The following is a 288358-nucleotide window of genomic DNA, read 5'->3' as shown; positions in this document are numbered from 1 at the left end:
TAAGCCACTACATACACATCTCTCATTACAAGGGTGGGTGAATGGATCCCAACAGCTGGATTTTTTGCAGTCGGATTCTGTTCCCCCCATGTTTCTTACACAGTGAGGTTCTAATATTAACAAACCCAATCCTGGCTAGTTGTCGCAGATAGCCTCGTGGTTAGCATGTTGATATATAGTATTGTTGCATTTTGGGTGACCTGAGTTCAAGTCCCTGCATGTGAACTTTTCCTGATCCTGTCTTCTCTCTCTTTCCGTCTTTGCTTCCTGCCCTGTACTATTCTATCATTAAAAAAAAGGCAAAAAAAGCTGGATTGTTTGCCATCGGATTCCATTCACACCTGGTTTCTTACACAATGAGGTTCTAACATTTACAAAACCAACACCTTCTAGTTGATGCCGATAGCCTTGTGGTTAGCACGTTGACATGTAATACTGTTATACTTCAGGTGACCTGAGTTTGAATCCAGGCTTGTGAACTTTCCCTGATCCCGTACCCCTTTCCCTCTTTGCTTCCTGTCCTATACTATTCTATCATAATAAAAAATTAATCTTTAATCTGATGCTGGTTAATATCAGAGCTTCATGGAATTATCATTTTCAAGACCTGAGCCCCTTTGTTTAAATAGCAAATGCATTTGCGCTCATTTGTGCGCCCCTGGGCGTACTGGTCTGAAAATGAGGTGTGTTCGGGCGCATTGTTGGCGCGTTGCTATTTTGAGGCACCTGAAATAGACCGCGCCAGTGACCAACAAAAACCTGGTCTAAAGTCAATGGTGCAATATTTTTTTTGTTATTTAAAGAGCGCGTTAGTAATATGCGCCCATAGGCGGGTCTTTAACCTCGTACTCGAGCAGATCCGTTTCCTCGCTAGAGAAGCGTTCAGTTTTTCCGCATGCAAATTCAGCCATGTAAATAGCAAATCTGCCATGGCGCGAGCACAACTAGCTTTTAAAGTGAATGGGAGATGAGACTCTGAGTGGTTTATTGCATGTTACGCCCAAAACACACCCATTACTCATTAAGAGAATAGGGACCACAACTTTTAGAAAATGCGTTGGGCGCGCCTACCATTTTACCCGTCGTTAAACTAGCAAAAGTGGATTCAGACAAGTCCTAACTGCACTTGCGCTTTAGACCATGCGCTTAGATCGATAAAATAGGGCCTTTTGTATTAATGCAGTGGTAGCAATGTACTAAATTCAAATTTTAAACAGCTTGAACAGTTCAAGTAAGTCTTTGCCAAACCTTAAAAAAATATCTAATTTTATTAAAATATCTGAAATTGTACAATCTGACTTACTGCAAAGGTGGCATCCTATCACAGTACCATGCTTGAATTCACTGAGCTCTTCAGAACGACCCATTTTTTTCACAAATGTTTGTAAACCACAGCGTAAATGGCTGCCCACTGTTCCGGGTGTGTATCACCGTTTGCAGTGTGTGTGTGTGTGTTCACTACTCACTATTCTTCTCCTAATGTGTGTGCACTAACTTGGATGGGTTAAACGCTGAGGACAAATTCCATGTATGGGTTACCCCGTCACTTTTACTAATTAATGTGCCCTCATAATCTATAATCAAAATAACTTCCCCTCCCTCTTGCAGCAGCATTTCCTCTATTTTCAGATTACGTGTTTGCAGGCGTGAGGGCGGGACAACCTGTCACTCACATGACATCATGCAATAGCAAACCACAACCATCCAAAGATCCAATCAATTCCCAGTGCACAAAATCAAGTGCCACCCTACATTTGTTCTTGTTTGAAAAGCCATTTCACTCAGATATACATCACAAAAGGAAAGTAAAGATCATGAAACTTCAGTTTCATGCTGACTTTAAATCACTGACAGCACAACTGTTGCAATATTGCTTATAAATAACAATAAAAAAAACAAGAAGTCAGCTAAGTTGAGTAACTTGCATTTTATGCACAATATTGCTGGTTACTCTGACTAATTATTTTATTAATTATTTATTTTTTGCCACCAAAGAAAATAATTTCAAAGGAACTCAAAGCAGAATGAACTGTCACAGAGCAACAGTGCAGTGGTGTTTCCTTCCTGAATAAATCAGTGTTTTGAACTAATCGATTGAGTGAATGATTAAAATGAATCACTCATAAAGACAGTCACTTTCAACTGACAGAAAGAATCAAGTCTACACCACTAAAATACAGAAACTATTAGTATGTCTTGAACATTCAAACATGGAGAAGCGGAGTGATACAAACAGTGAAAAGTTCCAGGGCTGCTGTTGGACTGTATATTAGTGCTCTTAGTTATAGAACGTCGCTGCTTTGTTTCACCCAGTAACGTGCTCTATGGACCGATTCCCTTACCTGCCTTATTATATTGGCAGCTACAAGAGATTAAATCTTTAACTTAAAACAGATACATTAAAAGTATAGACAGTTGGAAAAGGGATAAAGAATGTAAAAAGTACAGAGAGATGGTGGAATGAAGGGATGGATGGAGGAATGGAGATATGCACACAGCTTGTCATAGCTCCAGGCACTGTGGCTTTGTGATGTGGGTTGAGCAATAACATTACTCATTTCACATTCCAAATTCTTACCCTGTGCCATCGTCCACCTCTCTCTCTATAACCCCTTCTCTCTCACTCACTCACTCACTTGCTCACTCCAATTGTTTTTTAAGACAATACTTTTTTATTACATTGCTCCCTATCTTTTCAAATGAAAACACTCCTCTGAACTTCTGCAATTCTCTTTTTTTATTTCCTTTGATATTTCGTATGATGATGTTGTAGGGTGCATAGCTAAGGTAGCAAATTCATAGAAATGTGTTCTTGCTCAAGGCAAAGGAGCTAAGCATCATTGTGTGTTCCAATAGGTAACGCATAAACCAGTAATCAATGTAAAACTATGTAAGCCATTATGGATAAAGGACATTTGCTAAGCAACAGAAAATTATATTTATGAAATATTTTACCCATACATGACCTACTTGGATAGTTCACCCAAAAATGACAATTCTGTCATCCTTTACTCACCTTTTACTCACCCTCATCCAAAACCTGTATGACTTTCTTTAGCCTGTATGAACACAACATTTTAAGATTTTGTCCGTACAATGAAAGTTATTGTTGTTTGTTTTGACTTTCATTGTAACATTTCTCAAAATATATATTTTTGTGTTCCAAAATCACAAAACAAGAATGCTCCTAAATAGAAATAGTTGATCATGTACAAATCACTGTCCCAGGCTGAACCTGCAGGGTTTCATCTTGTCATGAGCCTGAAAATGAGATTTAATTTACTTCCAATTTATCAAAGAGCCAACTGGTATTTTTATGCTAAGTGTGTCTGTTTTCTGTCCAAACTGAAGATGGCAGATAAAGTGTCCTGTCCCCAGAGGGTAACAGACCTACCTGCTTGACCTCCCTGACCAAACACACCTCACACACACATTCTGATTAAATTAAAACACGATGGAATATTGAATATTTGAATATACAGCAACACAAAGACAAACACACTTGCATATGCAAATGAAAAGAAAAATGATAAGGATAAAAAAGAATAGACACATCAAAGCCAGTCATTGAGGAACACACACACACTCTCCCCCGTCGCAGCCTCTCTCTAGGGGATGTGTGCGTGAGAAGAAGGCTGTGGATGCTAGGCTTTGGGGAAATGAAGGCTTTAGGATTCATTATTAAACTAGTGCTGTATCACCCCCTCACAGACCCCCTGCGGTTCACCAGCAGCATATTCATCTGCAGTTTGCTTGCTTCTGTGTGAAACCAATGTCAAACAGTAACTTATTCACATTAGCCATCTCTCTGCTGCACATTTTTCACTTATTCATCCATATGCTCACTCACTCACTCTTTATCCCTCCCTTCTGTCTGAACTTTACCTTTCTCTCCTTGACATGCCCCAAGGGATAGAAATTCCTTTGTTGAAGCATGCGTGCATCTGTGTGTGTGTGTGTGTGTGTGCTTAAATGTAGGCAACGAGGCTTAAGTTAACTGTTTTTAGACTTTGGTTTAGTACCAAATCAGCTTTTATTCACAAAACCGCCACATGACGTGGCTGTTGTCTTGTAAACATGAATTCTCTGGCCTGCTTCACCTCCAACCTTTTTCATTGTGTCTTTAATAAAGGTAAGTACTGATAAACAGTCATTAGATGAGGTCTGGGTTGAGGATCTGGGCAGACAGTGAAAGCACAGATCTGTTTGATGGAGCACAACTATTATTCTCATTACGTCTTAACAGAGAATGAGAGAGTCTTATTAGGGCTATTACCTCTACACACATCAAACACAGCAATACACGCATGCTTTAATGTTCAGACAATAAAGTGCTATGTATGTGTGCATTAGTTCTATGATGAGTCAGCTTATGGATATCACCAGACCCAGACGGTATCTGGAGACATTTTAGCCAGAATATTTAGCTATATTTAATATTTAATAAATGAACATTAAAGAGGCAGGTAAGGTGTTGAACTTCATGAATGATGGTCATTCCATCTCTGTGGAAATATTCACTGTATAGTCAAACTACTCTTTTGAAGAGTTATCTGCTCTATAACCTACAAAAAAGTAAACTGTATTGAAGATACTTAAGGGGGAGATATGCTTTTATAATTAATAAATAAAACTATCAAATAATTTAATAATTTTGGTCTCAATAAAAACAATGAAGGCTTACAATCAATAAACAATTTCAATTAGTCTGTCAGTACCGAAATTTATACTGAATACAACAAAACACCATAATTCACAAAACTGAGTTGAAAACATACATAGGACAGGGACTAGAAATGGTAAATCTTTTGTGCACGCTACATATCAGAGTAAGGACCCTTTAGAATGAACCGATTTACTAGAATAAATGTGGATTTTCCAATGCTTTATGAGAGTAAGGACCATTGATCATAAACCAATTCACTAGAATGAATTGGACTTCCCAAAATAAAAGGACAATTTAGCATGAACCAAGAATGAGTCAGACTTCCCAGGCTACATATGAGAGCAGACCATTATGAACTGATTCACTAGATTGAATTGCATGCCTAATACTGCATATGAGAGTTAAGGACCATTAAAGGTCTTTTTTAGTCTTTTTCCCCTATTGTGATGTATATCTGAGTGAAATGGCTTTTCAAACAAGAAAAAATGTAGGGCAGGACTTTATTTGTCTATCGGAAATTGATTGGATGGTTGGGTGGGTGGTTTGCTATTGCTGTGATCTCATGTGAGAGACATCAGATATGGTAAATGGAAGCTCAAGCATGTTTGCTTGACGTGTGAAAAACCAATGAGGTTTATTCTCGTGTGTTACGCAGCACGTTTGAGCTTCCACAATCAAGCATGTACTGTTTAACTTCTGTTTGCGAATAAAAGCCCAAATTCAATCTGTTCATATAAAGCGATCGAATATCTGGAGTAATTTGGACTAAACCTTTAATCATATGAATTTGTTTTGTGAGATCTCTTTATGAACTTTTTGAAGCGTCAAAGTGGTAGTTGTGTAGTTGTAAATAGAGGGACAGAAATCTCTCAGATTTAATTTAAGATATCTTCATTTGTCATTTCAAAGATGAACGAAAGCCTTACGGGTTTGGAGCGACAAGAGTGTGAGTGATTGGTGACAATTTTTTTAAATTTTAACTATGAGAGGGATAGAGGACCGTTGAGGTGAGCCAGTTTGATTATTCTTTCAGCTCAGACATTAAACACAGCGATGGTTTCATAAAGTAGTTTATTACTGGAAATAGCTACACTATTATGAAAGCAAATAAACTACGAAGTCAAGACTCTCACTTGGCTCATGCCAGATTCCCCGTGTCCATTATTTAGGTTTTTGTGTGGGTGTGCATGTAGCGTGGTAAATCATCATGTGCAAACTCAACTATTTGTATATGTTTTGGGTGAGTGAAATGAGTATGAGGCTCTGGTTGAGAGTAGTGACAGGAAAATACTGCAGGTCAGGATCCATCAGCTCCATGATTAGCTGTGATTTAACTAGAGAGCAGGTGCTTGCGTGCAGAGCTCTGGACAGGTGTGCGACCACAAACACAGAAAGAGAAAGAGAGAAAGCAAGAGACAGAAAGGTAATCTGTGTTTTAAATTTTAAGTTGAAGAGATAAATCTGTTGACAAATGTCATACACCATTTTTACAAATGTATTATTTTATTTGAATATGATAAATTTGTTCTTAAATAAGTAAATAGGTCACAATATAAAAAAAGGAGTAAATGCATCTGTATTTCAGGCTAATGCTTTTAAAAGAAGCATTGTCTTAAATATCTAGTAAGAAAAAAAAAACATCTTAGTATTTAATTTCCCCCATAGACCAGGTGAGGTAGTAGAAAAAATCCCTGGCGTGAAATCACAAAGTGAAACAGTACACTGTTAAAGCTATGACAACACAAACAAACACATAGACTCCAGGTTGACAGAGGTTTCATTATGGATGTCTATGCTATAAATGTTGTCATTTCAGCAATTGCAGCAGAGAAACACAGGCATAAGACACTTGCATGCACATACACTCAGAAGGGAACATTCTCATGTTGTGAGACACAATCTCATTTGGATTTTCACGGCCACCGTTGGGGTTTCAGGTATTTGCATATGCTGACTCAGTGTGAAAACTCTCTTTCTTTAGTCTCTTTCATAGAAAATGGATCGATTACTGGTCAAAACTTTCATACAATATGCATATGAATTTCAAGTAGTCAGTGAAACCCTTTTACAGCAAATGTTTTACACATTACAAACGCTTCAGCCGAATGGCATGTCACTGAATGCTTGGACTTTCTTGCACTTGATTGATGTGGCCAATTTTACTGCAGTTTTCTCCCTTCCCAGAAAAACCATGCACACATGCACACACACACACACACACACACACACACACATACATACAAGTAGGCACGTACAAGCTGACATTCTCATACTTTCAATTCAGATTTCTGTTGTTAAGTGAAGAAAAGCATGTGATGTTTTAACCGAAAATATTTTTGAGTAATACTTTGCATCTGAAGGTTAAAATGTGCCTTTGTGCAGTGCACCAATACAACTGAGTTTTAAAATTTTCACTCTTGTTTGGTCTCCTTCACAATATAATTTGCAATTTGTGTGAAAACGTTTTTTTTTTTTTTTTGTATCTAAAAAAAAGGTTGTTGTTGCTTACAAGGAATTAAAAAAATCTCTGTAACAAATGGCTCTCTATTGGGAATCCAGCCAACTTTAGACTCAGGCACATCCTGGAGAAAAAGCACTGTTATTTTCTCTGATTGGTAATGGGCTAATACGGGACTGGAATGGACTTTATCAAAGGCTTCACACACATGAAAGGGCTTGCAGACTTTATAGGGCAGAGAGCTTTGCTTACTAGGGAAGGAGATGTTTTCCTTTGTTCTGGATGGGACATACTCACTATCATTGCCCTTGATGGGATAGCAAAGACTACACACTCAGAAGCCCAGATGTTTGCACATACTGTTTGCAGCTGTAGGGAGAGGTTATGTTTGGGTCATGCTGTAATGACACACATTGTTATGGTCGATCCCTAATGCTTGTGTTTTACACATACTTCTGCATAGAAAAGCAGGATATCATGCAGCAATGTGTAAAAATTAAACTAAAAAAGTGTAATTGCATGAATGCAATGTAATAAGTGTACTTGAAATTGGTACAGCAGTCTAATTGCAATAAATACATTCCTATCTATACCAGATACAGCCATTTAATGGCCATTCAAGATTTAAAACAACATTTCTGATTATATAACTTGCTCTAACATTCATTAAAAGTCTATGAAAGCAGACTGTGTCCAAGTAAATTTCCAGTTTATCAACATAACCCCACCCATTTGTAATATATTTGTGAAGCATGACAACACAACTACCATAACAGACACATAGTACTTTCTTCCTCACAAATAAAAGACTACAATAATATTCACAAATAAATGCATTCATAAGTGCTTCATACTTTCAGTATATTTTGAAGCCATATGTGGACTCTCAGAGCAATAGAGAGATATACAGTATAGGCAGGTAGAGAGACAAGCAGTCAGAATTCTAAGTGAGCAGACCGCCATCTCACTTATTAGTTTGAGTATAACTAAATGTCGCAGATCACTAGTCCATTGACAGAAGCGTGTGTGCAACACAGACTGTTCAAAAGGCAGCCTTCCCGGAGAGGTTGGTTTAGCACTGCAGAAGAAAAGAGTTGACTGGTTCAATTCAAACCTCCACTTCTTGCGAGATGCTGGGAAACACATGGAATGTCCTATTTTGTAGAAGAACTGTTGTAGGACAGAGGTGAGCAGCTGCTTGTATACTCTTGTTCAGGTGCTGATTGGTCAGATTAAATGAAAATGTTCATCCCGAACTTTAGTTAGGAACTCCACGTGGGAGCCCAGACGCTCGTCCATTTAGCCATCTCATCTAAGCCATTCTGAATCAGGTAAGACTGGCACATCATCCTTAAAATTTCCCCTTAGCACAACCTGGATCACAACATCCAAACCCTTCCAAATCTCTCATTAGTTGACTAGTAGATGCATCCTCAACCTTCCTCACTTTCCGCTTCTTCCTCTCAGTCTCCTTCTTGCATGGTCTGTCAATGTTTCTTGCAGGTGTAGACCTCCTCCTCTCTGAGGCAGGTTTGACACTCGACGTGACAGCACCAGCGGACCTGGCAGTGGCAGGAGAGGGTGGTGAGGTGGAGGGCCGTGTTGTAGCCTCGTCCACAGCACAGGCTGCTGCAGCTGGTGTCCTTGGAGCACGGTCTGCCAGCCGTCCCAGGCGAGTAGCGTGATGGCCTGCAGAAGCTGGGCGACTCCTCCAGAAACACCAGCTCAGTGGGCCGCGGACGGGGAACCGTGTTGCTGTGGCGACGAGGGCTCGCCAGCTCCGTCTCCCCCGTGGCGGAGTTAGTGACGCTGTGCACTCGAACGGCCGTGTCATAGCGGTACTTCAGCAGATGGCCTGTGTCTTGAAACGGGGAGAGCTGCTTCCAGCATGTCCTCACAGCACACGAACCGGAGACGCCATGACACTTACAAGTAGTCTTAAGTCCACTCTTCACCGCCTGAGAGGTAAAGAAAGACAGAGGTGGAGACATGAACATAGTATGCCAAATACAACACACGATCCTGTGAAAATGAGATGAAAGAGAGGATTGATAAAGATTAGATATGGGATGCTGAAAGTTGGTCCCACTTTTTGATTGGCCAAGACCCTTTCCCTGTGAATATTTGGAGGTAAAGAAGATTTTAAACAACTTATTCCTATGGAACTATTAACACTTCTGTGATTGTGGCTAATTTTTTTGTACAATGATGAAACGTGCCATCAAATAAGATATAAACATTGATTGTTGTTGCTTTATTAGACAAGATTAAAATAAAAAAAACGTTCTCCTTAATCCTTATCCAGTAAATCAAGAAAACTGAAAGTCATGAGGCCTATTGGGAATGCTGTTGTTGTGGACAATGGAGTCCAAAAGGTTGAGAGCCACATAGAGGGTCATATTAATATACTGGTATCTCCCCAAAAGTGGAAAGGGAGATGATCATAGACTTTTCTAAAAGTGGTACGGCATGCTATAAGTTGTTTACAAGAAATTGAGTGAATGCTCAAGGACTTCATAGCCCTGAGCTAAAAGAAAATCAGGTTGACATGGTGTAGATGATGGATGCAGAGGGAATGTCTGAGCTGGCTGTCTTTCAACTCTGACCTGCACCTCTTGAAGACCACCATCCCTGATCTATGCTCCTATCAACACATTTCCATTTTTGCTCTATTGCTCTCTCTCATTCTCTATCGTACTGTATCTCTGAGTTTGAGAGCCAAATCATATTGTTTACTTGTTTACTGTTTATCTATTTCTCCTATTCAGGCTCCTCTCTTCAATTCACATATTGGGGAGGAGGCTGCAGAACAGATCAGTCTATCAAAAAGGGCCCAAGGGGAGATGGGGAGGTCAAATGGTCGATGGGGGTGTTCCACCCTACATAGGTATGAGCTCCCACCCCAGGGCTACCTGAGAAATACAGAGAAGGAGAAGCGAGGAAATGGAGAGAATCTGAAAGGGGAGGGGATAACAAGACCTCAGCCACCTTTGCTTGTTTTTGTTAACCGCCATCTGTGGCCTGAGGTGTCAATTGTGGGAAACAACAAAACTGGAGACTGATAAGATAAGATCCGAGTTTGTCCAGCCGTTCTTTTCTAACTCTTTCTGTGAACCTCGTAAACCCTCCCCCTTTTTCGTTCCCTCTGTCTTTCCCTGAGGCTACCAGTCTCCTGGTAACAGGACTGTTTTGAGGGATGTTATGAGGATTTATGAAAGTCTGGGAGAGCAGCGGCGACGGCGGCAGCAGTGAGACTGGTAGAGCGGGAGGCATACAGTAGGTGGAAAAAATGCTCGTATATTACAGAGGCCTCCTCTCTGTATAATCGCCCTCATGGGGAGACCTCTAATTTTGAAAAGGGCCCCCACAGCAAGCGCTGTCATGCCTGGACCAGGGGAAGGAACACCTGGCTCCAGAGAGCTGGCCAATACCTGCTCACCTACCTGCCTCACCCCACTCGCTGAACTCTCCTTTGGGCTACAATGAACTAGGAGACTGCAACCCGCCAGCCAAGAGAGAACGTGAAGGCATGAGAGAAATTAACCCTTACAGATGTTCGCTTCTACAAGCTTTGGAGGAGACTGAAATTTCATAAAGCCATTATATCACTATCAAAAAGAATGAAAATACTCAATTGTTCTTTGAGCATGCCAATACCAGTTTTTTGGACCATGTACCATGACAATATTTTTAATATTTTGCATCTTACCCGGATGCCGACATTAATGTTGTGAGAGTCTATCTGGGCACGCAGGTCCTTGCTGACTCGTTTTTGCCCCAAGAACTTCTTGAGAAACTTGGTGCTGTATTTCAGATTGTCTCCGCATACGCCCCACTGCCAGGCCTCGCGGTGCTGCAGACCAGGAGAATCGTCGCAGGTGCAGCGCTCCATGCGTCCAGAACTGCACGCTTTGGCCAGCGCGTGAGACAAGGCTGCTGAGGACACCGCAAGCAGGAAGGCTGTCTCTTTAAAACCTGATGAAATGATGCATTTATTAATGAGCACTGTGCAAAACTGCTTTAAATGAGTATTGTACTTTTTCCACATTAAAATGTTTTACACTTGAAACATTTCCACATAGTTTTCTAGTTTAGTATTTTTGAAAAATATTTTTTTAAATGATGTACATTCAAAGGAGATGGCAATATTAGGAGCATAATAAAAGCTGTTTGTTTTCACATGAAGTGGGTTGCATGGGGGGGGGGGGGGGGGGTATTTATTTATTCAAATTAATAAATCAATCATGTTTGATTGCAAATAATGCATTTCTATAACTGTAACTGGAAATGAGTATAATAAATAGGCCAAATGTCCATTTATGAGCATATTTAATATGTCCGCAATAACATAGAGATAGGCTATTGGATCTTTGTTTTTTGAAGTAAATTTCCAGGACCACGTTCATTATTTAAAACTCACTTCATCTAGTTTGAGCGATTTGAAAAGAAAAGCCCACCTATATCGTGCCTCGCTAATGGCGTTCTCTAACATAAAAAATCCTCCATCATAACCTACATATTTTCCCATTTTGTTTCCCAAGTGTTAAGTGCAGCGTTGTGTCATGATCCTTTAACCATAATCCCCCCTTGCAACATCCTCGTATTATTGTTTTCTTAGATCAGAGCTGAGACAAGGCGTGTATTTTGATCCAATTAATTATTATTTTGACTAGGTTTTCTGTCAGATTAAAGCGCGCGATCACGCCGCCCTTTTCCTCTGAGAACTGGGCGCTTTTCCGCGAGATAAAAATACTTCAACTGGCCCCGCGAGGCCTCACCGCACAGGGATTCCGCGCTTCCCAACTCCCTAATTACCAGCGAACTGACCTAAGCTTGGCTTTAACATTCACATCCTGCACATTACGCACATGTCCGTTTGGAAACAGGCACCTCATGGAGGTTTCTGCATAGTTGTTAATACTAAAACATTTCCTTTTCTGACATATAAGTAGCATTTACTAATTTAAGACTACCAAAAAACAAATTGTAAAATTGTGTTTTGTGGGATTTAAACTCACAATATTTGGCTGTTTTTTTTTTGTGCCTTTATGAAAGTGCAAACGACTTTAACAATAAAAAGCTGATCCCAGTTACTGTGTGTTAGTTTCCCCCCCATGCAGCAGTTATGCCTACTTTGCCTATACTTTTTCTACAACTTATGTCTTAATGTTACTAATGAATTTTAATTAGCCTAATTTATTTATTATTTTGTTTTCTATCTATCTATCTATCTATCTATCTATCTATCTATCTATCTATCTATCTATCTATCTATCTATCTATCTATCGTTTTTAATAGAATTTTAGTGGCCAAACAATTATTATTATTTTTTTAAACTCCCTGTGATGGGAAAATGATGAACAGTTCCATAAACAACAACTTGTAATTGTATGACCTTGAACGAAAGGATAAAAATGGCTAAAATAAAACAGGCCTATATTAAAATATTTACATTTGCCCTCCGTTGAGATGGAAAAATGGAATGTTAATAACACTTAATACTATTTGTTTCATATTTCACAAACATTAGGCTATCTTTTAAAATCACACATTCAGAATAAATTTAAAAACACCTGGCAAATCTTACCTCGTTTTAAAAGGCTTCCACGGCCATCCATACTACAGTTCCAGCGCTCGTTGCGGAACTGATAGCGGCACTCGAGGAGGCTGAGGCGGACAGATTCCCTCAGAGTCTCCGCCAGCCCCGGTTCCCGCCGGCACAATCGCTTTTGCCGGCGCGTTAAAGTCATCTGCTCGCATTGCTTCAGGTGCGCTTTACCGTTCGGAGGCTCGTTGGCAAATGGACCGGGCAGAAAAACCAAGGGCTCGCGACCTGTAAGCCTAACGATAACATACACAATACAGTCACGAAAACTACAGTACAGTTGAACCATTCATTTACTTTTAAGGATGTTCATTTTGATTAGTTCACACACACCCCGTCCATACAATTAGCCTTTAAGAACTTTTAAACTATCAGATAGGCTACACTATAAAATGTTTTAATCATCATGTTATAAAAATCTTTGTTTTAGTTTAGCTTGTCACAGTTATTTCTCTCATTTCAATTTTCTGAAGAGTTTTCAGTGTACTTTTTTTTTTTTTTTTTTTTTTTACTGTATTTGAGAACAAATCAACAAATTAGAATGAACTAGCGATGGCACGGGTGCTTTGAATATATGTTTAAATACCTGATTTGAATAGTCGTGACTCGTGTTTGAATAGAGAACGCACATAATTGGTCAGTAGTCTGGAGTGCCCTTGGATTTTGGATACACTACTGTGGCGCTTAACAATCTTCAGTCAGCACTCTTAATTAAAACCCATTGGAGAGTGTTTTTACGTGTTTATAGGATTCTTAATATAAACACCAGTGGGGAAATAACGTCCTGTGAGCGAAAGCCAGAAAGATCTTAATGATCAGGTAGGGCGAGTGTCAGGACGCGGTGCCAAACCATCGGAAGACATCTGGATCCATACACTGCGCTGTTCAGTGCTCTCTATGGCAATAATCGGCCCGAACAACACACTATTTCGATATTTTAGACAAATCAATGTTAAAAAACAAATAAATACATACAACGAAATCTAATGGTGTTACTGGTAGCAATTTTGAAAGCAAGAAAAATGAGAGCAAGCCAAAAAATGTCTTAGTTAAATAATTAATTTTAGAACCTTTTAAAATACGACATTCTTTAAATAATTATTTCAGTCTGTATAGTGTGATTATTTGTAACAGACAGCCTGCAATTTAGGTTTAAAACATGTTTGTTAAACATAATAAAACAATAAGGCATGCGTAATTGCGCATGGGATATCCAACATCACCAAATATCTCCACCTGTTGACACCACTTCAAATGATTCAATTCCATGCCAAATATGTCAATAATGCACTCAGAGGTTATTTCCAAGACTTCAGAGAAGATGGAGGATATAAAAGGCTCTGCTGACCCGAAATAGGCTGCTGCGTGGGAGAGAAGGATGCAGAGGGCAATAAGTCGCAGCGGACAGGCAGTCCTTGTAAGCCCGGTGCACATGATGACGGGTCGACGCTGCTCTTCATTGCGCTATCTGTCCTTGTTGAAATCCCAGCTGTGCTGGACAGAGCAACTTCTTAAAGGGGCAGAAACTCATTTCAGACCTTGGGAGGCGCGGTCCCGAGAGGGGTGAGGCATGAGCGTCGAACTTATTGGATCATCAGTCATTTACTCCGCCTATTGTGCCATGCAAGGAAACGACTCTTATTTCCCTACAGATTGGCAGGTGCGCTTCCCTGCTGAATGGTTCACATTTAGGCTATACTTAAAATCCCCCTTCTGATTATGGAAGACATGGATGGACAATTAATTAATCATCCAAGACCAAAACAAATAGATTAGGTGATTAAACTAATAATGTTCAATTTCAATAATTATCAAGTCTTCTTCACGTATAGTTTGTCTGCTTTTGTAAGTATGAAAGTAAATAGAGAGGAAATTAAGAAGAGAAGTGAATAGGAAAGAAACTTTTCTATTGGTTTCATATTGTCTTGTTATCTCTAATGTCAAATGAATACAACATTGAATAATTTAGACTTTTGTGTGTCATCATCACTTGTTATACTATTCTTTTAAAGCGGTTCAGCATAAGTCTTTAGAGTTCAGTATAGGAATAATGAGTGTCTGTTTACTCTTGTTTAATTCCAACACCTTGTTTACAAACTGTGGCTCCATTCTCATTTCCTGAGCATCATTAACGCACTGGCGACTTTGATGCTGTTATCATCACTAAGCACAAGATATAACGAGCTAATCATGGCTGATCTTTCATCTCAGTTCCTCTTGCCTCCATCAGTGACAGACCAACTGGGCTCCGCATTTCCCTTATGATGTCACCTTCTTTGTTTAAGACACCCACCTTTATGACGTAGGTGTGTCAGGTGCACTTCTTGCTTGTGGTGACCAATCCAAACAATATGCAGGAGACATTCTCTGCTCCTAAAATAAGTATAAAATACATTTGAGAATCATCTTTCTATCATTAATGTTGGATTCTTGAATAGGGATCCATTTGTTCATTTTAGAATTGTTTTGAGGTCTTTAAAAATACGATACAGTAGATAACACTTAAGTTGATATAAAGTACTTTAAGAATTTATGTGAATTTATTCAAATGGGTTTATCTTGTTGATTAATGTTATTATTAATGTTGTTAGATTAACTTATATTTTAGGCAGTTAGGAATGTTATTTTTCATACCCCCCCAAAACAAAGAAGTAAACTTTTGGGACTGTTACTGTATGTTTCTAAAATGAAATTATCTCTCCAACAGTTTGTCCAGTTATGTATTTTACATTTTAGGGATTTTCCAGGTCTGAATTCGAAAAGGCCTTGTTTGGTCATGTTTCTTGTCACTACTGTTGGTATAAAAAAAATTGATAAGCTTAAAATTTTAAATGAATAGAATTAGTTTAATTAATTAATTAATTTGAGACTCTCCTAGTACCCAGGTTTTATTTGAGCACACAGTACTTTCAAATCATTAATGACCTTTTACCTTGTCCTGCAGTTAAAAAAAAACATTAACAACAAATAGAGTAGCTAAAGATATTCAATGAATTGTCAGTATTTGTAGCTTTGTGCTTCAGTGGATGGGCAATTGTTTGGTTTGTCTTATCTGCAGCACCCTCTGCTGACTGGAACATACTCTGTCTATCTGCAGAATTATGTACAGCTCAGTTGATCATTGAGAATGTATTACACCATCTGGTGGACTATTGATTTTTTGATTTGTGGCTATTCATATTCATGACAAATAGGTCATAATTTAGGATAAAATTCACAAGATAAAATAAGCTAATATAATAAGCTAATTTAGGACAAAATGCCTTATAAATAAATAAGGTAAGCAAGTATGTTTAACTAGGCCTACAGTTTTTTTTTATTTCAAGTATGGATTTTTTTTATAATTATTTTTTTTACTTTTTATAATTTAAAGTATTTGCTTTTGTTACATTGCATTACTGAGTGCAACAAGATATCACAAATGGTACAATAGATAAAACATACTATATTTATTGGCACCTGACACGTTGTAGTATATTTGCCGCTAGAGGGTAACCTCATCCATGTTAATGTTAGACGATGCAATCCTCGAAACAGCTAATCTGTCATATTTATAAAGTCCTCCTCCAACAGAACCTTCAGTCCATTTGATCCTTTTACTTTATATTTACTCAACTCTCTGGTTAGCGCGGTTCGAAAAAAAGAGATTCTTATTAGAAGCATAAATTTGTTAAACATATTCAGGTCGACTCATCTTTCATTTTGCATGGGAAGAGACGGCCTGTACACGCGTCCCTATGCACTCACACCCACCATGCAGTCATTGGACGACGACAGTAAAGGGGTGGGGTTTGGCATACACTTTGGACAATGTGATTGGACAGCACTTCCGCGAGGGCGGAAAACATGACGCCACCGTCCTCAGAGTAGAGAAAGACGCCATTTTGTTTTTAGCGGTGAGGAGGAGAACCGGAAAAAAATTGTAGCGAAACTGCACCAAAAGGTAAATACTGCCGAAACCACACATTTTGCTTTGTCATTCTGACGTAAGTTGTACAGAGGTATTTTAATTTACCTGTCGTTCACATGTAACTATTAAACAGAAAACGAGTATTCGGTTATGAATGGTCATCTCAGTCAGGGAGGCTAACAGGCTAACTAACGGATGTTTGCTTAGCTGATGTGGAACTGCATAACCAGTTCGCGCCTACTTATAGCAATATACAGACATTTTCAGCGCTAATATTTATGTCTAAACGCGTTTTACCCCCTACACAAATTATATAGATACTCAGGCCTGGCCAGAGTAAAATAAGTAGTGATGTAAACAGTCGAGTGATGTAGTTACCTCGCCCTTAGCACATATAGCAGACGACAAGGCGTCGCTCGCGACACAAGCTGAACGCTCCCCTGTAAAGAACGGCTCCTGCGCTAACAGTCTACATTGGTTATAATCTAGGCGATCTAGTTTGTCTCTTAATTCGATGGTGGAAATAAACTGATACGTTAGATCACAGTGACTCAAAGTCAGTTACAGTCACTGTGCGTAATCTGTGAATAATTTCTAGGCCGCGTTTCTAATGTTGGTGTTCGAAACAACAGACGTTGTGTCTTTTCACCAGAAGTGTTCCTTGTACAGTTGTTGGCAACATGCTCTATATGTAGGTCTAAAGTGGTTTGCATTTTGAAAAGCGCGAACAGTATTGATACCGTCATTGGCATTAGAGAACAACTGAGTTTTGTGATAACGTTAAACGGTGATATGATGACGTATTTAATTTGTCTAGCGGGTGTCAAACACCCAGGGTGACCACAGTAATGTATGAATGGATGGATTCAATCAAAGAAAGTGTAATCTAGTTCGCTGTCAGTGATTATTCATTTTAACCCCTTTCCGTTCCTAGTCGGATTGTAGAACTAGACGTCTGTTGTCGGATGATTGCCGTTTTTCTAAGTGTGGTTGTAGTGCTGCTGTTGAGTTTTAAGGTGTTTTGTAAGCAAGCACAGTCACTCTGATCATAAATGACTGGCGTGTTGATTTCTAGTTAGGAAGCATTTCTCGCTATAATTGGCTGTGTCTGTCGCAACATTGTAACTGTGGATGGGATCGTGTGTTGTCATGTGATTTTTCTCTAGCCTCTATACGCTCTCACTTCCTAGTCTGTCTGATAAATGGGTTATCTTAACCATTACGGTCTTTGATCTTTGTGCACGTTTGATCATAATTTTAATCTCATATAGGGGAAGTATCCTACATGTATCACATCAGAGTACTGATTAATCTCAGTTGATCAGAGATGTGAATGTTCTATTTAGAATTAAAAAAAATAAATAAAAAAAAAATATATATATATATATATATATATATATATATATATTATTACTATTATTTTTATTCATTCAAATGTCAGGAATGATGTCTGCTGGAAAAATAAAGAGCAACATAACATAAGAGCAACAGAATGTACACTATCGTTCAAAAGTTTGCGATCAGCTAACAGCTTTAGATTTGGAGAAATGAATGCTTTTATTCAGCAAGGATGCATTCATCTTTACTGAAAACTAGTAAACTACTTTATAATGTTTCAAAAGACTTATTTCCACTTTATACTTGTATTTATTCTGAACTTTCTATTCAACATATTATTCAGGAACATTTTTAGCATGGTTTCCACAAAAATATGAAGCTGTCACTGTTTTCAATTTCAACATTGATAATAAGAAATGTTTCTTGAGCAGTAAATTAGCATATTTGAAAGATTTCTGAAGGATCATGTGACACTGAAGACTGGAGCAATGATGCTGAAAATTCAGCTTTGACACCACTGGAATAATTTACATTTTAAAGTATATAAAAAAAAGGTTATTTTAAATTGTAATCATTTTTCATAATATTACTGTTTTTACTTTTATTTACAGTTTTTTTCATCAAATAAATGGAGACTTGGTAGGATAAGACACTTATTTAAAAACACAAGTCTTACCGACCCCAAACTTTAGAAGTGTGAATGGTATGCCAGTGCTTAACCATAAATGCCTTCAGTTTCAGCATGACTAGTTCACTGTTGTAACCAGTGGAAACAAAAAGAGTCAGCAATACATCTGATGCATGATTTTTAAATGTGTTGCTGCACAGGGTGACAAAGTGAATAACAGTGGGGGAAAAGAACAAGCTTTCACTTAACAGAACAGACGTTTTTAAATGTTAAGACAGTCATTGAAACCTGTTACTGGAATCAACAGAATAAATAAAGGCCTTCTGAAATGATGCGTTCGTATAAAAGATATCCATATTTAAAACTTTCTGGACTAAAATAACTAGCTTCCGGCACCTGTAAGTAGTTGTTATAAACATGCCTTAGAAAAAGAAACATTACTGCTGTGCATCTTGAAACAAAACAATTGCACTGACATATTTTAAGATATATCTGTGCAAGTTGCTTTCAGTTAAAACAGCTCAAACTTGCATTTTAGCCTGGGTCTAACTTAAAGGAATAGTTCACTTCAAAATGAAAATTCTTCTGTCATCATTTACTCCCCCTCAAGTTGTTTCAAACCTGTATGAATTTCTTTCTTCTTCTAAACACAAAGAAAGATATTTTGAAGAATGTCGGTAACCAGACAGTGGATTTACCCCATTGACTTCTATAGTAGGAAAAAAAATATTATAGAAGTCATTGGGGCACATCAACCGTCTGGTTACCGACATTCTTCAAAATATCTTCTTTTGTGTTCAGCAGAAGAAAGAAATTCATACAGGTTTGAAACAACTTGAGGGGGAGTAAATGACACAATTTTCATTTTGAAGTGAGCTAGTACTTTAAGCCTTGTCTTTGAAACCAGGGGTTAATATAATATGTGTAATGTTGTAGCTCTGTTTACACCATACAGAGATTAGTGTGCAGTTATGATTACTACAATAACATTAGCAACAGCTTCTCGTTTTACCTTTTCTATTCAATAATTCAACTTCTTTGGATCCTTGAATAATTGATGTGGCTTAATTTGTGGCTGACGTACCCTATGGCAGATTAAAAAAAAATTCTATTTGAATTTACATCTTTGTCCTTTCTCCTCCATTATTTTTACAAACCATACTTACCTGTTCTTTCTTTATCTAAAACACATACACTGACCATAATGCAACCCATTTGACTGATCAGTGAGTCAACCTGTGTAAATGTGTCACAGAATGAGTCAGTTTTTTTGTAGCACTTCCTTGTATTTGCAGGGACGTCTTCAAGTGATGTGGCCCCTTATGGAGCACCCTTTGTTTAACAAAAAGGGTGTTTTTCAAATAGTTCTTTTGGGACTTTGTTTCAACTCTGGTGTCACTGCATTCTAAAGACCCACCTCTGTTCTTTTTACCCAAAGGACACACTGCTCTCGCAATCTTAGTGGGTGTGTTCTCACACCATTCTTAGCACCTAACTTTTGTGACATTTAGACTCGGTAGACAGACAGAGTACATTCCTTCAGATCTTTAATTACTTGTGAACAAACTTGCTTTTATTATTTCGGCTACTGTAGTCTTTTAGATTATTTTTGCACACATGTATTTTGTGTAAGGTATCACTAACTACCTCACAATACCGTACACATTATGATGCATATGCTATGGTTCAAAATGTTGCAGTGCATCATGGAATTATAATTGGATCATGAGTGAAATACATGCACTACATCCACCATGTCAATGAGAGTGAATCTGTGGTATCAGTTTTAGTCTCTCCCATATATTTGCTGCATTTGTTTAAAACAAACTATAGCCGCTTTTCCACTGTCGGGCCAAACCTTTTTCTTTGCTTACCCGTTCCATTCTTTGCCGATCTGGCCCAGCTGGATATGGTTTCATTTTCCAGTGTGGGACTGATAATACAGCTCTTTGGAAAGTAATACAAATGTGGCAGTCACTGACTTGGTAACGCAAGATTTTACAGACCGCGGGTAATCTGAAATCTGACGACGCATCTATAATATGGTTTGTTGAAAAATTCAACATAAAACAGACGGAGTTCCACTAATGAATGTTTCTGTCGATGTATACACTCCGCATTAGGGATGCAGCGATTAACCAATTTCACGATTAACCGCGATAAAAAACAGACAACCAAATTTAGCTTCAGTGTGTACGTGGCAATTGTTCACTCGTATACATTTCAAACACTACAGGTTTTAAAGCAGATTGACAAGTTAAGCTAACATGAAAACAAAAATGAGACATTATTATGGTTGGTTGTTTATAATTTCTGAGAGTCTTCAAACATGTCCCATATTGTTTAGACACAAAATAGGAGAGATGTATTGACTGTCTTTGGTCTGTATAGGGATGTAGTGTGGCCTCATTGTCTAAAACTGTGTAGTTTATCTCTTACGCTACAGTTGGGATTAGTGTAACCCAATCGATGGGGACCAGTGTCTCTCTCTCTCTCTCTCTCTCTCTCTCTCTCTCTCTCTCTCTCTCTCTCTCTCTCTCTCTCTCTCTCTCTCTCTCTCTCTCTCTCTCTCTCTCTCTCTCTCTCTCTCTCTCTCTCTCTCTCTCTCTCTCTCTCTCTCTCTCTCTCTCTCTCATTAATTCAGAGGGCAGGTGTCTCCTCTTACAGGTTTGTCAGGTGTCTGGTTACCTCCTATACTCTTCTTTCCACTGGTGGAATCTTGCATTCACCTCATCACTGAGCCTTTTGTTTCTCTCCTCCCTCCCTCCCCCAAGCATAACCTGCATTCATGGCACATTAAACACTTAATCAGTTCCTGTGTAATAATGGTGGGTTGTGTCATTTGGGGTTTGTAGTTAATAGTTTGGGTTTTGGGGTTAATAGTTTGTAATTATTTATCAGCAGTGTTGAGCATGTTACTTTAGTTATAGTTACTAGTTACTTCTCACAAATAGTAAGTAGAGTTACATCATTAAAAAAGTAAAGTAATCAAAGTAATGATTACGTTACTTTTAAAAAATAAAATAAATAAAATGTCAAATAACTTGGATGCCCCAAATATTAAATATGTTAAATTAATTAAATGGACACTAAATAGAATAAATTATGATAAAACATTGTATCTACACTGTTTATGTTGCTGTGGGACAATGTGAGAGACCCCTATTAAATTCAATATAGCCTACTATTTAAAATGTTATCATTACTATAGTGGAACAATAAAACACAATAGATGGTTTTATAGAATTTATTGCACAGACCACAACTGGCCAACAAATAAGTCTAAAAATAAAGTATGCTTCTTAAGAAATGTACCAAAAACTTCACATCTGATAGACATACTGTAGCCTACTTGAAGTATTTTCTTCCTCACAAAAGTAAACAGTTTAACAAGAAGTGCTCTCAATATAATACTGAACAGTGTAATATAAAATATAATATTTTTTAAAGTTTATAATATTTAAAAGTTCTCTGTAGATTATAAGAGTTTATTTAAGCCAAATTCTAGGCGTATTTGCAGCATGTGTTCACAACCAATCAAACAAAGATGTTTTCTGGAAACGTTTCCTGCAGGTTATTCTTGAGTTTTATTTTATAACCTAAAGAGAACGTTCCCTGTTATTTTTAGGTTTTATTTTTATAACCTAAATAGAACCTTCCCAGAACGATCCCTGCAGGTTATTTTTATTTTATTTTATTTTTTTATAACCATGTAAACTAATTGAACCATTGCAGATGATACCAATAGGCTACAGAGATTATTCTAATGCTGAAATGTGTAATTTATTTATAAACAAACTAGCCTATATAATGCTCAGCCTCTGTCGCGCACTGTCGAGCGCTCTCGCTTCGCTTTTGTCCGGTCTGGCGCCTCACACTTTGCAGGTCCTATAGCTGAGAGACAGCCTACTCGGATGAAAACCGCTGCAGTGAGCTCAATTATAGTAACGCCGCATTTTATTGTCAGTAACTATGGTTGTAATGGGGAAACAATAATTCGTTTGATTACTCGTTACTGAAAAAAATAGCGCCGTTTATAACTCCGTTATTCCCATCACGGTTTATCAGATGCCTGTGTCTGAAACTTACTGCAGAGTTACTTGGTTAAGTGCTTTGCTTAAGTATCACCCTTTTGAAGGGTTCAAGCCTCTTTTTGATTTATTTTTTATTTCCAACTCTGATCTTTACCACTGTCACACCATCCTCAATTATATGTTTTGCTTGCTCTATAACCCTATCTACCCTCTCTATTGTTCCCCGCAGATCCGCCACCATGGGGAACATGTTTGCAGGCCTCTTTAAGAATCTCTTTGGGAAGAAAGAGATGAGAATTCTGATGGTGGGCTTGGATGCTGCTGGAAAGACCACCATCCTGTACAAACTGAAACTGGGAGAAATAGTCACCACCATCCCCACTATCGGTTTGTGACTTTTTCACATTTACTATTCATTCTTTCTCAGTCATATTTCAGATGACATTTCAGACTAATGGCGTCAGCGTAACTACATCGTCACTGCAGCTGCGCGAGAGTATTCACACTGGAAGCGTTTGTACAGCAGCGGCTCCAAGGCTTCATATAAGCAAGCATTTCTTTTCAAAGACAACTATAAATTTGTTTTTAGAAGTTGGTAATTTATCAACTTAATGGTCTTGAAAGTTTAAGATGGGGAGGTGTACAACATTCGCATGTAAATGGTTAACAACAAACACAACCAAGAAAACAGCTCCGATCTTGTCGTTTCAGTCATACTTCGATATGTTTACAAGACAGCAAATGCACACTCAGGTTTGATTTGGGTAGTGCTAGCCTATATACCTGTCTGTATTACATAAACTAAAAGAAAATTTATATATCATATTTTCTGGCTAGTTTAAATTAGTTTTTTTTATAATACACCATACTTTCACCCAAACTGAATAATTAAAAACAAGTTTAAATGGGTAAATCATCTATAAAACACTCACGTGACTCTCCTGCTCCCGGTGTGAAAGCACTCATTGGTTAACATGCATGTCGAAAAAAATATGCACCGCTCACGCTTGTGGTGTGAAGTGGCCGAAATACGCTGGTTTTGCAACATGTATACGGCTCATAAATGCAGCCCTTTTTTCAGTGGATTTGGTTCTATAAATATTCCTTTTTTCCATTGGCATTTAAAAAATGATCAATGAATAGTTGTAAGCCATCAATCAAACTAACCAGATGTGAGATCAATCGATTCAGAAATTAGAGACTTTAATTTGAAGAAAAATTTCAGGTTTTCCTGCATTTAGGAAAAAAACTCTTTATTCTACTTTTAGCCGTCTCCCCTCCCCTCTTATTCCATCGTTGTGTGTCCAGTCTTATCCCTCTTTCTCTGCTCTCTGGCAAAAAGTTTTTACCCTCTGGCTATAGTGTTATTAGAGCAGGGCCCCAATGTGAGACAGGACCAGTTCATGGCTTTTCACTCTCATTCCTTCTGGCCCTGTTTCTGTGTGCCAATGTTTATTTAACTTGCCTCCCTTCTCTTTGTGCAGGTTTTAATGTTGAGACAGTAGAGTATAAGAACATCAGCTTTACAGTGTGGGATGTGGGCGGTCAGGATAAGATCCGGCCGCTTTGGAGGCACTATTTCCAGAACACACAAGGTCAGTGTCTATGCATACACACAGAGTACCAGGTATCAAGCTACTCTTAAGCACATACTCAGTCTCCCACGGTCTCTTTCACAGGCCTGATATTTGTTGTGGACAGTAACGATAGAGAGCGAGTGAACGAGGCAAGAGAGGAGTTGACGAGGATGCTGGCGGAGGACGAGTTGAGGGATGCCGTGCTGCTTGTCTTTGCCAACAAACAGGTAAGAGAGAGCAGAACATAATTTGCTAAACCCAAGGAGCATCAGCAGCCCCAGTATTTTTGGGTTTGTTTTCAGTCTTCAGCTATGGCTGACATCATGTATGACTGTGTCTTTGATACAGTTTTCCTGATTTGATTCTGATTCACAAGCTATTCATCCAGTTCTGATTTTAATTGTTTCAGACTAAGTTGGGTATATTTCACTTGAATCGATTTAGCTTACAAGCACTACTGTTCGAAAGTCTTTTTATTCAGCAAGGATGCATTAAATTTATCAAGCGACAATGAATACATTGTTACAAAGAATTATACTTTCAAATAAATGCTGTTGTTTTTAAGGGGTTTTTTTTATTAAAGAAAAAACAAAAGTATTAAGCCGCACAAGTGACGGTCAGCGTTGTACAAACACATTTTCGATCTTGACTTCTATGAATCAATATCATTCAAATCAAAAATCTGTTTTTACAAAGCTCAGTAACTGACTGCATTGTTCTTACCGTCTGTTTCCTACAGGACCTGCCCAATGCGATGAACGCAGCCGAGATCACAGATAAGCTGGGCCTTCATTCCCTGCGTCATCGTAACTGGTACATTCAGGCCACCTGCGCCACAAGCGGGGATGGCCTGTACGAAGGGCTCGACTGGCTCTCCAACCAGCTCAAAAACGCTAAATGATCCATTCCACCCTCTCCTCTTCTGTCAGCGCTGTGTGTGTATGAGTGTGTGTAAAGGGTGACAGCACTAGTTTCAGTCTCGCCCTGTTGCCCAGTTTATTCATATCTTTCTCTTGTCCAGTCTTGTATACATCAGAGACTTAGCCCAGTGCTGTCTAAAATACACATGCAAGTGTGTGTGTGTGTGTGTGTGTGTGAGTGAACTGAGGGTGGGAGTAGCCTTGCTGTGCCTTTCAAAATAGACACTCAGCGTACAGCACGGTTCTCTCTTTCTCTCTTTTCTCCCTCCTCTCCCCGTGGTTTTCTGCACGCAAAGAATGACCCAGGATGTTAAATATTTCTGTTACCTAATACACTGAAACCAGACTATAGGCCTGATTTTTCCCTTTCCCAATGTTTAAAGCAATCACGCATGACTAAAATGTTACAAGGTGTGAGTTGCCATCCTTTGACCCCACATTTGATAAAACTCATTGTAACCTGCATCAGGTTGGGAAAAAAGAAGGAAAAAAATCAGACAATAAAGTGACATTTGTTTTTCATCCATTCTTCTTCGCGTTATTTGAAAATCATGCTAATGCTTTCAGGTACGTCACATGACACTCTCCATGTGAACACCAGCTCGCTTTCCCTACTGCTGTCCTCAGTCAAGCGCATTCAAGCACAAGCCTGTGAAATCTTTTGTTTACACAAAGTCAGCTTGTAAAACGTCTTAAACTATTGCCTGTGGGGAAGAAATCATGTGACCCTGCGTGTCTGCTTTCTTGGATCTTGCTGTAGTATGATCATCCAGTCAGATCCCAGGCACTAACTAACAGTCCTACATGTGTTTTGATTGGCATGCAAGAGGCGACTGCAGAAGTGATGAGTGTTTGTGGGAGTATGGAGGGAGTGAGCGCCTTCTGCTGGTGCAGCAAGGCCTTTTGCGAGCTGCTCCCACTCCAGTGATTCTTCTTTTAGCTCTTTTTCTTTATTTTTATTGTTGTGATGATTATTTTTGTTGTTACTACGGTCTCTTTCAAGGTGTCCTGCATCATGTGTACATTCAGAATCGCATGAGTGTTCTGGTGAGGCCGCTAAGGGCTTTTTGGGGTGCGTTCGGTTTCCTTATTGTAATCTGAAAATGAGATCCCTGATATATTGATTAACATCCAGGCAAATCTGCAGCTGATCCAGAGTCGCCAACAAGATCCAGTGGTTGTCTCTATAATGGTTCTCTTTGTATGAGAGAAATACAGAACAGCTGCAGGTCAAAATGCAAACTCCTCCAGCCTGCTGTAGTCCTCCCTCTTCCATATTTCACATTTCTTTTTTCCTTCATTTCTCTTCATCTGTTGATGGCTGCTCTACCTGATGCACCGGTCCATTTTGAAACATGTCACTGATAGAAAAAACCACCAGCAGAGAGATGTTCACTTAGAGAACATGTACACACAGCCTAATAATCCAAAACTGACAAACGCTTTGCTTCCCTTCATATTCCAAAGGCAACTGCATTCGGCTGTAAAGATCCCAGTGGTCCGACCCCTGTGCTGAGCTCTCACAAGGGTATAGCTGACGTTTCACCTTGTGTGAAACTTGATGGCAACATGAATGCATTTCATTAATTTGTTTTCTTTCCCCTTTGTCTGTCACCAAATTCATGTTTCATAACTCTAATAATGTTTTTCTTGGCCTTTTAGTTATGATACAGATCTACTGTAGTTGATAGATTTATTTGAATAAGCATCATCTATGACAAGTAATTAAAGTGTATGGACTTGAGTATGAAAATGTATTTAGCTTTCGGATTTCATTTAGCTATCCTATGTTCAGATGTGAAGCTTTAATTTCAAAAAAATCTGTAAAATAATAGGAGGAAGGAATGTGTGCAGATGTTTTTTTTTTTCTTTTACTGAAATGGTTTTTGTTTTTAGCTTTTTTTTTTTTTAAACCCATCTTGTAACATCTGATAAATGCACTATAATAAAGAGATCTCTATTACAATTGTTTTTGTTGTGCCTTTATTTTACAACTTTTGTCAATATTCAGATATTTACATGATTGCTGTTGTTGGAGCACTGATGTGTCCGTCTTATTCTAGTTAATCATAAGGTGGTGCTGTGGAGCTGATGCTGACAGGACAAAATATAGCACGATTCAAGTTGATTTGACACCTATACATAGTCATTTAGTGACTATAATCTATGGCCTGAGACGCTGGGATAAGCTCCAGCAGTCCAGAGACCTTACATAGGACCAGCAGTTTAGAAGACGTATGAATTAAAGGGATTATAAAATAGGGTGTAAAACTGCCATTTGTTGCGTTCCACTATGGAACTGGCAGTCAAGAACTGAATGAAGATGGGAGAATAATATTTCAGTTGCACATAGAGCTAACATCCATCTGCTTCTCTAGGACTGGGCCACAGTTGCAGCAGATTATGTAGGGCAGCCCACACCATGGATGCAAGCAAAAAGCCTGGATAAAATAAAATAAGCTTGAATAGTAATAATACTCATGCTAAATGAAGGCCATTTAACTCTGATAAGTCTGGGGGGAGAATATTGGGCAGTGAGAAATTCAATTTTTTGCTCCCAGCCAATTGAACAGTGCAGCATGACAAGCCCTAGCCATCCATATATCCTAAGAGAAAAGTTCTTCATTAATTCAAAGGAAAAAGCCAGATGAAACCTACATATAACCTTAAGCTTTGATGGAAGGATCTAATGCTGTGGAAACAGCCTGATGTTCATCACATCGTATGGTTAAGATATTCTCTTATATTCCTTAAATACCCAGCAGTCCAACCATTTCACAAACAACTGGTGCTGATAGATTAATTAACCAGCCAACACCCGAATTTAAGGTTATTCACAAAATGTAACCGCCTTCAGAATCCCTTCTGAACCCGTCCGGGCTTTATCCTGCAGATCTCTGGCTGACTGAAACAATAATAATAATAATGCATTACATTTATATAGCGCTTTTCTAGGTACTCAAAGTGGATCTCCTCAACCACCACCAATGTGCAGCATCCACTTGGATGATGTGACGGCAGCCATATTGCGCCAGAACACCCACCACACACCAGCTTACTGGTGGAGAGGAGACAGAGTGATAGAGCCTGTATCAGTATATGGGGATGATTAGGAGGCCATGATGGACAAAGGCCAATGGGCAAATTTGGCCAGGATGCCGGGGTTACACAGGATTTTTAATGACCACAGAGAGTCAGGACCTCTCACCTCTCATCCGAAGGACGGTGCTCTTTGACAGTATAGTGTCCCCGTCACTATACTGGGGCGTTAGGACCCACACAGACCACAGGGTGAGCGCCCTCTGCTGGCCTCACTTACACCTCTTTCAGCAGTAACCTAGTTTTCCCAGGAGGTCTCCCATCCAGTACTGACCAGGCTCAATGCTGCTTAGCTTCAGTGGGCAACCAGTCTTGGGCTACAGGGTGATATGGCTGCTAGCTATTTGAAACAAGCTCTTCAAAAAGGATTTACCTGTATTTGGTTGCATTCAGGTTAACAATGACAAGCTTTCCAGTTCCTCCAGTTTAAATGAATACATTCTGTCACCACATTGTTTCATGGAGGTTGAACTATATTTGGTTTGCACCTAATATAGCGCTTTCTTTTCAGGCAAGATAGTTCAAGGCTTTGACAATCTTTTTTTTTCACCTTACAAATTCACCACAACACTCCTCAGACAGCAAGATTGATGCGTGTTTCTATTTCAGTTATAAGAGTTTACAAAATCTCAATCTGAAATGAATGATGTCATCGAGCAGTTGAGTCTTGAGCAATTCAATTCACCTGTCTGTCAAGTGCTCGACTAGAGGAACCTGTTGACTCACCACAGAGTTCATGCGCCTTCCACACACCAGCCGCAGCTGCTGCTCTGCAGTTAGGCCTGTAACCCCAGGCTTCACTGGTGATATAGCCTCAATGAGCAATCCCCTACTTTGTGTTCACCCCCACACCATGATGAGGTGCAGGTTGGATTTAATGGAGGACAGAAAAAATTAAAATTAAAAAATTACAGTCCTTGAGGGTGGCATTCCCCCCACTCTACCATATGTTCTATATAGTATGAATGTAATGTGGATGTACTACATTCGCCTGTTGTCACTATCATGTGACCTACCAGTGTCAGTTATGTCGCCTTACGGGATAGTAAAGTGTCCATTGTATGCACACTTTAGAATCTCACCGGAAGAAGTATAGGTACCTTTTGCCTACTCTTTTATGAGTACTGTGAATTCGGACATACTTCTTTTGTCACATATTGTTTTTCACCTACTATTTCGCTATTTCGGATGCAACCATTGGATTCATCTCATTACTCACACTGAGTGTTGTGTGTTGCTCTGAAGAGATCCAGTGTGAATGTTTCATTCCTTCAAGGCTTCCCCATGTCACTCAGGCATTAGTTGAGGCGAATAACCATCATCACAAATTCGCAAATGAGCTTTTGTGAAATATCAGATTATGAGCATCCAATTTTCCCTTTCGTCTCCATCTCTATCTTTTTTTTGTCTCTACTGCATTGTTTGACGCCCTAACAGCTCTCCACCCATCTCTCCTCCCTCCATTTCCCAATCCCCATGACTGATATTTAGGATGATCGCTGGATAATGACTTTCAGTGGACTAATTGTGATAATTTAATCGTACGCTTTGATGTTTCCTGGGATCTGCTCAGCTAAAAGATGTCAATTAGCATTATCGAAAAGAGGAGAGACAAGGAGGGATTTAACGCTATATACTCTTCCCACTAGACTTGGTGTGTGTAATCAGAAGGTTAATGCTGTATTCTAATACTCCCTAGTGTGCTCCATTAACACCTTAACATAGTCTGTTTGACTGAAGAACATATTAATCGCCAGTGCTGGCAAGTGTTTAGCCTCAATAAGCTTCAGGCAAAGTTCAGGCAAAGTCAGTTCACTCAGTCGGCCATCTTAATGCTTAATGCAGTCTATTTTCTAGTCATACATACAAGTATAGCCCCTATTCACCCGAATGGGAAAATACCCAAAATTTCCAAAACTGTTAATATTAAATCAAATTATTTAAAATTTGACAGCAATGGAATGATATATTCAGCTTCATTAGCTTTAATCACATTAAAAACGGTGTTCAACGGGTCTGAAGGTGCACCGGGGTAAAAGGCGCATTGTTAAATCTGCTTTGTTAATCCTTTTGATATTTTATTTAAAAAAATAGCAAAAATCAAACCTTTCATTGAAGTAAAAGAATTGAAAGTGGGGGGAAAATCACATTATGAAATAAATGCTTTTCTCCAAAACACGTTGGGAACAGTTATTTGCCCCCTTTTATTAAATACTTTTTGCAACCTCCTTCTGCCAAGATAACAGCTCCGAGTCTTCTTCTATAGTGCCTGATGAGTTTGGAGAACACCTGACAAGAGATCAGAGACCATTCCTCCATACAGAATCTCTCCAGATCCTTCAGATTCCCAGATCCATGTTGGCGCTTCTCTTCAGTTCAGCCCACTCATTTTCTATAGGGTTCAGGTCAGGGACTGGGATGGCCATGGCAGATGCTTGGTTTTGTGCTCAGTGACCCATTTTTGTTTTGATTTTTATGTATGTTTTTGGATCACTGTCATGTTGGAAGATCCAAACATGGCCCGTTATAAGATTTCTAGCAGAGGTTGTCAGGTTTTGATTTTTTATCTGTTGGTATTTGATCGAATCCATGATGCCATGTATCTGAACAAGATGTCCAGGACCTCTGGCAGAAAATTAGGCCCACAGCATTAAAGAATTTCATTTTACACATGAGGTACTTTTTTTATCCCTGTGTGCACCAAACCCATATTAAGTGTTTACATGATTTAATTTTTTTTCTTGCATGTCATGTATGGGGATCCGTAGTCTTGAGATCACTGCAGTTTTAAAGAGAAAATACTCAGCAATGGTGTTGACATGAATTGTCTTAAAGCATATGAAAAACACCACATAAACATATAAACAACATAAAAACTTGATTTTCACCACAGGGGGACTTTAACAACCAGTTTTGATGATGCACGTGAAAATTTGTCTGATCCTTGACGCTATCGATTCATGAAGCAAATGAGAATCGATAAAATTATTGATTATATTTTGAGACAAAGGTCTTGTTAATGATTTTCAGTTTTGTTCAAGCAACAGTTGTTAAAGCAACAGTTTTTCAATAACGGAAGAATACAAGTATGGTATTTGAGGTAAAAGGCACAATAATTAACATGAAAATATACAGCTGGCTGACTTTTCCATTTGTTGACACAGCATGGTTGGATTCAGATGGTAAATCAAATCACCATATTTATAATGAAACCATCTTTTTAAAATATGTTAATCTTATCATATAATAAAAAAACTTATTTGTTACTAGCCTACTGTAAATCTCATTAGCTGCTTTTTAAAATAATTTTGTTTCTGTATTATTAACATCAACATATTTTAATGACAGTATATTTACTGAACAAAATGTATTATTTTATTTATCAAAATAGGCCAATTTGTTTTTGCTTAAGTCTTTGTTTTGAACAAGTTGTATTCAGAACATTTTACCTGTATCCATTGTGCCTTTTGCCCCATGCTGGTGAGCCTTTTATCCTGTGTGGTGTAAAAGGCCCACCTTTCCACCTCACATTTATATGATTTTTAAGCAAACAAACCACTTTTATGATTTATTTTTACACAAAATCTGCTGCTCCATCAATGTTCAATAAACACACACACTCATTTTGTGCCTTTAGCCCCGTTGCACCCTAACCCCAGTTTCACAGATGGCTTTTTGAGGTTTTTTTTTTTTTTTAACTGAAAGCAACTTAAACTGATATATCTTCAAATATGTCAGTAGCCTACCATTGTTTTGTTTCAAAATGCGCGGCTTTTTATTGTTGTTTTTTTCCTAGTTACTTACAAGCCGCTCCAACTACTCAGTACCCATGCTCAGCACGTGAGTAAGCTGTCCGAATGATTCGGAATGAATCGCGAAACGAGCCATTTGTCCGATGCACTGAAATAAATCAAGAGTGATTCATTCGCGAATCAGTAGTTCTGATTCAAAACAATCGACGCACACGACACGCCCGCTATTCGAAAACATCACTCGTCTGATAATGCCTTATCTGCACATTTCCCTGGACTGTCACGATAGTGTTTTACAGGGCCTCGGCCAAGTAAAGATGGCTTTCAATTCGCCAATAAAGCAAAATCATGGACGGATTGTTCCTGGTTGTCCATTTCCAAATGGCATTGTTGTTTTAGGCCAGAGACAGCTCGGCTTCCAAAATCCAAAACCACCACAAGAGGGGGCCGTTCACTACACCTGCAGGTAAGAGGCCTAGCTATATACAGCTAGGATTCGTGTTAATTCCTAAATTATTTCAAGCTTCCCTGCTTTACTTTACAATGCTGAAAGCAAAGCAAAGTCAGCAGTTAGATATGAACCGCAATGAACATTTAACTGCAGAAGCAGCTATTCAAATCTCTTGGTATCTGCTCTCATTTGTTCCTGACATGCTGTAGCACTAGCAGTGTACTTGTAAATTTCCCACCCAGTTTATGAGCACTTATTCATGCATATCAGCACAAAGCCATCCCCATATGCTGTGATTTACCGGGGGCTGCTGATGGGGAACGATGCTTTGGTGGCAACACAAACACAGCAGGTTGGAATGATGGGAAACACGGGATAAATAAATAGATTTATGACTCATGCTTATTTGTGCTATAGTAGAGAACATGTGTGGAAGTTGCGAGGACTGTGAGACCTGTTGTGTGATATTGTTGGTTCATTGCACACCTTTCCCCCCCAATAGTAGAAGGGACCAAGTCTCAGGGGACATGTTTCCTTGGAAACGGAACCTTACTTATTTATAGAGTCGGACAGAAGAGAGCTGGAAGAGATATAAAAAAAGAGAAAGCTCCCGTCTTTCTTTTTCCTCCACACCTGGGTGGTGTTTGATCGGTGAGCTACGTCTCTTAAATATTTATATCGAATTCAGCATCACACACCTCTAGTTCAGTGCCATAGTAACCCCACCCAACAGCCTTAAAATATTCCCTCCATGATTCCCAGGAGAGAAAACAGGCGCACGCATTACACATGCACTCACCCAGCATTAATCGCATTGATCGCTGAACCTTTGGGTCCTGAAATTTGAGGGCAGTTATTCATTTGACATGCTCGACAACTTCACATAGAGCATCTCTCCTCCTTCCTTAACGCCCCTCTAAATCCCAAAGGACTGTTTGAAGGCCATCGTCAATTGAGGAACGATGGACGGATGAGAGTTTATTTTTCCTTTATTCCCCACACTGCCATATAGGAACAAATTATAATTGAGAAGACATTTTCTTCTTTGCGAAGTTAGCGTTTTGTTATAGCTGATCGAAATATGTTAAAGACCATGTTGTCACATCTTCAGTTCATAATTCCATGCCTTCATTTTATGGAGGACTAGAGGTGACACTTGAAAATACAATGAAGGGATACGTTATCAATTTAATAATTCAAACATAAAAATGGAAATAAGACTTTTTTTTTTTTAAATGTAGTTAAATAAAATAACAAAACAATAAACTAATAAATATTTTTTTCAGATTTAAAATATTAAAATACATATGTAATATAAAATACATATTTAAAACAGTTTATTTAATTGGTTTTTAAATATGTTTAGTAAAACCATAAAGTAGCAATTCAGCTTAGAAGACTAAATCATTTCTTGACTCATTTTAGGTGCACATTATCCATCCATCCATCCGTCCATTCATCCTATTTTTTTCCCATATTGGGCAGTGAGGTTTTTTTTAATAATTAAGAAGATATTCAGTCTTGTGGAAGAGTAGAGAAAAGCCTATTTTATCACGAGTGCCCCTTTAGTTATTTATTGTGTTTATGCAGGTGTAAATGTGCATGTGTGATCTCGCCTTTATGCATAAAGTGTTTGATGCATTTTGTGTTCCTATAATAGACATTATAGGAACATGCTTTTGCTCTTTGGTCAGTTTAAGTATGTGTGTGCATCTGTGAACATTTCATCTGTTATCTGACCTCTCTCAGGGTACTGAATCATTTTTTCCTCTGCATCAAATCGACAGCTCACATCCAGCTTCACACGCAATCACTTGCACGCAAGCTATACTAGGGACATTGAGTGATGGTTCTTTCTCGCTCGTGCACAACCTGTGTGTATATATATATATATATATATATATATATATATATATATATATATATATATATACACATACATATATTATGGGGGGCCAAACAGGAAATAATTCTATGTAAATCCGAATATATAGTTAAAACTCTGAATATATAATTGTAAATCCTGAATATATATTAATTTAACCCTGAATATATAGTTATAACTCTGAATATATAAATGTAAATCCTGAATATATAGTTATAACTCTGAATATATAAATGTAACTCTGAATATATAGTTATAACTCTGAATATATAAATAATATAAATCCTGAATATATAGTTATAACTCTGAATATATAAATGTAAATCTGAATATAGAAATGTAAATCTCGAATATATAGTGTCACGATACTATATATTCACAGGGGAAGACAGATCCAAGTGCAGTTATTTATTAGGTTAATCCGTACTCACAACAGTCCAGGCAAAGGTCAAAAATCCAACAAGGCAATCCGAGGTACAAGACACAAACAAGAACTGGGTAAACACAGACATCAAGTGTGGTGACATATAAGGAGGACTCCGTGACAGACACTAAACAGTAGGGGTGTAACGGTACGCAAAAATCACGGTTCGGTACGTACCTTGGTTTTAAAGTCACGGTTCGGTTTATTTTCGGTACAGTAAGGGAAAGAAATGCAAACATTAAACTGCAGGTTGTTTATTACTATAAACTTTTTTTTAACAATTTGTTTACACTTTTTTAAACACTTTTTAATAAAATATAATAAAATATATATAAAATAAAAAAAGAATAAGAAATAAAATACTGCTGCAAAGTTCTCCACTAAATAAAATACTCTCAGTCTCAAACCAATATCACATAATAAATTTAATGAAAAATATAAATAAATAACTATGATTACAGTGCAGCATTACCAATCCCAGCTTGTAGGCCTGCTCATATTTAAAAATTTAGGCTGGGAATCGATTAAAAAAAATGAACTAATTAATTGCACAATTTGCTGTAATTAATTGCAATTCCTCCAAGCTTGTAATCATCAATAATTAAACTTAGAATCACCTAATTAAATGAAACACCGGGGGGAAAAAGGAACAGAAAATAGCCCTATATTAAAATAATATTAAACAAATATATCAATGCATTATTATTTTTCAATAATCAATTTAAGATTTTTTTTCTTCATTTTTTTACTAATTATCAAAATAAAATATAGTCCTACAAAGCTATTATTACCAGAGCATGTGATCAGAGCAGGTCATTTTACCATTGTTGCCAGCATGACTATACCAGCTCAGCAAACAGAAGTCTACTACTGAGAAATTTCACGTTATTTGAGCGGACTTTGCTTTTCCAGTGCATGATCGGTACATGATTAGAGCGTTTGGGCCGTTAACGACAGAGCAGAACGCGCAGCGCAAACACGGAGTCGAACATTGAACATTGAGCAGAGAGCGCAGCGCGCAGACATACACACACACACGGAACGGAGAGTGCGGCGGCGCACTCTCCGTTCTCTCCACTCTCCGAACTCTCGAACACTCTCCACTCTCCGAAAAAAAAAGCTTTTTTTCGCCCTGCAGTCGATTTCATTGGTTTAGGTTACAGTGACGACGGGTAAAACTTTAGAATCAGCTGCAGGGCGGGATTTGCACTGCACGCGGAGACTTCCGCCACTTAATATGTTCGTGTGGAAACACGAAAATGTTCCTATGTTCCGCACACAAAATATTGCATTCGGTCATTCGGTACACACATGCACCGAACCGAAAGCCCTGTACCGAAATGGTCCGGTACGAATACACGTACCGTTACACCCCTACTAAACAGACAGGGTATTTAAACACAGAAACTAACGATCATGATGGGGAACAGCTGGGTGCAATGAACAGTGATGAGAGCAGACAAGGATTGTGGGGAATGCAGTTCCTAATGTGACAGACACCGTGGGGGAAGGAGGACATCTAGTGGTGACCCAGGGAACTCAAACCAGACACTGTGACATAACCCCCCCTCTACGGAGCGGCTACCAGACGCTCCAAGACATGACAGACAAAACAAAGAGTCCAGGCGGGAGGTGGACTGGTGGAGGAACAGGGGGAGGGATGGGGGGCCAGGTCCATGGAGGGAAACGGGGACAGGGAGTGACAGTTCATCTGGCGGCCAGGGCGGAGACGACAGTCCATCGGGCGGCCAGGGTGAAGCAGACTCTCCCTCGAGTGGCCAGGGCGGAGCAGGTCGTGCAGGCGGCCAGGGCTGAAACGACAGTCCATCGGACGGCCAGGGCGGAGACTCTCCCTCGGGCGGCCAGGGCGGAGACGACCCCTCGGGCGGCCACGGCGGAGACGACCCCTCGGGCGGCCACGGCGGAGACACCGGCTCAGGAACAGGAACAGACACCGGTTCAGGGACAGGAACCACCGGCTCAGGAACTGGAACAGACACCACCGACTCAGGAACAGACACCACCGACTCAGGAACTGGCACCACCGACTCAGGAACTGGCACCACCGACTCAGGAACTGGAACAGACACCACCGGCTCAGGAACAGGCTCGGCGGCGGCCATCTTGTCGGAAGACACAGCCTCGGCAGACGTGACGTGAACACTCTCGGCGGCGGCCATCTTGTCCGAAGACCCAGGCTCGGCAGGCGTGACGTGAACAGGCTCGGCGGCGGCCATCTTGTCCGAAGACATAGGCTCGGCAGACGTGACGTGAACAATCTCTGTGGCGGCCATCTTGTCTGAAGACACAGGCTTGGCAGACGTGCTGTGCTTCCTCCACGCATGCAGTACCGCCACTGCATAAAAGAGGAAGACCGCTCTCTTGGCCGTGGCAGGACTGATGGTGGGCGGCTCCGAGACGATCTCAGGGATGACAGCGGGCTGCTCGGAGGGGACAGCCTCCGGAACGACAGCGGGCTGCTCGGAGGGGACGGCCTCCGGGCCATTGGGGAGGCAGGAAGTCTTCCTCCTCCTCCTCCGTTTTCGATGCCGAGATGCAGGCTCTGGGCTGGACACCACTGGTCCAGAGTCGAAGAAGAGCCGAATTGGGGAATGGTGTCGGGGTCCATCTCGACCACCTCCTCCCCTGCGGCCTCCATGGGTTCCACGAAACCTGGCCAGACGGGTTCCCTCAAAAGAACCTCCATGGGAAGAGGTGTTGGCTGACCAGGCGCCTGCAGTGCCAGCGGAAAAGGGCTCAGTGGAGGCGACCGCCATGGTCTCCTCAGTCCTCCGAGCCCACAGCGCAAAGCACTCGAACAGTGTCATCCGAGGCTCTGACTCCCCAGATGACGGTTCTCGCCTCTGCTGTTTCTTCTCCCTCTTCATAGTGGGGGAAAGGATACGGGAACCCATACTGCTGGATCTTTTCTGACGGAGTCCTTCTGTCACGATACACACACAGGGGAAGACAGATCCAAGTGCAGTTATTTATTAGGTTAATCCGTACTCACAACAGTCCAGGCAAAGGTCAAAAATCCAACAAGGCAATCCGAGGTACAAGACACAGACATCAAGTGTGGTGACATATAACAAGGACTCTGTGACAGACACTAAACAGGCAGGGTATTTAAACACAGAAACTAACGATCATGATGGGGAACAGCTGGGTGCAATGAACAGTGATGAGAGCAGACAAGGATTGTGGGGAATGCAGTTCCTAATGTGACAGACAGCGTGGGGGAAGGAGGACATCTTGTGGTGACCCAGGGAACTCAAACCAGACACTGTGACATATAGTTAAAACTCTGAATATATAAATGTAAATCCCGAATATATAGTTAAAACTCTGAATATATAAATGTAAATCCTGAATATATAGTTATAACTCTGAATATATAAATGTAAATCCTGAATATATAGTTAAAACTCTGAATATATAAATGTAAATCCTGAATATATAGTTATAACTCTGAATATATAAATGTAAATCCCGAATATATAGTTATAACTCTGAATATATAAATGTAAATCCCGAATATATAGTTAAAACTCTGAATATATAAATGTAAATCCTGAATATATAGTTATAACTCTGAATATATAAATGTAAATCCTGAATATATAGTTATAACTCAACATGTGAGCTCCGCTCAATATTCCGCTCTATGCCAATGCGCTCCACTCAATCGCTCACGGCCCAAGCGCTCAAATCCCGTTCCGACATGAAATCTCAGTGTAACGTAGGCTACTGTACTATAGCCTTTGTTTATTATTTTTAAGGCATTGTTGGGGGCATTTACCATTTTGCATAGGTGGCCTCAGCACATTGTTTGTGTGATAATAGGCCATTCTTTAAACTTTATTAGTTTCAGAAAGATTCTCGCAGATACAGAGACAGTTGAAACAAAGGTAGACCTTTATTTTACAAAAGCACCAGGTTTTGGTGTTATTGTGAATGTACACAAATAAAAGTAGACCCTTTGTAGTTGTCTTACACACTAATCTGTATGGCCAAAAATTGACGGAGTTTCTTCCGCTGTCATTAAAGAAAAATCCATCAGAACGCGCTGGCGCGTTCGTTGTACAGGGTTAGAGAAAAGCTTATTTAGTTTCATATTTATGTTTAAATAATATGCTGGGCTGCATTTCCCGAAAACCTTCTTTACGCTATCATTCTTAAGTTATAACTCAGGCTTTACCTTAACGTTAATAAGTGTTTCCCGAAACGTTCTTAGTTAAGAATACCTTCTGTAAGTCATTCGATCGTATGGTTGGTCTATACCTTATCACTATATTGACAGTTCATTACGATAGTGGCCACCACTGTTTCTTTACATCTCAATCTATACAAATATAATTCTGCTAATTGAAGTGTTTTCATGCAAAGAACATTGTCATTACACTGATGTGATTTTATGTTAATTATATTATCCAAAGTTTTATCAACTGGCAAACCGTTAGGCAGTATTAGCTATAGGAGTATGTTTAACCTCTTAAACTCTGAGACCATTTTGAGGGATTTCCGTCTGGATTTGGCCTACCCAAATTGAAAAGCTTCCCATACCCACATACAGTGGTGTTTTGGTGTCGTTTTAAAGGAAACCCTTTGAAGTTTCATAAACCACTGCAAATAGTGATAAACATGCAAGCAGGGCCAGCGCGGCATGCCTATAGGCGAACTAGGCAGCCGCCTAGGGCAGCAAGAATAAAAGATTTCCCCCCCCATTTATTTATTTATTTTTTTTATTTTTTTTGGACATTCGTTTGAATTATTCATTCTAAATTATTCGTAGCCTACTAAGAACGTTTCGGGAAACACTTATTGACGTTAAGGTAAAGCCTGAGTTATAACTTAAGAATGATAGCGTAAAGAAGGTTTTCGGGAAATGCAGCCCAGCATATTATTTAAACATAAATATGAAACTAAATAAGCTTTTCTCTAACCCTGTACAACGAACGCGCCAGCGCGTTCTGATGGATTTTTCTTTAATGACAGTGGAAGAAACTCCGTCAATTTTTGGCCATACAGATTAGTGTGTATGACAACTACAAAGGGTCTACTTTTATTTGTCTACATTCACAATAACACCAAAACCTTGTGCTTTTGTAAAATAAAGATCTACCTTTGTTTCAACTGTCTCTGTATCTGCGAGAATCTTTCTGAAACTAATAAAGTTTAAAGAATGGCCTATTATCACACAAACAATGTGCTGAGGCCACCTATGCAAAATGGTAAATGCCCCCAACAATGCCTTAAAAATAATCAACAAAGGCTATTGAGAATGAGGACATACTCATAGGTAGCTTGCGGTCACGTGACGAATTGAGCCCGTCCACCATTTTGGGAGGATACGCTATCGGTTGCCAGGGGCAACAGTGCAAGAGCAATACAGAGACGGAGCAGGAAAGACGGCTCGAGGAATTATAATAGAAATTACGAGAAAATTAAGAAGAAATGGAGATGAATGCGGCAAAAGAAAAGGGTCCTTACAGGGAGAAACTTACTACCAATGCCAAACATTTTTTTTTTTTTTTTTTTTACTTTTAAAATTTAAAATACGAAAAAACTTTAACACATGGTTGCTACGGTTTCCACGACAATCGTGTGAGACACTGGAGCAGTTTTTTTACACATCAGTGTTTTCCAGGCATTCTAAAATAGTGCGACAACATCCTCTACTACCAATACAAACAATGAACGGCGCTGGCGGGTATCCTCCCAAAATGGCGGAAAGGGGAGGATGACGCGGTCTCTGAGGGCGGGGCGCTGTGTCGTGACGACATCTCCTCATTCTCAATAGTACAGTAGCCTACGTTACACTGAGATTTCATGTCGGAACGGGATTTGAGCGCTTGGGCCGTGAGCGATTGAGTGGAGCGCATTGGCATAGAGCGGAATATTGAGCGGAGCTCACATGTTGAGTTATAACTATATATTCAGGATTTACATTTATATATTCAGAGTTATAACTATATATTCAGGATTTACATTTATATATTCAGAGTTTTAACTATATATTCGGTAGAGTTGTTCCGATTCCGATACCAGTATCGGAAATGCCGCCGATACCAATCAAAATGCTGGCATCGGAATCGGCGAGTACTTGTACCCATGTACCGATCCGATAGCATTTTCTTAAACAATAACATTACCTAGTTAAGCACGCTAGCTTTGCTTAACGCGGCAAATCGGATATCAATTCTTCTTCGCTGCTCTAAACAGTGGTTGCGTGTGGCAACGCAGGAAGTTGTGCTGTTGCCACAAGCAACCACTGTTTAGAGCAGCGAAGAAGAAATGAAAACGCGCACTGGCAGTATGTCCGCTGTTTGGCAGTATTTCAGACTGGATCAACCAGCCATTAAAACGGCGACATGTCTCATATGCCATACTGTAATAATTGCGAGGGGTGGCACAAGAAGAAGCAACTTCAACACAAGTAACTTAATAAAGCATTTGAAGACGCGTCACCCCGCAGAACACGACGGATACATAAACGCAAGGACAGAGAAGGATGAGCCGCGCCAGAATCAACAATCTCTGGAAGCTTCATTCAAACCAAGAGAAAAGTTTTCAAAAGACAGCCAACGAGCGATACATTTATCCAACAAAATGATCAAGTTTATTATTCTGGATGACCAGCCGCTGTTCAGTCATCGAAAACAATGGATTTCGCCGCCTAATTGAACATTTGGAGCCCCGGTACAGTTAGACTGGACGCAAATACATATCTGAAACAGCGTTCCCTATTCCAGATAGTGCGTAAACACATTTCATGTAAACTAAAAGATGTGAAAACAAACAGCTTTACTACTGACATCTTTAGTTGAGGTTTATTTATACTCAAGTCTCTTATTTCACTACATTGTGGCTGCACTTATTTAAAGGACTAACGTTAGATTGAGTACAAGTTACTGTTGTACTTTTTTTTCTTTTCTTTTTTTTAACCTATGTATTTGAAATGCCGTTTATTTAACAAAATTGTTTCTGGACTTCAAGTTATAAAGAGATTATTTTTCTTATATTATTCATAGAGTTATATAACTAAATAAAACTAAAATACCTTTCAGTTTATAGGATTAGATGTGTGGCTGCATTTGAAGTTCTTTTTCAAATAAATAATATATTGCTGTGAAATGTATGTCAGATAATAAAAATACTCTAGTTCACTGTATGTATTTGTTCATGTTTTATTAAGGGATTAGTCTGAAGCACACCATAAAATAATTATATCAATTCATACAGGGCTAGTAATTGCAGCTGTATAGATACACACCCAGGTATCGGATCAGTACTCGGTATCGGCCGATACCCTGAGTCCAGGTATCGGAATCGGTATCGGGGAGGGAAAAAGGGTATCGGAACATCTCTAATATTCGGGATTTACATTTATATATTCAGATTTACATTTATATATTCAGAGTTATAACTATATATTCAGAGTTACATTTATATATTCAGAGTTATAACTATATATTCAGGATTTACAACTATATATTCAGAGTTTTAACTATTTGGGATTTACATTTATATATTCAGAGTTATAACTATATATTCAGGATTTACATTTATATATTCAGAGTTATAACTATATATTCAGGATTTACATTTATATATTCAGAGTTATAACTATATATTCAGGATTACATTTATATATTCAGAGTTTTAACTATATATTCGGGATTTACATTTATATATTCAGAGTTTTAACTATATATTCACGATTACATTTATATATTCAGAGTTTTAACTATATATTCGGGATTTACATTTATATATTCAGATTTACATTTATATATTCAGAGTTTTAACTATATATTCGGATTTACATATAATTATTTTCTGTTTGGCCCCCCATAATATATATATATATATATGTGGGTTAAATTGTCTTAAATGTATGTAAAGAAAGAGTTGTGAAAAAAATAGACTGTGCGTCAACTCTTAAAGTGACAACAGCCTATTAAACCCGCTGCTGTGATGTCATTTAATGTTAATCAAAGAACAAAAGACTAAAGACTAAATAACGTTTGTAGCTTTAGGAAGGATTAATCTATATTTAATTTATAATGTGTGTGTAAATATGTATATATATAATACGCACATAAATAATAGCTGAAAATGTAAATGCTGCAAGTGTTTTTTGACATCAAAGCATTACAATATGTATTATGAAAATGAATATTTTTGACATTTGCTACAGTTGTTAATTTATTAGTGTATTCAAAGAATAACTGTACGTGAGTCAAGTGTGTGATGACGGAAAAGTATTCTCAGTGTCAAAGTAGGGAAAATGAACATTTTGACCCAACAGATTCCATGTTTCTAAAGCCCCTTTGCGACTAAATATATTTTGGAATACTGATTTTTTGCTTGAAAATAGTGAACAGGTTTTACATACAGATATACGCAAGTACAGTAAACGAGACTCGGTGTCTTTAAATCTGATTCTGCTCTGCCCTCTCCTAATACTTCCAGTACTATGGATGCTGTAATGGCCTGTCACATCCAGACCTCATCAGTGCCCTGTAAACACAGCTCCCCACAGTTTCTTTACTTTCTTCGTCTCACGCAACAATAAAAAAATACAGCAACCCCTTCTTTCCACCATCATCACCGTCACCATGGAAACCCAAAGGTCTGGGTTGGTGGGTGATGATGTGTGCTGTGCTTTAGGGTTATGATTTGAGGGAAAATTCATTCTTTATATAGCAAAAAGAGTATAAGATACATGATACATTTTCCAAGGTAATAATAATTGTAATGCAGTACTGGGAACTGAAGTGACTGCATATGAATGAGTCTTGAACAGAGATGGGTAGATAATTATCATTTAGGGAAGACCTGAGACTAATTGCATATAATATGCACATCATAATGATCATAATTTGCTTTATTGGTCCACGAGAAAAGATGGACAGCTCTCATTCTCATCCATTACAGCACAAAACAAAAACGGATTCCTTAACACGAATTTTGAAGCCAGTGAATTTAGCTAGTAATGGCATACAATTTTTGGAAGAGGTTTTTAAACAAGGGAGTATTATTAGTAAGGGAGAAGCTTATTTCAGTAAAAATCCAGACGGTGAGAAGATGGGATGTCAATGTGTGATGAAGAATTGAGGTTACTGAATCCTCTGTGCCTCACTGTGCTTTTCTACAGTTATCAATCAACCTGGCTCTTCATCACTGTACCATGGCACAAAGCAATAAGGTCTTAATAGTATAAGCAAAAATGTGAAGGCTAAACCAGATATGTTCACTAGTTTGTGCCTGTGAATGAAGTGTAAAGATTGAAAGCCTGTTGCGGTGTCCCAGGGATGTGTGAAAACAAATGTATGTTGTTGTGCGCATGGCATGTTGTCTGTGTAGATGTGTTGGTACACAAAAGATGTACAGGGTAAAGCTGTGATAGATGCACAATATTCTTCGTTTTTTCTCTCTCTCTCTAATGCACTAGTGATTGATCTTGATGTATCATTTCTTTTGACACTGATGGCATACTGATACACTGCTGTACAGATATCATTCTTTGTGTGTTTAATACTAATGATTTTAGAACTATTGATGCACAGTGTAATGGCAGTAATCGGTTTTTAATAACTCTGCCGTATCTGTAGGGAATGCCATTATAATTAGACGCATGAAACAACTAATTTGAGTGTAACAGTTTTTACTCATTTGTCTAAATATAATATATATATATATATATATATATATATATATATATATATATATATATATATATATATATATATATATATATATATATACAATAAATAAAAATATTAAACCTATTTACAAGCACTAAAATTAATGTTTTCATGCTCCAGATTATTTAGAAGTTGAACCACTCCTTTTTCAATAGGCTATTTGAAAAAGAAATATTCATGCAATATGCATAATTTCACATACACATACAAAATATTTAATAATAATATAATTTAATGAATTTTATGTTTGAGTCTAAATATATATAAAAATTGCAATCTTAAGCTTTCCAAAATTATTCTTAATACAATTTGTAAATGAATAAATGTGAAATTGAATATTCAGAAGGTCAAAATTCTTAATCAAAAACAAGTTTTATGAGTCTAGTATGGCTCTAATAGCTGTGTAGGATAAGCAATAATTGTCCTTTAAAGTATATAAGTTGTTTTTTTTTTATTTCTAAAATTGTTGTTGATGAAAGGAAAACACAGGGTTATTAGCATAAATTAATGTTAACAAAGGTTTTTAAATGTTGATTAAAAGGGATTTTTAACCCCTTTTATCAGAAAGCAACTTTCTGTTTAATAGACTCTTCTGTATTAGCATCAATAAAATTGGCGATATTGACACTTGATATTGGTTAAAAATAGTTTTGGGCCGTTTGTATTATCATTATTCATATTATGAGAAGTGTGTGTGTGTGGTTCAGGTATTCCCTATGGTATGGGGACAAAATGTCACCACAAGGATGGTATTACCAGAAATCTTTGACCTTGTGGGGAAATTTTATTTGGTCTCCATGAGGTAAGCAGCTTATAAATCATACAGGATGATGTTTTTTGAAAATGTAAAAATGCTGAAAGTTTTCTATTATGGGGAGGTTTAGGGTTAGGGCTGGGGATATAATATATACAGTTTGTACAGTATAAAAACATTTTGTCTATGGAAAGCCCCCATAAAGCATAGAAACCGTGTGTGTGTGTGTGTGTGTGTGTGTGTGTGTGTGTGTGTGAGTGATTACTGTCCCATGCAACTGCCCTGTCTGATCCAGTCTTCTCAAGCCACTAGCCCAGCATTTCACATTAGCGTCTCCACCTCCAGAGGGCTAACGATTGCCATAGCAATGCTGTCACTGGAGCGAAGGAGAAATTATTTTAGTTGAGCTGCTGTCTGCTGCAAAGGTTTCTGTGTTAGTGCACAGCGCTCTTCAGAGGGGCTGGAAACAGAGGACTAGTAGAAAACAGTTGCTCACACACATACACGTTCACAGAGAGCATCCGTGTTGAGCTGATCATGGCCTTTCTGAGGGAAATGGCAAGAGTAGAACAGGAGAGGAGAGCAGAGATGAGGAAGGTTAAAGAAACACAGGCACTCAAATCTGTCCTCATCAGCTTCACTGTGCTGTCAGAGCAGTGAAGGAGGGATGACTTCTTGTTAGAAGGCAGGAGGGAAAGAGTGAGTGAAGCAGAGTGCCTGAGGGAAGAGAGGAGAGCAGCGGAGGAACCCGCTCTGTGCCTTATTGAACACAACCACCTCACTAATGACACACACACACACACACACACACACACACACACACACACACACACACACACACACACACACACACACACACACACACACACACACACATATATGGTTCAGGGAAACCAGTATAGGAGTGAAAGGCAAAGGAAAGATGGAGGTTTGGTGACAGAAACGAGAGAAATCATGTAATGGTGCACATCCATTGCTCTTGTATTGATTGTTGTTAAACCCAGACCACATGAGCAGGGGCATTTATGCTGAAGCAATGGATGAGCACCATGACAAACATAAAAAAGTACATATCGATATGATTTTTTTGTTCTTTTTTCTTTCTTTTTTTTTTACTTTTTGTATATTTATTGTACAAACAAACAAGCATTGAATTAAGAAGACAAACTTATATAATATACTATTTTATATATATACTGCTGGTTTTTTAAAAGAAATTAATACTTTTATTTAGCAAGGATGCATTCAATTTATCAAAAGTGACAAAGACATTTATAATGCAACAAACGATTTCAATTTCAAATAAATTACTGTTCTTCTACTTTCCTCAAAAATATTAAGCAGCGCAATTGTTTTCAAAATTGGTAATAAGTTATTCTTGATCAGCATATTAGAATGATTTCTGAAGGATCATGTGGCACTGAAGACTGGAGTAATGATGCTGAAAATTCAGCTTTGCATCACAGGATTAAATTACATTTTAAAATATATTAAAATAGAAAACAGTTATTTTAAATTGTAATAACATTTCACTGTTTTCACTGTATTTTTGATCAAATAAATGTAGCCTTGGTGAGCATAAGAGACTTTTTTTTTCTTTTCTTTTTTCAAAAAACAAAACTTACTTAGCCCAAACTTTTGAACACTAGTGTGTGTATGTGTGTTTGTTTATATTTTTAAAAACATAAATAAACGACAACTGGTCAAAATAACAAAAAAGATGCAGTGTTGTGATTGAAAATCAGGGTTATTCCACCAAATATTGATTTCTGAACTCTTCCTAAGTTAAAACATTAATATTGTGTTGTTTAAAAATGAATATGAACTTATTTTCTTTCCATTATTCAAGGTCTGATAACAGTGCATCTTTTTTGTTATTTTGACCAGTTGTTGTTTTCTGCAAATAAATGGTCTAAAATGACAATATTTTTTTTTGGAATTTGGGAGAAATGTTGTCAGTACAATTTTACCCAAACAAATATCTATAAATAGTAAAACCAGAGAAACTGATAATTTTGCAGTGGTCTTTTAATTTTTCCAGAGCTGTATCTTGCACCCATATGGAAAACAAAAGGTATTATTTGTATTAGATTAAAACAACCCATGAACCTCCTCCTTTAGCTCAGTGAGATGCACTGAGAATACATGAATAGTTAAAGAGCAGCATGGGAAATAAACATGATCAGCGGTGGTCAGTCTCTGCCAGCCAAACGCTGTCGGCTTTGCACATCCATATAATTTGTGCTGCTCTGGAAGGAAGGGATTAAACACTGTGAAACTCTACATTCTGCCTCAGAAAAGAATGTCATAACCACTCAGTCTTCTGAGCTAAAAGTCTCAGAGAAAATAATTTCAGTGCTTGCTGGTAGAGCTCAAAAGCCCTGGCGATATTTAAATTGCAGTAATCAAATCCCTCAGTTGGTCTCAGCATGCCTCCACTGATTACCACTCACAGATGCTTTTTAAAGGGTACAAATTACTGTCCAAAATCAAATAGGCTGAAATATGCTGAGTTTTTGCATGGTAATTTGTTTCCCTGGAATAAATCATAAAATATCTCATAAAAGTTTGGACAGCTGTGTTAGTTTAGTTCTGTGTTCTCACACAAGTAGCTTTAATTTCAAGACCTAATGAGAGTTACAGGCCTAATACTGATACTTTAAAGGGGTGGTTGATTATGATTTCTCTTTTTTAACTTTAGTTAGTGTGTAATGTTGCTGTTTGAGCATAAACAACATCTGCAAAGTTACAATGCTCAAAGTTCAAAGCAAAGGGAGATATTTTCTTTTAAAGAATTAACTTTTTAAGGACTACAACAAACGGCTGGTAGGGACTACACGACATTCCTCCTGGGTTAGTGACATCACCAACCCTAAAATTTACATAAACCCCACCCCCTGTACACAATTTATAGATTATCAAGACAGAATATGCTAATCAATGACTAGAAGATAACTACACATAAGCTACATAAATTCATCAACTAACTTCAGAAATGGCCTGTTGCATTCTACATGTTGTCACCTCTTCTTGAGTCTCTCCATCATTGTCTGAATCCGGTTTGAACATAAAAGGCTAAAAGTTTTAGAAATTTTCAGTGCATGTCTGTGTGAGTGCAAGCTGTTGAAGCTCCGCCCTCTGTGCCGGGAGCATCAGCTCATTTGCATTTAAAGGAACAGACACAAAACGGTGCGTTTGTGCTCACCCTCAAATATTTACAATTTTAACATGCTATATAAAAATATCTGTGGGGAGACTTATCATCAGAGACTTATTTTACAACTTGTGAAAAGGGCATTATACCACCCCTTTAAATGGCATAAACATGAACTAATTCAAAACATTCATTTTTGGAGAGATGTTTGGAGAGCAAAACAACAACAAAAAAATCATAAACATCTAGTCTACATTTTGCTTTCAAATGGCAACTTTATATCACTGGTGATGATGTTACACCACAGTGACTTTTTGAGAAAAAGGTCTTTGAAAATTAGTAGTCTTAAGCTGAACACTGCTTCCCCGGCAATTACAGGGTGTTTTCAAGCAAAAATCTCACAAAGAATTAGAGAGAGGAAGTTCTGAGTAATTTTCTCATAACGTCATCAAAGCTGCCTTTAGGAAAGAGTATTCTTCAGATGACATTGATTGAATAAGCAACAAAGAAAAGGCCTTTAAACATCTCTTTATAGATGAATGCCTTTAGCGTCAAGTCAAAAGTCACTGTAAGATTTGCTTTGTGATGATTCGGTTGCTTTCAAAGGGAAAAGCTGCTTGGGCTGACATTCCATTTGACATTTTTAATGCCGCCTTAGTGTTGTTTTGAGTCATTGATCATTTATACATTTTGAAAAGGGCACTGTAGGTTTGTCAGATGCTGGCTGGATGATTCTTATTTCACACTTCAAATACTATACAAATACTATGCTATACAAATACTAATATTCAAAAAAATCATAATGAAAAAATCAAATCTCATCTTGTAAATGATCAGATTTACTTCCTCATATGTTAATTTAAAGAAAAAAAAAGAAAAGAAAAAACAATGCACTTCATCTGCTTTTTTGGCCGAGCATCAAGTTTGGATGCTCCTTCATTGAAATTCAGAAGTTGAATTGCAATGTAAAAAACACAAGTACAAGCAGTAACAAACACCCTAAAAATTTGCTCTGTTTTTGCTGAGTCTGATGCTTTGTCCTTATATAGCAAATAAGGAGCGCTGTTTCCACCCCATCAATATCTCCCTTGTTTTGCATTGCTCTCGGCTGGTTTTGCCTGTTTGTTCCAAACTTGGTAGGGGTTCAAGGACTAAACTGACCCTTTCACAGTTTTCTCTCTGCTGTTTCCGATAAATCCATATTGTTTTCTCCCTTTCACACACTCACTGTCTGTTCCCATTTCCCCAATTTAGTTCCTCTTTCTCCTCCCTCGCTTTTCTCCATCATGATAATGATGACCTTGAGAATTACTTGGCTGTTATAATCATCCCATGCATCATCATCATCGTCATGATGCCTATGTGCCAGATTAGAGAGAGACGGTGAAAGATGTGTGTATTTGAGTGTATTTAATCATGCACTTGTGTTTGAGTGTGATGGACTCCTGTGGTCCAACTGTATCGCGTGCAGTACTGCATATTAATGAGTGTGCATTTCTCATCTGACTCATCCTTCCTTTTGCTCTGTAAGAACCACGAACAGAAACCGCACTGAGGTTGATTTGCAATCAGATCTGACCCATCTCATTATAACACGGCGACGAGTTTGTTGGCTAAACTAATCTTGGACCTGCAAGTGATATATTGAACTATGCATATTGAACTGCCTGGCACATTGCCTGAGATCTCCTATGATCTCCCTCTTTTTTTAATAGAGGTATAGCAGCAGGTTGGATCCTGTCCTCCTTTCTTTTTTTCTGTCATTTACCAGATGGACTGCAGGAAGGCCGTCGTGTTCCCTGAGCCTGCCTGGCCATACATTATTAATGATACAAATCATTAAGAACTCTCTCTCCCTTGCCATCTCTGTCAATCTTACAAGCCCTTTCTGTGAAGCATCCTTAAAAACACATGCTCAACTCACCCACACATACATGCCATGGTTTCTTCTTCTGCCTTTTGTTATGATCAGAAGGATTTCTGACCCATGAGTCAACAATGTATCATTAATGTGCTCTCATATATTCATAGCACGTTCTTTAGCCGGATTGAAGTATGACTAAAAAGCCCTTTGCCATTGATGTTTTAAGCCAGTTCCTTATCCGTGTGTGTAGTTTGATTTGAGCATAATAATAAAAATGAATAATGAGCAGTGGCTTTGTTTGGGCCATGTGAACTTGATGGTTAAAATGAAATGCAAATACAGTTTATGCAAACCTGCAATAAGTAAATATGTTAAATAACACAAATATACTTTCCCCCGTTTTCACAGGCAAGGCTTAAGCTTTAAAATGTTTAAAAAAAGTTAAAAAAGTTTAAAAAAGCCACTACAATGTCCTAATTTAACTAAGGCCTAATCCTGGCTTAATCTAAGACCTGTCGGTGAAACCGGGCCTTTAAGTATTTAACAAATGTCTTTGCTGCTGACTTTCGATGATCCAACAATGCTAAACAAAAATGAATTTAGTTAAACATCACATTTGTGTTTCATTTTTTATTTATTTATTTATTGCTGAAGTTGGAGTGTTGAACTTTATTTTCCTGCGTCCTATTCTTCTGTGATCCAGAATTGGCAGCACAACTGAAAGTTTTGTTTGAGCTGCGTTCTCAGCTGTACAGGGGTGAATTTGCACTTCCTTTAGCCTGAGGCTTATTCATTTCACTTTTGGCATGAAAGGGCCTTTAAATTTACCAAAAACAGAACTTTTGTTTTTTCTCTTTTTTTTCAAACAAGCAAGCCCAGCCCAGTTGAGAAAGAGTAACGTAAAAGTAACGCAACACATTACTTTCCATAAAAAGTAACTAAGTAATGTATAAGGTATGTTTAAAAAAAAAAAACATATAATTAAGTAGCATATTTTAACTTTGTCCTATTATTACTTCGACGGTTGGTTTTTAGTTAATTTTCCTTTTTTTTATTTGCAACATTTGTTAAATATATCATAAAAGATCTGATATTCCCATTCTCAAATAGGCCTGCGTGTAAGTAAATCTATTTTGTCGTTTAAACACCAGTTTATTGACTAATGAAATGTTAGTTGATCTATAACTGGCGATGTGTGCCTCTGCAATTCAGAATTGTCGGATTTACAACACGTAGGCTACATTTATTCACTTCTCCCAAAAGACATGAAAGTAAGTGGGCGGTTAACTGGGAAAAGAATAGAGTAAACTTTATATCTAATATTATTAAAACATTTTGTTGTCGTCAAATTATAGCCATTTGAAAGGATTTAATATTGCCACTTTCATAGACATCATCAGTGTGTATTTTACAAACCTTTTTACTAGTACTCTGTATTTAAATATCAGAAACCTAAAATAAACATTATATGGTTGAAAACAGTTGTGATCTATGGTTGAGATTCATGACAGGTGAGTGCGTCCATCTATGGTTCTGCGCCAGCCAAAGAGCGAATGCAGATTTGAATTTAGCAGTTGATAACGTGCCGCACTGAACGTTCTAGTCACACTTGTGTGATCGTATCAAATGTAACAAAATATGGAAGCTGCATTCAAAATCTATTTGGTTCAAAAATCCTGTTTGAATGGGCATGATGCCCTGACGAACTTCCGGCAAATTTGAGATTTGCTCTGCAAGTCCGTCTGGCCAAGAGCCCATTCAAGCCCATTTCCAATTTTTCCAAATCGAGGCACCAATCACGAACGTTGAGGCGGGCTTTACACGATGACGATAGCGCAGCGACGTTGAAGCAGATTTTGCAGTTTTGGGTCGACCAGGACTTGGAGTGTTTGGGCGAAACTTTTTCAAATCCCTCTGTGTTTTTGACGGAGTAGGCTCCCGTTGTCTTTAGTCAACATCTGTCAATCCCGTCGCTTCCCCGTCTTTCTCGTCCTCTACCCATGACCTATACACTGGCAAATCACATTCTAATCGCAATATAATTGCCTTACACCACTGGTGGTCGCTCTGCATACGTCATCTCCTTCATCGCTCTGATTGGTTTTAGGTCTATCCAATTGCGCCCAGAGGCATTTGAGTGATGTCCGTTGGTGACGCCCCTTTGGAAATGGGCTGTGAATGAACCTTCCCCAGACCCACTCTAAGTTACAACTGAGAAGGGTCTGGTGTCAACCAGGCTATCTGATCGTATCATTTGTGATTTGATTGATGTATGGATCCATTTCGGTGTATTGTTACGCCCCTATCAGTGGTGTATCATTAATGTGATCCCAGATTCATATTATGTCTTTACTCCTTAGTTTGACAAAGTATGAACAGAACTTATGTATGGCCTTCAATATAATGTTATGCAACCCTAATATTATGCATGTTAACCCAGTGCTGTTGTCCCTGGTTTGTCCATGTACCATGATGTGTTGTCTTAGCATGTGCTTGCTTATGTGTTCTCTGCATGATCCTTCATGTATTTCCACCATCTGTTCCATGTCTTTACTCCCGTAGTGCATGATGTCACATTTACACCATGTCCTCTACATGTGCCATGTGACAAGCAATGAAAGCTCTGAGCTTTTATCCTAACTATCTGCAACTGTGATAGGAAATTTTGGTGATCACTTGGTTTCTATTTTTGCAGCGTTGGGTAGCCCCATTCACAGTGAAATCTCTTGAGTCCTAAAGTTTCGCTTGGCATTGCTGTACAATAAACAACAAATATCTTCTGACCGGCTGTCACACACCTGCAGTGTGTGTCACACTGTGTGGCTATTTTGTATTCAAACTTGTTGAATTGTACCCTTAGGACACTTTTTTTTTGTGACCTTTGGAAGACCTTGATTTTAATGGTCATTATGTTAGAGAAGGTGGCAGAGGTAAACAACTGTTTTTAAAGAGTGTGAGTGTGACTGTTTATTGACATCATTATTGGATGTCTGTTTTTGTGCATGTGTATGAGAGAAGTATTTTTGTGTGTGTTGCACCTAATGGACACAGAGTCCTGTCCTTCATCAGCTTCATCTGCTAACTTGGGCAAAAAAACCCTCCCATTCCCATGCAGAAGGACATTCTGCTGTCATGGCAACCTCGCCATGTTTCATCGCAATCATGCAACACTTCCTTGACACTTCACGACGGGCTCCCGCCAAACCCTCATGCAAACAGGATCATCATCACAATGTGTTTCCTTATGCTTTTCACTCATAATTCAATTACTGTCATTATCTTAAATAATTTAAAGGGATACTATCCCTTTAAGTTCTTCCCACATTTATTTGTGACCATGTTACATTTGGTCACCCTACCCTCCTGGTGGTTTCTCTGAGTATGTAGAGGGACCTCCGTGGCTCCCCCTCCCCTCTCCCTCCCCCCTCCCTCCCCCAGCCAGCCTAGCCTCAGCATCACTCTCTAAGGCCCTTCCCGTGACTTTCAGAACCATGGAGAGCTCAGATCCCTAGAGCTCCCAATATTCCTCCACAAAGGAGTCTGCAGAGACTGAGAAAGGAAAAGGGCAAAGAGAGAAGAGATTAGCACAATCACTGCAAATAAGAGACTGTACCTTTAAGAGAGAGAGAGAGAGAGCAAGAGGAGAACAACAAAAGCATGTTAATCTATCATATCACTGACTGATTTTTTCTTTTTGCTTAGTACAAGCTGTGTGTTTAGTAAAAGCTCTTTGCAGCTTCTCCAACACTTGTAAGCCAGCTCAATTGCACTGAGCGAGGCAAGGACGTACACACATGCACACACGACCGCACACGCTCGTTCTCCCTGACTCGCGCGCACACACACATCGCCTCACACGCGTACGGCGCTGCTGCCTGCAAGAACCAGCTGGAGAGAACGAGCCCATCTCGCGCGCCGAGAGAGAGGGAGAGGAACAGAGGACAAGAGCGAGAGAGCAAGACAAAGGAAGGCAGGGACGGAAGGAGAAAAGGAGCGAATAGAAGCACGGCCGGCTCCGGGAGAGGTTAACAACGCGGAGTGAAGACAAGAGAGAGGAGGAGGACCAGGAGGGTGGATCAGGAAGCAGGCTGGTGGCTCTCTCTTGTAGGCAGCGGAGCGCGGAGAAGGCATTATGGGAAATGCACCATCCCAAGGTATGTCAACCTTGTATTTATCTGTTCTTATGTAGCAGGTATTTTGTTATTTGCCGTGTTTGTTGGTTTCCTCATTCGCTGCTTTTTTCCCCCTTTTGCTTTTGGTGAGGGGGTGGGGCAAGGTGGGGTTGGAGGGTGTGTGTGTGTGTGTTTGTGTGCATAGTTATCCTTTGGTGGTTCATGCCGATTGCTCAGTATCTGTGGGATCTAAAGGCTCTGCTGGTGAGCAGGGTATCCAGGGATGGGAGTGATAAGGCTGGCTCAGTGGGTGTGGAAGCTCAGAGATGAATTGAGGGATCCATGCCTGGAGAAACAGAAGGATGGGAAAGAGGGAGAGGGGGAAAACAACTGTCTTCTAATGATGCCTTTGCGTGAACGCAGTGTGTGTTTGTGTGTGTGTGTGAGTGTGTGTGTGTGTGTGTGTGTGTGTGTGTGTGTGTGTGTGTAAATTTGTGGTTTTGCATTTTAGCTTTCAGTGGCTGTGTAAGAATAACAGTTGAAAGCATCACACCCATTAAACCTGGAGTGAGTGTGTGAGCAAGTGGAGAGAATTTTGTGGTGCTTGTGAATATAATTACTATTTGAACCCTGATAAATAAACTTAGCTGAGCAACCTGCCTTGGATTGTTTGTGCTACAAACCTCAAATAATGTGGCTTGTTGATTAGAAGTTGCTATTACTACAAGCATTTAGACTTACCTGTTGGACTATAAAAACAATCAAAAACATATTCACATGCGAGATGTTTTACCATAATTGAAAATTCGCTATTATGCTGTTCCATGCCTGTGTGACTGGCTTTCTTCGGTGGAACACAAAAAAGATATTTTGAAAAATAATTCAGTTGTTTTTGTCCATACAGTGAGAGTAAGTGGAGTCCAAATCAACATTCGAACCCCACTGATTGTCATAGTCTTATAGTTTTCTTCAAAATATTTTCTATTGTGTTTATGAGGGTAAATATATGATGATAGTATTTGCATTTTTGTGTGAACTATCCCTTAAAGGCCTTGGGTCACTAAGCAGCCACCCAGAACACCCTATCAACCATATTGCAACACCCTGGCAACCACCCACACCAGTGTAGCATCGTGGTGGTGAGTTTTGCCTGGATAAGCACTTGCATTTTCTTGAGAAAATATAAAAATCTAGTTTTAGATTCCTCTTTTGTCTTGTATCACAGTTTCAAAGTCACTTCTGCTGAGAGGAGGCTGCAAAATGGATGAAAACAAAAAAAAAAGTTAGAAAAAGCCAGAGATGGACAAAGAGGAGCTTAGAGGCATTTGTCCCTGAAGTCTGCTGGGAGAAGAAATAAGGCATCACAAGAATGATAGGAATATTTCATATGAGGCCTGAGACAGAAATACTACATGAGAACATAAGAAAAATCTTCAGCAGAGAAAAACGCATATTCAGAGCAGATGAGAGATGGATTGAAACCAGGGAAATGCTTGCTTGAAGTGAGACTGTGGAAGGCAGGCAGAGAGTAAGAAAGGAGGAGACTGGCTGCTGGAGGCATACCCACACTCTCTTGGGAGAGACCAGTTTGGTAAGCACGAAAGGGAGGGCCGATATGCCTAAAAAAGAAGGAATTGCAGAGGATGGAGAACACTGATGCTTCATTGCATGAACTACTCAACAGATAATCCAAAGAACGGGAGAACAAGAGTCTGAGAACATCTTGCAATTTCAGTCTTTCTATTCCCTCTTTTCCTAAATCCCCTAAATGTAGCTGTGACCCCCATTGTCAACAACACTTTTTTAAGGCCCCATGACTTTTAGATAACCATGGAGTTTTATTTCTTTACATGAATTTTATAACAAACCAGTTACAAGCAGATACTTGATCTATTTAATGTGGTCAAGCTGTTTTTTGAAAGATGTTGACTGGTCGGTCAGTTTGGACCAGCCATTAATTAGCTTATGACCAGCTTTGACCTGTTATTGACCAACTTGGATCAGTTAATGATCAGATAATCACTAGTTTTGACCAGTTTGGACAAGCTAATGGCCAGCCTGGATAAGTAAAAAATTAGCTAAGGAGCATGGACCAGCTAGAAACCAGCTACCATGGTCCAAAGTTGGTTCTTTTTTTCTCACCCCCCTTTTATTTACCCATTTCACAGGAAAATATGGCAGAAGCAACGTGAAGAAAGCTAAATAGAGAGTGAAGAGTGCAGAAAGTGGAGGTGTAGAAGGTGTGGAGGATGGAAAGAGTAAGAGCAGTGCTCCTAGGAATGAAAAGGAGAAATAGGCGTCAAGAAAGACAGGTGGGTGTAACGAAAACATAAAGTGGAGATGAAAGAAAAGAGGGGGATGAAAGCACTACTAGGATGAAAGGAAGGGATAGAGAGATGAAGGAGATAGAGTTCCTGGATGAAACTTGAAGACTTTAGGATATTTTATGTGATCTAGTTTCATTCTCATGGTAAGAATGTTTGAGTATGCATGATGATGGTTGTGTGATACTTTGTGTATAATGTGCTTGTTGTATAATGTTTTCCGAAAGCATACATTGAGGTATCTAGAATACAGAATCTCTATACAAGTCCAAAGTGTCATAGATTCTGTACAATCTAAGGATATACAATTTGCAGTTCTAATAATTTCACAATTTTTACTTTTGAAACATGAATACACTTAAAACATATACTACCTGAATCATTATTAACCTGACTGAATGCACCGTCACAAGTGTCTTCACTTACCCATGTGAAGTGTAGTGTAGGTTAAAATAGCCGCCCTAAACCACACCAATTTTGCCTCCCTTCTCATTGTTTAGGTGCTGTTGAGGTGTGTCTGTGCAGAAAATGTTTTTGGGGTGAATGGCAGGTAGTGGAATGGTTCCAAATTACCTTTTACAGTTCCACCAAACAGATATTCAGAGGGACAATGGGACATATCATGCAATGCCTTTAACCTTAGTGTCAAATAACGGTAATAAATATTCTTTAACAGTTCGATATTTATTTGAAACTCTAAACGGCTCATCCTCACCTGTATGAGGTCAGAAAATCTCTGCATCTGTTTTCGCATACCAGTTGATAGAGCACAGTTTGGCAGTAGAGTAAAAGTGTAAAAAACATGTGAATCCAGCTCAAATTAGCTCTTTTTCTGATCCATGATAATTAAATTCCTACCCTCTGTATCATTAAGCAGGAAACCATCTTGTTATTTGGATTTTTGAACCTCATCATATTGCGGGGAGACTCTTTTAAGACTCTTCATAATATCACAAATTAATCAGCAAGTCCAAAATTTTCTTCATTAAAGGTCAGAATGGGAAAAGAAGCAATGAACTAATATATCACTGACAGGAAGAAGATTTGTTTTCCTTAAAGTGCCCCTATTTTATTTATATATATATATATATATATATATATATATTTTTTATATATATATAATATATATACAATACAATACAATACAATATAATATAATATATATATATATATATATATATATATATATATATATATATATATATATATATATATATATATATATATATATATATATATGTATGTATGTATGTATGTATGTATATATATATATATATATATATATATACACACACACATACATATACATAATAACCAATCTTCCTTGCGATGGAGGTTCGGGTTGAATAACTATAGTTCTTCCAATGACATCTTCGTTACTGTCTTTACAGGACGTTTCTCAGTGATACGCTCTAATTCCTGCAACTGTTCCTCACCATCAGCATTAACAAGAGTATGTCCATCAACAAACTGATGTGTATATTTCTAATTTATAACTGTATTAACTGTATCAGTGCATGTTCGCCCAGCACTGACGTGAATGACTGATGTAACAAACACTTGTAAAACAAATCTTGCTCCATCCTTTATCTTTACTCAAAGTAGTAAGAATGACAGACATTCTGCATTAATAGACACAGTTTTAGGTAATAGTGGCCAACATCTGCTTAACAGAAGTATATCAGTAAGACCGTAATAACGTGAGTTAGCCGGTTAACCGGAAACGTACACAAAACGACATATTTTGAACACCCAGTAGAAAATATATACATTAATATACGTTTCTGCGAATCCCGCGTTGAACTGAAAACGTCAGTAAAATTACGTTTGAGGGCTGGTCAAGTTGTTCGTGGGCGGACAATGTACAACATAGGCGGGCATTATGTAAATGTATCTTCCAGTGATGTAAAACAGTAAAGCAGTAGGATTCGAATAAAAAACGACTCGTATTGGTGGTTCGTAGTCGATTCTTTTGGGACACAATAACTTTATTCATCGTGCATAATTTTGTTCGACTTTACAACTTTGCAGAATGTTTACATTCACAAACAGCTATTACACACTGCATGAAAGATAATATTCAGAAAAAAAACATAATAGGGGCACTTTAACCATTTCTTGCGGGGACATTTAAAATGTTAATGAGAGTTTTGACTCTTTCTACAACCACACAATTTTTTAATAAACTGAAAGAAGTTGACATCCCCATTCCCTAATCATATTTATTGACAGCAAAAAAATATAACCCACAAAGAACATCCAACTTCTCAAAATTTGTTTGTGACTGCTGAAAATGTAAGTTTGTTAGTGTGGCTTTGCTTAAAAATGTAATTATGTTGTAAAATGTCTGTGAGCAGAACAACATTAGCACTTCAAACAGGATTGACAGCTGTTTTCTGCTGCTGCGTGACTATAACCCGAAGACCTGTAATAGTGTACTGGTGATGCTTTGAATATTTTTCATTGTGTGTATTTGTAGAGAACAACCCTTAAATGACATTACAGTCTGAATATAAAGCCACAGATTGAGAAAGGGTTTACATTATGCCCCTTCTTCACATGTCATTTCATAGCTGTATGAATTTTGAATTAGTGTAGCAGCGTTTGAGAAATAGGCTCTATATAATAGTGAGATTCTATCACATAGAACCACACTTACAGTCTCAAATGAGAGATGAGCGGTGGTCATTTTGTAGATGACAGAATGATAACAGGAAATTACTAAACCTCCATTTCTAGAGTGTCAGAATGATGTTTTTTCAGAGTGACTTCAGTGTACTGCTGTGCAAAACCAACTTGTGTCTTATTAATTGTAAAAAGATTGTAAAAAGTGTATGCTACTCTTCAAAAGTTTGAGGTCAGTAAGATTTATTATGTTTTTGCAAGAAGTCTCTTATGCTCACCAAGGCTGCATATCAAAAATACAGTAAAGTTACAATTTGAAATAACTGTTTTCTATTTTAATATATTTGAAAATTTAATTTATTACTGTGATGGTAAAGCTGAATTTTCAGCATCATTACTCCAGTCTTCAGTGTCACAAGATCGTTCAGAAATCATTATTATATGATGATTTGATGCTCAAGAAATATTTCTTATTATCATCAGTGTTGAAAACGGTTATGCTGCTTAATTTTTGTGGAAACCATGATACATTTATTCGGGTTTCTTTGATGTTGAATAAAAGCACCATTTTCTCACAAAAATACAAACTTTCCCTGACCCCAACATTTTGAGCAGTAAACAAAAAAAAAAGTATGGTCTAGAGAGCACTTTAATTCGGGCTGTATTAAAAAAAAACACCAAGCTTATTAAATTGTAAAATTTATAGCTGTAACAGTAAAATCATCAGGGACATATTTCCATTATAACTGCAGCTTATGAATTTTTGATTGCCGTGTGATACTACCTCAATATTCCTATTTTTAATTAATTTTTTGCTTGTTACTCTGAGTGCATTTAACCTCAGGAGAGTTCTTCCATCATACTGAAGAAATGTCCTGTGATTGGCTGACGATGACATAATGGTTCTGTGACAGTGTGTTGATGATTGGACGGAGGGTTTTATTTAAAGGTGCTCTAGGTAACTTTTTAACCTTAACTGAACAGCTTTGGAGTCAGTGGAATGGTTATATTACTTATTTCGAGGTGAATGGTGGAGGTTTCGCACCCCCCTGGTGCCCGAGAGCGGAAAAAACTCACTTGCAACTTTGGGCCGGCGGGTCAGCGTCAGGAAGTATCGCGTGATATCAAGTCTCGCGATGTAACGAATTGCTTGACGGCACTGCACACGTACACGCCCCCATTCAAGCACCTGCTAGCTATAAGCAAAGGGCAACGATAGATTGAGTTATGGCTGAGGCTGTAAAAAAGATGCAGAAAGCTAGGAAATCTTTGTCGGAGGACCAATGAAAGAGGAAACGGGAGACTGACCGAGCAAGTCAGACTCGAGTAAATATCGGACCGGCTTTTTCAGAATGGTGAGAACTGAGAGAAACAGAAGCCTGCAAAATGGATGCTGATCCTGCTGTTGCACTTGTAAGTATCTTTGGAATAAACTGTGTTTAATATTTAAATTTCAAGTAATTGCGACCTCAGGATGTTTGCTATTGTCTGTAAAGGTTTTTATTATGATCGCTGTCTGTTACGGGCTTGCTAGTACGCTAGATACTATAACTTTGATGTTAGCATTGTCATTAGCAAACACGTTTGATTTCTGTTGTTGTTTGGCCGTTCCTCTGTCGGTTTTATTTGTGTAACTTACACTTTTATTTTATGTCACTAAGTCAACGCGTCTGATAATAGGCAATAAACATGTTGCACATATCATGATCGAGCTAGAAAAAACGTTCTGATGTTTTCTTAGACAAGCAAAGGTAAACCGTCATTCTACCAGATTAACTTATAGACCTTACTAATATAACTTTAGACAAATATTAGCCTCCGATATATATATATATATATATATATATATATATATATATATATATATATACATATATATATATATATATATATATATATATATATATATATATATATATATATATATATATATTATGCTCATGCCCATTCTCGCAAAAACAAACAAACACCAAAGCAGTAGTTCGCCTCGTTCATATCGTTCGTTCCCGGTAAAAATAATAGTATGCATGACAACACAATAAAAATAAATAAATAAAAAAATCGCCATCAGTTGGAAAGAAAATATTGCTTTACTTGCCTCGGTAGACCTAACTGGTTTTGAAATAGCCTGTTCCTCTGCTCAGCTGGGTTGCTCGTGGCGAGGGGGGGAGGGACAACAGTTTGTTTTTATGACAGAGTGTTTGAAAGCATTTTCTACCAGACACTAGGGGGAGCTTCGTAGAGAAAAAACACTCAGACTTGCCTGGTGTCCCTTTCAGAAGGAAACTGTAGCAAATTAGTTCTGAAGAAATATTAATCATCAATCATAACTTGTTATATTTGATTATGAGTATTTGGATCAGTTAATAGAATTAACTTAATGTAGTGAAATTAATATTACAATCAATCCACCTGTTCGTCCCGTGAACACTCAGTGTTAATTGTTCATTAATTCTAAGAAATGTTAATTTCCGGGGGAGGGAAATGTCTTTCTTACTGTACAGTACACTACTAAGAGCCTGTAGTCAGAATCTAAATCTTAAAATAAACTTTGTTACAAGCAGAGAATCAGAACCAAATATGTATTGTGCACAAGTTGTATTAACTAAATCACAAACATAACTAAACTAAACACACATACATACATGCATAGGTAAAATAGTGAGTGACAGAATGAAACCGGAAGCAGGAAATGGAACTATGGAAAACATCCATTTAACTATGAAAGGAACCATCAGCTTATCATTTTCAGAGCACCTTATTAAATGTATACTTGCATGGCCTTTGCAGTGAAACATTTCGTGAAGTTCCTGAAGAAGGATTTTTATGGTCCCATGAGTCTCAATCGATTTCTTCGGCATTGACTGAAGAATTGGTGATGAACTTGCATGGTTGGTTTGACTCTGTTCCCATGGATTGCCGATTGGAGTGCCCCTGGAGAGGACATGCAGAGCAAACGAGAAGGGAGGAAGTCGGAAGAGTTTATGGTTGGAGTTGCGATAGACTTCTTCTGCATTGAATGAAGACATTGTGCCACACTCCTGATCTTGTGCTTTGATTCTGTTCTGGTTGAGAGAGTCCTCTCTCTCCTGAAAGAGCACATGGCTGGTTGTGGGCCAAGGCCTGTTGCCCTGGGACCTAGTGTGGCCACGCAGGACAGCTACGCGAACGTACCGATGAGGCCAAGAGCGGGAAGAGCTTGTGTAGAGGCCATTTAAAGTCTGAGAAAGGTCCCATCTCTCAGGGTTGGCTTGACCAATAAGAAAGGGGGAATTTCCAAGCGGGAAATTCCTCTGTTGGGAGGATTTATGGTTCTGTCTCAAGTGTGGTTAGACATAGGCCTTGCTGTTTGTGTTCATTTATACTCAGCTAGATATAACAAACACACACTGCATTCTATGAGAAGGTGATGTACACTAAAGTGTGAGTCATTAAATGAGGATTAATTAGATAGGAGACATGATACAGGTGGGGTTACATTGACCGTTGGTTCTATCATAAAATACATAGTATCAAAGACATAATAGTATCAAAAGACACTACATAAGACAGTAAATCATTCACACAGTGTCCTGGGGTGCATGTTCATTTACAGATCAGTTCGTCCATAAATTAATGCAGGAAAGTCTGTTTTAAGGGCTGTGGGTCTTTCCTATGGCCTCAGCTTTTTCCACGTGACCACATTTTTAACAGCATTAAAACCAACTTATCTGATCGTAGTCATGGTAACCAAGACCCTTCTTGCCCTTGTTGGGGGGATGGGACCATAGATCCCAGAGTGAGTTTTAAAGATTATTTGTTAAAAAATAATTGTGTCTGATTTGTCTCAGTCGTTACAAAATGTAGAGTGTAAACATTAGCCAGAGATCTAATCCGCAGTATATGGCAACATGGGATACGCCAGCCTCCAGCAATGACATTGCTATGACAGGTAACCTTGAGGGGTGTCCATCTATCCTTTCCCTTGTTCTCTTCTATTTTCTCTCAGTCACACACACAAACAGGTGCATGCTAGTATTCATTTGGGCTTTATAACAGCATGGGTGCTTAAATGACAGTTATTTCTTTCCAGGCTCAATCTGAATTAATTGGAGCGCTGTCTGTTTCTGCAGAGGGTAGATTTCTCTTAGTTTTTTTTCAGTGTTACCGCAGTAATGGCTAATTTAGGCCCTAAAATCTCTTACTAAGTTGTCAGAGTCAGTCTATTTGAGTATATGTGTTTGTTTTTGTGTGTAAAAGAGGATTTACTATGAGCCTTTAGGTCTTGGCTCACAAGATAAACCATAAAATAAATCAGAAAATTACATCCCTGAACAGAGCTGTGTATGTGCAGTGCTTTTGAATGTGTGTGTGTGTGTGTGTGTCTACAGCTTTACTTCATAAATCCAAATCTAGGTGGCTATAGGATCCATATCAATCAGTGTGTAATTTGCTGGGGAGCAGAGAAAGCCTGCAGATGCTTTCTTAGCACTTTCTTCCTGTGAATCGATTAGTCTATGAATGAACAGCCAGATCTTCTTTGACATCCCGCCTGTCCTCTGTCCTGCCATTCTGCGCATCTTTCTCTCTCTTCATCTGTCTGTATTTGTACACGTAGACTGGAACGTGCAAAGGATAATTCAATCATATTGCTTTTGACAGAACAGAACACTGCTCCTTCAGATGCTCTTTTGACTGTTTTGTTCAACTGGTCTGGATTAAATTATAGCCCCATTTAGTACTTAGTATTATCAGTCGTCTCGGGTAATCCAAACACAAATAGACAGCGCTAAGTACTGGTCCAAATGGGGTCCAATATTTGTTTTGATCCGATCACTCAAACTGTTAATACACTATAATAAGAGTGAACACACAAAGTTTAGAAATTCAGTCACAAGTAGTGACAGGAGATGCATGTTAATACTGGTAAATGGCGATCTGTCTCATCAGATTACCTGTGATCAGATTACTCAAAACCGAGGTTAATACCAGGCAAACACAGGACCTATATTTAGCTATGAGTGATTCTTCAATTTATCTGTAACTGAAGTTAATTCAAGTCAAAAATATTATTTAATTTGATTGAATTCACCTACGTTACACCACTGTTAGCTTAAAATTGCATATTACCACATTTACAGTGTATAAATACCAAATGAATACATATATAAATACAGTATATATACACTACTGTCCAAAAGTTTGGGATCAGTAAGAGTAAAGACATTTATAATGATATAGATTCCCATTTAAATGAAATGTTCTTCTTTTCTGATTTCTGTTCATCAAAGAATCCTGAAAAACATTTTTTATCCTGGCTTCCACAAAAATATTAAGCAGCACAACTGTTTTCAACATTGATAATAATAATAAATGTTTCTTGAGCAGCAAATCATAATATTAGACCGATTTCTGAAGGATCATGTGACACCGAAGACTGGAGCAATCCATCACTGGAAGAAATGACATTTTAAAATATATTCACATAGAAAGGAGTTATTTAAATTGCAATATATTTCACAACGTTACTATTTTTATTGTATTTTTACTGTATACAGCCTTTGTGAGCATAAGAGACATCTTTCAAAAACATTTTTAAAAATCTTACTGACCACAAACTGTTGTTTGTATATTCATGTGTGTATATTCATATTATGTGCATAAATGTGTATATACTGTATAAGTGTGTGTGTATTTAGAGAAAAAAACACAACACTTTAAACATTTATAAAGGAAAGTTAAGAAGTCAGGGTAATTTAACCTTTCACCACTCAAACCCCCAGTTTCACAGACAAGGCTTAAGCTATTCACAGACTAAAATTCATGTTTGAGTTGTTTTAACTGAAAGAAACTTGCACTGAGATAACTTAAAATATGCCAGTGCCATTGTTTTGTCTCAACAATGCACATTAGTAATGTTAGTATGTTTTTTTCTGACACGCTTATAAAAGCTATAGGCTACTTAAATTATCTTATTTAACTAAGGCTAACTAAGGCCTAATCCTGGCTTAGTCTAATCCCTGTCTGTGAAACCAGCTCCAAAAGTAAGTAAAAAGATGCAATAAAAAGCTAATGTAATCTCTTCTTTAAACCTATAATGATTTATTTTGCTTTAAAATCATCCTAGAGGACAGAAAAGTTTCTCTAATTGAAGAATCACCCATATATGAAATTAAATTATGCGCAAACCTTTATTGCTCTGATTTAAAATGGTCTCTGATATTCGGCTGAATATGAAAGCAGGCTTCCAGAAGCTGTTACTTCTTGATAATATTCGCTTCATGTCATTCTTCAGTGATTCTTATCATTACCTGATATAATTCAAACAGTGAGGCAATCACACAGCACCACGGACACCACAGAGGTGCCTGAGCCTCTTCTTCCTCTCCTGCGGTCACTGGGCTCACTGGCTTTTTCAGACTCACTGCCACTTTGGCAGCAACCTGAATATTCAAGTCAAGTCAAGCCAAGTGAGCTTTATTGTTATTCTACTATACGTGGAGACATACAGTGGAACATAATGCTGTGCCTCGCAGGACCACTGTGCTACATATTTAAACATAAATATAAACATATGGCCTCCAAATCCGAGGCCGTGGTTTTCAGTCGGAAAAGGGTGGCTTGCCCACTTCAGGTTGATGGAGAGTTCCTGCCTCAAGTGGAGGTGTTCAAATATCTTGGGGTCTTTTTCACGAGTGAGGAAAGGATGGAACGGGAGATTGACAGACGGATCGGTGCAGCTTTTGCAGTAATGCGGTCGATGTACCGGTCTGTCGTTGTGAAGAAGGAGCTGAGCTGCAAGGCGAAGCTCTCGATTTACCGCTCAATCTACATTCCTACTCTCACCTATGGTCATGAGCTGTGGGTCATGACCGAAAGGACAAGATCCCAGATACAGGCGGCCGAAATGAGCTTTCTCCACAGGGTGGCTGGGCGATCCCTTAGAGATAGGGTGAGGAGCTCGGTCACTCGAGAGGAACTCAGAGTAGAGCCGCTGCTCCTCCACATCGAGAGGAGCCAACTGAGGAGGCTCGGGCATCTGTTCCGGATGCCTCCTGGACGCCGTCCCTGGGAGGTGTTCCGGGCGCGTCCCACCGGAAGGAGACCCTGGGAAGACCTAGGACACGCTGGAGGGATTATATCTCCCGGCTGGCCTGGGAACGCCTCGGTGTCCCCCCGGAAGAGCTGGAGGAAGTGTCTAGGAAGAGGGAAGGATAAACAGAATAAGATGTATATATGTATGTACGTATGTATAAACATATGTAGCACCGCCTCTCTCACTGTTTCTCTCTTTTGTTTGTTTGTTGATCTCAATAGAAAAAACATGTACCCTTACATCATGTTCACATGAGCTTCTTGGTTCACCTTGATCTCACTCATATTGCTCAGGTTAGACACATTTGGTACATATTTTATTCTGTTCCATTCTAAGCATTTAAGCATCTCTCTCTCTCCCTCTCCATGTCATTCATCTGTGATTGACTGTTCAGCTGTTGGGACTGGAAGTAGTGCTGGTCTTAATTTCTCTTTCTGTCAGCAGCAGAACTAGGTCAGACTGGAGCCTGTGTCTGAGCCTGCAGACAGAAACGAGCAATCACCACTTTGTCTGGTCCGAGGAGCCCACAGTTATTTGCTGTTAGCCATTAGTACCAGACAATGAGGCTCCACTGGCACCGCGCTCCATCACTCAATTCAATGAACATATTCAGCGGAGCATCCCATGCAGACAAATATCTGCTTTTAAAAGCAGCCCATGAGAGGTCTCACCAATCCCTGCTCTCACTGTTAAGCCTCACAAGTTTGTTTAAATAGTCCATAAACAATTCCTACAGGGTTGTTTTTGTCATTTTTTTCCCCCCTTCATGAACATTTCCAGTATATCTCAAATTATGTACTCTAACGTTCATATGTTTGGGGTCAGTAAGTTTTTAATACTTTTATTCAGCAAAGATACATTAAATTGATCAAAAGTGAAGAATGTATAAAGTAAAAACATATATCACGGTTTCCACAAAAATAATAAAGGGGTCCTTTTATGCCCTTTTACAAAGTCTTGATTTTGTTTTTGGGGTGTACTAGAATGTTTTTTCATGCTTGATTGTTCAAAAAACACATTATTTTACACATATTTTACATTATTACAGCTCCTCTCTCCCCATTCTGTTTGACCGCGTCATTTTCGATGAAGCCCCTCCTTCCGAAATATGAAATGTGCTGTGATTGGTAAGCTGGCCCAGTGTGTTGTGATTGGCAGTGCTTAGCGCGTGTTTGGGAAATGTCAGGCCCAGTGGCGGCGTTTCACAAAAACCTAGAGTATGGCATTCCCTCTGGGCATACATAGAACATTACCGAATGATATACCTCACATTATACCAAACAAATTGCACAATGCACTATTAATTCTATTACACTATTAATTAAAACTCACAGTGAACAGCATTAAATATTAAAACACATGCCTTACCTTTTTGTTGCAGTGCAGTTTTTATTGCATAAGTGGGTAACGTTTCGCTGACAGCACTACAGTCCTCTCTTTTTTTTATTTTTATTGCTGCTTCCATTCTCCTGATTGCTATTATTTAATTTCTTCGACTAAAAAAAAACCAAAACAAAACAAACATCCAGGGAAGATTGAATAGGCCTGTTTCTTTTCATTTTTACTCAGTATCTGACAGCTAGGCTAATCAAAAAGACGCACGATTAAGTGATGCAATAAACTGCGGCTATGCACACTCACTCCACACAATTTTTTTTATAATACTTTTGCAATAATGTATACATGTATACATTTATGTGTTCATTTAAAATCTGCCATTGTGTTTTCGACGTTGTTAAAATAATAGTAAAAACACTTTTTTTTTCTGAAGTGGGATCCAATCAGATAAGTCGGCATTAAGAATTCGGCGTGAATGGTCACTTATCGCGTGTTTTGCCTTTGGATTTGTCATCAAATGAATATTATAACAATTCTTTTAGCAATTGTATTGTACTGAAGTATGAAGTAGCCTATAGCAAGAATAGGAAAAGTCACAAAGTCTCATGCCGTTTGGATGAAAGGAAATTAAATAAATAAATAAATAAGCCCGGATTTTACAGTGGGAAACCGTGTTGAATTGCTTCAGCATCATATTATGTAAACTGCATTTATGACAAACAAAGAACTACACAGATGCATATATATCATAACGATCTATCAATAAATGCACACACGTTGTCCTCTGCTTTTGTTCTGACGCTGACGCTGCAGCTGCAGAGATAATACTGGGAGGAGCCGGTTTCATATGACTTTTAAAGGTGACTGAGGCGATCACAAATTAGTGTACAGTTAGTAGCAAATTTTTAGGGGGGCTGGGTGGAAATTTAGGGTGGTTAAAGCCCTCCAAAAATGTTTAACGAGCATCATCATTAGCTGATGTTTTATCTGAACTCTGACTGCTAGGGTATGGCAACTGCCATACTCTGCCATACACAAACGCTGCCCCTGGTCACACCCCTTCATAACCGCAAGCTCTACTCTAGTGTAAATATAAAGGACCATGGCGCCAATTTCAAACCAATTCGAGCCCGATTCAGACCCTGACAACATTGACGAACAAGATAATTGTGCTGAACGTACAACTGGTACCTTTTTTTTTTGTAATTTTCTTATAGATACGATGTTATCCACCATTTAATCATATTTGTCGGAAAACTATAGTAATACAAATAGTAATCGATCACAAGGGGCGGCAAACAGTCTTGCAAAAGCAAGAGCTTACAAGAGCTAAAGTAAACACTACATCAATACTGTAATGTTAGTTAGCAGGCTAGCGGAGGCAAAGTTTTGCCATTCGTTTACATCATAGCTATCATAGCAACTACATAAAGTTTATAATTGGAACTGTTAATTGAAAACAAAACTACAAATAATAAGACATACTTACAAGTTGTGATCTATAAACAACAGATTGTCCCGACAAAATGGGAATGGCTACATCTTTCAGGAGAAGCTTTTGTGCATGTATCCTGCATTGTACTCTGCCTGTCTGCTGTTCTCCATAAAATGTGCAGTGCACAGACAAACTTTGAGGTTATAATCTTCAGGAACAGTGTTAAAAATAAATTTTAACCTCTCTAAATTTGTCAGCCTTTGGACAAACTTTGTCTGGGGTGGAAAAATCAGCGACAACACTCAATCTTGAGGAATTCATCTTGAATAATAAATGAGGAAAATTATGATTTATATAAATAATTTTCACAAGAAATGTTGAAATTAATTATTTTTTAGATTATCTTAAAATTATATATTTTTAATAATGGTGTTTAATATTGTAAGATCGAAAGTTTACATCTGGGAGAAGAGTAAAACAATAAAATAAGTTGGAAATCAGTAAAGTGCTGACATATAGTGACCCCCCCCCCCCCCCCCCCCCCCCAATAGATGGTTTGAATTGTCTGTCATGTATGAGGTCATAATATAGACATGAGGATGAGAGCAAAGTTACTCATCTAGTCTGTGTGTTTTGCAGGATGATATTTAATATTGAGTGACAGAGGGAGGGAAACATCCAGCACCAGCTGCATATTTAAACACTCATGGATTTGCTTGACTCTCACACACACAAATTCACACAGCTGAATAAAATCTGTAAATGTTTAAATAGTGGCATTCAGCACAAGGTTATGGATCCATGGGTATTCCTGGCACAGAAATGTCATAGACGTGAATATGTGCAGAAGTTGGTTGTGTCAATCTGAAACTGTGAAAATGTGTTTGCACTGAAATGGTAATCGCCTGTCCTCCTCTGACACTCGTCTCCCTCCCTCTGTTCTTCAGCCATCACTGCTAGAGAGAGAGAGAAAACGTACACGGCAGGCGCTCCAGAATACAAAGCAGGTGGAGATGATGTGGGAGGTGTGTGGGACGGAGAGGTTTATGGGTAGGGCTGTGGTGATGCACTCATGACACCTTGCTATACTTAAGGTGCCCCATTATGTTTTTTTTCAGATATTACCGTTCATGTAGTGTCATAGCTGTTTTTGAATTTAAAAGGTCAAAGTTTCAAAGATGTTTATCTTTAGTTATTGTCTCCCGAAAGACAGAAGCTTTACTTCCTACTTGAACCTATGTAGGTTTGTAATAAATTTGCATAATGCCAGCCTATGGTCTTCATCAGTCAAAGTAGAAACGTCTACTTTGACCCACTATCAAACACTGCAGTTGAAGCTTAGGCCTGGAAGAGTTTAGCTCATGTTGTCGAGAAGACGCTTTTTTCTGTGCTGCAAAAGTAAATCTACTTTGCAGCACATCCAAAGGATGAGGACTCGTGCTCAAATTGATACGGTAAAACCGACACCATTGTTACTGTTCGTATCACTGTGTATGCTGAAGTGCTGAGGAAGCCTCTGGAGCTGAAATTCAGTTATGTAATGGGCGTTTTGTTTCCGAGTCGCGCTGTAAGCGCTATACCAATCAGAACAGACTGGGCCATCTGACCAATCAAAGCAGAGTAGGCTCTCGATAAGGAGGGGTTTAGACCGAATCGTTTATCGATCTTTTTCAGACACTGAGAGAAAAGAAGTGAGGCAATTATGAGAAAATTAAAGTGTTTTTTGACCTTGGAACCTATTCGGAGACCACACAAATAAAAATAGTAACCTTTAAAACAGCACTTTAAATCTTCCTCCATAAGAAAATCCCTGTTTCTCTTTTCTATCCCAACAATATGCAACCCAGGTAGGTACTGAACTGCACTTTGAGATGTTATATTTAAAAAAAAAAGTTTATTGAAATGATTAAGAGCTTCATATGTAGATAATATTTAAATACTGTTTTGCTCATTCTTTTCAACTTTTCGCCTCTGCCACCCACCCTGTCTGTCTGCTCACGGTCATATCTCACTGTGACAAGCTCAATCATTTAGTGAAGCTTGTGTGTGGAGAATCTGTTTGTTTGTGAGATCATATTGTCGTCTGTAATTGCTGGTCTTTAAGCTCAGTGATAAAGGAAGGACACCATGGTTTTGTTTACAAGCAAAGCTATAGGGGTGCAGTGCAGTGAATGACTGGAAAAAAAAAAGTGATGCATATTTATAGTGGCCTAATGTTACATGTAAATTTGGATCAAGTGGTAGTCAGCTGTTTTGCTTTAGCATCCAATGCATTATGGTAATGTGCCGTTAAATTGCTTATGCTCTCTATGGATTTGTGACATTAGAATGGAGAAAGGTAGGAACAAAAAAGGAAAAGCTGGCAGCAGGGAACTCTGATGAGGAGTGAAATGATGTATTCATTACTAGGACTAGATGTTAGAATCCCTTGATAATCAGCAAGCGCTGTTGTTGGAGATGTCCTCTTGGGTGGGGTTGGATTGGGGGATGACCGCCTGGTGCCTCCAATTGACACATCATCAGTTGTGCACCCCGGCCTCATTGGGTGTTTCGGCCTTTTATCAAAATACACCCTCACCCGAGGCTAGCCTACCACAGGCTGATCAGACCTGGGTGTGTGTCACACCGGAGGCTCCATGAGGTCACTTGGCAGCCCATACAGTCTCCTTCCGCTTCAGCCACAGCCAGTGACTGCTTCTTTCGGCAGCAGTTGCAAGGTCTTTGATGGTCCTCCGCTGAGCCTGTCCTCTGATTCCAACCTCCTTTAGTAGCCTTGTGGTGGAACTAGCAACAAAGCCCCTGCAGCCCACTTCCACTGGATGCACGTTTACCTCCCATCCCCGGTCCTCTGCTTCGGCAGCCAAATCTGCATATCGCAACCTTTTCCTTTCAAATGCCTCATCGATGGCTTCCTCCCATGGGACTGTCAGTTCCACTATGAAAACATGTTGACAGGATTTGGACCAAAGGACCAGGCAGGGTTCGTACGGGTGCTTGAAATCCTTGAAAGTGCTTGAATTTTGATGTTGTGTTTTCAAGGTTTGAAAAGTGCTTGAATTTTGGATAAAATGCTTGAAAATGCTTGAATTTGTAACTGTATTTCTTTCACAAGAAATATCTTTCTGACGAAATAGTTCTTTATTAGATGGAGAAAAAAAATGTAGCCCTTCAGAATCAGATACAGATTGATTTGCGTAACGTTACGCTGGCCAGATCAAAAGTAGGCGGAGTTTTCATTTTGATTTCCGCGGTTGTTTGGATGCACTGTTTTTATTGACCATGCAGCGGCAACAGTTCAGTTGAACTATTTTAAACTTTGACCGCGGCGTGCACGCGAGCTCGCTGAGGTCTGCTTTGGTCCGAGTTGCGCGGCGCAAGCCATTGAAATATATCGGTTTCATTTCATAGTGCAGCGCGGTCCGCGTCCTATCTGAAAGGGCCATAAGTGACTGAGAGTACTTGGTGTGACAATGTAATGTAAGTATTGCATGTCCGTTATGTCACGTTCATTTGTGGAATATGCAGTGAACATTGCCAAAATTACAGAACTGTAACGTGCAAATTAACCTGCAAACGTTAGCCCAGTGCATAACAACAGTCGTTGATTGCTGAACTGAAATCAGTCAGTGTCATAAGTTAGTAGGCCCTATGCAATATTTACACGGCTCTATTCCAGTAAATGTATTAGCTAATGTTATGTCTTGGCCCAAGACATCTTGGCAATGAAATACATTTATCAGGCAGGTGCCTGTGCACTCAGATATTGTTCAAACCTTGTCTATATCAAGAATGTGTCTCAAAACGGGAAGGCCTGTCAAATATTTCTGTTCAAATCTTCAAGTCTTCATATTTGAAATTAATTCAGTTTTACAGCCTATAAATCACATTATCTGGTAAGCACTATTTGGACATTAATATAATGAAAAGTATATTATTCATATGGCTATATACTTAGTGATACATTTTGAAGAATGATTGGCTTAAATATTAGGGCTGCACAATATATTTAAATATTGCAAATGTATATATTACAATATGCATAATTGCATATCGCAATGGCTTGCAATAACTGGGGTCATGAACAAAAGACAAAGAAAATCACTCACTGCTTTTGGCTGAATAGGCTAACTTTTGTAGCTTTAATAAGAATCAGTATATTTAATTCATGCAGTGAAAACTAAGCAGTGTTTATTTTTACATTTGATTAATCAGTTTCTGTTGTTAAATAAACCTAATGTAGGATAACCTGAACCCCTAAACCCCAGTGATGTTAAAATAACACTTCTTATGCTACAGAACACTGATGTTCACTGTCTTGAAGTTGTAGGGATATTTTCTTATCACAAAAAGAATGTGAAACACTCATGTAGGTTATATCATTTTAAAGATATTTTAAAGATAATTTAAGTTAATTTGACACACTTTAAGCATTATCGTATCGCATATCGAATATCGCATTATTTAATGAGTTATCGCATATCTAATTTTTCTTAAATATCGTGCAGCCCTCTGCTATTATGAAACATTTGGCTGTTTATCTCTTTTGATGTGATAAAAACACTAAATAATAATTTTAACTATGAATTGGTATGTAATTTACGGTAGTGTAAGGTGCTGGAAAAAGCTTTAAAATGGACCTGGAAAGTGCTTGAAAAGTGCTTGAATTTGACGTTGGAAAAAGTGTACGAACCCTGCCAGGTCTGGGTGCAGGTTGGTCACTGCAATTTCGGGTGGGAAGGTGAGCCTCTGATTTAAGTCTACCCGCATTTCCCAGTCCCGGGCTGCGTTCAGTGGGCATGAGTCTGGAGGCGATCGATTGGTTGACCATTTCTCCCCTTCTCGGACAAAGGATGTTGGTTGCCGGAAGGTAGTCTGGGCTTCCAGGGGCATGGCGTTGACGGTTACCCTCTTACTTCACTTCAGCACTTGGTTGTGGCGCCAGGTGTATCTGCCTTGGGTAAGGCTGGTCTTGCAGCCCACCAGGATGTGTTTCAGGGTTGCTGGGGCAAGACACTGGAGGCAGGCTGGATCCTTTCCAAACCAGAGATGTAGGTTGGTTGGAGAGGGCAGGACATCATATGTGGCTCTGATGGTAAAGCTCAGCATATTGGACTCCGTGTTCCACAGCTCGCTCCAAGTGATCTTCCTCCTCTCCACACCTTCCCACCTCATCCAGCGGCCTTGCTTGGCTTGAGACACCGCTCTGGTACACCTGTCCGCTTCCTCCTGGTGGCGCACCTCCTCAACCACCAGGCGCCGGCGTTCAGCTGGAGTAGCCTTCTGCCATGTGGGTGTTGTTGCTCCCAGCCCTAGGCCCCCTCTGCCTTGTTGGACTTGGCCCACTATGTCCCGGTGTCTAAGGGCAGATTTTGCCTGTGCCACTGCTACACCTGGCCTCCACCTCCTCCCTGGGATTCTGTGAGGGTCATTTCAAGCCTTGTTTTAGAGCATTTGTACTCCCCCACCAGGCTTGAGATTGGCAGAGAGAGGGCTCCATTGCCGTACAGTCCTATGCTGCTGAGGCATCTGGGTAGTCCAAGCCACTTTCTCACCTGCATATTCACCAATCGCTCCAACCGATTGGTGTGGGATAGGGTGACCTCATAGAGGGAAATTGGCCACATGAGGCGGGGCAGCAGTCCGACCTGAAGGCACCAGAGCTTCAGCTTCCCTGGGAGGGCAGTGCTGTTGATCTGCTTCAGGCCACTGATGGTATCCTGCTTTAGTTATTCCACCTGTTTGGTGTCTTTGAGATCTATGTTGTACCACCGACCAAGGCTTTTGATGGGCTTCTCCAGGATAGTTGGTATCGGCTCGTCATCTCCATTCGTGCCCATCTGATGTTTCCCTGGAGTTTGTACAGTGGGCGTTTGGTGCATGCGTTAGTCGTTGTTATGGTCGTCATGTCATCCATATATGCCCTGATTGGAGGAAGCTGCAGCCCACTCTTCAGACATTCCCCTCCAACCACCCATCGAGATGCCCGAATTATTAACTCCATTGCCATGGTGAAGGCCAGTGGGGAGATGGTGCAACCCGCCATTATGCCTATCTCCAAGTGCTGCCAGGCAGTTGTACTAGCCTGAGTTGTAATGCAGAACTGGAGGTCCTGGAAATAGGCTGTGACCAGCCTTGTGATGCCCTCTGGGACTTGGAAGAAGTTGAAGGCTGCCCACAGCACCTCATGAGGCACTGACCCGAATGCATTGGTAAGGTCTAAGAAAACCACATGCAAGTTTTTCATTTCCTTCTTAGCCATTTATACGTGGTGCCAGATGACATTTGCATGTTCCAAACATCCTGAGAAACCACTTATCCCTGCCTTCTGCACTGAGGTGTCTACATAATTGTTCTTTTGCAGGAATGCTGTGAGTCTTTGGGCCACAACACTGAATCCCTCCTGCCCTTCACCATGCCTTAGGTATGATGCCTTTTTCCCATGTCACCTTCATTAGCTTCCAGAGGACCTTCAAGACGCCTGGTGTGTTCTTATAGACTAGAGCCTATATGGAACACCGTTGGGCCCAGGGGCTGATGCTGTTCTTGCCCGTTTTACTGTGTTCTCAACTTCTCTCCATGTTGGGGGTCTTGTGTCCAACTTGTGCTAATGTTTGACCTTCGTCAAGATCAAAATCATAAGGAGTTCAACACAGATTGATGCCAGAATGTGATGCACACACACACACACACACACACACACACACACACACACACACACACACACACACACACAGAGAGACACACACACACACACACGTTGGGTTTCCATGTTTTATGTGGACTTTCCATAGACATGATGTTTTTTATACTGTAAAAACTGTATGTTCTGTCCCCTACCACTAAACCTACCCATCACAGAAAACTTTCTGCATTTTTGCATTTTCAAAAAACATTATATAATGATTTAAAAGCTGTTTTCCTTGTGGTAACAAAAAAATGAAACATTTCTTCCCCACGAATTAGGGTTTACCAGGACCCTGCACACACACATGCAAAAAAGCTCACACACACACACACGTGCAAAACAATTAAATTAAGCTACATCAGATGCCTTCTGAAAATAGTTAATGCATTCTCCATCCATTTACTTCTCCAGTTTCATTGTATTTCCTTCTCTGTGGTGTGTAATTGTGTGTATGCATGCAGGAGTAACGCCCTATTAGGACTGGAGTAGTTTTCCCTGCAGAGGTCAGGCAAATTCATGTTTCAGAAATATACTTTACATCTATTGTTGTCCTGTCCACATCAAACACGTGTGTTTTTCTCATACAACCTTGGAAAAAACAATTACACAGCAAATTACCTGCTGTAGTAAAGTTATATTTCTTGTTTCAGTTCCTGGTGCATTTCCATTATGGATTTAGTTCTTTCTGCCAACTTTTTATGGACTAACAGTATACCATCTGATGTAAAAGGAAAAAGCAGTGTGGTACCAGCTCATTCAAGACCAAATCCAGGCTGAGACCTGAGTAGGCTGAGAGAGTGCTTTCAATTTGATCGTAAGTACCCTGCAAAGTGAACTTCACAGGGTATTCCACCATCTTAAGTGAGATTCCAATCCAAATATGTTCAGTTCGAAGCACTGCAAATGGCATAGGGAATAAGTTAACATCCCTTCAGAGTAAGTGAAGAGGGAAATTTACTTACCAGTCATTGTGCATCAATCCAGTACTGCAAGAAGTTTGACTAAAATAAAGGTAGTGACATTTTTTTGAGGCTCCAGTGTTTTTATTGAGCTTAATTTGTCCCATGTGTGGTTTGCACAAAGTTGTTCACAGGTATAAGGTGCTAGAGATGTGACTGTTACAATGCAACTATTATGATTATGGTTAAATAAGATAAAATACACGTCTAATATAACCAAATTACGTTATTTTCATATTAAGCATAATACATTTCATATACATTCATAATTCAGTTTAGCATTTTCAAATGACAATTTATATGGATTAAAAAAAATAAGAACTTAATATATAAATGCACATTAATGTATTATATAGCCTACGCATTGTGCATATTACGTGAATGCATGATCATTCATATTATGTTTATTTACGGAAGTATATTCTTCCATAATACATTAAATTCCTCTAATATGCTCAACTCAAGTGTCATCTGTGGTTGATCATATTTTGTTCTACGCTCACTGTAGTAGCAGTCTCAGGTATCATCTTAATTAATGCCTTCCCTTTAATATATGCATAATACTGTAATTAAATTGCATATCTCAAGTTTTATTTGAGTCTGTTTTGTGATACACACAACCTGATCATATGACCTTGCATAATGCTCATATCCGGACTACAGACACTCCAATTTTAGTAAAAACTGCTGAGATCCTAATCTGTTCTACAGTATAGCATAAAATCACAGATGGCCTGTATTACTAACTGTATCTCAGATGTCATTTAGAAAACAAATCATGCTTGTTCATACACGCATAGATGTGTAACCATAAATAAAATTGTCACATTCAGACAGGCAGATGCTGTCATCATGTCGTCATTTGAAAGAGTCCTCCTTCACTTTTATTTCTGCTCCTCATGTGTTCATCTTTTCATCTTCCATCATAACATCTTTTGCTGGGTGGAAGATGTTTTAGAAAGCTCCCAATGTAGATAGCAGATGACACAAACCATCTGTTGCCCCCTCCTGTGTGGACTGGATGTGATGTCATCATAGTTGGACAGGTATCAAAGTGGTGTCTTTTCAACTGCCCGGCATCTGCCTGGGCAAGATGCTCTGGGTGAGTTTATGTGAACTTTGCAATCCATCCTGGAACGCCATCAATAACTGTTCAAAACTCTTGTCACTTAGAGATCCACTTAGATGACAAAAGTAGTGGTATCTCTCTTTCTCTCTCTGTCACACACAGACAAACTCAGGCTCTAAATCTCTATTGTGCACTCAGTTGCATTTCTCTCGTACATTCTTTGTCCCTGCCACATCTCAGGTATGGAATCTTTAAATATTCATGAACTTCTGGAATTATTGATGCAGAGCGTGAGTGTTTCCCGTGGGAGGGCTTTTGTATTTTACGGGTTTCATTTAAACAGCCTGTTTTTTCCGGTCGGTATGAAATGCCAGAATGTGTGAAAGTATGTGCATTATGTGTGTTTGTCCACTGAGAAACAAGGTCTCACAAGTGCTTGCCAGACACAGTTTATGAGATTCCATCTGCAGTCATTTCAGCAGAATTAAACCACTACGAACAGGCAACTAAAGGAAAACCCATGTCCACTGTTGCTTAGGGTTTCTCAACCAATGAAAGCAGAATGAATGTAGAAGGAGTTTTTGATTTATGGAGTCAACTTACATGAGCATGTGATTTTTACTCAACACAACACTGAATAAGAGCCATTCATAATTCATCTCTCACTGCACTAAACAAAAACACTGTATAAACACACACTCAAATGTCACTGTGCTGAACCTGAACACTGTTTGAAAACTAAACTAACATAGGTTCATGTAATGGCACTTTTCCACTGCATGGTACGGCTCGGCTCGACTTGGCACGGCAGGACTCGGCTCGCTTTGGCTCGGTTTGCTTTTCCACTGCAGTTAGTACCGAGTCAAAGTGGGTGGGATTATAGACTGCTCGTTATAGTTGCGCCGCCTACTGCCGTGACATCATTCACTCCTCGGCTACCAACGAGAGGAACGTCTGCACCTCGTTTACTGACCACAATTCAGCCATTGCTTTTTTCAAGTTTCAAGTCATTTAAAGCAAGTCGTTTAAAAAAGTTGTGTGAACAAATGATACTGCGGTGGCTGTTGCTGTTAGCAGGTTTGGTGTCTCGTTTCGCAAATCCAATGACGCTGGTAGTGACGATTCTCCCTGACCAATCAGTGATCTGCAGTGTTTACACGTCACATTTTAGTATCTGTACGGCATGCTTGGAACCTCAACCGAGGTGGTACTATTTAAGCGAGCCATACCAAGCCGTACCATGCAGTGGAAAAGCGCCAAAAAGTGAGCCGAACCGTACCATGCGGTGGAAAAGTGGCAAAGCGAGCCGTACCGAGCCATACCGAACCATACCATGCAATGGAAAAGCGTCATAAGTTCCCTCATAATGCTAATAGCTCCTGATTAGTTCCTGTATGCATGACCGCAGTGACTTACTGTATTAAACCTAAACCCAGTCTGCTAACATAAACATCACTGTGCTGAACATAAATACATTCTGAATGCTAACATAATTGCCACTGTACTGAATCTAACACATTTTGCACGTTAACATAATCATCACTACACTGAACCTAAACATCATCTGAATGCTAACATAAACATCACTGCACAGTACACTGAACCAAAACATCATCTGAAGTCAATCTGAAGTCTCCTGTAGTCAATCATTTTATCCCTTAAAACTCATCTTTGATCACCAAAATGACCAAAATTTCTTCATGCCTTAAAATAACTTGAATGTAACTCTACACCCTTGCCTCATTTAGTATACGATATAGGTTCTATGAATGTGCAAATTAGCCCCACCTCCACTCACTCGTACAAGCTCAGAGATCCACTCGTTGACGATCACACATTGACGTAATTGGTTACAAGGTAGTTTGCACTGCACTGAACCTAAACATCATCTGAACAATAACGTAAACATCACTGCAATTAGCCTAAACATCTTCTGAACACTAAGATAAACATCACTGCAATTAGCCTAAACATCATCTGAACACTAACGTAAACGTCACTGCAATTAGCCTAAACATCATCTGAACAATAACGTAAACATCACTGCAATTAGCCAAAACATCATCTGAACAGTAACGTAAACATCACTGCAATTAGCCTAAACATCTTCTGAACACTAAGATAAACATCACTGCAATTAGCCTAAACATCATCTGAACAATAACGTAAACATCACTGCAATTAGCCTAAACATCTTCTGAACACTAAGATAAACATCACTGCAATTAGCCTAAACATCCTCTGAACACTAACGTAAACATCACTGCAATTAGCCTAAACATCTTCTGAACAATAACGTAAACATCACTGCAATTAGCCTAAACATCATCTGAACAATAACGTAAACATCACTGCAATTAGCCTAAACATCATCTGAACACTAAGATAAACATCACTGCAATTAGCCTAAACATCATCTGAACAATAACGTAAACATCACTGCAATTAGCCTAAACATCATCTGAACAATAACGTAAACATCACTGCAATTAGCCTAAACATCATCTGAACAATAACGTAAACATCACTGCAATTAGCCTAAACATCATCTGAACAATAACGTAAACATCACTGCAATTAGCCTAAACATCATCTGAACACTAACGTAAACATCACTGCAATTAGCCTAAACATCATCTGAACACTAACGTAAACATCACTGCAATTAGCCTAAACATCTTCTGAACACTAAGATAAACATCACTGCAATTAGCCTAAACATCATCTGAACAATAACGTAAACATCACTGCAATTAGCCTAAACATCTTCTGAACAATAACATAAACATCACTGCAATTAGCCTAAACATCATCTGAACACCAACGTAAACATCACTGCAATTAGCCTAAACATCTTCTGAACACTAACGTAAACATCACTGCAATTAGCCTAAACATCTTCTGAACAATAACGTAAACATCACTGCAATTAGCCTAAACATCATCTGAACAATAACGTAAACATCACTGCAATTAGCCTAAACATCTTCTGAACACTAAGATAAACATCACTGCAATTAGCCTAAACATCCTCTGAACACTAACATAAACATCACTGCAATTAGCCTAAACATCATCTGAACAATAACATAAACATCACTGCAGTTAGCCTAAACATCTTCTGAACACTAAGATAAACATCACTGCAATTAGCCTAAACATCCTCTGAACACTAACGTAAACATCACTGCAATTAGCCTAAACATCTTCTGAACAATAACGTAAACATCACTGCAATTAGCTTAAACATCATCTGAACACTAACGTAAACATCACTGCAATTAGCCTAAACATCATCTGAACAATAACGTAAACATCACTGCAATTAGCCTAAACATCATCTGAACACTAAGATAAACATCACTGCAATTAGCCTAAACATCATCTGAACAATAACGTAAACATCACTGCAATTAGCCTAAACATCTTCTGAACACTAAGATAAACATCACTGCAATTAGCCTAAACATCCTCTGAACACTAACGTAAACATCACTGCAATTAGCCTAAACATCTTCTGAACAATAACGTAAACATCACTGCAATTAGCCTAAACATCCTCTGAACACTAACGTAAACGTCACTGCAATTAGCCTAAACATCTTCTGAACACTAAGATAAACATCACTGCAATTAGCCTAAACATCATCTGAACAATAACGTAAACATCACTGCAATTAGCCTAAACATCTTCTGAACACTAACGTAAACATCACTGCAATTAGCCTAAACATCTTCTGAACAATAACGTAAACATCACTGCAATTAGCCTAAACATCATCTGAACAATAACGTAAACATCACTGCAATTAGCCTAAACATCTTCTGAACACTAAGATAAACATCACTGCAATTAGCCTAAACATCATCTGAACAATAACGTAAACATCACTGCAATTAGCCTAAACATCTTCTGAACACTAAGATAAACATCACTGCAATTAGCCTAAACATCCTCTGAACACTAACGTAAACATCACTGCAATTAGCCTAAACATCTTCTGAACAATAACGTAAACATCACTGCAATTAGCCTAAACATCATCTGAACAATAACGTAAACATCACTGCAATTAGCCTAAACATCATCTGAACACTAAGATAAACATCACTGCAATTAGCCTAAACATCATCTGAACAATAACGTAAACATCACTGCAATTAGCCTAAACATCATCTGAACAATAACGTAAACATCACTGCAATTAGCCTAAACATCATCTGAACAATAACGTAAACATCACTGCAATTAGCCTAAACATCATCTGAACAATAACGTAAACGTCACTGCAATTAGCCTAAACATCATCTGAACACTAACGTAAACGTCACTGCAATTAGCCTAAACATCTTCTGAACACTAAGATAAACGTCACTGCAATTAGCCTAAACATCATCTGAACAATAACGTAAACATCACTGCAATAAGCCTAAACATCTTCTGAACACTAACATAAACATCACTGCAATTAGCCTAAACATCCTCTGAACACTAACGTAAACATCACTGCAATTAGCCTAAACATCATCTGAACAATAACGTAAACATCACTGCAATTAGCTTAAACATCATCTGAACAATAACATAAACATCACTGCAATTAGCCTAAACATCTTCTGAACAATAACATAAACATCACTGCAATTAGCCTAAACATCCTCTGAACACTAACGTAAACATCACTGCAATTAGCCTAAACATCCTCTGAACACTAACGTAAACATCACTGCAATTAGCCTAAACATCTTCTGAACACTAAGATAAACATCACTGCAATTAGCCTAAACATCCTCTGAACACTAACATAAACATCACTGCAATTAGCCTAAACATCTTCTGAACACTAACGTAAACATCACTGCAATTAGCCTAAACATCCTCTGAACACTAACGTAAACATCACTGCAATTAGCCTAAACATCATCTGAACACTAACGTAAACATCACTGCAATTAGCCTAAACATCATCTGAACACTAACGTAAACATCACTGCAATTAGCCTAAACATCTTCTGAACACTAACGTAAACATCACTGCAATTAGCCTAAACATCTTCTGAACACTAACGTAAACATCACTGCAATTAGCCTAAACATCTTCTGAACACTAACGTAAACATCACTGCAATTAGCCTAAACATCTTCTGAACACTAACGTAAACATCACTGCAATTAGCCCAAACATCATCTGAACAATAACGTAAACATCACTGCAATTAGCTTAAACATCATCTGAACAATAACATAAACATCACTGCAATTAGCCTAAACATCTTCTGAACAATAACATAAACATCACTGCAATTAGCCTAAACATCCTCTGAACACTAACGTAAACATCACTGCAATTAGCCTAAACATCCTCTGAACAATAACGTAAACATCACTGCAATTAGCCTAAACATCTTCTGAACACTAACGTAAACATCACTGCAATTAGCCTAAACATCTTCTGAACAATAACATAAACAATCACTGCAATTAGCCTAAACATCTTCTGAACACTAACATAAACATCACTGCAATTAGCCTAAACATCTTCTGAACACTAACATAAACATCACTGCAATTAGCCTAAACATCTTCTGAACACTAACATAAACATCACTGCAATTAGCCTAAACATCTTCTGAACACTAACATAAACATCATTGCAATTAGCCTAAACATCTTCTGAACACTAACATAAACATCACTGCAATTAGCCTAAACATCCTCTGAACAATAACGTAAACATCACTGCAATTAGCCTAAACATCTTCTGAACACTAACATAAACATCACTGCAATTAGCCTAAACATCTTCTGAACAATAACGTAAACATCACTGCAATTAGCCTAAACATCCTCTGAACACTAACGTAAACATCACTGCAATTAGCCTAAACATCCTCTGAACAATAACGTAAACATCACTGCAATTAGCCTAAACATCTTCTGAACACTAACATAAACATCACTGCAATTAGCCTAAACATCTTCTGAACAATAACATAAACAATCACTGCAATTAGCCTAAACATCTTCTGAACACTAACATAAACATCACTGCAATTAGCCTAAACATCTTCTGAACACTAACATAAACATCACTGCAATTAGCCTAAACATCTTCTGAACACTAACATAAACATCACTGCAATTAGCCTAAACATCTTCTGAACACTAACATAAACATCATTGCAATTAGCCTAAACATCTTCTGAACACTAACATAAACATCACTGCAATTAGCCTAAACATCCTCTGAACAATAACGTAAACATCACTGCAATTAGCCTAAACATCATCTGAACAATAACGTAAACATCACTGCAATTAGCCTAAACATCCTCTGAACACTAACGTAAACATCACTGCAATTAGCCTAAACATCTTCTGAACACTAACGTAAACATTACTGCAATTAGCCTAAACATCTTCTGAACACTAAGATAAACATCACTGCAATTAGCCTAAACATCTTCTGAACACTAACATAAACATCACTGCAATTAGCCTAAACATCATCTGAACAATAACATAAACATCACTGCAATTAGCCTAAACATCTTCTGAACAATAACATAAACATCACTGCAATTAGCCTAAACATCCTCTGAACACTAACGTAAACATCACTGCAATTAGCCTAAACATCTTCTGAACACTAACGTAAACATTACTGCAATTAGCCTAAACATCTTCTGAACACTAAGATAAACATCACTGCAATTAGCCTAAACATCCTCTGAACACTAACGTAAACATCACTGCAATTAGCCTAAACATCTTCTGAACACTAACGTAAACATCACTGCAATTAGCCTAAACATCATCTGAACAATAACGTAAACATCACTGCAATTAGCCTAAACATCTTCTGAACACTAACGTAAACATCACTGCAATTAGCCTAAACATCTTCTGAACACTAACATAAACATCATTGCAATTAGCCTAAACATCTTCTGAACACTAACGTAAACATCACTGCAATTAGCCTAAACATCTTCTGAACACTAACGTAAACATCACTGCAATTAGCCTAAACATCATCTGAACAATAACGTAAACATCACTGCAATTAGCCTAAACATCTTCTGAACACTAACATAAACATCACTGCAATTAGCCTAAACATCTTCTGAACACTAACATAAACATCATTGCAATTAGCCTAAACATCTTCTGAACACTAACATAAACATCACTGCAATTAGCCTAAACATCCTCTGAACAATAACGTAAACATCACTGCAATTAGCCTAAACATCATCTGAACAATAACGTAAACATCACTGCAATTAGCTTAAACATCATCTGAACAATAACATAAACATCACTGCAATTAGCCTAAACATCTTCTGAACAATAACATAAACATCACTGCAATTAGCCTAAACATCCTCTGAACACTAACGTAGGGTGACCATACGTCCTGTTTAACCAGGACATGTTTGGCCAGGATTTCGAGATCGCCCAAAATGCCTGGGATTCGGCTTTTGCTTTCTACAGTCACCATTCATTATGTTTACATTATTACATTATTTGACACTGACACGTACGTGCCAGCTTTGCAGGTCATGCATTCTGCTTCACACGGATCCCGATCGAGACGAAAACACAGGAATTTTCTTAGCAATGCTAAAACGCACATCAACCGATCACTTGTTTAGCGTTCATGTAAACACTACATTCAGATTCACCAATCGGAATCAATTCAGTCCTACTGAATCAAAAGGTGTGCATGTAAACAAAATGAATGGCGACGATAAAGCAAAAGCCGTATCCCGGATATTTTGGGCGATCTCGAAACCCCGGCCGGACATGTCCTGGAATATGGTCACCCTACACTAACGTAAACATCACTGCAATTAGCCTAAACATCTTCTGAACACTAACGTAAACATTACTGCAATTAGCCTAAACATCTTCTGAACACTAAGATAAACATCACTGCAATTAGCCTAAACATCCTCTGAACACTAACGTAAACATCACTGCAATTAGCCTAAACATCTTCTGAACACTAACGTAAACATCACTGCAATTAGCCTAAACATCCTCTGAACACTAACGTAAACATCACTGCAATTAGCCTAAACATCTTCTGAACACTAACGTAAACATCACTGCAATTAGCCTAAACATCATCTGAACAATAACGTAAACATCACTGCAATTAGCCTAAACATCATCTGAACAATAACGTAAACATCACTGCAATTAGCCTAAACATCATCTGAACACTAAGATAAACATCACTGCAATTAGCCTAAACATCCTCTGAACAATAACGTAAATGTCACTGCAATTAACCAAAACATCATCTGAACTCTAACATAAGCATCACTGCACTTAGCCTAAACTCTCTGAATGCTAATGTCACTGCAGTTAACTTAAACAGTTAAAACACTTAAACACTGTCTGTGTGCTAACCTAACCATCACTGCAGTAAGCAAGCTCAAACCTAAACCTCACCCTCACTTCATTTGCTGTGCAGAAACTAAACACTTGACCTTTTAATAATTTCCAGCACATTTTCACTGTCAAAATCCTTCCTCAAAATAATTGGTCACAACTTGCATCTATCTATTTTTAAAAATAACAGTAGTAATACAAAACAATTGCATTTGCTGTTGGGATTTTGTGATTAATTCAAGATCTAATTTAGACAGTGATATACTGTACACATACACTCTGATCACTGTGAATGTGTAAGTGAGAATGAATTCCTCGTAACAAACGGGGACACCAATACCACTGTACCTATTTGTGTCTGCAATTTCCTCTCCTCCTCCCCCTAAAACCCACCAGTCCTGCGTGATCTGACTTTTACATGCAGGGCATATAAAACAGTATTGATTTAGCTCTCTTTCTCTGCTCCTTTCTTCCTGTTCTTCTCTCTATTTGACACAAGAATCACTGTGATATTGCCATCTCTCTTCCCTCTCACCCTCTGGATTATTCCTTCCATCTTTTGTTCAGTGTGCATAAAGACTATTGACAGCCAATGTCCGCCCACTCTCCAACATAGAGCCTTGAGCCACAGATCCTGCTGTTCTCTACATGGCTGTGCTCTGTCAACTCGACCTTCAGCATGCACAGTGCTCTAGTGAAAGAGGCCTGTCATTTCTATGCTGTAAATGTGTTCTCTAAAGTTATTATTGCTTTACTTGTTTTATACCTGTGAAGCTGCAGGGAGTGACGTATTTAATTTAATTTATGCGCCACTAGCATCACCAAATGAATGTGTAAATATAATGACAATGTTTTAGTGACTTAGTTTTCTCTTAAGTTTAGCTTGAATATAAGAAAGTATTTTGGGGATGCCCCATAAATCTGTGCTATACCAATAAATCTGATATTATAGCGATTTATAAAATAGATTATTGGTATTAGATATTTAATTGTGCATGCTTATTTTCCATATTTTACATTTAGATTGCCTTTGCTGTCATATAATACTTGCGTAGATCTTTAAAAAACATATTTACTTTCTTAATATATGTCCAGGGTGTTCATCAGTGCATGTTACGGTAAATTGACAATTTTTTAACTTATAAATAACTTTCTCTGCCTCTGAAATGATACAACCAAGGCTGCACAAAAAATATGAACTAATACTTTCATAGCCTAATGGACTGCCTAATGTTTTCACGATCCAATCAAATCCCAGTAGACGAAACAAAGTCCTTTGCAAGTATTATTTTCCTTCAGATTCGTATCACATTATGGATGTGCTGAAGATGCCATAATGTTGCCTTTAAAACACACACATACACACGCAGAAGTTTATACATGCACATAAATGCATAGAAATGAGATGGGCAAATTCTGATACACCATTGTTACAGCCCTGCCCCTGTTTTTTAACTTTAGTTTCTTTTGTGAGAATTCTAGGACCGACGACTCCTTTGGGTGGGATTGCCCAGCTGCACCTGTGGCTACCTATTTAAGGTGCTCCTGGATTTAGTCTAGTTCTCTCTCTCATTTTTGTTTTGTGTCTTTGTTTGAAGAGTGGGTTCTTGAGTTTTTGTGTTCCCATATGATTTCCACGACTCTACAAACCACATTTCCAACAGTTTATTGATTTGAGGTTGTATTGATATTTATTATTATTACCTTATGTTTTGACCCTAGACATTATTTGTTTAACTTTAAATAAACCTATATTTTCTCTATTGAAACCCATCTTGTGATTTGTCCTCTTTATGACTTTGAGCCGGGTCGTAACAACCATTTCAAGACAGTGACTACCGCAGCCACATGCACATTTTCTATTAGCTATAATCAGCATGTTATTCCTCTTTTCTCTGCACACACACACGCAGCATGCCACAGTCTCATAATCACTTTAATTGGAGGCAGCAGAAAGGAGGTAATTTGGCAGCGAGCGGAAGAGGAGAGAAAAAACATAAAAAGAACAGGATTGAAGAGCTGTGTTTACTGAGCGACTGATGACTGGCTTTTGGCTGCTGTGTTTTGTTGATGTGTTTTCAGGATTGTCTCTGGGGTTGAATAGAGGTTAATTCTGTCATTTAAAAGCAAGGATCAACCTTTAGCACAGATGTGCTGTGTGTGTGTGTGTTTGTATGAACTGCCATTTTACTGCAGGTGGTTTGACATGCACAGATTTCTTTTTCAGTATACTGTCCCTAAAATTTGCATCTTGCTGTGATTATTGAATTTAAATGTGAATCTAAATACAGCATTTAAAATATTTATTTAGCATAACCTTCTTTTCAATTGTCATCCTTTCCTTGTCCTCTTGAAAGAAATGAACAGGTTTAACCTGAGTGCTTCTGTGCCCTCTGGTGCATTTTTCTATTCAGAATAGCCGTGCTGTACAGTGCAGATGTTAGTGCTTAAATTACTACACCGATATGTATAGCACTTCCCCTTCCTAATACATGTGGCCACAACATGGGAGGGTATGGTGCATTAAATGCGTTCATTTGAACAGTGAGCTGTAGCATAACATCACATCCTACACTTCTTGGACTGATAGTCATGCTGCAGGAGGACTACCTGCTGTTTGGGCTTGACGGGGAGGGCTTTTACTCACCGGACTCGCGTCCATGCAGTAAGTTTTGACCAGGGCGTTTCTGGATCAGGTCCAGGTGGCTGGAGGTTTTTACTTCTTGGTTTGTGCCGGAATGTGAAATATGATTTTAATTCATAGAGGAGCTTTAAATGCAGACAGTGGCTTTATTCTCTCTGTCTGCTGTGCAGATTAGATTGTGCTGTGTTTGGATTGCGAGACAAAGAATAGAAAAGCTTTTGTCTTTCTTAATTGTTTGCACACATCATTAGCAGGCCTGAGATAAATGTTGTGCTCTATGGCATTTTCCTTATTTGTGTGTATGTGTGTGTGTGTGTGTGTGTGTGTGTGTGTGTGTGTGTGTGTGTGTGTGAATGCATGTGCGTGTGCGTGTGTGTTTGTGTGCGTGTGTGCTTTGCATGCGTGTGTGTGTCCTGGTAAACCCTACGTTATGGGGACAAATTGTCCCCACAAAGATGGCATATTTCGAAAATCCTTGTCCTTTTTGGGAAAATGTTTGGTCCTCATGAGGAAAATTAAGTGATGCTTTTTGAAAATGTAAAAATGCAGAACGTTTTCTGTGTTGGGTAAGGGATAGAATATACAGTTTGTACAGTATATAAAAACCATTATGTCTATGGAAAGTCTCCAAAAAACATGAAAACCCAACCTGTGTGTGTGTGTGTGTGTGTGTACATTCTGGCATAAATCTCTTGTTTACTTTGATCATGATGAAGGTCAAACATTAGCCGGTTTAACAAGCATTAAAATGTTCTTTAAAATTGATTTTTTTTCTTTTCTAATAAACAAAATAATAATAGAAATGCATATTTGGTTTGGATGCATCCATATTTGGTTTGTCCCTCTTTTGCTTAATGACAGCAGCGCTCGAGCGGCATGTTCTCGGCATAATTTGAAATGAAATGAGAAAAGCATCTGAACGTCTGTACAAAGAGTCACATGATCAATGTCCCTAATTTACCACCAATTTACTTTTTTGGGTTAGGGACCTAGAAATAGTACAGAATCTAAAATATTCCTTGCTCATTTTATGTCACAATATTTCATTGCTTTAAATGTTTCTGTTCTTTTTAAATTCTGGTTTTAAAACAAAAAGATCTTCACATTTTCAGTGTGGTCTCAGTCTTTTGAACTCAACTCTGTATGTGCTATTGATTTATAAAATCAATCTGAAGAAGCTATAATAGCATATAACTCCAAAAAAACTAGAGAACGAACTCCACACAATGATTATTTGTTGAATCTGATGTGCTTCAAAAGAATTGAAACCCATTTATTATATGAATGAGAACTTTAGGAGGAAATTAAATCTGTGCAACAGTGATCTAGAAAAGAATGATGGAATGAATGTGACAGTGCGGAGAGATGGAGTAGCTTTCGCACTACAAGCGCTCTGTCTGATGTCTTTTGAAGCTGGCACTTTCCTCTTTCATATTATGCTCTGTGGCCTTTGACAGCACAGGCCAATTAGAGCAGCACATCAGAAGAGCATGCCAGAGCCAAACTACCATGGGAAACCATGAAGCAATCCACTGCTTCTTATTGAGTTAGATAATTCATAGAGCTGCAGTCTTTACATATAGGTAAAAGTGGTTTCTTTCACAGATCTGCTTACAATGAAATTTATATTATATAGCCGGCGGAGCAAACACTGTGAGCTTTAAAATAAAATTCATGTTTTTCTGAACTGTATGGTGAACTTTTGGTGCCACTAATGGTGCCAGGTGTTGTGAAGCAGGCAATTGACTTGACACCAGTGGCATATTGTAAATGCATTCATTATGCTTTAAAAATAACCAAGCATTGTTGGAGGCCCTGTCGGATCCCATGATTTGAAGTGTTTTAAGCTAACTTCTGAATCTGAATGTTATATTCCTCTCATGTGCTCTGCGGTCTATCCAGACTGTGAGGAATGAGTCACACGCAGCATTCGGTGACAGGAAACAGACTGGTCATGACTTTCAGAGAGCATTAGTGAGCACAGGAAGATTTAGCTAATGTTCCTACAGCTAAACTCCTGTCCTGGGGACTTCATGTACTGTATGAATGGAGAGAAACTAATAAGGATTGTCGTGAGCTATAATCTGTATATAATAAAAACATTTATAATGTTAGAAAAGATTTGTTTCAAATAATTGTTACTTTGAACTTTATATTAAATAAATAATCCTGAAAAAAATATATATTTTCCACAAAAAATAATATGCAGCACAATGTTTTCAATATTAATCATAATAAGAAATGCACCAAATCAGCAAATTTGAAGTATCTGAAGTATCATGTGACAGTGAAGACTGAAGCTATGGCTGCTGAATGCAGTTATTTTAAATTGTAATAATATTTCACAATATTTCTGTTTTTACTGTTTTTTGATCAAATAAATGCAGCCTTGGTGAGCAGAAAAGTTCATTCTAAAACAAAACAAAAATCTTACCGTCCACAAACCTTTGAATGGTAGTGTAAATAATATTATTTTATTATAATATAATATAATCATTTTATAGTAGCATTCTGTGCAGGTTGTTTCCTGCATAACAGTTTACAGAGACTCCTGCATCATTATTTGAATACATTTTATGTAGTCATTTGATTATGTTTAAAATGTTTTATTATAATCTATTTCAGCATCTAAATCCAAATCTGCCTCCAAACAGCACAGCATTTTTTTTTTTACTCTTTTAGTCTGACAGTCTCTTGTCTAAGTGGGTGGTTCTTGGCCAGAATAATTTAGACCAGATCATCCGCCAATCTGATATTTCTTCCCTTCTGTCCTTCTCTAACTCACTCCTTATGTGATCTGTGTATACTGTGTTACGATTGCCTATTGCTATTGTTATTGATTGTTTATCTTAAATATATCAGAAAACAACAACAACAAGATGTCTTTTTCATCACATCAAACTGATGTCAGATCAATGGTTTCAAGGTCACAAAAGATTAATCAACTTTCTATGAACTCTTTGGCTCTTTTCAAGATAATGACTCACGACGCTAACTAAACTCTTCAGCATCTATCTATAGCAGTTTGTGCGCCGTTCTGTGTGAACGACAGCTGGGGAAAATTAACAAGCACTCGAAAATCAAAAGACCCCATCCATCTTTTCTCCTCAGTCGTGTTTTTTCCCTTCCTCTTTTCCGCTCCTCTGCCATTCTCCGGCTGAGTGACAGATTGAAAAGATGCAGAGATTACTTATTCTTTGTCCCCAAAGTGAACGAAAAACAAAGCAAAGGAGGAGAGGGAAAATGAAAGGAGCGATATTTGGTTTAGATGAATAGAGAGAGGGGAGGAGGGAGAAGAAGGCAGAAGTATGTGAGAGAGAGATAAGCACAATAGAGACAGAGAGGGTGATGGAGTCTTTCTCAATATAAAGATACAACCTACTAGAAAAGAGAGAGAGGGAGAAAAAGTGAGTGGAAGAGTACAACCTGGAAAAGAAAGAATCGATCAGATACATGTTCTATTTTATTTTAACAAATCCCAGCCTTAAATTACTTACACTGCTGTGATCAAACACTGATCCTTTTTTCTCTTACAGTGAACATGAAAACATCTGATATTGAATACACCCAGACATAATCCATTTTTAAACACTTTTTTTTATGTTCACTTATAATTTTACATCTCAAGTCTCCAAAGGAATCATAATTTACTTTAAAATGCCTCATTTTTCAACTCTCTCAATCATGCTGTGTTTGCAACTATACACTCATAAAAACAAAGGTTATATAGGGAGGTTTCACAGTGATGCCATTGAACAACTCCTTTTTGCAGCTTAATTTTGATAAACGGTAGGGAAGCTTTGAGTTCTTTTTTGTACTAGTACATCAATCTGTTTTATTTCAAAAGAGCCATCAAAATCCAGATTTTTCCTCCCTTAAAAAAAGTGCTTTGAAGCGCTTAAGGAAAGAGAACAAAAGATGCTACGAGTTGAAGGGCAAGTGAAGGACGGCGCTTGAGAAAGATTGCTCTCTTCCTGTCCCACAGAGAGTGCAATCACTTCGATCTCTACATGATCACACATGCGTACTGTGACTCTCCTATCTGATTCTCCATTACTTTTATTATTCATTCATCCCTCTAACAGATTCCCATTTTCACCTGATCCTAGTGCATGCCAGACAGAATGCTTGTCATCACCATATTTGTGTGTTATTAACCCCTTGCATAAGAGGACTTTGATGTTTGTATTGTGTATACAAAATGCCTCAAACATTTGTTGATCTTCAAGATCTTTGTTTGTGCTGTTGAAAGAACTGCTATTTCCATTGAGAGGTACACTGGCGCTGTCCATGGTGCTGATAAACTAGACCAACCTGCAGAAAATAATGCTGACTCTTCGACCATAAAGGCTTGCGTTTACTGCATATTATGCATTGTTGCTGTCTAAAATGGTACAGATTGTGTTGGATGCAGTGAGAGCGTGTGTTTAATGTAAGTCTTACAGTATAGGTGTTGATGATGCGGCTGCATTGCTTTTGTTTAACATTGTGCAGTCATGCGGTCTCACTGCTGCCTCATTCCCTTCATCTCTTTTAGACATTTACATTTTGGCATCAAAGTTAAAGCTTCAGCGTGTTGGAAGAGGTCAGTGTTGGTCTCAGTTGACTGAGGCTTTCTAATAATTGCCTGTTGAGGTAAATGTCCATTTTAATGCTTATGTTCCTTTACTGCCAAAATCATTCAGAATTAGTCACTTCTCTTGTGTGTTTGTGTAAATTTGTTGTTGATGCGTAATTAACCAAATTTTGTAATACAATAGAATTAATAAAATAATAAAATAGTCAATTAAATGTATTAATTCAAGTGTACATTTTATTAGATTTAATTTGTATATATATATATATATATATATATATATATATATATATAAATATATATATAAATATATATATAAATTAAAATATTAAAATATATAACATTAAATTACAGTTTAAAGGGTTAGTTCACCCAAAAATGAAAATTCTGTCAGTAATTACTCACCCTCATGTTGTTCCAACCCCGTAAGACCTTCGTTCATCTTCGGAACACAAATTAAGATATTTTTGATTAAATATGAGAGCTGGATCACTCCTCCATAGGCTTCTAAGACATTATAACTTGCTGGCCCAGAAAATGCATTAAAGACATCGTTATTATAGTCCAAGTGACTACAGTGGCTCAATCTTAAGTTTATAAAGCGACGAGAATACTTTTTGTGCGCAAAAAAAACACACAAAAAACGACTTTATTCCACTATTCATTTCCTTCTCTCAGTGAGCCTACGTGTGACGTACAACACAGATGCGCAGATGAATTTTCATTTTTGGGTGAACTAACCCTTTAAAATATTCAATAAATAGATTACAAGTATTATCATTTTTATATGAAATATAAAAATATACTAAATATAATTAATTATAAATCATATTAAAATTTTAATAATATTTTTATACTGTGATAAGCCATAATTTCACTTATGAATTTCAGAGATTTTTTAATCCGCTTATTATGAATGTCCTGTAGTGTGACAAAGTTTTTAAAAGTACAAATTATTATTCTATATATGAGGTCAATAAAAAGTACTCATTATTTGTAAATAAAGTAAATAAAAACAATTATTAAAATAATACAGTTTTCAGATAAGGGTCAAGTTAGTCTGTAGCCATTATAAATAGCTGTAAAAATCTGAAAACAGCAGAAGACTATAGTACGCCTTCATTTAGCAGGAGGTGTTTGTGTATGTATGCCACAGTGAGGCGCTGTGTGTTTCCACAGAACTCCTCCTCCTTTCCACACACTCTTTCTCTCCCTGTCCCTTTCTCCTCTTTCTCTCTCCTCCCTCTTTCCTCTGATGAGGATCTCTCATCTCTTCCACTCCATGATCAGCGGGTCTAATCGAATCATCATGGCCACGCTACCATCCCCACTCCTTCGACTCTTTCTCCACTCTTCATGCTCTCTCTCTTTTACTCCGTCCAGCCCCTTCTTCCATTCTCCCTCTCTTGTTCTGAATCTGGGTCATCCACTAGCATGACGGACAGTCTCCCATTATCACCCTCTTCACTTCTCCCCTAAAGCAAGAGAGGGAAATAAGAGAGGGAAAGCAGGTGAAAGAAGGGTAAGGGATGAGAGAAAGTCACAGAGTGCCCTGTTTGTCTGAACGCACGCTCTGATTGGCTGCTCGTTCCGCTGGTGTCACATTCTGCCCTCTTCACATGTTCACGCACCGGCAGCATCCTCACGAGTGTAACACTCTAATGCACGCTCATGCACACACACACACACAAACTCATGAGTGCTGCCGGACACCGCTGGAATAATGGATTATTTACACTGGATTCCTTCAGCATGTCCTCTTCCAAAGCTAATGGACTAACTATCATCCTTGTCGGTTCAAATGAGTAAGTGACAGCGCAGTCTTCCTCAAAGATGCCTGTTTCTTACACGCTTTACTCTGTGTGTGTGTGTGTGTGTGTGTGTGTGTGTGTGTGTGTGTGTGTGTGTGTGTGTGTGTGTGTGTCTAGAGATGCGTTCTGTTATGTCAAACTTACAAGCATGTGGTCAAGCTCTTAGTAATGCATTTGCATATAAGCTTGTATATGTATTTATGATTTTTTCATTCTCTCTTCTTTCCATCAATCGCTTATCTATCAGTGTCACTCATTCTCAATCGTTTCTGACTCTCGGTTTGGCTAGCAATTATTTCTCAATTTATATTATTATCTATTTATTAATTTATTGTGCTTTCTGACTCTCTCACACTTTTTCATCATTATTATTTCTCAGATTTTGTATTTATCTGAATAAATATAATTAACATTTATAATATATTGGGTTAGGATTAGCATTTGTTTTAGGGTTACTTGCTTGTAATTATGCAGAAATTCCTGTTAATACTATAGTAAGTACATGCAACACTGTAAAATAAAATGTCTATTATATATATATATATATGTATATATGTATATATGTATGTATATATATATATATATATATATATATATATATATATATATATATATATATACAGTGAGGAAAATAAGTATTTGAACACCCTGCTATTTTGCAAGTTCTCCCACTCCAAATCATGGAGGGGTCTGAAATTGTCATCGTAGGTGAATGTCCACTGTGAGAGACATATCTAAAAAAAAAAATCCAGAAATCACAATGTATGATTTTTTAACTATTTATTTGTATGATACAACTGCAAATAAGTATTTGAACACTTGAGAAAATCAATGTTAATATTTGGTACAGTAGCCTTTGTTTGCAATTACAGAGGTCAAACGTTTCCTGTAGTTTTTCACCAGGTTTGCACACACTGCAGGAGGGATTTTGGCCCACTCCTCCACACAGATCTTCTCTAGATCAGTCAGGCTTCTGGGCTGTCGCTGAGAAACACGGAGTTTGAGCTCCCTCCAAAGATTCTCTATTGGGTTTAGGTCTGGAGACTGGCTAGGCCACGCCAGAACCTTGATATGCTTCTTACAGAGCCACTCCTTGGTTATCCTGGCTGTGTGCTTCGGGTCATTGTCATGTTGGAAGACCCAGCCTCGACCCATCTTCAATGCTCTAACTGAGGGAAGGAGGTTGTTCCCCAAAATCTCGCAATACATGGCCCCGGTCATCCTCTCCTTAATACGGTGCAGTCGCGGGCCTTGACATGTGCTGGTTTAAGCAGGGGAACCTTCCGTGCCATGCATGATTTCAAACCATGACGTCTTAGTGTATTACCAACAGTAACCTTGGAAACGGTGGTCCCAGCTCTTTTCAGACCATTGACCAGCTCCTCCCGTGTAGTTCTGGGCTGATTTCTCACCTTTCTTAGGATCATTGAGACCCCACGAGGTGAGATCTTGCATGGAGCCCCAGTCCGAGGGAGATTGACAGTCATGTTTAGCTTCTTCCATTTTCTAATGATTGCTCCAACAGTGGACCTTTTTTCACCAAGCTGCTTGGCAATTTCCCCGTAGCCCTTTCCAGCCTTGTGGAGGTGTACAATTTTGTCTCTAGTGTCTTTGGACAGCTCTTTGGTCTTGGCCATGTTAGTAGTTGGATTCTTACTGATTGTATGGGGTGGACAGGTGTCTTTATGCAGCTAACGACCTCAAACAGGTGCATCTAATTTAGGATAATAAATGGAGTGGAGGTGGACATTTTAAAGGCAGACTAACAGGTCTTTGAGGGTCAGAATTCTAGCTGATAGACAGGTGTTCAAATACTTATTTGCAGCTGTATCATACAAATAAATAGTTTAAAAATCGTACATTGTGATTTCTGGATTTTTTTTTTTAGATTATGTCTCTCACAGTGGACATGCACCTATGATGACAATTTCAGACCCCTCCATGATTTCCAAGTGGGAGAACTTGCAAAATAGCAGGGTGTTCAAATACTTATTTTCCTCACTGTATGTATATAACTGCCTGAACTTTTCTGCAATGTAATTTTTTGTTGCTAAGAAACCAAAGTAACTTTTTACAGTGTCTTTGGCAATGTGCAAGACGTGTTATATTTTAGACGGCTAATTATTTTGCTGCAATATAATGTTCTGTGGTGTTTGTATGAGCTTGTCTATCTGACACTATGAACAAGCTCTAGTGTGTGTGCTTTTGGTCCTTTGGTAATTCAGCTCAACTATTTTCAGCTTTATGTGTGTCAAGTGCAGCTCTCTGACAATTTACTGTTAGTGCCAAACTGCCACTATTATTTTTTTCAGTGCCGGTGGCGTGAGAAATTATGATTTCTTGTCACATTGTTGTGTGGCTCTAGTCTGTAGGCTTCAGATTAAAGAGGATGCGTCTTGTGATCACCAGATGGCCTTATATTTCAGAGAACACATAGACATGTGTAATGCATACATGGTTTTGTACACAACCACATGCCACAAGCACACATTCTTATATAGAGAGCTAACATTTCCAACCTTAACCTTAAAAAAAACTGTAAAAATCGGTTTGAAAATCCCCAGTCCTTCTCATCGTGTTGTCTGGGTGTGTGTGTAAGAGTGCATGCTTGTGAATCTGTGTTTTGATGCGTGTCTGATGCATTACATGACAGATTTCCATGTGTGACATTCTTTTTCTGTGCTGAATTTGTTATTCTTAGCATTCAGAGACACTTTGTGCTTGTTTGTGTGTGTGTGCAACTCGCCATAAATGTTTAATGTTAATACAACAAAATTCTTGGAAAAACATTTTAAAAAGGATGAGACATTACAGAACACATTCGGCCTATCTGTATCAGCCAAGACACTCACCCATAATGCACTGCCATGCAGATGTGCTGACAAAATTTCATTTTACGTTTGCTGATTTAATTCGTAATTGTTGTATGTGATGATAGTGCCTGGCAGCTGTAGATAATTACATGCTGTTTTTATGCTGCATATTTTTTCCAAAATTCAATTCTCATTTGCTCTGGCATGAAATGCAGAGCTGTACTGGCTGTCTGCCGTTTTACCCTTAATAGTCTCATAGGTGTTTATCTATGGTGTGTAGGCCTATATCTTACTGAGATGCATACAGAGATATGCTCACACACACACCATTATATATTTATATATCAGCCAGCGTATGTAGACCTGTTTAGACGTTAAACCCACCATCTGTATGGTCAGTAACTTTGCAGTGTTATGGAATATTTTTTTAGGTGCTGCTATTTATTTTCGCCACTGCCACAGCCGTGTTTTCTTATCTTTTCCTCATGTGCTGCTCTATGATAAAATTTCTGAAAAGCTCCACTGTTGTCTACAGGAAAGCCTTAGCCTTGCCATGTGTACCCTAAATTATTCAGCACTGTTTTGGATCTAGACGTCTGGGCTGACTGGGAGTCTTCGTGGTCTCACAGTGTTGTCTGGTGAGGTGTGAGTGTGTGTATCTCTGAGTTTGTTATCGGTCCCTGAAAGCCAAGGAAGGAAAACAACCATGAAAACACATTAGATTTTAGATATGCTGTATATTTCCCTCTTTCTATGTCCCTATTTCTTTCTCTCACATGGATACGTTCCTTTTTCACATGTTTCTTCAACTATGGGCACTTTTAGAAAATAATCTGTGCACTTTTTGAAAATAAACATTTGGATTTTTTCTGAAATAATTGTTTTTTTAAACTTTCCATCAAAATGTTATTTCCATCAAAAATAGAATTATGTACTGTGGAAATTACAGTTATTTAATTTTTTTATTTTTATAATTTTGTTTGCATAAAATGGCTGATTCATGGTAATTTTATAGCTAGCATTTTATGTATCTGTTCATAAGTGATAATGTTGTTCACGTCGCGTGTCATATTTCATTAATTTCAAGCATGATCTTCACACTGTTGTCAAGTCAAGTCACCTTCATTCATATAGCGCTTTTAACAATATAGAATGTTTCAAAGCAGCTTTACAGTGAACAAATACATTTGATACCAATTTATTTGTGGCAAATTTGTTGATTGTTGTAGACATTATGCCAAATTGAGAGAAAGTATAATAGTATAATAAATCAAATTAAAACAAAACTTTTTATACATTTTAGATATGATTTCACTTTAGATTAGATGTTTATCATAGTAAAATAAGTTGTATAATTTTTTTTGTTTGTTTAAATTTGTATTCATTATTTTATTGTTTTTATAATTTCATTCTAGATTTGCATATTGAAAAAAAAAGGCATTTGAAAAAGTTTTTTGGTTTTCACTTTTTTCTTTTATTTATACGGGACCTTGTATAGAGCAGATAGGAAGCAGAGGGGGGACATCGGAAAGGGCCATGAGCTGAACTCGGGTCACCCAATGCATTGAAGACTCTATCTGTTAGTTTGAATATAAATCAAGCCCTTGGACATAAAAGTGCCTTAGTTGAAGAAACCCAATGTTTCGTCAGATTTCCAGAGATACACAGTATACCCACACTCACTCTTTTAAAGTTCAGTGCATTCGTGCTGTGTGTTTGTGAGTGGTAATTAAATGGCTGTTAGTTTGGTCTCACACTGTTTTAGCCATGCACTAATTAAAGAATCATCTGTTAATTCTGCTGAAAGACTGCAGACCTCAGTGCTCAAAGAGCACACTGGCAGGATGCATATAAATTACAGAAAATTACATTAACTCTTGCCACCTCCGGGGTGTTCCGCTTGATGTATATCACTTGATGAATATGCAAACAGAAAACAATTTTTTGATGAAAATCATGAGATTCTGTATCTAACGAACCTTAGAAACTCTGTGTGTGAGTGTTAGTTCCCTAAAGCAATATTCTCTTGTGGAACTATGAGGACAAAATATGAGTGATGCTTACCAAAGATGGTTTGTCTCCACAACACAAACACATACAAGACTTTCTTCAAGTTCAACGTTTGAAAATCATTGCACTTGTTCTCGCTGTCTCCAACCCAATTAAAAAAAAAACACTTAATCACTAGTTTCTGAAAGCACAACTTTTGAAGTCTGTCTCTTTCTATTTTCTGTCTCTATACAGACAAAAAAAACCCTCTCTCATTTACACAAACAGATGTACAATATCTTATGTACAATGCACTTTGTACAATGTGCAATCATTACTCCAGCCTTTAGTGTCACATGATCCTTCAGAAATCATTTGAATGTGCTGATTTTAATCTTAATTATTCTAAACGTTATATATATATATATATATATATATATATATATATATATATATATATATGTGTGTGTGTGCAACCCTGGACCAACCCTGGACCCTGGTCACATGGGTCAATTTTTTGAAATTGAGATTTATACATCATCTGAAATCTGAATAAATAAGCTTTCCATGAATGTAGGATAGGATAGGACAATATTTGTCCGAGATTTGGAAATCTGGAATCTGAGGGTGCAAAAAAATCAAAACATTGAGAAAATCGCCTTTAAACTTAATTGTCCATTTCTGTTCGCGATTGTGCTGCATTTACTCACAAAAATAAATGTTTTATATATTTACGGTAGGAAATGTACTAAATATCTTAATGGAACATGATCTCTACTTAATATGCTAATGATTTTTGTCCTAAAAGAAAAATCAATCATTTTGACCCATACAATGTATTGTTGGCTATTGCCACAAATATACCTGTGCGACTTGTGACTGGTTTTGTGATCCAGGGTCACATATAGGTCCTGACATCGGCTGACACCTGCACTCATGCTTAAAAGTGGCAATTTTTTTTTTAATTTAGCCACCTAATATTCCTTTAATATATGCCATACTCTTTTTTGTGATAGTCCTAGAGTAAATTAACCCCAAAAAAATCATTAACCAATTTACTTAAACCTCTTCATCTGCAAAGAGGGTTCCCTAACCAACCCGATTTCTATTCAGTTTTTTTCTAATTGCAAACCTTTCATTAATATTTCAAAAATGGCAATCTTTTGAGAGCAGTCAAGTGTGGGCAAAAAAAAATAGAGTATTCTTTTCAAGGTCACGCTGCTGAAAAGTTTCAGGAAATATCAGTCACTCATTGCTGTTATGCGTGTTTTGGCCTTTTAGCTAAAGCAGTTCTCATACTTTTCACATATTATATGTTTACATTGGGGGTCTGGTGTGTGCTTGTTTGAGTGTGTTTGCTCTCCTCCATGCTGAGCAATGTTTCCCGCAGAATAAAGTGAGTTCGGTGGCGATGGAAAGAGAAATGATTGCTTTAAGCAGAGGAGGAAAAGATCTGGCACTGTTAGTGACATCCAAACGCTGCTGCTGCAGCCTCCCACGCACTAGACGTTCATCAATAAAGATGCCCTGCGTACACACCTAACAGAAGGTTTGCTTCTTTTAAAGAAGATCTGAAAAAGATTGTTTTGGTGATGGAACAGTTAGTAAGCAGACAGGTAAATCAGTGCAACAATGTGTCTGAGGCTCATTAATTATGGACGTCAGTTCCTCAGTAGACCTGTCGTCTGAAGAAAAGTGAAAATCAGAGAAACTATCCTCCTTTGATCAGCTTTTGTTATGTTGCGCTGAAAGATCACATTTTATAGGCCTGTACTTGTCTTCTGTTAATAAAGGCTGCTGGTATCAAGGGAATCCTCTGATTCTTGGAAATATTTCCCTTGGGAGAAAAAAAATCTCAGTGTTTCACAAAGAATGACAGATGACTGTGGAGATTTACCTGGGATACAATACAATACAATTTTATTTATATAGCACGTTTAAACACAACTGGTGTTGACCAAAGTGCTTTACAAATCACTGTGCCTAGTGATCATGACCACAATGCAGACATCCACTTTAAAGGGACAGTTCACCCCAAAAATAAAAATGCTGTCATCATTGACTCACCTTCATGTCGATCCAAACCTGTATGACATTCTATTTTCTGCGGAAGATAGAAAAAACTGAGAAAATTAAAATGAGAGATGTTGTATACTACTGTAAGGTACTAATATGCACCTTTTAGGGGTTGATAAGGTACACATTTGTCCCTTTAAGGGCAATGCCCCAGTGACAAGCTGTTGTACCCCTAAATATGCAAAAAAAAATCCACTTTTTTTCTGAAAGTTTGGGAATAATAATGCAGTTTGTCAGTATGCCTTAGTTTTTGTGTGTGGGTCAGGATTTACCACAGTAGATGTCAATGGAAAGTCACCACTATGATGGAAAGTGTGTGTGTGTGTGTGTGTGTGTGTTTTCTCAGTAAGACTGTCAGGTAGCCAGGTTAGATATTACTGATGCCTCAGTGACACATCCCACCTTATCCATCACCCACTGACTGAACAACACCACCGTCTGCTCATTTTCTCACATGCACAGACACAAACGCACCCACATTAAATATTTCTCCCGCACACATGCTCATAAACACATATGCTGGAGTTTTAGGAGGGGAAAAGCTCTTTTCTTCCTCTTTCCTGTTCTTAATGCAGTGAGCTGTGGATAATGAGAGAGATGCGAGTGAGAAATAGAGAGAGAGAGAGAGAGAGATTGTCAGGAAGTAGAGATTTCTGTAACCAACCCAACCAACTAGAGCCAATGCGTCCTCCCTCCCTCTTTCTCTCTCTTTCTCTGTCAATGCCTTAGAAATTTTCAGTCATATGGTTGACTGTTTTGGGAATGGATTGGAATGATGGTGGGATAAAGCTGGACAGAAGAGATAGGAAAAGTGATGAGCAATGAAGAACAAGAAGAGCCAGGTTGGATTGCAAATTGTTCTCTTCTTATTCACCTATTTATTATTTGTGAAGATTGTGTTCATTTGGGGTCCAAAATCTGAGATCACTAATGAAAATTATTATTTTGTGTTCATTTTATAATTTAATACAACATTTTTGATTACAGCATGTTAAAGTGAAAAGTTGGGTAATGCTTTATTTTAAGGTGATGTAGTTACATGTTACTACATGTAGTTACTATACTGTAGTAATAACAGTAAATTATGCATAATTACAAGTAACTAACCCTAAACCAAACCCTAACCGTAACTTTATAGTAAGTACATGTAATTAGCTACTATTAATTGGTACTTATTTGTGACCCTGGATCAAAAAAACAGTCACATGTCGCACAGGTATATTTGTGGCAATAGCCAAAAATTATTGATTTTTATTTTATGCCAAAAATCATTAGGATATTAAGTAAAGATCATGTTCCATGAAGATATTTTGTAAATTTCCTACCGTAAATTTATAAAACATTTATTTTTGTGAGTGAATGCAGAACAATCGCGACCATAAATGGAGAACTTTAAAGGCGATTTTCTCAATGTTTTGATTTTTTTGCACCCTCAGATTCCAGATATTCAAATAGTTGTATATCAGCCAAATGTTATCCTATCCTAACACACCATACATCAATGAAAAGCTTATTTATTCAGCTTTCAGATGATGTATAAATCTCAATTGCTAAAAATTGACCCATGTGACTGGTTTTGTGGTCCAGGGTCACATTTGAGTAAGTACAATGTATATTTTTACAATACAGATTGTTTCAAAGCAGTAATGTAACAACGTCCCCTTTAAATAAAGTGTAACCGAAGTAGAATTTTTGTTGCTTTAATGAGAGCAGCACTAGAGCTGCACAAACTGAAGTTTTTGTCAAACCTGATGAAACTGGTGTTTATGATTTGAGATGATCCACAAAGCGTCTTGAGCTTCAATGGAAGAAGAAGTCTGTACAAACAAAGAGTCACATGATTAATGTCATGAAAACTAATTTACTTAAGGGATAGTTCACCCAAAAACGAGTTTCTTTCTTTTGTTGAACAAAAAAAAAGATATTTTGAAGAATGTCGGTAACCAGACAGTTGACGGCACCCATTGACTTCCAATGCATTTTTTTCCTACTATGGAAGTCAATGGGTGCCGTCAACTGTCTGGTTACCGACATTCTTCAAAATATCTTTCTTTGTGTTCAACGAAAGAAAGAAACTCATACAGGTTTTTGAAGGATTTTTTAATTTGTTTTTTTGTTTGTTTGTTTATTTTGTTTGTTTTTTATGAAGCCCATATTATATTTGCTTGTTGTCTTGCTGTCCACTATAGAGGGATTGAGGAAAGACTCAAATTGCCTGTGAGGGTTTTGAAACCATTGAAACCATTTCCCCTCCCACCAATCAGAGTGTTTAGAGAAAAGACAGAAGCTAAGTAGCATTGATGCTGGAGGGAGGATGTGAAAAGGAAAGTAAAAAGGACCAGATGGAAGCAACATAATAAAACAGAGTAGATTATAGGCAATCTAGATCAAAAGATAGACAAAATATAGAAAGAGGAAAGGGGAAAATGGAGAGTAAGAGGAAAGGGTAAGGATATATGGCATGCATGTATAGACAACACTGCCTGTTGTAGAGGTCATATGTAGATATAAAAGCAGCAAGGATTTTTTAAGCAGATTATGACCTGATGAATTATCTAGAAAGAAAGGGTGTGGTACATGGTTATGCTAAAAGAAAAAGAGGGAAACTGAAGGAATGGGGCTTTATTAAAAGATAGAGCCTAGAACAATACAGGCAATTAGCACTGGGTTTGTGCTAGATTTCAGGAGGAATAAACAGAGGAGGCATATGGCTGTGTGTTTGATTTAGGGGAGCGAGAGAGACAGAGATGAAGTGAGCGAAAGAGAGAGAGGTTGCGTTTGGCACTTTAGGTGCCATGTGATGATAAATGCCCCAGTGCCACAAACCAGAATGCACCATGTTCGACATGAGCTATGTGATATTTTTAGCCAATCACAGTGTACGGAAGGTTGAGGCTAACAAGACATCAAGTGCTCTACCAAATCCCTCATGCCTCTCTCTGTCACACCCTGTTCCTCCAGCTCGGGCTGCCCATAAGTCATTCTTCTCTTTTTTGCTTCCCATATCCTTACTTTTCTCTTCTCCTCTTGTCCCAGTTTTGCATGTTCTTTCATTTTTATTGCCTTCCTTGTTCTCTCTCTCTTTGCTCCACACTTTCTCCAGTAATCCTCATTCATGTGTATTCTGATCTGACATTTTGACTTGCGCTGAAAACATCTTGTTTTTATTCCAGTTAGTTGAAGAATCTCAAACACAGATCATGATCTCTTTTGAAATAAGGTTGGGATTTTGTTTGGGAAATCGTATCAAAGTGTACTCACTGCTCTAGCCACAACCGCAGTGGTTAACTTCCCAACAAACACACACACATACATGCACAAACAGGCCATTTGACATTTCCCAGCTTTCTGGGGGGCAATTCTGTCCCGTCCATTTGTGAACATGCTGAAAGGGATGTCATGGATGAAGAGGATAGGCATTCTTCTGGACAGACACTCTGACCTTATGTAACACAATGTGCTCACGTATATTTGATCATGGGTTTGGACATGTTGGTTTGTGTGGAGTTTTTTTCTATTATATTTGAATTTGACTTTTTGAAATGTAAGTCCTGGAAAACACAAATACAATTAATGCTGCAGCCAGTCTATTATAGATAAAGAATAATTTCACAAGTCTATGAGCATAATATTGCTCATATATTTCCAAGTAAATGATACAGTTTTCATTCTTCAGGTCAATCATAAAGTGATATCTTTGTCATAGTATCCTTTCAATTATTAAGTGTATTTCGTGTGTGATAAGTGCATGATTAAGTGCATTTCGAAGTGTCAGATTCAGTTTTACCCTGTAGCCGCTTTTCTTGTTGGTTGCACCTTGTTGTTCAAAGTTAAAATAATTTATTTGTTTATTACCTTTCAGAATGAATATTATTTCAGAATGAATCAGTTTTTTTTAATGAATTAATGACTGTCAGTCGCTTGCTGCCACCTACTGGCGTAACTGTGTAATTCACACTGAAGTCGTTGATAAATCCCACTCAGACCATTTCTCAATACCACGTACGCCAATAATAATAATAATAATAAAAACAATAATAATATTAATATAAAATATTATTTATTTAACAATAAAAAAAACCTTGGGAGAAACCAGGCACAGCCCAGTTCTCCACTGGCCAATTAGCGAACAGTGTATGATTATGATTCAGGCAGCATTACAGGTCAGAAGTCAGATTGGATCAGAACATTCCAAATATTTATCCAGTTCCATCTGGTTGGAAGTTGGAGTCATCAAACTCGTCAGTCGTCAGACGAGTTTGTTGAGGATCAGTGCCGATGGCTGTCATGTCGATGATGCCTTCACAGGGCTGATGAGGCTGGCACCTCAGGGTAGAGTTCTGCACTCCCGCGGCGCGGGACAAATTTTGAAAGGTCATTGCGGGAGCGGGCGGGATGATGAAGGTGCACTTGCGGGTGCGGGCGGGGGGGATGATACGCTGCACTCCCGCAAATTAAATATGAGTGTAAAGTAAAATATATAAATGATTAAAGTAGCGTACATAATTTGTAGTTGTGAGGGAGATTCTGTTTGGCAGCAATAAAAACGTTTTAAGCAGCCTAAACTTGGATGTTGTTGTTTGGGGTAGGGCGGGGCCTAATCTCACGCACACTTGTTTAGAGACAATTCCTTCCCGCTGCTCCGTGATCGAATTCAAAAGCTTCAAGTTCAAAATAGACAGCATGGACGAGGAAAAGAGCACCTCTAGTGCTTCAGATATAGGCCTAAGCGCTTCAGATGTAAGCACTTCTCTAAAGAAAGGCACATTTACTACAAAAAAAAATCACGAAACCTCAAATCAGACATTTGGCAGTCTTTTTCGGTTGTGCATGATGGAGAGGGGAATCAACTACCTTTTGCCTGCTGCGATAAATGCCAAAAGGTGTTAACATACAACGGACACATCACATTTTTTTTCCAAGACCTTTCGTGAGACAGAAAGTGAACATAGCCTACATCCTGCCTGCCGTCTTGCGGGCATTTGCGGGCGGGAGCGGGACATAATATCACAGATGCGGGCGGGAGCGGGACTAAAAATGACAAATCTTTGCGGGAGCGGGCGGGAGCGGGACTGAAAACTGCGGGAGCAGGACTGAAAATTGTGTCCCGCGCAGGTCTCTACCTCAGGGATGCAACATGGATCGGTCCAGGCGCAGGTCCACCATCTGTTCTGGATACGGCCTGGATCCGGCTGACTTCAGTAAACCTCGGAAAACAGAAAGACTAACATTGGTGTAGATGCCATTCTTCTTATGATGTAACGAGTACATCAGGTGTTATAGGAAGTGTCCCCGGTTTTGGCTGACCTATGCAGCCTAATAATCATTTAATTGATTTGAATACTAGAAATGTATAATGTTCTATATGAATGCCAGGTAAAAGAGATGCGTTTTTAGTCTATATAGATTTAAACTGACAGAGTGTGTCTGCTTCCCGGACAATGATAGGAAGACTGTTCCAGAGTTTAGGTGCTAATAGGAAAAGGATCTACCACCAGCAGTTGATTTTGATATTCTAGGTATTATCAACTGGCCAGAATTTTGAGATCGCAGTAGACGTGAAGGACTATGATGCGTTAAGAGCTCGCTCAAGTACTGGGGAGCTGAACCATTTAGTGCTTTGTAAGTAGTCTGCAATATTTGAAAATGTATACGATGTTTAATAGGGAGCCAGTGCAGTGTTGACAGAACCGGGCTAATATGGTCATACTTCCTGGTTCTAGTGAGAACTTGAGCTGCTGCGTTTTGGAGCAGCTGGAGTTTGTTTATTAAGCGTGTAGGGCAACCACCCAGTAGAGCATTACAATAATCTAGCCTTGAGGTCATGAACGCATGAACTAACTGTTCCGTATTTTTCATTGAAAGCATATGTCTATGTCTATGTCTGATATATTTTTAAGATGGAAGAATGCGGTTTTACAGATGCTAGAAACGTGGCTTTCAAATTAAAGATTGGTATCAAAGAGCACACCCAGGTTCCTAACTGACGACGAAGACTTGACAGAGCAGCCATCAATTGTTAGACAGTATTCTGGGTTAATACGTGCAGAGGTTTTCTTTGCCCAATAATTAGAAACTCTGTTTTTTTTCAGAATTAAGCAGTAGGAAATTACTAGTCATCCAGTTTTTTATATCAGCTATGCATTCTGTTAATTTGTGAATTGGTGCATTTCGTTTGGGCGCGTTGAAATATAGAGCTGAGTATCATCAGCATAACAGTGAAAACTAATTCCATGCTTCCTAATGATATCTCCCAAGGGTAGCATGTACAGGGTAAACAGCAACGGTCCTAGTACTGAGCCTTGTGGTACGCCATACTGAACTTTTGATCGATATGACATCTCTTCATTTACTGCTACAAACTGATAACGGTCATTTTCGAGTCTGTTCAAAAGAATGTTCTGGTTAATGGTATCAAATGCAGCACTAAGATCGAGTAACACTAATAGAGAGATACAACCACAATCGGATGATAAGAGCAAAACATTTGTAACTCTAATGAGAGCTGTCTCAGTACTATGATATGGTCTAAATCCTGACTGGAAATCCTCACAGATACCATTTCTTTCTAAAAAGTACCACAGTTGCGAGGATACTGCCTTTTCTATTAATTTTGTAATAATAGCCAGCTTAAAAGTTTTCAGTACATATCCTAGTGACAAAGATGAATTAATGATATTAAGAAGAGGATCTATGACCTCTGGAAGCATCTCTTAGCTTAGTCGGTATAGGGTCTAACGTACATGTTGTTGATTTAGATGATTTAACGAGTTTAGACAATTCTTCCTCTCCTATAGCAATGAATGAATGAAAATTTTCTGATTGTCTAATGCGATACTGTAGTAGATGGTTGCATAGTTATAATTTTCTCTCTAATATTATCAATCTTGTAAGTATAGGTGTTCATAACGTCTTTACTGCTGTGCTGTTTGGAAACGTCCGGTGTTGAAGCTTTATTTTTCGTTAATTTAGCCACTGTTTCGAATAAATACCTAGGGTTGTGTTTGTTTCTTCTAAAAGTGTTGACAAGTAAGCAGATCTAGCAGTTTTTAAGGCCTTTCTGTACACAGTCGTGCTCTCTCTCTATTGGCTCGAAAAGGCGCGAACGTGCGCGCGCGTGCAAAAAAAAAGAAAAAAGACGGCAAACACGGATGATAGATTAACAGACTAGCGGAAGGCTAGCACGTTGCGAGCGATAGTGATTTAGATTAAAGCTAGCGAAGTCAGATCAAAGTTTGGATTAGATTATATCAGATATCTGGTTGATAAGTAGTACGATATATTTAGCGATATAAACAACAAGGAATGATAGTAAATAGAGATTAAAAAACGGAAAGCTATGCAGAGCAGCATACAGACGCAAACCACACGGCAGCAAGACCTGCCGTAGAATATACTCCTTCCAGTTGCTAGAGCAGGTGTTGTTATTAACTGTAGCTGTACTTGTAGTTCTACTACCTGTAGTTTGTATAACAGTTGGTGGAGCGGTAGGCATGTTGCCATGGATTGTGGGTGTTGTGGGTGAGGGGCAAGACACGTCATCTCACCAAACCACTGCCAGATGGCTCGTCTTCCTCTTCTTCCTCGCCTGTAACCACAGAAACCTTCCCACCAGCCCATCTGTGAGGCTGCCCCACCCGTTCCTCCTTCCATGCTCCACTCCCTATGGGAAACCATGAGGGACTGAGAGAGACACCGAGAGCCGGAGGGAATGAGAATAATAATTTAAAGTGGCCTCCTGGGTACAGAGGCTCTGTTAAATCTTTCCACATAGATTGACAGACACTTCTATGATCCCAGAAGGGATTTTTTTGAAGGGAAAATCAAAACCCTTTTGTCCAGTGACAGCCATTTTATGTTATTTTATTTATTTTTATTTTTTGTATTGTTTTATTTTATAAATAGCTTATTTTATATTTTATTTTTATTTATTTTATCAGTGCCCAAGAAACAATGAACAGTTTTGTCCAGAACTGAGTAAATGATGGCAAATTTTGAAATGTTTACTTTAAGGGACTCCAGCTTTAGCCAAGCTTACATAAAGACCTCCCTGTTTATTGCCTTTTACCCAGCATAAGAGAAAATAGATAACTTTTTATGCTTTTTTTAATAAAAAAAAAAAGCATAAAATATTTAAGTTGCTTTTGCTGTCTGTCTAAAAATGCCCTCTGTTTGACTTCAATATATTCACATGAGGCATTCATGTATAGCATTTTGAAGTCTCAGAGCCAAAGTCAATAGAACTGGATCAATAGAGGAAACATTCTCTGTCCAGAAACAAATGAGCAAACACACACAGTAAAACACAGTGCCCTCATCCTGGATAAAACAACATCAGCCACCAATGATTCATCGTTTCCACTGCAAATGTGTGACGTGAATTGCTGACGCTGATGACAATTCCTAAAACTGTAATTTTCAAAGTTGTCAGTTATCAAACTGTCTGTTGTCAAAGGGTCCCTTAGTACTTACCGGTAGTTACTTTTCTTGGAAAATGACTCTATTTCTAAACTAATATCCTCATTTAGTTGATGTACAGTATAATGTTTATTAGTATATGAGTTTTTTTTAATAGCAGGAACAGCTGGAGAAACTAAGATGAAGGGTACAGTGGCCATAGGGCTGAAGGGGGGACTCTCTCAGGTCGCAGGTCACCTCTACCTGGGATCAAACTTGGGAACTTTGTTTTAGGGACAGGTCACACCTTGACATTTTTTTTTTAAAGTAAATGATGATATATTTTTAATTTTTGGTTGAACTGTCCCTTTAAGAACTTTGTTCACCCGACCTACTTTATATGTCTACCTGAGTATTATCGTGCTGACTCATAATAGTTAACTTCATAGGCTTGTTTGTGTGTAAGCATAAAAGGTGGCATAGAAAAGTATTTCTGAATCTGTGGGTGGTCAGGGTGGGTGACTGAACAAATTTCATAAATAGCAAACAACTTTTTTCTTTAATATTTGTTTTTCCCAGAATATATGACTAATCATGCCTTCATTATGTTCAATTAAGATGTTATTTTGTGCACACAGGTTTACTAGAGCATTGTGCAAATCTGAAATCAGATGTTATCTGAGGTCACAAGCATTCTGCACACCACTTTATGCAATATTTGCCTCAGCTTTTTCCTATTTATAATTCCGCCAGCTTTTTCATTTCATCTACTCTCCCTATGCTTTTTCTAAGTTCACAGTGAGTCAGTCTAATCTGAGCTCCTTCTGTCGTGCTTGTTTTTAAGTATTGTAGCAGTGTTGTTATATTTACAACTTCAAAAAATATGTTTACAGTGCATAATAGCATAAAAATAATACTAAAATTACACTGGTTTGTATATTTAGATTCAATTTATTGTGTTTACATCCACTAATTTCTCATAACCGTGTGCATCAATAGAAAGGTAAAATTTTGTTTTATTCTAATTCACTGCGACCTTTCTCCTTCAGAGGTCAGCCAGAAAAACTGCAGGGTGATTTATGATGCAAATTTATGTGAGATTTGTTCAGCTCTAATTATTAAACATTGTCTTACATGTTTATGTTTACATTATATTAGTGATGAAACGTGTGAAATGGATTTTGTGTGTGAGATGATAGTTATAGTATAGCATACTATAATCATTCATTTGTATAGATTCACAGGACTAATTTAATTTCACCGTCAAAAGCTTAATCGGGTTTTATCCTCAAGTTATACATCATTATGACATCATTATTATAAAGATTCAGCCTTCTGTAGCAAGCTTAACATCTGTCACCTCACATCCAATAAAGAAATAAACTAATCATGCACTTTTGTTTTAAATTAAATCCATCACTTACTGGATGGGAAAACGATGCATGTCTAAATGGTATTGATAAATCTCAAGAATTTTTAAAGGAATTATGCCTAAGGCCTAAAATAAAAATTCAGTGTTCTTTTTGTGTGTGCGTCTGAAGTGGGCAGCATGGAGCGGGACCGCTTGTCTTTTTTGAGAGAACTTGAAAGTGGGTCGATTCTTCTGCCTGCTTCTTCGCTGTGAGGTAAAGAGATGAGTGAAGAAGCACGCGTAGCACTCCAACACGTCTGACCTGGCAGACCCTGTTATTTCAGCATGTTACAAAGAGAGGGAGTGAGAGGAAAAGAAGCAGAGAGAAACTTTGCTGCTGGTAACAATCCTGTCCAAAATAAACCCGTTTTAATGCTAGACCTTCCTGCTCTTTGCTTGTATTATATAACAGTTAAATAAGATGCAGAACCTCGTGTGACTCAACTTGCATGAAACACACGCTCTGTTACTGTTATGTGCTTGCTTTCATGAAGTTTGAGAACTTATCTTCGAAAGTTATCTGTGTAGATCTGTTTCAGGAAATTATTCTTTTTTTATATGCAAGGTTCAAGCTTATAAAGTTTCATGTATTAACTGAATTTAAGTCATGCAGGTTGGAAAAGGTTGATGTCAGTGTGTGAGAATGCAATCATTTCCTTCTGATTTTAGAGATTATTCTGTGCTGGCATTATCTGAAGCCTAAACTCATTGATTTGACCTGACTGGTACAGTCACATTTGCAGACCAGAATAAATCAATATTTTATTTCCTCTTTAATAGACCCAGACACATGATTTAGTGAGCTAATAGCTCTCTAAACTCAACAATAAATTAAGGTGTGAGTGCATGCGCATAGAACATGTTAAAATTAAAACATAAAATATTTACAATATCAATTTAGTTTTTCTTTAATTACAAACCCAAAGTTATATATTGTTACAGTTTCAGGGTACCCTTTGGCTCGAGTCTGGTAGCAGACCTTTATAATTGTAAATTGATAGAAACAGGAACACATGCTACTTGTGCGGATGTTTTCTTGTTTTCTGGTTCATGCAGCTTAACTGACAGTAGTTGTAAGAGTCAAATAAACATTAAGATATGTTCTGGAAGTATTTTGCAAGAATGCTAGAGAAGCCAGTCAGATCCCATAAAAAGTACACATTGTACAACAGTTAACAGGTTTATTGAATCAGTGAATCATTTAATTGATTCATTCAAACACACTGATTAATTCAGGAACTAATCAAGTGACTGCTTTCATAAGTAAGTCATTGAATCAGTCACTCAATCGGTCCATTCAAACAATGATTAATTTAAGAACGAAACAAGTTACTGCCCTCATAAGTGAGTCACTGAATCATTCACTCAACCAATTTGTTCTAAAACACTGATTTATTCACAAACAAATCACTACAGCTGTGTTGATCAGAGACATGGAGCAGTTCGCACTTTATATTTGTTTGAAACCATTCATCAGTGCAAAAAGGTACAAAATAACTGGTAATAATGTATCTTAAGATACATGGTACTCAATATTAACTTATTGTTCATTAAACTGTTGTATAAATATCACACTGGTGATTGTGCTCTAGGTCTGAGCATATAATCTCGACTGTGATTAGGTCACAGGTACAACCTACTTATATATATTTCATATATTTCACATTTACTGTGATTTTACATTAATTTACATCTCTGATTGACTGCTATCTGAAACCACTCTGCAGCAACAGTGTTCTGCTAGCCTGAAGATCTGTGGAGCAAATCTGCCAGCAGATGAAATATTTCTCTTTCACAGCCTTTAATGGTGTCTCTTATGGTTTACAGAAGCATATTAAAGACAAAACCCACATACGCACACACACACACACACACACACACACACACACACACACATTTATGTGTATTAAAATATGAATTTTTAGGTTTAAAAACTGCCTTTTTCTCATCAAACATTGACATAGTTAATAATAATAATAATAATAATAATAATAATTTGTAACATTTATATAGCGCTTTTCTGGGTACTCAAAGCACTTTACATGGAAGGGGGAATCTCCTCAACCACCACCAATGTGTAGCATCCACCTGGATGATGCGACGGCAGCCATATTGCGCCTGAACGCCCACCACACACCAGCTTACTGGTGGAGAGGAGACAGAGTGATAGAGCCAATCTGTATATGGGGATGATTAGGAGGCCATGATGGACAGAGGCCAATGGGCAAATTTGGCCAGGATGCCGGGGTTACACCCCTACTCTTTTTCCGAAGGACATCCTGGGATTTTTAATGACCACAGAGAGTCACTAGTTAGCAGTCTTGTTATTGTAATTACTCGTGGGATGAGTCTCCGCTGTAACTGAGAAAGAGAGACGGGGGATGGCGATCTCTTGTTTAGTTTAATTAAAGAGGCTGTTATTAACACTGGAGGAAGCAAACAAGCTGGTAATCCGCCCCAACCATGGTGAGTGAATGTTTGTGTAACGGTATTGTGAACATCAAGGGCAAAACCAGATTGGTTCTCAATCTCACTGTTTGAGTCTGATCAAATCTTCCAGGGCAGATCTAAATAATTAACTCTTCTCAAACATCTGATGTTTAAAACAGGGAGACAGGATTGCATGTAGCAGATTGAGAAGTCACTATGTGCTGCTACTTTTGTTTGCTTTTCTCAGTCCGTGTATGTCTGTCAGTGTGTTTCTGATTGTGTGACTCATCCATAATGGACTTGTTAGAGAAAGAGTTGTTTCTCAGTCAGTTTGATGGCCCCTAGGGGGTAATAGCAATTATACAACAACGAAGAAAGGTCTCTTTGCTCTGTCTGCAACCACAGTAAGAGAGACAAACAGAGAGTGAGGAGTGATTGCTGCAGTGGTTTAGTTTTGTTTAACAACATCTGACCGATGGCACCTCCTCCCACTGGATGGATTTTACAGATCTCTTGTTGGAATTAGATGATTTGTTGCTTTTTGCTGTTTCAACTGGTTATTCTCTGTGTATATACACCAGACTAATTCCCCCTAAATAAGTCATTATACTTGATAGGGCTCCATTTAGAGTATGCCTTTGGCTTTTAAAAATAATGTTTTGAATGTGAAATGTGCAGCATTTACAATACCATTGGATTTAATTAGTTTAATTCAATTAGTTCTTACTGTTCTTTCTGGTTGTGATGGCTAAAGCGAAAAGGGAATTTTTGGGATTTATTTTCCATTTTGTCAAATAGTGTGTTCATGATATCAAGATAATTAAATCATAGAAATATAAAATAAACAAATAATTTCATATCTTCTTGATCAAACAATCAAATAAATTAAGATAATTAAATCATAGAAATATAAAATAAACAAATAATTTCATATCTTCTTGATCAAACAATCAAATAAATTGGTGACCTTTTATTTTGATGGTGCCCTAGTCATTATGTTGACTACAAGTAACGTGCCAAGTTCTGCCAACTTCTTCTACTAACCCTAACCCCTTTTCTACTATAGTAGAATAGGGGTTAGGGTTAGTAGAAGAAGTTGGCAGAACTTCTTCAACTCTCATTGAAGTATAGTATATAGCAGAATAAGGATATATCCTTATTCTACTATATACTATACTTCAATGAGAGTTAATTAGCATATGAAAAGTGAAAGTGACGTGTAGCCAAGTATGGTGTCCCATACTTTCTCCGCTCTGCATTTCACCTATCCAAGTGCGCACACACACCGTGAACACACATTCGGAGCAGTGGGCAGCCATTTTTGCTGCGGCGCCCTGGGAGCAATTGGGGTTATAGGTGCCTTGCTCAAGGGCACCTCAGTTTTTGGGTAATGAGAGTGGAAGAGAGCGCTGTTCATTCACTTCCCCCACCTACATCTCCTGCCGGGACTGAGACTCAAACCCGCAAAATTCGGTTAACAAGTCCGACTCTCTAACCATTTGGTCACAACCGCCCATAGACATCAAATGATGAGGATGGGATAGGAGAAACATTACATATAGTCAACAAAATATCTAAAGGGGATCATCAAAATAAAGTGTAACTAATTAAACACTTAAACAATATATTTTATTTTATTTCATGTGACCATTAACTAACATCATAGAACCATGAACATGAAAATGTGTTGTTTAGTTATTGAAATATTAACTTATAGATATGTTAGGTCAAAGGGAATACATTGTGTAATTCCTGGGATACAGTTAGTTTTATAATAGTAATTATTCATTTGTTACATTTATATAGCGCTTTTCTGGGTACTCAAAGCACTTTTACATATGGAAGGGGGAATCTCCTCAACCACCACCAATGTGCAGCATCCACATAATGTGACGGCAGCCATATTGTGCTAGAAATCCCACCACACACCAGCTTACTGGTGGAGAAGAGACAGAGTGATGATCTCAATCAGTATATGGGGATGATCAGGAGGCCATGATGGACAGAGGCAAATTTGGCCAGGATGCCGGGGTTACACCCCTACTCTTTCTTCAAAGGACATCCTGAGATTTTTTTATGACCAAAGAGAGTCAGGACCTCGGTTTAACGTCTCATCCGAAGGACGGTGCTTTTTGACAGTATAATGTCCTCGTCACTATACTGGGACATTAGGACCCACACAGACCACAGGGTGAGCGCCCTCTGCTGGCCTCACTTACACCTCTTCCAGCAGCAACCTAGTTTTCCCAGGAGGTCTCCCTGACCAGGTACTGACCAGGCTCAATGCTGCTTGGCTTCATTGGGCAACTCTTGGGCTACAGGGTGATCGTTGCCGGCGTTTTGTTTTTGAATGGCTGTCAATGGAGAAATATGTTATTGCTGCCAGCAGGGGTTAATGGGGTCATGATAACCAACAAAACTTTGGCACCTTGGGTAGCACTAGTGAGATAGAAATGACACATTTCGCCTTTGAAAAGGTTCTTGGTGAAAAGCCAGTGCTACTTTTGAGCAGCCAAACTCTAGGCCATTGTAAAACAGGCTGTTGCTTTTGTGTGTGCACTAAAACACAGATAAACAACAGCCTTCAATGTTTAGTACTGGCTTTGTGTGATATACAGTGAGGAAAATAAGTATTTGAACACCCTGCTATTTTGCAAGTTCTCCCACTTAGAAATCATGGAGGGGTCTGAAATTGTCATCGTAGGTGCATGTCCACTGTGAGAGACATAATCTAAAAAAAAAAATCCAGAAATCACAATATATGATTTTTTAACTATTTATTTGTATGATACAGCTGCAAATAAGTATTTCAACACCTGAGAAAATCAATGTTAATATTTGGTACAGTAGCCTTTGTTTGCAATTACAGAGGTCAAACGTTTCCTGTAGTTTTTCACCAGGTTTACACACACTGCAGGAGGGATTTTGGCCCACTCCTCCACACAGATCTTCTTTAGATCAGTCAGGTTTCTGGGCTGTCGCTGAGAAACACGGAGTTTGAGCTCCCTCCAAAGATTCTCTATTGGGTTTAGGTCTGGAGACTGGCTAGGCCACGCCAGAACCTTGATATGCTTCTTACAGAGCCACTCCTTGGGTATCCTGGCTGTGTGCTTCGGGTCATTGTCATGTTGTAAGACCCAGCCTCGACCCATCTTCATTGCTCTAACTGAGGGAAGGAGGTTGTTCCCCAAAATCTCGCAATACATGGCCCTGGTCATCCTCTCCTTAATACAGTGCAGTCGCCCTGTCCCATGTGCAGAAAAACACCCCCAAAGCATGATGCTACCACCCCCATGCTTCACAGTAGGGATGGTGTTCTTGGGATGGTACTCATCATTCTTCTTCCTCCAAACACGTTTAGTGGAATTATGACCAAAAAGTTCTATTTTGGTCTCATCTGACCACATGACTTTCTCCCATGACTCCTCTGGATCATCCAAATGGTCATTGGCAAACTTAAGACGGGCCTTGACATGTGCTGGTTTAAGCAGGGGAACCTTCCGTGCCATGCATGATTTCAAACCATGACGTCTTAGTGTATTACCAACAGTAACCTTGGAAACGGTGGTCCCAGCTCTTTTCAGGTCATTGACCAGCTCCTCCCGTGTAGTTCTGGGCTGATTTCTCACCTTTCTTAGGATCATTGAGACCCCACGAGGTGAGATCTTGCATGGAGCCCCAGTCCGAGGGAGATTGACAGTCATGTTTAGCTTCTTCCATTTTCTAATGATTGCTCCAACAGTGGACCTTTTTTCACCAAGCTGCTTGGCAATTTCCCCGTAGCCCTTTCCAGCCTTGTGGAGGTGTACAATTTTGTCTCTAGTGTCTTTGGACAGCTCTTTGGTCTTGGCCATGTTAGTAGTTGGATTCTTACTGATTGTATGGGGTGGACAGGTGTCTTTATGCAGCTAACGACCTCAAACAGGTGCATCTAATTTAGGATAATAAATGGAGTGGAGGTGGACATTTTAAAGGCAGACTAACAGGTCTTTGAGGGTCAGAATTCTAGCTGATAGACAGGTGTTCAAATACTTATTTGCAGCTGTATCATACAAATAAATAGTTAAAAAATCCTATATTGTGATTTCTGGATTTTTTTTTTTAGATTATGTCTCTCACAGTGGACATGCACCTACGATGACAATTTCAGACCCCTCCATGATTTCCAAGTGGGAGAACTTGCAAAATAGCAAGGTGTTCAAATACTTATTTTCCTCACTGTAATAGTTTTTCAACAATGAATAATTTTCAGCTTAACAAACTTTAGGATAATTCCATTAATTGAGTTAATGTATTGTTTAATTGTTTAGGACAAACACTTCGTACCTGTTTGTCCTAAACAATCATATATACACACAAACACTACCATTCAAAAGTTTGGGAGCAGTAAGATTTTTTAATATTTTTGAAAGAAGTCTCTTATGCTCACCAAAGCTGAATTTATATGATCAAATATACAGTAAAAGCAGTGAATATTATAAAATATTATTACAATTTCAAATAATTGTGTTCTATTTTAAAATGTAATTTATTCCTGATCTAAAAGCTTAATTTTCAGTCTTCAGTCTTTCAATCTTTCAGAAATCATTCCAATATGATGATTTGATGCTCAAAGATTTCTTATTATTCTCAATGTTGAAAACAGTTGTGCTGCTTAATATTTTTGTTAAAACCAGGTTACATTTTTCATTATGGAAAGTTCAAAAGAACAACATTTATTTGAAACAGAAATCTTTTGTAACATTGCAAATGTCTTTACTGTCACTTTTGATCAATTTAATGCATTCTTGCCTTATAAAATTATTCCTTAAAAAATGACTAAGCCTAAACTATATAAATATATGTTCAATCTAGCCAAAGTCCAAGTATGTCTACCACTGATGTCCCATCAAAACCGATCGGTGCGTGACGCCTCTGCCTGTTTCCTTCGCCATCATTCATAAGCTCCACCTCCTCCTCTCTCCTCTCCATATGCTCCTGATTGGCTCCCATGTGAGCAGAAGGCAGCTTGTCTCCCTAATGGCAGCATGAGTGCATTTCACTGTGGTTTAAAGAACAGCCAGGGGAAGATGAGAAGGGAGGCATTAAAGCATGTACGTTCAAGTTGCTCAAATTAAAGTACTGTTTGTGTGCTAGAATGTGCCAGGAGTTATCTCTTCTCTCATTGGTCACCCATTTCACAGGTGTATTTTGAATGAATGAATGAATCATTCAAGTCATGCACTCTTACCAAAATAATGTTCTTGTGTTAACATGCTAGTGTGGCTACTACGATGCAGATCATAAAAGAAAAATCACTTCTCTTATTTTTCAGTTGCAAAATTATTGTAATTTTAATTATAATCTGTAAATGGTAAAAACCTGTTAATTGGTTCATGGTAAGTTCTCTTAAATAGTTTTAGCATGTTATATGGCAATGTTAATGTATTTGGTCTTGGCGGACTACTGTAGATCTGCTACGCTGCTAGGGTTGATAGGGTTGATTGCTGCTGCTGCAGAGCAAGCATGGACTTGCTACTGCTAATAGATACACAGACACGCTGCTGTGAACATGTAAGATATGCTGCTGCACGAATAGACATACATAAGTCCATTAGCAGATCTAGGCAGGTGGAGGGTGCAGAGGAACTCTGATAGCTCGCTGCAGGAATACTCTACAGCAAACACTAAACCAGACTATTAAAATGTTGAGCAAGAAATCTCATTGGCTGCAGGATCAGCAGAAGCCAATCAGCTTGATCCATGCAGTAATAATGTGATTGCTTGCTGATTGCATGTAAAGGACCTATCAGCCAGAGTTTCATAACTGAACAAGATATTTTCCTCAGCTTGTGGAAAAGCTAATTGTGATGATGTTTGATTTTACATGTACTTCAGTACTTCAGTAGGTTGGTATATTAGCATTACACATGTTAATGAAATATATCAGTAAATCAGTAAAACGGTTGCGGCACAATTTTTACGGTACATTTCTGGCAACCACAGCTGACGTTTTTTAAACTATAAATTTCACTGATTTCTTTTTTTACTGTGTAGTTTTGTAGAGATGTTAAAGATGGGACAAGGTCCCTTGAATAAATACACAGTAATGCAATGTTTTCTATGAAGACACATACAGCAGAAGTACTGCCTTTTCACACAGTAGTTGTTCATAACAGTGGGAAAAAGATGGCTTTAGTGTTTAGTGTTTGTTCGCTCTCATTTTCTCTCCCTCACTCCCTCTTGCTCGCTAAACATCATTGTTCTCTTGTACTTTTTGAAAAGGTCTTGCTAACACATTCTCAGGCTGTTATTTTGCATTGATTTAGCCTGTCAGGGTAATTCTAGCTTGGCATCTGTGATGGATGGAGGCAAACAACTTGTCTCCAATTCCGGCATTGTGTGCTCCCTCTCTCTCTTTCTCTGTGCCTGTGGCAGTTACCTGCTTTAGCACATCAGATGGGCTGACTTTCTTTGCTGATGATATCTGCTTCCATGCACTGGTCAAATCAATGCCCTCTCCTTTCTTTAACCTCGTGACGGTTATTTTTGCTACATCATTTTGTCTTTATTAGGAGGAAGAGTTAGCAGAGATTATATGATCTGAGATGAGAGAATGAGACAACAGGGTGTAGTTTTGTTGGAATCAGCGCTTCAAGGCTTTTGTCTTTATTGCATTAATCTGGTCCGTTGTGGTCTTAAATTCAGCCAAAGCGGTCCCCTTTGCAACTGCCGTACTTTAATGTAATACGGCTGAGAGCAGAGCATTATGTGATTGTATTATTTATCATACATATTAGTACATGTAGTAATCATACTTCATCTATAGTAGTTTATTAGTATCTATCTATCTATCTATCTATCTATCTATCTATCTATCTATCTATCTATCTATCTATCTATCTATCTATCTATCTATCTATAGGCCATCAAAACCAGTTTAAATCAGCAATTGACCATCAAACCACTATTGGCTGTGTTTTATTAGTGCAGTCACCAATTTGCAAATGTTCTTTGAACAAAATACCAATAAACAACTTCAACACAGTGATGTCACTCAATTATGCAGCCTTTTTAAGTGAATTGAACATGTCCTTCTTGCTTCCATTCAAAGCTCTTACTGCTAAAGCTAACACAGTTTAGTCACATTGTCAGGGTGTATTAGTGGTTAAAACTCCCTAGAGCAAGTATCATGGTAAGTCAGTATCGGTTCCGTCTGTCCTTCAACAGGCGGCTGTCTGAAAGATAATGCTCCTTCTCGGGAGAGTATAAGTGCTATTAAAGAATTCAATGCTAACAACATTAACCGCAAGGTCATTGCAATTTAACCATTTCTCAGGAGCACTGCTGCTGTCTATTACTCCAGAACAACCCTGATGTTTGTTTAAAGCACCAGGCTCTGCTAAATAACATACCAGCGGCTTTCAGACTCAATGCTTTAAATAATATCTGAATAATTCATTGGATGGTAATAGTGTTTTTAGCCCCAAGCTTCCTGAAAAGGGGTGTAGGGGCAATAGGGAGACCATGGAGACAGTTGAGACGGTGACAAGAGTGATTCACATCCCATTGAGTTGAAAGTACATGATATGATGTTTCTGAGAGAGAGAGAGAGAGAGAGAGAGAGAGTGACTTTGTCTTCATTTTCTTCATTCTATTTTCTCCATGCAGTTTAGAGTGGCACATATTTAAATCTAACATATTAAGGGCCCTATTTTAACGATCTGAAACGCAAGTGTCAAAGCGCAAAGCGCAAGTAACTTTGTGGGCGGGTCTTGGCGCTGTTGCTATTTTCCCAGCGGGATAAATGACTCTTGCGCCAGGCGCAAATCTAAAATGGGTTGGTCTGAAGTAGCTTCATTATTCATAGGTGTGGTTTGGGCGTAACGTGAAATAAACCAATCAGAGCGTCATCTCACATTCCCTTTAAGAGCAGACGCGCTTTGTTCTAAAGCGGATTCCTATTATAACGGCGGATTTGCCAGACGCGCGCCAGGAGCGGTTCACAGCCAAGGAGAGCAACGCTCTCGTCAGGGACGTTGGGGATGGAGAAACCCACCCAAATTAACTTCGGTTAAAAAGGCGTATGATAATTTGGGTAAATGTGTAAGCTAGATGTATGCTTTTATAATAAATTGTCTATCTATCTATCTATCTATCTATCTATCTATCTATCTATCTATCATAATAATGTATGATTTGCAAAAATGAAAACTGCTGCTTCTGTGTAGATGAGAGAATCAAAGTGTATGCGCGTTGTGCACACGCTACATTGATTATGGCCAAGCATGCGCCCTTAAAATAGCATATGAATAACATGCGCAACGCGCCACTGACTTTAAACTATTTTTTCCTGGTTAGTGGCGCAATTGTTTTCTAAACCTGCAAAATAGCATGAAGGAACGTTTGCGCCGGAACACGCCTCCTTTTTTGCGCTCAACCGCCCAGGGAGCGCAAGTTCATTCCCTAGTTTAGCGACGTGCTTCTGTGGAGGGAAAAGCGCGCTTTGCGCGGGTGCAAAATAGGAATGATACATGCGTCAGTGTACAAAGTCAATTGCGCTGGGTGCAAGATAGGGCCCTAAGTGTTTAAGTGCCATTTCATGAAAAACAAATATTTTTTAATGGCAAGCTCTCAAACGTTTCTCGCTTTGACCTAAATTACATTCACAAAATTAAAAGAATATGAATAATCACACTTCAATTTGACAAACCGATGAATAATTAGTTGTTGCAACGTATGTGCGCCATTTGCTAAGATTTTTTAAAAAAAATGTTTTAAAGAAATGCCTAATTTTATTCAGCAAAGATGCATTAAATTGACTAAAAGTGACAGTTAAAACAACACAAGATTTCTATTTCAAATAAATGCTGTTTAAAAAAAAAAAAAAAAAAAATAAGCAACACAACTGTTTTCAACATGGATAATAATAAGAAATGTTTCTTCAGCATCAAATCATCATATTAGAATGATTTCTGAGGGATCATGTGGCGCTGAAGACTGGAGTAATGATGCTGAAAATTCAGCTTTCACATCACAAGACAAAATTTTTAAAATATGTTCAAATATGTTTTCACTGTGTTTTTGATCAAATACATACTTCTTAAACCGTTAAAAATCTTTCCGACCCCAAACTTTTGAACAGTAGTGTGTATATTTGCTAATAGTTTGTCAGCTGTTTGCCTGGCGGACATTTACTGTATATTTGGAAAAGATTTAGCTTAGAACAATTTGTCAGTGGTGGCAAATTTCAGAAAAGCTGGGAAACCAACAGTCATTTATTATTAAGGAACTGTGGAATGAATTAATAAGTGAATTAATGAATCTATAAAGTCAAGATGAATAAATGAGTAAAAATACAAACAGACAAATCAATGAAGATATAGCGTATCAAATCAAGGCAGCTGCAGCTGTCAGCAGTTTTGTTATGCTCGGTGTACGCAGGGTTTTTATGAGTACAGTAATTATACATCACTAGAGGCTAGATTTTAGCCCACTAAAATATTCAGGTACTTCATGAACATTTTATTAGCAAAATTACTCCACACAAGCGATCAGGACCAATACCTACTTTTCTGACCTCACTCCCTGCTGGAAACTTTTCTGACTTTCCAACACACACATAAACACCACACATCATCAAAAACAATTATTTGTTTTGCTCATGAGAGGTTATGTTTGAATCTGTTAACAAAGAGAAAATAAGTAAAGGGCAGTGGCTAGAGGAATGGTTAATACATTTTAATGTAGTGTTTGTGTGGGTGTGTGTATTTGTTTGTTCAGGCGTTCAGGAATCTGACAGTGAGACTCATAAATTCTTGACAGAATTCTTGGAAAGGTTTTCGCTTGGAACCCCTATCATATTGAGGATGTTTACTGAAAGCTTCTGTTTACACACACACACACACACACACACACACACACACACACACACACACACACACACACACAAAACGACACCAGCAATGTGAAACATTCTTTTTTTCTATTGGGGAATCGTGCCTCTGTGTAAGATTTCATTTCATTTTTTGTATTACTGACTGAACAATGTTTCTTATTCCTTTTGCATACAAAAGAGAGAGATGATTTGGGAATCAATTCTTTCCAACAGCACCAAAGGCAATTATTGTGCATGTGTATGAAAGAGAGATAAAGGGAATGAAAGAGAGCGCAAAAGATAGAGAGAATGAGGAGCTTAACCATGGTCGATGTTCTTTTTTTTTCCAGCTAATGTTGGGGCCTGCTTTCCGAAGCAAGGTAACCACACCAGCCACTCCCATATCTCCTCATGTCGGCCTGCCTCTGGCCAATCAGGTTGGCCTGTCATTTTGTTCCTCTGGTTTTGTCAATTGTATGTCAAAGTTTTGTCTCCACATACTGCCCGACCACAACGAATGGGTGTTGTCTTGTGCGTTAGCTGCTGTTCTGGGCCGTCTTTATGAGCGAGAGAGGGGGAAAGAATGAGAAATTGCTGAGGGAAGTTAAACTAAGTGTGCATTAGGTTGTGCCTCTTCCCATTGGAGGCAGTTTGGGAATGTATGTGTACTGCTCTGTCAGAAGCATCATGCACATTCAAACTGAGGGGGCACGTAAACCAAGGTGTCAAGTTTTGGCTGGTTTTGGATTCTGATAGAATAAGTCACCAATATTTCACTATATACATCATCATATATATCATAGTAGTTTTTGACCAGTAGCCGTTTTCTAACAGACAGCTATCGTCTTATGTCAAATGGATGTTTTTTTTTTCATCTTACACTTCTTTAGTGAATTATTAAATGAATAGTTCACCTAAAATCTTTAAATCTGTCATTTACTTGACCTCATGTTGTTCCAAACCCATTAGACTTTTATCTTTAGAACACAAATGAAGTTATCCATCCATTGAAAGTCCACGTGACCCAAGTTGAGACACTCTCACACTGTACCCCTTCTTTTAATGCACCTTAGACACTACACAACATACAAAAATACATACATACATACATACATACATACATATATATATATATATATATATATATATATATATATATATATATATAGTATAGGAGAAAATAGGGACTGAAGAGATGTGGGGGGAGGGTTATCATATATTATCTTATTATATTATCTTCTATTATTATCTTACTATCTAAAAATTAATTTATCTAGAAGAAAAGATAGAAATAAAAACAAAAATAAAAATTGACTAATACAATGTTGGCAGTATGATGGTAGTGAGGAGTGGTGGTGGTGATGGTAATGAAGATGGAAATAAATAATAAATGGTTACTTTGCTTATGCATACACACACACACACCCACACACACCTATACATTTACACACTTTTATTTAACTTCTGGAATTATGGAATTACTAGATTGTTCGTTACTGCACTATTTTGGTTTGTATGTCTGTCTGTTAAAAAAAGAAAAAAAAAGAAAGAAAGTCCACGTGACCAAAACGTTTACACATAAAAAGTACAAAAAGACAAGTAATCCATATGAATGTGGTTTAATCTAAGTCGTCTGAGAAGACAGGATCGCTTTATATGATGATCAGATTTAATTTCTCATATAAACATTGATCAACTCGTATACTGTATACATAGAGCACATCAAATATGGTAAACACATGCGCAAGGTTTGTTTGATTACTTTTGCAATGTATTCATTTGAAGCGTGAAAGTTTTGTTTGCATGGACTTTCAATGGAGGGACAGAAATCTCTCAGATTTTTATTAAGTTTTATTAAAACTACCTTCACTGAGTTTCAAAGATGAACAAAAGTCATATGGGTTTGAAACGATATGAAGGTGAGTAAATGATGACACAAGTTAAATTTTTTTGGGTGAACTATCCTTTAAAGTTTCTAAAAATTGCTCAAAAGTTTTATTTTTTTTTCCTTTGGCCATGTCTGGTCTAGGCCACAAAGTGAGCCAGAACTGCCACCGGTGCCCCCCTCAAAAAATTGTACATGACTCCCTGTGTAGTTACGTTTTTCAATGCCTTTCTCTCCCAGCTTATATAAACATACTTTTTCATGTGTGTATACATGATTGTGCATTGGGAGGGTTGTGATCCAGAATGTGTCCTCAGAAAGCAAGGAACGCCACTTCAGATGACAAAGGCGAACCGACAGGCAAAGCAAAATGTAATCTCCTACAGAGAAATTTTGTCTCCATTCTTTTCTCTGATCTATAGCTCAGTGCTTTTACTTTTCCTTAGTTCCCTCTTTTCGACTAAACCTGAGATCAATAGCTCTGCAGGGAGCAGACACTCGCTCTTGTGCTCTTTTCTGTTGTAATAAGTCTAACATCTCATCCCATTTCTCTCTCTTCCTCCCCTTCATCCCATTCTCCTCCACCGTCTGTCTCTGTGAATGCATTTGCGCTGTTGCATGCGTGCGTGGGGTCGTGCATGACCGTATGAATGCGTGTGTGCTGGTGCCACTCTTCTCACATTCCTCAACTCCTCGCCCCCCTTTCACCCCTCTCTCAAACCAGACCCGGAGCGTGGCGGAGGTCACATGATCTCCACTGATGACCTGGAGTACCCGCGTGAATATCGCACGCTGGGAAACAGCACGCGCCGCTTCTCCAACGTGGGGCTGGTCCACACCTCTGAGCACCGGCACACGGTCATCGCCGCCCAGAGCCTGGAGGCTCTCACCAACCTGCACAAGGCCGACATGGAACGCAAGCGGGACGCTTTCATGGACCACCTGAAGAACAAGTACCCACCCCAGCACTCCCTACCGCCCTCTCCATCCCCCTCACACGGCAGCATGAGGGGCACCTCAGAGAGAAACGCACGTGAACAGGTATGTGCAAGGCTTACCTTGTATGATGTTGCTGGATAGACATGGTTGTGATGGAACAACATCCTGATTCACCAATCATATTCCAGGGTCAAACCCCCATGGTTTTAGAGGTAGTTAATGGTTAATGGTTGGGGATACAGATTTGTATTCAATATTTATGTTATTTTATATTTAATTATTTTGTTTTATTTTGTTTAGTTTTGTATTTTTGTTTTTTATTTTATTTTTTTATTTTATTTTCTTACTACTAATAACTGTTATTATTGTTGTGATGACTATTTTTGTTGAATCAAGTTTTTTATTTTAGTTGATTATTTAATAATAATAATTTGCATGAATTATTATGAATTATGAATTAATTAATGCATGAATTATTAAATATATGAATTGAATAGAATATGTTCTATTCATGTAGTTCTATTTAAAATATTTTTGTATGTTTATTTAATTTAGCTTTGTTTATTTATTTTTTATACATATTTTCAATCTATTTTTTATTAAGTGGATGTCATTGGTTAGCATATTAGATGTGATATTGTACACTACTGTTCAAAAGTTGAATTTTTTTTTAAAAATTGTAATGCTTTTGATAGAAGTCTCTTATGCTCACCAAGGATTCATTTGATTTAAAAAAAATACAGTAAAAACAGAAATATTGTGAAATATCACTACAATTTCAAAGAATGGTTTTCAATTTGAATACATTTTATAATGTAGTTTATTCCTGTGATGTCAAAGCTGAATTTGTTAGCATCATTACTCCAGTCTACAGTATCACATGATCCTTCAGAAATAATTCTAATATGATGATTTGATGCTCAATAAATATTTCTGATTATTATCAGTGTTGATAGTGCGTGTACGTGCAATCGGAAAAATGTACACACGTCGGACATGTTTTTGGTTCCACATCCTTGCTTTTTCCTAAAATAACACTGTAATCAACAAAGCGTTAGCGTCTGGTTTTAGGTGATGTGGTGAGGACTGTGATTAGTTGATTATTGACTTTTTATTTATCTGATTGGTTAATAGGAATATTTTTCCAGGATGTTGATTCAGGAACATATGCTGCTTGTGTAAATTACATTAAGCATGCATGGATACACTTTCACACACACAAGATGCACAACGCAGGGTTTTGAAATCTACCTATCCAAGAGGTCTTCTGAAGGAGACATAGACGTGTACATACTGTATAAACACTTCAGTCACTAGTGGCATAGATTAAATATATATGCCCCCATCTTCCCAGCTTTCACACAGCTTGTCATTGAAACATTTTGTACTCTCCATAGAAAATAGACAGTTGAATGCCAGCGAAACAGCAGTCACTCTGAGTGAGTGGAACAACTGGTTCTTATGGAGGAGGGTGACGTAATGTTGAATTCAAATATGGATGATGTCACTGCATCAAACCAGTATCAGCCAATCAGCTGTGTGCTTGAAAAGAGAGAGAGACACGCAGGTAACAGACACATTTACACTCAAGTCTGTCAAAATCCGCCTGCGCTGTTATTTTTAGAGGGATGAGTGTTGAAAAAGAGGCTTTATTGCTTCAGTCTTCTAATTATACTCATCAGCCCTTTATCACTCCATCTAGATATCTTCTATGTAGAAAATGATTTACTGTGCAAGTCTTTTTTCTTGTTCTTTTGTTTTCTTTGACCTGCAGTTCTGGTCACCAGCATATACTGTGTTGTGGTTGCTTGTATAACGGTGTCCCTGCCAGGTTTCTTAACCTATTTTTAAGGGATAGTTAGCCCAAAAATGAAAATTCTACCATTATTTACTTACTCTCATGTCATTCAGAGAGCAGAATGGTAGAATGTAAAGCCGATATACATTACGTTATTTATTTTAAAGAATAAAACATGCTACAATTAAGTTTATTATTTACAATTAAAAGTACAAATAATTTGAAAATGAATAAACTTTCATATTTATATGGAAAAAAAAATATTATTTGAAATTCTAACTTTTTAATACTCTAATCTTATTATAGTATTTGTTGTTGTTGTTAAAAACATAACTACAAAGAAAGTAAACACTGTAACCAACACTGTTCATGGAATTAATATTTATAAGGCTTGTTGAAATTATTTAAAAGTGTATTTGCTGAATGTAATAAATTAGAAAGTATTATTACTAAAAATAGAAAGGCAAACCCTATAATACTTTTTTATATAAAAAAGTTTAATTTCTTTTTTATATGTCTATCTAATTTATTAGACAGAACAGTTAAAGTCATTAAACTAATGAAGATGAAGAATGAGAAAGTTCTTAGAGCTTTCAAAATGAAAGTCCAGATGTTGCCAAAATAAAAGTCTGGCTCTGAACACTTCATATTTCTGTTGACCACTAGTTTAAATGTTGCTCTCTTCCATGCAGTTACAATGACTGACATCAAAAAAGATGCAAAAGCATCTATATTTCGTATCTATATTTTACAATTCTAAGGGGTCATAAAACTACTGCATGACTGACTACTACATGAAACTGAAACTACTACATGACTGAAATTTAAATCGATACTTGACGTTTGAAAGCCACCCTTATTGACTATAGTGAACAGCACAATCCTTCTGTTACACTGCAATTCATGAAGGTTTGAAACAAACTATCCATTTAACTAGCTTGATCAGCTGGTTGACCAGCATGTTTTGTTGGCAGACAACATGGCTATGGTAGTCCACTATCTAAACTAGCACCAAACCAGCATAAACATGGAAAGCTAGTCTCTTCAGCAGGGCTGTTTCAAAAGTCTCTCTTTGTCTTTTTATCACCTATTTTACAGCTCTTTCATCCTCATGTATCTAATTCTCATCACAGTATATACCCGTGTGTGACACTAATGCCCGGTGAGTGTGTGAGATGATAGGATCAAATGAGAGAGCGAGAGAGAGAGAGACAGGGAGGTTGGGTGAGAGACAGGTGGAGTCCATAGTTGCCAAGGCAACACATCCTTATATGGAAACTGGTGATATCATATTGCAAAGGTCAGACTGAAGAGAATGAGAAAGCGAGAGAACAAGGAATGAAGAGAGTGTGTGTGTGTGTGTGTGTGTATGTGTGTGTGTGTGTGTGAGAGAGAGAGAGAGAGAGAGAGAGAAAGAGAGAGAGAAAGAGAGAGAGAGAGAGGCAACAACAAAAAACAGAGTGAAGAAAAAGGGGAAGGGAATATCCTCAACCTTGAAGGAAGACGCATCACAGGAATTCCTCCTTATTTATTTGCCTATCTGCAGCCTGTGTGGAATAATGGAAAGGGGGAGGGGAAGAGGAGGACAAGAAGAGAGGGAAAGAGCCGACAGATGAGTGCAACGGTGTGTAAACCGGCAGGAGGAGAGTTAATTACCCTCTGCCAGCCTTTTCCCGAGACTCCAGCACGGAAGAGTTAAAGCAGCAGCCAGTAGCCAGTTGATGCTGTAATGAATTAAATAAAGAACCTGCCGTCGCATGTGCTGGAGACAGAGAGAGAGGGCAGGAATAAGAGAATGAGTTTTCTGCACACCTGACAGCCAGCTGCTAAGACTGAAGGCATCTAGATAGTGTGCATGTGCGTGTGTGTGTAGGGAGGACGCACACTCACTAGCGTACATGCATGCAGGTGCAGGTGAGATTCGACCTGACGACTTCATTTGTTTGGTTATTGCGAGATTGGTTGACGTGGTGACTGCATGCAGATGGACACTAACTGGGTTTGATTTTTGCATATGTGTGTGACTAGTGTGAGTGTATTTGGTGTGACTAGTGTGAGTGTATGTGTGTGTGAATGTGCATGTCAGGGAGAGGGAACATGTGTGAATGCATGTATTTGTATGCGTGCGTGCCGTGTTCATGTGAAAGGGAAGGTAAGAGCTGTTTTGCATGCAGGTCAGGTGGTGTACAGCTCCAGTAGTCTTGCTGGGCTGACACATGTAGCCTATCTGAGAGATGGTGACTAATGCTGGTCACAGGATCAGATGCAACTAGTATTCAGGCCTGATTGCTGTGTTTAGTGCACATGAGGATGTGCTTTTGCATTGGGTTGTACTGCTGATGTATATGTGCACATGGGGGCATTTGACTTGCAAACAAATGCCATCACATTTCAGATGCATGCAGGGGGTGGATTTAAAGGGGACATGTTCTAATGCACTTTTGAAGTATTTTATTTTTCCCTCTGAATAATGTCAAGGATTGTTGCACAAAAAAAAAAAACAGTCATAATTTGTATTTCAGTACCATTTAACCCTCTTAGCATTTAACAGCAAGCAGTTTAGCTTTTCTTGTTACTGTACCTTTAAAAATGTAGGGTTGGGTTATGTAAATAACCTCTGATAGGTTAACTTCCATGTACCAAAGCAGTTCAGTGCTGATGCGTTTCTTGTGACCATTTGTATTGAGGGTCTCTGATTTTGTGACAACATAAATTACTCTTTAAGCTAGTGCTTCAGTGCATATGTTGATAAAAAGGCACAATATTGTTGTAAAATTTACTTCCAAATTTAAATCTCATAAGAAACAAGCAGAATTTCCAGTTATGTTAGTTGAATAACTGAATTAATATACCTTGGATTGTGCCTATGTGATGTCTCTGCATGTTGATGTCAGGCAAATTTTGAGAAAGTTAGACCGTTATTTTACGTAAGTGGCAAAGAAACACTTGTTTTAGAGCAGATTAGCATTTTTGACTGCTTCCATAAGTGATTTTAATTATTTAAACCCTCTTTTATTGCTGTAGTTAGTGTTGTCCGTCTGAAACTAATGCTAGTATGATGTAGGGAAGCTTTACGTTCTGGAAAAAAAATCTGTTGTACATGATTCGTCCCTTTTTTTAAATGTTTCCTTTCAGCTGCACCTGTATTATCTACAGCTTTAACCCTTAAGTATGCTGTTGATTTTCCACTGGCAAAAACAGCCACAGCTTAGACAGCCAATTATCCCCCATTTAGAGTTGTTTCTTAGCAACTGAGGACGCGGGCCTCATACTGCTCCATGGAATTCTGCTTGTTAGGGGAAAATAACATCACCAAGCCACAGCTCACTGGTACCTTGCAGTGCATAAATCCATAAGACGCTGAAGCGCCCCTCAATTATGATTCAATATGATGGTGTTTATAGTTATTTCAGTTATTTATCAAAAGCTATGTCAAAGAGAGAAATTTAGGGCTGTCACATTGAAATGATTTAGGAGACTTTTCATTGCTGTGAATTTTTCACTTCCTCTGTGGTTTGGCCAGAGACCGCAGCACAAATTGAAATGGCCATGGAGGCGTGTGTGTGTGTGTGTGTGTGTGTGTGTGTGTGTGTGTGTGTGTGTGTGTGTGTGTGTGTTTATAACCTAGCCATACTTTTCAGACAATTTTCCTGAAATATTTTGCTAGGAGTTAGCTAAAGCTGACAAATCTCATTATGTATGATATAATGTAAATAATAAATTATATATATATATATATATATATATATATATATATATATAGTAATTGTATGTTTACTTTGTTTTTTGTAAATACTACTACAAATTTGAGAATAAGTCTCATTTAATTTTGTATTTTATCTAAAAATATGGCATTTTTTTACAACAGAACTCAAAAAATGAAAAGACAGTGAAAATATAATTAAATTCTAAAATACATCAGTCAAATTAAATTGCAATAATGTTGAATGTCTATTTACTGTAGATTCACGTTTTGAAGAAATTTTCTAACCCCCCTTCAAAAAGTAAAAGAAAGATAAAGAAACGTATCATTATTAACTTTTAAAGCATTGATATGCAGTTGCATTTTATGAGTTGGGTTTAAAGATAAAGAAATATTACTTTTTTGATCCCCAAAAGCATTTGCGTTGTATCTTTGCTGCTATAGGTGTCATTTTAAGGTCCATTGTTTTATCGTCCAATAAATCTTAAACACGAGATTACTTAATGTGCATTTAATTTAGATTTAAATGAATGTTTTTGAGTGCGTGTTGAAAGTGTTGTATAGACTGGCTACACTGTCGTTCATTTTATGTTTGAGACAATCATGTCCCACGTAATATTAAGAGTGCTTTGGTTTGAAAATGCTGCTGGGGAATATTTAATATTACATCAATGGGCAGGCTCTTAAATCTCAAGCTGTTTCAAAGTACAGTTTATCCCCCTGGATTGACCATCAACTGTACAAATGGCTTAGGCTGAAGTTCAGTACCAGAAAACCTTCTGGCAGCAATGCCGCTCAGTAGTACCTGACATCAGGTAACCCAGAATCAGGCCCCGCAGGTGAGGCCCTGCCCTTCTATCTGGCCAGTTCTGTCTGGAGGAGCATGCTGAATCAATCATTAAAGCAGTCCAGACAAAGAAACCAGTTAAACCTGTTCCATAAAAGAAAAAACACAGGATCATCTGAGAAGGGTTCGTTGGTTTCCCAGAGATCAGCAGCACAGATACACTGACCAGCACTGAACTATACTATATTTAGGTAGTTTTAGGGTTAGTGTAAGGGGATAGAATATACAGTTTGTACAGTATAAAAATCATTATGTCTATGGAAAGTCCCCATAAAACATGAAAACCCATGTTTAAAACCTGTGTGTGTGTGTGTCAGGTATTTCCTTTTTGAAGAGACTCTGATGCAGTGTGTGTATGCTGGTGCGTTAACCTCAGCTTCTGGGTGTTTGTATATTTGTCAATTTATGAAAACAGGTTTGCTGTAGTGCGTCATGCTGCAAATATTTTTCATATTGCTGATCCCTAGGGCAGTGCTCAAAACCAGGATGAACTGCACAAAGTTGAAAGCAGGTGAATGAATACAAAGAATATTATTTTAATGCTGAACTACCGCTATATGTGCTATATACACAGTTGACATCAACATCCTGCTTCAAGGGAGTTTGTTCAACATATTTTTAGCCTTGTGTAGAAGGAAATATTTAGCTGATGTTATAAGCTTCACGCTTTTCAATTATGTTTTCTTCCCCAAATGTATGTTTGCACACACACACCCTTTTAATCAGCTGACAATGTAGTCTAGACTCTAGACAAATATTTAAAGGTCTTGATCGATTAGGGTAGGGTTCATCAAATAACCGGCAGTCTGAGTTTTATTCAAAGAATATATGGGACCTCTTATATATCTTGTAAAAGTTTATTTAATTTGTCTTCTAACAATGTAACCAAACGAGTTACAGAGAAAGTTAAGAAATGGATTTAGCTGGTGACATCTCTGACTTTCTGTAAAAGTGAAGTTCACAGATGAAATGAGAGAGATAGGTGAAAGCTGCAGACAGCTGACCGATTTCGGTATGATTGATAGGTCTGGGCAGCAGGCCAAGCACAGACACACAGGGGATCTTTTTAATTAATTTTTTTCTCATTTGCGGAAATCCAGTCAGTTTGTCATTCAGGCAGGACAGCTGATGGACAGATGAGAGAAAACCTCAAAATACCTTCTTCATGCAGGCTCATTTATAGGGTCCAGCCCATTCAGAACAGCTCCATATGACGACCAGACTAGAGGAATTATGTGTCACTGTGTCACCATGTGCTTTAATGCCATCTTTAATCTGCAGAGCTGCATTTGAAGCTGCATATGTTCTTTGAAAACTCTGGTTAAAACTACATATACAGTGTACTACCATTCAAAAGTTTGGGGTATTTTTTTGCTTGTACTTTTATTCAGCAAGGACACATGAAATTAATCAAAGGTGACAGTAAAGACATAATGTTACAAAATGTTTCTATTTCAAGTGCTTTTGATCTTTCGATTCATCAAATAATTTTTGTTTCTTAAGCATCAAATCATCATATTATCCCATCACTGGGATACAGTATTTTTTTTTTAAATATATTCATATAGAAAACAATTATTTTAAATTGTTATGATGTTTCACAATATTACTGTTTTTACTGCATTTCTGATCAAATAAATGCAGCCATGATGAGCATAAGAGACTTCATTCAAAAACATTAAAAATGTTTAATGAAAATATGAAATATACGTATAAATTGGGCATAAATAAAAGAGTAACATTAAAATAAAATAATATTATGAAGTGAATGTTTGTCAAAATTCTCACAAATATCCTTACTGGGATGTGCCCTCTCTCTGTTCATATCTTCCTTCACATTCTTTTATCACAAAAGATGTCACATGGTTGGAGATTGTGACTGTGTATAAGGTGTCACCACACACAGAGATAAATGTCTAAGTAACACTCTCTCGTTTCTCCTTTCCATAGCAACAGCCAAACTATTGGAGCTTTAAGGTCAGTGCTTTGACTACTTCTGTGTGTTCCTGTCACAAAAGCTCTGTTCTTGTAATGTGTTTATGTGTCCTTATATGTTCTTGTACATGTACATTGTATTGTGTTCTTGTATTGTACATGTGATTCGACGTCTGTTGTAGGCCCACACTGAATCTGCACCAAGTTCTATACATCTCACTTTGAGTGTTTATTTATTAAATATTTTAGTTTAATTGATTATGTTAAGACGAGTAAGTGTCCAATTGCCTACTAGAGAGAGCCTATTTAGCTGTACAATAAGGACAAAATTGTAGCCAAAAGTGAGATAATTCAAGGTCATTGATCTGTGGGTCATGCGGGTCTGAGGCTGATTTGTGATGATCTGCTTCACTGGCTTTTATCTTCTAAATCTCATTGCCCTGTTCTTTCTTTCTATCTCCATCTATCTCTCTTTTACTTGCATCCATTTTCTTACATACCTTCCCATCAAACTATTAAGCCTGGCAGCTGAAGTCAGCTTAATAGAACAAACACATGGGTCTCTATAGATGTGTTTAAAAACTGAACTTCTTTGTTGTCACAGCATCTTAAAAACCCATGGCACAAGACTCTAGGAAAAAATCATCAGGAAGCCACAACAGTGAGTACGCTGATGTTGGTTCAGAAACAGACATATATACTTACTCACTCCATCAAATCCCTTGTTGTTAAACCTGTATTATATTATGAAAGATATTTATTCTAACAGGGATGAAATTTCTAATATATGTTATGTGATTAGAGATGGGTGTGTGTAATTGTACAAGGATACAGGAAATGGCCTCAGGCTGCGATAAACGTGTCATTAGAGTGAGACTCGGTAATTGGATCCTCCTGATTCCGTTCATTCTTATTAGTTGTGTTACACTCCTCCTGTCAATAGACAGACACTCATTCCTATGTCTAGCATTCATTTTTTGGGGGGGAATTTGACTGATATCATGAAAACAGCATGTTTGAGTACATATCAACATTGATTTGGGACTAAACGGGTCTAGCTGTGTTTTCATGCCTGAGTCTGTCTGCGTGTTGTGTGTCTCAGTCAGGGTTTGTGAATCATATTATTTGTTTCTCTCATTCTAGACTAATGGACTCCCTCTGACCTGACCTTCCACAACATTATACACCTCAAACTCGTTTATCCAATACTTAATTTTAACATTTAGTGTTTTATTAGTGCCCTCAGGAATTGTGAGCTTTCTGTGAGAAAAGTCAGGAGAAAATTTTGGTTGTGGCCTATGGGATACCCAGATACTCAAGGAGGTTATGTATACTTGGACATGTATACCCCTTCCCTCTCCTCCCCTCTCCTCTCCTCTCCTCTCCTCTCCTCTCCTCTCCTCTCCTCTCCTCTCCTCTCCTCTCCTCTCCTCTCCTCTCCTCTCCTCTCCTCTCCTCTCCTCTCCTCTCTTCTCTTCTCTTCTCCTCTCCTCTCCTGATGTCCTGTTCTATTCTAGGTCTCATTTGCTTGTTCTTGTCATGGTAAGATGGATTGTCAGATGCTTTCAGAACATGTTTTCCTTTAAGTGCTGATGCTGAGCCCTAAACAGACCCCCAACATCTCCCCTGGCTGGTTACGCCATATAAAATTAGCCTCTCTGCAAATTACTGTCAGAGTCGTGGTTTGTCGATTTGGTTCCTCTCTCATTCTTGCTGCCTTGTTCTTTACTATGGTTTAAATCATTGGAGCTAGTGATAGGTTAACAGTGAAGAGAGGGCCCAAAGCTTGTCGTTGACAGTGTTGGGGAGTAGCTAAGTTCAAGCTGCGGTGCTACAAAGATAAACATTCAGTAGCTTGACAATACTTCAGTTGTATTCCAATTAGTCTAGCTTTTCAAGTAATTACATTTTTCAGGTAGCTCTTGGAAGTCTGATTTGTGAGGATTCACAATTGATTCACTGGTTTCCAACATAACATGTGTGACGTGTAACATTTTTGAAATGTTTTGCTAAATTCTGCTGCTTATCACAGTGATTTGTATGATTAGGTTATTAAGATAAATATTTCTCAGATACAACCCAGGCTCATTGGAAAACCGTACGTGTGACAACATTTCTGCAAAGTGGTATTATGTTGCTTCTTGCACGTTTCGCAACATTTTTAAAGTGAAATGTCTAGTGAGTGGCGCAAAAAGCGCATTTAGTTTTATCTGAAACAGATGAACGTGAATGAAACATTTTATTATGTTTGTTCTTGTACGTACCATGGCAGTTCAGAAATAAGCTAAACCCTACCCTAAACCTAATCGATAGTGTTAACTAAAGCAAATGTGAGATAAAAATGCATTTTCTGAAGCAACCATGCAATATCAGCTTGCTTCTACAGGTCTTTGAGCTCTTTTTTGCGACTCGTGTTTCATGGGACTCGTACCACTGGACTCGTATCTCAAGTTTACTATATCAGAAAAGCCATACTTATAGAGCTGGTTGTGTGATGCAATTGCCAAAATGTAAAATATATGTAGTAGACAAATCATGCTCTATAGTTAAAATGTTTTAAGGGTCATAACATTTTGCAAGGAAAATAATTATTTAATAATTGATAATCTTCCCTTGTAATCATACTTATTGTGAAAAGGAATAAAAGTTGTTGGTGTCTTACTGCCACTAGTGGTCATTTCAACTGGAAACTGAAGTGAATTGAAGAAATAATAATGTTTATTTCTGTAGATTCAATGTAATTAACTTATTTATTTTCCAAAGGGTAACTAAAGTAATGTGACATGGCGAACTACAACCTAGTTGCAATTTAAAATAGCTTCTCCACAAATAGTCATTACCAGATTGCCCTGTTGAGTGAGTTCAAGTAATCATAAAATTCATGTGCCAAACAAACAGAGAAACACACTGTATGGACACACGTCGCATTGCCTGGATATCCAGTTTAGCATTATTTTTTATGTTTTTGTTAAACAGTGTCGCACATTATCTCTTGTTTTGGGAGACATCTCACAGCTTGTCTTCCAACTGGCCTGCTCACACTCAACCCTGCAAGACCAGCTTCACCAGCTCAGTTTTGCTTGAGAACAGCATGACTATGTTGGTCCGCCAGCTAAACCAGCACTAAACCAGCATAAACCAGCCTGGTACAGCATGGAATTCAAGCTGGTTAATGCTGGATTTTTCAGCAGTGAAGTTGCATTAAACTGATCAAAAGTGACAGTAAAGATTTTATGATGTTACAAAAGATTTCTATTTGAAATAAATGCTGTTATTTTGAATTTTCTATTTATCAAAGAATACTGGAGAAATGCATCCTGGTTTCAGTTCAGCAAGCTTTTTTGTTTTCTTTAAGAATTTCATACTTTTATTTGGCAAGGATGCTAAATTGATCAAAAGTGACTTTAAAGAATGTAAAAAAATCAATCTAGTAAAGGTGTGCTGAACTAATCCATTTTCCTCCTCCTCTTTCCGTCTCTTCCTCTTATCATTTCAGCCATCGTCATCGCTATTAGTCCCCAGCGATAACTGCGGAGAATGCCGCCATTTTATGACCACCTACCACTTACCATTTCCCTGCTTTCTCTGCTTCTCTCAGCATAGGACAGAATAGGACAGCAATCTACTACAATTTTCCGGAGCAATTTCTGCTATGCCTTCAGCCTGCGTCTAACAATAGCAGGAGAGAGAGGAAGATTATTCTCTAAAGCAATTATTTTCTTTCTTTCTCACTCTCTCTATCATTGCTTTTCTTCATCTGCCTGTCTCTTTGTAATAGTTAATAAAATTGTGCACATTATGCATGATATTATATACTATGCCTCCCATCAACTTATCTGCAATTTACACACTTCTTTCAATTATGGAAAAGAAAATATGCCTCTCTCGTTCTCTTTCTTTTTTCACACACATAAAAGAGGTTTCTGTAATATCTTAATTGTTACTCCTAGATGACAAATAAATTAAATGGAGAACTAATGGATACTTTTGCTGGAGTGTCCATATTTCTCAGATTTAATTTTTTTATATTAGTAATCTCTGTGTTAGAATACAGATTTCAAAATGAGCTAATTTTTGCATCAAATACTTGATGTGGACTATGATAGCCATGTTCATTTTTACTGCACTCTGCTTCTACTGTATTTCAGCAATAGTCTTATTTGTGTATTTTAATTTCTCCTAAGGAATTTTGGATACACATCTTAAGTTATAGTACTTATACTACATTTTTGTTAATCTAATCCTGTCAGTCATATTACAATAATACAATAATATTAGTAATATTACAATATTACAATAATATCCAGCAAGCCACATCTGTTCACCACTATCACACCTTACTAGGATTATAAAACAAGTGAACAGGTGAATTAAACACAAGCGGAGAATTTGATCATGTCCCCTGAACCATCTAAGAATAATATTTGTGTATTAAAATGTTCCAGTATGCACATCTCTCTGAACACTATTGAATGAGCGAATAACTAAGTGATTTCATACACATGTAGGCTATTCATTCTCATGTTGCATTCAGTATCACTGCTTCTTTTGTTGTAGTGGATTTCCTAGGTTTGTATTTACTATAAACGTATGCAGTTCATGCTACAGTCCTGTCAGATTCTGTTACCTTCATTTAATTTCGTAGTCAGATGAATTTTGGCACGGGGTTGTCCTCCTCCCTGCTGTTGTAACAGAACAGAAGTGCGTGTGTCTGCGATGAAGGTAGAGATTTATTGCCGAGAATCCTACAGGGATCCCTGATTCTGTTTAATTCAGAAAATACAGCACTTTAGGAAGGTAATATGACACACAAGCTGACACGTTTATTGACGGAAAAACAAATTTGAAATGAAAGCGAGAGCTTGTGTGTTTATTGCATTTGACAAAAAGCCATTTGAAAGCACATTAGCGCAAGAGAGCGAGGGAGATCTTGATTACATGGATGGTCTTAAGGGTGTTTTCACTCATAGTTTGTTTAGAGCAACGTGGTGTGTTTTCTCCCTGCAGTCTGGGTTTGTAACCACACCAAAACAATGGAGAGTTTGTATTTTGTTTTCCAAGAGTCAGAATTGATCAAAGTACATAGAAAAGCTCATATGTTTTAATCTGTATGGTAATTATCAGCAGTTTACACCTTTAGGTGTTTGTGCTTTTACCTGCAGCAATCTACCCCTTCATTCCTTTGCCTCTGCTCTATATTTACCCATCTTTGCCCTAAAATGTATATATATATATATATTTTTTTTTTATCTTACAGTGATTCTCTTTACAAAATTCCTCATATACTGTGCAGTCAAACCTGATAGCAGGTGCAGGTTAGTTTTATTTATAGCATTTAGCTTAGCATAGAATAGCTATGGCAAATTTGGCAGTGTGTCTCTTTGTGTAGATAAACATCCTCTTATTTTGTAGATGTATGTATGTGCGTTTGTTGTATGTGTAGCACCCGGACTGCTCACTGTTGTGGACAAATTACCCCATTATAGTCACACTGGGGGGTCATCCATCAGCTCAGTTCTAGCCCTTTGTGCTCAGACACCGTTTGCAAGAGGACAACCATGCCACGGCCGCTGTACCTCACCATTTATTTGTGTGTGTGTGTGTGTGAGAGAGAGAGAGCTTGTAAACAACACACCCTGTTATTTGTTTTAAACTTAAACCTTTCTAAATGTTGTTTGATTTATGCTTAAAACAAGAAAAATACTTCCCAATAAGTTTAACTATAATTAAAAATGTACTGTTTAAAAGTTTGGGTCAGTAAGATTTATTATTTTGTTTTATTCAGCAAGGATGAATTAAAAGGATCAAACCTGACAGTACAAACCTTTACATCAATTTTCAAATAAACGCTGTTCTTATTCACCAGACAATCCTGAAAAATGTATCATTGTTTTCACAAAAACTTTTCTACATTGATAATCAGAAATGTTTCTTGCATCAAATCATCATATTAGAATGATTTCTGAAGGATCATGTGACACTGAAGACTGGAGTAATGATGATGAAAATTCAGCTTTGACATCACAGGAATAAATTACAGTTTAAAATATTTAAAAACAGAAATTGGTTATTTCAAAAATAGCATGAATGAATCCTATGATGGCTGATTAGAGATAGAAGTGATAACCATGAGTTTTCTCTTAATATTCACAATTAATATACAGACCCTTTCCAAAAAATTAGAATATCATGGAAAAGTTTATTTATTTCCAAAATTCCATTCAAAACGTTAAACTTCCATAGATTATAGATTCAGGGCCCACAACTTAAACGATTTCAAGTATTTAGTTGTTTATTTGTACATAATTTGGGCTTCCAGCTCATAAAACCCACAAAAACAGGATTTCAAAAAATTAGAATATTACATGAAATCACACAGTAATTACACAGTAATACCATGGTCATTGAACCAGGTTTTGGTTATTTTGGCAGTGTGGGCAGGTGCAAATCCTGCTGGAAAATGAAGGAAGCATCTCCATAAAGCTTGTCTGCTGAAGGAAGCATGAAGTGCTCTGGAAATGTCCTGGTAGACGGCTGCGTTGAGTGGACAGCACAGTGGACCAACACCAGCCGATGACACGGCTCCACAAACCAACACAGACTGTGGAAACTTCACACTGGACTTCAAGCATCTTGGATTGTGTGCCTCTCCATTCTTCCTCCAGACTCTGGAACCTTGGTTTCCAAATGAGATGCAGAATTTGCTCTCATCAGAAAAGAGAACTTTGGTCCACTGTGCTTTATTAAATCCAGAGTCAACACAGCCGTCTACCAGGACATTTTCAGAGCACTTCCAGCTTCCTTCATTTTCCAGCAGGATTTGCACCTGCCCACACTGCCAAAAAAAACAAAACCTGGTTCAATGACCATGGTATCTCTGTGTAATTACTGTGTGATTTCATGTAATATTCTAATTTTTTGAAATCCTGTTTTTCGTGGGTTTTATGAGCTGGAAGCCCAAATTATGTACAAATAAACAACTAAATACTTGAAATCGTTTAAGTTGTGGGCCCTGAATCTATAATCTATGGAAGTTTAACGTTTTGAATGGAATTATGGAAATAAATAAACTTTTCCATGATATTCAAATTTTTTGGAAAGGGTCTGTACATTGACAGTGTGTCATGCCGACGCATGTCAAAATAAATGCTTCATTCAACAAAAGGTGAAATCAAATTTCAATCAGCATCAAACTGCCAGTATAGCGAATTAAATTCAAAGGTGTCCAGTCACAGTGCCACCATGGACACCCCTATGGCTCCTCTACTGAGCCTCCTTTCCAAAACATAAAAAATCTTACCAACCCAAACTTTTGAATGGTTGTGTTTATTCGCTGAAAATAATATATGCTACCCAAATGTGTTTATCAAGTAAACTTATCTTGGTTTAAAGATGTTTGGCTGTTTTGACTGAAAAACAAGACAAAAAATACCAATCAAGAGTGATTTTTCGCAGGACAGAGGAGAATTGATCTGATGTATTGTGATGTTGCTCTGTGGATGTGTCCTGCTCTACAAACCAGCTTGCCAGTCTTTACCCAGTGCATCCTGGGAGCTCATTACAGGTGTCTCTGAGCTTGTGAAACACACCAAGATGCGGTTGTGTGAACCCTCTTCATTAAATACTACAAAACAAACAATACTGAAATACTGAAACGTTTGACAAGAAGTCCACAGGTGTGCGATTTACAGTTACTGTATATGCTATAGTGAGGCAGACAGGTTTGTTCTGTGTAATTGTTAGCGTCTCAGTCTGTTTGTTGAGATATATCCACAGAGACTTGTTTGTCCTGCGAGTCATTTTTCCTTTAAATGTATTTCTGTTTTTCCCATCATTACACACACACAGAATCAGGTACACATTATCTGCTTTGCTTTCTCACATTGGAGCAGTGATAATATGTTCTGTGAGATTTGTTTTGTAGAAACTTGACACGTTTAGGTGCAATTTACTCTGGTTGGAGGAATTTGCTCATGGTTTCTCCTTGTGAGTAAGTAATGTTTGTCTTTTACATCATGCCGTTTAAAATGCTGAAAATCTCTCTCTCTCTCTCTCTCTCTCTCTCTGTGTCATTTAGAGTCGTAGTCCACGTCACTCCCAGTCCACTCAGTCAGGTTTGGCAGACCAGGCGTCTAAACTGTCCTTCGCATCTGCTGAGTCTCTGGAGACCATGTCAGAGGCCGACATGCCGTTGGGCTTCAACCGCATGAACCGTTTCCGTCAGAGCCTCCCCCTTTCCCGCTCTGCAAGCCAGAATAAACTACGTTCTCCAGGTAACATACACACACTTTATCTGAGTATCAATCGTTTACTGTAAATTATCCCCTTTACCTGACACTCAAAAGACTGATTCACTAATCCCCACATACACACAAGAATAAGTAGCAACGTTACTAGTGACAGGGCTGTGGTGCTGTCACGGCTAACATGTTCTCCAATGGTTATGCAGATTTGAGTCCGAACTACACTATCGTTCAAAAGTACGATTTTTTTTGTTTTTTAATTAATACTATTATTAAGCAAACCCTGTTGAACAAATGACCCCTCCATAGGCCGCAATTTAATTACAATTATAATTATATTTTACAATAAATCATATGTTTTACAATCAATCACATGTTCTAATATTATATTTTTATTCATTAATGTTACATCATTAATATGTTACATATAGAAATATGCAAGCAAAAACAATACTTGTCCCCAAAACACTGCTTGTATACAGACAGCTGGCCTGCTCACACTCAACCCTGCAAGACCAGCTTCACCAGCTCAGTTTTGCTTGAGAATAGCATAACTATGTTGGTCCGCCAGCTAAACCAGCACTAAACCAGCATAAACCAGCACTAAACCAGCATAAACCAGCACTAAACCAGCACCAACCAGCATAAACCAGCACTAAACCAGCATAAACCAGCACTAAACCAGCATAAACCAGCATAAACCAGCACCAACCAGCATAAACCAGCACTAAACCAGCATAAACCACCATGGTACAGCATGGAATTCAAGCTGGTTAATGCTGGATTTTTCAGCAGTGAAGTTGCATTAAACTGATCAAAATTGACAGTAAATATTTTATAATGTTACAAAAGATTTCTATTTGAAATAAATGCTGTTCTTTTGAATTTTCTATTTATCAAAGAATACTGGAGAAATGCATCCTGGTTTCAGTTCAGCAAGCTTTTTCTTTTTCTTTAAGAAATTCGTACTTTTATTTGGCAAGGATGCTAAATTGATCAAAAGTGATTTTAAAGATGTGTATATAATGTAAAAAATATATCACAGGATCTACAAAACTGTTAACCAGCCCAACTGCTTTCAACATTGATAATAACACACAATCTTATTTATGTAAAAATGTATCTTGAGCACCAGATCATCATATTAGAATATCTGAAGGATCATATTACACTGAAGACTGGATTAACGATGCTGAAAATGTAGCTTTGCATCACAGAAATAAATTACATTTTAAATATATATTCAAATAGAAAGCAGTTCTTTTAAATTGTATTAATATTTCCCAATTTGATTGTTTTACTGTATTTTGATCAAATAAATGCAGCCTTGGCGAGCATAAGCAGTGGCTGAACTAGAGTTTTATACATGGGTTTTATACTTGGCTACATAATTTCCTCTGTCATGTAATGACACACATAGCCCATAAATAATAAACAACTTCACTAGTGCCTCTTATTCATCCAATCCACTGTACAACTTCCTGTAACTAAATGAGTGTTTATCAGACTTTTCTAAACTATTACTATATAACAAATATAAGTCACAGAAAACCATTTTAGCCTTTCGAGAGACTATTTCAGGGTGCAACTGAGAAGCAAGAAGCTTTGTTAAAATGTGCACATTAATCCAAAGGTTATGCAGAAATTTACTTGGAAGTTTAAGACAAATATGTATTCATTGTGATAAACATTTCCTTGTAAATAACTCAGTCACATAACTTTTTTTTTTTTTCATGTTGCAATGAATCAAACATCAGCACATTAACCTCAGGAAATATGTGTGGGATAAATGAAAGTTTGTCACTTATAATGAGTGAGATACAAAGTTTGCTTGTATCTCACTCATTATCCCTGTTGGGGAGTAACTAGCTAAAAGTAACACGTTTTTTCTCAGTTCAGCTATAAAAAACTGTAGTTTTTTAAATGACAAGCTATTTTTTATTTTAATGAGACAAAGTGCTACATCACTGTTTTAATGTCACATTGTACTGTGTATGCAGCTTTACAGTCAAGTGAGATGACACAATATTTAAACACATTCTCGTGTTGTACAGGGTGGGCCATTTATATGGATACACCGTAATAACATGGGAATGGTTGGTGATATTAAAGTCCTGTTTGTGGCACATTAGTATATGTGAGGGGGCAAACTCCTCAAGATGGGTGGTGTGTACTAATATATACTAATGTGCCACAAACAGGACTTTAATATCACCAACCATTCCCATGTTATTACGGTGTATCCATATAAATGGCCCACCCTGTACATTAATTGCGATGGACAGTCTGATTCATTCTATTGAATCACTTTGTTTGGATGATTCATGTAAATCAGCCCACAGTACTGATTTGCTTTCGGCAGAAGATGACATTTCGCTGTCCTGCAATTAGATAATGTGAAATGTTTTCTACTTTTTGATAGTTAATAGCAGTGTGTTAATTACAGCAGTACAATGCATTCACATTAACTGACCTTCAACAGTTTGTTTTTTAGCTTTGGTTTCCATAGTGTGAAATATCTCTTAGTCTTGAACTTTTACTCTGTGTGTGTGTGTTAGCAGCAAGCGCACAATATTTGCTGAAAGTGATTCGGTTTGAACTGTTCCCCACAGAGAGATTATTGTCCCATCAGCAGGAAGTTTAGAATCGCCTGCTGCCCCGTTAGGTGAAGTGTGCCGAGATAAACTGACAGAAACTGATGACAAAATGTCTGCAGGAGAAGTTCAGCAGCCGTAAACATGAGCCTCTGTCACAGTGGTTTAGAGTGCACTCAAAAAATATTCAAGCGTACATTTAAAACGTATATAAAATGTCCATCCATTAGGATGTTTTAACACAGTTTAACATAAACTAATAAACTTAATGTGATGCTTGTCTGATATATGTCAGTCACACAACTCGTGGCATAGTTTATTATTAACTATTTGCATCGATTTGAAATTATCAAAATGCATTCTTTGAAATTGCTTAGAATCAGCATAACAATTACATTTATTCAGTATTCAGTTATGCAGTATGAACATGGTTGAAATATGGTTAGTTGTGCAACGAGCCATATTCAAATATGTATGAGATTGACAAATTAGATTTTCAGTTTATTAGTACTGTTCAAGAAATCTTACCTATTTCTTACCCTTTTGATTTATGTATGACTTACAAATATGCATCACATCCAGTTTATTAGTTTATGTTAAAACTGTTTAATCCAAATGGATGGAGATTTTATATGCAATTCAAATGCATAATCTTAATCATGGTGTTCTTTCCTGACTTTCTTCTTACCGCTCTCCTTCTCTCTCCTAAGGTGTCCTCTTCCTGCAGTTCGGAGATGAGACCAGGCGTGTTCATATCACTCATGAGCTCAACAGTTTAGAGACATTGCACGCGCTCATCGTGCACATGTTCCCTCAGAAGCTGACAGCAGGAATGCTGAAGTCCCCGAACACGGCCATCTTGATCAAAGATGAAGCCAGGAACGTCTTCTACGAGCTGGAGGACGTGAGAGACATACAGGACCGCAGTATCATTAAAATCTATCGCAAAGAGCCCATCTATGCCTCCTATCCTGCGGCACATCTGGCCAACGGAGACCTCAGGGTGAGATATTTCTACCGTATTCAATGATTCAGTTTGTTTAACATCTTACATTGTCCCAGCATGGGCTTATGGGTAAAATAAGGCACAGAGCATGATCCATATTTAAAGAATGTTTTCTTTTCCAAGTCAAAATAAGAAATTACAAGGTTATGGATGTAGATCCCAGTATGCGTCAAAATCAGAGACAAACCTAACCTTAAAATTGACGTCGCTGTCCTCTTTGCGCGTTAAGTATTTTAAAGGGAAGTACCCGGTGTTTGATCCATTGAGTGACGTCTTTCAGATTTTGGATGTTCTTGAACTCGGAGGTTTTTGAATTATGCACCGTTTTTGGCATATCACTTGGGAGTTGGTTTCACTTTGTGAGCTGGCTGTGCTACCACAGGAGTTTGATGTGGGTTGACTTTGAAATGCAATCATGTTGCGTCACTCTGTTGATCAAATGTTCATTTTTTCTTCTCTGGTGCGAGTCGTCTTTACCATTTCATACTCTCTGAGAGTGTCAAGCTCACTCTCAGCTGACATTAGACATGAGTCTGTTAATGTATGCAAATATTTCTGCTTATTGTCTGTTTGTGGGGTGTATGAGTGCACAATCATGTCTGAGTGTGTTTATTCTGTTCTTTGTTTTTTCTTTTTTATTCTGTTTTTATTTATGAGGGTTGGGAAAATAGAATAATAAAGACAATTTTTTCCCCCTCAAGTTTACGTTTTTGAATTACAGTGAGGAAAATAAGTATTTGAACACCCTGCTATTTTGCAAGTTCTCCCACTTGGAAATCATGGAGGGGTCTGAAATTGTCATCGTAGGTGCATGTCCACTGTGAGAGACATAATCTGGAAAAAAAAATCCAGAAATCACAATGTATGATTTTTTAACTATTTATTTGTATGATACAGCTGCAAATAAGTATTTGAACACCTGAGAAAATCAATGTTAATATTTGGTACAGTAGCCTTTGTTTGCAATTACAGAGGTCAAACGTTTCCTGTAGTTTTTCACCAGGTTTGCACACACTGCAGGAGGGATTTTGGCCCACTCCTCCACACAGATCTTCTCTAGATCAGTCAGGTTTCTGGGCTGTCGCTGAGAAACACGGAGTTTGAGCTCCCTCCAAAGATTCTCTATTGGGTTTAGGTCTGGAGACTGGCTAGGCCACGCCAGAACCTTGATATGCTTCTTACAGAGCCACTCCTTGGTTATCCTGGCTGTGTGCTTCGGGTCATTGTCATGTTGGAAGACCCAGCCTCGACCCATCTTCAATGCTCTAACTGAGGGAAGGAGGTTGTTCCCCAAAATCTCGCAATACATGGCCCCGGTCATCCTCTCCTTAATACAGTGCAGTCGTCCTGTCCCATGTGCAGAAAAACACCCCCAAAGCATGATGCTACCACCCCCATGCTTCACAGTAGGGATGGTGTTCTTGGGATGGTACTCATCATTCTTCTTCCTCCAAACACGTTTAGTGGAATTATGACCAAAAAGTTCTATTTTGGTCTCATCTGACCACATGACTTTCTCCCATGACTCCTCTGGATCATCCAAATGGTCATTGGCAAACTTAAGACGGGCCTTGGCATGTGCTGGTTTAAGCAGGGGAACCTTCCGTGCCATGCATGATTTCAAACCATGACGTCTTAGTGTATTACCAACAGTAACCTTGGAAACGGTGGTCCCAGCTCTTTTCAGGTCATTGACCAGCTCCTCCCGTGTAGTTCTGGGCTGATTTCTCACCTTTCTTAGGATCATTGAGACCCCACGAGGTGAGATCTTGCATGGAGCCCCACGCCGAGGGAGATTGACAGTCATGTTTAGCTTCTTCCATTTTCTAATGATTGCTCCAACAGTGGACCTTTTTTCACCAAGCTGCTTGGCAATTTCCCCGTAGCCCTTTCCAGCCTTGTGGAGGTGTACAATTTTGTCTCTAGTGTCTTTGGACAGCTCTTTGGTCTTGGCCATGTTAGTAGTTGGATTCTTACTGATTGTATGGGGTGGACAGGTGTCTTTATGCAGCTAACGACCTCAAACAGGTGCATCTAATTTAGGATAATAAATGGAGTGGAGGTGGACATTTTAAAGGCAGACTAACAGGTCTTTGAGGGTCAGAATTCTAGCTGATAGACAGGTGTTCAAATACTTATTTGCAGCTGTATCATACAAATAAATAGTTAAAAAATCATATATTGTGATTTCTGGATTTTTTTTTTTAGATTATGTCTCTCACAGTGGACATGCACCTACGATGACAATTTCAGACCCCTCCATGATTTCCAAGTGGGAGAACTTGCAAAATAGCAGGGTGTTCAAATACTTATTTTCCTCACTGTATATATATTTAAATTTTTTTAATTAAAATGTTTGAAAATTAAATAATGAAATTATTATCTGGAAATGAATCACTTTCTGCTATTTTTTTTTATATAAGTCGTCAGTCTATAGGATAAAGTAATTCTGATTAAAAAGTAATCATATCAGTTTGAGTATGTTAAAAATGAATAAATGCAACATGTAATTAATATTTTAAGTAAACATGTTCTTTTTTCTAGTCCTAAAATAACTGACCTTCTATAACCCTAGGACCCCAGTTTGAAAACCCCTAGTTTTTTAGGTTAGTTTGCTGCTTTTTATTTTTTTAATTAAATAAAAGTGATTCCAAATTGGCAAACTGCAGTGACAAGTTCATTGTGCCTTTTGACTACTACGAGCACTGAAAATAGCAATGTGCTGAAACGTTTGCTCCTGTTCATTTGTTTTTAATTCAGTTTGCACTTTTTGCAGTTTGCAATCCAGAAAAAAAAGAAAAAAAGTGTTTTGATAGACTTCTGTAGTCTGTACCGAATCCAGTGTGCGGCCAGCCACCTTCTTGCTCGCCTTTTGACTACTTAGAATTGATTAAAATGACCATTTGAGTTGAACCCCTACAGCCCTTCGCTGTTTTTGTGTGCGTGTGTTCTTATGGTTTATGAGGACACAATGTGTATAATGGCACATACCCCTAGATTTAGGGATAGAGTTAGTGTAGGGGGATAAAATATACAGCAGAACTCTGGACAGAACATGTCAGCTGCTCCCTGGAGTGTGTACAGTAGTTGCTTGCATTTACTTCAATGTGTCTGTGTATGCAGGCTAACAAGCTATATCCCTGTAATGCTTCAATAAGTTTGACTACTCTCAGAGTAGGAGAACAAAAGGGAACAGAGATGGGAAGAGGGGAAAAGAAGCAAAGTATATAAAGAAAAGATGGAGGAGTGCCTTAAGATAAAACAAAACAAGCTGTGGCGTAAATGCAAGTAAAATAACAAGCAGATACAGAAGTTATGAAAATGATATGCAGGATTGGAAATGAGAGGTGAAAAGAAAAAGTACTGAGATGCAGCCTGGCAGAAAAAGGGATCTAATAGATGAGTGTGGGTTTCCTGGTGTTTGTGAATGGAGAGTTTTAAAGCTCTTCTTCTGCTCATTGTAGCTTAGTAAAATATATGCGCTCACTCAGAAGTGGTGGTGAAATCTGAATACAGTGTCATGTAATCCAATGTTATGCCAGTAGCTTTAGCTAGGCTGGGTGAAAGGAGTGAATAGGGTGAATGGAGCTCCCCGGAGTTGAATTACAGACCGATGAAAGGAAAGAGTGAGAGAGAACTAGAGAATGGGGCAATGAGTCTAGAGCTCCGCTCTTGGTTTCGTGCTAAACCTCAGAGGATTGCTCTTGCTTTGAGACATTTAATTTGTCAGCACCACATTTTCACGTTTAAATGATTTTTGGCAGATATCCACGTCTCTTTAACACTTCTAACTATGAGTGCAACATAGTCAATCTATGAAACTGATGCCTTTTCAATTTTTGAAGGGTGTTTTTTACAGTAAATGTCTGTAGGATTTGAACCATTCTATCAGACAAATAATATCTATAAGTGCCAATAGATTTTATTCTGAAATCTGAATGTTAATGAATACAAATTAATGTTAAATCATTCTGTTCTTGTAAATAGTAGAAAGCAAACACTTTTAGAAAAAGTTAAATAAACGTGTTATGCTTGACAGGTCTTGTCAAGTATGACAAACAAATTCTAAATGTTAAATCAAGAGTAGAACTGGACAATTTATGAACTTGGCTGCCCTGAAAACACAAATGATGTCACTTCCTCGTCATAATGTCATTTAAAATGTTATGAACACAAATGGAATGACTTCCCTACGTCATTTCTATGTTCATGTATTCAGTCTTTTACCTCTCCTAGAACCTGGATTCATATTAAGTTACTCAGAGTGATGTATTCATAAAATGCTATTATCTTTTTTCTCTGTCTTGTTTTAGAGAGAGATGGTTTACACATCCAGGGACTCGTCACCTACCCGTCGCCTCAACACTCTTCCTTCCTCCACTGCCTCACCCTCCTCCGGCTCCCCTTCCCGATCCCGTCTCTCCTACAGCGGAGGTCGTCCCCCGTCTTTCGCTGGCCCGGGTCACCCTCACCCCCAGGGCTCCCAGCATCAGTCTCACTCCCACCACCCTTCTCCCTCTCACGGACAGGCTCAAGGCCTAACCGCCTCCTCCTCGGCCATCCTGGAGCGCCGTGATGTCAAACCTGACGAGGAGATGTCTGGCAAAAACATGGTCCTCCTGAAGAATGAAGGTCTTTACGCTGATCCCTACAGCTTGATGCACGAGGGTCGTCTTAGTATCGCTTCTACTCAGTCCCTGGCCACCATCGCTGACCCCTTCGGCTTCCCTGTGTCAGGAGGGCTGTACCGCAGAGGTTCAGTTCGGTCTCTCAGTACGTACTCAGCCGCAGCGCTGCAAAGCGACCTAGAGGACAGCCTGTATAAACCTGGAGGTTCTCTATACTCTGATACATATGGCAGCTCTACGCTCGGCATGGGCTTTCGTTTGCCACCCTCCTCCCCGCAGAAGATTCCCGATGTGCAGCTGCGTGACAGGGATTCGTTCACCGGATCTCCAAGCCGAGGGTCACCTGTGAGAACGACCTTCCGCAAGGACTCCGCTTCCTCTTCTGTGTTTGTAGAGAGTCCGAAGTCCAGACCCAGCTCCAGTTCTGAACCCCTAGGAGATGGGAGTAAGGGACCTGGATTTGGGTCGCAATTGTCTGGGGGCGAGACGGACGCACGGTAAGCACTGGAAATGTATGGATGTGCATGGATGTGGTACAGGGTAGCTGTGAGTTTGTGGATGTGAGGACATTTATGCACTTTTTCTTTGACAAATGCACATTTTCATTGAAAAGAAGTGTACATCAGTCTAAAGACTCTAAACAAACAAATTAATAAGCAGAATGTATCATTGCAAATGCCAGATAGAAAGATCCTTGAGGCACGACTGTTCAAAAGTTTGCTGGATGTAAAAAAAATGTAAATAGCTCTGAAAGAATTTTCATATAAAATAAGAATTTTGTCATATAAATACCTTGTTCTTCCCTCATATTTAAAGTATTTTCCTCATATTTTGATGGTTTAATCAGAATTGTAGGGCCATTAAAACAAATATCCCCTCTGACATCAGTTTTGGCCACTAATGGGTATATAAATATTTTTTAAAAGTTTAAAATGTAATTTATTTCTGTGATGGCAAAGGTAAATTTTCAGCTTCATTATTCCAGTCTTCAGTGTCACATGATCCTTCAGAAATCATTCTAATATGATGATTAAAACTTTTGCAGCATTAGAAATGCCTTTACTGTTACTGTTAATCAGTTGAATGCATCCTTTATTAATCAAAATATTAATTTCTTTAAATGTTACTGTTAATCAGTTGAATGCATCCTTTATTAATCAAAATATTAATTTCTTTAAATGTTACTGTTAATCAGTTGAATGCATCCTTTATTAATCAAAATATTAATTTCTTTAAATGTTACTGTTAATCAGTTGAATGCATCCTTTATTAATCAAAATATTAATTTCTTTAAATGTTTTACGGACACCAAACTTTTGAACTGTGGTGTAGTAATGCATAAACATTTAAAACTTTTTCGCTGTTTACAAAACCGCTTCACTGCCTTTTAATATTTGAAAAAAAAAAAAAAAAAATCAAAAAGTTGGTGCAACCAAAAAACAGGAAATGCTATCATAGAGGGGACCCTCATGACTGTGTGTCAAAGCCAGGAAGTCTTTTAAATTATAAGATAATTCAATCTTTTTATTAAAGGGGTGGTATAATGCCCTTTTCACAAGATGTAAAATAAATCTCTGATGTCCTCAGAGTTTGTATAAGAAGTTTTAGCTCAAAATACCCCACATAAATTTTTATATAGCATGTTAAATTTGTCACTTTTTCAGGGTGAGCAAAAACGCACAGTTTTTGTGTCTGTTTGTCTGTTCCTTTAAATGCAAATGAGCTGCTGCTCCCGGCACAGAGGGCGAAGCTACAACAACTTGTGTCCCTAGCAGCATGGATTACCTCACACACACGAAAATTTCAAAAACGTTTAGCCTTTTATGTCAGAAAACCAGAGTCAGAAAGATGGAGAGACTCAAGAAGAGGTGACAACATGTAGACAACATTTCTGAATGGTTAGTTGATGAATTTATGTAGCTTATGTGTAGTTATCTTCTAGTCATTGATTAGCATATTTTGCCTTGATAATCAATAAATCTTGTTCCGGGGGGGCGGGGTTTATTTAAATTTTATGGTTAGTGATGTCACTAACCCGGGAGGAATGTCGTGTAGTCCCTACCAGCCGTTTGTTGTAGTCCTTAAAAAGCGATTTCTGTAAAATAAAATATCTCGCTTTGCTTTGAACTTTGAGTGTCGTAATTTTGCAGATGTTGTTTATTCTCAAACAGCAACATTACACACTAACTAAAGTTAGAAAAGCAAAATCATATTCAACCACCCCTTTAAAAGGTTAGTTTAGGTTTATAGGGTTTATTAGGTTATAAAATGTCACATGGCGTGACTCTTTGAACTGTAAACCTTGAAAATATACAGTATTTTTAAAAACATTTTTTTTAAAACTATTGCTGTTTACTTGATGGTTACACCACATTAAATCTTTAATTTGCAACTTTTTTCACAATTATTATGAAACCAATACACAGAGTACATTTCAAAGAAGTTTTTTTTTTTGTTTTTTTGTTTTTTTTTATATTTACTGTGGACCTTCTTAACCCATATGCATTATTTGTGGTGTGTTCTTTTATTGGGAATTGTGTGGCACATTTTAAAATGAGACTGGGTTATATTCTTACTTGGTCTCCTCCCAAGCAGATAAAACGTTTTTATTCTAAAGGGGAGCTACCTCTCCTCACTTAAAAAACAAAACCTGCACTCGGGCGATGGCACTTGTGTGTTGAGACATATTGAGTGATGCCCCTAGACAGTCCATGGTTAGGAGAAATGTTGCTGTCTCTGAACCGATAGGTAATGGATCATCTACTAACCCGTGCATACAGGACATAATATTTAGGAGAACGTTTAAGTGAAAACCCCTAGAAAATGTATAATTAAAAAGTGTACTTATCAATTTTTTTTCTGTCTTGTTAGCAGGGATCGTATGGAGGCAATGGAGAAGCAGATAGCCAGTCTGACTGGACTGGTTCAGAGCGTCCTAACCCGAGCACCAGACAGCGACAGCACGTAAGACAAATACCCATTGAGCCATCTTTGATTCATTTACATGAAACCAGAGCCAATCAGATGCTCATTTACATTGACAAAACCAACCTTATAAAAGTCATCTCACTCGTACATGCCATCAGCCATGACAGGCTTCTGATGTGCCAATCACATTAAACATTTGACACATAAAGGCCATTGAACATGGTACGCAGTAACTGCGATTTCCCAGGTCAACTTATTTTATGGGGAAATATCACTTTTATGGAGATTAATGGCACTAATAAATGGCATTTAAGTAAGTTTTTGTCATGCAACATAGTATTTACAGTACATAAATCAGAGATGCAGCATGCTTTTGCTCTCTAGCATAGAGCTAAAGCAGTAGTGAGTACTGTTATGCTAACACGTTCCATACTACCTCTCATGTGTACCTGCTGCTTACCTTGTGAAATGCACTTAACAAAAATACCAGTTTACATAATGCATTCAACCATTTCACACATACTCAGTGTTGTTAGCATGGAACCATTTTTCTTTCATGCAGTAATATCCTAAGCTCTCATGTTTGCTATGTAGCCATTGGCTTTTCCATGTTTCAAAAGCTTGCAAATATGTCTTCACTTGCTGAATGTTAAGTGCTTGTACTGAAATTGTGTGTGCTGGTGGTATTTTCTTTTTTTGTCCTGCGGTCGCCATGAGTCTCTTTGTACTGGTGCTTTGATGTTGCTGGACATTTATTGTCATTCATATTCGATGTGACAAGTCATTCACGCCAACTATGGAATATTTTACAGTATGTAAGGAAATTAATATTATTTAGATAATTACCTCCAAAAGAGAGTGTTGAGGTCAAAGTGGCAAGTAGAGATTTGTAAAGAGTAAAGAAACAAATGCATTGTATAAAGAGAAAATTCAGTAAATAGGGTTGTTAATTAATATTAGGTAGAGTTAGGATAGAAGCTGTTGACACTACGCCTGATGCAAATACTGTTGCTTAGTGAAGTTGTTTTATTTTTTTAAATAGAAATAAATCAGACAATCACAGTGCAAACCTGTTCACTTGTTGTTTAGAAGGATTTTGTTTCAAATCTTTGTTTAAATTTTGTGCTCATAATTGAGGCTTGGTGTGAAATACAGTAGGTCTTAAAGATAGTGTTAAGTGAGAGTCCATTGCTTATTCTTTTACATCATCATAGCCAGTTGTGGTGGAGCATAGCATTTGAAGTGTTTTCGATTATAAAGGTAGCTAGTTCAATATGAATCTCAGTAGTTTATTGGGTTGAATACCTCTGTTCTAATACACTACCATCCAAAAGTTTGGGATCTGTTTAATGTGTTAGAAATAAGTCTCTTATGCTCATCAAGGCTGCCTTTATTTGATCAAAAATATATTTTAATATATATTAAATGTAATGTATTCCTGTCATGTCAAAGCTGAATTATCAGCATCATTACTCCAGTCTTCAGTGTCACATGATCCTTCAGACATCACTCTGATATGATGATTTGCTGCTAAAGAAATATTTCGTATTATTATGTTGAAAACAGGATTCAGAACAAATTCAGGATTCTTTAATTAATAGAAAGTCAAAATAATTAGTCGTTTGTAACATTCTAAATGTCTTTACTGACTCTTTTGATCAATTTAATGCATCATTGCAGGATAAAATTATGAATTAAAAAAAATCTTACTGACCACAAACTTTGGAATGGTAGTGAACATGTTTTAACAGTTTATAGGTTTAATAAAGATGTGTTACTCGGAGGAATTGTAAAGTGTGGCACAGTAGCAGGGCTTTGGTAGTAGCGTAAAACAAGATATAGTATAGCGTAACGCCGTAACCCATTATTAGGCACAGAGGAGGCTAGTGTAGTATAGCTGTAGAACAGTGCATGCTAGAGTAGTGTAGCGTCAGTGTAGTGTTAGGTGCTGTAGTACAGTGGTAGTATCATGGCTGTATGATCCTCAGATGCGGCCTGCTGCGTCTCTGCATGATGGCGGGCTGCCCTCCGGACCAGGGGGCGGACTTTTCACGGCCCTTCCCTTTCTCTTCCAGCGAGAAGACCGAATCCACCAGCGACGGCTCCGCCACAGGAAGTGAGTCCAGCTACTTCTCTATGGTTGTCCAGAGCAGTCGTGAGGCAAAACTAATGTCTGATATCTCTAATACTGTGTTCTTAGTAGATCAGGCTGGCCCAAGTTTGAAACACTGATGATCTCAAACAGGCCTTTGGCTTGGATGTATTAAAACAACCAGACATGACATTCTTTATCAGAGTTCACCTGAATGAAGGACCCTACTTTATGTTCACTCCTTTGTTCTTCTTTGTCAGAATAACCTTCATGTTTTCACGGATAGAGTAGAGTTCAGTACTTTTTTTTTTTTCTTCGTTGTCAATTTTTTTCTCTCGTTCTCCTTCTCAAATCTGTAACGGGCGTCCTCAGAGAACGTCTTCTGAGTGGTCAGCCCTTCAAAGGCTGCAGCTAGAGTTTTGATTTGCTAGATTTGTCTTTGAAGATTCTCCACGGTTTGAGCGGTGAGTCTAAATTGACTCGCGCCTCAGTAAAGGGCCATTGGAAGGGTATCCCATGAGTCTCCCCCTTTGAATCTGATCTACTACAGGTCCCATTTAGCACTCTGTTTCTTTACTTCATTATGCCTATTTAGTTAACTGGAACAAGCTGACAGCTTCTACTGTATGTTACAGCTGGCCGGCTGAAAAAGAAAGGTAGCCTTGTCTCTGCTCTCTCATGTTTAATGTGCATTGGCGTGTCTTTCCCGGTGTATGTAGTGTGCGTGTCTGTTTTTACAAAAATGTGATCCTTCTGCTTATTTAATGCCTGTTCCCACTGTAGCTTTTTATGGTATCTATCCTCTACGGCCTGCCTGCACTAGATATTTCTCTCCCTCAGTCTGTTTTCCCTACTAAACTTGACACATTCACACAATGAAAGATTTCCCAAATCTTAAGGAATCAGTACATTTACCCTTTTGTTAAAAACGACTGACTGGAGAGTGCTGGTATTCCTCACTAACAGCATGTTCCTCAGTGGACCCTGGAGGTGACGACATTCTTTGTGTGTGTGCGGGTTAGTGTATCTCTGTCTGAAAACACAAGGAAGGATGGGTGTAGAGCAAAAGCGCTAAATCCGGTTTCTGGAGATCTTCCGTCCCGCAGAGTTTAACTTCAATCCTAATCAAACGCACACAATCGAGATAGTCAAGGTCATGGGGTTCACTTGATTGAAATTACATCCAGGTGTGTTAGAACAGGGCTGGAAATAATGACGTGTTCATTTCTCCTGGGAAGTTCCTCCTTACAAGTTCGGAAATCGTAATTATGACATGAAGTGATTTTGGTCAAATAAACTTGCTGGGCAATTTCATATTTTCATTAACCAACTTAGAGAGAAAGCTTTTTTAGAGATAATGAAACAAAATAAAGAGCAAAGGATGCACATTAGGTGTGTAATTGTGTATTTATCTGTGTATTTTATGGGAGAATGATGGGAAATGTACATTGGTCTCCTTGTAAACCAACTAAATGTTTTTGTGGCAAGCTTTATAATTATTCAACTTTAGTACGCAGAATATGTAAAAATATTGCACCATCAACATTCAAAGCTTATTATGAATAATAAATATCTGCTGTAATTATTTAATTGACCTACCCTCAACTTGAAATATCTGGGCTTATGTGACCTTCAAGTGGGAAATCACAGTTTCCACAAAAATATTAGAATGTTTTCTGAAGGATCATGTGATAAAAAAAATAGAAAACTTTTTTAACCGTATTTTGATCAAATAAATGTAGTTCTTTCAAAAGCTAAAATCTTATCACTTTAAACTGTTTGCTTTTTGCATATTAATTATTTGTTTGTTAGAGTCATGCTTACATCATACAAGTTGTGTAAAAGTAAATCAGGAGTATTTACATACGATTATCCACTGATTCAACAGAAAAAAATGGCTTTTTGCAGTTGTTCCATATCGTGTTTTTACCTTGAATGTGTGACATCTCAATAGCAATTGTCTAACTTGGCCGTAGGAGCTTCCCAGTTGCACTTGAAGGCATTATTTACTAAAATCTATTAAATATGACTTGGTTGCATTCATGTACGCTCAACTTTTAAACACATTCACTGCAACATGAACGCAGCAGAAACTCTGTTGGAAGGTCGAACTCCAGAAGCAGGACTAAACAATGCTGGTTTAGAAGGTGTAGATGGGTAAGTGCAAACTAATTCATATTTAATTGAGTGTGTCTTTTGAGCTCACAGTGTTGATTTTTTTTTTTTTTTTTTTTTGTCCTGTGTTGTGCTTATTAGCACTGACTCCATCTGCCCCGCTGGCACTGATGCCTCCGCCTTCATCTGGGGTCTCTCAGGCCTCCACCGTCTCCAGGCTACAGATGCAGCTTCACCTGCACGACTTACAACAGAACGCCACCGATCTGCGCAAACAGCTCGCACAGCTTCGTAAAATGCAGGTAACACTTCACACGCAAACACACAACCTCAGGCATCTCTTCACACAGCAGGCAATGCTGAGCACTAAACAGGCATGACCAGATAAAGCGGCATGCGATAAATTACATCTCTTTCATGTTAATCTGAGTTTTTGTCTTCACTGCGGGTGACCGTCCAAATCCTGCTCCGCATAGCTGGATATTAAAACATTTCATCAAACCTCAAAGGTCTTCTTGGCTGTCGTTTTATGGCTTATTGTGGCATTTAGCTTTCAGGGAGTCAAAACAAGTCAAGTCACATTTATTTATATCACAGTAATAAACAAGAAAATAACAGTGTTAATGTGGCATAATTCATCAATTTTGAAACAAATTTAATTCAGCTTTAAGCAGCTCTACAGAAGACAATAGTGTCATTATTCAGCTCAGTGTTGAGGACACAAACATTTCCTGATGCTCAAAACTTTGTAATTTCACTCCTGTCTGTTGCTCACAGAATCAATGCAAACGGTCACACATTGCACAAAATCCTGCCCCAAATCACTTTATTTTGATAGCTGTAAATTATGATAGTTGTATTTTTGAATTGCTCAATCATAGAAACACACTGTGGCACAGTTGGAAGGTCAGGCATTGTCATTATCACAAGACCTCTCAAAATTGGAGTCATTGATGATGTACTGCTGAAATATTGAAAACTTAATGCATACCTGAGGTCGTAATGTGGCATGATGCAAATCCAATTGCCTGTTACACCTCAGGTGTGCATTAAAATTTCAACACTCAAGCAGTTCAGAGTCAATTATTCCATGGAAATCACTTGTACACGTGCTTATCTCTAGACACTGGTTTCCATCCCTAAAACGTTCTTCGAAAGTTAACTGTAATGTGGTCAGCAAACCTGGAAATACAGTACTTGGTAGCCATATTAATCAGCACCTTGAAATATGTGGTAATCAATCAGAATCAAGAACTGAGCAATGCTGAGGTATGAAGGATTGTACTAACCTGCACGTCACACTGCAAACCATCTCGATGTTTGCCTGCTGACACGGAGGACGATTTAAGGAGGTGATACAGAAGGTGGTACAGAAGGTACAGACAGCAGGAACAGCAGCACTGATTTGTAGTCTTCGCGATATCTCACAGTGTAATTTATTTACACACAGCAGCAAAAACCAAGAGGACGGTGCTGAATGGCCTCATCTGTTTTTTACGGCGGATTTGTTGCATTATGTCCTGTTGGAGCTGAGTGTGTATGTATGTGTGTGTGTGTGTGGTGCGGAGGAAGAAATTAATTGATCTCGGTCATGTTTAGAGTTTAGTATGGAAAGTTGGTGTGCATTGCACACTACTACATTCAAAACCAAAAGACTAGATGATAAAATCAAACCTGTTCAAATGTTTTTGAGCATTTTTAATTGTGTTTCTGATGTTTTTAATACAAATTTGCAAAAGATACAGTAGGGTCTAAAAGTCTGAGACCTCATTGAAGATATTGGATCCAAAATAACACAAAATGACTAACAGAATAAGTTTGCTGTTTTATTAAACAGTTTTGCATTGTTGCAATGTCTCCAGTATATTTTTTGTGTTACTTGTCAGCAAAAAAATAATAATAAAAAAAGCCAGTCATTTTGCATCATCCAGTGGACTTTTTACAGCTATGGCTTTTGTTAAATCTACAGATCAGACTTCTGCATTAAATGCAATTTTGTATTTCTGCCCATGGACAATCAGATCAACAGATGTTTTTTTGGCAAATGTTTTCTAGTCATATAGCTCTGATTTAACTTTTTTTCAGCATTTCTACTGCATAGACAGACAGATTTTATTAAAACCCCATTGTACAATCTGTAAATTACCACTTTTAATTACTTTCTTTGTATTATATGCTAGTGTTTTACACCAGCGTGTATACAGGTTGGGTTCCAGGTACAGGCCAGAAATTGAGAGAAACAGAAGGATCTTGCATGGGGAACAGGGAAGGCCTTTGCAAACATAAGAACATTCATATATCAGTTAGATATGTATCTGTCAAAATGTCAGATTTTTCAGATATAGACCAACTAGCCCAAGACAGCAGTCGTCTCAGACGAGCAGGATGGATATACAAGCTATGTCCGGCTGGGACGAAATCTGTTAAATAAAATATATATGTATACTGTTGTAAACTGTTGAAATTCCTTGTACAGACAGCTGTCAGATTACCATGGTGACATGTTGAACAGGAGTATGATAAAGGGAAATGCTTGTGTTAGTAAATGTGTGAAGGAGAGAAAGGGAGGATGCGCTGGGAGCTTTAGGGAGGACTGAAAGCGATGGCACAGTAACAGTCTGACAGATCCTATTGGATTGTGTGCCTGTCATACTCTTTCCTTTCTAATATGTATATATATATATTTATATATTTATATATATAAATATAAATGTACCAAATATATTCTGTACATACATACATACATATATATATATATATATATAAAATATATATATATATATATATATATATATATATAAAATATATATATATATATATATATATATATATATATAAAATATATATATATTTAAAAAAAAAATATATATATATATATATATTTTATATATATTTAATATATATATATATATATATTTTATATATATATATATATATATATATATATGTATGTATGTACAGAATATATTTGAATTCAGAAAGGATGCGTTAAATTGATCAAAAATGAGTGAAGTCCTTTACATTAATAAAAAAAAAAGAAACTGTTTTCGCCATTAATAATAAGAAATGTTGAGTAATAAATCAGAACGTCTGAAGGATCATGTGACACTGAAAACATTAGAATATAAATACATTAGAATAGAAAACAGTTATTTTAAAATATAATACTATTTCAAAATATTACTGTTTTTACTGTATTTTTGATCAAATAAATGCAGCCTTGGTGAGCAAAAGAGACTTTTCAAAAACATAATAAAATCTTACTGACCACAAACATTTGAACAGTAGGGTATATATACACACACACGCATATTTTAGAACCATGACTGTAAAAATCTTGAAGTCATAGAAGTTCATTGATCAAAAACGTGTTGGAATGCTGTATTTATTACACTCCTGTGTATAAGTAAGTGTGAGTGTGTGTGTTTATGTGTAAGCGAGCATGTGTTCAACTAGTCATTAGTTTCCCGGCTGCTGCTGTGTGTGATTCACTCCTATAGCGGGGCAGGCAATAACTCTTAATATCATACTCAATGATGAGATGGTATGGGCCAGCAGGGATGCAAAGATGGAGAGAGAGAGGGAGCCGGCCTCAAATCAAGTCAGCTTTTCAGTCAGCAGTGCTTTAATGAAAACTGACTGTGAAATGATAGCAACCGGTGTGATTCATGAGTGAACACCTGCATCTCACCCGTGAACAATCTAAATAAACAGAGTAGAAAAACTGGAAATTAAGGTTCTACAGACACTCTCTGGAGCAAGGAAATTGTATCTTTTGTACAACAGAGTTCACGCGATTAATGCCACTAATTTGCTTATTCGATTAGTGACATAGAAAGAGTGCAGAATCTTAAATATTCCTTATTGTTTTTTACATGTTCCTTTTTCAAAAGCCTAAAATCATTTATTTCCAGGTTTATATGGAATTTTCAACCCTGAGATTTTTTATGTGGTGTTAGATTTTATTTTTTTAAGATTTTAAATAGCATTTGCAAAAGAAACACAATCCCACACTGCAATAACTGCACTATTTTTTTCACTGTAAAAAATCATATGATCAATAAGTTATAACAACATGTTTTTACATAGCTTTAACTCACCAAAATAAGCTAAGCAATTTTCAACTTTTTGTTATAAATTATACAAGATTCAACTCGGTTTAATGCAGTTTAATGCAATTTAAGTTGAACTGACTTAAACATCCAAGTTGATTGTACTTAAAAAATGTATGGCAGCAACTTTTTTTTTCCAGTGTATTTGGTCTTACTGCACTGGCAGATTTTTCACTTGTTTTAAAGGTGCTCTAAGCGATGTCACACGTTTTTTAGGCCGAAACATTTTTTGTCACATACAGCAAACATCTCCTCACTATCCGCTAGCTGCCTGTCCCCTGAACACACTGTAAAAAAACGCGATCTCTGTAGACAGCCCAGGCTCCACAAACGGCAACAAAAACAAACTGGCCCAGCCTGGACCACGAAACATAACAAACAGTGTTCCAGCCAATAACCGCCAAGAATGATTTGGGGGTGGGGCTTGGGGAGTTAGTGCGCGTGCACATGAAGGGGGGTGTGGGGAGTGGAGGAGAGAGAAGCATGAAGAGGGAAGTTAGCTAGAGGAGAGATGTCCTAGACAACGACAACGACTAACGTTAGCATTATATTCTCTTGAATTTTGATATGGCCGACACACGACCAAAGAGGGGGAGGGGACGGGATGAGGAAGAGGGACAAGAGTTTTGTTTGACAATACTTCGAACGTCAACAAGAAGTGATGTCACCCAACATTGCTTAGAGCACCTTTAAGTATAAAGAAGTTTATATTGTAAAGTGCATTAAAGATACAATCCATGAAAAGCCTTAATATCTTATGCAATGCTACTTCTCTGGTAAACTGGTCTTAGTTTAAGAGATTTTTATGTGGGAAAATAAGTCAAAAAGACTGATTAAACTCATTAAGATGAATTTTTGCAGTTCAGGAACGTATAATAATCTACCCCAATTTTAGGGTGGATGTGAGTTGGAAGACAAAGAGGCAAATGGATGGAAGTGTAGAGGAGATGTTGTGACAGTCCGGGAGCGCGCCGCGTGGGGATGGCGAGATTGGTGTCAATTGCTTTGGTGTTGAGAGCCAAGCCACTGGTGTCATGACAACAGCAGATTGCTGAGTTAGACAATTACCTGCCTGAATACCAGAGCTCGAGACCCGGCCCCTGCCCTCATCCCGTTACCTAGGAGACATGGATATGTTGAATAATGCATGAGACTCATAAATAATTCAGCTCGAGGAGGAACTACCACCAAACGGCACTAAAATCAGATCGCACACACACACACACGTACAGTGTACAAAAACACAGTGTCACACACTTTTCTCATTATCGGCACAATGCAAGTGACAAAGTCCAGCCGGTTTTCCTCTCAGGGCAAACAAACACTGTGTGCAGAATGCTTACACATCACAAAATTATGGTGATGTCTGGCATTCCAACTACCACTAGTCCTTCAACATACACTGATGTAAAATACTAGAAAATAAACTCAAGGAAATGGATGCGCATTTACAAAAAGTCATTACAGCGTTCAAGAGACCTTAAACGAATAATATCCATCATTAACACTATCAAGGACATTCTGTGCGAACAGACTTATACTGTATATACACACAAACACGCGCTCTTGCAAGGTCAATTGTGATATCATACCTTCACATTCAATGTGACAGCTGCATATGGTCAAAGACAGGTCAATGTTACGTATGCACTCATATATGAGTCATCTGATGGCTGTGTTGTGAAAGATTGTGCAGCTGACCTTCTGTAAAATGCTGAACGTAGCCACCCATGAAAGCTCTCGCACTGCTTAATGCTAAACAACCATTTATAGCCTTAGACTTACCCTACACGGGACGTGATTGGTTGAAAAGAATTTTGCTCCTGCAACAACATAGGAAGTTAATCTAGGAACATGTCTTATATTGTATAAATCACTTCAAAGCAGTGGTTCTCAAACTATTTGACTTGAAAGCCTCCACTGTCCAACCCAACATAAGCTAAATATTTACAGTATCCCTGCTGGAATTATGCCAAATCTGCTTGTTTTCAAACTTTATTATCATAAACCAAGAATATTGATGTATTTAATGAATTAACCATGATTCATTTTGTGATTACAGAAGTTTCAAGAACTGTATGTTCTTCAGTAAAATAATAGTTATTCATTTTTAGTTATTAATTTCCCACACACCTACAGAGGAGAATGGAGAATAAATTGATGTATAGTTATTGATTTAATGGTTTGTTTTTAAGCATTTACATTTTGATATATTTTAATTTTTAATTTTAAAGTCATCCTGCAGCCCCATTATAAAGTTTGCTGAGGCCCTCTGGTTGGGAACCACTGCTTTTAAAGTGAAATTTTCCAAAAGATTTTATGACCTCTATTTTCTCTGGAACACAAAATAATATATTTCTAAGAATGTTTCCATTCTTTTTTTTGTCTGTACAATGAAAGTGGGCTTCAAAGTTGTTGTGCCCCTCTTTGACTTTCACTGTATGGACAAAAACAGTGTTTGTTTGCATCTTGTCATTTTTGGATGAACTATCCCTTTAAGCAAACGCAATGATGCTGTAAGTCATTCTTAAAATGTCTCTGTGTTTGCGTGTAGTTGCAGAACCAGGACTCCATACGCAGTCTGCTGAAGAGGACAGAGACAGAGCTGAGTCTGCGTCTGTCTGATGCGCTGAGGAAACAGGAAGACCCTCTCCAGAGACAGCGCCTCCTAGTGGAAGAGGAGAGACTCAAGTACCTGAATGAGGAAGAACTCATCATACAGCAACTGCAGTGCGTCTCACACACAAAATGTGCTGATAATGCCGTTCTGGGGTGCTAGCGTAGTGCCATTGCTACATAATGTGCAAAAATAATAATAAAATTTTCCAGTTATTTCTATTGCACAGGTTCTAATCAACTCATACCTGAAAGTGAAAAGATGCATAAAAATGAGGTATAAACAGTCTCAGTTAAAGACCTGCAGACCCACAACAACGGACAGCATTTCATTGATTTATTTTGTTCCAATTAAAAGCAGCAGGGTGACTAAATCCGCCTCTTCAACTCACTGCCAGATCAGTCGTGTTGCTTTTAATTGATAGCGGTTATTAAGTATAGCTAACTGCCAGTTGATGTGATTCAATTATTAACGGGACGCTGTTTGTAACAAACCATTTTGTGGGGGGTGGATTTATTTGACGTGGTTAAATTGGATTTTGAGTGTAAACACTCTGACTGTGTCTCTGTCGTTTAGTGCTAATACAATACACCCTGCTGCACTGACACTTATTCAAATGCGTGCCGACACTGTAGCGGGCTTGGGATTTTCTATATAAAAGTTCTACATTTTTGAACTTTTTAAATGTCATAAACATCAAAAAGTGCAAGATTCCCTTCTGTGTAATAAAACAGAGATCCTTTATAATAACTTCCAGTAATAGGTCCTTAATTTAGTGACATTTAACAAACCATGCGGGTTTATGCTTTTTCTGAAACGATCAATGTGTCATAAAACTAATGGGAGGATGTTTGTGTTGACAGTGATCTAGAAAAGTCAGTGGAGGAAATACAAAAGGAGACGTCTGTCAGTCACCGACACGTGACAGTGCAGGAGCTGGAGGAGAAAAGCTCACTGCTGCGGAAACTGGGAGAGACGCTTACGGAGCTGAAGAGTGAGACTCATTTCTGTCCTTCACATCCAGACACTTGAACCTCAGCTCTGTTTAGTTACAGAAGAGAGTCAGCGATGCTCGTTCACTGTTTTTCTCTTTGTCCCTCTCATTCAGATCAGTTCCCAGGGCTCCAGAGTAAAATGCGGGTGGTGTTACGAGTGGAAGTGGAAGCCGTGAAATTCCTGAAAGAGGAGCCACACAGATTGGACGCCCTACTTAAACGCTGCAAATCTATCACAGAAACTCTCACCACACTGAGGAGGTAGACAAACACTTACTGACTGCAATGATTGAATCATTACTAGTCTAGCCACATGGTCTGACTCTGTCTCAATTTGCTCTTCATCATTTTGAGTGCTGTAATATGGTTTAATCAGGCAGGTGAATGAGGGAGTATGGAAAGCCCAGGATGAGTATTCCAGCCCCTCTCCTAAACTCGGAGGAGGGGACGATTACAGGAAGAACACAGACTTTGACATTCCAACCAGCCCACCGCTAAACCTCAATGAGACCAGCCTGGCTAACTGGAGCCCTCACTCGGGTCAATGCCACGGCCACTCTAACCCGTCTCATGCTCAGCGGGAGAAAGATTCTCATGGGGTGGTGGGCTCATTGAAGGGACGGGGCCTGGAGGAGCTGGGGGGGCGAGGCGGGTCTGATAAGGCCTCGTCTGTGGAAGTGAGATTGGTGAGGAATTAGATTTAAGATGCGAGTAATTGTTTGTCTGTTGAATAATTGTGTTTTAAATGCATGGAATATCAATACCTTTTTTAATTTAGTAATGTTGTTTTAATATGTAAAGTCCGAGTCTGATTTTATTGAAGGTATATTTTTAACATTTAAGGCATTTATTCCAATGTCAATTTTTTTTCATTTTGAATAAAGTATTCCGAAAGGTAAAAATGAACCTTTGTGCCGCTGAAAAGAATGACAACGATTTAATTTATGATTTAAAATTCCCATTGTGCAAAAGTGACAGACCTTACGTTTAGTAATGGGGTTCATACACTACAATTCAAATTCAAACGATTTTTTTTTAATGATTTTATTGAGCAAGAATGTATCAAATTGTTCAAAAGTGTCAAAAGATTTGTTTAAAAAAAACTGTCTATTGATCAAAGAATCCTGAAAAAATCACTCATCACGGTTTCCACAAAAATATTAATCAGCACAACTGTTTTCAACATTGATAATAATAAGAAAGGAGCATCAAATCATTATATTAGATCGATTTCTGAAGGATCAAGGAGTAATGATGCTGAAAATTCAGCTTTGGCATCACAGAACTAAATTACATTTTATAATATATTTGAATAGAATCAGTTATTTTAAATTGTAATAATATTTCACACTAATACTGTTTTTACTGTATTTTTGATTCAATAAGTGCAGCCTTGATGTGAATATAAGAGATCTTACAATCCCCAAACTTTTGAACAGTAGTGTATATAGTTTGCTTTTAAAATCTTTTGAATGTTTTAGAGCTGAAAATTCGCTCTTGGTGTGAAAAGGCTTTAACGGTGGAGCTTGTTCACTAGCTGTTTTAAAACACTAATGATCTTATAAAATGTCATCTGTGTGTCTCCTCAGGCAGCAGAGCGGGATTGGGAAGAGAAGAGGGCCAGTCTAACACAGTACAGTGCTCAGGACATTAATCGACTGTTGGAGGAGACTCAGGCTGAGCTCATGAAGGCCATCCCTGACTTGGACTTTGCCGCCAAGCAGATCAAACCTGCTCAGAACCAGAACCAGAACCAGAACCAAAACCAAAACCAGAGCCAGAGTCCATCTAGCACCAATGCCACACCTGAACACAGGCCTAATAAACCTCAGCATAAACTCTCCAGTAAAGATGGAGGATCCAGAAGAGGCTCGGATGAACTGACAGTGGCAAGGTATCGTACAGAGAAGCCCTCAAAATCCCCTCCTCCTCCACCTCCCCGCCGGAGTTTCCCTTCCTCTCCTGGGCTTACTACACGCAGCGGAGAGATGATCATTCCTGGAAAGAGTATGAAGGTGACTGGCAACATACTGAAATACATGACACACACACAGATTATGTTGCATGTGTGCATTTATGCATGCAAACTTGCTCAAACATTTATATGCGAGCTGTTCCTGAAAGAGAAACACACAGAGATGAATCAGGGGAACACACTACATCACTTTTATTTGAGTGCAGGGTCTCAAAAATGTCAGGCATCTCATAAAAGCCACCTGTGTTTGTGGGTGTGTTAGTTATGGTTGATATTTTCTTTATCACCCTAGCTGTTCCTATGGTGATAAATCACCTGATGGTAACAGGTGAATTTGAAAGAGATTGAAAAAGATTTAGTTGGTTCTGTGTGTTCATTTCCCTTGTGTTTACTATTAATTAAGATTTAATCATTACATTACAATGGGACATATTCTGCACATTTGCAGGCGTTTTGTTATTATTTCATGGAAGTCAATTATAATGTTAGTCGAAACAGCCGTAATTTAGTTTAACAAGATTCATACATGCATTCATGTATACATAAATCCATAAATATTTATATTTCATAATATTGATCATTCATAATATTAATTTATTAATTGTTTAAAATTTAATTGATTGGTTATTTAATTCAATATTTTCTTGTTCAGATGTTTTTTATTGAGACTTACAGTCCATATAAAATAATTTTTGGGGTCACTGTTATACATGTATATACAAAGAGAATGTCTCCATAGTACATCAAACTTTGTAACTTGTTTTACATTTTGAAAGTGCATATTGTATTTTCAGATTTGTCCTTTTTATATTTGTGTATGCAAACAGAAGTCCGAATCAGAGGAGAGCGAGTCTCTGAAGCCACATGTTAAGCTGCGGAGGAGTATATCTGAAGCCCCCCGATCGGCCTCCACCCCTCCGACCATCGCTGGTGGAGAGCGAGAGGAGGGCGACGATGACAAGTTAGCAGCTGAGCTGGAGGTGAGCACATGTTTTACCTGAGGAATCACATCAGACCGTCTGTGCCCTAACGGCTGAAGTGTTAATGTTGGTGATTAATGTCCATATGCCACAAGCACCAGATGTGTCTGCTGTACACCCACAGAGCAATGCAATTATGTTCACACACACACTCATACACACATAGGTGGGTTCTACCAGTTGGATGGTTTGCTCATTCATTAAACACACATTAGCAGGCAGGAGATCTGAATTTCTGTCTGTGCTCTTTGGCTCATGACCTATTAAGCTCAAATGAGTGGTTTGACAATGTCTTGTGCTGTACTGATGTAAAGTGCTGTTAGTTGAGCACTAGTGAGTGTATTGTGGGATACCGCTTGTGTCTAATTTAACTGTACATAGAATCAAAAACCATAACACCTCAAATATGCCACATCACTTACCCATATACTTTATTTCTAGATGAATTAGTAGCTTCAGAGCAGGATTATGCACCACTCCAGTTGAATCCCTTCTACGTATCAATTCTATTTCAGAATTTGAAGGATGCAGAGTTGTAATTTGAATTAGAATTTATGGAAGTTGATTAGAAATGGAATGAAATACAAATGTATACACGTGCTCTTATTAAAACCATTTATAATCAACTTCCATAAATTCTAATTCAAATTACAACTCTGCATCCTTCAAATTCTGAAATAGAATTGATACGTAGAAGGGATTCAACTGGAGTGGTTGAATCTCTTGCGTCATTGCGTCATTGGGCGCAAGTCACTCCGGCCGACAGTGCATACCCTCTATTGAAGTATTAGTCTTCCAAAACAAACAAACAAACCAACAAAAATCTTACAGACCCCAAACTTTTGAACGGCAAAAGTATTTATATAAACTGTATGGAAAACTTTAAATAAATAAATTTGTTTTTCAAAGACTTTTCAAAGTTTTGACAGTATTGATATCGAAATTTCACATATGTAATGATGCAGTTATTCATCACAAAACTTTTAAAGGACTGTGCTAAATTTCTTTAAACTGCAATTCCAAAACTATCATTCCAATTTAGCATCCTATGTAATACTACTACTACTAATTCAAATTCCAACTTTTTCCCAATTCTGCTTGAGAACATGCAGCAAATCTTTTAAAGTATTTTTTTAATTAATGCGCAATTAAATTATAAACTTTCTCCCCAGACGTCTCCATTTACATATTATCATTTTGCCTGGAGTTCACTACAGTGCATTTCTCCTGACTGACACCACTTGAGCTGTGTTGGTGTTGATTTTAAGCTTCCTTGACCTGCTTCAGGGCAGAAACACCAACAAACACTGACACACAAACTGCAAGGCTCATTAACACCAAGTAGACAGATTTTGTTATCTTGGTTGAGTGGATGACAGGTTAAGCGAGCAGATGTCTCTTGTCCTCCATCCCCACTGCATGTCTCTGTTGGAAACCCTGTGGAGACCTGTGGAGATCTGAGCACTGCTGCAGTGACACCATGCCGACCTCCATCTCAAAACTAATGAGCCTCACAAGCTGCGTCTCAAAACAAACCCATCACTCAATAACACAATACTCACCCACACTCTACATTAAGCATTGATGAAGAAATAGCTGAGATGATAAATAAAGGTACAGTGTGTAATTTCTGATGGTAGGACATGTTCCACCCAGTTAAAGTGATATTGAATTATGGGATTTACAACCCTGTATGGAAATGTGTATGTCCTTAATGATTGACTTTCAGAGTCTCTAGAGCTTTTCATGAGGAATCCTGTTTGAACTGATATTGTGCATCCCATATTTTTTCATTCATTCTTTTCAATCTCCCTGAACGCTCAGCTCTTTGAGCGATATCTGATTCCCCCCCTGCCCTCTCCCAGGAAACACCCTCCTCCCTCTAGTTTACAGCTGTTTCCCCATCTGCCCTCGGTTGGACAGGTAACAGCCACTACTGCAAGCTATTGTGGACTGCTGTTGTACACTCATTCACACTCACACATGCATCTATAGTTTACCCCAAATGCTCAAAGTGTCCCTCTGAAATGTTAGTCATGCTCAAATATAGAGAGATGCTCTCAGGCACACACTCACACACACAAAAACATACCAGAAAGATATTCCCACATCACAGTGAGCACAATCACAATTAAACATTCACCACCTATAAAGTGTGTGTGTGTGTGGCCTTGCCAGTGCATGTCTGCTTTGTGTGTTGAAATGCCCAATTTCCTCCACTGAACCTAAAGGTTGTTTGATATTTTATTGTGGTAGCACTCACCCAGATTTCTGAATTTTGCTGTTTTTAAATTTGTATATGAGCTCTGTGATCTTTAAAGGGATAGTTCATCTAAAAATGAATGTTTTGTCATTAACTCACTCTCATGGCGTTCCAAACCCGTATGACTTCTGTGGGAAAAAAATACGAAATTTTGTTTTGCTATGCTCTTTTCTTTACAGCTAAAATGATTGGGGACTGAAAGTAAAAAAAAAAAAAAAGTATGCAAAAGAATCAAATATATCATAAATGTAGTCCATTATTTCAAGCCTTCTAAATCCGTTATACTTTTAATACTAAAAGTTATAATACTTTTGTGTGGTGAACAAACAGACATTTAAGTTAATTAAAGAAATATAGCTGAGTTAGATATGTCAATAAATCAGCTAATCCGATTCGCAAAACTAGCCTGAATGATTTGTTCACAAATCACGCTCTCAACTCCCTGACTCAATGATACAATCACAATGGTTAACAGTTCAATGGAGGTGTAACAGTGTAGATTTTAGTAATTTCCTCACAAAACAAGACTATAGCATGTCAAATGGACTATTTTTGGAGTACTTCTTTTGCATATTCTTGAAGACATGATAATTGCCTTAAAAAGAGTGACTAGAACAGTCTTCAGAATGTGTACCACTGATTTTGACCGTCATGAACGCAAGTAAATGATGACACTGTTTTTATTTCTGAGTGAACTATTCCCTAATGTGTTTGCATATTTATGTGTTTTTTTATATCATTTTGTATCTCTGTGTGCTATGCTATTTATGTACCAGCAGCTGACTGCATCTCAGTCTGGTTTACATGAAAACTCCAGTGATTTTACAGAGAAACCTCTGGTAAGAAGGATCTTAGAATCTCATACTTTTGTGAATCACATTTTAGGGTTAATTATACAAATAACACCTGCTATATTTCAGATGCAGCATGAGATTACCTCCAGTCCAGTTCCCCAGATAGTCTTGACTGAATGTAACTCTCTCCCCACGTCTCCTTCTGAGGACTCAGCACAGACCAGACCGTCTGACAGTGCTCAGACAATAAAAGACAATAACACTGGAAACGACATCAGAGTAAGCTACTTCAGCCACATTGTGAGGACACCTCGTCTGTCGCTGTGGAAACAAGACTTGACAACCAGCCAAAAAGTCCCTCGGATACAAGACTTGGATGCTGCCCAGAGGGAACTCCAGAGTCCTGTCCAGGATGTGACCCAGTCGTGCCCGCCTTTAACAAGGGAGAGAGCAATTAAACAGCCCCTGAGGAGGGAGCCACGGGTTCAGGAGTCTCTCGAGGCGGCGACAGAGATGAAAGACGAGCGAAAGAGGAAGTCGGACACTACATTGTCTGTCTTGCTGCAAAATGGGCCCGTAGAGACATCTCAAGTCAGTTTGATCCGCACTCAAGGCGTCGGAGGGGAAAAGGAAGACATCTGCCACAGCACGTACCGTCGACTGGACAGTCTGGAGGAAACCATCCGTGAGCTGGAGCTCAGTCTGATGGAGTTCAGCACTGATCCTCACACAGGAGACATCTTGCCCAAGTCTGCCCAGACACAGAGTTCCTCCACTCAGAGATCCGGCAGCACTCGACATACAGAACTAAACCATAGAGACGGAGGAGAAACAAACAAACCCATTGTCCCACCCAAACCGTCCTGCATCAGTTCATCCACAGCCAAGGTTCAACCTAGCCTTCATCCCTGGTCTTTCTTTCATTCTTTCAATCTTCTCGGCTATCTTTCTTCCTCTCTAGTGGAAAAGTTTTGGTCTCTTCTGCTGGGTTGCTCAACTAGATCAGTTTGTGCTGTTTTTGCAAATGCTTTGATAAATTGTTTGCCTCCAGCCTCTGTAGAAAAACGTATTGTATCTTTCGCACAATAAATTCTCTTGTTTCCTCCTCTTCTTCATTAGCCTACTCTTTTTTCCCCTTAAAATGAGTTTGCAATTTGATTACTTCCCCCTTGTCTTATTTTCCTCTGGTACATTGGACATTTTTATTGTCTTAAAATAAAAAGATAAAGTCCAGGGTAGCTCTTCGAAACTCTCTTCGAAACTACTCAAGTGATATTGTTGCATAATTTATTTGCTATTGTCTTCTCTCGAATTTGTCTTCGGAAAGTAGTTGTCAGGGTAAACCACCTTTGTGTGAGCGTGATACGAAGCAGCAATCCACCAGACGTCATGTGTATTACTCAGCTCCGCTGAGATCATGGCTGATCTCTGTGAGTGACAGAAGGGAAGGATTTGGACGATGTCACTTGTGTTTTCCACTGCGTTGCTCTCAGCCCACACATTTGTACACAAGCCAGCATTGCATCATCCCTCCTAACCATGGTGTTCGAGCCCCTAGCTGTAGGTCGATGCACGCTGCTTTCGTAGGACAGATTGAGCCTGGCAACCGTAGGTCCACATGATTGCAGGCATTAGATCCTCTTACAGAGCCCCTCGTTCAGTGATGTGCTCATTTGCATAAAACACAAAACTAATGAACCTCCTTGAAGCTTTAAAAGGACTGTTGGCTGGTTGTGACTCTGGTCTAGTCTATGATCTTGTGTAGGTAATATATGAAGAGCAAGGAAGGACTAGAGAAAGTGATCATTAGTAAATATTGAGAGCTTTTGTCAACTTTGTGCAGAAGCAATAGGATTGATAATTTCTGAATTCACAGATAATAATACGTGTATGTGTGTGTATGAAAGACAGAGAGGACTGCGCTGAGATGCTTGCATGTATTCTATTAAAAACACATCACCCTCTTGCACTGTTCTCCTCCTGCACTTCCTCTGACTGCCAGTGATTGCAAAAACACTGTTGGAAATTTGATGGAAATTATTACCAAATATAGTGCACAGAACATCTGTTCTTCTCTCTTGTCCATCTCAGACTGGTGGTGCTAGAGCGCTGTCTCGTCTCAAGCATCTGCAGCAAAGCGGATCAGAAAAGGTCAAAACAAGCAAACAGAGAGATGAATTCCTTAAGAACCAGGGTCAACAACAGGTATGATCTATCTGTTTATCTATCTATAGTTCTTTCTATAATTCTGTCTACTGTTCTATCATTGTATCATTCTGTATCATTTTGTCATTCTACCTTCTCTCTATGGATCTGTCTATTATTCTATGGTTGTATCTATGGTTCCATCCATCCATCTATCATGTTTGTCTGTCTGTGTGTTGTTCTATCTAACTTTCTATTGTTCTCTCTAATGTTCTATTGTTCTATGCATTCTATCTATCTAACATTCTGCAGTCTAACATTCTATCATTCTATCTATTTAGGCCTAGTTATCTAAGTTAAAATATTGAACTTTGGATCTTAGTCCTAGTTTTGTCTTAACTTAACTCAGTCTTAAACGGATTTAGTCTTCTTCTTAGACTTACTGCTGTGTTAGTTTGTATTATTTAAAATAATGTGCTGAAAGCTATAGATCATTTTCTGCTTGAAACCAATTCCAAACGTATGTCTGAAGGCATTTCAGTAACGGTCCATAGCTCGACTACTGCCGAGAGCTTTTACATTTACATTTTACATTTAGTCATTTAGCAGACGCTTTTGTCCAAAGCGACTTACAAATTAGGACTAAATTAAGCGAGTCATCGTGAAGAGGCAAAAAACAACGCAAGACGTGCTCAGAATACGAAATTCAGGCATTGTTCAGAGTAGCATAAGCCCGATAAGCGAGGATTTAAAGGAAAAGGAAAGATTTTTATTTTATTTATTTTTTATGAGGTTAAGTGCTCATGGAAGAGATGGGTTTTCAGCTGTCTTTTGAATGTTGTCAGGGATTCTGCATTCCGGATGAGGGTGGGGAGAGCATTCCACCAGCATGGAGCCGTGAATGAGAATGTTCTGGAAAGTGATTTTGTGGCTTTCTGTGATGGAACCACGAGACGTCGCTCGTTGACCGATCGTAGGCTTCTGGTAGGGATGTAGACTGAAAGTGAAAGTAGGAGGGAGCTGAGCCTGTGATAGATTTGTAAGCAAGCGTCGTCTCCAATGTTTTAGGAGATGTGTGTGCGTATGTCTGTGTGTGTCAGTCACAAGTGAAGTGAGGCTGGGAGGGAACTTTTCTAGCAGTAACGGGAGTGGCGCTTTGAAAAAGCTGAATTGGTGCGTCAATCACAGAACATTTGGGACTCTAAAGTGCACTTAAAACCCCCTAACAGAACAAAGAAACCAGAGACAGGTGGGCCTCAGGAGAAGGGGGAGAATGGAAGCATGAAGCCAGAGAATTGGGAAATGTGAGCTCTACAACATAAGCCAAGTGAGTGAGACAGGTGGAGAAAACAGGGGAGGTTTGAAAGATGGATTAGAGGGAGAAAAAGACGCACACTTACACAGACAGCTGAGGGCCTGTGTGCTATAGGTAAGGAGAAGATAGATATGCTGGTGCGCTGTAAATCTCCTTACTCAGTTTAATAAATCTGGCCCCTGTTCAACAGGCCATGAATATTAGAAAAGAATCTAATCTTTTATGGGGAAGGAAGAGAGAAACAGATATTGGCAAGAGAACGAGTGAGATCAGAGGGTTCAGTGCTACTATAATTACAGGAGAACATATTTGCTGTTATAGGCACTCCTGCTAAGCTGGATATGATCAGGGTTTAGACTTGTCAGTGTAAGAGCTAATTATTCCCTTTGAAGTGGACTGCGTATATCTCCTTTTTCTCTTAACTTTCCTAGCTGCAAATGGATACAAACATTTATGTACATTGTACATACATCTTTTCACCCAGACTCATTTCATTTATTCCTTTTTTTTCTGCATGCTGTGCCTTTTGATCCACATTTAATTCAGTTTTCTACTCTAGCCTTCTCTGAAAAGACTTTATCTTTCAAATGATTGCTGTCCCTGGCTGCTCATATAGATGAAAAGTGAATCAATACATCATTGCTCCACAAATACTTCATTCAGTCTTTATTGGTCTAATTCACCTGCTGTTTCTGACCTTGTCTTTATTAGACTAATTGTGAAAATTAAATATACACTAAGTAGTATAGGCTCAGTAAGATTTTTCAAAAAAGTCTGCATTTAGTTGATCAGCACTATAGTATTATTGTTCTGTAATACATAAAAGTAATATTGTGTACAATGTATAACAACATCACTGTTTTCTTTTTTAATATATTTTAACATTTTTAGCAGCCATTATACTCTTCGGTATTTTATGATCCTTCATCTTATTGTCAATAGTGAAAACAGTTGGGCTGCTTAATATTTTTGTAGAAACTGTAATACATTACAGCAAAATAAAAGGAATTTTCTCAAATTTAGTAAAAAATCCTTATGTTACACAAATTTCTTGAAGGTTTTCTTTTATCTATATCTCAAATTTTTTATTCAGATTGCAAATTTTAATCTCCAACCATAGTTGTGTTCTCCGGGGACTTTTTGAGAAGGCTGGGTGAAAAGGAAAAGAGTGAGAGAAATGAAAGAGAGGGAGAAGGTTAAAGGGGAAGAGAGATACAGGCGAGAAAGAGATGGAGAGTCTTTTTCTGCTCTATCAGGGTGGAATAATTGGCACTTCATGTGGAAAGACCCAGGCTCTCTGGGCTCTCTCTTTACCCCCATCACTCTCCTCTTCACTCCTTTTATCCGTCCTGTCCATCCATCTCCCTCACAACTGCTTAGAGTTTGAGCAGATCTCAGTCGAACACTTTCAGATTCCTGTCACACAGGAACCGAAAGAGTGTTTGTGAGTACTGATGGAAATAGAGATGTGTATACGCTCATGTTCAATAAACCCACCAAGATTTTGTGAATGGTCAGTTTCTTCTAACATAGTGCACTGTGAGTGTTTTAAATGTATGTGGATTTGCCCTTATGTGGTGAAATCCACACGTTGAATTGTGTACCAGGCTAGCATCATGCATGAATGATCCTAACCTGAATAACGTTGTCCTGTGTTTGTCTTCCTCCCATCCTCCCCTTCTTCCTGCATTGTCCTCTGTCACCGCTACCTGCCTGCGTGTCACCTGCCATCGTTTCGTCGGCCCTCATGGCAACCATTCACGTCCAACCCCTCGACCCAGTGAGCAGAAGTTAGCGACCCAAACCAACCTGACCTGACCAAGGCTTGTCCACCTCCTCCTCTGCCGTCTTCACCACCACTTCTTCATCAGCATCTCCTGACTGAAGCCTACAATCCTTTACCCAGTTCCTCCTAGTCGATCCTATATAGGCTTAAACGGCCTAATACATCATGCAGTTGTCAATATTCTCCAGAGCCTCATTCATTCCTTAGAGAAACTGTCTTGTGGGAGAGATTAATGACACATTACAGCTAAACCAAACCTTAAACATCTCGCAAAATGTCTTTATTCTTAGTTTTTACGCTCTGTTTCTTCTCTACCCACTCTTTTGTCCTTTATTCCCTCACTTTGCCTTCACCATCCGTTCCCTCAGGCTCTAAGTCTGAACATCAGCAGAGCCAGAGCAACAGAGTCACTCCTCGCAAGCACCAGAGCCGCTAGCTTCTCTGGCCACCTGCCTTCCAGATTACGGAAGTACCCCCAGGAGGTGGCGCTGTCCTCCTTGACTGCCTCCTCCAACCAGGCCAAAGCACTTCTGGCTGGCCTTTCCGCGTCCAGCCTCTCAGCCGAGGCCCTCCTCCTCTCGTCCACCTTCAGACACCACCGATTACTGAGAGAGAAGAACTTCGACTCCTCAAGCCTTCCTCTTCCCATCTCCAATGGCCGCTCCCCTCCCTCTCCGACCTCACCCACGTCTTCTTCCTCGCCCTCATCACCCTCGGCTCTCACCTCTCTGAGTCTGTCCTCACTGACCCTAAAACCCTCCGTCATCCACAGCCTGGAGTTTGACAAGGAACGGAACAAGACTGAATCCAAGACGGTGACTCGGGATGACATGGAATAAGGAAGGACTGGAATTGTTTCATAAATAGGATGCAGACAGCACAAGTAGATGAAATGAAATGCAACTGATCTAAAAGAAAGTTTTGTGGGGCTTAGATTCTGTAGCTTTTGTTTCTGACTCCCTGTTCCTTGGCTATTCTTACCAAGACAACTTGTGGATAACAGAGATGTGGTGCACTGAGACAGATAACTTACCGTTCTGCCTCGTGGGTTCCCTTTTCTTCAGTCTGTGAGCAGATCCAAACTGTAAACCCTACCTACCATGCATTCTGCCAGTTCCCCTGTAGACAACCAACAGATGGGCTTGGACACTCACCACCAGCCTGTTTCCAGCTCCACCGCGCAGCCAGCATCACACCACCCACGGGAGGCCTGGGGAAGGACTCTTTACCCAAACCCTCATTCATTTGCCAAATCTCACATGTTGGAGATCTAGCTGAGTTCGGTAGATGTCCATCAAGTGTAAAATCAAGACTGTAAGACTATGTAAAACCAAGTAGAGTTGCAATAATCGAAAGTGAGTACTGTAGTAGTTGGTGTTTGTTGAGACGTTTTATTGCTCATATCTATATCAACAAAAGGAATGTTAAAAAAAATACAGCAAAAACTTAATGTGAAGGCAACCTCACTCGTTCTAATTGTAGATTTTGGCTATCAGTTGTACTACTAAAGGAAAATAACTAAAATTGGTGCTATGATTAACATTTTGCTGATTATACACTCCCTTAAAGGGATAGCTCACCCAATAATGAACATTCTGTCATGGTTTACTCTTACATTATTCCAAACCTTCTTTCCGAATTTCTATTTTTATTTTTTGTCCTACAGTTGGAAATCAATGGGTGTTGTTTTGGAACCCATTGACTTTCATTGTGTGGTCAAAAAACATTCTTCAAAATATCTTCTTTTGTGTTCCACAGAAGAAAGTCATACAGGTTTAGAAAGACATGGTGGTGAGTAAATTACAGAATTTTCATTTTTGTGTAAAATATCCTTTTAATACACATGCACTGCCTAAGAGTCAAATTTTATTCTCAAATAGGTCTTCATAAAGCAGTTTTACATGTTTGCTTTAACAAGTTGTCATGGCAAAAGAGGAATTGTTGGAAAATGGAAGCCTGCTTACTTTCTATAGTATATTATGGGATGGTTTTGGTGCTGTTTTTTCAAGTTCTTAACAGTCACAGTTTCCCTATGTAAGGATATATTTAGGATACATCCCTAGTTGTCATTAAAGAAGCACAACAGGTTTTAGAGGCTAAAGTACAATGATCTGACAATCATCAAACGTTCTGCACAAGCTGTCTTAACCTTTTGGCCTCCCAGATTGCGAAATTTAATTCCAATATAAAATGAACAAACAGATGGTTAGGTTCACCATGTAGGGGTTGCACAAGCAAGAAGACTGAGGGTAATTCCACGGCATGTATGCCAGTGGAAGTGAACCATCGAGTGGAAGACATCTGTGTGCTAGAGCATTCCAACAGAGCAATCCTTTTCCCAACCCTTGATTACTTTTCTATCAAAACCACAGACACAGACAAAGATCATTTTAGGAAGGTAATTGTGTGCCAGTTTATGATTAGCTATGGGGATACAAAAATTTCACGTACGTTATGTATCTGGTTATGTTGCATACTGAGTGGTTGTTGTTGTTTTTTTCATTGAGGCTCTGGTTATGCCCACTCATCTTTTCTTATTATTCCAGTTCTCATGAAACACACACACACACACACAATGTTAAAGCTTTTTTTCCTTCTCATAAGGGTATTCCTATGTTGTGAATTTGTCAGTGCCACAACCTGCAGGTTTCCTCATGAGCTCAGAGAATTTAAATGTGAAAAGGTGAGTGAGAGCAGAATAGAATGAGTTTGAATAGAGGAAAATGGGAGATTTTTCCAGCTTTCTGACAAAATGAATGTGTGAAATTGATTGCTTGTGGTTCAGGGTTTAAAATAATGGCTTAGTAAAGAGTAAATGGCCAGAGAGAGAGAGATTAGTGGTGTTGCTCCGTGTCTCGCAGCCAAAATGGCCAGTAATTCATGTCCGAAGTTCACAATGAATCACATGGGAGGTGTTGTGAGAGGCAAAAAGGTCAAGCGTAGGCTGTTACATGCATGGAAACGTCCTCATTTAAGGCATGGCTTGATCACAGTGTTGTTTGAATTTAACATCTGTGAATGAAAGAAAAAAGCAATGCTATATTTGTAATTCATGTCTGGATTTGCTAGTTACATTACAAGTTGAACAACCAGGTGGCTCACTGGTTTGCTAACTCCTTAAAATCACATTTGTCCAAAAAGATTGAAACTTTTCTTGATTTTTGCTCCAGATCTTTCAGACTTTAGATCTTTTTAAGTCCTGTCTGGAAAGTTCCCAGTAAGAAACATATTCACATCACAGCTCTTCTGCTAAGGGCCTATTTAAAGACCCAGACCAAACTACTAGTACAGAATGGCAAAAGAGACGAATTTAGCAATTCAAGCTGCAGTGAGCACACTCAAATGATCAAAACGTTACCCTCGTGGCTATGATTTCTCAGAAACGAGAAGTGGGTTTTATGCTTGAATGGAGAGGCTAAGAATCTAGTACTTCCTCTTAGTATGTGAGCTAAGAAAAGACTTTCTTGACCCCCTCAGAGACTGTGATGAACACATGTAGAAAGGTGGTGAAATCTCCCTTTTTTTTTAAATAGGATCTTTCTCTCTCAAAACAGACATCAGCTCACACACGATGTGCTCACACATGATATGTACATCTTAAAAGTTAAAAGTTAGTAATTTATTTTTCACTCAACACAGTTAGTAAAAATGTATGATGCGAGATTTGCGTTTGTATATTTTTTGTTCATTGGTTTTATATTAACTGAGATTTATTTGTACATATTTTTGGTTTTGTAATCCTGAGGAAATATATAGCACACTAGAAAATTATTTATTCACAAGAGAAGTGTTTTGTATATTGAGTTGAAAATATGACTCTGTACAGCCCAGTTCATGTACAATGTATAGCTGCATTTTAACCACAGGTTTATAGTTTTGTTAACTATAATTTTACGAGTTGTTTTAAGTGTTGGGTGAATCTGAAAAAAAAAAAAAATAATCCAGCCAGCCAGTCAAAAGAATTAAAGTAATGTGATCCGGGTGGAATCTGATTTATTGCTGATACTTATGATTCTGTATTGTGACCTGAGAATGTTATTTTCTAACCGTTGCTTTGGGTGACATTAACAAGTTGGAAATAATGGCACATGTAAATGAAATGGCACAGCACCCGTCTGCCCTCTAGTGGAAGGGAGTAAGTCTGCAAATTGCTTATAGTGTAATTCCTCAGTGAGACACTACTGACAAACAGAGGTTTAAATTGAGTCCATGTTCAAATCCCTTGGTCAGTGAAACTTCAGTGCTTAAGTGTTTCTGTCACAATATGCAGATTTTGACTTGCAGGTTGGAGTTTTCCCCCTTTGGAAAGACAGCAGGAATTAGGAGCTGGATGCTTCTTCTAGTTATAGTATGTATATCTGGTTTACTTGGCCAAAAATAACACAGAGTAATTTGGAGAAAGCACATTCTTTGTTAAATGCTCTATGATGGAACGACTTTATGTAGAATATTTTACCAGAGCTCCTTAGTCCCTTAAGTGAGATTTTTCTACATGGATGTGTGGATGTTACAAAATTCTGACATCAAAGAATAATAATAAAACACTACAAAACAGTAAAAGAAAAAAAAGAAAGATAATAAGACTAACAACATGTAAATAAAATCGTAATTATTAGAGTCCTACAAAATTATGTCCAGAAAAAAAAGTTTTATTTAAAAGATGGAGTTATAAGCTATATATTAAAAGTTTAAAAATACTAAAAACAAAAATTATAGCAATGCATGTACATACTAAAAGCAATCGCACGGTGCAGATGATTTTAAAAAACAAAGTTATTTACATGTTTTTTTGTTTTTTTTCAAGAGTCAACGGAGAGAATAGTGAGATTAAGTGCACTGATATGAGGTTCACAGCTGTAGAGTCGAAGTAGGAAAAAAATGACTTTTTATATGTCTGATATCTTTGTGGCTCAGGCATGTCCAGTCTTACTGTAACCTGTGGTGATGTGGTAACCAGACTTGATTGGCAAGCTCTGAGTGTGTTTTACTGAATGACTGAGCTCAATGACCATCAACGCTCCAGTAATGGTGCGAGCCCTTTACCCACGCTGTGACCCTCCCATATAGACTAGAGTAATGTACCAACTGAGAATCGCTCTATATACAAATAAGATATATAAACACCTATAGATACAGAAGAAAATGAAATTAATTTGTCAGTGTGGATGCCATGATAACTTTGTGAGAAATGTGACTTTATTTTATTTTTTTCCTGTGAGAAAATGTTGAGAGCTGAGACCTTTTGTACATACTTGCTGTGGTTGTGTGTCTAATAAAGTACAGCTCTCTTCTACAACAACATTTACACGGAGTCTTTTTTTTTTTCTTTAAGAGCACACAATATATATAAAACATGTTATACTACTGTACAATTTTTTAACCTTTGACTTTTAAGAATTGTTAAAAAAAAATTGTATTTCACATATAGGCTGTATAAAAGTATTGTTGTCATCTTCGAGCACAATTTCATTAGGAAAATTATGAAAATTTAAGCTTAAGTAATTGCTCACATTCACAAACAAATGTGATGGTACAAAATAATTTTTACGCCTCATGTACAATTATATTGTGATGGCTTTTAACAGATTCTCATTTTAAGAGCATGTAATGTGTTTGTTAGTGTGTTTGTTTGTGTGCATTTTCTGCGAATGTGTGTTTGTATGTATGTGTTAGCCAGATTTATTTTCTCACTGCACAGATTGAAAATATTTTAATATATAAGATCAGGTTTTTATGTACAGAAGTGTCCATCAGGAAGGAGAGAAGTATCTCAGTTTTCTTGTCGTGGAGCTGCTCTCCGACCATCACCTCTTCTGTAGGGTGAATTTCTTAAATCTGATAACACAGAAACATGGGGAAAAAAGAGTCTTACCATTCAGGTTATTACACATTATATATTAGATATTCAATCTACCTGACCTAAAATATAGAATAGTTGAAGCAGGTGGCAAATCACCCTTGACAGTTTACACCATAAAAAAAGTATATCTAAAGGAAAGTGCTTATGGTTTGTAACACACAACTTTTGCTCTAACACATTTTTACCTGTGATAATGCCCTCAATGGCCCCGTCTGTGACTTGGGGCTTCACCTGTCTTTTCTTTAGCTCTGCAATCAGGTCCATCTGAGGCATTTTGGGCATCATGGGGCCCTGATCAGAGTAGGATAAAGTTTTTCAGGGGAATAACTTCAGCTGTGCAGTTCTAGTCATTGCTTTATTTAAATTAAATTAAATCAAATGCAGTTTATATATATCTAGGGCATTTCCTCTGAGGCGGCGGGGGAGGCAGTGCCTCCTCAAAAAATTGGATGAGAACCCATATTGCAAAAATAAAATAACGCAAATATTACAAATTGTCAAAGAAGTGTATAAATCAAGAGATTATATAAATTAGTTTTTCTAAAGTAGGGTAAAGTTACAGCAGGAGTCTGCGTATATATATATGAAGAGTTCAGATGCAAAAGCCTCTAAGTGCCATTTTCTTCTAGAATGATCATTTTTATAAAGCTTGTATATTTAAATTAAGTAATTTCACTGAAACGACAATTAATAGGTAATTTGCTTTGCCATTTAAGTGAAATTATTGAACTTAAATATACGAGCTTGATGAAAATGATCATTCTAGAAGAAAATTTCAGATGGCACTTAGAGGCTTTTGCATCTGAACTCTTCATATACACATACACAGTTGCAATCTACATTATTCAACCCCCGTTGCAAATCAGGTTTATTTGCAAAGTATACAGACTTTCAGCTGTTTGCAATTAAATCAAACAAGAGTAATTGAAACAAATTTTTCAAGTGGTTTTCCCAAATTCAACTGAAAATGCAACTTTTAATGACACAGTCTCAAAATTATTCAACCCCCCTGAATAGAATCCCTCAAAACAGCACAAATCTGCAAAACAGGTGTTGTCTCAAGCACACCTGATGCAATAATCAAGGGCTTCATTAGCCGGACCAGGTGTGCTTGAGCTAAAGCACATGAAATACCTGAACTAGCTAGGTTTGTTGAGTGTCACGTTTGACTACATTCTAGAAATATGGCTAAGTCAAAAGAATGGTCCAAAAAGTTAAGAGAAGATATCGTCGCCCTTTACAAACAAGGAAGAGGATACAAAAATATAGCGAAGGCACTAAATGCTCCTAGAGACACTGTTAGAAGCATAGTTCACAAGTTCAAAGTTAAAGGAAACGTGATTACGCTACCTGGACAGGGCAGAAAAAGAAAGCTATCAACGGCTGCAACCAGATTTCTCAGAAGGCAGGTTCAGAAAAACCCTCGAGTCACTGCAAAAGACCTGCAGCAAGACTTGGTGGCAACAGGCACTGAGGTTTCAGCTTGCACAGTAAGACACGTACTAAACGCATCCGGTTTCCATGACAGAACTCCAAGACGTACACCACTACTGACCCAAAAGCACAAGAAAAGTGCTCAAAATCATATAAATATGCCACAGGAGTTTTGGGATTGTGTTCTGTGGAGCGATGAAACAAAACTGGAACTTTTCGGCCCTGTGGATCAGCTGTATGTCTGGAGGAAGAAGAGTCTACAGTTCAGCATGGTGGGGGCTCGGTGATACTCTGGGGCTGCTTTGCATCCTCTGGCACTGGAAACCTGCAGCGTGTGGAAGGCAAGATGGATTCATTGAAATATCAGGAAATCCTAGGAGAAAACGTCACACCGTCGGTGAGGAAGCTGAAGCTTGGGCGTCACTGGACCTTCCAACAGGATGATCCCAAGAATACCTCAAATTCCACTAAGGCTTGGTTGCAGAAGAAGTCCTGGAATATTTTACAGTGGCCATCACAGTCACCTGCCTTGAACCCCATAGAAAATCTCTGGTGGGATTTGAAGAAGGCGGTTGCAGCAGCAAACCCAAGAATATTACTGAACTGGAGGCCATTGCTCACAGGAATGGGCTAAGATTCCTCAGAAACGCTGCCAGAAGCTGGTGTCTGGTTATTCATCTCGTTTGCAGCAGGTCATAACTAGCCTGAAGTCGTCATACTCAGATTCTAGTCAGAATGCGAGTCTGATACTGCTCCATTGGGCTGTGATTATGGGGCGTGTTTCAACCGAACCAGGAAAGAAAATGCCTCTGCACTCAATTGGATAGACCTACAACCAATCAGAGCAACGGAGTAAGTGACGCATGTTTTTCATTCATGTTTCCGATCGACAAATGCCTTGATCGCGGTCGATATCTTCTATAACAGACGCGATGGTGGAATCTACACATGATGTTTTATAAACAAGTTCGGGAGGAGCACGTTCAAATAATCAATCCACTTGTCATCAAACAATTACCATGTCTACCCTATCAGAATGAGAGGAAGCATATATTTATTCACTCTGTCAACTCACCTAACATTCCTTGACAGTTTTCAGCATCCCTCCACTCACTCTCAGCTTGTTCTTCCACAGCCTGGAATATGGGGGGAGTACTTTGGGTTCGGGCCGAATACCAAGCCCGGAGCCTCTCCTCGGACAGCACGCCAAATATGCATTTATTCTATCTGACTTATTTGTAAGTGTGAACTCGTGAAATCTCAATTCTCCAGCGGCAGTCATCTTTGTTGTAAACGAATTCAACCCAAGCGCTCTTTGGTGACGTGGATGATTACGTTACTGTTGATCATCTGTCCATCATCGTATAAAGCCCGCCCTGACAATTTGATTGGTCCGAACAACTTTTGTTCGGGCATAATGGCTCCTCAATGGATCAAGTCCAGACTGAACTTCCCAACCTAAAATGTTTGTGGGCGGGGCTAAGTTCGGCTGGCATCCAGGCTAGGTCATAACAGCAAAAGGGTGTTCTACTAAGTACTAAATATGCTTGCCATGAAGGGGTTGAATAATTTTGAGACTGTGGAAGTCAATAAAAGTTTCATTTTTGAATTTGGGGAAACCACTTGAAACATTTGTTGTGTTGAGCTATTTCAATTGCTTTTGTTATACTTGTTTATTGCAAACAGCTGAAAGTCTGTAAATTTTGCCAATAAACCTGATTTGCAATGGGGGTTTAAAAAATAATAATAATAATAAATAAAAATAAAAAAATGTATATAATGTCTTTTGTAAATAAACCTTTTGAGGGGTGCCATCTTTTTTCTTTGGGGAAGGGGCTGCTGCCTGTTCTTCTGCTGCAATCTCCTGTTTTTTCTTCTGTTCATTGTCATGTTCTGCTTGCTGTTGTGTGAAACAATAATACACCATTATGGTAATTAATAATCAAATGGTGCAGATCTTTGTATAGTGCTCAGGTCATTTAACAAGTTTGTTTAACTTTTTATTCCTTTAAGTTCTTCAAAGAATTCCTCTAAGTATGTAAACGATCAAACGGCTTTAAATAAGGGTATGTTTTGACATGAACATATTCAAAAGCTGTGGGTAAATGTTACTGTATCTCACCTTATAAGCTTTGATGAACCTGACAAAGAGTGGGAAGAACATGGAAGGCTGCGTCGTCTTTGGGTTCTCTCCGTAGTACTCCACTACAGACATGTATGCCTCCTTGTTGGCAGAAAAGAAAAAAAGTCAGCAAGAATTAGTTTATCAAATAATTTGTGTTCATGTGCATGTGTGCATGCATGGTCCTGTGGTCTCACCTGTGCGGTCTTGCCATCTTTAACAAGTGAGTCTAATATGTCACTGTTGGCCTTGACAAACTCTTTCAGCGCTGGGATGTCATCCTGCACTAGGAACTCCTTCTTGGTCCCTTCCATTCCTCTCTCCAGAGATCTCACATCCTGTAGCACACTGTCCAAAGACACTGAGAGAGGGCAAAGTTGAAAAGAGGCCGTACATTAATTATTGATAAGCAGTGATTGTACATTTTGTATGTAAAGTATATAATGCGATGTAACTATGTTGTACCATTAATACTGTATGTCTTACCCAGTGCAGCCTTGTCTACAAAGCGGAGTTCAGTGTGGAAGGAGGCGAGCTCAGGGTATTTCTCATGCACCATATTCGCAATGAAGTGTAACAAAGTCTGTGTGCGGTCTGTGGACTTAGTATCCAACAGCTGAAAGACATAAGAGAGTGAGACAGTGAGGACACTGTGAGTTTTACTGTTGCCACTAACGACAGATGCAGAGATAGATTAAGTTTTCTTTAGAATCCATTAGCCTCTTTGTTTCTGCTTCAGATGCCTCTACATCAAAGGTATCTATGTGCAAGTTCAGCCATCTCTCATAACTAATACAAAAAGAGCTTCCCAAAACTCTCACCTAGGCCTTTAACTTTCTGCGTACATAATACTGAAGCAAGCAATACAAGCTCACTCACCAGGTCAAGGCTCTGCAGACGGAACCCACACGCTGCTCCTCTTTTACTGCTGTTCATGTAGTTCCCAAAGGCCAGGATGATCTGAAGCAGGAGATTGACAAGTGAGTCGCACTGAAGGAGCGGCCCATTAAATCATCTAGGCACAAATGAGGTCTACTCACCTCTAACATCTTTTTTAGCTTTGATGAAGACTTGAGGGACACCGAAGCTGCAATTATGGCATCCAATTGCTACAGAAACAGGTGGGACAAAAGGATGATTTTTTAAATAAAATATATGCATTATGTCAGGTACAATAGCCAAATTGTAATGTGAACTGACCGGCTGCAGACGTTTCAAGCTCTCAGGGAAGTTGCCCATGAAGGTGAGGGTATTGATTCGCTGAGCAAGGCGTGGGATTTTACCAAAGCTGCTGATGAAACGGTCCTCAATGCTCAGGTCCTCTAGTGGCCGCCCTTCCTTCTCGTAGTTCTGGAGTAACTTCATCTCATACTCCGATGGGATGAAACGTTCCAGAAGCTCCAGAAAGTCTAGACTCAGAGATTGTTGATCATATCTGAGAAAAAGACAAAGAGAATTGAGTTTCCATGCTAGTCCAGCTTTTTCGGTGTAAAACCTGAGCTAATACATACCTTTCAATGGCTGTGCAGATGTCATTGGGGCTCATGCCTCCCTTGCGGAGGGTGATGGCAAGGTTCTTGGATTTGTTAGGCTCCAGCAGGGACACCTTACTGGGGGCCTTCTCAGCCACCTTAACCTTGAGCTTAGAAAGATCTGGTGCAGGACCTTGAGCCTTGGTCTTAAACTGCTCCGCAAACAGATCCATATTTATCTCCTTAGAAAGCGAAAGTGGAATAGATTAATTGATAGTCGTTCAAAAACCTGTATGACATTCTTTCTTCTGGGCAAAGATATTTTGAAATAATATTTTATCAAACAATGAAAGTGAATGGGATCCAGTGCCATTTTGTATCGCATTGACTTTCATTGCATGAACAAAAATAGTTGTAAGGTTCTTCAAAATAATAATTGTTTGTCCCACTGAAGAAAGTGATACAGGAATGACATGAGGGTGAATAAATGATGACAGAATGTTAATTTTTGTGTGCAGGATTTCTTTGCTGTTACCTCTAACACTTGCTCGTCATTTAGCTCGTTAAACACCGTTCCTGTCACTTGATTGGACTTCAAAGCCTGCCAGTTCAATAGAGGCATCCTGAACTTTGTTTGAATTGGTTTGCGTGCCTTGGGTCCTGTGTAAAACAATTGAAAAGATGGATATTGTATACGGTCACCCGGCTCAAGCTGCCTGTCCATATGCTTATTTCTGTAATTGTAAAAAGTTATGTCCCTTCACCTGTCTCAGCCCCAGGGGCAGGAGGAGCTCCTGGAGGGGGTGGCGGCCCACAGCCAGGTGGGGGCGGGGGTGGTGGGGGACCTCCACCAGGAGGGGGAGGAGGAGGAGGGGGAGGTGGAATACCTCCACTTCCAGGAGGAGGTGGTGGCGGAGGAGGAGGAGGAGGCGCTGCAGTGCCAGGTAGTGGAGGAGGTGGAGGAGGTGGAGGCGGTGCTCCAGCTGGAGGGGGCGTGGCTTGAGAAGCAGGATCTGAAACCGTCACTGTGAACATTAAACAGATGTCACCATCAATGTAGCCAGCTAAAGGTAAACATTTTCAGTTCACTAGATGCCAACCACTAGGAGAACTTTTGCAGAAGTGCTCCTACCTGTTTGAGTGACAATTTTCTCTATGGTGACTGGAATGACTTCAATATCCAGGCTTCCAGAGGCTGTGCGCTCCAGTCGGACTAAGCCTTTCTCCTGCAGTTCCCTCAGCTTCACCTCCAGTTTGGACTCCTTTTCATTCACCTTCACTCTCTCAACTTGTGAGGGCTGCGACAGATGCTCCTGCTCTCTTTCTCTCTCCCTTTGAATCTCTCGTTCTCGTTCTCTCTGCTGCAAAGTGCTCACCTGGGTACAGGACTCTCGCAAGCTCTCCTGTTACACACACACACAGGTAAAGGTTTAGAGTTAGTCAGTGACTGTTTCCCAATTTGTATATTTTTTAAGTACATTACATGTATGTACTGCACTTGGCATGCTAAATATATACACTGCAAAGCATAAAGAAATGCAGTTTAATACCTTCAGCAGTGCTGACTCTTTAGTGGCCTGCATTAGTTGTTTCTCCAGTTCTGACATTTTTTCCAGAGCTCCATTCTCATATTCCTGCAATCTGGCATTCAGCTACAGCACAAGAATATACACACACTTATGAGTAAAAGTACAGCCTACCTACATTATGAGGCATGTGTGCCATGCGGTAGATGATTATGTGCTAATGTGTTTGTGTGGATAGTGTATATTTAACCTGTGTATTAGTCTCCTGCAGTTCTGTTACATGCTCCATTATGTCCCCTTTACTTTCAGCATCCTCCAGAAGAGCTCCAACATCAAACACATTATCCAAGTACGCCTGAATCTGCACCTGCAACTTCTCACTTTCCATGTCCTTTAGGGACTGCTGACACACACCCATACAAAAAAACAAACAAACAAACAAACAAACAGTTGTGTGTTACGTCAGACGGATCATGCACAGCTTCATGAATACACACTGCATAGAAAACAACTGAAAGTATGTGTAAGATTTATGTAACATTAGACTGACCTCTAAGTACTGGTCAAGACCCAGCTGGGTGAACTCATATTGAAGATGCACACGGAAGTTCATGTTCTCCACTGAGTGGACCACAATGTTTATGAACTGCATGCAAGCCACCTGTGAAGAAAAAGATCAAATAGATACAGTACAAAATCATTCATATTTCATCAATTGTTGTCATCTTCTTAACTGAAAATGAATGTGATTCACGCCAAAGCTTACCATGAAGTCTATGTTGCTGTCGTCATTCATGAAGTATTCCATTAGCTTCTCAAAGCGGTTCTTCTCTCCACTCACCTGTGAGAAGGTGGGCCACACATAGAGGTAAGTGTTGAGCAAGACACCCACATTATCCTATGCTACAAAATGTATAGACTTGTTTGTGTGTGGGAGGCATTTGTGTAGTATTGATAGCATAATTTGTGATATTTATGTAACTGTGCAAAAGTTTTGGGGTTAGTAAGATTTTTATTTTTAAATCAATTTATACTTTTATTCAGCAAGGTCCGTTTAAAATGATCAAGTGACAGTAAATATATTAACCCCCGGTTTCACAGAGAAGGCTTAAGCTAGTCCTAGACTAAAATGCAGCTGTTTGAGCTGTTTTAACTGAAAACAATTTGCACTGGCATATCTTAAAATATGTCAGTGCCATTGTTTTGTCTCAAGATGCACAGCAGTAAAGTTTTTTTTCTAAGGCATGTTTATAACAACTACTTAAATGTCCTAATTGAACTAGGGCTTAATTATGGCTTAATCTAAGCCCTGTCTGTGAAACCAGGCCTGAGTCATAATGTTACAAAATATTTCTGTCAAATAAATGCTGTTCTTTTGAATTTACCATTCATCAAAGAATGCATCACGGTTTTCACAAAATATCAAGCAGAATAACTTTTTTTTTTTAACATTGATAATAAAAAGAAATGCGTATTGTGAAATTAGCACAAAATATAGTGTTCACTGTATTTCTATCAAATAAATGCAGCTTTTGTGAACATTACAAAATCTTATAGTCTGACCCAAACTTTTGAACGATAGTGTATAGCATATTAAGTAAATATATTAAGTAGAAGTAAAAGATTAGAGTTATTTCTTAAAATGTAACTTGAACAACTACAAAATCCCACTATAAAAAAATTGTGTATGTAAATGTGTGAAAGGCTAGTCATCTTACTTCTTTAAAGTTGTCAAAGGCTGAGATAATGATGTCATGTCCTCCTCTAACCAGACACACTGCCGCCAACAGCTCTAGCACAAGAGCTTTAGTCCTATGGACAATGTATTGAAGTTTATTACCAACTCAGACAACAAATACACACAAACCACATACCCTATAAATACACCCTTACCTGGGGTTTTTGTTGTTGAGACTAAGTGTGATTTCATTGACACATCTGGGGTGTGTCATCACTAAATTGAACCCAGACTATTAAAAAAAACAGACGAGTCCCGTTAGGTTCTTCTAAAATGATCTTTTGAGTAGCTGTGTCTTGTGTTTATGTGCTCCTCACTTCTACGTACCTGATAATTCATGATCGCACGCAGACACATAATACAGAGGTGAACATCGTCTCTTTGACTGGCCAATCGGGCATTTCGCATAGTTTTTCTGCTATGGGCCAAAGAAGTTATTCTGAAGTGGAACAGCACAGAATGAACAAAAGATGAGCACATGAACAAATAAACTTGATCTGCATGAGAAGAACATCTAAACATGTAATCCCTGTAAATTAAGGTGTGTTCTGACTCACCGGACAGTGAGTGCACGTGCTGCCCTGGTCATCCCGTGTGTGGGAGAATGGCTGACATTTTTGGCTAGATCCTCCACGGATCTTTCTGACAACCTCCTGTTGTCCAATACAGAGCTGCCATTTTCCACAGATTCCACCTCAAACCTGAGAAACACGCCAGCACAGGATCTGAGGTCATTTTTTTGTTGCAGAGAGACTATGCGATTAATGTGGCGAGTGAATTACATATGTTTTCAGAATCTAAGATTTAGTCATAAAATCTTCTTGGACAATTACTGCAAACTCATTAGATGACAATAATGGTGTTTATGGGAAATGTTAGCAATGACAGAATAAACATACGGTGCATCACTTTGAGCATATGCCAAGAAGTCCACCAGGACATCTAAACCTTGGTTTTCCTCATTCAGAAATTCCTGAGCCCACCTATAAAGAATAAAAGGAATATCATGAGAAAAGTGCTACAATACAAAGTCTTTTTTGTTTTTAATAGAAAAACAGGCAACACTTTAGTTTAGGGTCCAATTCTCACTATTAAGTTGCTTTTTAGCATGCATATTACTAGGATATTGGCTATTTATTAGTACCTTTTTCTGCATGACCATATTCTTCATCCCTTAATCCTACCCAATACCTAAACTTAACAACTACCTCACTAACTATTAATAAGCAGTAATTAGGAGTTTACTGAGGCAAAAGACATAGTTAATAGTGAGAATTGGACCCTCATCTAAAGTGTGACCGAAAAACATTAACATAAGCAATAGGAATTATTAACAATAGGAATTTCACAGTTCTAGCTTTTAAGAGCAGGGATAGTTCACCAAACAATGAAAATTCTGTCGTCATTTACTCCCCCTCAAGTTGTTCTAAACCTGTATGAGATTCTTTCGGCAGAAGATATTTTGATGAATGTCGGTCATCGAACAGTTGATGGTAGGTTTTTTTTCTTCTTCAATACTATGAAAATCAATCACTACGTCAACTGTCTGGTTACCGACATTCTTCAAAATATCTTCTTTTTAGTTCTACAGAAGAAAGAAACTCATACAAGAATTTTCATTTTTGGGTGAACTATCTCTAAGGTTTTACCAAAAAATAAAACCAAAATAATCATGATTAATAATTTAACCACTATCATGATGTAGCCCTATCTTTAAATGTCCCTATGGAAGTATTCAATTATTCAGGTTCAAAAGTATCTTTCATTTTTTTATTCAGGAGTAGCAGTGAAGTCTATCATTGCACTGTACTAGAAAATAAAGCTGCCACTAACCCAATGTGATTGGTTCTGAGAGAGATCTCCAGCTCTCTCAGGACTTGAGTTGACTCCTGCACACGCTTCTTAAACTGTGGAGAAGGAACCACAGAGAGACAGACAATCATTCACCTCAAAGCAAAACTCTGAACTGAGTTTTCATCTGGACTTTTTGACAGGTGGGTGTCATCACTGACATGGGGTAAAAGAGAAATGAGAGTGTACGGAGGTGCTGAGGGAAAGAACAGTACTGACCCTGCGCACCACTCCACCTTGGTCCTGGTAGAAGCTCTTGATTTTAGTCAGGTAAGCTGAGGGAGGGTTTTTCACCTGAAAACGCTCCTAATAGACATTGGGAGAAAGACAAATGTTGATGAGGACTAGAAGATATTTAAATGCTCTTTAGTACCATCAAATAATAGCAATGTTTTATTTATTCCAGTTATATACACGACAATTTAAAATTTTGCGGTCTGTAAGATCTTTTTTTATTGTCCTCGAAAGAAGTCTCTTCTGCTCATCAAGGCTGCATTTATTTGATCAAAATACAGTAAAACAGTAATATTTTAATTAATTCCTGTGACGTCAAAGCTGAATTTTCAGCATCATTAAGCCAGTCTTCAGTGTCACATGATCCGTCATAAATCATTCTAATATGATGAACTGTTGAAAACAGTTGTGCTGCTTAAATTTTTGTGAAAAACATGATCCATTTTTTGGGATTCTTAGATAAAATGAAAGTTCAAAAGCATATGATCAAACAGAGTTTATTTGAGTTGGAAATCTTTTGTAAGATTATAACTGTCTTTACTGTCCCTTTTGATGAATGCATTCTTGCTAAATAAAAGTATTAATTTCTTAAAAAAAAAAAAAATCTTAGTGACCCCAGACTTGAACGGTAGTGTATATCCATCTAAGATATGTATAAGTACGATAGATGTATTATTTGTTTGTTTTTTTACCTGAAGGTGGAATATATAGGTGCTAATATAGACATCCATTAGCTGTGTGCACCTGTTGCCATAACAACTCTGCACACATAGCTACAGCTTGCATCCCACAGTTGTCATAGAGACACAAATATTAAGACAGGAAGTGCGTAGACATGGTTTCACAAACTTAAGAGTGTGACCTCATAACGCTGCTCGAATTTTTCCCTCTAATTCTTTCTTTCCTGTTGTCTTGATCAAAATAAACCTTTACATCATCCGCTTTAACCACACACTAGCATCATGTTTTACTGTCATTGAAAGGTTAAACAAAAAATACACTGTCTGGGTCTTTAATATTTTCTCTGATATATGATTGGAGAGATAAATTAAGGGGACAGTTCACCCAAAAATGAAAATTCTGTCATCATTTACTCACCCTCAGCTTGTTCCAAAATTGTATGAGTTTCTTTCTTATGTTGAACACAAAAGAAGATATTTTGAAGAATGTCGGTAACCAAACAGTTGGTGGACCCCATCGACTTCCTTTTTTTTTTTTTTTCATACTATGAAAGTCAGTGGGGCCCTGGGCCTTTTTACCCATATTCATCAAAATATCTTCTTTTGTGTTCAACTGAAGGAAGAAATTCATACAGGCTTGAAACAACTTGAGGGGGAGTAAATGGTGACAGAAATTTCATTTTTGGGATGAACTATCCCTTTAAATGCTGTTTTACTCATTGCATTTCAGGCGCTTGTATAAACTAGTCATAGCTAAATATCATGCAATATACCCCCAAAAATAAAATATAAAAATGACAACAACAACAATTAAAAATTGTTTTAACGATCCCTAGTTACAGTCCTCATATAACTTGATATTTGTATTACAGTGTACAGCTCTCATATAGGCTTCTGGTATGTCTCTCAATATAGTCTACCAGACAACTTCCTCTAAAGGTCACATCTACACTGCAGACATGAGGTATTATGGAAATGCAGAGAGAAAAACTGCTCAAAAATAAAGTGACTTACATATTTCAATATGAGTCATTCATTACGTATTTCAGAATGAATAATGTTTCACTCCGTAAATGAGAAGTAAATGGGAGAAACGATCAAGATGTAGGCATTTCAGTTCTACTTTTCAGTCATTATTAAAAATAAAATGAAAAACAAAGTTGATCAACAGATGACAATAGTAGTATCTCACCTGATCACAAACCAGCTCCCATTTCTTTTCATTGTCATACTGACTCAGAAGCTTCATCTTATCAGGAGGCAGATTCATGGAGCTCTGAGAAGAGAAATGAGAGGTTCACCACAGTAACCTGAACACAAGGTCAAATCTCTAGCAGAACTGTACAAACATGCCAGCAGACGCATTCAAATGACTGCAGTATGAATGTTTGAAGCTTACACGTAAAAAATAAAAAACACACACACATCACAAAACGCCAGATTGCAATAGACAGATTGCATCCCTAATTTTGGATATCAAAATCGTTTAATAACTGCCGCCAGTGATACGTAATCCAGAATCAGGTTTAAGCTGTGCAAGAAAAAGAAAAGAAGTTGTTGTCAATGTTATAATACTAACTGGTTTGTGATGCTGATGACAACATCTGAATTCTGGAGTAATAGCATGGCAAAGTCTGAGGATGAGTTATGAAGGAGACTGACATTAACAAGTATATTGCAGCTGATTAACTCTTTACACAGTTTCGAATACCATCTGATTTGCCATTTACGTCATGAATAACAATGATGATCGCCATTTATGTCTGATGCATGAGAAGGAAATGTGACCGTCTACATTACAAAATGTGTTATGATGCAATTGTTCCTTCTTTAGCCTACTTCGGATATTAAAGGGATAGTTCAACCAAAAATGAAAATCCTGTCATCATTTAGGTTACTATTTACCCTCATTTTATTTCAAACCTGTATGACTCATGTGGAAAATTTGAAAAACTTCTCAATGCAAGTCAATAGTCTTCTGTGTTGTTTCACAGAAGAGATAAATAAATGTCAAACAGGTTTGGAACAACATGACGGTAAGTAAATAATACAATTTTTTTTTTTTTTTTTTTGTGAATTATCATGTTATGTACATATGTCTTTCTAAATAATTTACCCTTAAGTTCATGTTTTTCTCTTTAAGATCATATGCTGTCAGTCTTCAGTCTGACGCAATGTGACTTCCTGAAAAGATGGCACAGTTGCTTCATGTCTTTCACTTAAACACATTATTAGCAACAAACATCCATCATTAGATCTACGTTTTATTTTACAGGTTTTACACCTGATTTTTTTTTTGCACCTGAAAATTGCATCTGTCAACTAAATTAAGTTGACAGTGTGGTTTGTCAGAAAAGAAATGGTGTTTAATGTAGAAACACTGTTCTTGGGTGTTTCCTCCTAAAGCAGTAAGACGTTTCCGCTCTGAGTAGGGTTATTTTTTTTTAAAAGTCGTGTGCACAAAGAGCGAAACGCATTGAGCGGTTACTGGAGGAACAGAGAGAGAAGGGTGGGGTGGGGTAGGGTGGGGGACTAACTGTGGTCTACTGGTACTTAACAAGAGAGTGAATAAAGTGGAGACTAGATTAAGTTGATAATTATGCACCAAATGTAAAGTTCAGGGCTTATGGAAGTATAGCCTGTGATGAGGAAATGACTGCAAAATGTGATATCCATTGGCATGCAATGGTTTTACATTCATATTCTAACCAAAGCTGTTGCTTGAGTTTAAAAGGTCCAGGACAGAACTGTAGGATGTCCCTTACTCTCCCCATTCCTCAGCAGTATAATGCCAGGTTTAGTGTGAGCGTATCCCCCTCATCACCGGACCTGGATTGTGTCTTTTCAGAAGGATCAAATGGTCATTTATTAGCCCATTTCTAGCTCAGAGAAACTTTGAGATGAAGTTCAAAACAAGAAATGTAGTGACATAGTTGCATTTATGATAAGCCACTATTATTTACTCTGAGATGTAAACAGGCTTACATTTTTTGTAGTTGAAGTGAGTGGGACCACATGGAAGATAACTGAGCTTCCATTCAGCAGCAATTAATTGAGAAAACAAATTGCCCAACAAACGCGATGACATATCTAAGAGGATAGCCAATTGACACTGGTGTCTTAAACTGAAATGAAAGTCCGAATAAAAGGTCAGTCATCACCAAGAATATAGGGCCTCTTTTTGTCTTATGACTTCTCTTAATAAGTTGCCTAATTTGTCATCCCACCATTAGCAGTTCCTGTACCAAAATCCCATGTGGAACTAATGTGACAAATCGGATTGCATTAAGTTAGAAGTGTTTTGCCAAATGTGACTTAATTGTGCATTTCAGGTGGAAGATTGGGCAACACTTTATTTTAGTGTCCTTGTTACACGTTACATGTAATTACTATAGTAATTACTATAAATTGTGCATAATTAATGCAACTAACCCTTACCCTAAGTTAATTATTTTTACATTTGAACAAAGACACCTTAAAGTGTAACCAAAGATTGCATTTGTTTTGAATTGCTCATATTATATCTGATGATCTCTTTTATTTTTTTTTATTTTTTGCTACAGCTACGATATATGTTTCCAAAATGCAAAGACAGAAAATTTAATACTGAAAAACCAATGTTAACGTCCTAACATAGTTAGCTGACAGGAAGTGTCAAGATTAGCTGCTTCAGTTGTGTTGCTATTTATTGTTTACATGTCTGTGTATAAAGAGCTCACCAAAACCACACTGAAGCGTTCTTCTAGCTCTTCCTCGGGGGGCATGGGTAGTTTAGGAGGGGCACATTTCTTTTTAGGCGTGGAGGGTATAGGGTTTGACCCTCCTGTTGAGCCTTTGGCCTCCTGCCCCTCCATCTGCTCCAACCCGCCAGCTGCGTTACCCATCACAACTTTCCTTAGAAATTCCAGGATACTGAACTGCTTCTGGATCAACCACGGACAATTCCAATAGGCCAAACTCTGGAGAAACCCAGATGAATCTCTCCGCAATCCACAGGTCAAAATCCACTGAAGTGTTTAAAGTTTTCTAGTCAGTTAGATCCAGTGTAGGTGGAAGCACATAGACTCCTTTAGGACATGGTGTCAGAAAATATAGACACCTTTTAAACAAAAACTGATCCCAGGATATTCTCAGTCTTGCTTAGTCAAAAAAGGAACAAGAAAGGCCTCTGCTAATACTTTCACAATAAAGACAATCCAGTCCTTTAAAAGCTCAGCTCCTTTAGCCTCTCAGTACGGCTGAGTGTGTTGATTACCGGTGTAACAGGCCTTTTCTCCACGAGTCTGCCTCTCTATTAAATGCTTCAGATGTTGGAGCATCTTTCTCACAACTCCACTCCCTCTGATCAAGCCTACAGAAGTTTCTTTCAAAAGAAAATACAGATGTTGGTAAATTTACACGAAGGCACCTGTCCGAGCACACTGGTGTGCGTTACAGAAATGAGAGAGAAGCCGTCTGAGAGCAGGAGGAAACCACAGAAAAAAGCAGAAGCATCAAGCTTCCTGAACACCTCGCACTGAGAGAGAGAGAGAGAGAGAGAGAGACAGAGCACTGCATGGGTGTGTCAGTTTCAGTCAGTGGCGGGTGCTGCATTTCACACCTAGGCCTTCAGTGGTGTCATACCTTAATGAATCCACCTCTTAATATGCTTTTAATAGCGCACAGACTCTTCATAATTGTTGTGAAATTGTTTTATTGTTTTATTTTGCACCGGCAGTTATAGGGTTAATGCGGTGAGTTCGAAAAGGCTGGGTAGAGAGAAACGAGCGAGTAAGTTGTTTTGCGTTCCGATTAGAAAGTTCAGACACAGAGCCTCCCTTGTCTGTCGTTCTTCAGACGTTACAAAAGTATGAATGTTTGAAGAAAAAAGTTTGGGTCATAAATTGACAAGAAAAATGAAGAAGAAAATCATATTCAGCACAGAAAAAATGGGGACAAAAATAAGAATTATACTCATCAAACTACTGATTATTTTTACACAAAATCCATCCTTATTTCTTTCCTCAAGAAGACTTCGATTGTACTCTGTTGTACAGGTTATCTGTGCATTTCAGTTCCAACAAAGAGACTTTTCTATCAATGGTAATGCTGAATGCTGAAATGCTGAAAGTCGAGTCTGTACCGTCGTATTTCTGGTTTAAATTTAAATTTGATTTAGTTGGTCTGAGGGACAGTCACCGCAAAACATGACGATGTGTAGCCTACAGCTGCCCCATGCTCTCACAGATTTTTTGAAGGAAATCAATGATATCAGCAGGACTTTTGCCTTTAAAATCAGACATGGCATACATTACAGTCAGTTAATTCTGTTTTTACCCGGACCGATCGAACAGAGTTCCGTGACTCAGCGATAAACTGGATAAGGCTGAGTAAGGGATTTTTTCCATGTAGGTTTGAAACTGCTGGGGGTCGAGGAGGGAGAGAAACATTAATGTGTGGGTTGAAAAACTATTAAATCTACAGAGATATATTTTAGTTTATGCAGTAGCCTACACTACAGATAACGTTAGCTAGCTCTGCCTTCTTGTAGGTCTACTAGTAGGCTACGCGCTCTGACCATCCAATCAAAGGACGTGAAAATGCCGACGTTATTGTACACCTGCTAGATGGCCCCGGGTGCAGTCTAATTGAAATCTGATTGGCTGATTAAATCTGACTGATTATCTGATTGGTTAAAGCAACAGTTTAATTGCCATTCATTTTAAGCTACAGGCACCCGCACTATCAATTCTGAAGGCCTCAAGGCACTTTATCCATTTTCTAAAATTCCAAGGGCCATTTAGAAGAAAGAGACAATATTGTTGTTCACACAAAAAAACATTTATTAACACCATTTGTGAATTATGATGACTCCAGTATGGCTTGCCACTCTTCTTTAAAGTCCCTGTAAAGTCCAAATTAAGTATGTGTTCTGAGTTTGTCACACCACAGAAAAATGTGTTATTAGCCACCCAGCCAAATTTGAATGATAAAAAAAGCCGGCAAGTACATAAAATAAGCTATCAAAATCTTGAAAAAATTAGCAGTAGTCTGTGCTCTCAAACGCTGGGGGCGTGTCCGCTGGCTGCGCTGAAACCATGCCCATTCGTCGGAAAGCTGCCGTCGCCACACTCAACTGTCACTCAAGATTTTTTTCTCCCTTTTATGCAAGTTAGCTATATGTAACTAGCATAACCTAACTTAGCCAAATAAAGTTAGGCTAGCAATAAACAACATAGAATAAAACATATTTTTACGCTTTATAGTTACAGATCAAACTAACAGCCATCATGTTTGTTATATTAAGTATGAAAATGATGTGCATAAATCCATGAGATAATGGACTGCTGAATATTATTATTGCAACACACAAGCTGAGAAACAGAATATGCTCTAAATTGTTTAGATAACTTTTCTGTAATTGTTCATAACATAGAATTGACAACTCAAATGTATGACAATATCTTAAAGGGGTCATATAATGCCATTTTTGTACAAGCTAATATGATTCTTTAGGGTCTAAATTAATAGTTTGTAATATACTTTAATTAAAAATTCTCATTAGTTTTGGTCAAAAACAGCTCTGTTTTCAGCACGCCGTTTAAGTGCATGTGTCTTTAAATGATAATGAGCTTTGCTCACCCCGCCCCTCTGTTCTGTGCATACACCGTTTGTTATAACCATAAACAATAACCATAACGCGCTGTTCATTATAAACGTGGGATTATGAATTATATTGAGAATGTCGTACATAGAAAACATGCTGTAATGTACCCTGAGTGTAAACAGCCGCATTCATCGTGAAGCGTGCTAGCTATTTGCAAAGATTAACATAAAGATTAATATAAAGGTTAATAAAACGTTACACTCACTTCTTCTTCTGGAGGTGCAGCAGGAACACGAATAGTTGGTACCGATCCTTTTTTCAGGAGCAGCTTCTTAGCAAAACCAGCTTTACTGACCCTCGTTTCGTTTATAAAGCAGTCTGGTGTGTGAAATGATTCGCGCAAACATGAAAGCATTGACGTTGATAGTGGGGAATATTCCCTTCGAAAACAAACTCAGCCACTGCGTCTTCAGCGGTTCGGATTTAGGAACATCAAAAGGACTGCTGTGTTTCTTATTACACCCAAGAACAGAACACCACAGACGCCATTCTGCTCATAGACAGTGCTCCAGCGTATCAACATTGACCGCGCGGACTATGATGACTGACAGCTTGCTCACGAGCGAGGGCGGGTCTGATTTGAAACGCTGCTGTCAATCAACAATCGTGGGAGGGGCGTCCGACTGTGTGACGTCACACGGTCGAACGGCTTGATTTGAGAGATTGGAAAACATATAAGAAGATTTAAAAAAAAAACACTGGATGGATTTTTATCATTTTATGATGGTTGTGTACAGGCACTGCCAACACACATTTCAGTACAATCAACTTGTAAAAGTGCATGTACCTTATATGACCCCTTTAAGTCACACTGCGAATTAAACTGTTGGAAGGGACTGCTTTGTGAACAGATAATAGTTGAAATTACTTGTCTAAGGAATCCTATTGATGCATAAAAAATCACGTTAGAGGGTTGCAGAATTTAGTAGAGTTAACTACTAACTACTGCGCGACGCGGCGCTGCGCTTCTCGTCCGGTGTGCGACCCCCTTTACACTCATTGGTGGGCACGCACTGCCGACGATGGCACCAGTTGTCGGCGCGACGGGAGGATGAAGGCCGAAGCGGGAGATTCACCAGTAACAGCGGATTATCAGTGTGAATAAAAACTATCACGTGTAAAATGATCACTACAGAGGCGGGTTTTGGCGGTGATCCTCAGCTCTCCATCAAGGTGGCTCTTCACAAAATGAATCCACCTCTTCTTGATGTGATCGTTTTTCGGAAATTTAAATAAGGACACCGATCTGTTTTGTACGTGATCGCATCCAGGTAGTACGCATTTCCGTGACGAAGGCATAGCTAGCTAGCAAACTGTAAGCTGTAGTAACTAAAAGTACTGACAATAACTCGCGATTGAGCGGCAAAACTGATGTGAATGTGCTCTATTTATATTGTTAGGGGAGGGGCCAGCCTCAGTGGCTCCAGTGCGTCATCAAGTAGGGGCGTGTCCAGGAGCTCAGGGGCTCCAGTGCGTCATCGAGCCCCCGTTTTAGCCCCACCCAAAAAATCCAGAACACACATAGACAGTAAAAGAAATGGACACAGCGACCCCATTGGATTCAACGTCAATTAGAAGCTCTCACTTCCTGATGGCTGAGCGTACTGCGCACTCAAACTGAGCTTGTCAACGTAGATGTGACGTGAGCAACCCGTCTGTCTTCTAGTAGCTGTGCCAAGAGAAATCTGAATCATTCCCTTCCGAAACTTGCAGAGACGGAGAGTGTGAGTGGGGAGCTGTCCATGAGCTGGGAGCAGGAGCAACTTTTGCTACGTATTCTGATGAATTATTTTGTCATTTTGCCTCCACATCCCCCCGATTGCCCGCAAGCTTCACCTCCTGTCCATACGGTAATCTCTCTACTGTGCGACAGAGAGTCGTGTGGTTATGACGCAATCGTTAGCCTATTTTTACAAAAACTGCTTCTACGGGGCCATAACGTAAGATACAAGGTAATGGAGCCTTTTATACATTTTCGTGTTTCTTTAGAAATAAATAATGGACAAATGGAGTCTTTAAACGCCTCAGATGTAAAGTTATTCGCTGTCAAAGTGACGCCAAAATGAATGGGAGTCAATGGTATGCTAACAGCAGGTGAGGGTCTGCTAATCAATGGCGGCCCCTGTAGCTTCAGTTTTTTCTGAAAGATTAACTTACCCCCCTGAACACAGCAATGGTGAAAAACTGTTTAACGGTCTAACTCCACAATTCAGTACTTCACAGTTCACAGTCTTTGTAATATGTTTTAGCAATACATTTCTAACATTTATAATGTGTTTAGAATTTTTTTTTTTTTTGAATTGCTTTTACAGGGACTTTAAATGTTTTTCTATCCTCCTGTCAAAGTGCTCCTGCGCACTGATAATAAAAAAAAATAGGCTAATGTTACCGCTACAGCTACCGCGATGTCTTACCTGGAGATTCAACCAGATAACAAAATATGTCTGGAAACGACACCTCCGGCCATTTGGTTGGGTCATAGACCCAGTTTTTAATTAAATCATAACCTATTGCAGTTAATTTTGCAATGTTCCGTTGCCGGTCGGCAGGCGTCAATGACTCGCAATACGACATTTTTGTCATTCAAATACACCCGATGTTCGCAGTGTTTTCCCCCTCGCCGACTCCACCCTCGCCACGCCAGACCACGCCCCCAACTATGACTAGATGCCGACTGTATGTATTGGTTTGGAATGCAGTTAAAAAACAAGTTTATACAAGTTTAAAGAGAGAGATTTTCATTTCCTTAAGTAGCTACAGCAAACACACACCTTTATGAGATGCAAGTTAAAGAGAACTTGGTAAGGACAGAGTATGATAAAACCCACAGTGAGTGCACATACATTTTAGTCAAGATCAGTAAGCTATTTTAAGATAAATGTATATTAAGATATAAATTAGATAATTAGATCATCTCATTTATAAGAAACAACTCAAACCAGAATCTACATTCAAACCATATGGGGAAAGTTTTTAATGTGGGTTTTATCATGTATCCTATGATGACGTTGGAAATAATCAAAATATTTGAGTGTGCATTCAACTCTTTACTTAGAGAGAGAGAGAGATTTACATACATATATGCCCATTCTAAATGTGTCTTTTGTGTGTTCACACCATAGACTGTAAAAAAAAAAAAAAAAAAAAAAAAAGTTCACATATTTCCAATATCTAGGCTAATGTTGCCCCATAAACGATGTGGAGACCCATTATAGACCCATCCATTGATATATAGAAATGAACTGATGCATCTACCTACCCTAGCTTTATCTAGCTAATCGTTTATAAATACTAAATGTTGCATCATTGCTAAACAACAATAACTTTAGCAGATTATTTAACATACCTCAATTCGAGTCGCGTACAGCCTCCCCCTGGACGCATCAGGAACAACAGGGGCGTAAAACTACCTGGAACAGGTGTTGTCTGCAGCCTCCCCCCTGGCATATATTTTTTTAACACTCAGTTCGATCAACTCTCTTATAGCACCACCATGTGGAATGATTAAACACATACCTTGTGTACATCTTTACTCGTTTAGGAGATGGATCAATGTAGGCTAAGTTATGGGCAATAGCTACATAGACAATACGATATATAAAAAATAAATGAACGAATAGATGAATTAATAATCATTTTCGTTGAAGTAACAATTAACTTATCAAGTTTATCAAAAGTCCCAAGGAAAAGTGGGTTTAAAGAGAGATGGACAGAGTGAAGGATGAGTCTTGACTGAGGATCAGGTAATGGCCACTAGGGGGCACAGTTCGGTTCGTAATATCCCGTCATTGTTTATTCCAAAATGACGGAAAACAGCGCGTCGCCGGAGGATCCCTGGCTAAAAGTAAGAAAAACTATTCAGATAAAGACCGTCTGTTGATTTTAAACAGTCGTTTTCTTCAAAATCGACTTCGTAACGTGTGTTCCTGTTCATCTGTGTAGGTCTGCGACGGTTGGTTTCACTTTCTAGCTCAGCTTGCTAGCCTTAAAGTTCAGCAAGTCAAAAGAAGAATTACAGCTTCCCACATGTCCGTGGTCTTTAAATGTAGTATATTTAGCGGTGATTTAGACAACAAATCACTGCAGAAACGCGGCCAAAAAACGTTTATGTGTTTAAATTATACATTTATGTTTTAAATAATCGAGTGGAAGCTGTGTAACAGATGTTTAAGAGTTGAATCCGCTAAGCTAACTTGCTTATTGGATACATTGTCTGTTATTCTGACTGTTTCAAAACGCATACACTAGACAGATCATTTTGGGGCATCGAACGACCGAATCGACTCTCCAGAGGGACACGGTTCGATTCAGTTCTCTTTTGTTCCTCACTATATTTATTCTCTTGAGTTCCTGCCGCATATTCATAAGCAACGAATAAAATATGTCCTCTTTTCCACAAGCTGTAATGACAGCTTGACAATATGACAATGATTGCTCAATCAGAGAGTTTGGAGAGAGATTAAATATTACCTTTCAAAGGGGTTTATTTGGGACACCTCACAGTGGGGAGTTAGAGGTGTCCTAGTAAAAGGCAAGGCAGGACAGCTCAGACTCAGTTTGCATATGTGATCATTAGTTGGCTGGTCTCTGAATGTTTAGTCTGGCTGGTTTTGACTGTTCTTCTGTTTGACTTTCTGTCACCATGTCTCAGCAGACAGATGGCACCTTCAGCGACAACGGCTTCGATCACAGTGAGTACTCAACTAACGTTACACAGTTACAGACTACATTGTGTTTTTCAAGATGAAGGTTAGACTTCAGGTTATAACACTAGGTTATATATGTACACATATTTAAATTTCCATATCTTTAAGGTTTCTTTGCCGAAAATGCTTGCAAAGGAAGTTTGGTGTCAAGAGCCAACAGCATTGGATCCACAAGTGCCTCTTCAGTACCAAACACAGGTGATGATACTACAAATCTCAATCATCTAATGTCAAACATGGCCATATTTTTTTGCGTTGATAAATAACATTTGCTCTAAAATTGCTCCCCTTTTCTGGATGGTTTTCCACTGTTACAGTTGACAAGAAATCGAAATTCATCTATTTTCTAAATGCATGTCAATCGTTATTGTGAACGATTCATCTATACATTTCATTCTTCTTGTTTTTGACCTTGTAATTTTTAATAAATGTTGTAACTGTATCTCCTCTCTGACATATGCGGGACTTCTCTAATCATTTAAGCATTTGTTTGCCTCCGTTTTTGAATTCAACGCCGACACCTCAAAATCCAATCAGCCAAGTCTCCGTCCTATATTTTTTCTTTTTTCGATAATCTGTTACACTTGGATGTACGTCATAATACGAAAAAAAAAGAAAGATGTGTTGATACTTTAAAGACAGACAATAAATCATGACCACTGGTTGGTAACAGATGGTTGTTCTTCCCTTTGGTTTAGATGATGAAGACAGTGACAACAGACATGAGACGCCCTATAAGGAGTCGTATAAAGACCGGAGGAGACAGGCACACACACAGGCAGAGCAGAAACGCAGGGATGCCATCAAGGTAAGACTGGGAAGAGCAGATTGTTTTCAGGCTAACAGACAAGACATGGAAGATAGCGGCCGACATAAGCACAATCTTTTCTGATTTCATATTACGGACGCCACGGGAACCCAAGTACTTGGAAGTGATGGCAATGATCAGCCATAAAAGCACAATAACTTCAAAACATTTCATTTTTAATATTGCGATGGTGGTCTTGTTTTGATTTGCTTGTCTGACAGCAGCTGTACACGGTGACTCTCAGTTCAGGGCAGCAGCGGTGCTCATAAATCTGTTCAGAGAGGGCAAACATGGGACACGTTATGTTTAAATAATGGGAGAAAGAGCGAGCCTGATGCAATGAAAAGGAACAGTGCCTTGAGATGCGTTTGTAAAAGTTGAATTACGGTATGTTTAACTTGACATGTTTCAAAACATGGCACAAGATCTGTCTTTGCATTGACTAAATAATTAATTTATTCTCAGCTCTGTGGGGAAAATATCGAATCGCAACATTTCTGATGAAAATTGTGAATGCAAATGGTATTTGTGGGCTTTGTTTATTATTATTATTAATAATAACAATACAAAATTAAACAAAATAAGAAATATTACTTTTGTAATATTTCAATGTGAAAATTTTTATTTAAGAAATATTGTAAAATTACAATACTCATTTTTATGGTTTTCATTTTCTAACATTAGATCGCCAAGATAATATATATTGACGGAAAACCACAGGGAGCCCTTCTATTTTGTTTTCAACAGCCAGTTCATAAGCGCTTCTTGGTAGGCACATGTTGTTTTCCCAAATGCCGTTATAAGCGACCCAAACTCAGAGCAGATGCAGAGATACTGTGAACCGAGTGTACAGTGTATCATGAGCTCCCCGTGTGTAAAAGTACTCAGCGCCGTGCTTCACACGTGTAGCTCATCACTCCAAAGTGTCTGTATGGATCTCTATCCCACAGAAAGGCTATGATGACCTGCAGTCTATTGTGCCTACGTGCCAGCAGCAGTCTGACTTCTCCATGGCCACACAGAAGATCAGCAAAGCTACAGTTCTGCAGAAGAGTGAGGACCTTCAGTGTTGCCTATTAATATTTCCTTGTAACATGTCTTTTAGTCCGGAATGGAAAAGCTCAGCAACTCTGTGTGTGTGTGTGTCTTTACAGCAATTGACTACATTCAGTTTCTCCACAAAGAAAAGAAGAAGCAGGAAGAGGATGTTTCCACACTTAGGAAGGAGGTGATGGCGCTGAAAATTATGAAAACGTGAGTGGTTGGTTATTCAGAGGGGGGCCGGAAACATATTTAGCTGCTTAAGTTGACAAATATAGTTCCACTTATTCTCCTGCAGGGCTGTTTTTGGGTGACATAGGGCTTTAACTGACACTGTCACTCTTCTGCCAAGAAAGATAACACCCTTTAAGACCTTTGAGAGAGGGAGAAGTCTTCACATACTAATGTTGAAGTTCCTCCTTTGTCTCTCGTGTTGACTGTTAAACATATTCTGTTGGATTGTAATTTTTATGAAACTGCTACGGATTATTTCAGAATGTATCACCCGAATGTATTTTAGAATTTCTAACTTGTCAAGTTGAAATGTTTTATATAATACAAATTTTATGGATTGTGATATTGACCTTGTGGTTGCCATGCAAACAGCCCTGATGATCACATGGCATTAAAAACTTAATAAACCACCAAACAAACTAATGTGACCATTAAGGCCGCAATTATATTGCAGGTCTTGATGGCCAATTCCAATTTGTTGACAAAAAACGACCAGCTTAAATCTTTTAAAAGTGATTAATTTCCGATATTTGCATTTACACTACACACTTGGCCCAGAAAAGCTTAGGAAAAATGACACGGGCACAGTGGAACGGGGAAAAAGCGCAAGGTCTCGATACGCGTCTTTTAAAAGTTGAACTTATTTTAACTCGAGTGCCGCGTTTTTAGAGCGTCGTGTCATGCACATGATGCTGCAGAAGACGCGAGACTCAAGCGCAACGGTCATACATTGAGAAATAAAGTAGCGCAGTGGAATGGAAAAAAGTTATTTTCCGGTAGGCTACAGGATGAGAGCTTATTAATTACGAAAACAATTATTTATTTTTGCTAATTATTATTTTGTTCCAGTTAGTTTTTCAGTAACTGTTGTTAGTTTCGTTTAGTTTTAGTTTTTCATTTGTTGAAATTTCTTTTTTATTGCAGTTTACGTAAATGTTTTTTGACCAATAGTTTTAGTCTTAGTTTCAGTTTTCGTTTACGAAAATAACCTTGGTGTCCACCAGAGTTGACGTCATTCGCCACCAACGCTTTTTCAATGACGTATAACCCGCATTGACGGGAATATCTGATCAGATGCATTTCCACATATGAATGAGGCCTGAAATCGATCTGAGAATATCAGAATCCCATGTGCTTTTTTCCTGCTTACACGTTCATCATATCCGATCTGTGCCACATGCTAGGGGGAAAAAAAATCAGAATTGGGTCACTTGAACCATGTAAAATGTGGCCTAATTGACGCTCTGTGGTGTTTGTTTCAGGAACTATGAGCACATTGTGAAGGCCCATCAGAATAACCCTCAGCAGGGCAGCGAGCAGGTTTCAGATCAGGTGAAGTTCAGCGTGTTTCAGAGCATCATGGACTCTCTATTCCAGTCCTTCAATGCTGCAGTGTCAGTCAGCAACTTTCAGGATCTCTCTGCCTGCGTCTTCAGCTGGATCGAGGAACACTGCAAGCCACAGGTAGCACACATTTAAGGCCTGTTCACAGCTGAATTATGACATGCACAACACCATTTTGTCTTGAATGTGTCTTAGAGCAGGGGCTCTCGACATTTTTGGATCCAAGGCCCGCCGTTGTCCACAACAATATTCAAAGGCCCCATGACTTTTCCAGTGATTTGATTTACTGATAAGGATTAAGAATTAAAAAAAAAAAAGTTTTTACAATTTCTACTAGCTTGGTATAACTAGAAAAAAGTATATTCATAAAATATAATTTATACCATGATCTGTTTGAATACTCGATTCTGATTGGCTGTGCACACACAGAAATTTGTCAACGCAATATTGCGCTGCAAACATCAATAACAGATTTATGTTGTCAATGATGGCAATTGTCCATGGTATGAGTGTTATTACATATTATATCATTTTATTAATATATAATGATATATCATTTTATTATATTACATGACTTTTCCAGGTCTTGAAATCACACTTTTAAAATTAGGCCTCCTCATATGTCCAGGTTTTTCTAGACATTGGGAACCTTGATGAAGAAAAAAAAAGTTGTTGATGGGCTAAATTAAATAAGAAATATCATGTTTGGGTGTTTCAGCCCGTTTTAAGTCTTGTTCGGTCTCATTTTAAATCAGTCATCTAGAGGTTCCCATAGAGATTTGCTGAGGCCCCCTAATTGAAGAACCACTGTCTTCACTGTCTTTGATCACTGTCTATTTTTATGATCAGATAGCTTTGGTTTTTCTGTCATTCACCGGCACAGGCTTAGATAAACATCGAAAACTCCCTGACTACTGACCATGTTTTTCTGTATCGTTGACAGACGCTGAGAGAGTATGTGGTGACTGTGCTGCAGCAGGTGAATAGTCAGCTGTACTGAAGTTGGCAATTCGTCTGTCCCTCAGGCTAACCTCTCACTCAAGAACACGGTCTCTCTTTCACACACACACACACACACACACACACACACACACTACTGGACTGGGGTGCGTTCAAGAACTCTGAAGAGATGAAGTAGCGCTTGCTCAAGTATTGGCTGATTTTGTGAAGTGTTTATAGCAATGATTCCAATCAATAAGTGTGGAAATGCAATAATTTAATAAGAGGAGTAAAAGGTTTTCCTCTAATAAGAGGGAAAAACATGTTTGTTATTGCATATTGCATGTTCTGTTTCCTCATTCACCCTACCATGCAAGTTCTGTTTAGTTGTTGACAAACACACCTCAGTCCTAAAGTTTAATCATATGTATTTGTTTAATCTAAAGTTTCATCAGTATTCATATTTTCACAAGTCTGCAGGTGTGATGCTGAGATAAACTAGCATTTTAACAACCACAAATATGAGGAACACCCAGCTGCCCGACATCACCACACCCCAAGTACCGAGGTGTGAGATATGTCTCAGTTTGCTGCATTGTAAACCATACAGCTGTCTTTGAATGATTATGGTCGGCGTGTTGCATTCAGTTATCATCTTTACCTCATGTCAAGTCGTTTTCCAAAGTACAACTACATTTTAACAATTGCGAATAGCTTAGTGCTGGAAATGGGAGCTGAGAGGTCTAGTGACATTGTGATGCATCACTGTCAGTTGGTTTTTACATCAAAAACAGCTGTCCCGCATGCTTTAATGTATTTAAAGTTAGGCAAGGCTGAGCCGTCTTTGTTCATCTTTTAAGCCACTGTCCTTAGGGATGCTGTGACCAAAGATTGCAGTGTCGAAGCACAAATAATGGAAGATAAACCTCTTATTATCATTTTATGTAAATTTCTATTCAGCTGTGTGTAGCGCAATAATGTCCAGTGTTTTATTCTACATTTATGTTAATGGTTTGAGCTCTTGTGATCAGTGTGTTTTGTGCTGCATAAGCTATCATTGAAGACACAGTCGCTTCCGTGCGTGGTAGCAACTTCACATGGTGTGACCGCCCAATTCTATTTGTGTTTTAATGAATGTTAATTTAGGCATGGTAAAAATTTGAATCGAAGTCTACTCAGGACACAGATTATTTTTATGTATCGAGATCTTTTTTTAAATAACAGACGATTGTACAAATCAACTGTTGTGACCTATGCTGGAATAAGGGACATCTTTACAAGTTAAGCCATACAGTGAAGCGAAATGCTAGCTCACAGAAATGAGGCTAGGTCATGCTAAACTAGACTCAGTGCTTCTGCATTTCTGAAAATCTGGTTGAAATATTTTTGTATCAGTATACTTTTAATTGAAAAATAAACAATATTCAAACTTACATAACGCTTTTGTTCTTTCTTTTTCAACATAACTTTAATAAATAGAATTGGTTTTTAACAAAAGTTATCTTGGTGTCACAGAATTCTCTGCATTACTTTCCAACCTTTCCAAAAGTCTGGCGTCCCAGCAACGGCATCTGAATTTTAACAGCGAGGCCTCCATCAGATGTTGGGCATTGTCACTTTATGGTCCTCATCTGTTTCAATCCCAGCCTCCTCCTGATTTCAAACACATACACAAGATGAAAAGGGAAGACTCAGATAGGCAACATTAATAATAAATAAAAAAATAACATGCTGAGTGAGGTCCAATGTTTTTCATTTGCCAGTAAAACAATACTCAAAGGGAATGACTCACCAGAAACTGTTTCTTGCTTTTTGGATACCCCTCCAAAATAGCTCCAACCATATCAGAAACCTGGTAGGTGAAGAGACAAAAAAATTACTTTTCTTTTCAGGGTACAAGAGCCTTTCAAGCTAAATGGCTGTTTAGTGTAGGAGGTTATATAGCACTATAGTATCAGGTATTGTTTGCTAGGAAAAGTTCAGTTGAGACCAGTGTGCAGTTTCCATTTGTACATTAATGAACTATGGTGTTGATTAAAATAAGATGGAAGTTATTGCACTTTCATTAAGGCATGCCTTACAGTAGTATCATTAAAAATTTGCAGGCATTCTGCCTCCTGGGCAGAATTTGAAGTTGTAAAAAGATGTTTTTATGGATCATTACCATTCTCTTTCTCTTCCTCCACTCTTTCACATAAATCTCTCTCTCCTTGGAAACCTGGGGGCCAAGAAATACATTTGTCAGCAACATGAGCATAATATATTGTTGACTGCCTCAAGACAGCAACATTATCTTCATAAACTTCAACTAATGAATCAAACATATTCCAGAGATGCTAGAAGGCTCTAGTTTGGTCTTTTGAATTACCCATTAAAAAACTATTTAATGGGCAATCCTCAAATAATAAGGTTGGCTTGGGGCCAGTGTGGGAGAGATTCAGGTCGGTGGATGGAACAGTCATTTGCACTGATTGGGCACTACATTTTGAGTTCATTAATCATGTATAAGGCTGCCAAATGTTAACACTTGGTTTTCTGTCATGCATTGAATATTGTTGTAAAATGGTAGAAGGTAATGACATGTAACTGCTTAAAGATGTCGAAACTGAGACTTTGGCTACGGTCAGACTGTCAGTCCAAATCTGATTTTTGTGCTTATCCAATTGAAATCCGATCAGATTTAGCAAAAAAAAAAAAAAAGACATGAAATGCGATTTTCACAAATCCGTTTCGAGTTACATTCACATGTGGTTTGAAATCCAATTTAGATAGCATTTATGGAAATCCGTTTCAGTCTGATTGCTCTGATCGGATTTCTCATGCTTTATGTTAATTTCTCACACCATGTAAAATGTTGTTTTAAGAAACATGCTGAAAGCCGCTGAAACAAAGCTATGTTGTTGCAAAGTGCCGGACGAGCAGAAAATGACAAAATAACGGAGACATGTTTTGAAACCGGCAGAGACGACAGCACATAATAAAGTCACGCATACCAGCGTCCTACATTTCTGTCGCTGCCTCATAAGATGCAGTTGTCCAGCGCAGCGGCTACACGTTGTCATGTTGTAAATAAGACAGCATCTGTATTACTTTTTTTTTTTTTTTTGCCGTATAGCTACAGTACCAACGCTATTGTCATAGAAACCAATGCAGATATTCCGGGAACCGAAAGAGTGGCATGGGACAAACAAATCGGTTGCGATACAAAATGTGGACAGTCAATAATTTAGATCAGATTCCAATCAGATACACAAATAATCAGATTTGGACAGACGCATGTGTGAACGTAGCATTTGAGAATGCTACCACATGCCACAGGCATTTCCACCACATGCCACAGTTTTTCTGCAAAAGTGCATGTAAGAATTTGTAGCCGTCATGGAGTTACACTATTACAGAAACGTTAGGGATTTTTATTGTAAAGCAAAGTTAAGGTTAAAATATATACACTACCATTCAAAAGTTTGGGGATTGCATGATTTATGTTTTTGAAAGAATTATCTTATGCTTAACAAGGCTGCATTTATTTGATCAATAATGCAGCAAAACAGTAATATTGTAAAATATTACAATTTAAAATGACTATTTTAATGTATTTTAAAATGCAATTTATTAATGTAATGGCAAAGCTAAAGAAACATTTATTATCAAGGTTAAAAACATTTGTATATTTATCTACAGTACACATACATAAACTGATCAACTCCAACTCTTTCAGATTGTTTGATGAATAGGAAGTTCAGAAGATTTTATTTGATTATTTGAAATATAAATCTTTTGTCACATTAAAAATGTCTTTACTGTCACTTTTGATCAATTTATTGAATCCTTGCTGAATAAAAACTTAATTTATTTTAAAAAATACATTATATCTTGACCCCAAACTTGAATGATAGTTATTTCTTTAAAAAAAGCATGTTGGTGTTGCTAAAAATAAAATGTATCCATTTTTGGTGGGTCTAAGAGCAAAAATGCTGGCAGGGCAAGTAAAAATATGAACTACTAGTCTGACTTGGCAAGCAGACAAAATCCTTACTGTTACGATTAATCGAAATGAAACCGCAGACGATTTGGCAAAGGTGTAATCAGTAGTAAATGCTGCTCCATCTGAACTAGAGCCCTGCACGGGCCTCAAATCTAGGCCCGAGCCCGGCCCTGGCCCGAGACGCTCAAGCCCTAGTCCGACCCGTGTCCGACAGATCATCAGAATTATCAGCCCGAGTCCGACCCGAGCCCTTTTTTTTTTTTTTTTTTTTTTTTTCACAGCGGCAGACTGCCATTAAAATATGTCCGTTTTGTTAGTTATGCTTCTTTTTTTTCCATTTCTTTATTAAGCTAATTTAGACAAATGTTTGGAGCATTTAAAAAAATAAATAAAAATGACGGCCAAGCAAGCCGAGCCAACAGCGAGTAAAACATGTTTGATCAATTTAGCCTCTCAAATCAACGCTAATACTTTACTTAGCTACAATAAAATCCATAGATATAAAACACTTCAAGCATATCACACAGACAGTTAGTTTAATGTTTATTTATTAAACCACAGTGAGTATTTATTTTTTTTTTTTAAATACTGAGGCAGGCTCAGGCTGCTCGCAACAGCGCTCGCAAACGAAATGAGCAATAGTCAATCTAAACAAATTAAATTAAATAAATCAAAAACAAACTTGCAGGTTATCTTACCTCAAAAATGCACCACAGAACATGGCCATTCTTTTTTCCAGTAGTTTCCAACAGTTAAACGAAAATAAAGTCCAATCGAACGAAAAACGAAAAACATCAGTACTTTCCAACAGTTAAACGAAAATAAAGTCCAATCAAACGAAAAGTTAGAACAGTCTCTTACAGAGCATCGTGGAGAAAAAGAATAGCATCCACAGTGGAAGATTTTAACCCAGTCCTCTCTTCTATCACTCGCGATTTTTCTCTTAATATTCTCCATTATTTGCACATGAGGTGAATCGTTGGTTCCGCTGACGGGAAACCACCTGTGAGTGCGCGTGCGTGTGACTGTCATGTCAATCATATGTCAGTGTAATTATAAGATTATGAAAGTTATGAGGTTATTAAATGTCTTTCTATGTTTGTTTTATATCGTCGACGTCAACTTCTCATATTTTTTTTTATTTATTAATGTCTAAAAATATAAAAAGAAGGATAACTCAAAAAAGGCCCGAGGCCCGGCCCGCATGTGAACTATGACTTGAAAATTGGCCCGAAGCCCGGCCCTAGGGGCGTAAAAAAGTCGGGGCCCGTCGGGCTCGGGTTGAAATGCAGGGCTCTAATCTGAACGCCAGAGGGCGCTCTCACGCAGAAACTCCAAATATGCCGCTTCATTCCAGGAAATCCCTATGGGCATCATACTATTGCTGTAGCTGCTTTTTTAAATGTTGTCTTTTGTTGGACAAAAGGTTCATAAATGCTTCTCATGTTTGGAAATATGTTTGGCGCCTGTTGCTTTTTCAAATTCATATTATAAGCGACTCAAACTCGCAGTGCTTCCAGATGGAGCAGCATTTACTACTGATCACAGAGTTGTCCGTCACTGACAAGCTGCACATAACAAATAATCGCAATAAACCAAATGGGTTTGAGCGCGATTTCATGTTAATTGCGATAATAAATCGTGCAGCCCTATCCCAGACTAGATCCTGCATCCTGCATTTGACAAGCCAAGGCCAAAAGATCAGCAGACATTGAAGACCACAGTGATTTCGAACCTTCGCCCTCTCCTCGGGGGTCACATGGTTCGTAGCTGACTTGATTTTATCCAGCCTCTCTCTGTACCCAGAACACTCTGCCTGCAGCTCCTGGATCTGTGCCTTCATCTCTGCTGTGGTTAATGAGCTGTTCAACTCCTTCAGCTCTGTGGGCAAAAATATGAACGTTTTATCAAACACTGGCAGTCTGTGCACAAGTTCAAACCATTCATCTTTCCCAACAGCACAATTTAAGTGCACACCTGTATCAAGCTGCCTGCAGCTCTGTGAGATGGTCTGTACTTCAGTGCTGATCTCCGCAACACGGCTGTCCATCTTCTTAAGTTCAGCATCGCTCACGTCTGCAAACTGAGACTGAAGGGACAGAAGGGACATCTGTCAGGCTGATTCACAAACACTGGTTCTTTTATAACACGGTAAAACCTCCATCCATTTATATTATATGCGGAATCACACCGACCTGATCTGCAAAGTAGATCTTCTGCTTTCCATAGACTTTCTCTTTAATCTTTCCCTCCTGGGCAAGCTGATCCATCACTTTGACCACAGCCTGTGTAAGTGCAAAACAATAGTGACCAATAGTGATCACACAGTACACTCAATCAAACAACTGCACTAATGACCACATTTAACGCATACAGTGAATACCACAAAGAGCTCTTGAGATATCACAGACTCTTAACTGCTGGACAGATGTCATCAGAACAAAAGAGTTTAATCCGAAATGTTGCTTTTTACCGTTTTACCCAGACCACACTGCTTCTGTAGGTTGGTAAAAACATCCTGAGCACTATAGGGTCTGTTTTTCTCATTGAGGTAAGCGAGGATCTGTGCGACACCTGTGTGTGTCAGAGAGAGAAAGATGCAAATCGGATGTATTATAACGTTAGATGATTATTTTCTAGATGCGTAACGTTAGTGCTAACATATCATTAATAAAATGACAACCAAATAAAGACATAACACGTTCACTCGTGTAAGTTAAAGAAACATCGCGTACCTGAACTGTCTTTTTTGCTCATTGTTTATTCAGTTTAGATCTGTCGACGATCTGCTGCACTCTTATGTTGTTTACTTCAGTCAGCTTTCGCGCGCCGAGTTGAATTGTGGGTCTACCGATGATGACGACACGTACGTCATCTCGAAGACGCCATTTGTCCAGTAAAACAAATTGTGGGAGTGAACATCCCTATGCCCTGCTCCCTTCGATGGCAGAGCCCTTGAAGTGGGGACTTTGAAAATGAGTAGGGGGGCTCTTGCGTCAGTTGCGTGCCATATATGTAGCCGTTTGGATTGGAACCTATGTTCTATATATGATGACTAATGTGTAGTCTATGTTTGGAACGCACTTGGCAAAGGGGGATGTTCCCATGACAACGCAGCACGGTGTCGGTGTCGGTGTCCATCAGCTGTTCTTACGACAGAAATGCGTTACTATTTCTGTTAACATAACTGTTGCAAATAAATATACATTTTATATATAAAAAGTTTTTTTTTTTTTTTTTTTTAATATGCGATCTCTGCTCTCAACTTTAAAACTTGCCGTCTCATCTTTGGACCCTTGCCTGCATAACCTAATACATTTCTTACCTATTAAACTTATTTAAACAACATGACAAAAATGTGACAAAACAACTTTTGCTCGGTTTGTAAGTTAACTCGAACTCTCCCGCCATCTGGCTTTAAAAATGAATCACGAGCTGGGTCACATGACCATAAATAATAGAATTACTTCCTTGAAGTGAGTGAGCATCGCATGTACACTACCCATCGCCAACGGCCTTGTGGAAGGGCCCTTCGTGAAGGGATCCAGTTGTTCCCCAAGTGCCCTTCCAGGGCGCAAAAATCCTTTTGGAATTTGCCCACATGATGTAACGTGTTGGATTTTCTTTCTATAAATATGTGTAATAGGTGCATTTGTGAGCTTAAATATGTTTTAAATAAAAAAATATATATCAAAGTTTAGCTTATCTAAGAAATCACTTAAGAACTTATTGTCATCATTACTATGAAATATAACCCTCTAATGTGCATATAAAATCACTATTGAAAATAGTGATCTTTGCCACTGCAACTATAGCCTATATCTTAAATTTTTGTTAGTTGATTTTTAGACAACAGAATTGGATAGAAGAAAAAATATTTAATAATCAGGCTATAAGAATGCTTATAATATTACCATATTGGTAAAACATTGGATCACCAATATGTTTTACCAATATCATCTATTAATGCAAAATTTTCAAATTAAGTCTGCTGTTTATATTTAGAAATGAAATACAACAAAACATATGGTCAGAATGACATTAAAAAGTTGTAACAAATAGAAGTTATTTGATCATAATTTGTACAAAAAATAATTTACTACTTTATAATTCACTCCTTTATTTTAATAAATAAAAAAATATTTGAATTGTATTGCCTTTCACTACAGATTGGTTGTATATTATCCTGTAATATTGTATAATGAAAAATATATATATATTTTATCAAAAAAAAATGTGTTCTATTATAATAATAGTCCTTATTATTATACCAGGACAAATTATAGACTGATTAGCTCAGTAGGTCACAAAATATCTGTTAAAGTCATCAATAACAACACATTTTACTTATAATATATTCATTCGTTTATTGTCTTGCACATCAAAAGTGATCAAAATCAATTACAGAGAATGGAAGAGGGAAATACTACTGAAATAAAAGTCACTGACATTGCAGAATCCAGCTACAGAAAGACTCCTGTAAAAACGCTCACACAAAGAAAGAAAAGATGAGTGATTCTGTATTTTACATTTTCCTCAACATGGCAGACTGCTAACTGATGTTTTAAATCACTAACATCAATACAACATCAATAGATGACACTGGGCATAATTTTGTTTATATGTATACACCACCACTTCATTGTCCCATTTGAATTGCTGGTGACGTTTGTTTAAATTGACCGCAAAGAGGTGAACAGATTTTTCCCACTAAATGGTGGTCATGCTGACTGACACGCTTACAAAAAAATTAAAAAAATTATATTTTGATGCTTTTTCAAGAGAAATATGGAGAATTTATCAAATCAATAAGAAAAAAAAAAAAAACATCAACAAAAAAGTGTGTCCATATAAATAGTAAATCATTAATTATAATGATAAATAAACATAAAAGTTACCATTCTCCAAAAATAAGTATCCCACAAAATGAATTACCTCAAAAAAAAAAAAAAAAAAGTTGAAATCAAACCTTTCAGAGTCAAACCTTTTTAACACAGCAATCAAAAAAATATCAGCAATTCAAAATCTTAGGGCTCACAACCAAGCAAAAACAAGACAGAAAAAAGACCAGTTGCATTAGATGAAACATTCCAATAAACAGTACTAACTCTAACGCAACTCAAGTTGGCTGGATTAAGACTTGAAATGTAATAAACAAACTGGAATAGCAGAAAGTGACAGACCGTGAGAAAGATAAAAGCTTATTCATTATATTTCTTCAACGCTCCACTACTTTAAATTAAAATGAGAAAAGAAAAAAGAAATGGTACGCTTGGAAAATAGAAAACACTTCACTGATCCCTGGTAACTTTATGCCTTTTTATTGGTACAGCAGTTTCCCAGTGTGTTTCCTACTTTCCAGTGTACGCAATGATCAAAGCCAGCAATGACGAGTCTTCATTAGGATTGGGTTAAAAACAATAACTGAACTTGGGAAAAGGGTCAGCATCTACTAAACAAAACAGCAAATTCAACTCATTTATTTCCACCAGCTCCATCATAACACAAGAAAGGAAGTAAGAAAGGTGGTTTCTCAAATCCTTTAGTGCTTCAGTAATGTACTGAATGTTAAATCTCATTTCAGACCAGCCCAGATGAGAGGGTGCAGAGGAGATCTCGTTTTCCTGCTGCTACCTGTAGAAAAGTTCCTGTATAAAGTCAGAACGGTTAAAGGTGTTTCTGAAGAGAGGAGGCTGTGTACGAACAGGTGGCAGTTACAGCCCTGTGTCTTGTTTGAGGTAGAGTCATTACAAACAAAATCAATGTACTGCCGTACTATCCAGATGGACAGCATTGCTGGGCTGTTAGTTGTTGTTTTTTCTTCTTCTTTTTTTTTTCTTTTTTTTTTTTTGACAGATGAACTGACGAAAAACAGCAATTTGAAAGACAATATACTGTAAATTTGCCATAATTTTACAACAAAGATCTTCATTAGGAAAGAGTTACTGTCATTTATTAACCCTATTCCTTGGTTTTCAAGAAATGCTGAAAGAAAATCCAGCCCACATGAACACGTCACTGTGGTGAGCCAAATGACATAGAAAAATGTCTTGACTACTCAATTTTTAAAAGCATGTTAAGGTTAAAATTACCAGGCAATGAATGACTATATCATTTTTTTTTTCATGCTATTCCTGCTTTAAGAAATATGCATTTTCATTGGCATTAGACTGACCTGATGAAAAGAATATGCAGTTAGTATGTAAAAAAAAAAATTAAATGAAGGGTGGAAAAAAACCTCAGGAGCAAATACATGGCAAAGTGAGACGACCTGACTGCTGTTTATTACTCATGTCTCAGAGTCTTAAAGGGATAGTCCACCCAAAAATGAACATTGTCATCATTTACTTTTTCTCATGCCATTCCAAACCTGTATGACTTACTTTTTTCTGTGAATAAAAAAAAATCTTCTTTTATGTTTCATAAAAGAAAGCAAGTCATACAGGTTTAGAACAACATGAGGATGAGTAAATGAAAGTTCATTTTTGGGTGAACTATCCCCTATAATAACATCATGAGATCATACGTCACTGCTACTTTAGACTCCTCTGCTCAAGATTTCACAATCTTCCTTACAGGCAACTTAATATTTTTAATCGTCTTGACTCAGCATTGATGGTGGAATGTCTGATTTGGTCCCATGTGTTATTATTGAAGACAACAACAATACAGTCTGTATGAAAAAGAAACATGTGAAAGATCTATAAGACTTGCAGTTTGCTGGTTTATAAGAACTTAAAGAAATTTCGGATCATTTTAAATGTTTCTGATTGTTGTCCTATTGCTTAGCCTACCAAGTAAATCAGAGTCTTTTACACACAAGTCTCACACACACTCACATAAATGAGAGGACAAGGAAGGAAGCTCACGGAGCATAAAAGGAGAAGATTCAGACTAGATTACTTCACAGTGATATCAACTGCAGCCAGTGGAGGAAACCTGGCAAGAGAATCTAATATTACATTAACAGTGCAAAACAAACACACACTCTCTCTCTCTGTCTCACTCGCTCGGATAAATTGAAAGCATCTCAGTAGACATTCAAACCAACACTGCAAACAACTTCTACTTGGATCAAGGTGCAGGGACATGAGGAGCAGACAGACGGAGGTAGCATCTGTTAGATGGGCTCACTGTGGCTTCCCCAGCAAGTTGGACAGGAAACTCGACCCCTGGTTTCTGTTCTGACCTCCCTGCCCACCTCCCAAAGGATCCAACTGGTTCAGCTCGGACTGATCCAACATCTCAAAGTCCTCTCCATCAAAGTCCAGGTCTGTGTCCAGCTCCGAGCTCGACTGCTTCCTGAATCCCCTCGGAGCTGCTCCTGGCCGTGGGCCGCTCTCTCTCCGAGGACCTTGCGGTGGCCGGGGCTGCATGGCTCCTGCGATGGCTGCCTGGATCATGTTGCTGGCGATGACCCCTGCCAGGTTACTAGCGAGGTCAGAGGTAGTATTTAGGGAGCCTAGGGAGATCTCGGGGTCGAGGTCTTCCTGATCAGAGTCCATCTGGGTGTCCAGATCCAGCAGGGCGGAGGTAGTAGAGCCGCGAGGGCCGGAGAACGCGGCTGAGTTGAGACTGGGCAATCCGAAGCTGGCGTCATCATCGTCCTCCATCAGGGTGGCATCTGGGTTGATGGAGGGAAAGTCTGGAAGCCCACAGGCAAATGATTCCTCTGGATCACTGTGCCTGTCTAAATCTATTCCGTGAAAATAAAGAGGATACACGTGTCAATGACGTGACACAAATTTGTCTATATAAATGCAGTCCATCCATTTACCAATTCAAAATAACTGTTTTCTATTTGAATATATTTTAAAATGGAATTTATTCATGATGCAAAACTGATTTTTTTTTTTTATTAATACTGAATATAACAGTATTATATTACAAATGGAATTTATACAATAACTTTAATATTAGATTAAAGATCTAGAAAGATTAAACGTACAAATATATTTACACTTCAAAAATAATGATTATGATTAGATGTGTAAACTCACGTGTTCTTTTTACTTGATGGTTGCACCACAAGAATCATTTAACTAAAACCTTTCTTTAAAATGGTAAAAGGTTTTTCAAAACCTCTTACATGTCATTGACCCATATAGAGAGAATGAGGAGAGTGTTAAAGAGTAGAAGAGCTCAAAGTGTCTTACCCTCCGAGCCCTCTGTGAGGGGCGTTTGACCCCTGGAGAGGTTAAAGGTGCCGTTATCCATGTACGACATCTCTGCATCCGAGTGATCAGAGTCAGTCAGTGCCAGTTCCTTAGCAACCAATGCTTCATCAAACTACAGGTGCGGAATATTTAGAGAAATGTGAGCTTATTAAAAAAACAATGAGATCTTCCAACTTGCTGTTACTATCATGAACCTCTATAGATATTCTAACCTCATGACCATGCAGCTGCTTTAAATCCCTATGATGTAATAAATAACCCCTGTATCTGGCCTCACCGTTGGGCAGAACGCAGCCAGTTCCTCTTCGCTGTCACTAGCATCATCTGAGGCCCCCCTCCTGATGGGCTTACGAAGAACTGCAAACACAGAAGGGTTTATCAAAACTTCTGAAAACTGTAATATGCTGTTAACGACGGATCACAAATTCTTCATGTCAACAAAAAAATATATCATTAAAAAAAGGAACGTTTTTGCATTGATTTGTAGAAAATCAGCTAAACAGCATTTCGATTTGCTCTTGCATCCTACAGCAAGACATTTCCCAGGCGAAATCCAGTCATTTTAATAGGAATCCACACGATCTGGAAGATTTACCTAGATTGTAAAAATGTTCATGCAAATTTGGCAAAATTCCAACATTTTTGGAAGGGCTTGTTTACACCTGGTCACTCAAGTGTTTTTTCTCTGACCGGATATCTATCGGATCGTATTTTTCTATTTTTTTTAAGGTGTAAATGCATCTGGTTGTTGAAGCCACACATGTAAATTTTACTCCCAAAATGTTAAAAAACTAAATGTGTGAGAGGGCATATAGGCTACTAGCTCCCGGTAGCCAGATATGAGAGCGCTACTGCAACACGCATCACTGCAGATATGGCCAGCCGCAGATGTCTTCAGCAAGCCGACGCGCAAACTGCAGCCAATTAAACGGGAAGTTTGGTATTGCATTCTGAAACTCAACACACATCTAGTTGTGTGTCTCCTGTTGCAGTCTTTGTCCTTGAAATCAGCTGATGACAAATAAATTGCAGCTCACATCTGTTACTTTCGTTGACGTGAACTTGAATTTGCATATAGCACGGGAATTGAAGATAGGATTTAGATCCTTTTTGCGGAGACACAATTATGTGGCCATGGAAGAGCTTGAACAAAACCGATAGCTATCTGATCAGTAAAAATGCATTAAGTGACCAGGTGTAAACTGGATAAAATACAACTCTAAAAAGGCAGGAACTGTTCTCAGCATGACCATCAGTTCACACCTAGTTAGATCTGCCATGTACTTACACGGGTTTTCTATGGGCTTTAACATCATGTATCCTTTGGCGCTGAAGTCCAGCCACTGCAGGGCTGGCTCCAGCTTCACACATCCACGCTGCCATAGCCGATAATACAATGCCAGTGGGCACACCAACACACCCAGCACTGAGAGAGACAGAGAGATAGAGAGAGAGAAAATATTAAAGTAAATATTTTGCAGTTGTTAAGGCACTGGAGAAGATTAGTAAGCCCTGAAGGATTTCTGCTACTCACAAGCCACATATGAGAGCACCAGTCCAGGGATGTAGCGCCCCACTGTGGCCACTAAGGTGAACAGGCCACAAAACAGCATACAAAACTGCAAGAGAATGGAGTTTTAGGATTTGATAAACATGTATATAAATACAATAAAAGTCATAAAAGCAATAATAATAATTATAGGCCTTAAATGGCATGTAAAAACAAAATACATTGTGGTTGGTCACTTTACATGTTTACATGCTCAGAAAGTTTCTTCCTGTCTAAGCGGGCAGTTCTTGTCCAGAGTAAGCTGCGAACTGGACCAAACGTCCAATGTCTGGCTACACAAGACTATAGACTTGATAATACGACTATACAATATTAACAGTTGATCTTAACAGTAGGGGTGTAACAATTTATTGTGTCACAATATAACATGCATCAATATATCGTGGATAGTGACAATCTGTATTGTGTATAGTTAGTATATTGTAATTTCTGTGTGAGAAAAAAATTCAGTTTACAGAGTTTCAGTACTACATTAAACTACTATATATAATGTTGAATATTATGTATAATAATGCAATGGGTCCTGATAATGCCAAACGTCTTATGTTACCAGTAAAAAGTGGCCTACATTGTTCTAAATACCGTATATCTAGCCAGTGACAGAGTTCAAGCACATTCGTCTAAAATAATTCTGTATTTTCAGCTTCAGAATCCTGAATATTTTAAATCTGGTGTCACCGTTGTCCTGTGCATTGGGTTGCCTGCACTAAGTCCAAACCCATTCATTTCCACCCCCAATGCAATACCAAATTTAGCATTTTAATCAACAGTACACTTTTTGTTAACCTTTTACCATATGTCTTGGATTATTACAATAATATTGCATCGTTAATTCAGTATCGTGATATGTATCGAATCGTGACATTAGGGTAACGTTACACCCCTACTTAACAGTGTTGCTAGTTTGGGAGCAATCTCACCTTCCCTGGATTTTGCCGTTTGAACTGCACAATATCTGTTGCACAGGAAGACCCTGTAACCCAAATCTCAGCCAGGTGGTGGCATAATTCAGGCACACTCAAAGTCCCAGGTTGCATCAGACCCCAGCTGTGAGCCAATCAGAAAAGAGCAAAGAGAATTAACAATTACACAATTTTGTATCAAACACCACAGAAAAACCTCAAAGAGTAAACAAATACACCAGACATTACCTTTCATTCTCACTCTCATCTTGTTTTTTAACTGCAAGAGATCAAAAACAATTTCAGACACATTTGTGAGTGTTAGAAGACTCAGTTATTAGTTTTTAAACATTTGCTTAATTACATTTTCACTTCCTTTAAAAAGATGAGTGTATTAGCAAGTTCTCAGAGAATAACACTGACTTGCGATTTAGGATTTGTTTTTAGTTCTATTAAAGTTGTCCCAGAGTGTAGATCAAATGCTACTAAGCCACTGGCTTCGGCTGCATGCAAAATATTGATTCAGGTCGATACTGTGCACCTCCTGGAAATGCAGTGCTAGGAAATGTCACAAGTTTCATAACTCTCTAGAAGCTGAGCAAATGGGAAGAGAGAAAATGAAACTTGAGTGGGTCACAGCACAGGGAATAGAGAGGTTTTAATTACAGCCAGTATTAATATTAAGATGAGACTACAAAGTCTTACATACGTGGGTAATAGTTGTACACAAGCAAGAGAGGAAGGTCAATTTTACCTCTGATCTTAGGCCAGATCTTATTCCTCCATGTGTCGACACAAACTACCAGGGCCAGACCTGATGCCAGCAGAAAGAGCGACCTCAAAGAGCTCAGAGCAAAAAACCTGAGAAAGAAAACAATTACAAAAAGGTACACTTTACTCTGAAACACTACCTCTGTTGTGGACTCTCTGACCAAAACCTTGTGATGACATCTGTCATGCATTTATCATACTGAATGTATGAGGAAACCTTTGTTCCACAGGTGTTTCCGGCCTCAGTGTCTTTCCTGTGCAAATCTCACTGCATGTGCTGCATGAGCGGTTGTGATTTCTGACAGTTTCACAGCAGCATGGCTAATTACGGCTATGTATGTGCAACATTACTTGACAAAAAGGTGAGCCGGCGCTGAGACCAGGCTGATCTCTCGGTGTGAAATAAGACAGCTAATGCTGTTTGATGACTACATCAAACAACAAAACCACATGACCTGTCAAAAGCATTACAACCAAGGGCGGATGCAATGTTCTGAGATGGTGGCGATACTTTATTTCTGAATGAACTGGATTCTGGGTGGAATAAAGATCTAACCAAGGCCTAATATTAAAAGAGAAATAAGGCAGATTGTATCATTTAGTGAATGAAAGAAAAACTAATGTCTTTCATCATAAAAAAAAAAAGTATAGACTACACCATTTATCCCCAGATAATAATCAGTCAGTGCATTCAGTATCCATTCTCCAAGATAAATAAATGCCTCTACAGGCACAGAAATACCACAAGCACCGTTCCTCTGCTGCTCACTGAGGCAAATAAAAGGAGATAATAAGATCAGGGGGAATATTTCTCTGATGGAGAGGGTGACTGCACTAAGTGAATGAAGACTGCATGCCTGAACAGTGAAGAAAAAAAGAGGGACATCCAACCTATAACAATTGTGTCTTCCCAGCACAGCTTTCCTTTTCCTTTCCTCACAGATTTATTGGGCGTTCTTTATAGCATTTAGTCAACACGAAATCTTGTTCACAGCCCATTTTACTTCTTTACTGTCACATATTTCCAAAAAAAGGAAATATAATCAGGACTTTATCCATCAAAGACTGATCTGGATCTGTGAAAACTGGAGTTCAATATCAGAATGGAGACTGAATGCAAGTTTGCATAACAAATGCTTAAATAGCTATTTGGCTATTGATTAACATTATTATTATTATTATTAGCGGAAAAGGGTAGTGCTGGAAAGGGTAGTGCTGGAAAGATGAATGTGTATTTAAATTGGGTCGTTTATGTAGTAGAAATGTGAAATTATTTTAGAAGTTGGTGCCTTCTAGACTGAGAAAAGCCAGAAAATGTATTTTTGGCTCATGTGAATGAAAGACAACAACTCCCAGAATGCACTTGCTTCGCTGCCCTACGAGGCCACTCCCAAGCCACGCCTACCGGTTACAGAGGGCAGTATCGGAAGAAATTATACAACTAGGCTACTAGTCGACTCGAAACTGAAAAGACGGTGTTTTATCGTGAGATCCCACCCCCTGTGGGTGGGTTGAAAACATGTGGAACGAGCTCCTACTAGAGGTCTTCACAGTGAACCCGAGACCCATCGACCCGGGACCCGTACGGGTTCGGGTCTATATTTTAAATGATCAGCCGGGTCTGGGTCGGGTCCCGGGTCTGTTTAACATTGTGTGTAATACCCGTGCGATCGGAGTCATCAGATCAGACTCGCAGAAAACCCGGTCGTGATTAGACACTGCTTGTGTTTTTTTGTAACTTGCAACTTGTAAAATTAGGACACTCAAAATAAATTGCGTTAAAAAGAATATTTTAGGTTGATCCAGCTAGCGCGCATGTGCAGTCTCAAGCGCGTGTCATGTTTCTATGGCAACCAGTTACCAGAGCTTCAGTGAGGGACCGCCAAGCCGCGCTTTAGATTTTACCAAATAAATTAACAACCGTCTTGTTTAATCTTAAAGTTTTAGTGGTCAGATTAGGACTCGATGCAGAGCAGAGAGCACGGAGATGATAGCAAATAAATAACGTCAGCGGCCATGGCACTGAACGAGCAATCGTTATTACAGTTCAAAAGAGCAAACAGTCAAAGTTATTATGCGAGTTAACTCGAGTCAGAATGTAAGTTACATGTGCAAAGTTGCATTTGTCATCCGTCACTGTGACATCAAGTGGACTTTTGAAGCTGAAATAATGAGTGGATTAAGCTTGGACTTGGAATAACGAGAGGAATAACATGAATAACTTTCTTGTCGGAGGATTGTAATGCATGATCACAGCCAGTCAGGTAGCAGCTAATGTTACAAGGAAGGGAGACTACGCTACCACGGCTCCTTAAATTAAGACAAAAAGTTTTATTTTTCGCAACAGGTTTATTGACTTGTAATAGCAGTTTAAGGTGGAATATGTGACAATCGGGTCCAGTCGGGTTTGTTTCTTCCCGGCGGTTTCGGGTCCAGCTTTGAAATAATAGACGGGTCCGGGTTGGGTCCGGTTAGGCATTTCTCGGATCTGCACGGGTCCGGGTCCAGCTTTTGAAATAATAGACGGGTCCGGGTCGGTTCGTTGTAGCACATTACGGGTCTCTTTCGGGTTCGGGCACGAATTTTTGGACCCGTGAAGACCTCCAGCTCCTACTACTGGCTGTAGTCTCTAGCCTCTGGACAAAAAAGCCTCCGATGACGCAAAATGACGATTTTTGCGTCATCGTTCGTTTTTTCCAGACACACAATACAGAAATCTCTCGTCTCAGGGGGACATAAGGAAGGGAAACACGGTCATTCGAAAATACTACCGGGTTTCTACTGATACAAAGCTTAATGCTAATCAGTGAAGTATCCCTTTAAGAGGAAAAGCATGTTATTACATTTTGATTAAAGACTACAGTACAAAGACAAACATTTCCCTGTAATAAAATGCACAGATGAATCACTCATAATAAGACCAGGATATGTATTAAGAAAGTAAATAGGGTCCATTTTGAATTGTTATTGATTTTAGAAGCAGATGGCATAGTGTGTACACACAGCACATGGCTTCCTATGTTAGGCTGGCCTATGAAAAGACTTAGGGCATGAACAGTGATTTCACAAAGTACAACATGATCCTAGATCAACATCTTTGTTGATCCTGGTGGAACAACATTACAATCAACCAATCAGATTTGATGGACAAGTTTACAGTTTATAATAAGTTTAGGATTACAACCAGGGTTAGATGCTTCTATATCAGAGTTATTCACTTATCATTTCCTTCTGATTTTAGGGTAGAGTTAAGTTTAGGGGTAGTGTTAAGACCAAATTTTTGGACAGGAATGTTGTTCCAGGATCAACAAAACATGTTGATCCAGGAACGTCTTTCTTGGCAAAATCCCGGTGACCAACAAGATCACACCACTGTAAGACCAGGCCCAACCAATCGGTTTGCAAACATAGTGCTTTAATATATATATATATATATATATATATATATATATATATATATATATATATATATATGTGTGTGTGTGTTTTGTCTCTGTCCTGGTGCTATGTAGTTATCTACTATCTACAATAATAACTGACAGTGGGAGGTGGAACACAAGCTATTCAACAGGTAACATTTATAGGACACACAGTACTACTTTTTAATATATATATTTTTTAAACAGTGCAAACATATCTCTGCTCAACATGCATTAGTAAAAGCAGTCAAAAATGGTACCCAATACAAGGTTCTGTGAATCACAACTCAGTAATTCACAAATGTGCAAAGTGTTGCACACACAGCATTGTGTTTACAGTAGCACCAGTACAGCCACTGTCTAAATATAGGCATCCAGAGAGAGAATGACACCCAGTCTGACCATCTGTTACTTATCTTAAATAAAGGGGAAATCGTCTGGAACAAGCAAGACACGTATGCATCCAGATAAAAACAAGAAAGGCTTATACAAGATCCTCAAAATGTTCATGAATAATGTAAACGTTTCAACTGAAAGCACCGGGTTGTAAACAGAGCCCGAGTACAGATAAATCCATGGAGATAAAGCTCATCCACTCACCAGAACATGGCGTTGGCGGCCGTGTACAATAGGACGCTGTGAAAGGGTCTCTCCCACAGCAATACAGACTGCAGATAGGTGAGCAGGCGCTCGTGCGGTCCCAGCCGCTCAAGCAGCGTTGATTTCACCGCGCGGAGCTGCTCGAGCCTCTCGCCGGAGCACGAGCCGCCCCCGAGGCCGCCGACGCTGCTCCTGCTGGCGGAGCGCAGCTTCATCGAGCAGCCGCTGCCTTCAGCCGCGTCTTCCGCTGCTCCACCTCTATGAGCCATTCTCGCGTGTTTTAAACACGTGACGGCAAGAACACCAACAAAATCTACTTTAAGTTAACGCTAAGAAATAAAACCCGAGCTTTAGCAATGATTTGGAGATCGCGAGCTAGCTTAGCCTGACGCCGCTCAGGACTGAGCAAGTGTAGGCAGACCTCGTGCTTTCAAGAGGCTGCCGCCGTTCATACGGAACAAACGTGAAATAAAACCCATTATTGGGTCTAATTTGCTATATTAATACTTGTATGGGTCAGCACGGGTCTTCTTTAATGCTGTCACCGTGCAGCTGTCATGTCCAGTCGTTGTTTTTGTCGCGGGAGCAACAGAGAGAGGGAGCGCTATGGAGGACGGGCTTGATCTGGCCAATGGCATTAGGATTATTACAGTCAGAGCTGGTGAATAACAAACAACACCTAGCATCAGCGAAATCTCACTTCAAATGCCTTCACATATCATTCATAATTAATTAACACGTTACTTCCCAAATGTCCCAGCCCTCATTGTTTTTATTATGTTATAAAAGGGTGTCATAAGGGCAGTTTGATGACTCAATTTCTATGAATAAATCAAATAGTTGTTCATAGTGTATAGCTTATAGGCAAAAGTTTGTTTTTCAGAATGGGGAAGATTTGACAGTATAAATTATGAAACAGTAATAAAAAATAAAACCCAATATATATTTTATATAAAAAAATATATATTTTGAAGATGTATACATCTTATATTAGAGAAAAGTTATCATTCTCCCCCAAAATAATAATATTGAACAATTTATATTGGTTTGAGTACAATGATAATATACAGCAAAAGCCAATTATTTAGTTTTTAGAAACAACACTTTATATTGTACATTATTTTATAGTATGGTTTAACACAGTAAGAAACAAAACCCAAAATAACTTTTATAATTATTATTTGTTTGTTATTTAGATGTTTATTCAAATATAGTCTACTCTAGAGTGTCAAAAGTGTCATTCTCCATTCTCCAAACAATATTTTAATAATCTATTTTGGTTTTAGTACACTGATAATATAAAAGCCAATTATTTAATATTAGAAACAACATTTAAGAAAATTTGTCACACAGTATAAATGGGTCTCTTAATAAATAATAGGAAGCGTTTCACTAGTGAGATCGTCATATTTGGGAGTCCTTGTCATCAAAAAGTAAAACCTTTTATTGCACAATAATTTTGCAAGTAAATTAGGGAAATAAATTAATTAGTTTTTCTTTGTGAATATTTGTTACTAGGCGAGAGGAAAATTAAAATGTAAACCTGGCCTGGACAGGCACATTTCCATCTGTTTGCGCAACTGACGCGCAGCCTTGATGTTGTTTAATGTAAACGCGTACTACGTCATGCGTTACGTTGGTTATGCTCTCTACGTCTGTTCTTTCTGTTTTCTGTGTATATCTCATATCTACTTTTCGCTCTTTTCGATAAAGAGTTCTTTTGGTACATTTTAACAAATATTGATCCGTTCACGTTTGCTGGCCTTCACAGAGTGAAAGTGTAACGTTAGCGTGGCCGGAGTCTGCGCATGCGCACCGCTCCTCCGTTAGGCCGTTGCTGTTGGAGCGGGAACACGCACAGGGATTGTGATTGACTGACAGCAGCACATCTCTATCCTTTAGTGATTTTACAGCTGAAATAGCAGGATAGCATGCCTCGAGAAATCATCACCCTGCAGCTCGGGCAGTGCGGGAATCAGAGTGAGACATTCGCTTTATTACGTTCTGTTTGCTAATAAGATTGCCATCTTCTCTACATAAACAGTTAGGCTAGCTAGCTAACTTAGCTATCAGTCTGGGCAGCTGTAAAATGACACAATTAATAACGTTACATACATTTAATATGACCAGGGGCTTTATAGTGTATATCCATTTGCAAGAAACCAAGAACTCTTTAATTAATGACCTCTCTTTGTTTTTGTTTGCTAATCAATAATGATACATACTTCATGCTGTCAGTTGGAGATAACATAACATTGTAGTGTAACTAACGTTAACCTGGCCAGCTACTGTGTTTTCGTGTGCACATAATTAGAAACGTTGCTTTTTATTGTTTACCGTCACGTTTGATAGTTTTAGCTAGAGATATTTACATTGTGTTATCCTTTTACTCTGAGAAAGATGGGGTTCATGCAATCAGAGGTGTCAGACTTGGTCAGCAAATGATCATTGATTTTGATCATTTGATTTTGCAAGTTTTGCTGTAACTTCTAACAAATATGTGATGCAATAGCCATTACATTATTAATATTCAATCAGCAATATATAATGGCATATGACGAAGCTTGCATCCTGTTTTTAATGGACTAAATTGAATCGTGTCTTTATTATCTCTGTGCAGTTGGTTTTGAGTTTTGGAAGCAGCTTTGTGCTGAGCATGGCATCAGCCCAGAGGGCATCGTAGAGGAGTTCGCCACTGAGGGCACTGACCGGAAAGATGTGTTTTTCTATCAGGTAAGTTACACAAATACAGACTGATGATGCATTCAGAGCGTGCCAATCATCAGCCACAACCACATCATATCAAGAATGCTGCTTTAAAGTCTACATTTTATTTATCATTATATATAAATCATGGAGTTGCTATTGCACATCATGGCATCAACCAACATACTGATTGTGACCTTAACATTGGCTTCTGGCTGGGCCATTTTGGCCAGTGTGGACGATTTTTATTTTTATTGGCATGATTGTGTTTTACATTGCAGAAGCATTGTACACAAAACAAGTAACATTTAAAACCAAATATACAATATTAAATAATAAATATATTTATTAAATAATAAATAACAATAAAATAGTATTTAAATAATGTGCTAAGTAATGACTAAAATAATATAAAAAATTATAAAAATATATGAATGTAAATAACTTAAAGGGATATTTCACCCAAAAATGAAAATTCTGTCATTATTTACTCACCCTCAAGTTTTTCCAAACCTGTATGAGTTTCTTTCTTCTGCTGAACACAAAAGAAGATATTATGAAGAATGTCGGTAACCAGACGGTTGATGTGCCCCACTGACTTCTATAGTATTTTATAGCAACTGTTCGGCTACCGACAATCTTCAACATATCTTTTTTTTTTGTTAAAAAAAACTCATACTGGCTTGGAACAACTTGAGGGTGAGTAAATTATGACAGAATTTTCATTTTTGGGTGAAATATCCCGTCAACATTGTTCACATAATTTACCAGTAGATGGAGCCATGTTTCTACGTTTTCAGTTGTCATAAGTCAACATTGTTTCATGTGGAGGCCTTTTCACCATCTGATGGACAACTAATTTGAAATAAACGGCACAGCTCCTAGTTCCATTCGTCAGATTAAGAGATTATTCTAATTAAAGACCTAAATGAGGTATTTCAGTGAAACTGCGGTGAAATCTTAAAAGGCTTTTGATGTTACAGCTCTTCTGATGTGAATTGTCACTGATTCACAGATTGTGTGAGTCACAGTATTATAGTAATTTCCTCTGTATTACTGCCATTTTTATGGTGATGCTGAAGATCTTTAGAAAATAAGACAAGCTGCAATTAAATTAATATTTATTTTTACATATTATTTATTAAATTAGAAACATAACTTGAAAATGAATCAATATGAAAACAAAATATTTGAACGTAATGTAAAATTAACCTGTAAAATAAACAGATTTATACTTTAGAATAGATAGCATCTTGGTTTTGGAAGAAACTGTAAAAAACATCAGCTGCAGTCTGGCCATACATTTTTATACATTTTAGGTAGAAATGCACACTTTGAGCTGAATTCACTAAAGTTTGTGTGGCTGGTGGAATTAGATATTTATTACATATTCAAAGACTTGTTTAAAAAATATAAATGTGAATTTGCTGAATGATGACATTATATGAGAAAGTATTATTGCATTTGCCTTTCTATTATTATTATTTATTTATTTTATTCAAGCAACATACATTTTATACAAATGCAAGTATTAAACATTATGCATACAACACAAAAAATGTAAAGAGAAAGGGAATTATATAAAGAAGAAAAGAATAGTGTGACAAGGGAGATAATAACAAAGATCAGAATAAAGGTACATACGGGTATAAAGATATCAAATAAATATTTTGTAAAGCTCACAGATTTTTTGACAACTTTCTTATTCAAAGAGTCTCTAATACTGTTTACATACATTACTATAGTCAACAAAATAATAAAATTGGGTTTCTGATTAGTAAACTTATATTTATGAATATAATTATTATTATTATATATATTTTTTTAAGTATAAATTAATTAATTAAATAAAAGCATTTTTCTTCATCTTCAGGATAATCCGTGAAACCAAAGAGAACATTTTCCTGTAAGAGAGAGACAGGTCTTGAACACTGAATATTTCTGTACCTTACACCACAATATAATAGAACAAGTATAATGCCAAAATAAACGTACAGTTTAAATTTGTTTTTGTTTTTTAATTGTAAATGATGATTATCTGGATAAAATTGGTGAATGAGTTTAAAAGATATTTCTTTAACCTTATTTGTAATGTAAAACTTCTGTAGTAACAACCATGCTTTATGCCAGCAAATCACTTTACCATTTAATAAAGGGTTCCAATAAGAAAGAGTTATTATTCACCGTTCCTTTGAATAATAAGCTCACTTTCTCAGCGCGGTCAAAATAAAAGTTCTTCTGATGACATTTATCTGCTAGATAAATTATTGGTTGATGCTGATAATAAAAAGATGCCAAATATCGGCCAATATGTCAGCATCAATATAGTGGTCGACCACTCGTGTAAAGCAACAGCAACAAGCATCTTGAGTAGACCTGAGCTGCTTCTCATTTCTTAAATTGTGCATCGTCTTTTCCTTGTAACGAGTATTGAGAAGCACTTATGGAAAATGCAATTTCCATTGATCCTTTTTCTATTGTTTCAACCCCTTCAGGCGGATGATGAGCACTACATTCCTCGTGCTGTGCTGTTGGACCTGGAGCCCCGTGTCATCCACACCATCCTGAACTCCCCCTACGCCAACCTGTACAACCCGGAGAACATCTACCTGTCGGAACATGGCGGTGGAGCTGGTAACAACTGGGCCAGTGGCTTCTCTCAGGTACAGTCATGTTAGGCATCAGATTATTTTTTTTCTTTATCAAGATTTTAGATTAAACTTATGTTACATTTTAGGTTCTATAACTGGTTATCATTTCTTTTTCACTATGTTTAACCACTTTATTTGCTGTTCACATGTGTAGGGGTGTCCAGTCATGCTCCTGGAGGGCCACTGTCCTCCAAAGTTCAGCTCCAACCCCAATTAAACACGCCTGAACCAGCTAATCAAGGTCTCACTAGGCATACCAGAAGACAAGTTGGAGCTAAACTCTGCAGGACAGTGGGCCAATTTAATTTTTAAACGGATACTAACATGATTGCACAGCTGTCACTGTTTGGCAAAATTATATCAACTACCCATAAATACTGGACAAGCTAAAACAGTAAAACTGTCATGTTTGACAACTTTTTTTTAGGTTTTGTCTTATAATTAAAATGTTGTCAACATATTTGTTCATTTCAGGGAGAAAAAATCCACGAGGACATCTTTGACATCATTGACAGAGAGGCAGATGGCAGTGACAGTCTCGAGGTATGACTCTCATTTACTTTACGCTTCAGTACAGTAGCCTTTTTTTTTTTCAGAGGTTTTTTTCAGTGATTGGGTGATTTAACATACAATTTCAAATGTAGTTAGTGTAGAAATAAATGCTGAAAAAGTAGCTTAAAGTAAATGTTGAAAGTAATGATGTAGTATGAATGGGTTGGTTTTTACCCTTTTATTCTGTCATTCATTAATACTGTTTTCTCTGACTTTGGGAATATTTGGGCTTTTACACAGATTATATTTTGAAACAAAGTAAAACGCTTTCTAATGATCTCCAGATGGTAAAGTGACGTACCATTTGACGTACTTTCATTTTTTTTCATCCCTTTTTTCTCTCCTCTACCCCTTTTTACAGTGCTCTGTCTACTCTTGTTTATATTGCTATATTACATAGAACTATGTATAAATAAGTCTACATATATATATATATATATATATATGTGTATGTATGTATGTGAAAGTCATAGAGAGTTAAACAAAAGTACTATTGTTATGCCTTATTTTGCACTCTTAATATACAAGATACAGATGTTCCTCCCATTAAACAACAGACTCGGGCCTCCCTGCGTAATCTGTGTCGTTCACTTTATTACCCACAATTACTGGTGTGTGCGTGTGTGTAACTTGAATGTAAGTGGAGGTTAGGGAGTGGTTTGGAGAATGATGTTAAAAGTCAGTTAGTTGCATGCACGTGTGTGCAGCATAGCTTAATTAATTTAAATTAATTAAAAATTATGTTAAATTATTTGACTTACTACTGTTCAAAAGTTTGTGGTCAGGTTTTTAATTCTTTCTTTTTTTATTCTTTTTTTTTAAGAAGCTCACCATGTTCATCTTTTTAAATGCAATAATTTAAAAACAGTAATAGTGTGTAATAATATTGCAATTTAAAATATGTTTAAAAACTTTTTTATATATATATATATATATATATATATATATATATATAATTTATTCCAGAGATGTTAAAGCTGAATTTTCAGCATCATTACTCCAGTCTTCAGTATCACATGATCCTTCAGAAGTCATTATAATACGATGATTTGCTGCTCAAGAAACATTTCTTGTCATTATCAATGTAAAAAAAAAAAGTTATGCTGCTTAATATTTTGGTGGTAACCATGATTCTCTTTTAGGATTATTTAATGAATAGAAAGGTCAAATGAACAGCATTATAAAACATTATAAAATGTCTTTACTTTCACCATTTATCAACTTTATTTAAAAAAAATGACTGGCCCAAACTTTTGAACAGTACTGTAAATGCTGTTTTAATTTGGTGTAAAAGAAAATGCCCTCGTAAAGGCTAAAATGCCCCTAGTATGGTTCTAATTCTAGTATGGTAAAAAGTTATTGTAGGGTAAATATTCCTACTTGATAAACTGACACTAGATAGTGGGCAGCACAACTTTAACTATTCTTTCTGGGTTTGGATGGCACCTAAAGCGCCATAGTCATATACATGTATTTTGTGTATATTTTTAGCATTCTGTTTTTGTGTTTTTAGGGGTTTGTGCTTTGCCACTCTATTGCCGGGGGAACAGGATCTGGTCTGGGATCTTACCTACTGGAGCGACTGAACGACAGGTGAGAAAACACAATTCATTGATATAGGTCTCAAGAGGACTTTGTGTCCCCCTGCTCTGACTGATTTTTGCAGTCTACACTCCCTCTCCTGAAGTGTAAATCCACACCCTTCGCATTGTTCGTCTAGACTTGCAGTCCTGAAGCGTTTGGGTGGCAGTCAGTGTAATTAGAGGGAGATGCAGGCAGCAGCCATCACCGGGTGTAATTACCTCTTTAGGGATGTGTTTAATACCATTGCGTGTGCAACCTCAAGGGCACGTGTTCTTGTGCCTTAAACTTTCAGCTATTTTCTGTTTTTTTAGGTATCCTAAAAAACTAGTTCAGACCTACTCGGTCTTTCCTAACCAGGATGAGATGAGTGATGTTGTCGTACAGCCGTATAATTCTCTTCTGACACTGAAGAGACTGACCCAGAATGCAGATTGTGTGGTGAGTGAATGAACACATGCGCGCGCACACACACACACGCACTGTCTGCTAACCTTTTTAGCTGGCCTAGAATTTGGCAGGAGGTGTTTCACACACACACACACACACACACACACACACACACACACACACACACACACACACACGCACACACACACTCCTAGGTTGTAGATCTTAAATGAATCTTTCTTTTTGAAACAGAGCCCTTCTCATATACAGCCTGCTACTCTAACTGCACATTTCCTCACAGTTACACAATCCACCTCCCCAAACAGACCTTCTTTCTTTCTCTCCTGCTTTCATTCCCCAAACACCAGCAGGTGGAGAAAAGGAGGATAGTCTTATGTGACTATCCACATCTCTCCTTCTATTTCCTCCTTATTAACATGGACCAAGCTATGTCATATCTGTACATGTGGAATGGAAGTTTATAGATGTGTCAACAATTACTGGTTTCTGACTGATAACCATCAGCACATGATTAAGCAGATATTTATTCGACAAACAACACATCCTGTTGACTCTCTGAGGGGCCAATAATTACATATATCCTTATTTGATTTTTAAAGGAATTGATAGGTTTGATCACCCCAGCAAAATACATCATTATTCATATCACCAGCAAATATTCATGTGTAAGGGCTGCGATTCAGAATAGATTGAGTTTTAGTGGAGCAAATGTCATTAGTACAGGGTAAGTTCTGTTTAATGCATATTGTATTTCTTGCAGCTGTCTGCTAGCTTCATTCTCTTCTCTGGCTTATATAATAATGTCAGATCAGAGAGTCAGCACAAAAGATGAGAAGGTTAATAGAGGTAGATGATTTTCTGTCTTTCTTTGATGAGAATACAGATCTAGACTTAACTCCAAGTCTGATATGTTAATAATGCCAGCTTCACTTTTAATTAAAAGGATAGTTCACCCCAAAATGAAATTATTTTGATGACAGAAATGTAATTTATTCACTGCTAAACCCATAAGACTTTTTTTCACCTTTAGAATGCAATTTAAGACATTTTTACTCACCTGGTGAGATTTCTGTCCCTTTTTTGGAAGTCCATTTCACTAAAACATTCAGGCCTCGAAAACTTTGTAAAGGTCATAAAGGGAACTATCCCTTTTACTCCTAAGAGGAAAACATTCTCTAGTCGAACTACAAAATATGCAGTGATCCTTTCTGTACAAAAAATGTTGCGTAAGTATTGTGTAAATGGAATACAAACTAGGGACATTTTATTTTGAGAACCGGTTTGCTCTGTTCATTAGCTGAAATTTGAACTACTGTAAGTTGAATTACAGTAGTACTCAACAAGTTTTGCAAAAAAAAACACTTAAAGCATCAGTTCACCCAAAAATTTAAATATTAATCACATATTAAAAGCATGCGTCGTGGTGCTCTTCTGAACGTGTGTTGGAGATTCATATTTTGTACATAAAGTGGTATAATAAAAAAAAAAACATTTGCACAAACAAAACACTCGCGTCGTGTCATAAAATTGAGGTTAAACCACTGGAGTAACATGGATTACTTTTTTTGATGTCTTTAGTACCTTTCTGGGGCTTGAAAGTGGTAGTTGTGTATTCGTCAATGGAGAAAGCTCTCAAATTTCATTAAAAAGATCAACATTTGTGTTCTGAAGATCAACGAAAGTCTTACGGGTTTTGATCATACAGCATAACATATTCACCACATTGTTTTCAGATGACTTTATATAAAAATATTGATTAAATACTATGGTAAAAATAATATTGACATTGTTCTACACTGACTGCAAGTGAAATGGTAATTTTAGATTAAACTCTTACAGCAGTTATATGAATTTCCTTAATTTAAAGAGACTTGCAGTGTTTTTAAGGTATACCTTATGTTTGTTTGTGTGTTTTCTGGCAATACACGGTTGTTAGTGTCATGCTCTTCCAGTTGAGTGTTGAGTTGTCTCTCTTTTCTAGTTTGAATTACATTTTTGCATCCTGTTTTCTACTTCGATACAAATCCAGTAATAGCACAATAGTAGGTCCTCCCAGCTCCACTTGGGTCTCAGATCATTTAAAATAAATGTTTTTACCCAGGAAGACCTGAATTGTTTTTAACAAATGCCAACTTGGTTTCCATTATTTGTTTTTAGCGTTTAACAATATTTTATTGTTTGAAACGAATACATACTAAATAATTCCATAACAACGTTATAGACCCAAGAACACCTCTAACACACAGTCCTGACATAGTTATCTCTTTCCTTTTCATTCTCTCTCCATGTGTCTTTCAGGTAGTGCTGGACAACACGGCTTTGAACAGAATCGCCACAGACCGGCTGCACATTCAGAACCCCTCGTTCTCTCAGATCAACCAACTGGTGAGTTTTAAAAGAAATCCTTTATCTGATCTCTCTTTTAGGAGGACACAACCACTGATAAACTTGTACAGTAAATCTCAGAACAGTTTTGCTTTCTGAAGTTGGCAATTATGGATGTTTATCGCATGGACCTGAGAAGACGTGAATGTTTTAAACATGCCACTTTCCGTTATTCGTTTCGAGCATTTAACAATATTTTATTTAAAACAAATACATATTAAATCATTTCATGACAACGCTATTATCCTCCTCCTCTGTTCTCTGTCAAACACTCTTAGAATATAACGTTAGGGGAAAACTAGAGGATAACTTGTATCTTCCCAGATTGGATGAGCTTTGTAACTTTCCAGATCGTATGCATGCACAAACAGATGCATTACACACTAAGGGAAAAGGAAAACATTAAAAAGCATCATATGACCCCTTTAAGCATCATTGATGAACTCACTGACATTGATCCTAAACATTTTTAAACCTTCCCCAACATGAACCCATTCTGTCAATCAAATAAACCGTCCCCAACATGATGCCATTCTGTCAATTAATTATTAGTGTCCTTTTCATTTTAAAGCCCTTCCCTGCAGCAGAGAGGGACTGGCCTGGTGTGGTTCAATTTGTGACAGTAGAGTCACTCCTCATATATTAATCACAGTTGGGCGCTGGCAGCTCTCCTACGATAAGATATGCATTTTCAAAATTCAGACAACAGAAACATCAGAACATCAGAAAAACAACCTAACTGTGAAACCGCCAAGGGTTTATTAGGTAACGAGACAAATGAAAGCATGAGTTTGGTAAATATATATACGCAGCTGTCAAGAAAGTGAATAAGCTAAACGACAAAATTTGAAATGGCACAGTTTCAGGAGGAAGCAACATGGGGAGTTACCTGTTCTGAAAGTTGTAATCAGCAGCCTGACATGCTGTCATAAATAACCAGTGACATCCCGGTCAGAGCTTATCTACGCTTTGCTCTTATACGCCCATTCTTACAGCACTCTGCTCCATGGTGAATAGTTCATTTTGTCGACTCATCCATCACTGTCTTTATCGGCTCTAATTGAAATGTGTCATATGGTGAACTTCAACTTTCACAGTACAGTGCATAGATTTCTGTGCTATAAGAAAACCTGTTTCACCAGTCCAGGCTATTGTGTTCTTAAACACTGTCTGCGTTTACATACACTACAGGTTTCAAATGTACCATTAGCACACCCAAATAATTAAGATGACACAATATAAAATTAAAACGTGACTGATTTTTTTCACATTCTTGTTGTCACCCATTCACCTAGACTGTCAAAAGACAAGTGTTCCTCTTCTTAACAGGTGTCCACCATAATGTCAGCAAGCACAACAACCCTCCGTTACCCTGGATATATGAACAATGATCTGATTGGTCTCATTGCGTCACTCATCCCCACTCCCCGCCTCCACTTCCTCATGACTGGATACACACCACTGACCACCGATCAATCCGTAAGTTGTTCAAACATCTGACTATGCATAAAGATCCTTTGCAGAAAATGCAAATAAGCTTTGTAGCTCTGTTCTAAAGTCTAGTCCTGTAAGCTTCTGTCTATATATGCAACTACCTCCTTAGGCAACATCCAAACCAAAATGGAGCCTCATAAGTGACTGATTTGAAACTCTCTTCATTGGCAGCTCTGTTTAACTCACTGTTTATTCCAGTAGTCTTATGTTAGGATGTTGCTAAGCTAAAGACCCATTTTTAATTCCATGGAACTATATAATCTGTCATTCTATACATCTATTGTTCTGTCTGTCATTGTTTTCATCTATCTATCTATTTATCTATGTCCATCTGTCTATCTGTCGTTTGTCTATCTATATCTGTTGTTCTTTCTATTTGTCCATCTGTCCTTTTCATTATTATTAAAGGATTAAATATCTAATTCTTTTTACTTTGTGTCCACTGTCTGTCTTGGTTTTAATATTTTTTCTTAAAAATGAATGCTCTTTAAATCATACTGTAATTTTTTTCTCTCTTCTTTTTAGGTGGCAAGTGTGAGGAAGACTACAGTTCTTGATGTGATGAGGAGACTCCTGCAGCCTAAGAATGTCATGGTGTCCACAGGCAGAGACCGCCAGACCACTCATTGCTACATTGCCATTCTCAACATCATCCAGGGAGAGGTGGACCCCACACAGGTGTGAGCTTGCTGGATAAACACAGCACATTCTGAGCCTTAGGTGTGCTTGTCCTCATGTTTATGTGTCCTTGCAGGTCCATAAGAGTCTGCAGAGAATCAGGGAGAGGAAGTTAGCTAATTTCATCCCATGGGGTCCAGCTAGTATCCAGGTGGCACTGTCCCGCAGATCTCCCTACCTGCCCTCAGCTCACCGTGTCAGTGGACTTATGATGGCTAATCACACCAGCATCTCTTCGGTAAGCCCTGACCTTCATTTATGTACTGCTCAAAAAATAGTTTATCAGGATGAATCTGTATTGGATGTACACTACCGTTTACAAGTTTGGGATCAGTAAGATTTTTCAGTGTTTTTGAAAGAGGACTCTTTCATTTTGGTCGATCGGATCACAAGTGGACAGCACTAAATAGAGGTGTAAATGGAGTCTAAATAGATTTGAGCTTGTCCACTTTCAACCACTTCCAGAGGTAGTTGAAAATGCTTTCGAACAGCCACAAATGACCGCCTGCTCTCCGCCTACTGTCCTAATGCGTAAACATAATGGGGAGCGCGCTAGCCAGATGGGATTTAAACTTTTTGGCTGAAGACCCAAGTTTGGTTTGATAACACGCATTCACTTCGTTCACTGTGGTCTTGTGGCTATCAAAGCAGAAACAAAGCAGAAGGATTTGAATAAGTCCATAAATTTACCTGCACATAGACACTTCCCTCAAAGAAATCAGGACAGAAGTGGTTGAAACTGGACAAAAGAGACGGATTAAAACACCAGGTGTAAACGGGAATGTGTTCACCTCGTCTACTTGTGATCCGATCAACCAAAATGCATCTTAATACCAGGTGTAAACAGGGCCTTACTTTCACAGTTATCTAACACTGTTTAATAACACTATTAAATCTTTAGCAAATCTCAAAATATTACATTTTGTGAAATTTATATTTTGAGATTTGCTAAAGCTTTAATAATGTACATTATGTAAATTACATTTTGTGTTGCCTATATTCACTTGTAGCAAAACGATTGACTTTTTATTTTAATGATTTATTTATAATGTATTCATATTTTATTATTATTTTATTATAATCAATCAACCCATAGTTCCTCTCTCAGAATCACAAAACACCACTGAACAGGGTTTCCATGTGTATGGAAAACTAGGAAATATCAGGGAATTTTTAAACTTGTGATATCCAGGGCTGGAAAATTCTCTAGCAAATATAAGCATTTCTGATTATGCTCAACTCTCAAGTAATTCATCAGCTAAGACTGTTCATGAGTGCTGTTGCTATAAAATGTTTGAAAAAATCCATGTCCAGCAGAGCCAGCGCCAGCTAATCACCGAAGAGTCTGAAGTAGCGAAAGGGGATGATGACGTAGCACTAACTATCCCCAGCTAGAAAAACACGTGGCCCATTCACATATTTTTTGGACCATATACAAACCTGTCGCTCCTACAAGAAACTACAAGCTGCTGAGCAAATACAGATGGCAAAGCATTGTAAAATATTACTCCCAAAAACAAAAAGGCCAAGGCCAACATATTTAAAAAAAAATTGACTCATCGATATCCATGAAATGTACGTTTTAGACAAAAAGATGTATGTACATTTAGATACACAATTTCAGCTGTTTTACCATGAATACAGACAAGTACCACCACCACCAAAAGTTAAAGTCTGCTTTACTATAAAACACACTCATCATGGGTTTAACAGATGCAGAATTTTATAGTAATTTAGAACAGCCTGAACTTTTAGCCTACTCATTAGAGCTGCGTCCTTCATGACGCGGGAAGTTGGTAGGTTAATGTGGCAAAAGTACGGTGGCATCAAAATGCGACTTTGTGAAACAGACAGTCCTTAACCAAAATGTTGCTATAGTAGCCTAATATTAATGCGAGAAAGCTTATCCACTTGGCAATTGTGAATTATTTAAAAAATGTTGTCTATTCTATTTCAACATCAAAATCCATTTTCACATGGGCTACAAAACTGGAAAAGTCATGGAAATTCATTGCTCAAAATGTGGGCAGACTTTCTAATCTCTGTTCTCCTCTCCCTCACTCCTAGTTGTTTGAGCGAACCTGTCGTCAGTATGATAAGCTGAGGAAGAGGGAGGCCTTCCTCGAGCAGTTCAGGAAGGAGGACATATTCAAGGACAACTTTGACGAGCTGGATAACTCTCGCGAGGTGGTTCAACAGCTTGTGGATGAGTACAGCGCCGCCACGCGTCCCGACTACATCTCCTGGGGCACACAAGAGCAGTGAAAACCCCTCCGCCCATTCCCTAAAGAGCAGAGAAAGAAAGCCTCTAAACTCATCCTAGAAAATACGCAATGACTCCAGGAGCAAATAACAGAATTTCAGTAGTGAATGCACTTCTTAAGACTGGTGTCGATAAATCTTTCATGGCTCGTCATACTGTTCCTCCAGAGCCTACCATAATTTGGTGCCTCTATCCTGAGCTGTAACTTTTCTCTTTCTCCCCAATTTCCTTTCTTTGATCAGAGAATTTATGGCTCCGTCTTAATCTATTTTTGTACTGCACTCGGCACTCTTCTGCACACAATCTACATCAATCTATGTCAAGGTGGCCTGCACACAAACTTCCCTGACCACACACACGTTGGACGTCTACACCGATAAGACTGGGTGGTCTTAGATGAATGTAACCGTAGGAGGGAGTGTGAAAGATTAAGCCTCTTAGAAAAGATCAGACTAGAAGCAGCTTATGAATACACCATCTAACTCCCTCACGTTCACGCATGCATGCTTTTAGACAAAAGGCGCTTGCTTTCAGGGGATAGACTATGATTGTGTGATTGAATCAATTTTCCTCTCAGTCTTATTGTCATGGATTACTCTAGGCGATTATCTCAGAGTTTTGAGAGATGATCAGTAAGTCAAGTGTTGTGCTGTACCTCACTCCAGTCCAATCAGTGAACCCTCATCGGGTTCTTTTTCTAGTCAATTCAATCAGTGATGTTACCTCAAAGTCTGGCAGACTCAATCATACACCATAATCCCAACAAATATCACATTTCTTTTTTTGAATAATTTATTCTCTCCCTTTATTTTTTGTATTGTATTGGGAAGTGATGGAAACTTCACATGAAACTCTCATGCCAGATTCATTTCTCAGTGCTTTCTTTTCCTCAGTTACCACATGTTCTTTTTATTAATATTATACTGTGTATATAGTTTGCTGTCAGACTTGATGCATTTACTTGAAGTTCATGAGATTGAATAAATGTTTTTGTACAAGAACATTTACATTTGTATCGATTACTCTCACAGACCATCTGCAATCAGGTCAGAATCACTCACAACAGATGGCATGGGTCATTTGGCCTTAAAACACATGAAATAGCTCAGAAATGGAAGCTATTACCTCTAATAACTGGTCTTCATCTCTTTATCAAACCAGCTGATGGATACTGAAACTGAATCAAGGACATACTGAATACAATCTTGCTCCTTAAAGGGATATTTCACCCAAAAATGAAAATTGTCATTGTTTACTCACCCTCAAATTGTTCCAAACCTGTACGAATTTCTTTCTTCCGCTGAACATAAAAGTTATTTTGAAGAATGCCGTTAACCAGTTGATGGGCTCCATGGACTTCCATTGTATGTAGAGAAGAAATAAAAAGTCAATGGAGCCCATTAACAGTTTGGTTTCTGACATTCTTCAACATATCTTCTTTTGTGTTTAGCATAAGAAAGAAATTCTTACAGGTTTGGAACAATTTGAGTAAATTATAACAGAATTTTCATTTTTAGGTGAACTATCCCTTTAAGTTTGGCTCCAACGTGCCCTGACACAATTAAAAGCTGCTAGTAATCCTGAAGAACTTGATTAGCCTGTTCAGGTGTGTTTAATTAGGACTGGAGCTAAACACTGCAGGATAGGTGAATATATGTTATTTTATTCCCACCAATATTATAACAGACACTCAAGTGATGTAATGGTGCTGCTTTTTATTACATACAGTATTCATCATTTTGCATTATTGCACATTTAAGTTAGCTGTACAAACAATAGTGCAATTGACAATTACACGTGTAACATAAAGGTACCATGCAGCATACAAACCAAAGCATCAGAGTTTGTCAAGTTTTGTTACATGTATGACATTGGGTCAGAGCTGCCTGCAGCTAAAGAGTGACATGAAAAGAAGATAAGCATATGTGACAACCACTACTGCCGTCAAAGGGGCTGTAGGAGGAACATGGTTTGGGCAAAATAAACTTCTTTAAACAATATAAACAACATTGAAGACGTGATTGCCCTCCACCGTTGAACTTCAAGTAGCTGGCAACCTTTTTTTCAAATTTGTATTCAGGCAGAAAAACCACTGTAGAACAAAGATAGTGCAGAACCAAAATACTCTGAATACAGAAACACTGAGCCTGATTATGGAGTACGAGTGAATTAAAGATTGTACAGACTGTTTGACAGGCACTAGTGGCTCCTCCAAAGGCAACCTGAAGCCTCATACTGAAAATGGGCTCATGCTCAGGACAACTGGGCAGGTTTTATTGCTACAGTGATAGTTTGGCAGTCATTCGAAGGGAAAAAAAGACCCCAACCCCAAGAAATTTGGTCCATGTGACTTTAAAAGGGCGAATGACTCTTCATTTTTTGGTTATGACAAAATCTCAAAAATCTAAAAAATAAACGGATTATTATCAAGTTATTTGTCATTCGTAGACCTCACGTGACGGGGGAAAAATAAACAACAAATAACCAAAAAAGTAAATAAACATTATGACATCATAATTTACCCATGACGTCATCAGCTCTTTTGTAATTATTTCAATGCAAGCACTAAAATACAAATACAGGTCTTTATGAAAGATATATAAAACAAAAGTAAAAAGGACAATAAAAAAAACTCACTTTCACACAATGTATTCAACAGACAGCCATAAATAAAACTAGTAGAAACTAACACACATTAAAAGGAGACAGTGAGCCGTCATAAAGCCGACATAAGGCTTCATAACATAGCACAACAGACAGAGGCTACAGGTTAGGCTTAAAGGGATAGTCCACCCAAAAATGACAAATTTGGTTATCATCATTTACTTACTTTTGTGTCATTTCAAACCTGTCTTGTATGACTTTCTTCTGTGAAACACAAATGAAGATATTCTGAAAAATGTCTGTTTTTTGTGTCCATACAATGAAGTTCAATGGGGTCCAAACAATGTCGTTTGGGACACCGTTGACTTTCATTAAATGAAAAAAAACAAAACATAAAAATAATAATATCTTCTTTTGTGTTCAGCAAGATAAAAAGATGAACATTTTTGGATGAACTATCCCTTTTAATGGAAATGTAATTTCTTTAGAATATGGGATGATAATGTTGCATATCAATAGTGTTGATTTTTTGTCTGTCTTCAGTGTTCGAGAGGTCTGGGAAGCTTGGTTTGAACCAAAAGTGTCTATGTTTTTTTTAAAATGTCAAAATGTAATTTACCCTCACAGGTACGAGGGTGCAATGGGGTGTCTAAGGTAGTTGGTTTTAACCGGATCTAAAGATCTGAGGCTGTTGTGGCTACAGGACGAACAGTGCAGAGTTATCGTAAGCTAACAGCACAGTCAAGCAGCACCAGGTCGGGCTCAAAGCTTTTCACAAATACACTTGCATCATTCAGATGAGCTAAGGATCCTTTGGTTTCTACAGCTTAAAATATTCAAATCTGTCTCTCACGCACACATGCACCACCATCAGTTCGGTAATGGACAGTTATAAAGGTCGGTGTGAAAGTGACTTCCACCTGATTTCATTTCAAGGTCATGTACGGTTTGATGAATGAGTTTAACAGCGAGCCAGGCAGGAGTCTCGAAAGGAACGTTTAAAGCGCAGCAAATGCGTATGTGTGAGTGCAACGGCAGCATGTTTGTGTAGTCTTCCTGTAGTGCAATACAAAGACATTGCTGCAAAAAAATAAAATAAAATAAAAATATTTTTTGTCTTGTTTTCCCAAAAAAATATATGAACATCCCTAAAAACAAGTTAAATTATCATGGGAAGCAAGATAAGAAATGGAACTTAATTCGAGGTAAATTCCTTGAAAAGATGGTCTAAAGATGAGTCTTAATATTTAATGAGTTGAAGTAAAACTAAATTGATTTAATTTTTCAAATTAAGTAAAAGTATATTCATGTTGTTTTAAGGATGTTTAAACATTTAAATACTAAAAAGCAAGACTAAAATTATCCTTAAGAAATTTTTTTTTTGCACAGTTGATCTCTAAAGTCACATTATTTTCCTCTCGGTGATATTTGGCGGGCTCCCAGGTGGCAGGGGCCGTTGGGGGCCCCGTGTCCTTTCTGGATTTGGCTGGCGGTGTAGCAAGTGAGTTACTGAACCTGCTCTCCTGTTTGTGGCTCCCTGGACACCATCCACTCCTCTTCCATTTCCACAGCATCTGCTCCTTTCAGTCTCATCGGAGTTCGTCCTCTTTGCAAAGCTCCTCACAGGGAAGCAATCAGCCAGGACTGCATATGCACGTGTACATCAGTCAGAGTCAGTGTCAGTGTGTGCGTGTGTGTGCGCAAGCAAGCCAGTCGTTCTCTCTTCACACCGGGTGAGAGGGGAGCTCAAGTAGGGAGGGGTGGAGCTTAGGGTTTGTTTCTATGGAGATGCAGTCATCTTTGCCTAGCTGGCGACGGGTGGCACTGAAGTAAGCATTCATCAGTTGCATGATCTCAGTCAGCTGAGAGAGAGAGAGAGGGAGGGAGAGAGAGAGAGAGAGATTACTTTAGTAAATTTCCACTGTAAAATGTGTTACAGACATTGCTATGCACTTTACACTAGTATAATGTTGTGCTCTAGAAGGCTTTGTTTGTACACTACACTTAACCCTGGGTTAACATGGTTTTTAGGTTAGTATGACTTTTTTGAAAAAAGTTTCTTATGCTCACAAAGCTGTATTTATTTTACTATTTATTAGTTTATTAGTATTTTATTATTAGTACTATTAGTAGTTTATTAGTTTACTTTAAGATAGCTGTTTTCTGTTTTAATATATTTAAAAATATAATTTATTCCTGTGATGCAAATTTGAATTTTCAGCATCATTACTCCAGTCTTCAGTGTCACATGATCCTTCAGAAATCATTCTTACATGATGATTTGATGCTCAAGAAACACTTCTGATTATTGTCAGAGTTGAAATCAGTTGTGCTGCTTAATATTTTTGTGAAAACCACAATGCATCATTGATGAATAAAAGTATTAAAGGCAGGGTAGGTAGGAATGGTCTAAAAAACTTCTTTTTCAAATTTGTTTAAACTTTATGTACATATCAATACATAATTAAAATGTAAGTACTCTGAAAAAGAAAGTATAAAAATCGAGTGTCTGTAGACCTCTCAGGACTGTTTTAAAGACAGTTCATTATTTCCATTCACTCCACCCCCTCCCTTCTGGGCTCCTTCCAAAGCCACGCCCCCAAAACACATGAACGCGCGACTCCAACCGCTGAGCTGAAGACGCATTATTTACCTGAGAGAAGCAGAGAGGAAGGAGCACAGTGCATGTAGTGACATCATGTCAGAATCACATGTAATAAAAAAATCTAACGCTAATTGCTTATGAATATAAACAAATAAGATGTATTTTAGTACTCACTATCAAGCTAGCATATTGATATTGGTAAATTTAAAATATATATATTTTTTGATTCGCTAACGAGCTAGTTATATAAGCTAAAAACAGGTTGCATTGATACACTTTTTTACATTACCATCAGTTATATTGTGATGAAGATGAATTTCGTGTAAGATTCATAACATATATGGTGTTCTGCATGTAGGGGTGGGAGATATTGACAAAAATGAATATCTCGATATTTTTTTCCAATATCTAGATATCGATATTCAGGCGATATTTTTGACATCCTTCAAAGAAATGTGAGCAAACTGGCAAAGAAGGTCCAGTTGGTCTTTTGACTTGCTGCATTTGACCTATATTATTCTAGGCTATAGAAAAAAACAATAAAGGAGCTAACTAAACAGAATCTGTGGCAGCCCCTACTTTTTCCACTTACAAAAAAAAAAAAAAAAAAAAAAAAAACTTAACTAGGCACTTCTTGCAACAGTGATTATTAAATCAAACAACAATATTGTTGATGATCAATTCAAAGTAAAAAAAAAATAACATTTTCAAAACGGTATAAATCCATTCATTTTTCCCCCAAAACGCTATAAATCCATCTTCTTTTTTTTTCTTCTAAATTTATGGTTTGTCTTTTTAAAAAAGTTTTTGTCTTTTATTTTTCGTGTTTGCATTTATGAGGAAAAAACAATATTACTTGACAGTTCTCCATTATGGACGCGAGCGCTCTGAAAGCTGCACTAAGACTTTCAAACTTTAACAGAGACCTCAAAACAGAAAGCACAAAGCCTTTCTTTAAAACGAATTTCGTTTTGTATTAATTGTATCTTAATTTTAATATTTTTTTTTTTCATTAATTCATTAATATTTTCATTCCTGGATTAAATACATAAAGTAAATATAGGCTATCAATCACAACATAAGGTGCTTGAACTGGAGATTATATCATCGTGAACCGAACCGTAGCCTCGCCTCACAGGCCTAAAAAATGTGGAATATATTTACAGAAATCTGGTTCTAAACAAAACCATCCAAAACAAAATAAAACTATGTAGCCTAAATGTGCATTTCTCCGGTGCATGCGTTCACTAGCCTACTGCGAAGATCGCGAGTCAAATATCGTCAACTTCATCTTTGCAGCCGACACAGAAATTAATAAACAATTAAAATGTCTTATTGCAATATTTTACACATTCATAATCATTACTTTTGCTGGTTCTTTGAGGCAGCTTTTTAGGTTTATGGCGTTTTGGAAAAGAGCTCTTCACGTACGTACAAACACCGTTTCACCAAGGCACAGCAGCCCTTCAGCACATAAGAACAAAAAGAGAAAAAGCACGGACTTACTAATTACGAAACTTTGATGTGGTTGAACAGCTGAAACAGTCACAAATTCCTTTGCAACTCAAACCTTCTCAGTACGAGTTATGATGGAAGAGAACAGCATTACAGTTTTCAGCGCGTCCTCCTTTGATTGCTGTGTTGTGACTGGAAAAGTGCATGCAGGAGCACATGCGCAAAATGTAGGTTTGTAAAATGTCCTTTTGTAAAATAAAAATAATTTTAGGGCGAAGCAGAGGAGGTCGTGCAAGAGGCCGTGGCGTGCAACTAGGGTCCGAGGAAGTAGAGGCTGAGGACGGGGTGGTCGCTGGAAAGCCACGATGATATTGACACGCGTTTTATTTCTTTGTTTATCCAAAGACTTTTTGTTCATTACCTTTTCTTGTACTGTCTTCTTTTTTTGCCTTGTTTGCCTTCACTAACTGCATGCCGGTAATGTGAATTTTGATTGCTCTTTCTCTGCCATTGTTTTGCTATTCCTAGGTTCCGTGCCTCTCGAATTCCTCAAATCAAACGTGCGCGCGCAAGAGGGCAGATCCCGTGGCAAAAGGGTGGTTGCCATGGTTGCGAGAGAGAGTGACAGTCGCCTAAGCCAATCCTTTGATTCGTCCCGAATCGAAATAATGAGCTGTGTTTAATACAGATTAAACGGTCTAGAGTCACTTGATTTTTATACTCTTTTTTTCAGAGTACTTACATTTTAATTATGTATTGATATATATAGAAAGTTTTAACAAATTTGGATCTTTTATTTTTATATAGTCCTACCTACCCTGCCTTTAATTTCTAATTAAATTCGGCATTGTATTTAGTGTGAAACAATAATAGCGGTAGAATGTTTTAGCTATTATTTTAGCAAGAGGCAACCAATCATAAACTAAATGCTTTACTCATTTAACATAATTATATATAAATATTAAGTTAAAAAAATGTATTTAAATATAATTGCTACATTAAATAAAACAAAATAAAAATAAATATACGATTTATATATAAATCATATATATATATATGATTAAAAAAAGTTTATAAGGGGCAATGTTTTTGGCTATAAAATTAATTTAAATGAAATCAAACAGCAACTGACAGATGTCCTCACTTTTAATTGGTCACATTTAACTTTTATAATTTGTCACATTGATTTCTATAAGAGTTATTCGGGTTCAGAACAACTCTGGGCGACGGTTGATGACTGTCAATGACTAGATGTTATTAATAGTGTATGTGTGAGCTAGCAGAGACATTCATGCATCACTCAGGAGTTTCTTCAGGTTAAACCGTATAGGACTGAGGGCACAGGATGGGTGTGAGCCTGCAGCTGATATCAGGAGAAGATAAACTGGTTGTCTCAGTGTTTCCACATGTGTGCGCACTGAAAGTCACAGCTGGTCTGACCTGTATTGTGCGAGTACTGGGAAATATACATGATAAAAACCCTTTGACATCAACGTCAATGTATTTTAGGTCTAAAAGCATCACGATTCATGTGAACACTGCCTCGGCTAGGGGTGTATGCCTTCCCTATAATATCTTGTATTTTTGGCCTAACAGTATCATGCATGGTGATAACATGAAGGTCAAGCTGCATCTGCACATTATTGCTAGAGTAAACCTATGGCAGGAAGATCTGGCTTGTATGGCTCATAATTCCTGGCTCATAGATGTTGTGTTTGAATTGCTTAACAGACTAATATCATAACTCCAGCCACTTCAAAAAATGTATTTTCAACAAGTTGCATGGTTCGAAGAATATTTCATGTCCATAGCACAAACATTGCGATACCAGGTAGAGCCCGCTTACCTTTGTGGTCTCAAAGAGCAGGTCTCGATCTCCTGCAGTGATCCTGAATGTGTTGCTATCAGAGACGCCATAGGAGCAGATCTGACCTATTGGTAGAGACTCCAACGCTTCAGCTTCACCCTGACGATACAGAGACACGCAGGAAGCCGCCACACCCAGCCACAACTTCTGAGAGAAGCTTCCTGTCGAGCTCTACAAGAAACACAAGGATGTTAGGCACAGCTGTGATTCTCTGGAAAAATGATCCAGTGGTACACTACCAGTCAAAATGTCACATGATCCTTCAGAAATCATTCTATCATGCTGATTTGGTGCTCAAGAAACATTATCAGTGTTGAAAACAGATGTGCTGCTAAATATTTTTGTGGAATTTGACAATATTAACTGGTTTTATTGTATTTTTAATGCAGACCTGGTGAGCATAAGAGACTTATTTTACAAAACATAAAATAATCCTAACTCTTTCCCTGCCATTGACGGAAATTTCCGGCTTTCTGTGTTTTCACAGTAATACGGTGGGGGGCGCTATTACACATCTTCTGAAAGAGTACTGAATCTCCTGAATGATCAAAACAGGCGAAGAAGAAGCAGAAACAAGCAATATCATATGTAAGCATATGCATATGTAAAATAACGCATATAAATCAAAACGTGTTGATGGACTCGATCTACTCCATACATGTTTTGATCATCTTTCTGAATCCAATCCAGTCTTTGACAAAAATGTTATTTTCTCAGCTTTTTGCTCAAAATTTTGCTTTTTTTATGTAACTTAATTCCCACATTCAAGTGTAGATAGAAAAAGAAGGTATTAAACTAGAATAAAACATTTTTGTTTAAAGAAGAGGGTCTGTTCTTTCTTTTGATATATTGCATTTTCAGATATTCATACAACAAAATATTCTGGGGGCCATGCAAATTTTGTGAAATATTTTTTGTTGTTGAAACGATGGTGGGGAAAGAGTTAATGATTCCAAACTTTTCACCAATAACAATCATCCACTCACAATGTAGAAGTCCACTTCATAGAGCGTGCAGCCAAACCCGGACCACTGCCGGGCGATGGTGAGATAGGCGGCCATGCTGTCTCTGCGACTGTATCCCACCAGGGCTTTCCAGTGCTCTAAAATGGTCGACATCACCACGGCTCCCTCCTCTCTCAGCCTGGCTCGCAGTCTTTGGTCCTCTTCCTGACGCCGCTTGTGTCCCCACAATGTCCCAGCCAGCAGACCCCCGGGGAAGGAAGGGCAGCCAGGGGGATCGACGGGGGCCAGCAGGGCCCGGGCCTCCACCACTTCAACCGGAAAGAGCTGCTCCAACGGCGGGTACGGAGAGAGGGCGCTGAAATCTCCCAGCAGACACTGCAGTCTCAGTGCCGCCAGAGAAAGAAGGTCATCCTCACAGGCTGGCAGCTGCCCACGCACTACCATCTCATGACACTGATACAGAAAGAGAGAGGGAGGGAGGGAGGAAGTCAAGCATGGGAAAGTTTACTGAGTTCACTAGTGTGTTGTGTTGCATGTTTGCTTTTCATCCGACAGATAAAGACGAAATGCATACATCTGTCAACACAACTGTGAAACTAGTCCACATTAAACACAAACAGAGAGGAAGAACTGGGAAATTCCTCTTTCTCTCTATGCCCCTAAGCTGCTCTCTGCCGTTTCATGCACATATAAAATGTCTTAAATGGATGTTAGCAGACAGATCCAAACTAGGTTGGCAGCAGTCATGTTACACTAACCCTGTTTATATTATTCAGCAGGAATTAATGGCTTGTAATATAAATGTTCTGGGGAAGACATCCATTATTAGGTCTTTATAAAACACATTCCACAGAAGGCCATTTCTCTTTTAGTCTTCTATCAGACTATTTCGGCCAATAGTTTTACTTAATAATCTACATTGAACTTTCTCATTTTTGCTCGTCCCTGCTCGTCTCGTGTTGTTTTACCTGCTCATAGAAGAAGAGGTACTCAATGCTGTCGGTACTGATGTTATCGGTGTCCAACAGACAATAGAGTTTGAAGCAGAGTCGGCACTGGCAGTCAGAGTCTGGATCTTTAGCTGACAAACTGGAAGACAGAGAGACAGAGATTTGTTAATGGAACATGCATATTAATCAGATATACATGTGAAGCATAAAGCAAATACACTTCGCACTATAGGTACAACTTTGTACGCTACAAAAAAATGCACACCACACTATAGGGGTCCAACGTGCATCACAAAGAATGGCTTAATTTAACAACACTAAGAAAAATGACCAAACAGTTGATGGAACCCACTGACTTTGTAAGTATGTAAGTCAGTGGGTTCCATCAACTGTTTGGTTACTGACATTCTTCAAAATATGGAGTGAGTAAATGAGTACATTTTTGGGTGAACTATCCCTTTAAACCCTTCTCACGCACCCTAAAACTGCTTCAACTGTTTACACAAGTCCACAAGTCTCAGGAGACTTGTAAGGCAGGGCATGACGATAACAAATGAAATCCACCAATGCTCCCTAAACACACGACTAAAATCACCCAAACAGAGCGAAGCCATCATTCTGAATCACATGACACCCTGACTCACTCAGCTTTTCCTGCTGCATGTGCAGTTTTGCACGCGCGGGTTTGTGTTTGTGTCTGCACACATGTATGAGTGTGAGAGAAAGACTAGGCGTGTGTCCATGAACCCACTTCTGGGAAGAGTTGGCACGGAGACGTGCAAAAACACACACAGACAAATACAAACACACTTCCCAGAATAAAGCGGATGCCTTGAATTCTGGCTGGCTGGGCTTATCTCGCCTTCGGTTTGCTTTCCACATCAGTTAACGCGATGACATCAGTCTCACCTTGAGATCCCTACTGGCTTACTGAATACTAATAAAGACCTGCTTGTCCATTCTCACAGTGTGTGTGTGTGTGTATCAGGTGGTTTGGTTAAAGTGTGATAAAGTGTTGGAAAAGTGAATAAATCAAAGATAAAGAAAAAACAGACCTGCACTGTACTGTACTGTGGCGCAATCGTGGATGGTAATATCATGGTACCTTGATGTATATTATGGTACTGAATGATTAACATATTCATGTAACATGGTCTTTACACAGTACTTAAAAAATACCATAGTATTACCATGGTACATGTTAAAAAAAACATAGTAATGCCCTTGTACAATGTCCAACAAACTATGGTATTGACGTGGTATTTTAGGTTTGGTACATTCAGCTATTTGTTGTATTCCACATAACACAACTGATTGAAGAAATTTAGACTGAGTTACTTTTCAAATCTGGTGATGACATCAGCAATTATGGTGCTGCCTCCGATAGCTTTCTCCCAGCATGTGTTCTGCTCAAAAAGAGCAAATGTGTTCCGGCTGTCCTGCAGTCCGAGGCGTTCCGCCATCTTCCTCACAACCTGGACAAAGGAAATGAGAGTTATTTTAGTTTACATTAGAACATTATTGACAAAAAACTATTTAAGACCATAAAAAACAATCGAAGAAAAAATCTTGAATATTTTCTTAAATGAATATACGCAACAAAAAACACATTTACTTCTATTAATGAATAAATCAATACATTTTTGTGGAAGGATAACGTTCTTGTTCTTATGTTTGTATGTTAATGATTACTTCTTTGTGTGCCAATAGTGACACATGAGCGGCACAAGGTTCCCAAGCCCTGCTGTAGAGGAAACGATTGATGCAATACCTCATTAGCTGTAGTGTGCGAGGTGATCGGTATCTGGCAGCAGCCCGGTCCAGGGTAGTGCACAGTGCACAGTATCTCCTGCCTTCCCATCAGCCCCTGGATCTCCTCCCAAGAGGGCACACACTCACGACCGCGCGTCTTCTCTAGAGCCTGGGCTATGAAGGACGCGTAGCTCTCCACCTCCGAGTCCGCACTCAAACTTTGAACCCTGATACATGGGGGAAGATAATAAAAGAAAGAGATGTTAAACTTTATAGGGACCATTTACAGAATTTCACATACAAACCACAAAATTTCCCTCCAAATAAATCGGAGGAAGTTGTGTGGCCTCTCTGTTTAGTTTGTCTATTTGCGATATGAAGTGTCAGCCACTTGGTAATCACATGCATGGCGTAGGCCCTAATTGTGTTAAGTAAACACATGCGGGAAGCGTCCGGAGGCCTCAGGAGAACAGAGACTCCTCCGTCTCCATTACACCAGCCGCCTCTGTAATCAAAGCCCTGTGGTCAACGCACCATTTCCTCAAGGCACACTCGTTTATTTAGCCATTCTCTTATTTTCTGCCCTTCTCCCCTGTCTATCCTCTGGCCTGGCAGTACTTTAAGAGTCAATTAGCCATGGGATGCAGAACGCATTGTGCCGTTTCCCAACCCCTCGAGGAGAGGAAAAGAATGAGTGAACAGGAAGTGAACTTTCAAATCCAGTCAACCTCAGGCAGCCCATATTTCCTACACACTCAACCGCAGTTGTGCGTCTTTATACTCAAGGCCTTCAAGGGAATGTTTATATGTGTATGTTGAGATCCAGCTGCATTGAAAAAAAAAATTGGCGTAGAAGCAATTTTCATTCAGAAATTGCCAGAAAATGTCACAATTACAAAGAAACGACAAGAAACACATAAAACTTGAATTATCTTTTATGTATTCACAACTTCAAAAAGTCATTTTGACATTATGGTGGGTGTGTGAGCATACACATCCAGAGGAGTGTATATATTCATGATGTAACTCTTCAGAATAGCCCTGCTGTCTGAGAGATCTGTGTTATTCGTGTGTAACTGACCTCTTCAGGTGAAAGCGCAGGTATTTGAGAATGCTGCAGCTGGGCAGGAAGGTGCAGCTCATGCAAGTGAGCAGCTGCCAGTATCTGAGCTGCGGGTTTGGCTGCGTCTGCACACATGATTTGGTGACGCTGGTCTGTTTAATGAGCTGGCAGTAGAGTTCATCTCGGAGTGGCCGGAGGTCTAGGCAGGTCTGGAGGATTCCCTGTATGAGAGGAATGGGCTCACGGGCCGACTCTAACTGCTGGAGGCAGTTAAACAGCCTCACCGCCTCCTCGCGGACGGATGTGTAGCCTTTACCAGCCATATCTAAGAAGAAGAGAGACAGAAGGTGTGTTAACTGGCACAATGGAAAGAAATCGAGTAGGACAATGTAAACCAGCTTTTTAAAAGAAGCTTTAAGGACTCCCTACGTCAAAATAAATGTTTGGTGTTTCAACTTTCAAAAATTTAAAATCAGATGTGATTCAATTTATTTTAAAAAGTTCTAAATAAAAAAATTATGGAAGAGAATGTAGAAAATTATACTACTTCCTCAAATCTGTCCTGGAATGTCAAACCTTAGTCTCAGTCAGATTCTTTTTTTACCCAATCAGAACGCCTTGATTTCTGCCAGCCAATCATTTTGCTCATTCAGAGCGGCAGTCTTTATATGTTAAGTCAGACGCTGAAAGCGTGATAGATAAACTTCATGAGTTTGAAGGATACAAAATGTGTGGCAAACGTCCTTAAACTTGGCATGAAACTGACATTGTGATTGTCTTCTCTATTGTGACGTACACTGATGAGCCAAAATATTATGACCAGTCACAGGCGAAGCGAATATCGTTGATCATCTCCTAACAGGGCCACAGATTAAGGTCTGGGTAGATTAGATGATAAGCCGACAATCAGTTCTCAGAGTATTTCTGAAACGGCAAGGCTTGTGGGTTGCTCCTGGTCAGCAGTGGTGAGAATTTACAGTGTTCTGAAGAGGGACAAACCACAAACTGGAGCAGTGGAAGAAGGTCGTCTGCTCCGACGAGTCCTGCTTTCTTTTACATCAGGATGGACAGCCATGTACATATGTTTACCTGGGGAAGTGATGCACCAGGATGCATTGTGGGACGACGACTAGCCAGTGGAGGGAGTGTGATGCTCTAGGAAACGTCCTGCTGGGAACCCTGAGTCTGGCCATTCATGTGGACGTCAATTTGACAGATACCTACATAAACATTGTTGTAGACCAGGTACACCCCTTCATGACAATGTTGTTCCCTGGTGGAAGTGGCAAATGCACCTGCCATATGGCACTCATTGTTTAGGAATGGTTTGAGGAACATGATGAAGAGTTCAAGGTGTTGCCCCCCCGGCCTCCAAATTTCCCAGATCTCAATCCAGTTGAGCATTTGTGGGATATGCTGGACCGACAAGTTTGATCCACAGAGGCTCCACCTGGCAACCTACAGGATTTGAAGGATCTGACTGCTGCTAATGTCTTGGTGCCAGATACAACAGGACATCTTCAGGGTCTTGTAGAGTTTATGCCTCGGCGGGTCGGCACTGTTTTGGCAGCACAAAGAGGACCAACAACATATTAGCCAGGTGGTCATTAATGTTTTGGCTCATCAGTGTATAGCTGAGTGAAATGGCTTCTCTAAGAAGAAAAAATGCAGGGCTGGACTTGAGTTCTTCCATCAGGAAACTATTTGATCAGTAGATCTTTGTTGTTCGCTAATCGCTGTAATCTTATGTGATTGACAGGTTGCTGGAGATCACCTTGCGAGGGGAAGGGGACGTTTATGTTTTTCCATAAAAAACAAGAATTGTCCATTTTCTAATTTATGATGAATTGAAAGAAATAGGAATACAGAGTTAAATAAAGAGAGCCAACGTTTGACTCACGTGTGTGGTGGAGACTGCCGTAGGGAAAAGGCAGCAGTGGGGCGTAGAGGGGGCTCTGCGTGTACCTCAGGATGGGATTATGCTGATAGATGTGCTCCACAACCTCTGGATTGAATTTATTCTCCTATACAAAAACATTGCACATTAACACACATACAGTAATGCAAGGACAATTAAACAGCTTGAAATAAATAAACTCAAGACAGATATATCTTCTGTGTACCATTATGTTCCCATAAACAGATGACCTCTTTGTTATGGGGTCGATCATGAAATGATGAAATGATGTTTCAAATGTAAATGCTGTGTTTGGGGAAACGGATGAGAGAAATGAAGGAAAGGGAAATTAATTTCAGCTTACAGACCTTGGCCAATGTGTGTATAATGAAAGCTGCTGTGTACATTCCTAGGGTGAATAAGGCCTGTTTATGTTGGTTGTGGGATGTTTGCTTATAACAGACCTGATAAACCAACCCAAGAGCAGTTAAACATGACAAGATATCCTGCCATTACCACTATGTACTTTGTGTTTGAGTTTGTGAGAGGTCAAATGAATAGTGTACGTAAATAGTATCATAAAATAATAGTATAAATAGTATAGTAAACTTAAGTTTATAGTATCCATGGCAAGAATCTTCATCAAAACAAAATTTTCTAATACATGGTAACCATTAAAAAAAAAAAAAAAAAAAAAAAAAAGAGGCAAGAATATGGTGTCTTTTAGTCATAACTATAATGAGAATATAGCACAGGCTCCCGTGTCTTGTTGTTTCAATATTTAATATCCATTCATAACTTATCTTTAAGAGTAATATAGCAATCAGCAAGATCATTTTTGGGGTCTGGCCACTTAACATTTCAACCATTGCGGTTTTCACGCCTGTCTGTCTGCCTGCCTGTCTAAGTGCGACCTCAATGGGATTCCAGGGAGTTCTGTGGGCTAGCAACTAACATCCTATTAATACAGATATCTCCGAGAGTGCCGGCATTACATCATAACAACAGGGTTATTCTGAAGAGCTACTCTCTGCCTTCAAAACTATTTCCAGGGACACGAGATACCGAGCAGCACATCTATAAGTGTAAAATCACTAGCCAACAAACTAATAATAATATACTGGGGCAGAGAGATGACAGTGGGTGGGGTTTAGACCGTTTACACACCGTGTCTGTGTATGTGTGCCATCCTGACAATGGACTGTTTAGGAGCTAAGCTGCCATTTTTATGTGTGTACATACAGATGAAACGAAAAAAATTTATATCGTGCAAAAGTTCATTTATTCCAGTAATTCAACTTAAAAGGTGAAACTAACATATTATATAGACTCATTACATGCAAAGTGAGATATTTCAAGCCTTTATTTGTTATCATTTTGATGATTATGGCTTACAGCTATGAAAACCTTTTCACAATATTCTAATTTTGAATTTGGGGTTTTCATAAGCTGTAAGCCATAATCATCAAAATTATAACAAATAAAGGCTTGAAATATCTCACTTTGCATGTAATGAGTCTATATAATATGTTAGTTTCACCTTTTAAGTTGAATTACTGAAATAAATGAACTTTTGCGCGATATTCAAATTTTTCGAGTTTCACCTGTATACATTCAGTTTATTTATATATATAAATATATATATATATACCAAGTTGACATTTAAAATCCCTCCATTTATAATCGCTTCATGTAGGTGTGTTCTCTTACCTCGATGTCTTGTATGAGGAGCTGTGTTGGCGTCTCCACCGGCGCTTTGCTGTCGATGACTTTCTGCACGGCACACGCCCAGTGCACCGCCTCATTGTAGTGCTTTGTGAATAGTCTGTAGCAATGCTTACGGCCATACACTGTCAGACTCCAGTAACCTGTCACACACATTTCAAAAAATTTCAAAAAGAAAATTCACCAAAGCTGTGCCGTACAAAAATAGCATCTCCTAACAAATGACAAGAGTATGTACATAAAGAAAAGTCAAAAAATGCAATAATATGTGCTTATACTATTTCGGATTAAAGACAAATGTACTAGAGCTCCAGTATTCTGACAACCTCATAGACAACCTCATATTTCACGTGCCTGGCCCGCAGTAAATGTGTTCAGATGTTCCTAAAGCCGGATCTGGATCTTTTATGAGGATCTTACTAATATATAATTTCTCCCTTGTTGTTAACTTTGGCAGTCAAAAGAATGAAACTTCGGTTCAAAACTGAGACTTATAAAGACACACCAATTCTTTACAATCTCCATAAAGCCCACCAATCTCTCTAGACTAGGCAAGATTTCGCTCTACAAAATATCTAGCCAATTAAATATTTTAGAGCAGAACAATGTATATTCACAGCAGAAATTTTCCTGTTATTCATTTTGGGTAAATTCCTTGATATTTCAAGGTTTTTCAGGACCACTGTGTCTATAAGATTTGCAGGCCAAAATATTCGGAGTCCACTGTAAACAACTCCTATTTCTTCACGAAATTGTACCTCATTAACTTTTTCATTAAAAGATCTGTTTTACTCTGTGGACGAGCCATTAGACATGATATTATATGACGAATTGTTTGTTAAAAGAAGAAACTGTTTCCATCGTGTCCGCTGTGCTGGATAATGAATGACTCCTGACCAACTGCTGCCCTTGGCTTGTACACACAATTTCAGATATATACACACACACTTTTATCTAGGAAAGTCCCTAAAGTTAATCTGGGAAAAGTTTAGAGTTTTGTGGACTATGCTGGTTGAAAGTTTGCGCGTGTGTGTTTCAGAAATCCAGCTGAACATGTGCCAAGTGAATATGCACACACAAACACACACACACACACACACACACACACACACAGACACACATATACTGTACAGTATGACTAAGTCTTTGAGTCTGTCTGGTCATTGCCTACCAACTCTCCAGACAACAATGCATGCCATTTGTCTGCGTTCATTTTGCTTTTGCTCTCAAACAATCCTGCATTTCATTTCTGCGATCAAAGTCTTCCCACAAGAAAGATTTCACGTCAATGTCGAAAAGAGATCAGCAGTCTTACGGCTGCTCTGTGCCTGTGATCTGACCAAAAGATCTTCTCTCTCTGAAAAAATGCATGTCATCGTGAGGGCAAATCCTAAAATAGTGAGTGAAATACTGTTTATCTTCCACTGGACTTTAAAAGGCAAGTTCACACCATTTACTAACCGTGATACAAAAAAGTGACAAGCGATTCTGCAAATGTATTTCTGCAATGTCAAACATGGATGAGGAGAGATGGAAAAATGTTGAATATTGTACAGTAAATCACAAGTACAACCTTAAAGGGATTAAACGGAGAGATTACCCAAAAAATACAATTCTGTCATTATTTTAGGCTATGTTTACATATGAACATATGCTTTAATTCACATATGAACATGCATACATAGAGCACATCACATATGATAACCATGGAAACTCGTATGTGCGTCACATGCTTGAACAAACCTCATTGGTTCTCACACAACCAATGGGCTTCCATGTTTACCATACAGTGCTCTATGCGTGCGTGTCATGATTGTTTAGATGTAAATAAAACGTAAATGTCATCATATAAAGCGATTATATCTCTTCACAAGACTGAAAGGGAATGAAACCGCTCAATTCATATAGATTAGTTTTACTACGCCTTTATGACCTTTTGGATCTTCTATGATTCTGTTACCTTGACTTTGAATGGAGGGACAGAAACCTTTCAGGTTTCACTTAAAATATTTTCATTTGTGTTTTGAAGATGAACAAAGGTCTTTTGGGTTTCGAACAACATGATAAATGTTGTTCCAAATGATGACAGAATTTCAGAAGATGTGAATACAGGGAATGTATTTTTAGTTTTACACTCCTTCAGTGCAAACAGAAAGAACTGCTCTGATTGGTTGTTTTTAAACTTCTTTTAAAGACATACTCAAAGGTAAAAATTATGCATAAATTAAAAAAAAAATCCGGTATATAAACCAGAAAACGCAAAATAGTTCACCAAAAAATATTTTTCCATATGCTCTCAGAAAGGAAATATGCAAAAAGTACCATTTATCACTTATCACTAGGGCAAAACACTTAAAAAGACAATATTGTACCTTATCTATTCATCCAAAGACTCACCCTCACCCTATGTGAATATGACATTCTTCTTCCAGCCAAACACAATCGAAGTTATATTAAAAAATATCCTGGCTCTTCCAAACTTTATAATAGGAGTGAATGGTACATCGGATTTTGAATACCAAAAAAGCACAACCATCCATCATAAAAGTAATCTCCGGCTTCAGTGTGTTAATAAAGGCCTTCTGAAGCAAAGTGGTATGTTTTTGTAAGAAAAATATCCATATTTATAACTTTATAAACTATAATCACTGACTTCTGGTAATGGCCGTATGCGACTCTAGTTCCGGTGTGGTGAACAAATGAGTCCTACTGAAGAGATGAGTCCGAGCTTAGGACCCAAGCAATCCGATTGGTTCAAAGCACGTTTTATGGGTAATCGCTTTAGTGCCTGGTTACAAATCATACAAAATCAGGCATACTACTGGCATACTAATGGGGTCCTAAGCTCGGACTCATCTCTTCAATAGGACTCATTTGTTCACCACACCGGCTGAAGAGTAACCCCTGACGCGATGTATGACGTAGGATGTAGGAGTAGCGTAAGCTCAGGTGAGAGGTCTTTTTATGATGGATGGATGTGCTGTTTTGGGCTTCAAAATCAAGGTAACATTCACTCTCATTATAAAGCTTGGAAGAGCCAGGATATTTTTTAATATTACTCCGATTGTGTTTGGCTGAAAGAAGGAAGTCATATACACCTAGGATGGCTTGAGGGTGAGTAAATTAAGGGATAATTAAAATGTTTGGGTGAACCCTTTAAAAGTGCCTTTTAGTACCTTAGAAAAGTCATTTGTACCCTTAAGGTACGACTATGAATAATTTAGGGAAAGGCACACAGTTATCCCTTCAAGGGCACTGCTCCAGTGACAAGTTATTGTGCCACTCATTTTTAGAGAGTGTACACAACGAAAGGGAATGGTGACTGTGACCGTCCCAGTTTGCAGGTGCGTTACCTGTCTGTTTGTAGGTGTGTTTATCGGGCCACAGCACTGAGCAGAGGGACGTGAGTACAAGCGTGCCGAGTCTGCGAGCATCTCTGTCCGAGCCGCTGTAGTAATCGAGAGAGTCGGTTGTTAACACGAACCAGAACCTCCTCTGCCGGAGCCAGCCTCCCTGCACCTCTCGCAGGAGCCAGCCTGAAAAAGAAAGAGAAAAATACCCATATTATACATGATAAATATTGCAACAGAACAATCTGAGAATATGAAGGCTCCATTTCAAAACCTGACAGAAATAAATTGTTTAATTTGAAATATCATTTTTTGAGATCCAGAGCATCACAGAGCTCATGCAGAGTCAGACTGAGTGCTCATGGAAAAAGGCGTGACAGCACAAACCAGCAACGTCCACATCCAGTCGAGAGCAGCGTACCAAACCATCGCTCACTCATCTTAATAGAGGGTTGTGTTAAGGTCACACTGGGGATAAAATCTCCCTCCAGACCTTCAAACCAAGTTTGTCGGCTATGCACAAATGTGTATCAGAGCCAATAATCAAGACACATTTCATGGGAAAACTGCTTTTTTTTGGAGAAACCCTCATGACACCCGGACCATGTTACATTTTCCGCTGCTGCTTGCAGATGTACTGCACCTGCTACCTTTCCCGTTGAGTGTGTGTGTGTGTGTGTGTGTGTGTGTGTGTGTGTGTGTGTGTGTGTGTGTGTGTGTGTGTGTGTGTGTGTGTGTGTGAGTCAGCCAGACAGACTGGGGGAAGACTGTCTTATTTAGCAGCTCCACGGGCCAGCATGAGACAGGCTGGCGGAGTATTTGGACCCCTCTACACTAATATTACTCTGCCCTGCTTATTATTACTCATTACATGTGATTGAGTATTATTACCACTCCAGTGCAGCAAATACTGCACAGTGCTCACATTTACACACCCTGAGATCACAGACAACTCTGAATAACACACACACTTAAACCTGTGGACAGCAACTTAGGTGTTGGTTAACAATGTCTAACTGTCTGAATTGGTGTGCAGTGTGTCTGCCAATCTGTGTGTCACTGATAATACTCCAAGCTACAACTGATGCATGTGTGTGTGGACTTACCTATAGATTGGGGACAAAACTGTACACAAAAGTGAGCTAAAGATGACAAAAACATCATTTGGGTACTCTTACTCATTTGAAAAACTATTTAAAAATATGCATTCTTTTTAATGTAAATATCTTTTAATTGTTTTGATGGTAGGGTTTGTGTCAGATTGATCAATATTTTTTCCACAACAAAAAACAATAATGATTATTATTGTTCAATAACCGATTATATTTCAAAATTGATGATAATAATAAGAAATGTTTCTTGAGCAGCAAATCATCATATCAGAATGATTTCTGAAGGACCATGTGACACTGAAAATTCAGATTACCATCACATGTATATATTATATTTACACAGAAAGCAGTTATTTTAAATTGTAATACTATTTCTTTAAAATAATGATATTTAATATAATAATATTTTATATATCCTGTTTTACTGTATTTTTGGTTAAATAAATGCAGCGTGTGTCTGTGTGTGTGTGTGTGTGTGTGTGTGTGTGTGTGTGGACATTTGTTTAGCCTGCTACACTCTGATTTATAGGGAGATAGTTGTGAGACAGATTTGAGATTAACTCACTGCAGATAAAGTTACCAGAATGTCATAAAGTTAAAACCAATTCAACTTTAGAGAAATTGCAATCTTCACGCTATCTTCAAATCTTCGATTTTCTCGCTATCTTCGAAATTGCAATCTTCACGCTTCAGATCAATCTGATTCTATAATTGTTGTTAATAATGGATATTGTTAATACCCACGAACGCACCAATGCATGCAAAAAAAAACATTTGGTCTTATAGCCATAATGACAACTATGGTGCAAGAGAATTATTAATTAGCAGAATTTCTCTCACCCTTTACGAGCACCTCTGGGTCTTCGTCCATCGTCATCTTACCCTTCTGCATGATGAGACTTCTCTTCTCCTCAGGAACTCCTGACAGACTGAACAACATGGAACACAACATAGACGTCAGCAATGTGCCTACTGTAACCCAGTAAGTACTGTACGACCCCCTCCCCTGGCCCCCAAAACACACACACACACACATATATATATATATATATATATATGTATGCACACTATCCCTTGAGGGAAGTTGGGGTCAACATCATAATTCTGCTGCTAAAACAGACCCCAACATAGCATGAAACCACTTCGCATATGCAGACATTTCACATCTCACACACAAACACAACACTCTCACACACACGCACATCCCTCCACCCTCCACCACCATGGCCAGGCAAGCAGAGCTTTATCGGTCTGGCAGCCAGGGAAAAGACTGAAAATAAACGTGACTAAGAGACGCCAAGGACACTCGCACGCTAAGAGAAAACTAGGAAGAGACTTTGTCTAGGGGCAAGAAAATAGTTGTCATTAAAATTCACAGGGCTTAGGACAAAAAAATATTATTGGTGGTGGTTCCAATAAATATGCTTTACTATAAAGGACCTTAGTGGGAAATTCCTCATCATTGGGCCATGGACAGTGTTTTCGGATTTATTTTTTTGGATGTGGTACCATGTTTAATGAATAATCTTTCAGTATCATGGTATGGTTTAAAGTACCATGGTACTGCCATGTAAAATGTTTTGTGGTGTAGTGGTTAAAGGATAGAAATCACTATGGATAAAAATCAAGGCCACAAGCTTCTACTGTACTTTTGGACTAAAAGACTCTTGTTAAGTGCAGAATAACAACTTGTAATGAGCAGGTAAAAGATTAGTCAGAGGACGTCAGTAGCTAACAACTGATAGATTATTTGAGGAATGCTGGGAGCACAAGCACCTTGAAGCAGACGGATAGATAATCACTCTGATAACACTGGCACTCAAACAGACTAAAACACACACACACACATTGGGCTGTATTGGAGGAATTGAATTGAGTCGGTTAATCAAACGAGACATTCCTGAACCTCCTGTTATCTGGAGAGAGAGCTTCAATTGACACTTATTATTTGGACTTGCTAGTTTCTCACCCAAATTAGCCATTTGTTAAGTCAATGAAATTGAGAGTCCTGAAAACTCATTTCCTCTTGCCCTGGAAAAATATGGTTTGTAACCAGAGATCATATAATCACTGATCGGATGGACGGATACTGGCCCGGTGCACATATAGGATCTGATGGGAGAGCAAATGATCTGATCGATCTCACACACAATCATACTTTATGCACACACACCACCAAGTTAAAATCTCTCATTCTGTCTTCTTTAATAACATACTGATATCAAAATATTGATTATATCAATAAGCCGATACCAACAAGCTGATGAAATTGTTTGATATGACAGATAATATCATGATATGACAGATAACAGACGATAGCTGTGCATCGGAGTATTTTTGTGTTCTTTGAATATCTTGAACCATGTCGATGTTCTGTACATTTATTTACAGGTCTGTTTACAAGTGTATGTGTGTAATGGAGATGCAGTGGTAGATCCCTGCGGATTTGCATCACTCTCTAATTTAAGTTAAAGCTCAGACAGAGTCAAGAGTTTACAGACATCCATCCGAAAGAGGGAGAGAATGAGAGAGAGAGCGAGAGAGAGAGAGGCAGGCAGCACAAAAAGAGGAAGCCTCCATTCGCAGGAGCTGTGAGGGCTGGAATCAGCCGGTCAGAACCTGCCAGAACCGGTTTATGGATCAGAGCAGAATCAAGATCAACAATCCGGTTTTAACAAAAAACATTCTCTGTCCCTCAGGCATGAGAATAACCCTCATCCTAATCTAGACAGCATTAATACACACATACACACACAGATAAAATGAGCCGAGCTCTGGAATGAGACTAGCACGCAGATACAGATAAACATGCTCTGCTATATAGAGACTTTAGAGGGCAGTAAGATATCTTATGGATATGAGGTGTAAAAGTGGAAATGAGCTTTATGACTCATGTCTCGGGCTAGATCTGTTTTACTATCTGTCTAGACTAACAGTAAAACTAAAAAAGTTTTTATGAATATGGGGTTCAGAGAAGTTTGTGATGGTGACCTAAAAGGATAGATATTTTGGTGCTAAACTGAAAAACCGGAGCAGGCGATGACATATCCAGATCGGAGTCGGAGCACGCCGCATTTCACTTAAAAGTTATAGAGAGATATTAAACACTGACTCATCGGATTATCTCTTAGCTCTGTACAGGACATGACAGTACAGGAGACCGTAATACCCAACATACAGCGTGCACTACAAAATAGGAACTCATAATCTAAGGCCTGTTTCCAACAGCATGCACATGCGGCACAGTGGCGTATCTGATTGGATGGATGGATGGATGGATGGATGGATGGATGGATGGATGGATGGATGGATGGATGGATGGATGGATGGATGGATGGATGGATGGATGGATGGATGGATGGATGGATGGATGGATGGATGGATGGATGGATGGATGGATGGATGGATGGATGGATGGATGGATGGATGGATGGATGGATGGATGGATGGATGGATGGACACACCTAGACACCTCTATAGCGAAGAATGGCTCTAGACAACAGAATGGTTTCTAAGTGGCTGAAGAACCGTTTTTGTTTAAAGTGCAGGCATGATCATTTGAACCATGTTAGCCTATCTGCCCTTTTCTCTGGGAAAATATAGTTAGCGAGTAAAGAAAGCAAGAAAGGCAGGAAGTAAGGGTTATAGTTGGGTTTTGGCTGTCTAAACAGTGATGCCCTTTTGAGTGAATGAGCCCCTCTAGATCAATCTGAGCACCTTGGACCCTCGGAGCCAGATGACACAACACAATTACATGTCGTTGATTACCTAACAATACCAGCTCCCGATCGACACGAGGCGGGTCACGTCTCGTTCAAACCTCTCAAAGTATAGCTATATAGCAGTACTGCGCACACACACACACACACACGTCTGTGCAGTTACTGTGTGTCTAAACTTGAAATGCCACACCTACACGCGAAGGCACTGATAAAGCACAGGGTTTGGCGTGGTGTGACTGTGTGCCAATCTTATCCTATGTAATGGATCAAACAGTGACATGAGCATGGCACTAGGCCAAACCCTATGCGCTCTGACTCGGCCATCCTTTCAGCTGAATGAGGAAGAAGAAAGTAATATTTCCTCTATAGAAAAAGGAATAGAAATGAATGAGATGCTGCCATTCTGACTGAACAGATGTTTTTAAATAATGACGACGTGATTAAACGATTAATATGTATCATGATGTATCTGTATGTTTACAGGTTGTGTGGATATGTTTGCCCAAATTAATATTTCATTGTTTAGACACTGATCTTTGATTGAGACTTATGGAGTTTCATATTAACTTTATCCCAGATATTTCTCCTTAAATTCATTTGGAGAAATAAAAATGTAATTTTATAGAACTATAAAATTAACGTGAATAGCATAGCTCAGATAATTCAGTATGGGAAGAATTTAAATTTATACTGAAATTATGAAGATGTGATGTGAATAAAATACACAATGCACAGGGGGAAAAAGGATATGCTCACTTGAGGTGGATACATTTTTAATTTTATATTCATTCTCAAAGTCAAGTGACTGTCTCAAAGTCTTACATTTTCCTATCAAAATTGATTTGCCCCTAGCTTCCTAACGTAAAGTATTTACCAATGATCACAGATAAAACTTAAAAGCGTAAAAGCACTTGTCATACTGTAAATTGTAATTAATTTATTACATGTAATAAAAGATCCTCAGAGGCTTTTCCAGTGAATGCCACCACAAAAAAATTTTTACTGAGCCAATTTCCACTTTATCACAGTTTTTTCTTAAATTTAACTCTCAACTTCAAAGATGAAAATATAGCTATTCCTGAGATCTATTATTTGGAGGAGGAAAAAAATCTCTCTTTCCCATTTGCTCTCTATTTAATCTTGTTGCTGTGAGGAAGAATTAACGGAGACATTTAAATGTCTCATTTGTCATTTTCTTTCCTATGGGAGACTGAAATTCATAGTCAGATTTGTGCTGTGATTGTGTGAGTGAGTATGTGTTAGATGTTGGAGGCGTTTGAAGTTTAAGTCTGGAAACTGTAAAGTAGAGGTTTATTCAATAGTCACAGCTGGAACGCAGGTTTGGACTGCTGTAGAGGATCTGTAGGGGGGTGAGGGGTGTGTGTGTGTGTGTGTGTGTGTGTGTGTGTGTGTGTGTGTGTGTGTGTGTGTGTGTGTGTGTGTGTGTGTGTGTGTGTGTGTGTGTGTGTGTGTGTGTGTGTGTGTGTGTGTGTGTGTGTGTGTTGGAGGGGCTTGGGGTCTCCAAGGTTTCCACAGCTGTCCAATCAAACCCATCCCAAACCTACCCACCACAGCCCACTCTTTTCCCAGAGTCCACAACAGTGGCCCCCAAGAGGGGCCTACGAGTTGACTTCCTGTAAGAGGGAGAGCAGAACAGGAAACAATTTGTCACACAGGATTAAACGGCAGGAATAATAGAAGGAGGAGAGGAAAATGAATATGCCTTTCTCCAGATCTAGGCATGGAAGACTTGAGGGAGAAACAGCAAGAGAGAAATACAAATAAATGGAAATATAAGATAAAGGGGCCTAGACAAAATATCAAACCGAACTGTCAATCAAGCGGGATGTTGACTTTACGAACACATGGATAAGGGTGTCATAGAGTCATAGACCTCAATTCAACTCATTATAAAATGGATTAAAGAAATTGAGAGAGAGCAAGTGAGAACAGGATGGATTATTTGGAAGGGAAAGTGGAAAGTGCTGTTAAGAATGTAGCTGTTTTTTGCTGAAAGATGTCAAATGACTGATTTGATGAGGGGAGAAAGGAAAATAAGCAAATACTGTAGTGCTTGTTTACGGAAGTGAAAGCAAAATCACCCCAAAAAAACCTCTGCAGTCCAGCATGTTATAAAAAAAAAAAAACACTCTCGACTCATGTCACGAATACAAACTTGAACTCAAATGACCTGGGGGCCGGTTGTACTTTTATAAGCTCAATTAAAATTATTTATGAATTATTTTAATAGTTTGGGGTCAGTAGGAAGTTTATACTGTTATTCAACAAGAATGCATAAAACATTTATCAATAGTGACAGTAAAGACATTTGTAATGTTACTAAAGATTTCTATTTCAAATAAATGCTGTTTTGAACTTTCTATTCTTTAATCAATGTCCCAACAATAACAACAAAAACGGTTTTCAACACTGATAATAATAAGGAATGTTTCTCGAGCAGCAAATCATCACATTAGAATGATTTCTGAAGGATCATGTGACACTGAAGACTGAAGTAATGATGCTGAAAATTCAGCTTTGACATCACAGGAATAAATTACATTTTAAAATGTATTAAAACAGAAAACACTTATTTTAAAGTGTAATAATATTTCACAATATTACTGTTTTTACTGTATTTTTTGATCAAATAAATGCAGCCTTGTGGGCAGAAGAGACAGAAGAGATGAAATAAAATAAAAATATTACCAACCCCAAACTGTACTGTCTAAAGACTAATTAATGCTGATTTAATATTTTTTTTAAATAATTTTATGTCAGAAACATGCTTTGTGCTTCAGGCAATCAGAGTTAAAGATTGAGTTTTTTTCCCATCCTGTTTCCCTCTCCTGTATGACCTCTGCTTCAACTGTCCGATCATAATAAAAAGGCAAAAAAAAAAAAAAGATTAAATAAGAAATAATGTTGAAAGCCAAAATATAAAAGAGGAAAATTGATTTGCGGATTTAAGGATAACATGGTTTTTTTTTTTTATGCGTGAGGGGGGCCGTATGAAACTATCTTATGGTTTAAGACTTGTTCTCAGATGTTTTGTAAGTTTTCAGTGGAATAGCGTCATGGAACTGGAAACTCTGGGGTTGGTAATACTGCCAGGCAAAACGGTTAATATGAAGGCAACGTAGCACTGTGTGTGTATCCCTCCCTCTCTGAAGCTCTCTGTGGCCTAGGCTTACTAACCTAAACCATCTGTGTGGCCCACACTGACAGGAAACTGATAAAAGAAATGGAGGGATGGAGGAAAGGTAGAAAAGAAGGGAAACTACTCCCCTCCATAAACGTCCACTGAATCAAGGGGATTTTTTTGAGTGTGTGTAAAACTTATACTGCCAACTCCAAATGACTTACAGTAACAGACATCAATAGCTTGATTAATCAATGGTTAACACAATAATGATAAAAGCTAATATAACCCAGTTACCCATTGTACTCACACGTACACAAGTTTAAATACTAAGTCACAAAGAACTCAGTAGGTTCTTCACTCCTTGTTTACAATTTTATTTTATTAAAGTTTGTTTAGTGTGTAACAATCTCTATAACACACTATTCTCTATAGTGCATTTATGTGGCGTGTTGAACTGTGGTCAATAGGTGATTGATTTTAATCCAATTAAAATGCAGTGCTGCTTAGTTAGTAACTAAGTAAGCTATGCCCTTGCTGGAAGGCTTGCACACACATTGACCACATTTATATACTGTACGTTTGTATACTGCCATTTTTGAAGGCAAAATTGTCCCTAAAAGTAAAGAAAATGGGGGACATTCGGGAACGTCCTCATTTGGAAAAATAATTCATAAAAAACGAAAATATAAAAAAAAAAATCATTCTAAAAAGCATTCTTTCAGAGTTCCTAGTAATTACATATGTATATATTTGGGTTAGTTTCATTATAATTAGCTTTATAAAAACAATAAAAGTCTATGATATGCTACCATTTAGACCGCGCGTGCGTGCGTGCGTGTGTGTGTGTGTGTGTGTTAATGTTTTTCTATACCGGTGGGGACTTCAACCTGAATGCACACTGACTCATGGGGACTGGTGTCACTAAGTTGAGGTCCCCATGAGGAAACATATCAATCATACAGAATGATTTTATTTTTTTTTTTGTAAAAATGCAGACAGTTTTCTGTGATGGGTAGGTTTATGGGTAGGGTTCGTGTAAGGGGATAGAATATAAGTTTGTACAGTATGAAAACCATTACCTCTAGCGAGAGTCCCCAAAAAAAATAGCGAACCAGAGTGCGTGTGTGCATCTGTGTGTGTGTGTGTGTGTGTGTGTGTGTGAGTGTGAGTGTGAGTGTGTGTGAGAGAGAGAGAGAGATGTGCACAAGCAAAGAAAAAAATATAAAATTTAGTCAAAAACAACAACAAAAACAACACGGATTTCAATATAGAAACCATGAAAGTCCAGGCACTCAGCTTTTGAAGCGTGGGAAACACATTAACACCAAGCTGTGACCTGTCAGGTCGACCCCTTAAATGGACTGACAGTACAGAACAGCTGGCCAAGAGGAGAAAGACCTGAAACCTACAGCCAAACATGAACAAAATGTTCTTTTGTTGAGATTTTAAAAAGGCAGGGAGAGGAAATAACCAAGAGAGAGATACAAAGACAATACATTCTTTCAGATCTGGTGATTGAGGACAGTATGATGGAGTAAGTCTTTCTGACCTCTGCTAAAAATAATACGGTTTTCTCAAGAATACTGCCAAGACATCCAGACATCCAAGACATTCCACATCCAGCCAACTGAGCGAGACAAAGCACTCAGGATGACAGGACGTATGTGTCTAATCTGTGATGGGACTGAGCGACCTCTACACGCGATAAAAAAGACTGAGTCACCGTCTGGCTGAAGGTTTCATGCAAATCTCAACATGCTAACACACACACACACACACAATCTTGACAATACAATAAAATAACTGCTCATTTGTAGTGATTAAATGCACAGTAATAACATTTTCTGTGTGTTTGATTCTTTGTGCTGACACACCCAAAATCTATGACACAGTCAGGCTGGCCCACATACCATTACCTTACAAGTGGCCTTGTAACTTTATGTATATATATATATATATATATATATAAAAAATGCTCTTCTTTTCAACCTTCTCTTCACCAAAAAAAAAACAACAAAAAAAAACTACAAAACACTGATAATAATAAGAAATGTTTCTTGAGCAGCATATCATCATATTAGACCAGGGTTCACCAATCTCGGTCCTGGAGGGCCGCTGTCCTGCAGAGTTTAGCTCCAACCCCAATTAAACACACCTGAACCAGCTAATCAAGGTCTCACTAGGCATACTAGAAACTTTCAAACAGGTGTGTTGGAGCTGGTTGGAGCTAAACTCTGCAGGGACAGCGGCCCTCCAGGACCGAGATTGGTGAACCCTGTATTAGACTGATTTCTGAAGGATCATGTGACACTGAAGACTGGAGTAATGATGACAGAAATAAATTACACTTTAAAATATATTCAAAAATATTTGAAATTCTAATATTATTATTTCACAATATACTGTTTTGCTTTATTTTTGATCAAATAAATGCAGCCATGGTGAGCTTAAGAGACACTTTCTATATGCTTTTATATCAAAATACCATGGTATTACAATCTGATTCCACTGTCACTGCAACGTCACAATAGGTTTTTGTAAGGTATGTGCTGAACGGACTGACAAATCTATTTGTATTCAAACCTCTCTCAGTCCAGATTCGTGAAGGAGATGTAAGACAGACACACGTGCGCGCACGCACACACACACACACACTCTATTAAACATCATTAATGTCTGAACTCACCAGGGTGTGCCGTTGGCTGTGCGAGTGGGCTGAGACAGAGTGACCTCTAGTTGCCCCTGTAAAGGAGAAAGGACAGAACACATGGGTATCTGGCAGGTATTGATCTCACACTTTCTTTCCAGTAAACTCTGCTACATATTCTTGACAAATGTGCAGTACGTAGAGAACATTCTGTCTCTTTCACTTCCTCTGTTTCGATATGTTCAACAAACATCATATGGTTTGATTTGCTACTTAAGTTTTGGGTTGCCATGGTAACAAAATTTCAGAGTTTTTAGTATTATACCAAAATATTCATTGTTATCCAAACTGGTTGCACAAACCATTCACAATGTGCTAAAAAGAGCAGTGGACTCAAAATCTGTTGACGCCTGCGCAGATGATTGATAGGCTAGGGTTCGACGGGACGTCCGGATTCTTTTGTGCATTCCTCAGGTCTGGCTTCCCCTTCTCAATCTCAAAGCTCATATTAAAGAGGGGAAGACGGAACCAGAAAAGAGCTCTGGACTGCGGCAGGGGTCCAGGAAAGGTCAACCTGAATGACCTGGAAACCCTTTGATGTGGCTCAACGCAGCCACATCAGTTGGTCATATTGGAAGTCGGCTGGCTGTATAGTGTTTCATCAGTCTCAAATTAAATTATGAATTAATGATATATTTAGTCATGCAATTTGTTGGTAATTGTCAAACAACTGTATAAATGCCTAATCTAGTGCTGTGAGTCATAAGGTCATTTCCTGGACTCAAAATCTCCCTTGGTTGGAGAAAATCTCCAGGGCTCTGCGGATATAAAGCTGAGTGGTGCAAAACTGACCACACTTCCTCTTTGCTACATGATATACTGTAGTGTAACGTTCTGAAACTACCACACATACACACACAATTATCTAGCAGTCTAAATTTGGACTTCCCATTGACCTCTATTGTTCTTGAATTAAGCTAGACAAGGCAAGCATCCCTATTACTACTCAAGCTTAAGGTTAGGTATTTGAACAAACCCTTAGGTACACAAGCATATGATATGTCAAATTATGCAGCTTTTCGAGGAGACGTATGCTATTTCCATTCCAAGTAGACTTACAACTTTCACCTGGTAAAATTGCCATTAGAAGAGTCAGAGCACCCAATAGCAACTTCAAAGACTCATACTGAAACTACCCAAAACACTCTAGTGACTGCACAACAATGCACTAAAAACACACTCATAACACCCTAGCAACTGCATACGAAACATGCTACGAAAAAACACACCCAGAAATGTAACTGCACACAATTTTGCTACAAACACACTCTAGCAACTGTATTGCAATGTGCCAAAATTGCCTAGAACTCCTTAAAATGTAGAGTTAAAATCTAGTTACTTTCTCTAACCAATTCCTGAACCCTGACATAAAACTTTTAAATAAAAGGCAAAGTCGCCATGAAATGAAAACCCGCGACCATACTGAGGATAAGCGGTTTGCAGAATGGATGAATGGATGAAATTAAAATTCACTTCAACTATTTTCTAAATGTATGTTATTGATCTTATTTTGAACAATTCATCTATGCATGTTTCATTTTTTGATTTACTTTTGAGCTCTTCAACAAAAGTTTATAACTGGATCTTCCGGTAAAATGAATGCAGATGTGCAGATGTTCATTCATTCATTCATTCATTCATTCCGGTAAAATGTAACATTGTTAGTTTCTTTACAAACCTTTTTGCGTTTGAGCTTTTCCAATTTGGCTAACATTCTTCAGTAATTTAGTCACTAGGTCATGAGCGTGCACACACACGCACACACATACATACCTCTTTGAACAAGTGCACTTAGAAACAGCACCTCTTCTGTAGTAATTGGCAGTGGATTCAAACACACACACACACACACACACACACACACACACACAAAGCAGTCCCAGGCACTCAACTGTTGCAGGCAGATCATAACATTCAAAACGAGGGCCGTTCTCAGAACTGACAAAGACACAGAGTACTTTTGTGCTCAATCCATCTACATGAAATACCAACCCAGTTCTGCTCCACCCAGCCCCTCTGGACCAACTCTGTCCCGCAGCCAGCCCTCAGACCCTTCACACCCAGCGGACAGTAAATACACACTGTCCTTCCCTGCAAACGGATCTGATGTCAGCTTTAGTTTCCTCTCTGTGCTAATTGACATGCTTGTAAACCTGAATAAAGGGAGAGTTCACCCTAAAATGCAAACCCTCATGTTGTTCCAAAACTGTTGACTTCTTGGAACACAGAGAAGATATTTTAAAGAAAGACTGAATTTCCACTTTCATTGTATTGACAAAAATCTTGTGTTCCACAGACGAAAAAATGTCATACAGGTTTGGGAGCGACGTGAGGATGAATAAATAATGACAGAATTTACATTTTTGAGTGAACTATCCCTTTAATGGCATACGAGAGGAAGGGACGAATAGAAAAATACATAGAGGGAAACATTTCCTACTTTGAACTATGTTGCCTCTGTCAACACTATTAACCTAAAACACACACAGAGCGAAGCCTCCGATACCTTCTGGGAGGTGATGGCTACAAATAAACATGTACAAAAGTGTCCTGAAGGATTAGTTTGCTCCTACCATTTTGCCAGCAATTTTCTTGTGAATGGTGCTGTAGTCAATAACTGCAGTGTTTCGACATACAGGCAGCGAGCAGCCCGCAATTTGCAATAAATACTGTTTATGAGCGGATTCTAGTTAAAGTTGATTTCCAGGAAAATTACAAGGAGACTCATTTATACAACCGTGTATTTCTACCCACTGAGATGACCATCTGACCCCTGTCAACCACCCACCGGCAGCCCCGGGCTGCGGTGCCACGCTCGGCTAGGCTGCGGGTTCCCGTTAATGACTGGTATGCTTTGGCTCTGATTCTGCCCTTTGGTCCAGTGACTCGGTGAGGTTTATCAAAATCGATCCTAGCTGTAAACTGACTCAGTCTGACACTTCACATCAGCTGTAACTCTAGCTCCCCCTCACCTTGACCCATTTCACAGACACGCACCTCTCTGTGTGTGTGTGTGTGTGTGTGTGTGTGTGTGTGTGTGTGTGTGTGTGTGTGTGTGTGTGTGTGTGTGTGTGTGTGTGTGTGTGTGTGTGTGTGTGTGTGTGTGTGTGTGTGTGAGAGAGAGAGAGAGCGTGTGTCTAAGTCTGTGCCGCACTGTGGTATCATGTTTCTGGGCTTTGGCACAGCCTCGGAGGAACGTTCAGTGCCGAAACCGGGGGCTCCTGAGGGTCATGAAGCTAAACAGGCAAAATTTCAATTTCATAACATTTCAATGAAAAGCAAATATAATTTTTCAGGGTTTTTTTCTATTTCAGGTTTTAATTACATTTTATATTGTTTCTTATACTCACCAAGGCTGCATTTATTGGAACAAAAAAAAAAAAAAAAAAAGTAATATTGTGAAATATTATTGCAATTTAAAATAACTGTTTTCTATTTGAATATATTTAAAAATGTAATTTATTCCTGTAATGGCAAAGCTGAATTTTCAGCAGCAATAATATATGTAGGGTAAACTGAAAAAAGTATATGCAAAAAAAAAATGGTTAAAAGATGCTAAGTTTGCAGCCAAATCTATCACTGAAAACTATCTGAATGTATTAATCACTGCTGCAAGAAAAACATTTGAAATATTATCACATTCTGACAGGTTTGGAGCTAAATCTATGAAACGCCATCCAGGTCAGCGGCAAGATGCTTCACAATTAGCATGCCACAATTTACAACTAGAGCTGCTAAGTTTAGTACACACATGCATTCACAATGATGGCCAAATAAGATGGACGGCTGAGGTCTCTGCCAGAGGAAGAGTGGAAATAAAAGAGCAGGAGGATAGCCTAAAAATCTAGATGCACCCTAGCGGCAGCAAAATTTATTTTGCAGCCAGGGTAGTCTAGCAACTCTCCGTTGACTTTCGGAGCTGTAAAAACCTAAATTGGGTCAGGCCAATCACATCACATAGAGTAGGCGGGGCGGGCTTAACATAATGATGACAGAGTTGCGACAGTTCCCTGCTACTTGAAAACAAAGAATGGCTGCTGCTGCTGGAGAACAGTCTTTCGAATCGGCTTTGGCCGCGACTCTGGAGGACTTGGAGTTAGGTTTTTCTTTGAGAAAAGAGCAAAGAATGGCACTTAAGTCATTCTTAAAAAAGGAACATGTGTTCGTAGTTTTGCCTGCCAGATTCAAAAATTGAATCTATCAACTAACGTTAGCTCCACTGTTGGGAAAACGCTCTGGTTGGTTGAAACGCTGTCTTATTGCATGCAGAGGGAATTTGAAAGACAGCCGTTTATCCCGCCCCTCGGATTGAGCCGTGTCTATGGTGAGTTGCCAGACCTAACATCTTGATGTAGGTCTGGCTTGCCAGGCTAGCAGGAGGATAGAGGTGAGAAAGAAGATAAAAAAGTGTGTTACAGACCAAAAGGGGTGTGTATAATGAGACTTGCTTAATGTTTAATCAGGGTGGAGAGGCACCATAAATGTTGGACAGGCTCAGCAAGCAAGATAGAGAGCTGTCATTAAACCTCTCTTTCTCTCTCACACACTTTCTCTTCCTCTGAGTGATGCATGCTTCTTCTTTTAACCCGTAGTGCTTTAGGCACAAAAGCACAGACCAGAATTCAAATTCAGATGAATTTCAGAAAATAACACATCTAAATTTTTCTTTGGTAGCATACCATTCACAGCAAGCCACTTCACAAGACATATGTTAAGAGTTTACAATGCTAAAAGTTAGTTCTTTTTCACACAATAGAGTGATGCCATCATTTTGTTGGCCAAACCGGCTCCCTGGTTCACACGACAAAAACCTAATAGAATTTCTCCATTGGCTTTTGGATTATTATTTGGATTTTGGATCTCTGTGACCATTTGGTTCAGTCTTCACAAATGAACACAACATTGATGAATTTTGAAGCCTACAGTAATTATAATCACCAGATGTATATAGCTATACATAGGCTACAAAAAGACCATGGTCAAAGTACTTCAGCGTCACAATCATTAAGCTCTTTCAGTCTTTATTTAAAAAACATTTTCCCTGCAAGTTTGAAAGAGAGCAATTATAAACACGAGATTGTAAAAAGTGGACTAGTGAGTAGATTAGGTTTCCTGTTTGGTGATGACATTTAATGTCCCTGATAACCTCTGTAGTCCCATTTAGCCACTTGTTAGCAACCGCCTTTTTCCAAGACAAGAAAAAGCATTTTTAAAAATCACTAGGGTGTGTTACTGATGTATTTTATGCCATAGAATAAAACGTGAAAAACCACAGACTCTATTTCAGGCATTTAACCAATAACCCAATCAAAAAACCATTGACTTCAGGACGATGGAACCAGAAGTGCTAAAAATACAAACTGGTTACTGGGTTTTGGCCAGCAAAAATATGTCATCCCTGCAGCACTCTATATCCAAGTGGGGCTTGATCAGGGTTTAAGTCAGATAGGAAGGCTGAGAAAGGTATGGCGTGTGAGCGGGACCTCTGGCAAGAGCATTCTGGGATGAGGAGCGGGATGAATCATCCAGGCAGGAGATGGCGTGATGGGTTTATTCCGTGGCTCACTTCCGTTCCTGTGTCCCAAGAGACAGGGTTGAGTAAGAGGGCGGAAATGCCACTGCTCTGCCAACCATGGGCTTCTGGAGCAGATGTTCGCCTGTGTGCGTTTTTGTTTTTTTCTTTGGTTCTACCCTATATGGAATTTTAGGGACAGGCAGGACTACCCAAACAAAACAAAATATTAATTTACCTTTTTTTCTCTCTCTCTCTCTCTCTCTCTCTCTCTCTCTCTCTCTCTCTCTCTCTCTCTCGTTATGTGAAACACTTCCACTTCAACTTTTTATATTGAATTTCAAGGTATCAGTCGAACCCATTTTTATGTTTATACAGTTTGTCTAAGTTACTATGTGTTGCTGGCAAACTTTAAGACTAAAAAGTGAAAACATAAGGGGAAAACAAATTTAGCATTATGGAAAATCAGTTTATTTTGCCCATATCTCTCCAACAAAAACAACAACAAAACATTAAACCTCAATTTTAACCTGCATAGCGCAAGATTTTGGCTCGTTGTAGAGGGTGTGGGGGAAATAACATCTCAAAGCTCTGTGGTTCTACAGTTATACATTAACAGCACCAGGTCTGTGCCAGAAACTCCTGCCAGTTTGTGTTTCTTTCCCAGGATGCCCTGCTCCTCAACTCAACAGCTGCAGTGGGCGGGTGTCCTCGTGTCATAACATCTTCAAGGCACAGCGTGAATGTCAAAAACAAAAAGAAAGAAAGTTTTGCGTCTCCAAAGAGAAACACAGAAGAGTGAAGCGAGGGTAGTTCGTCACTCTAAAATAGGAAAGAGGGGGGAGCAACAGAGCATGCAGGACAAACAGAGGCGCTCTTTCAGTTAGCCCGCTGTCTGTTTGGCCAGCTTGATTAGGGGACGGCTGCTGACGTCAGAGTCTCACACATGGAGAAGCAGATCCCTGAACCAGCACTACACCTCCAACAGACTATAATGGCCTTAAAGAGAAAGACTGTCACCTTAATGTCATCCCAAACCTGCATTCTTCTGTGGAAGAAATATATTTTGAAGAATGTTTCAACTGTTTCTTGCACACCAGTGACTTTCATTGTATGGAAAAAAAAAAAACAGTTGAAAGTTTAAATTTGTTATTTTATGTTCCACAGAAGAAAGAAAGTAATTTGACGATTTTGTTGTCATTTTTGGTTAAACTATTACCCTTTAATTTAGCATTAAGTTATGAGCCAAAGTATTAACTTTACATACTGTAGGATGAAATGTAGGGTTTGTTTCAGGATAAATATAGTACAGAAGTACATTTGAGTTAAAGGTGGATCTGTCGAGATGATACATTCAGCTGCGGTCTCCTGTGGCACAAAATAAGGACCGTTAACAGTCACTGCAGAGAGGAAGTATCCAAACACACACGTCTGTGGGGTCTAACCACCTGCTTGAGTGTGTGGCCTACAGAGGGTTGGGTGCAATGGAGGAGGTCTTTGTGTAAACACGTCAATGGATGTTTCCGGAGATGGCTTTCCTAGACCAAACCAGTCCTCTCCGTACCATCCATGTCTTCCAAGCATGCATTTCCTCTTTGGCAATAAAGTTTAGTGGGCAAAAAGGTCCATTGTGTATTGTCAGTAGTATAGCGATGTATGAAACACAGCTTACACAGAGGTCACTTTCAAACCAAGCAGCTTTCTGTTGGTCAACATGGTGAATTCGAATGACCAACTTGAACTCTATGCGAAATCTGCATCGGGAAATTCCCATTTGAAATGACTGGATTTCTCACACAGAAATTTGCCCAACAACAGTAAAAGCCAGTCATTAGCTGATCCAAACTGATCATGGGCTGGTAGGCCATTTTGGACTTGCACCAGTTTAAGATGGTCAATCTGTTTTTTTGGTGGCACATGGTGACTGGTCAAGCAGTGAGTGTCTAGCTTGAACAAGTTTAGTAATCAGATCTAGTTTAGTTATAAACCAGCTACGATGTGGCAAAACACAGTTAGTTTAGCTTGATTTTCCAACATGTTACAAAGTCCTTAAAGAATCAGTTTTGTTAGTCCAAACCCCCAAAGGGCAGAGTGCTAATTATAAACATCAGAGAAATAGATGTCATCCACCAAGACCTGAGCAGCAACCATACCAGTTTCTCCTAGGAAGGACAACTGAAGGTTGTTGCTCAGTCTATTGATCCTGCCTGGCATGAAGAGGAAGCCAGGCCTTGCAGATGCACTCTAGATATCAATATCTTTTAGCAATAATCAATAATGACACTGTGGCAACAATGAAAATAGCAAGAGTGAATTGTGGTGGTGCAACAGCCAGAAAAGGCTGATAAATCATAATAAAAGTTCAGGCTCTGTGCGCCCTTAAACAATGACTCAGCAAATGGTCACTCGCATTACAATAGCCATTCAAACAGTTAGAGCTGATTATCAAGTCTTTAAAGCTGATTCATTACTGTATATTTGATACCCAAAGATGTGGCAGCCACTCAGTTGACTATGTAACATTATCTAATGTTTTACATCACACACCGGAGTCTGGCTGTGTTCAATGGATCAAATTCATCAAATTTAATCATGCAATCAAATTCAAAATGAGTTGAGTCAAAAAATCCAGAAATCACCCAATCAGATGTCTAAATTTGGTCTTTATCTTATTTCCCATCACACTGTCTAAAGTTTTTTGTTTCCTTTGGCCATGCCTTTTCTCTTTTTTTTCCCTTTGGCCATGTCTTTTCTATAGACCCCAAGGACTGCCATTGGTGCCTCCTTAGAAAAAAAAAAAAAAATAGGTGCATGAAGACCCTGGGGAAAAGAGGATGCACTGACCTATTAACCTCCTATATTCTACCCCCATTACCCTGACACATGCACACACACGCAGAAATCTTTCACAGAGCCATAAATGGGTTAATGGCATAAGACTTCACCAAGGAAATATGGAGATTATTGATTTTAGGGTGATTAGTCCATAGAGGATGGATAGAGTGGGGATAAAGGGAGTAGGGAGAGATAAGAGGTCAGTCCATAAGAGATTGGTGCAAAAGGTCCCTTAGGCTGTTTCTAATTGATTGGCCCAGTGTATTGTGTGTAACATGGTTTCACAATATGTATGTCCAGACATGTCAAGAGATCTCTTTATACTAGCCTAGCAGAGGACTGATATTAACTATAGACAGTACACTTGAGGTAAGTCGGCATTACATGTGGGTGTTGGGTCATAATGCAGTGTGGAATACTTTCGGTTGTAGGCAATTATCCATCCCAAGAAGTACATAGTGTTTACTGGAAAAATTTCTGCTTTAATTCAGAACAGCTCAAAACAGCCTTTGTGTGCTGTTGAAAAACTCGTTTAGTGTACAAGCGGGGATCAATACCAGAGATTTTACTGACAGAGGAGTCATTATTAAATATTTGATCATGCGGATGTGTTCAGTTGCACAGAGGCGTAAAATAGATGGGGAACCGGAGTGCTGGCTCAGCTGAATGCCCTTCACTGTTCATTACATTTCACAGGAAGCCTTCATCTCTGTTCTTCACAATGATTTGTACCTTTAAAACACACATGGGCTAATCATGAAACACCTCAACAATAAGCTCTTGTGTGTGAGAACAGTGAAAATAATACATCAGAAGTACAGTTGTCTTAGACAAAGTATCAACTAAATATTTTGTGTAATTCATTTTCTCACTGTAATCAGGTTGCTAGGATTAAAAAGCCCTCAAAACCACATACATAGTAAACATATATGAAAGTCACACAAATTATATATGGGAAGCATTGGTATCTAGCAAGTAAAGCTTGAGCGCTTTACTTTAATTCTCAAAATATAACCAGTAAAACTAGTTTTGCAAGAATAGCCTAGGTGTTTTCATCACACTCCATTTCCAGCACTTAAAACTGAGAAATCAATACATTTGTCCTGTCAGTGCTGCCTCAAAAATATTTCAACATTTTGTCTATATAATAAATAATTCTCACATAAATGAATCCATGATCTTTCCAGCATCATACACATGTAGGAATGTTTGAGAATGCCTGATTATGGCAATAAATCATGATAATAATAATTTTAATGTTAATAGTTCTTTTTTGTAACATCCTTTCCAATAGTAACTATTCATTAAGTTTTAGTGTTCTTTATATACTAGTACTTATACAAATAGTGACTAGTAGCCATTCCATTAACCGTTGGCACCTATTCTTTACATAAGCACTCATTTATTTTACTACTAGTCATTAGTTTTACTAGTACTTATTAAAAAGACACTAATACTTAATCATTACATACAGTGAGGAAAAAAAGTATTTGAACATCCTGCTATTTTGCAAGTTCTCCCACTTGGAAATCATGGAGGGGTCTGAAATTGTCATCGTAGGTGCATGTCCACTGTGAGAGACATAATCTAAAAAAAAAAAAATCCAGAAATCACAATGTATGATTTTTTAACTATTTATTTGTATGATACAGCTGCAAATAAGTATTTGAACACCTGAGAAAATCAATGTTAATATTTGGTACAGTAGCCTTTGTTTGCAATTACAGAGGTCAAACGTTTCCTGTAGTTTTTCACCAGGTTTGCACAGACTGCAGGAGGGATTTTGGCCCACTCCTCCACACAGATCTTCTCTAGATCAGTCAGGTTTCTGGGCTGTCGCTGAGAAACACGGAGTTTGAGCTCCCTCCAAAGATTCTCTATTGGGTTTAGGTCTGGAGACTGGCTAGGCCACGCCAGAACCTTGATATGCTTCTTACAGAGCCACTCCTTGGTTATCCTGGCTGTGTGCTTCGGGTCATTGTCATGTTGGAAGACCCAGCCTCGACCCATCTTCAATGCTCTAACTGAGGGAAGGAGGTTGTTCCCCAAAATCTCGCAATACATGGCCCCGGTCATCCTCTCCTTAATACAGTGCAGTCGCCCTGTCCCATGTGCAGAAAAACACCCCCAAAGCATGGTGCTACCACCCCCATGCTTCACAGTAGGGATGGTGTTCTTGGGATGGTACTCATCATTCTTCTTCCTCCAAACACGTTTAGTGGAATTATGACCAAAAAGTTCTATTTTGGTCTCATCTGACCACATGACTTTCTCCCATGACTCCTCTGGATCATCCAAATGGTCATTGGCAAACTTAAGACGGGCCTTGACATGTGCTGGTTTAAGCAGGGGAACCTTCCGTGCCATGCATGATTTCAAACCATGACGTCTTAGTGTATTACCAACAGTAACCTTGGAAACGGTGGTCCCAGCTCTTTTCAGGTCATTGACCAGCTCCTCCCGTGTAGTTCTGGGCTGATTTCTCACCTTTCTTAGGATCATTGAGACCCCACGAGGTGAGATCATGCATGGAGCCCCAGTCCGAGGGAGATTGACAGTCATGTTTAGCTTCTTCCATTTTCTAATGATTGCTCCAACAGTGGACCTTTTTTCACCAAGCTGCTTGGCAATTTCCCCGTAGCCCTTTCCAGCCTTGTGGAGGTGTACAATTTTGTCTCTAGTGTCTTTGGACAGCTCTTTGGTCTTGGCCATGTTAGTAGTTGGATTCTTACTGATTGTATGGGGTGGACAGGTGTCTTTATGCAGCTAACGACCTCAAACAGGTGCATCTAATTTAGGATAATAAATGGAGTGGAGGTGGACATTTTAAAGGCAGACTAACAGGTCTTTGAGGGTCAGAATTCTAGCTGATAGACAGGTGTTCAAATACTTATTTGCAGCTGTATCATACAAATAAATAGTTAAAAAATCATACATTGTGATTTCTGGATTTTTTTTTTTTTTTGATTATGTCTCTCACAGTGGACATGCACCTACGATGACAATTTCAGACCCCTCCATGATTTCCAAGTGGGAGAACTTGCAAAATAGCAGGGTGTTCAAATACTTATTTTCCTCACTGTATGTAACATAAAAAAAGCAATTGTGACTAGCGAGACAAGAAATATAACTAAAGACATTTAGGATAGATACTACTAGGGTCTCAGAAATTGGTAGGCTACAAGTGTCTAGTAGTAAATAAGTAGCCTAAGAAGGACTAAATACTAGTAACTATTGTTAGAGTTTCTATACCTAACAAAGTAGTCCTACTAGTACCAAATAAAAAGTAAACTGGAAAGGATACCAACAGCAACTAGCAATATAGACTACTAGTTGAAAGTTGTGAATTGAGATCTGAACTACACATCCACATAGAATTCAATGGCAAAAAACAGCAATAACTTAATTTATTTTGAAAAAAATCAAAGTTACTTGTTACTTTTGTGGTAATGACCAGTGGAATAGTATTAGATTAGCTACTAGACAATTTGAAAAGGATAAATCCACTTTTTGGAAAAAAGTAAGAGTAACATCAATACAGATATTAGTTACCTTAAACTAAAGGAATGAACCATGATGGATGTCATACTGTGATGGCTAAAATTGCTGTCTAGGTAGTCAGCTTACTAGGTTTTGTGACACAGTTTTAGTTTTGTCTACATACCCGTCCCGTGTGTGTGTGTTCGTCCTGATTGCGTAACTCGAAAGACTCTTCCTCCTCTTTCTCTCCATGATCCCGAGCCAGCAAACTGAAGCCTTGTCTGCAGCACACAAGCCACCAAAGTCCCTGCAAAGGCATTCAAATCACGGCGTGTCGTCCAGTCTCTATCCGTAAATGTCCAGTGATGTCCACCGTCCCTGTGCTGTCGTGCAGATGGGACAGATGGAGGACGTCTAGTCACATGAAACGGGCTGAAACAAGAGAATAAACTCCTCTATTTCGGCTGGGACAACTCAGAAATGCTGCGTTTTATCAAACGGGATGTATCCAAATACGTGTCGAACTTCAAAAAACGACTGATAAAAGACTTTGATCCCACGGGTACTTTCAAAAAGAGAGTAGATAAAGCATCGTGTCTTATCGGCTTCTATCGCGTCTCTGATTCTGCGGGACATGAGCATGCAGACTCTTTCAGCCAGCGTGAGTGAAGGGGCGGGGCGAGTCACCCCATGCGTTCGCAATCGCAAGATGATTGGCTCACCATCCACACGCCCAGAAAACGCCCCGCCCCCTGTCTGGCTCGCTGGCAGGCATTTCAGGAAATGGAAGCATTTCAGTGATGGGTTCAGAAATATTGAACTCTAATTGTAAAGCAACACATGTCAAATCTACCCTCAAATGTAGACAATACACA

The 288358-nt window shown here is 38.4% G+C and overlaps 9 protein-coding genes across 34 annotated transcripts; 4 read left to right on the top strand and 5 right to left on the bottom strand.

Moving 5' to 3' along the window:
• Positions 1-6103: 6103 nt before the first annotated feature.
• wnt9b (wingless-type MMTV integration site family, member 9B) lies at positions 6104-14228 on the bottom strand. The gene is made up of 4 exons (XM_084137933.1): positions 14079-14228; positions 12713-12966; positions 10834-11099; positions 6104-9082 (listed from the first exon to the last, which is right to left on the bottom strand). The coding sequence occupies exons 1-4, from the start codon at positions 14162-14164 to the stop codon at positions 8612-8614; spliced, it is 1077 nt and encodes a 358-aa protein (XP_083994059.1). The 5' UTR covers positions 14165-14228; the 3' UTR covers positions 6104-8611.
• Positions 14229-16575: 2347 nt separating this feature from the next.
• Positions 16576-27103, top strand: arf2a (ARF GTPase 2a). Its single transcript, XM_084122769.1, has 5 exons — positions 16576-16673; positions 22870-23027; positions 24125-24235; positions 24320-24444; positions 24957-27103. The coding sequence occupies exons 2-5, from the start codon at positions 22880-22882 to the stop codon at positions 25116-25118; spliced, it is 546 nt and encodes a 181-aa protein (XP_083978895.1). The 5' UTR covers positions 16576-16673; positions 22870-22879; the 3' UTR covers positions 25119-27103.
• Positions 27104-54082: 26979 nt separating this feature from the next.
• On the top strand, positions 54083-183258 carry srcin1a (SRC kinase signaling inhibitor 1a). 23 transcript variants are annotated; one of them, XM_084122349.1, is made up of 22 exons: positions 54083-54387; positions 124613-124642; positions 126872-127188; positions 135385-135411; positions 135974-136030; positions 143447-143642; positions 146917-147209; positions 151526-152337; positions 154712-154804; positions 156757-156884; positions 157496-157516; positions 159117-159277; positions 165642-165817; positions 166568-166698; positions 166813-166960; positions 167076-167385; positions 168289-168714; positions 169502-169654; positions 172694-172756; positions 172838-173599; positions 174803-174916; positions 178326-183258. In XM_084122349.1, exons 1-22 carry the CDS (start codon positions 54366-54368, stop codon positions 178794-178796), a joined length of 4911 nt encoding a protein of 1636 aa, XP_083978475.1. In that variant the 5' UTR covers positions 54083-54365; the 3' UTR covers positions 178797-183258. The 23 variants fall into 23 exon arrangements, with proteins under 23 accessions (XP_083978475.1, XP_083978458.1, XP_083978471.1 ...); XM_084122332.1 differs by having other exon boundaries at positions 124613-124699; positions 154715-154804; positions 156844-156884; XM_084122345.1 differs by having other exon boundaries at positions 124613-124699; positions 154715-154804.
• fmnl1a (formin-like 1a) lies at positions 183132-199332 on the bottom strand. 2 transcript variants are annotated; one of them, XM_084122533.1, is made up of 26 exons: positions 198594-199332; positions 196067-196150; positions 194180-194266; positions 193943-194016; positions 193009-193092; positions 192667-192810; positions 192437-192548; positions 192265-192341; positions 192090-192183; positions 191138-191212; positions 190922-191032; positions 190622-190774; positions 190396-190497; positions 189978-190248; positions 189610-189870; positions 189381-189505; positions 188885-189087; positions 188574-188808; positions 188414-188482; positions 188253-188333; positions 187860-187989; positions 187571-187734; positions 187374-187475; positions 187050-187151; positions 184003-184108; positions 183132-183792 (listed from the first exon to the last, which is right to left on the bottom strand). In XM_084122533.1, the coding sequence occupies exons 1-26, from the start codon at positions 198756-198758 to the stop codon at positions 183728-183730; spliced, it is 3276 nt and encodes a 1091-aa protein (XP_083978659.1). In that variant the 5' UTR covers positions 198759-199332; the 3' UTR covers positions 183132-183727. The 2 variants fall into 2 exon arrangements, with proteins under 2 accessions (XP_083978659.1, XP_083978660.1); XM_084122534.1 differs by having other exon boundaries at positions 190622-190771; positions 198594-199331.
• A 5918-nt stretch (positions 199333-205250) lies between these two features.
• On the top strand, positions 205251-212030 carry mlx (MAX dimerization protein MLX). 2 transcript variants are annotated; one of them, XM_084135984.1, is made up of 8 exons: positions 205251-205364; positions 206172-206211; positions 206335-206424; positions 206925-207034; positions 207985-208087; positions 208189-208288; positions 209572-209773; positions 210597-212030. In XM_084135984.1, exons 1-8 carry the CDS (start codon positions 205323-205325, stop codon positions 210651-210653), a joined length of 744 nt encoding a protein of 247 aa, XP_083992110.1. In that variant the 5' UTR covers positions 205251-205322; the 3' UTR covers positions 210654-212030. The 2 variants fall into 2 exon arrangements, with proteins under 2 accessions (XP_083992110.1, XP_083992111.1); XM_084135985.1 differs by having other exon boundaries at positions 205275-205364; positions 206175-206211.
• On the bottom strand, positions 212019-217421 carry psmc3ip (PSMC3 interacting protein). The gene is made up of 8 exons (XM_084136006.1): positions 217313-217421; positions 217051-217151; positions 216773-216862; positions 216555-216666; positions 216313-216458; positions 212757-212810; positions 212385-212444; positions 212019-212245 (listed from the first exon to the last, which is right to left on the bottom strand). Exons 1-8 carry the CDS (start codon positions 217332-217334, stop codon positions 212189-212191), a joined length of 642 nt encoding a protein of 213 aa, XP_083992132.1. The 5' UTR covers positions 217335-217421; the 3' UTR covers positions 212019-212188.
• Positions 217422-219202: 1781 nt separating this feature from the next.
• retreg3 (reticulophagy regulator family member 3) lies at positions 219203-230642 on the bottom strand. Its single transcript, XM_084127915.1, has 9 exons — positions 230017-230642; positions 225981-226087; positions 225476-225506; positions 225245-225371; positions 224289-224373; positions 224043-224180; positions 223032-223111; positions 222734-222866; positions 219203-222273 (listed from the first exon to the last, which is right to left on the bottom strand). The coding sequence occupies exons 1-9, from the start codon at positions 230283-230285 to the stop codon at positions 221708-221710; spliced, it is 1536 nt and encodes a 511-aa protein (XP_083984041.1). The 5' UTR covers positions 230286-230642; the 3' UTR covers positions 219203-221707.
• Positions 230643-231621: 979 nt separating this feature from the next.
• On the top strand, positions 231622-245738 carry tubg1 (tubulin, gamma 1). Of its 2 annotated transcripts, XM_084127771.1 has the most exons (11): positions 231622-231996; positions 232637-232749; positions 235218-235385; positions 235848-235916; positions 237439-237518; positions 237821-237947; positions 240216-240302; positions 241632-241781; positions 242322-242474; positions 242551-242712; positions 244542-245738. In XM_084127771.1, the coding sequence occupies exons 1-11, from the start codon at positions 231948-231950 to the stop codon at positions 244737-244739; spliced, it is 1356 nt and encodes a 451-aa protein (XP_083983897.1). In that variant the 5' UTR covers positions 231622-231947; the 3' UTR covers positions 244740-245738. The 2 variants fall into 2 exon arrangements, with proteins under 2 accessions (XP_083983897.1, XP_083983898.1); XM_084127772.1 differs by lacking the exons at positions 241632-241781; positions 242322-242474; positions 242551-242712; positions 244542-245738 and adding an exon at positions 241163-241331 and having other exon boundaries at positions 231832-231996.
• Positions 245739-246432: 694 nt separating this feature from the next.
• plekhh3 (pleckstrin homology, MyTH4 and FERM domain containing H3) lies at positions 246433-288119 on the bottom strand. Its single transcript, XM_084127749.1, has 13 exons — positions 287668-288119; positions 275636-275691; positions 266923-267011; positions 264974-265156; positions 261606-261763; positions 259899-260022; positions 258017-258323; positions 256955-257162; positions 256522-256658; positions 255202-255322; positions 254255-254686; positions 253248-253439; positions 246433-249203 (listed from the first exon to the last, which is right to left on the bottom strand). The coding sequence occupies exons 1-13, from the start codon at positions 287800-287802 to the stop codon at positions 249066-249068; spliced, it is 2280 nt and encodes a 759-aa protein (XP_083983875.1). The 5' UTR covers positions 287803-288119; the 3' UTR covers positions 246433-249065.
• Positions 288120-288358: the final 239 nt, after the last annotated feature.

This window comes from Abramis brama (genome assembly GCF_963993115.1).
Source record: "Abramis brama genome assembly, chromosome: 1".
NCBI classification, from domain to species: Eukaryota; Metazoa; Chordata; class Actinopteri; order Cypriniformes; family Leuciscidae; genus Abramis; species Abramis brama.
Note: the sequence above shows the minus strand (reverse complement) of the source record. Positions and strands in the feature narration are given on the sequence as shown.

What these genes read in the sequence shown, in the direction of transcription:
- wnt9b (XM_084137933.1), bottom strand. Translation starts at nt 14,164, where the DNA reads ATGTGCACCGGGCTTACAAGGACTGCCTGTCCGCTGCGACTTATTGCC. An exon ending in CACGCAGCAGCCTATTTCGG is followed by an intron (nt 12,967 to 14,078) that starts GTCAGCAGAGCC and finishes TGTTATCGTTAG; the next exon opens with GCTTACAGGTCGCGAGCCCT. An exon ending in ACATTAATGTCGGCATCCGG is followed by an intron (nt 9,083 to 10,833) that starts GTAAGATGCAAA and finishes TTTACCTCTCAG; the next exon opens with GCGGTGAAGAGTGGACTTAA.
- arf2a (XM_084122769.1), top strand. Translation starts at nt 22,880, where the DNA reads ATGGGGAACATGTTTGCAGGCCTCTTTAAGAATCTCTTTGGGAAGAAA. An exon ending in CTATTTCCAGAACACACAAG is followed by an intron (nt 24,236 to 24,319) that starts GTCAGTGTCTAT and finishes TCTCTTTCACAG; the next exon opens with GCCTGATATTTGTTGTGGAC. An exon ending in TTGTCTTTGCCAACAAACAG is followed by an intron (nt 24,445 to 24,956) that starts GTAAGAGAGAGC and finishes TGTTTCCTACAG; the next exon opens with GACCTGCCCAATGCGATGAA.
- srcin1a (XM_084122329.1), top strand. Translation starts at nt 54,366, where the DNA reads ATGGGAAATGCACCATCCCAAG. An exon ending in TTCCTGGAAAGAGTATGAAG is followed by an intron (nt 168,715 to 169,501) that starts GTGACTGGCAAC and finishes GTATGCAAACAG; the next exon opens with AAGTCCGAATCAGAGGAGAG. An exon ending in TCAGTTCATCCACAGCCAAG is followed by an intron (nt 173,600 to 174,802) that starts GTTCAACCTAGC and finishes TGTCCATCTCAG; the next exon opens with ACTGGTGGTGCTAGAGCGCT.
- fmnl1a (XM_084122533.1), bottom strand. Translation starts at nt 198,758, where the DNA reads ATGGGTAACGCAGCTGGCGGGTTGGAGCAGATGGAGGGGCAGGAGGCC. An exon ending in AACGCTTCAGTGTGGTTTTG is followed by an intron (nt 196,151 to 198,593) that starts GTGAGCTCTTTA and finishes TTCTCTTCTCAG; the next exon opens with AGCTCCATGAATCTGCCTCC. An exon ending in CTCAGAACCAATCACATTGG is followed by an intron (nt 193,093 to 193,942) that starts GTTAGTGGCAGC and finishes TATTCTTTATAG; the next exon opens with GTGGGCTCAGGAATTTCTGA.
- mlx (XM_084135984.1), top strand. Translation starts at nt 205,323, where the DNA reads ATGACGGAAAACAGCGCGTCGCCGGAGGATCCCTGGCTAAAA. An exon ending in CGGAGGATCCCTGGCTAAAA is followed by an intron (nt 205,365 to 206,171) that starts GTAAGAAAAACT and finishes ACCATGTCTCAG; the next exon opens with CAGACAGATGGCACCTTCAG. An exon ending in GCGCTGAAAATTATGAAAAC is followed by an intron (nt 208,289 to 209,571) that starts GTGAGTGGTTGG and finishes TGTTTGTTTCAG; the next exon opens with GAACTATGAGCACATTGTGA.
- psmc3ip (XM_084136006.1), bottom strand. Translation starts at nt 217,334, where the DNA reads ATGAGCAAAAAAGACAGTTCAG. An exon ending in GAGCAAAAAAGACAGTTCAG is followed by an intron (nt 217,152 to 217,312) that starts GTACGCGATGTT and finishes TGACACACACAG; the next exon opens with GTGTCGCACAGATCCTCGCT. An exon ending in AGTGTGGTCTGGGTAAAACG is followed by an intron (nt 216,863 to 217,050) that starts GTAAAAAGCAAC and finishes GCACTTACACAG; the next exon opens with GCTGTGGTCAAAGTGATGGA.
- retreg3 (XM_084127915.1), bottom strand. Translation starts at nt 230,285, where the DNA reads ATGGCTCATAGAGGTGGAGCAGCGGAAGACGCGGCTGAAGGCAGCGGC. An exon ending in GATGAGAGTGAGAATGAAAG is followed by an intron (nt 225,372 to 225,475) that starts GTAATGTCTGGT and finishes ATTGGCTCACAG; the next exon opens with CTGGGGTCTGATGCAACCTG. An exon ending in AACGGCAAAATCCAGGGAAG is followed by an intron (nt 224,374 to 225,244) that starts GTGAGATTGCTC and finishes ATTCTCTTGCAG; the next exon opens with TTTTGTATGCTGTTTTGTGG.
- tubg1 (XM_084127771.1), top strand. Translation starts at nt 231,948, where the DNA reads ATGCCTCGAGAAATCATCACCCTGCAGCTCGGGCAGTGCGGGAATCAG. An exon ending in CTGGAGCGACTGAACGACAG is followed by an intron (nt 237,519 to 237,820) that starts GTGAGAAAACAC and finishes CTGTTTTTTTAG; the next exon opens with GTATCCTAAAAAACTAGTTC. An exon ending in TCTCTCAGATCAACCAACTG is followed by an intron (nt 240,303 to 241,631) that starts GTGAGTTTTAAA and finishes TCTTCTTAACAG; the next exon opens with GTGTCCACCATAATGTCAGC.
- plekhh3 (XM_084127749.1), bottom strand. Translation starts at nt 287,802, where the DNA reads ATGCCTTTGCAGGGACTTTGGTGGCTTGTGTGCTGCAGACAAGGCTTC. An exon ending in TCCTCATACAAGACATCGAG is followed by an intron (nt 260,023 to 261,605) that starts GTAAGAGAACAC and finishes GTTTTTGTATAG; the next exon opens with GAGAATAAATTCAATCCAGA. An exon ending in ACCTCTTCTTCTATGAGCAG is followed by an intron (nt 254,687 to 255,201) that starts GTAAAACAACAC and finishes TTTCTGTATCAG; the next exon opens with TGTCATGAGATGGTAGTGCG.